We start from the raw sequence: 288,358 nt of genomic DNA, 5'->3' as shown, positions 1-288,358 counted from the left end.
TTGGTCAGATAACCATGTTTCAGTTACAATAGCAACGTCTACATCATGGTCTTGAAGTAAGCACATAATGTCGTCACACTTATTATTAAGACTTCTAGTATTCCAGATCATATATCGAAGTTGATGCAATTTCTTTGGTTTGGAGGAAACTAGTTTTTTGAATAATAAGATAGGGAGGCTTTAAGTTTCTCTTGCTGAACCCGGTAAGAAGGACACTCAGTAGAAAATGCAGCATGTTTACATAAATCATCAGGTGAGCCAGACTTTTTTGCAGATGTTTATAGTATCTCCAGAGGTTCCCAGTTGTCGGGGATATGTAATGATTGGTTCCCAGTTCGGAGCTGATTGGATTTCCCAAACTTACATGTTAATTAGCTAACAGGTCATTTAGCCAGACATGAAGAACTTCTGAGTCATCAACTTCTCTTCTGGGAACCCCTTCAAGGACATCGTCGAAAGGGAGACCACACCTCACATATATTGACATCCTTCGGAAGGACACAGGGCTTGACGACAGCAAGGAGATTAACAAACTCATGCTGGATAGACAGATTTGGAAAAAAACTATCTCTGTTTGGACGTTGAAGCCGCTCTAAGTCGAGTAAGTCAAGTAGTTAACCAGGTGAAATTGAAAGGTTCCCAGTTGTCCGTCAGCTGTTGTAATTAGCAGAGCACAATACATAGGTAACGGAAATGGTCCATTGCTACCAATCAAACTTTAAACAATCAAATATATACACACAAATTTTCCAAACATCATCTACTCCATCATCGGGGCAGGGGTGAGGTAGTACGAGACTTCTGATTGAGGGGTGTCATGTTTGATATCAATCCTCTTTCCTCTGTACCCACAAAGAGCGATTAGAGCTGTTCTTAGCATAGCAAATCTTATCCTCGTTCTTACATGCCTTACAGCTTACCTCTCCTTCCTTTTTCTGGCTGATTATAATTCAATCGAAACTGCATTTCTATTTTTTTATTGCAAACGCAATGAAATATACATCTAGTGTAACCAGCATGCTACAATGCATGTATGAAAGAACCCTCGTCCAAATACCGTATAAATACAGTCCATGCAAAGATGTTGAGTTTAATTTCTGCAGTTATTTGATTGATTGTCTCTTCACACAATTTATTGGTATACAAGATTCTTCTTCTTTATCTTTGATAAGACCACATCTTGGATACTGTATACAGTTGTGGAATCCATCTGCTGCTCATCGTAGTTGGCGGATCACCCTTGAGTTGGAAGCTGTCCAACGCCAATTCACACGGTTAATCGAGGGTATTGGCACCAGTGGCGTAACGTTGCCTGTTGGCGCCCCGCCAAAAAATTAGTTTAGAGTTACAGAAGTCTAATAGAATGTTGATATTGTCTTGCAAGGCCTTGGGACTTACGGAAAGTAGGACAAGATCGTCAACCCAGAGCAGATGTGATATTAGGACGTCAGCTAGAATAGGATAATCACCAACAGATTTTAGGAGAGATGACAAGTCGTTGATATAGATTTTTAAAAGGTCCGGTGACAGGGGGTGTCCCTGCTCTGTTCCTTTTCCAATGTCAATATTAGGGGACAAGAGTTTGGAGATTTTTATATGAGCTATTATAAATTGAGTTTCTATACATATCACTTAGGCAATTGGAGAAGTTTCCAGTTATTCCAAGGCATGTGATTTTGTGCAGAAGGAGGTCCTTACAAACAGTGTCAAAGGCCTTTCTTAGATCAACAAAGCATGCATAGAGGCAAGCTTTCTTAACCTTGGTATATTTGTCAATGACTGTCCTATGATATGTGATTCACAACAGCTGTAGTTAATAATAATCAAAATCTTTAGCTAGGATGCAGTGCGTTAGATCTGCACTTCTTTCTTCGCGTGCAAGGCATTTCCCTTTACGCTCCTTCTCTTCATCTACCATATCAGGTCAGTACATTTGATTAATAAGATATTTTAACTCTTAATATATTATAAATACTGACGGCCCCAACGTTAATGTGGCTGTTGAGTGTTGCTATGTGTTGGTTCAGCAAAATTAATTATTATATAATCAAGTTTATTTTTCTTGTGTAGTTAGTTGTCATTCGGCCACACGATAAGCAACTTATATTGCAGTACCTTTTTTCAATTAGTATATTAAAATATGTCATTGTAATTTTGCATGGCTGAAATGTAACACTTGATTTATATATTATATAGCTAGCTATACAAACAAAATTTTGGAATAGCTAGCTAGCTGTAGCTATGCGCCTGTTTCCACTCTAACATCTCCAAAAGTGCATTAATATGATCATTTCAACCTTACAATCCTAAAGGCAACTTTATCTGTGCTCAGCTATGTTTTGTTCGATAAGCTCCATTTTAATCGTTTCAATAATATCTAATTTTGTGTGAGTTTTTGACTTTGAATTGATAACACTTATTATATTATATATTTTTGAGTAAACATTGGCTGGTACTTCGGGCCGGTCCCCAACAAAAAAGTAATTAATTGAATTTTCAAACTCTTAAAAAATGTCTATTTTTTAATTTCCATCCTAAACTATTTTAGCAAAATATGATGACATATTTCAAACCTTTCAGATTCAGATTTGGTGGTCATAGGTTCCGGTCCTGGGGGTTATGTGGCTGCTATTAAAGCAGCTCAACTGGGCTTGAAGACTGTATGTGTCGAGAAGGGTGCTACGTTTGGAGGAACTTGTTTGAACGTGGGCTGCATCCCTAGCAAAGCTCTCCTTAATAATTCTCACTATTATCACGCAGCCAAGGTAAAAATAAGTACTAGCTTTTGGGTTTTCTATGTTTTTGCTACACAATGTAATAGGAATGAGCTATACAAGTGTAAAGTATTTTGTATTTTGTATTACATTATATTGTGGAAATTTCCGGCACATTTCCTGAATAATGAATTCTTAATGACAGTGAAATTTTATTACTTTCTAGTTTATCGAACATTTTCACAATGCCTAACATATAATCATGATTACAGACCGATTTTGCCAGCAGAGGGATAAAAGTTGAAAATGTAGAAGTTGACCTACCAGTTATGATGAAGGCAAAAGAAAACAGTGTCTCTGCTCTGACAGCAGGTTCATCTAATTTATATTTCAGAACATTAAAACTAACAACTAATTTGATGTGCTCTTTGAGCTTAAAATTTTATATAAAAATAATCTACATTCTACATGCCATTAAAATATATCATGTGCTCTATTAACTGTAATAAAAGCTGAATGAAATGTTTCCTTATACCACTAACATACAATTGTTTACTTTTGATTTGTGTAGCTATACTGACCTGTGAATATATCCAGGTATTGCTGGACTATTCAAGAAGAATGGGATCACATCAGTACACGGTCACGGGACAATTGTCACACCAAACCAGGTGATCGTTAAGAACAATGACGGGGGCAGGACGACAATCAACACTAAAAATATTCTCATTGCTACTGGTTCAGAAGTTACTCCCTTTCCTGGTATAGAGGTAATTTAACGTAGATCTGCATTCGGCGTCGTACCTCATGCTATTAATGTGGAGACGGAAGTAATCATTTGAATTTTATTTTTACTTGCTTGACTCAAGTTGCTTATTTTATCCAATATCCATGTATCAATATATAATGACCTGATAACAATCAACATTTCATGCATACATTCTGTACAGGTAGATGAAGAAACTATAGTGTCTTCAACCGGAGCACTGTCTCTAAAGGAAATCCCTAAGACACTTACACTAATAGGTGCTGGTGTTATCGGAGTTGAGCTGGGGTCGGTCTGGCAGCGGCTTGGTGCTAAGGTTAGCTCCAACATCAAACTTTCATTATTTACATTGATTTTCTCTTGATTCTACAATTATTCTTGTTCCAATCTCGAACAAATCTAGTGAAAACTGATTATAACTAAACTTCAAAGTTGTGTTAAAAGTGTTTTTAAAAGTATAAAATTACAATTTCAGGTCACAGCTGTAGAGTTTTTGGGTAATATTGGCGGTGTAGGGATTGATTTGGAGGTGGCTAAGAACTTCCAGAGATCCTTAGGTAAACAGGGCATGAAGTTTAAATTGAACACAAAGGTATTGTCAGCAGAAAGAACTCCTGAAGGCATTAAGGTACGTGGTCCCTGGCCCTCCATTAAGGTACGTGGTCCCTCCATTGAGGTATGACGATTGAAATCGCTCTGTCAATAATTTCCTGTAAAGTGCAGTTCTCTCAGCCGTCATATGTGTGCCTTCATTGTGCCCAGAAAATTCAATTAAATTGTTCATTATTAGTTGAAGAAGCCACTCCCTCCTATACCCTATAGCTACCCTATATTTGCGTCTTGTAATTCAACATTTATTTGAAACATTTTGGGTCACAGCACTTTCGCAAATTCTTACAATCGGAAAAATGTCGACATGTTTTTGTCATGATCTAGATGTAAAATTTTCAATCTTCGCCACTTTCGCCATTTGCTCCATTATCATCAATAAAATGATGTTATTTTCGCCGTTTTTCCTGTTTCTTCATTGTCTCTTCGAAGGCAAAACATTTAAAATATTTAAATGAATATTATGTCATAGTAGCCATCATCAGATTTGAAAATTGCCATCTTCTCCGCAAAAACGTTTATTAAACAAAGGATATTTATAAAGTTTCGACATTTAACATAATGTAATACTGTGAACCTTGCAGGTAAAAACAGAAAACAAGAAGGGCAAGATAGAGGAACTGGTATCAGACGTTGTCCTGGTATGTATAGGACGGCGGCCTTTCCTGGACGGTCTTGGACTGGATAACATTGGTGTTACAGTAGACAACAGAAGCAGAATCCCTGTCAATGAACGTTTCCAGACCAACATACCCAACATTTACGCCATTGGTAAGATTTTGAACTACTTAGCATTTATATTACTTAGCACTTACGTAAAACGCCCGCTCCCCTCTTTGCTTTATTAAAATCTAATCGTAGCTCACTACCGTCACATATCACTTAGTTCTAGCTTCCCTAGTATTAGTGGGTGACCCTCCATTATAGTAAACTGCTCGTCTGTGTGTCAATATATAATCGAGATAACACGATCCGTAAACTGCTTTACTTGACTCTTGATTATTAAATAAACTGCTAGATGCTTTTTGCTGTCCTAAGTTAAACCCTGGTGACAGATCTTGGTGTTCAGGTGACGTGATAGATGGTCCCATGTTAGCCCACAAGGCTGAAGACGAAGGTATTATCTGTGTAGAGGGTATGGTGGGTGGTGTACCTCACATTAACTACGACTGTGTTCCCAGTGTCATATACACTCATCCTGAGGTTGCTTGGGTTGGCAAGTCTGAGGAACAGGTCAAAGAATTGGGTATTCCTTACAAGGTAAGAGAAATCTAGGGGTCACTAATTGGTTCTTTCTTTTGATTGTTCGTGGCTTAAATGTTTGTTTTTAGAGATTGGACATTGTTATAGGTATCGCTGTCGCATTGCGATCAACCGTCATGACGGGTGTATTTTCATGATATTCGAACTGTTACTATATTATTATATTAACTTGACGATTTAATTAACATATGGTTTAAACTCGGCTTGGGTTACATAATTCAAAATTCATTTTAATCCAGTATCGCGAGAATCGAACCAAATTATTTGTTCGCTTACACAAATCTTCATTGGACGTGCTTTTAATAGCACACAGTATTTTCTGCAGATGCATATAATAAAACATTACTAGGTTACAACATAAATATATTCATGAACTCAAACATTTGTGATCCTCTTAATAATTTAACGTAGAATATTCCATATATATCTAAAGAAACCGGCATATAATAATATGTACATCTGTTACATAATATATGGATTCTTAGTTAAATTTTAAATATCTAAATGGATATAATAATCACATTTTGATTAGCAATCTCAGTAGACAAAGCTCGCTGGTCTTCATCCCCTTATTAGCCTTCCTTTCAGAAATCTTGGGATCCATAATTATTGCTTTTGTCATTTGAAGCCCTGAATATTGACTAATTGATGCACTGGAAGCTCTGCTCATTTGAAGCCTTTCGCGTTTTTAGATTTTCTGACGACTTTTCTGAATTTCTTTACGTTCCTTTTGTGTAAGTTTAGATTTGAGACCATATCACGTACTGATACTAGAGCACGCTTCAATTTATACAATAAATATTTTAGTATACAATTTCCCATACATTTCTTATACAATACAAGTTGAGAAATGATAGCTATTTAGTGGATTTCTTCATTCACGGTCTTTCGCCTATTTAAACTCAAATATATGTATAATATCCTAATGATTAATGTGCAATTATGCTAATAATTAACGTGTAATGGCCCGGTAATTAACGTGTAATAACCTTCTGTCAGATAGGAACATTCCCGATGGCAGCTAACAGCAGGAGTAAGACTAACATGGACACTGACGGTCTAGTTAAAGTAATCGCTCACAAGGATACTGACAGACTTCTGGGCATACACATCGTCTGCAGTGTGGTAAGTATTAGGAGTCAATTAAATTTATAATCATTTAACTTGGCCAGGCTGTCGGTTAGCTAGTTAGTCTGTAAATACGTCTGTCAGTTGTTCATTTTACAATTTACATGTCAGTTGTGTGTGTCTGGTGTTGTATCCTGTCAAACAATATCGGGGGTATGTTTGGTTTTCAGATGTTGACACTTGGTGTTCTTGACAAGATCTGTCACGTGACAAGATAAAGATCTGTCACGTGACAAGATGAAGATCTGTCACTTAAGCTCTGCCGACTGTCGAGTTAAAGCTTTAAAGGCCGCCTTGTGTGCCCTAATGCGAATGTAGGGAAGGCTGCATCTTGAATATTTTGTGAATACTATGCGAATATTGTACTCATTGTGAAATTAATGTCAATAATATCAATGCACTCATTGTATAAGTATCTCTGGAATTTCTACAAATTAACAGTACTAGAGAGTGCTTACTGTAGAATATAGTGCTAGGGACGAAGCCATTGGAAAGAAGGGAAACTTGTTGCACAAACTACACTAAAATAAACTCCAGCCCTGCGCTGGCTGCCAACTGCTCTAGATAAAAATGTTAGCACTTTAGCAGACGCAATGGCATGACTGGGGCTATGAAACACCGGTCACCTGTCTGTATCCGTATTGTTGTGGTGGTTGTCAATAACGACACTGCAGAGGACGTGGTAGTCTCTGGTATGTCTAGAATGTAAGGTTACCACACGCTACTTGTATAAAGTGTACAGATTAAGAGCATAATTAGACCTTGACTGGATAGACTATTATACTCCATACATTTTACGGTACATTATGTGAGATTTGTTCCGTTGCGTTGATTTGCGGGTTTTTTGTGCGATTTTCCCAGAATCCCACGCCTGTAATGTCATGCCGGTCAATTTAAACGATTTTCTTTCGTTTTATTTTGATTTGTATGTAACTATCAATTGCAAATTGCAATACTATCAATTGCAAATTGCAATACCTGCTAGGTGCTAAGTGATACTTTAGACAACCAAAATGCATCATTATATCATGGGAATTAGAGTTCTAACTCTGTAGTAATTAGCAATTGTAATTATGGATAGTTAACTACCATGTTAGCACAATTATCCACGAGTAATTAGTAATTAGTCATGGTAATGTGTCCGTATGATATTATACCCGTCATTATCAATATTAACAAGGGTAATTATCTACCGCATTATATTAAATATAATGAGATGTTAATATTATCATTACTTCAATCACGACTAAATCATTACTCATGATATATTTTTTCACTAATTCTCTCTTCCGGAATCCTAATATTATTCTTAATTGCACTCCTTAATACACTAAAACAACTAATGGTTGTGCGTACTACGTATGTATGTGCGTATACGAATCATTATTTCCATAATGGCCCAAATTTTGGCTGCATCTTCCGCTCTGAAGTATGAAATTGTATACAGCTGTACATATCAAGTCTAAATATAATAAAATAAGCTTTAATTTGTGGCTTCGTTCTGACGGCCAAAATAATGTATTTCCAGAACCACGCACAGTTCGCATATTGTTTAAAATAGACCATATTGTACCAAATCTTCCATTTTTACTGAACATGACGCCTAACTTGTTATGCTATATAATACTGCTGCGTTATACACTTTTATGCATAGTTTCCTTTCTCTGATAATCCAGCCGCCGTATAAAGCATGTAGTATAATTATGGAACATAGTTCTAATTCTTTTCTTCCACATTGTTGCACTCAGACATTTCACACTTTCTCTTAAAGTATGCAGTTATTTGTCCGGTGTTGGCTCTCTCTCTCTCTCTCTCTACAATTACAGTAGTTTGGTGGTGTCACGGAGTGCAACCATATAAGCATATATTACTACGACCAGGTGATAGTTGTATACACTAATATATATAATGAACTGTATCGTGATAGTTACTAAGTATATTCCACAACTGCTGACGTCATGTTGAAGTAGCTGTACAGCGCGCCACGACTGGCGTGTTAATATACCACCAAGTATTATATATATCAGCAGGATCTTTTAAAAAGGTCGCACTCGCACTGCGAATTGTTCAGTAAGATGCACGGTATCGAGCAGGGCTACACTACTGTATGGTTGTCATTGCTGCCGCTTTTTGTATAATATTCTCCACTATGCAATCCGGCCTTCGCATTTTTACATAATATATACACATAGAACATAATCAGGTTATATTATTGCGTTGTGACGTGTAATATTGCGTTGTGACGTGTGCCTCTTTTGCAATGGGTATGATGTTTGGACGGTATACCTTTGAAGGCTAACTTTTATCAAGTAAATAGTATTTTTTGATAGAACTACCAGTAAATAGTAGACTGTTGAATGGTAGACTCTTATTACTACTACTAGGTTCAAAGGTAAACCGGCCTACTTTACCATTTTAAAGCAGACTAAAATCTGCAAAGAATAAAGTCCTGGGTCCGTGCAATAAGTTTGCGTTATAATGTACTTTTAGTTTTCTGCTTTTGCTGCCTCGTGCAACCATATTTTGTAATATTGTGCGTAGTGTACTAAATTTCACAGTTGCAGTTTGTCAATTTATGTGTATACAACTACTGTCAGCACTTAATTGAAAAGAAAAAAACTGAACAATTGCAATGTACATGGGAAAATAGGTATTCTTTATTGCAGTCTATTGTATCCAATGCCAAATTGTTATTGCTGTACTTCATATTATCGAACTGTCTTATCATTATATCATGTCTTAATTTTATTACAATATTATACTGTTTGGTCACTATTATACCGCGTACTACTTATTGTTACTGTATTTAATCTGTGCCAATAGCCACTGTCCAAAAATTTAAACGACGTTTAGTTCAACATGTTTTTCAGTAGGCTCTCATTGCTTCATTGTGTACGATCAAACAGTTTACTCGTCTCATTCGTCCAAGTCTGTCAGTCTGTCTCACAAATATTAGTTTTTAGTTATTTCATATTTGAACTACGTTTGTGTGTCAGGTGTTTATAAATTGAGCCTTGTGGTTTTCGTTAAGTTAGAGATTACACTTTTTATGATTTGTCTTTTCACTTGAAAATATCCTACCCACAGGCAGGAGAACTTATAAACGAGGCAGCACTTGCGATGGAGTATGGCGCTTCGGCGGAGGACATCGCTCGCGTCTGTCACGCTCATCCCACCGTCAGCGAGGCGCTCAAAGAAGCTTGTGTAGCAGCTTACGCTGGCAAAGCTATTAATTTCTAATGACCAATTTTGGGTTCTTACTTTTTCTTCCACTTAATTTCCGAGATAGAGCACACCTTATACGGCGAGGTTTTTTTGTATAGAAATAACGTCTAATCAGCTAAAGATGTACGCTCCCAGAGTGTAGACGTTACAGTCCACCATCGAGCAGTTCTCCCTTCTTTATATTGGAAACTGATAACTTATTAGTTAGGTATATTGGCCAAGTGCGTCATGTCTAGATACTTATTAAACGATCTGCCACTCCGTTTTCAGATACCGATATATATGGACATTTTGGTGGTCTCTCTGCCCTGAAGTCAACTCCTGGCGTTTTTAGATCTGAAGTCTGATGAGCTCATGTTGAATAATTTACGATTGATTTTGAGTGTGCCATTTGTGTTTCTGCCTCTGTCATGTCGCCACGTTTATCATTCTGATTTGAGCGAGGGTACTCTGTGTCTTCTTCTGTTTAACAGATCATAACCCTGGAACTCCCCCAGAACTATCAAATCAGAGTAACTTGAACTTCATCAGAACATCATGCTAACTGATAGGCAGGTAGATCTGTAATCCTAACAGCTGATTGGCTGTCGGCTCTGTGGTTCTCACATATGATTGGTCAGTGCTTTCGCCAATTCTATAGTCCAGGGATGGGAGGAGTGGTGTAATTAGTTTGTGAGCTGGTGAGCACTTGTGATAGGATTAAACACACATGTATGATACCATTATATATAGTCTCCTTCTTTCTCTTCTGCTGGCTTTGATATTACTCTCATCACACGATGTCGTGCGCATTATCCCAAATAACCATAATTCTCTACTTACAACTAGATATTGTAGCCTCTGTGCTATAATTACAAATATTCTATCCATATTTATATCATGGATCTAATGTCGTCTGCCAGTTCCCTGTTATATTTATCAAGGATCTAATATTATCTGCCGATTCTCCTGCTCTCCTAGGTTATTGCTTCCAATTCTTATATTATATGTAACGCTGGACCTGCGATCATGCAAGTCATTGAACTGGTCCTGTAGTCAGTCTGTGTATCACGTGGTCAGTCTGTGTATCACGTGGTCAGCTTAGTGCTGAACTGATTAAGTAATTATACTCCAATTATTGTTTACTCAATCTCAACATTGAGTATTATATGCCTGGTGGTAATTGAATATAGATATCAGAGTCTCATATAATTCATAAAGTTGCTAAGACCCCGTAACGCCTGTTCTTACAAGTTCTTGATTTGCGTTGGTCGTCACGTTTTCGTTGGTTGCCATATATATAACTACCAAAGTTAAATATTTGTAAACCTTTTCTAAATAATGTGTCTAATAAATACTTTTTAATTTAATATTCGTTTTAGGATCATTATTCCATAGATGTTAGTTTAATTTAATTAATATTTTTTGGTGTCCAGAACCCCTGCCTCTCACTCTCAAATCAGACATTCGGACTGTAGCATAATTAAAATAGGGGAAATTGGGACACGTTATCATTTTGTAATTGCACAAGTCATCCGGTACTTAATTATTTAATAGATAATCAATTATAACGATTGTATCATACCATGTGTCATGTTCCTTCCACCTTAGTTCCAATGTTGTTATCCAAGCTGTTTATTTCAGATATCAATTAGAATTATAGTCTGTGGTTATCATGTCCATTGTTGGGCGTTCATTCGCATCTTGACCTCGCAAGACGTAGACATACCTCTCATTAATATCATGATTAACCAATTAAAATGACCATAATAATCAATCATCACTACATGTAATTATCCTACGATCGGGTAGATATGTGAGTATTATACCCAACATTGACCGGCGAACTGATAGCTACTTCAGAAGCAATGAAACTACAATCTTCTAGATAAAATGAGTCATAGTACTCATAGTACGGGTAGATATGTATTAGACTGCTGGTTTTATGACGGGTATCCTGATTCCTCACAGTCATTATGTGGTTTATGCGGAAGTCGTTAAATAACAGACTTGTCCGTGACCTGCATCACCAAACCTTGTAATGAGGCTTATTGAGACGCTTAGCCTGTACAAAATTTATCATATGATCTCTTTAAATTCTTTAATGTTTTGTTGCAAGGTTTAAATCCTGTGGTCTCCAACATGTTCTTGTCATATTTCATGAGTTTAGTTAACTTATTCAGTTACTGATGCCCATTACTTTCGCATACTGCTTTGAACCGCCTCTAAATTTAACAGAGTGTCTATTCTTCTCAAGAATCGTGACTCGGTTAAGTCCACCTGACCTCAACCAACCTACCAAGTAACGCTAAAAACCGTCCGCTATTATGTTTGTAGTTTAGCTCTTTATCTTTCCTCTATTCACTAAAGACTTGAACATGCGTCTTCTGTACTCGTCAAGCTGGCGAGCAGTTAAAGTTAGCCCTGTTCACGTGACCGTGACAAGTCCATTGGTTTATATTATGATATAGTATAGAATTGTGGTTTTCAATGAGCGATTGTGTTATGATGTGTCGTCAGCGGTAATTCTCATTCTCAGCTAATGTACACTTACATTCGTCACATATTTGAGCAGTTATCTCGCTCATTATTTAGCACATTATGCACTTTTAATTCGTGCCATTACGTGGGTCATACATAATGAAACAAGGAACGTCCTTCGTACTCACGGAAATTTCTTTTGTAACCCTTTTTCGTCTAGATTAGTGTCTAGACAGTCAACATCACGCACTGAAGATTTGAAACTTCAGCACATGTCGCTTGCACCAGATCCTTCTTAACTTTTGGGACTTTTTGATTTTGTACGACATCGCACGGGTTTGGCAGTGAGAGCATGGCCTCCAAATTTCAGGGGAGTTGACCAAGTGCAGAGTATGCCGTTAAAATATTTCATCGGTTGGTCTGGTCATTGTAAGGTCTGGACATTGTAAGCCGTCTCGTTATTCGTATTCAACCCTGACCTCAGCTCTTCAGCTGACCTGTTCTTTATTTAACCAGCTTTAAGTCGACCCTATTATATATGAGTAATGAATATGAATATGATGTACGACTGCATGATATTGTTTTAGAAAGATAAAGAGGGTTTGGTTAAATATATTTTTAGATCGGTTTGTAGACCTAGAAACTGCTTGTCCTTCGCTCGGTCGAAGTTTGAATTTTGTACCAAATGTTCAAGTTCTGTTATTTGGAATAATAATCAATTGTAATTTTTGATAAATTATTAAAATGCTTACCAATTTCTAGCTTTTGTTTGTGCATTGAGCAAATAAGCAATCAATATTTTGAGATATGTACGCTGTTTTTTCGTACTAATTTTGAAAACAAATCATGCACAACAATTTCAACTGGATACAAAATTCGAGAGTTGGGCGTTTCAGCTCAAGCACTGAAGTTATTTACTTGCTTACAGGTATCAAAATTCAACTCACACTTCTTTAAACTCACTCTTCTTTGCAGTTTACCAATTTCAACGATCAATTTAATTTAAATGATAGTCGAGTTGCAAAGCCCACTCTCTAAAACTGTAGCCACTCCTAATTTCTGTAGGGAACTGTTCAAATGCCAAATTTGGTTTTGTTCGTATTTTTAGAAATAAATTTTAATAGTTCGCGGTCTAACATGCCACCTGTTTAACCGATGAAACCTCAAATAGTGTCATGTGACGAAGAGATGTGCTACTCGCACTCTAACTTAGATGTGGCCCTTGTATGGAGAGCAATATAGCTGGTCTATATGACTTGGATAAAGTTTTAGGTGAGATACATATTATATATTCTGTCAAAAATGTTACATTTTTAGCAAGTATATTTTGGGAAATACTTGAATTAAAAAAAAACATCTTCACCCCTTTTATTTTGTCACACTTCTAAACTTTTTCTGATAATCTCTGTTCTATACAACTAAAACTTTTTGTCTGCAGGTAAAGGGCACTATGGAATAGTGCGACTAGCGCGCCATGTCTTCTCAGGGCAAATGGTCGCTGTCAAGGTGATAGACAAGACCAAGCTAGACCAGCGCGAGACAGACCATCTGCTGAAGGAGGTTTGTTAAAACGTGGATACTGGATAACCAAAGTCTAGACTCGTGTCCTTGCAGCTTTATGATATCATGTTACTGATCTAGCTGTGCAGTACCATAATGGTACCACTATAATATAATATCAGCTTTACTGAAAGTTCCTCGATAATTTAATGATTGTTCAACTAATCTCTCCCCTAACACAGGTACAATGTATGAAGCTAGTGCGGCATCCCAACGTGGTAAGGTTATATCACGTGATCACCACAAAGAACAAACTGTATCTGGTCCTGGAGCTGGGCAGTGGAGGTGACCTCCTGGACTACCTCAATAAAATGCCGGACGGGATCGGCGAGGAACGGACGCGGGAATACTTTGGTCAGATCATACGTGCTATCGCTTACTGCCATCATCTACACATCGTTCACAGAGATCTCAAACCCGAGAATATCATATTCAATGAGGATTACTCCGTACTCAAACTTACGGACTTTGGTTTTAGTAACGAGTTTTCGCCCGGTTAGTCTCAATTTGTGGTAAATTTTAGCTACTTTAAGTATAGTTTCGTAACTATTTCAACACTAACCATTTCATCTCGTAATATTGCATCACAAGATGACTCGCCCTTGCCAGTTTATTAAGTTATCTGCTGATATTACGTAAAAGCAGAGTTCTAGCTGCGTATATGGTATGAAATACTATAACTCCAGAACTTAGTTGCACTATCTGCCTGGGAACACTTTAAGTGTTACGTAAATTGAAGTATTATGGCAACTATGTGCGTCACTATTGGCAACAAAATTTAGCTTCTCCCAGTTTAAGTGGCTCTATTCTTGTATCATATATGGTTTTTAACGTTTTAAGGGGAGATACACCAAAACCGTTTTTGCTCTGAACATCGATTTTATTTTATATTATTTTTAAATAGACAAAAAGAATAAGATCGTACACCTTCAAAAATTTAAAAAAATATTCCCTCATCGAGAAAAAAAATATTTTTCTTTTTCGAAAATTTTTAAAATTTGGAGAAGTCTGTCACTGTAATACCGATAGTTCGGCCATTTAAAAAGTTTTTTGGCTGATTTTTTTACTGAACATTACTTACACTCCGTACTAGAAGCCATTGAAAGGATTACATAATTAAACAATAAATGACCAAGTTACAGACCGAACAAGGTGAAAAAAGAAAAATTGGGATTTTTGCCTATCACCAAAGTTGTACATTTCACCACCCGCCCAGGTCATCAGATATCGCTTCAAAAATTCTTGTGAGTGTAGTTGATGATCATGGCAAGCTTTTTGGAACCGGATTTCTCTCAATTTTGAGTTTTAAGCTATGCAATGTGGCCTCAAACGACTTAGTAAAATTCATCGTAAAAAAGGGCAAAAAAGGCAGATTTAAGGCTTAAAATGCCTATAACTCAAAAAGTATCAGTTTTTTTGAAATAATTTTTACAGGATCGTAATCAGCTTGGTAAGACGAATCTTTTAGTACGACATTTATAATATTCAAAGCCACAAAATTTGTAAAAAAATGTGTACAATTTGTACAAAATTTATACAAGGGGGGACCCTTGTGTTCGAGCTAGAAAATTATTTAAGACAATTTGTCTTCTAAAAGCACCTATTTGGTACTAAAAGATTCGTCTTACCAAGCTGATTACGATCCTGTAAAAATTATTTCAAAAAACTGACACTTTTTGAGTTATAGGCATTTTAAGCCTTAAATCTGCCTTTTTTGCCCTTTTTTACGATGAATTTTACTAAGTCGTTTGAGGCCACATTGCATAGCTTAAAACTCAAAATTGAGAGAAATCCGGTTCCAAAAAGCTTGCCATGATCATCAACTACACTCACAAGAATTTTTGAAGCGATATCTGATGACCTGGGCGGGTGGTGAAATGTACAACTTTGGTGATAGGCAAAAATCCCAATTTTTCTTTTTTCACCTTGTTCGGTCTGTAACTTGGTCATTTATTGTTTAATTATGTAATCCTTTCAATGGCTTCTAGTACGGAGTGTAAGTAATGTTCAGTAAAAAAATCAGCCAAAAAACTTTTTAAATGGCCGAACTATCGGTATTACAGTGACAGACTTCTCCAAATTTTAAAAATTTTCGAAAAAGAAAAATATTTTTTTTCTCGAGGAGGGAATATTTTTTAAAATTTTTGAAGGTGTACAATCTTATTCTTTTTGTCTATTTAAAAATAATATAAAATAAAATCGATGTTCGGAGCAAAAACGGTTTTGGTGTATCTCCCCTTAAATATATACTATATATATTGTAACCTGCAAGGTTAGATGGGCTGGGCAGGGCAGGAATGACTGCACAATTTTTTGAACACATAATTTAAGCCAAATATGGTGCACATTAAAAGAACCCAGATCCCCACATATTCTCGCTAGATCGTATAATCTAATACGTTGCAGGATGAAAATGCCTTCTAATCGGATCGTGACCCCAGTAAAAAATGTCGATCAAGATTTTAGCACGTCTAATGCAATCTATTGGTTAGAGAGTGGAGCTGTGCCCTTGTATAATGTTAATTATTGGCACCTTTAAGTTTAACAGCTGGTACTGCAGCAGGCTCAAATCTTCCAATTTTATGATAATCTTTACATTTAAATAATAGTCATTGTCAAGTTTGAACATGACCTGGTTGCTAAAATGGTTTAAAAATTAGCTGTGTGCGTTCATGCTATCACTTTGTATATTATTGTATAACCAACTCTTGAGTCTTGACTTGGTGGCAAAGAGGCTTAACCGTTGAGTGGAATGTTGTGCTGCATCAAAAATGGTCCTGTTTTAATTTTGTAACGTGCACACAATGTATGTTAGGATTGATACCACTGGTATTGAATTGTGGTGAATAACACCACTTACTTACACACTTATCTATAATTAGACGTATGTACATTTTAATACTTTTCCACCGAACATTCTAGATTATTCTCGGTTCTCTCAGGTGAGAAGCTGATGACGTACTGTGGATCTTGGAAATACTCCGCCCCGGAGATCCTGCTCCAGGAAGAGTATGATCCGCCAGCTGTAGATGTGTGGTCCCTGGGTGTCATGCTTTTCCAGATGGTGGCTGGCAGACTGCCCTTCTCAGAGGTTAACCAGAGTGAGACTCTCACCAAGGTACCACAATTTGCATTATAATTACGCGATCAACTGAATTTTTGATATCTTCGGTTTATAATGGAAGATATTCGTTCCTTATTCCCAAACTTCGGACTTTTGTTCAATGATAGGCGTTGTTTTTTGTTCTTCATAATTCATTGGATCTCTATTCTAATTTCATTGGACCTCTATTCTAATTTCACCCCGCAGATAATGGACGGGAGCTACGAAATGCCTGACGAGATTTCAGATGACCTCAAAGAGTAAGTTATGCAGCAAATTGAGCAGCAATGGCTCCCCAAATGAATGTTGATTTATCAAATACTTGCTAGATTTCCCAAGTACAGTCTCCACGACATATTATAAACCTATAATTAGGCGGTCCTTACAACTCGATATGATATAATTATATACCTGATCCCTACCTGACATTTAAAACCTATACAAGTCCCAAATATCGATCATGTGTTAAACAAAAGTGACGTCACACCCTCCAGTTTGTTATCCCGGATGATAGTGGTTGACCCAAAGGACCGGATCACGGTGGACGAGGTGCTGGCTCACCCCTGGTGCTCCAAAGTTAAAATAGGTGGACCTATCAACGGGCTCGTTCATGAGGTGATTACTAATTTTAGATCTAAATCATTTCAACACTGCACCACACCACTGAATGTCGTCAGTTTATTACCAAGAAGATATAAATATTCGTCTCCATTAGTTTACGTGGCTGACACTGTAAATGTATTTGGTAAATTCATTCCTAATTAATAGTCGAAAGAAGTAAGGTATGACTCTATCCTTGCCAAGATCTTCAAACCAAATGTATCGATATCGATGTACAGTGTCTAGTCACTTCGTTGGATGGGCGTGGGGTGTCTTACTGACCAATTATCAAATTTATAACATTTTTATTGCATTTAGAAACCGTAAATATTCACCCTGCTTTAAAGCCTCATAAGTCGTAACTCTTAATAATTCAGGTCGGTATAACTCCAGAAGAACACGAAAAAGTGGCTAAAATTCTATCTGATAACAAGATAGCAACTCGAGAGCTTCTGAAGAAATCGATAGATGCCAATAGTTACGATTATATCTCGGCTACATACCTACTTCTAGCGGAACAGGTTCGTATTGTGTACAGGGCTTCCTACACCCTGGCCCTGATTGTGTATGTGACCAATGTTTTTGTGAACGTCATGTGCTAAATACTTAAATATAATAATGAAACGGTTAAATCCGTCGCAATGTTCTAATTTTTCTGTTAAATTTCCGGCCCGAATTAACAGCTTTGTTTGGACACCCGCCCATTGAATGTTATAACAAGTCTTCCAGTCATGCTTACAAATATTCCCAGTCCTTAATTTCAAGACTAACATGAATATTCGAGAAGGCTAGAGGAGAAAGATTTTTGATCAATTTACAATTGAACCTTATCTTATATAAAATATATATCCCTGTTCTAACACCCTAACCCCAGTTGAAACAGAAGAGGATAAAAGAGGTGGTACATCAGATGGTGCCGGCTGTAGAGAGCATCAGTATAACTGACAAACGGCGTGGCAGTATGCCAGAAGCTAACGTTGATTTGCTCAACGACATCCGAACAAGGTTGGTACTTCCCGCCGTAATCAGAGATGCTCGAACTAGCAACGCAACAGTGAACAGATTATTTAGATGCCTACTTTTTTATCTTTCATTGACTTAATGGGTTAATAGTTACATGAAACCTGCTTGACTGCGAGCATGTTTACTATCTATTGCGACTAAATAATGGAAGTTTTAAAGTATTCTTTCGTAAATATGAAACTGAACCATTAAAAGGAGGAGAGACACCGTGGGGGGACCTTTGAACAGTCCCCGTAATAAAAGGGAAAACACACCCATCCCTGCAATGCAGTCACCTTCATTGCTATCGTGTAGCAATGCTTGTATCAGTTTCTTTTTAGAGTTGTGCGAAACGGGCAAAGGGTAACGTACAATAGAGTGGTTTGGTCTTTAGCTTTTCAACACTGATATGATCATTTCTCCCGCTTTAACTTTTCAACATTGATCATTTCTCCAGCTAATCAATTTGTTTTTTCTTCTTTGGCGGGTCCTCTTTTATCACTCAATACTCATCAACATTCAACATTGCCCCGCTGGGTTATCTATACTATACGGTACTCATAAACCGTAAATACTGTACTCATAAGCAAGGGTCGACCGAGTCCTCGGCCTCGGCCTCGGTTTTACCGAGGAATGGCGATTTTTCCTCGGCCTCGGCCTCGGCCTCGGTCAGGAGGACAATTCCTCGGTTCGCCTCGGCCTCGGTCAAAAATAGATTCGAAATTCCTCGGCCTCGGCGAAATTTGACGATTTTACCGAGGATTTGACCGAGGATTTTTGTAAGGTTTGTGAGGTTAATGTAAACGAATTTGTAAAATTGAAAATAAAACGACCAATTGACCAGGACACAAAACTAAAAATATCATAGTCTAAGATTCATCGTCTGATGAAATGACAATATCTGAGCACTCTGAATCAGAATAATCTTCTGTGCACAGCTCAGAAGAAGGGGGACAGTCCTCTTTATTTGGGGCTTCAAATTCATTTGGACAGGGGCCGAAGTTGTCCCCAAATGTTCCGATGTTCTTTTTGAGAAACAAGCACCCCTCAAAGTTTGTTGGCTTAAGGCTGAGGCGATTTAACTTCAGGATGTGCCCTGCTGTAGAAAACAATCTCTCTGGTGCTGCTGAGCTCGCCGGCGCAGATAGATATTTCCTTGAACGCTCAGCAAGGTTCGGATAGGGGTGGGCGACAATTGACCCCCCGACAATTGACCCCCCGAAAATTGACCCCCGACAATTTACCCCCCGACAATTGACCCACGGCTGACCTTGACCCTGACCCAGGACCCAGGACCCAGGACCCAGGACCCAGGACCCTGACCCTGACCCTGACCCTGACCCTGACCCTGACCCTGACCCTGACCCTGACCCTGACCCTGACCCTGACCCTAACCCTGACCCTGACCCTAACCCTAACCCTAACCCTGACCCAGGACCCGATCAATTGACCCCAGTGTAATTACATGGGGGTCAATTGTCGGGGGGTCAATTGTCGTACTAAACCCTAGATTTCGCGACAATTGACCCCAGTGTAATTACATAGGGGTCAATTGTCGGGGGGTCAATTGTCGGGGGGTCAATTGTCGGGGGTCAATTGTCGGGGGGTCAATTGTCGCGGTACCTCGGATAGCTCTGCTTATTAGCATGCCCACTCCTGACTCTTGGCGAACTTGCCCCTTCATAATGATTGTAACGTGTGTACACAGTATAGTACACAGTACAATCTGATTAGGTACAGTGCGCTTTTCCTAATAAACAATGCCCTTTTTCCCAACAATTTTTCTGCCAAAATTCCTCGGCCTCGGCCTCGGCCTCGGTCAAAATTTGCACTCCTCGGCCTCGGCCTCGGCCTCGGTCAAAAAAAGAAACCTCGGTTGTCCTCGGCCTCGGTCTTAACTAACTGTATTTTCCTCGGCCTCGGCCTCGGTCGAAAATCCTGCCCTCGGTCGACCCCTGCTCATAAGCATTGTAAATTGATCGCTTATTGCTTTACACTTTGTTTTCCGATACTTAGCTTCATTTGAGATATTTCCCAGAGTTTACTCTACTTGTAGCTTTGTGCCAAATCCATTATCCAGGCGTTTAATGCATCCGTTTCCATGATATAACTGCTATATTTTAAAAAATTTCTGCTGAATATGCTATGTAATGAATAATTGGAATATGTTTTGTTAATGAAGATTGATCCCCCCACAATAATCCGTTATTTGTCGCTACCTTTATCAGTTTGTCCTCGAAAAAGCACCAGTTACTGCGGCCTACCAGTTACTGCGGCAGTCCCTCAAAACAGCGCCGCAACCAAGTCCACCCGTACGGCGGTCAGGCCTACAACCTCGGCGGTCAAGCCGATAAACTGAGCGGTCAGGCTGTTTACCACGACAACAAACCAAATAGCCACGACGGTCACGCCGATGACCGCTGCAAATCTGGCAGCAGCGGCGGTGGTGGTGGGAGTTTTATTCGTAATGGTATTGCAAATGCCTGGGTAAAGTTTAGGTAATCATATGTTCTGATGGGTGGTCTGAGAAGGACTGATAGAATTTAGTGAGGCACTTTATGGTGACTAGTCACGTGTCATATTCTCACCTTCACGTCCTGTATACTCACCTTTTCCTCGTCTGGAAGTTGCTCCGGAAGTACTGAGGGAGAGTATTCTGAAATCTCGTAGAGAGGTCGTGATGTGTGCCCATTGATCCTTGACTGGTCTTACTCTGATTTCTGTCTCTTTTTTTTTGGGTGAAACTAATCTCTGGAAGTATCATGAAATGATTGTTCTTGAAGCACTTTTTGTAAAACTGTAAATTATTGCTACTCTCCGATTATCGGACATTTTCTTACAAAATACCCTCAGGCGCTGGCGAGGTAGGGATATACCCGAGAGTACCCGAGGGGAAACCACCGCCGACACAACCGCCGACACAACCACCTCGACAGCTTCTCCTAAAACAGTAACCGCAGTGGCTCCCACCCCCGAAGTGGCAGCTGCCCCCGCGACCACCTCCTCAAGTTCTAGGAGAAAACAAAACAAACACCACTACAGACTGGGGAGTCTCCGAACCAGTGGTAAGTCAGGCAGGAGCAATGGAAAGAGAGAAAAAGCTTCTTCTGTTGCCTGACTATTTCAGTTTGGGATCTGCTATTTTGATCATGAATATGATATATTGTGTTAATTTGGGTTCGGTGTTCATGATATGATGAATTTGCTGCTAAGCGATCATGGGTTTATGATACGTTGTTTTGAGCTTTCGCTTCAAGGCTGAAAATCTAACGCATGCTGCGCGACTTCGCTGAAAATGTTGATAAAAAATGTATCATATTTTATGAAAAAAAAGATTGATGATTTTACTGCAAACCCAAAGTGCGAGCTCCAAAATATAAGATAGTTGAGCTCACCCAAATGCGACCAAATACGGCGCCAGTAACCATAACGTGTCTTGTGCAGTGTTGATGAGACGTAAAAGGAATACAGGGCCCCATCTGATGCAGGGGCTGATGGAGAGGAGTTTTAAACACGTGGCTAGTATTGCTCTCCCTGTCAGGGACAAGGATTATAAGTTACTGATCAGAGGTAGCGTAGAACACTGTGTTAGCAGCTCTTTCTTAGTCGCCCAGGGTCCGGTCCCACCAAACTCGAGCTAGCACTCTCTAGCTAGCTCTCTTGCTAGCTCTCTGTACATAATTCACAATAAAGCTGTGAGCTGAAGTAGTTTATATTAACTATCAAGACCAATTAAACTATCAAGGTCTATTGTGGCACAACATCGATCTTCATTGCCCAAAATTCTTCGGAAAATCCATCAGTAATGTGCTCGCCTATCCTTGCCTATTTTGTATAATGTGTCATGGATCTAATTTCCATTAGCCAGAGCAGGTGGAACCAAGACCATGATCTACGGTTATTTCATAAGCATGTGCAGCCTAAAGCTCGTAGTACTCAGATTTGTATGTGAGCACAAGTGATTTGGGTTCTCAATGTGGGTATTGAAATTTGTGGGAGTTTCTAAAATTGTGTATACAAATTACAAATTACGGTATATAAATACAGACCTGTATTTATATACCGTAATTTGTTACCTGTAACGTAGCCAGGTTACAATACCTTGACTCTTATCACCTCTTATCACCTCTCGATAAAGATAAAAACCTTTTCCCGCCCTTGTTCAGCTACAATTTAAAGCATTTAACCTTTTAACCTTTAAATGTCAATGAGATTTAGTTGATGTTTAAATATAATCCTTATCAGCGTCTTCGAAGTCGGTTGATGGAGTTCAACCTAAAGTGAAAGATCTCGTTAAATTTTGGGATGTAATGAACAGTAAGCTAAGAATCCCCACAGTGATTACAAAAATACCGATTCATTACAAGCCAATAATAATTAGTCAAATCAACTTGACGAAGCAACTTTTCGCTGCCCATTTGTTCTTTCTGAAAGTTAACCTCTACAACAAATCATAATATTATCTTCTATTGATTCAGCCATCTCCTTACTTGGTCACTGTATCATAATATCATATTATCTGATAATATTAATATCATGTTTCATTATGAATTGGCCCTTACGTTTGCAAATTGCATGTTCAGTAATTATTTGATCAAAAGAACAACTATAGCCTAGAACGTTCGCCGTATACATTACAAAGTTACAATGCATTTGCACACTGGAGAGAATGAAAAGCCAAGTACACTAAACAGCCTATAACTCTATAATGCATTATATGATATTCATTACAGTTGTATCTTTGATATAATATGAATAATGTAAGTTATAACAAATGTATCAGCTCGGCTGCCCGTTCTAGTAATATGAGTTCTAGTGAGCGTCGTGGGGGAGTTGTCACGTGATGACACGTGATGTTCTGGTGATAGCTGTACTTCTCAGAAACGGGCGGTGTTTTATACCTTTACTAGCTGATGTACCACCTGATCTACAACCTTCAATCGTGTGCCCAGTCTAGTCAGAATAATGTTCATAACACCAGACCTGTTATAGATTGAATTGAGTTTATATCATGCTAATCACTCTTTCCTCTAGAACTTTCCGTAAAATGCTTGAATATTTAGTAGTTCAACTATCAGCTCCTACGCAGTACGCGAGGAAAATAAAGGGTTACTCTTATATTTTTACTGTTCACTTCGCCCTCACGCGTGCTCTATCGAGCACATTTCGGAAGATTTCAGTATAAAAAACGTGTTCACTATTTCAGGAGTTTGATAATTTTTGCATAGTCAGTAGAGTTGTCAGTACAGTGCAGTAGTCAGCACAGTATAAGTAGTCAGTACAGTGGTCAGTATAGTAGTCAGTCGATTAGTCACAGAGGAGTTATACATATATGTATATTATTTGTGCTTTTTAAGGGCCGTGATATCAATTGTTATAATATAGTAATCAGACTGATAAATTAGGATAGATATTGAGTTCTCCTGGTACTGTTGAGTATGTTTTTAAGACTAAACGCCTCTTCTACGTCATCAAGCATATCCATTTAAAACGCAAAAACTGCTTCTGACTACTTCAAACATCATTTGACTGGTTAGATTAATGTCATCATAATGTTTATGATAACAATATAACGTAATAATTGTCATGACGTAATCTGCAAATAAGGAGTTATCATATTAAAAGAAGGGATAACCTCTCCTAAAGATCAATCATGGTCAATGATCACGTTACTTAAGTTTTCACCTCAACATGTTGCTGGTAAAGATGTTGCGGTTAAATTGACGAGCGTCGCATGACCTACAAATTAATTAAAATATTCATGAGGTAAGTTGTTGAATAATTTCTTATTTCTCCGTGGTTGAAAACATGCAATTACACTTATTAATGTGTATTGTAGATCTGATAAATCTTCACTGTTCAGCCTACCGAAGAACCAGAAAATATTCAACTATAAAATTATAGAAATGTAACCACGCACTAATATACCGTTACATAGCGTAATCTTGAAGTTGAACGTTGGCTGTTGCAGTAAATATGTGTACTTGACGTACATTCCTTGTCACTTATCATGGTCTAAGAAACACTATCTCCATATTGAATTTTAGACATTAATTGAAGCATTCAGAATGAAAATATTCTGCGACTAAACTCAATTTTATATGGATCCATGCATCGAGACACGATGAAAGTGTACAATAGTTTCCAACATTCCACTACGCAAGCCCATTTTTATAATTATAAAATAAATAATCATAATTCATATGGAAGGAAGTTAGTTATTATCTTTTCTGACAAAAGTATAGCACATTCCGCAGATGATTAAACGATGTTTTCCTGACTCCTAACTGTTGATAATAATAATAGTATTCTGATTGCTGGTTCTATCTATATTCCTTGCGAATCGAGAAATAAAATGATCACCGATCAATTATCATCAATATTCAATATTCATTATTCATCTCATTTAAAAGTTTTTCAAGAAAATGCAAGTATTGTACGGGATATAGCAATTGAACTCCACAACTGCTCATATCATTAAAAAAAGGCAATTCTCATACATCTGTAAAGGCTTTCAAGAACCCATGCATTGACTTAATGGTAAAAACTTTACTATAACGCTCGCGCTACCACTTCTGATATAAAATAAACTGTTTATCAGTTTGTTTTATATCTAACACACGTAGTACTGATATAAGTAATGAGGATGAGATGAGCTTTATATGGTGTTCAGGGAATACTAAATACTGTTTAACAAGATATATCTTCACCGTCTTACGTGTACTACACAATATATCTTTTACTGCAATGAAGTTGTTAAACCTAGTTCAACTCTGTTTTGCGCTTCACTTCTGTAACCGTACGCGTAGAAGCTTCTGCCTTATACATGAACTTCTGTATCGTTGAAGTTAATTCTAGATTTAGAAATTATTAGTCTATTTTTAACGTTAAATCAACTGTGCCCCAGCTGTGCATCGACAGATTAACAAATTACCAAAACTAATAGATTGGGTTTTATAATAATACACTCACAATGAAATGTATCGCAGCTTCTCGAACATCAAACCTTTAACATTTGCCCTCAAATGTTAAGCCTCGAAATATACCCTCGAGGGACCTCGAACATTAAACCTTCTCGACGGTGACCTTTCAGAAGATTTAGCAGAAACCGAAGTCATGGGACGACAAAGGTCACACTCAGTTTGCGCATCTCATTTTCATGTCTTGTTTGAATATAACGTTAAGATATTCTGAAGAATCGAAGGCATGTATATTGAATTAATGTAGTATGTACTAGGTACTATGTACTATGTAGAATGCACTATGAACTATGTACTATGTAGTGTGCACCCTATATTTACCTCGCACAGCTGTAGAGTGTAGAGTATAAGCCCCTGAGCTGTAATATCCAGCACGTTACAAAGTTGCAGCTAAATTATAGTAGCTGACAACGGTCCGAGTTAGGGGTTTTATAGAGTTAATATCTCTTATTGTGTCTCGTCTAAATGGTGGAGAACTTAGTAGGTACTCTCGCTAGTTACATTGTTAACATTGCTAAATAGCCCCCTTATATATAATAGCTCAGCAAGACCTTTTTAAATTGAAACTCAATGGTGTATTTGAAGCATTAATTTTGCAAGCTTTATAAAGCGATCTTTAAAATTGAACTTTTACCTTCTCTTGATTATTATTTATCTCTTCGGCTTTAATAACCCTTTAATTTTGTACTTCAAGGGTTGAGCCATGATTTTTTATATATATAAATTATAATCAAAATCTTACCGGCTGCAGCAACAGCATAGATGAGAGATCTCGATATTCACAATAACTGTACCAATCCAAAGTTCCAAGAACCGTTCAAGTAACCGCTAATAACCACCAGGGAGCAGCTGCAGCGGCTCAGAGGAGGAACCCTCCAAATCTCCAACTCTCGGCGGCGACAAATTCCTGCGTGACGAGGACACCTTCTTTACGGGAAAGATGAAAGCGTCACCGAAGCGAACATCACGTCGAACTATTGCTTCGTTAAACATCCACGCAATAGGGTCGTCTTCAGATGACAGTGAGGACGAGGACACCAACTCTAATGGTGGCATATTCGACTCAGTGCCGCGCTCTAAGACTCTTACCAGGTAAGAACACTCTCCGGCTCTATTTTACCTGCTACATTTAGAAGTTGCCTACTTTTATATGGCTACTTTCAGTCTGTACACCATTCTCATTTTCTCAATTATCATATCCTAATTGGGTAACCCGAATAATTTCTGAGCTATATAAACATATTCCAAGCTGATGGCATGAAATACATAATTAGTGGGCCTGTACATATATTTACGAGCCCATGTACAGTGTACGCAACATAAAATCCTAACATTCCAATAAAAGTAAAAGACATGCTACATAACTATCTAGTATCGACTGTAGGTTGTTCTAAAAGACATGCTACATAACTATCTAGTATCGACTGTAGGTTGTTCTAAAAGACATGCTACATAACTATCTAGTATCGACTGTAGGTTGTTCTAAAAGACATGCTACATAACTATCTAGTATCGACTGTAGGTTGTTCTAAAAGACATGCTACATAACTATCTAATATCGACTGTAGGTTGTTCTAAAAGACATGCTACATAACTATCTAGTATCGACTGTAGGTTGTTCCGACGACCGACCCCTCCCTCTGGAGGACTTGTGAACATAGAAGAGGAGGAGGGTCCAGCAGACGAGGTTTATCTAGCTGCTAGCAAGTCTCAACCCAGTACTCTTAAGAAGAAGAGACATTCCCCCCTCACTGTATCTACTTCGCTGGAATCAGGTGAGTTAGTATTATCAGGGCCCCCTTGGTTTATACTTGTCAGGTTTGTTAGCATAGTTAATGGTGCAGGGCCCATGTTTTTCTTGCTTATTTAGTAATAAACCTCTATTGGTGTAAGAGGGTTTGTTCTAGAAGGACCATGGTGGTCCTTGAGAGGTGTGGTGGTTGGTACGTGACTACTCAGTACTCATTTTGGAGGTGATAATTTGTCAGAGATACTCAAAATATGTACATTTTGTGTACAAATGTTGTCATTGTAATTGAATGTGTGCATGATATGTGATGCTAGCACGTGCTAACGCTGCTGTGGCTTATATTAATTATTTAATCAAGTTAAAGGAACTGCCTTCACTTTAGAAATTCGTATATATATAACTCGAACAACAACCATGCCAAGATATAATGTATACATGTGGTTTGTGATGTGCCATGTGCAGATATACACTGTACAGTAAAGTGTGCTCACTGAAGCTCACAAAGCATAAATAAAAATGGGGCAAGAATTTAGAAAATTCTAGAATTTGGTCGGTTCTTATCTTTTAAATTTAGGAAATAACTCGCTGACGTTTCCAGAAGAGGCGAGTGACATGGTGTCCCCTCTGGCGACTCCTCTATGTGTTCAAAGGAAGAAGGAGACGGGCAAGGATGGTTCTAACCACTCATCTTTCTCATCCTCTGTTGAACTTAGTTCGGGTAAGAAGAAGAAGAGATAATCTTCTACATGCTAAAAACAGATTTGTGCTTCTTTTTAGAAAGTTCAATTTCATTGTAGAAGACTATGTTTTCAAGTAAAAATGCAAGTCTATTTATGAAAGCTATTTATAGATTTTGCAAACACTCTACCATAACATGCAACTTTCAGACGATTCTGAATTGGATTTAGCAAAACGGAAGAAACTTTCTGGGCTATCAAAACGAGATCGAAGCGCAGCTAAGAAAAGCCCAAGCAGCAACATGCTGGCTCTAGTCCAAGAGAAACTCCGTCACCTGGAAGCGAACTATAACCTGACGGAGAGGGAACCAGAACTCACATCTCCAACATCTCCAAGCAGCGTGCTGCCAAACATAGCCGAGTACACAAACGAACACACTGTCAAATACATCAGACATCCTGTTTACTGGAGTATTGAGGACATTGAGCGACACACAGATAACATAGAGTCCAATGGGAACGCGCGGTGTGATAACGCACCTGAGTTCCAGAGACTCACCTCGGACGATGGTCTACCTATTGAGATGTTTGGAAGTGTTAAGAGCACTATCTGCAGTGTCATGTGATGTGTGTCCTGGTCACGTGGTATGCTTATAATACCGTAGTTTCTGGATATTTATTGTACATTGCTACAGGGTTTATATTGATTCTCTGTATATCACGTAAAATGTAGATGTCTTGGGGCCCTTAACAAAGTTTTTTTATGAACTCACTGTATTCACATGGCTCTGTGGCTTGCCATTGTTTTATTTTATCATTCTCCGAATAAATAATAAAAGTTAAATAAGCATTTACAAGCTATGTTTATTCAACATTGATGTGTTATTTATCGTTGACAATTTTAGCAATGGTATAATTTTCAGGATTTCTGTCTCTGAACTTATCCGAGTTGAAAGAGTTATCGCTATATTGAATTAGTGGAGCACTAGTTAAATTGTTTAAATGGTCCGGAACGACACACCCATATCAGTGTTAATTATTTTTATTGTTTTTTTGTTTTCGTTTAGCAAATATTATTTTAGATGCAAGCTCTCCATTGCATACTATAAATTGCACTTGTACATTATTATACGATGTATACAAATTTTGCTTGCTTTATAAATGAGAACGGTGTGCCAATTTATTTGCCTGTTTCCCATCTGGGGGAGTTGTTTCGTCGACCCTAACCATGTTATTATCAAAATTTCGGGCAACAATTTTAGCTATGAATTTCCGCCATTTTGCAATTCATGGCGACAAATTTAGAGATGGTTCGGTAACTAGTCAGCTAATTTTGCCACTTATAAAAAAATTGGTGAGATTAATTTCCGACTTTTTCTGCCGCTTTATTCCAAAAATACCCAAAAGTCGATTCCGGAAATGGCGATGACACTCTCCCATCTGTCAAATATGCGGCATAGCTACACATATTACACATATTTCTGTACGCTGTACACTTAAGAGTACACCAAATGTGTTTGTATTATATATTGGGTTCCTTTTTAAGCTTTCAAATCATAAAAAGAAATGATATACAAGGTGCATTCTCTTTTATATATACATTTCGCTATAGTTAACTGCACCATTTTCCAAATTGATTAATTTTGATAAATCTATAGGCTTTGATTTGCTCAATTTTATCAATTTAGGCGAAGATAAGCGAATATAAAAGATATGAAGCTCGTGGGTGCCAATTTTTATCCTCTTTCCAATCTTAAAAGATTTCCGAATTTCAATCAATCAAAAAATGGAATTGATTTGTATCTACCTTACATTTAGACAATGAAATGATATGTATAAAGTGGTGAATAACACTTTTAATATTATTTGTTATATTAATTAATGTAGAAAATGAATGTTCCATTATCGAAACAGTTAGAGATAAGACGCTATGTTTGTTTGGATTAACTTTAATACTCGGAATGGATTAATGTGTAGTTTTCATACGATGTTCACTGCAATCTAGGAATCTTTCTTTGGCAGTATTGATCAAAGAAACATGAATGTATTCCATATTAGGAAAGTGTATGAGGATTCATAGATCTGTCATATTGTTGTTTGACCTTTTTTTCTCTCTACATCGGAGATATACAAGATAAATTGTAGGCAACGTTAGCATGCACTGGCTTCCTTTTTGCAATTACATGCAAAGTTCTGTCAATCGTTGTCAAAACTTACCACATAATAAAGCCAAGTTAAAGAAAGCGTACCATTAATTAGATTACCCGAGAAAATAGCCTTGTAAAATATATTCTATTTTTACAGTGCTTTCGTGAAGATCAGAGCGCATGTTTTTTGTGGCTATTTTTTGCGATATTGCACTCACCTGTCATGAATAGTGATTCATTTACATCAACTGGAAAATCTTCAAATTATTTGCTGGATGTGCCGAGGGCTATTATTTTACCCAGCAGCGAAAAATTTGAAGCGTTTGCAAGATATGGAGATATGGAAGATACGTAACGCGCGAACCGAGATATGTCGTTGCAACTTTTTCGCGCTAGCAATGTCTCGTTCACGTATGTCTACGTTACCTTGCTAGATGGATGGCTTTAATCTTTTGGATCGTAAGTATTGGACATATCGTCAGGCTTCTACTGAGTAAACATGTAATGTTGAGTGTATTATGTAATACAGCCAAATAAGTCACAATTTTGGACCAATGCAATTTCAACGGGAAGTGGTTGGGATGTGGGTCCCAGGAGTCAGCCAGAGAGATTCCAAAGAGATACACACAGTTACCACTTTCTTACCGCTCATGTTCCACTTTCTGCTTCTGAACATTGTAGATACCTCCAAATTGGCATAATGTAAACGAAGGGGATCACCCTTAATCTGTTACAATTGTATTTGGATGGGAAAAGCGAGCGACCGATTTCATTATCGGTATCATTTTACATTTGCGGACGGTTATTTGTTATTCAAATTAATCATTAATATCATTTCCTTTTGTTTGGCATTTGGGAAAGAGAGACACTGGCAGCGGTCCACTTGCCACTCTACCCATGATTATAAGGGGTCGTTCACATATTGCGTAATCAGCCGAGGGGGAGGGAGGTTTCCAAATGCTTACGGGGGAGGGGGGTTTTGGTCGTTGATTACGTAATATCATCATTTTATTTTTATCCTCTAGAATAATAACAATTTTACAATATTTTAATTCAAATTCCACTCAATTTCACTCTGATAGTGATAAAATTTAGAAATTGATCGAATATCCGGCTATAAGGGGTCGTTCACATATTACGTAATCAGCCGAGGGGGGGGTTTTCAAATGCTTACGGTTGATAACGGAGGGGGGTACCAATGGCATAAATGGCATAATGGAGAATTGGCCAAACAAAATTTCCATTTATGCCATGAAATTTCTATGCCATTTGATGAATTTTATGCCATTTGTCTCCATTCTATGCCATTCAAAATATTAAATTTTAAAACTTTGAACTGAGAATTTAATAACGAATAGTCTGCACCCCACTAGTACTGTCACCTTTATCTCTATTTGTTGTACTGACCCTGGTCATTAGAAACACCCCTAAAAGTTCGTTTTTTGACAAAAAATTTAAAACTTCTGTAATTTCATTTCTGTTTTAGTTACGCATTTGATTTTTGGTATGCGTATAGAAAATCGATACGGCTTTAAAATGAGATGTTCGGCGACCTCCTAGCTCACTCACTAGACTCAGTAGGAGTGATTTAACTGCGAGGGACAATTGAGGCTAACAAATTAGCCTCACCACTTTCAAAAAAGAACTTTCTCATGTTACGTCCATGATATTCAAGTTGCAAGTATAATCCATATTACCTGGGGACCTCAGGCTATTATGTTCATAAACATAGAGATTATGTTCATAAACATAGAGATTCGGCGGAATGACAGGCTGAGCGCGGCCCAGTAAAATCCATAGTGATTATACTTGATCGAGATCTAAGCTTTAAATATTCGAGGTGAAAATGAGGCTAACCACCTTTTGAGAGGGTGAAATGAGGCTAACAAGTATACTTTTGTGTATATTTTCGAGTTGGTTCGGTATTGTGACTATCTAATATGTCAACAATAAAGATTGATTCATCCTCTTCAAACTCAACATTTCAGAAATCGCCGAGTCTACTTGTAGGAGGCCAAAATGAGGCTAATAAATAATTCGACCGCATTTTAACTTTAATGTACGGAAACAGGTTAACAGCTCACACGTTACTTGATATCCATGTTGCACATGAAATTCCTTGGGATTATATTTATAATCGGTATTTAAGCTTCAAATATTCGAGGTGAAAATGAGGCTAACCACCTTTTGAGAGGGTGAAATGAGGCTAACAAGTATACTTTTGTGTATATTTTCGAGTTGGTTCGGTATTGTGACTATCTAATACGTCAACAATAAAGATTGATTCATCCTCTTCAAACTTCACATTTCAGAAATCGCCGAGTCTACTTGTAGGAGGCCAAAATGAGGCTAATAAAAAATTCGACCGCATTTTAACTTTAATGTACGGAAACAGGTTAACAACTCACAAGTTACTTGATATCTATGTTGCACATGAAATTCCGTCGGATTATAGCTTCAAATTTTCGAGGTGAAAATGAGGCTAACCACCTTGTGAGAGGGTGAAATGAGGCTAACAAGTATACTTTTGTGTATATTTTCGAGCATGTTCGGTATTGTGACTATCTAATGTGTCAACAATAAAAATTTATTCATCCTCTTCAAGCTCAACATTTCAGAAATCGCAGAGTCTTCTTGTAGGAGGCCAAAATGAGGCTAATAAATGATTCGACCGCATTTTAAGTTGTAACTTTATCGTACGGAAACATGTTATAGACCCACTATAAAACTTGTAATTGTAGCCCGAAGGTTATTGAGACTTTATCGAAACTTATGTGAGGTTGGATTGAGGCTACCTTCCCTCCTTGAGGCAAAATTGAGGCTAACAGATACACTACGCAGACAATTGTCACTGTGCCAGCTATCAAGTAGTTGCTGAGCAGCAGCAGCAGTTAGATGAAGAAAATGAAGTTGAGGAAGGAAATGTATTAGAGCTGTTGGCTAGAGTAGGCCCCTTACTTCTATGGAGCTCTCTGGCCAATTGCTCTGGCAATGCTCTCCATGGGGCCATGTAATAGCACATGATCTGATATCATGCCAAATTAGACTCTAAACTATAAAGTATAATAAAAATGGAACTGTTTGAGAAAAAACATTTTTCGTTACTTGGAAAGAGAATACTTACTCAGCTGTCAGCATAACGAATCAGACGTACCTTGATCTTATATGTTGTATGTACTTGTGAGTTGTGACGGTCTTGTTTTGTATTTAACTCTGCTGAAGAAGCAATTCCCTAATGCTGAAATCGTCACTTATTACCTTGGAAGTGATCAGAATGAGCAGCTGTTTGCATTTATTCGGGTTTCTTTTTCATCTGGTCGCTCAAGAAATATGGATGCGATAACTATGGCCCATGGAATGGAGAGAAAGAATGTGTACAGTGCTTTATCATTACATGAAGACACATCTGCAATTGCACATGCACGTGGAAGTACAGTTTTGCATCCTACAGTTCACCTCAAAAAGGTTAAATCTACAGGCCAGAAAGCAGAACGAGTGAAATGGACTGGTGGTATGATAAGCCTAGGTAAGTTGGCAAAAACGCTGGACAGGGCATCGAGGGACTGCATTCGAGAAGGGAAAAGAAACAATTTCCCTGTGTTCGCCGCAGTCGCAGATCCTGAAGAACGGAGTGGGAAGCCAATCGTCCATGGCCAAGTACTTTCTTGGGAAGCTGTAGATGATGAAGCTGGATGCCTCGGGGATGAGGACGACTTAGCTTATGAGGTAGAACCTGGAGTTGATGATTGTGATGATGGAGAAACGATATCAACAGATAAATATGGAACACTATCCTTCCGGTCTTTTGAGACACTCACGCTCAATGGAGGAAGAAGCACTTTATCAACAAAATCTCGTCTTTCAAGATTCAAGGGGGACGCGTTTGGAGTGTCTTCTGATGTTCGCATATACAATCAACCTGAATGCGGATGTTCAACAGTTTTAAAAGCTGGCAGTACAGAAACTCTTAAAGTCTTCAAATCTCAGCATGACTTTGCAACAGGAGTGGTTAGATTTATTTCTTATAAGTCATGCCCCATGAAGTACTACTGCCAGGAACATAGCCTAATCAATGGATCTCCTAATGTTTGGCTACTCGTCGAAGACAAATACATCAGATGCATTGTTCCTTGATGACATTCAAAATCGTTGAGTTGTCAATGTTTGTATTCTGTACATTTTGAACATCTCACAATTTGCTTTTCTTGAATAGTGAAATGTTTGGTATATATTTGATATAATAATACATTTCTATTTTCTTTATTTGTCATAATCATATGAATCTTTGACTTTAACGATCATTCCAAGCGTTATAAAGCATGAAACATGTCTCTTATTCAAGTACTAATAATATTTGCGAATTTAAAGTCATCCTAAAGGTCAAATATGAAGACCTAAATTCATGGCATAAATTGGCATAAATGGAGAATTGGCCAAACAAAATTTCCATTTATGCCATGAAATTTCTATGCCATTTGATGAATTTTATGCCATTTGTCTCCATTCTATGCCATTGGTACCCCCCCTAACGGAGGGGGAGGGGGTTTTGGTCGTTGATTACGTAATCAAAATTTTAATTTTTTACCGATTTTCGAAATACCAATTGGACAATTTTCGTTAATTATGAAATCAACATTTTCGTTTAGTAAGTGCTTTGCGATAATTTCATTCATTAATCCGTTGGGGGGGGGGGGGGGGTGTCTAATCTTGATTACGTAATATAGGAGAGGGGTTGGGTCTTGACTATAACGGGGGGGGGGGGGGGGTCAAACCTTGATTACGTAATATGGGGGGGGGGGGGGTTCGGTCTTGATTACGGTTGATTACGGAGGGGGGGGGGGGGGTAAACATTTTTCAAACAGTATACACATAATGTCACAATGACCCTATGTAAAAGGAAAAAACTAAACCCTTCAACAACTCAAAGTTTTCAAAATCACCCTTGGCCTTGCAGCTCCAAGTTCAAATCTAAACTGTCTATATTCTTCACTAATCACTAGTCTTTCAGCTTCACCACCCATTCCAGCAGACGTCGAGAAAACTAACGGTGTGAAGCTTCCTTTCTCCACTTCAAGAACCCTTGCGTTGTTACATCGTTTTTTCTCATTTTCATGAAACTTGTACATTGCAGGGATCGATTTGCTTGCATTGGAGGGGGCTGGGATATGGAATACCCTTACATCAAAATATGCCCTCTCTGAAGCATTCCAAATCGATCTTGCAGAAATGTCCAGCCTAGCTTGGTCTCCTAGGACTGTTCCCCTTGGCAACTCTAGACCATCAACTGGAAGAAGAACTGGCTCAGTCTGCACATCCTTGCATTTCACAGTTCTCGTAAGTTCTGCAAATGTGTCTCTCAACGAGTTGTGCCGCAGTGACACATATCCTCCAAGTTTGCAGATGAGCGCATGGTTTGCTGAGTATTTCTGGCCACACGTACATGTTTTAGGGCAATCCTTTAGGTTCAGGTTATATCTGAGCGCTATTGCGTCTGAGAACTGTTGTTTATTCATCATATATCCATAATCTTTTAAAGGTAGTGCTGTTAACCAAGCACTTGCCCCTTTCTCAGCAGCTAGCTGGAACATCAACTTTGCCAGAGGTGTTGACTCAAGCTCCTGGCGTATTTCTCCTTGTTTTTGTTGATAGAAGAGATTTCGTTTTATCGTTATTTCAGTCTTCACTTCTTTGCTGTGTTTCCAGTCCTCTGTGTAGTTGTCTACCTGCTTGAGAATGGCTTCTTTTAGATGTTTAGTAGCTTTACAGGAGAATTTATATTCTCGATCTGCCATGTCCATCATCACTGGAATACCTAATCCTCCATATCTTGGTGGTAGAGCCATTATGTTCCTTAGTTTATCAGTGCAGCTAAACAGCCTGTTGATGATAGCTGGGATAAACTCATCGCGTGTTACTTGTTCCAGAGGAGTAAGCCTATCTGCAACTCCTGGGGTAGTTCTGCATACATAGTTCCATCTCTTACTAAGCCCATACACGTATGCAATGTATGCTATTTGAGGTTCTCTTGATGCTATATCATTTAACTGTTTAAGATCACGACACCATTCTTTAACTTTTTCTTCGATGAAAGCCTCTTTTCCTTGATCCGTTCCGATGAAGCTGCCTAGATATCGTCGACCAATGCTTGTCACATTGACATCTGGGAATAAGTTTCTTGCCTTCTCTTCGTGCTCAGGCTTGACTATCACCCAAGTTTTAGAAGATTTAGGGTTGTATCCAAAGAGTGGTCCTTTAATGCAGAGGTTATCCCACCACTTCCTCATTTCTTCCAGTTTCCCCCCAGCAGCAGAGTCATTAGCATACCAGATCTGAGTCACCTTTCTCTCAACGTTTCCTGCATCAATCAATGGTATTGTACCAGTGGTACAATACCATTGATTGATGCCTGTGGTACTACCACAGGCATAAAATCCCATGGCCGGTGGGTCACCTTGTGTGGTCCCTTCTTCACTAAAAAGATGCTCATCTCCTCCTGCAATGAACAGTCTAGAAGGCATTCTGTAGGTGTTCATAATGTAAGTAGCAACTTCTGGACATACAATGTACATGTTGTTGAGAGCTGCCTCTCGGTTCAGCAAGTTGAAGGCATTCTCTGCATCCACTAAGATGATAGCTTCAGTTTAAGGGTCTTCAAAGCAGTCCCTTGCAGCGTGGACTGCTGCTTCCACTCCTCCCTGAAGACCGGCACAAACTTGAATAGGAGCAGTGGCTCCAACCAGATCTTTCTGTAGGAGGGTCATTACTGTTTTCCCTATTATCCTTCTTAAGACTTCACCTATGCCAACAGGCCTGACTCCTGGCTTTTTAAAGGGGGGGGGGGGGGGGTAAAAATTGCCAAAATTTTGATTACGTAATATGTCAATGTGAACGACCCCAAATAGTAATATTATACATTCTATACTATTATACCCCCTTATATGATTTTCAGGCATTAAGACTCACCGTAAGTAGTTCAGCAGACATATTTTAAGTTCAAGAATCACTAGTTCCCACAGTCAGACAACGAATGAGTTTAAAAATTCCAACAAAATCTTTATAACATCATTGGTAAAACATTTTCGGACATCTTCAGTACCTAATAAAGATAAGGGTTAATACTCCAATTATATCAGAAAATTTTAATTTGAACTAAAGGATGTTAGCTGTAAAAAGAAGCCAAACTCTCAAAAATGGAATGGGAAGCACTCGGGTATGGGGGGTTGTGAGGCCCCAACTAGTCGGAAAAAATATACTAGTCCCTGCATTAAGGGTGAAATAATTTAAGGACCATTATCAAAAGTTTTATTTTCAAATAAAAGTGGCATACCAAAAGGATCACATGAATTAATACCATATGGTTTCAAAGTTCTGAGTTTGTGTATAAGTAGATGTTCGTTAACTTCTAAATTACTAGGACTAGAATTCTTTAGGATAAAAACATTATAAGAAGCATCAAAATCAGGTCTATTGGAAAGGTTATGTGAGTCTATTAGGTGAGCTGCTAAACTGTAAGTGTCACTATCATCAGATAAAAAATCATCACTATGTTTTAAGGAAGGGTCTTTCAATAATTTATAATAGTTAGCTCTATGTTCGGTTACTCTTTCATGCAAAGTCCTAATGGTACGTCCAACATAGCAGAAAGGAGATGGACATAATTTACAAATGAATATTTTAAGTTCAAACAATTGAATGCCGAAGATGACAGAAATAAAAAATAGTTATGCGGAGGTTTTTAAGAAATTTGTGCAAAATTCGCGCCAGCACTGTTCTACGAAATTCGGTAAAAAAACCAAAATCGCCATTTTCAGGTGCCTTTTAACGGGTAATACTCGTAGTCGTAAGATATTAGTTTCAACCGTCGACGAGTCTAACTCGGCGCGCGTCCTGGTAGGTTATAAACCTACAAGGTGCCTTAAAAACCACGTTAAAATTGAGCTTATAATGAATTGTATAGGCATAAACTATTCTCACTGAAGCTTTCATTTAGAAAGACACTACACCGTGTCACCTATGACCTAGCAGAAGTCTATATCTAATCGGATCTAAACAGTAAGCACTGTATCGTGTATTAATCTACACTCTAAATCAAAATGCTCCTGCCAGACTGTATCTAATGCATTAACAATTAGGCGCAGTTTATGTCTCCGCCAAAAGCACACTCCCCAAATTGCACGCATTGCTGTAACTTCTTTCAAACTTCATGAATCGAGATAAATTATTTTAACGGGTGATACTCGTAAAATATCTGTTCCATATATTGGACCGTCGACGAGTCCAACTCGGCGCGCGTCCTGGTAGGTTGTAAACCTACAAAAATTATTTTGCAATGTATTCATTACCTGGGGACCCCAGGCTATTATGTTTCATGTTTACAAAGATTATAAAGATTCGGCGGAATTGGGAATGACAGGCTAGGCTGAGCGCCGCCCAGTATGCAGTAATGTATTCAGAGTTAATATATGCACTTATACAAATCACTTGAAATACTTTTGAAATAAAAAGGGAATAACAAACTCAAAAACGCTTGTAGGTTTACAACCTACCAGGACGTGCGCCGAGTTGGACTCGTCGACGGTCTAATCGGAACAAATATTTTACGAGTATCACCCGTTAAAAAACGCTATTGACGTATTTCTCCATAAAAAGCACAATTGCGTGAGAAGCTTTTGTCGAGGTGCCTCGAAAGTGATCTTAAACGATTCCCCGTTCAATTTTGGTCTTGGTACTGAGAACGCCATCTTAGTGCATAATCAAGGAATTTATAAACATATTTCATACATATCAAATTGGATGCTTTTGGCGGAGATATAACGTGCGCCTAACAATTAACAAATTAACAATTATGAATTAACAATTAACAAATTAACATAAAGGAGTCGTTCGATATATTACGTAATTAATATTTTAGCAATTTTTATCCCCCTCCCCCCTCCGTAATCAAGGCCCAATGGCCCCCCTCCTGACAACAATATTATTGTAGGTTTACAATCCACAATCGAATTCATGTTTTATTAGCCTGTCGAGTGACCAAATTGGTTTTTTGCCCATAATTCCCCAGGGAAGCGTTTTTACACTACGTCATGGGGGGTGATTCGGAATCAGCATCTGCAAAAATACATCGATTATACGGCGCGGCGAAGTCGTCCCAGTATCAACGATCCCATAAACCTCCCTCCCCCCCCCCCCCCCCCCCCGTAATCAACCTTACCTGGGGACCCCAGGCTATTATGTTCATAAACATTAAGAATAAAAGATTCCGAATAAAGATTTGGCGGAATGACAGGCTGAGCGCGGCCCAGTAAAATCAACCGTAAGCACGCTGCTTTTTTTCTCAAAATATAATATTATCCCGAGGCAAATGTTAATTGACGGTGTCTATCCTTTGCAGCTCGGCGAGGCCCAGTCTAGTGGTGCATTTTGCCGATATCAGATATAACGACAAACAATGTGGTTGCGAGAACAGAGAAGCACTATTAGATGCGCGGCGCAGCCCAGTAGTGCGTCGCACTACAAGGCAAGCTTGCTACGAAGTATCGCGCACCGGCTTAGTACATAAACAATGGACACATTGTTGGCAGTTGGCTTGATGTTGCTCTATCCAGAGCCCTTGCGCTTGCAGTAGCGCGTGCCCGCCTCACGATTTGTGAGACAAGCGCGCCCGCAGCGGCGCGAAAGCACATGGTTAGGTGTAGGCTTGATGCACGAATTGCATTTCATTCTTCGCGCGCGAAGAGCTCGCCTGTTATGCGTCGACGTACGTCGTACACGCTTCGATACTGGCGCCGCGCGACGGCGCTCATTCTGTCATTCTACCTTACGCGCAGCTTCACTCCTCCACAACAGCTCCATTCTCCAATAAATATGTTTATAAACATTAATATGGCATGTGCAGTAACACGCGCCTTGATTGACGATGTCAACTCTTCCAGATTTCACATAGCCATGTATATACGCGTACTGCGTGACGCCGCGCCTTCGGCCGCGCTACTGCAAGCGAGAGGGCTCTGGTTAGGGCAACTTCCAGATTGTTGCTCTGCGAATTAACAAAGCAATGATATTCTTTCGAAGTAAGAATGATAGCTTGCGCGGCGAAGCGGCGACGTCTTCCAACAAGTGCCCGTCTTAATTGACGATGTCAATTCATCCCAGCTCGGCGCGGCACAGTAGCGCATCTCGCCGATCTGTGAGAAGCCTCATTGAGTGCGCGGCGCGGCACAGTAACGCATCGCGCTACAAGTGCCCGTCGTGAGAGGAGTTGAAAGATAAAGATAGAGATAAATATAAAAATACATATAGAGATAGAGATTAGATAGAGAATGGAGAAAGGAGTACCATCCGTCAAAGCGCAGTAGTGGCCAGGTTGGGTTCACGTAATTTGCATTTGTGACAAAAAGGAAAATACATTTTTCCAGTTTTATCTCCGTGGGAAAAGCGAGCCAAACTGGGTAAGAATAAACAAAAACGTTTGACGTTAGTCATCGATTTTAATATTGGTAACGAAATTGTTTGAGTTAAATTAACGCTGTTAATATTTTTGAATGAAAAATTACTATTACGAAATTTATAATAGCTCATGTTAATATTGTGAGACACACATGCTTTCATTCTGTGAGGCTTTGTCAAACGATGCCCGACCCATCCATTTGTAGCTTGGCTGGCGGAAATGGTGCATGCGGATTGTGGAGCCGTAACAGTGCGAATTTTTTATCATTTTTCTTCTTAATTCACGATATCAACTCTTTTTGTAGATCCAGAGTTGTCTTTGAGTGAATTACGTTATGCTGGGTTGAGTTATATTGGAAAATAGAAAATGTCAAACAGTATATAATATACAATAAAGTAATTCAGATGTTGCAATTGGCAGAGCACAATAATATACAGAGGTAACGGAAATTGTCCACTGCTACCAATATTATATAATATGAAATATCAACAATCAGATATATACACATCTACTCCATCATAGGGGCAGGGATGAAGTTATAAGAGACTTCTGATAGTGGTGTCTCATATTTGCTGTCCATTTTTTTCCTCTGTACCCTCGTAGAGCTATGAGTGTGGTTCTTAACAAAGCGAATCTTATTCTTGTCCTTACATGTCTTACCACATCGCAATACCTCTCTCTTCTTTTCCTGGCGATGAGGTCTGCCACTCTATTTAGAAACCCGCTTGCATTCTTTGGACATGCCTCCAGTTGTGAGAAATACGGCTGGGGTGAAAGTGGCCTTCTCTACGTTCAACACTCTCTCCAAGTACTCATCCTTCTTCTCCATTTCGTTCTCTTTGTCTTCTTGAGTTATATTGTAAACTTGAGTCCCCATTTTGAGTAACAGACTGTTACTCAAAATGTAGTATTCGGTGCAGTGAAAGAACGGCAAAAACGCTCATATTTATATAAGAAATCCTAGCTCAATATAATTCTTTAGCGGGAAGCGCTAATAAACTTATTTTCTTTCATTTTGGTACAAATCTTACAGAGAACCTGAGCTACAATATGTGGACTGTCATCTTGTGTGGTCTGTCATTTTTGTGAGGCATCCACTCATAAGGCAACCCCACAATTGGCATAATAAAAGGTCCTGCTGACCGTAGTGGGCATCGTTTGAATGTGGGACAGTTTATTTCCCATTTTTTTACCAAATGGGTATGGGCATCGATGGGCACAGTGGCACAACAAAGGGCTCTAGAAACACTTTTAGTTTTTACCAGTGTATCCTCTAAAATCATCTAATTTGTTCAATTTTAGAGAGGGGCACCAAAAGGGGAGGAGGCGCCAACAGGTTCTAGGTTCTATGCAATGTATGAGTAAATCTGATTAAAAATCGTCTATGAAGTGTCATGATTGAAGTCTTTCAGTCTTGGTGTTTCTACACCACCTGAGAAATTACTTTAAAATTGATTTGAGACAAATTTCATGAAAATCCAGTAAATCACCTATTGACTACTACCTTAACTGAATTATAACTTCAAAAATTATTCTTTTTTTATAATTCAGATATCATTGTTGATTTTTACATTTTAAATATTTTACTTGATACATCAACTTCAGTAGCTCGATAGGGTTCCAAAAATGACTAACCATGGATGAAGAAGAAGCAGACGTTAACTTTGAGCTGTTGAGAAGTAATTCAACAGACTTAACAGCTATGTCAGATGATTTCTTGAGCATGCTCAACACAGATTGTAAGGCTTCAGACATCGATGAATTCAACTCTTGGTTTCAAGACAATATTACTCCAGATGCCAATATACCAACCTCTGATAGCATTCTTGACGCTTTGGGCACAGACGGTGACCTTGATCCAATGTCTCATAATACGGAGGCCTACAGTTTACAAAATGATCCCTCTTTGACCACTCATTTCTACAGTTCTTACAATGAAATGCAAGCTGTTCCAGCTTCCCAGAACTTCACTGCTCATCCAGACAGCAACTACATTGCTCCTTTTAATCTAGAAACTCCTGTCACATCTCCATATGACGAGGAATCTGGGATGACATATACAACATTGAATAACACTCCTAAAGTTGAAAAAGATCACCCTTCATATAACAAAAATATTGCAACGTCTGATTTGGGAACTGGGGAAGTTGATAATGATAATGACTTCTATATAAAGGAGACATACTATCAAGATGAGTCTGGAAACAGATTCATTGAGCAGGAATACATTAGGAAGAAAGACGTTTCTTACCCAAATGGTAAGTTACTATTTTTTATTGCTCATATTACTTCTTCATAAAAACCCATACTTCATAAAATGCTAAGGTCTTATGTACATGTTCATTGCTCATGAGTCGCTTTAGATGGCTTGAACTGAATCTTTAGATTTTGAGTTCTCTTTGGCTATAAAGCGATGTATAAATTTCTAGTTATTATTATTATTACTAATTGAGTCCATTGGTAACGATCATCTAGATAGAGTCCTCTGAAAATGACGCTTATGATTTTGTAACAAATACAAATTTTCGTGTTACATCTTTTACTCTTTAGGTCAGACCCAGCCGAGCAATCAAGGCTATATTGGTACCAAGAGACCTAGAGTTGCTCAACAGATTGTGGAGCCACAATATCGAAATGTTGCTAACAACAAGGTTTGTATTATGGAATGTTTTGAGTATTTTAATGAAAAGTCTAAAAGTAAATGCAACATTTTAATTTGTGTAATGTTAGTTTTCTAAGCATTGAAATGAATTTCAGGAGTACATGCCTCAGAAGACAGTTATCCGACCTATCCGCAATCAAACTCAAAGAATTCCACCTCATAAAGGTCAAACAAAGTCTAATCCTAACATGGGAAGATCAACGGTAAAAGTAACCCAGCTACCAATGCAGAGACAAATTCCAGTGAAACAGGAGATTAGAGTTGGACACACTTCTGTGAGACCTAGCAGTGAACATAGAAATCAGATCAACATGAACCAGAAGACCCGTATCTACCTCCCAAATGATAGAGGATATCAGAAAGTCACCACCCTCACACCACCTCACACTTCCCCACCTCAGCCTATGTACATTTCCCAACAAGGGAAAGTTACTTCTGCTGTTAGCTACCAGCCATCTGAACAGGAGATTGCGAGTAACGGGGAGCAGCAAAACATCACACCTAAGGACGAGAGATTATCTCCTAATAGCACAGATGTTATCACTGCTTGGGAACAGTCCATCAAGGATCCTTCTCCGGGGTCTATCACCTTCAGCAATGGAAGAGTGCAAATCCATAGAAATCAAGTTCAAGTAAAGTCTCCTCAAATGCAGGTCAAATCACCACAGGTTATGGTAAAGTCACCTCAAACACAAGTTAAGTCACCCCAGATGCTTGTCAATTCACCTCAGATGCACCAAGTGAAAAGTCCTCAGATGCACCAAGTGAAAAGTCCCCAGATGATGCATCAAGCTAAAAGTCCTCAGATGCACCAAGTGAAAAGTCCCCAGATGATGCATCAAGCTAAAAGTCCTCAGATGCACCAAGTGAAAAGTCCTCAGATGCACCAAGTGAAAAGTCCTCAGATGCAACAAACTAAAAGTCCCTCTATTCCACAAGTGAAGCCTACCCCAATGCCACAAGTGAAGGCTACTCCAATGCCACAAGTAAAGTCTGCTCAGATGCCAGTTAAATCACCCCCAGTGGCCGCCGTCACTAAAGTTAGCAAGTCCCCACAGAATGGTAGATTCAACGGCAATCGAGTAGAAGTTGCTAAGATACCTATGATAAAACAGGTAAATTATCATTATGTGTGACTCCATCTTTGCACATAATGTCGAAAATTTGGCCTTTAAAGAACGCATGATATCATATGAATTATTTTAAATATTCAGGTATCGTTTCTAGTAAGACCTAGCTTAGAATTTGTAAATTTGGTTAAATTATGCTCCAATCAGGTTAAAAATGAGATCAGTGCTAAGTCAAGTTGCAAAGTTTCAAACTCTGGCAACAAGAAAGTAAACCACATCTCCATTACGGGCAAACCTGGGCTCGGTGAGTTTTTACAAATTTATTGCCATCATCTGTTTATATGTATTTTGAAAAATAGAAGCTGTGATACTCAGATTAAATAATTATGATGATCCGAAAACATTTAAAATAGGGGGGAAATTAAGCGGCCAAATTTTGAATCGAGATAATATAGGTATATTAAAGTATATTAAAGTATATTAAAGTATATTAAAGTATATTAAAGTATATTAAAGTATATTAAAGTATATTAAAGTATATCCCCCCCCCCCCCCAAATATAATCGGAGGTATAAAATGTCGTGAAATCGAACATGGTCATTTAACCCTGTACATAACTGACGACTACTTTTCAGTAAATCTGAAGGCAGACGAGTCACCGTCAACTCTAAAAATAGTGAAACCAGTGAATTGTACCAAACCTATTATTAAGCAAACTAAAATCAGGTTAGTTAATTGTTTCACTTAAATGATTTTTAGTCGATCTAATCATTATCACAGTAAAATCAATGTAGATATACTTGCTGCATGCTCTGAAAACTCAAGGCATTTCACTCATAATATTTTTCACCCCTAATTTCACAGTGTAAAACAAGAGCACATGGAAGAAGAAGAAGAAGAAGAGCCAGAGGAGAAGCGTACCAATCACAACGCTGTAGAACGCAAATACCGCTACTCTATCAATGATAAAATAATGGAGCTTAAGGACATGCTCGTTCCTAGAGACACTAAGGTACATAAATGTTCACGAAGTTGAAGGAAATTTTGATTTGCAGAAAAAATATTGCTCGATTTACTAATATCTTGTTAAATTTGATCAAATTGCCGATATTGTTACCGTATAGTGACCGTAAAGTGGCCAAACCTAATCTCCTAATTCACCTAAGTCCTAAATTCATCCATCGAATTTTTTCAAGTATATTTTCAACTTGTTCTGCGAACACGTTTCTCAGCTCCAAGTTTTAACCCTCCCTATTTGCCAGATTCAGAAGTCAGGTGTATTGCGTAAAGCAATAGAACACATCAACGGCCTACAGAGCACAATCCAGAAATTGAAATACGACAACGTCCAGCTGAAGAAGAAGCAGGACATTCTGGAACAGAACAACAGTGTGCTGACCATGAAGTTAGCTGAGCAGGGTGCTACTGTGGTCTATCTCGAGAAAACTCCAGGTATGTGGCTGCTTCTTGGGGGGGGGGGGGGGGAGGGCGTTATGGGGGAGGGGCCGGGGCTCAGCTCTTCCTCTTTATGCAGATTATCAGTTCATTCCATCATGTTGGTGTGGAATTTTATTGACATTTGAAATTTATAAGATGAATCCTAAAAACGCCACATCTTAATGAGATCATATTTCATGTTGACAGTATGAACATTTTAAATTCATTTAAAAGTTTATTTTGATGTTGTTCACTCCTCAGATCTGATAGAGCCAGCAAGACCGTACAGCGACCTGGACTTTGTAAAGAAACAAAGTGATGATTCGGCTGATAGCCCTTCCAAGAGCCCTGGTTGCTATAGTAACCAACAAATGTACCAAAACTTACCAGACAGTCCTGAATCTTTGGTTAGTTTTAAATTAGATTATTGCAAAGTTTTATCTCTACTGTCTACTGATCGTGTTAAAAACACAGTTTTAGAGTCTACTAAAGTTTGAGTAGTAATTACTCTTATCACCAGCTCACAACCACAAATTTATCTAACAACTCATGTTTCTCAAAATGAGGTGACATAATCATCAAGTTGGACCATGTTTGCTCAGCAAAAGGCCTTACTGATTTGTAACAAGAATAGTTGTCTCCTGTCAGCACGAAATTGTATTATGTGGTACAGAATAAAAGGTTTAATTGATCATTTTGTGACCCAAATGTGATACTAAAGTGTCTCAGTACTCTCCCTCTCTCGCTCTCTCTCCCCTTGCATAACAGATTTGCTATATAATTAGGTAATTTGGCAGGGGACCTCAAGATTGCCTATCAAGTATATTACTATAAGATACGTGAGGGGCACTCAGAATTAAATTGCGGTGTGTTTGGACAGAGCGAGTTCACACTTTCGCACCGTTTTAACTACGAAAATGTAATGCGTGTTTTCGAATATAAGAATATAATAGGCGGGTTTATACTTTTGCATTTCAACTGCGATAGTGAAGTCCCGGCCGTAGGCACGGGTTACACTAGTATTTGTATAATATCGTCTTACAGGATACCATATTTCCACTATTGTTGTAACTGGAGGGGGTATAAATTTTATATAAAAACTTAAGAATTATTACTCTACTTGAGAGCAGTACTACTCATATAACTGAGTTAACAGTGTCGTGTATCCCAGCGTCAGAGTGACGGAGAAGGACGACATATCCGGAGTAATAGTGGTAGTAGTGGCGGGTACTCCAGCTCAGACGAGACACACGCGGCAAAGAAACCCAGATACATGACCAACGCTTCTCATCGTGAGTAATTGCAACTGCTACCTGAAATCAGACACCAAGTGTGCAGTTCTTAGTTTTATTTTAGATTTTAGAGCGTGTAGGAGACTTGTAGAGAGATAACTAATTAAATTACACAAAAACCCTAGTGTCCCCTACACAAATTATGCAAAAACCCTTGAGCCCTTGTATTGTGTCTCGTAACCAATGTTTCATTATACAGACGAACACAGCTGTTAAGATTAGTAACTTGATTATACCAGCAACAGCTTGTACACTATTTTACAATACCATAATACCTTGGCTATTGAGTGCTGCGCGCGATAATGCCCCAAACTTGTTAAGGGCTAGTGCGATGCGCGACGCACGAAGACGTGTAGAGAGATTCAAAGTATTATGATTTATAATGTACCAATATACCATACTTTATACTCATTAACTTATCATTTATATACTATAATATGTTAATTTGATTCTAATTCTAATAATGTACGAATGGTTCTAAATGATAGAATGTGTAATTTGATACACGCTGCTCATCAAGGCGACTCAAAAGGCGTTTGATAATAATAATATTATGTCGTCAATACACATCTACAATTATGAGCAGCGCTCAGTGTTCACGACTTCCTGATTTCAACTGGTTAACATATTCATACTCCCCAGGTGATCAGAGAACTATACCCATGCTTTGTATGGTCTTCATGTTTGGTCTGTTCATCCCAAGTTTCCTCCCTCAGCAATCCATTGCTTCCACTACTTTCGGGAGAAGTCTACTTTCTGTTTCCAAATCTCACGTACGTACAGAACTCAATTTCAATAATAATTTACCAGAATTATAGTTTGCAATAGCAAATTTCGTTTACCCATCGATAATACATAATATAACATTATATTTAAAGAATTGTGGAATAATACATAAAATTGTATAGGAAGCGAATCATGAAATTTAAAACAATTTTTTTCCTGCATAAGATTCGATATATATTTGTTTTCAGCAAATTCGTTTGATCAAACTTATAAAGTAACCCTACAGGACTACATTACACCTTTGCTACACATGGGAATGGTCCTGCTAGGATTTGTCATCACGACTACTTTGTCCTACCTCTTCTTCGTCATCAAGTCTAAAGTTGTCATCATCGACGAGGGGATCTTCAAGAAACATTTGGACAAAGCAAAACAAGCCATCAAAAACGTAAGTTTTCAAAACTACCCATCAAAAGTTTACATACATTTTCAGCTGAATTATTAACGAAAACAAAATATCAATTCCATCAAGTACTCTAATAAAATGAGATTCAGTGCGATTACATTAACTCATCTAAAGGAGTGGCACTAGGTCTCTCCATGTTAAACATTTGAGCCATGCTCCTAACTCTACTCCCAGCATCAGCTAACCTGTTTCTAGCTCCCTCTAACTCAGTTGACTGTCTGATTATCTGTGCTTTTAACCCTCGCAGTGTAGCCGGGTTTATCTTAGTTTTGCCCTGAAGGGCGTCCAGCAGAGCTTTGTTAAGGTCTTCTTTCAGTTTGTCTTTTTTGTCGCAGTTCTTGCCTTTAACTTGGATAACCACTCCACTTGTCTCGTCATCTGAGGAGATCCCATCGTCCCCAGACGAGATTGTATCGTCCAAATCTTCTTCCTTGATAGAAGGAAGCCTCTCAGATGGAAGCTTCTCAGAGATCGTCGTATTTTGGGATTTGTCAGATTTCTCGTCAGATGGCAGAGCTTTGTCATGATAGTCTGACAGTTCCGGTACCTCATTTCCATCATACTTCCAGGAGGCCGGGTCATCTTCTTGATTTGGCTTAGAGGTAGTTCTGGCAGGTACAGTAAGCATGGGGGTTTCAGTAACAGCAATAATGGGAGGAGAAGCCGGAGCTGGAGTGGCTTTAAGTGCAGGAGCCTTGCTCTTCTTTGTCTTCTTCAACTTCTTCATTTTAGGAAACTCCATTGTAATAATGGGAGACAGTGCCCTGTCTTCTGTCTGAACTGAGGTAGTCTCCACTCCTTTCTCCGCTGTCTTGGGCTCTGGATCAGTGCAAGTCCACGTGTCGAATGTTAGTACCTGAGAGGGTTGTGATTTTGGAACATTGTACATCTGTTCGGGTTCCGCCTTTTTGTTGAGAAGAATCTTAGGTTTCCTACTCTTTGAGGAATGTTTTGAAAGTGACTTGTCTGACTGACCTCCCATAGCTTCTATCAGGCTTCTAGAATGAGACTTTGTAACAGGACTACCTGTACTTGCAGACTTTAAACTGGATGGTTTAGTAAGATTCTCTAGTTTGGGAGGTCGGGAACCTGTCACCCACGTTACCGGTCCAGATTTTGAAGATTCTTTTGGAATTATCTTTCTGTCTTCATCCAAAGAAGGAAAACTTTTATCGTCAGACATGTTGGAAGTTCTATCCGATGTGTCCTCCGCATACTTGGTATTGATACTAGCGTCCACTTTCTGTGTGATGGGTATGATTGTGAGTCCAGAGTTAGCCAGAAGAGCGTTAAGGAGCGCAGTATTTGGTACGTAGTCCTCCATTCTGTCACCTGGCCGTACGAACAGTCTCAAGAAGTCTGGGATCTCTTCTGTTGTGTGTTTAGGATGGTCGTCGAATGGATCATTGACATTGATTGGTTTTTCAATGGCTGATGTCTGCTTTGAAAACTCTTTCGTTTTCAAGGATTTGTTCACCATGGAAGATTTTATTGAAGTCCTTGAAGAGGTTTTGGATGAGCTTTGTTTGCTTGAGGTTTCTTTGGTGGTCTTAAGTGAATCATTTAAAGGGACGTCGCTTGCCTTCACCGACTCGACATTAATAATGAGTTCTTCAACTGAGGGTTTACTTTCCAGATTTCCCGACATATCAAGCTTACGTTTACTTTTAGTTTCCTGTAAATCCTCACGAGGTCCCTCTAACAGCAGCGGCACACTCACCACAGCATCAGTGAAGCTGGGTGCACAAAGGTGGTCCTTAGTGATAACCTCCAATCCTGCATGTGCTATAGGCCAGTGTTCAGGATCACTGATGTGAAGACTGGTATCGGAGTCGGGGTAATCCCGGGTAACCATCCTCACCTCTCTGTCAGCACCTGGTGAACTGGGTGGGGAGCTCTGTGGTAAACTGAGTTGTGGACTCAGGTGTTCCTCTGTAAAACTAGACCGTGAAGTGTGGTAAGTGAGTTCAGAATCTGTCTCAGATACAGACTCACTTACCTTCTTATTGGTGTTCCTACTTCTAGGAGGAGTTTCCAGTATCGGAGTAAAGTCGTCCCACTCAGCTTCATCCTGGGGTACTTCTCCAGGGCTCACTTGGACGGTAGGATCGTTCCTAAGTCGCTCTATCCGCTTGTTTGCTCGGTTCACTGACCTCATCAGCTCTATAAACTCCAGGTCAACTTCCTCTCCTGTCTTGTCGTCTTCTTCTAATGCTTCAGAGATTATATTACTTGTTGAACTTGGCAGTTTACCTGAAACTTTCTCCTCAGAGTCACAGATATCCAGAACCTTGTGCGTCTCCACAGCTTCTTTCTTTATACCACTAAGAAGTCGTCCACTTTTTATATATCTACTCGATAACCTGGATGTATCATCTGAAGTGTCAATATCCAGTAACCTCCTTGTTTCTCCCGCCTCATGCTTGATACCACTCAGTAGCCGGTCCGCTGAGTTACTGGCTGGTGGTTGTGAATTATCAGACAGCATCCTTGATACATTGTACATGTTGTGTCTGTCCGGGTGGTGAGAGGAAGTGGAGTCAAGAGGGGGCTGGTGAGAGGAATCAGAGTAAGAGGACTCAGGTTCCACCATTCTCGTCAGGGAATTCATATCCTGGTTTATCTTGTTGTAGATATCTATCACATCCTTTTTGGAGCGTTTTAGAGGGACTGGAAGTTGTGGAAGCAGAGCTAGGTTTCTGTATACTTGTTCTTGATCTACAGTTAGATAACCATTATCGTCCAGACCGTACTCTCCGCAAAACGACAGATCGCATGATACTAAACTGTTGTCATCTGATTCCAGATGCTGAACTCTGTAATTTCGCCTTGGTTCATCTATGAAATCTCCACTGGTAGTACCGCTGTATGAGATATGAGGAACGGATATAATTTGTTCACCACTGCTAGGTGAGGGAGTTGGTGTTGGTGTTTTACACTGACTGATATTACCGACTATAGTATAGTTTACCGGAATATACCCATACTCCAAAGAAGTGGATACAGAACCCTCACTATCACTCTCACTCTCTACCTCACTGACCATGTCGTGTGTTTCCTCCGTTCCTGAGTAGTTGTACGACTCCGTGCTCTCTTCAAATATCTTGTCTGTGTCCAGGTGCTCGTGGGAATCATATGTTTGCCTCCCTCTACCCTGATCCTCCCAGCCTTCACCTGCATCCCTCATACTGTCGTCACGTGATCCCGTGTCACATTGTGATCTCTCATCACGTGACACCATCCCCTCTTCACATGACTCCGTCTCACATGACCCCACTAATCTGGAGTCCTCTACACTACTTGTCCCACACATATCCTCACTGCTGTAGTCTACAGACATGACAGCAGCCGGTTCGTTCTGCGCTCCCGAGTCACGTGATCCCGCCTCACTGCTCAGATGATGTGATCTGGTGTTACTGATACTGTTTGAGAGGTGTTCTATGAGCTTAGAGAGTTGCTCACTGTCGTCGCTCAGCGGTATATCCTGATCTGTCTCTACTGTCTCTTCCACCAGGATACTCTTCAGACTCCGCACGTTCCTGCAAATAGGAAGAGTATCGGATACTGAGTACTGCACCAAATAGCAGAGTATCGGATACTGACACAACATAAATACAAATTAGGCGACTAATCAGATAATGATTGTATACGTTAATGAAATTTACAAATTACAAAAGGTATTCTTCATTCTTCATTCTTGAAATATACATAACGACTCTGAAGAAGACACATCAAATGTATCTTACTTAAAGAGTTGATCCACCATCCGCTCTAGACTGTCGTCCTCACTAAGTGACACAGGTGATCTGCTGCTGTCTGCTCTCGATAAAACTCGGTCTGTGTGAGGACTGTGGTTACACTCGAATCATCTCGAAGAAACTTAAAACATGTCGACTGACCATGTAACTAATTCTAAAACAATTTCTCTCGGATTAAGAATCGTAGAATCAGAATTACCCTTGTTGACATTAAGTTCCAAGTTGGATAGTGCTAGAGTTATGTTCTCCATTATTGAATTTGTGTTGTCACTGTTCAGTAACTTTTGCTCTTTCTTCCCCTGCTGAACAAATCTTAATCAAGATATGATTTAAAAACGAATGCTTACGAGTACAGTGGAATGACCAACATTTTAATGTATTCTAAGCTATTGTAATAAGCAATTGAAAATAATGTAGATTGTAAAATCCCTTCCAAAAAATCTCTAAAATCTATTTATATCTATACTATATTTTAAACTGGAGGAAATCTCCCCGACAACTGCATAAAAACACAAAAAAATGACCGAAAAGCGACTTTTTGCATGAACCAATTTCAGCTCGAATGAAGTTGAAAAGTAGGTTTTCTTTTTTGTTGTGAGTAAAATATACGTTAGAATAATAGCGCAATTTTAGTTAACTTTAAACTTTTACTGCGTTGTCACTTCTCGAAATTATGCCGTTTTGCCCAGCGCGGTGGGTTTTTAGTATTACATATTATTATGTAACGGAACAGTGATGTAATCATGCGCATGCCAACTATCGAGTCTATTAATAAAGATGAATAAAGATAACGATGAAGACTATTAATAACCGATGACCTTATTACATAGTGCTACACTATTCAGTGAGATCATAATCATCGGTAGAATGTTTTTAAAATGCCCTAAAGACATTTTATTTCCACTTAGCTTCTGATAATATTCTTAATATTTGTCTATAATGTCTGAACTGATATGAAAGTGCATAATTTTGGTAATTTTATACCAATATTTGTCCATAAATTCTGAACTAATAAAGAAGTGGGAGAAGTGCATAATCTAAAATCTTGATATTTCCACACTAAGTCTCGCTTGAATGACTTAAATGTACATCTTTGTTGGGTAAATTTTAATGTCGAAGCGTGTAATAAATGTTAGAATTTATTTATTATTTGTTTATTATATACACAATTGTCACATCAGAATCACCTGATACGGACAATTTATAAAGTCTGCACAATTTTATAATGCCATATAAATTACACCTTTAATACCTGTATAGATTTCACTTCAGATATGATAGAAGCAAGGTCATCGTCTACTCTGTCCAGTTTATCTGAAGTATCCACTCCACTATCTATAGTGGTGTCCTGACACGACCTGATATTATCTGAAACACATTTTTATTGCTATTTATACCCGAAATGTGGATAATACCGTCTGCCTTTTTTCAGTTCTTAACAGATATGCATATATCAGTTGTTTGGCCTTGTGGAATGTGTGATATTAGAACTTGATAGTCTCATATTTATGTAGTATTATAGCTTTATATATATATACTGATATATTATGTAGTATTATAACTTTATATCCTGATATATTATGTACATAGTATTATAACTGTATATTATGTAGTATTATGACAGCCAGTTGTAGAACCGACCACACTAGGGAGGCGGCAGCTTGTATACAAGATGCATGTTATAACTGATAGGTTCCACCTCCCACTGAGTTTTTATCTAATAATGAGATGACCGCACTGGAATAACCCACAGTTTAGAAGTCGTACGATCAGAGTGTTCTATATATAGGTTGCTAAAGTGATTACCTTGAACTCCATGAAGTTGGGTGACCACACTTGCAAGAATACCAGCAACAGTACTGTCCATTACAACTTCACCTCTCATTTCAACCTCCATATCTCTTATCTTAACAACTGTGTACCTTATTCACCCTCTGTGCTCATGATGCTTTGCTGACCGGGTAAATTGTGTTATCTCAAAACTGACCAGCGCCATTCTCATCTCATAATTTATCACAACACTGTTCGGTCGTGCCGCACAACCGAACACTATATCATACATGTGAACTGTGAAGATGTGGTAGTGCAACTGCCGGGCCTGTTTAAAGACCGTGATATAAGCTGATAAGTTGGCTCGAAACAAAGCACAGTATGGTGAATTTCTTATAATCAAGTTTTATTTAAAATTCGATTATTAATCAAGTCATGCAAAATTAACATCAGGCCAAAAACCTCACAGCACCCTACATTTTGCAAGTTTAAAATATATATGACCAGACAAGGATACACATTGAGACACAACTAGATTACACTAGGATACACAGTGAGATACAACTAGGATACACGTATTACACGTATGTCAGTACACAGTGAGATACATATCTGAACTTCCTTAACTTCCCTGATACATCAAACAGAGAAAATACAAGAGAACGTTACAAGACAAAATGTGACAAAATGTGTGCAGGAAATCACAAGGGTTTACTTGTTAGGTTTATACTGTATTTGTAACGCACTTTATTGCTTGTACATTGTATATTGTATATATAGAGCCAGTCTAAAAGATAAGACCCTAACTCCTAGTTGGAGTGCAGTGTAGTCCCTACTAAGTATAGACTATTTGTCTTAGGTGAGAAACCAGACCAATGGTCAACTGCCAACATCATACCAATTCCAAAGAAGGGCGACCTTAGCGAACCAATGAACTATCGGGGAATAAGCTTGTCATCCCTAGTTGCCAAGTCTCTAAACAAGATGGTTCTAAACCGGTTGAAGCCAGAAATCGAGACAATTCTGCGTAGAAACCAGAATGGATTCAGACCAGGAAGGTCAACAACTCAACAGATATTGGTACTGAGACGTCTTATAGAGGGTGTCAAGAGTCGGAAACTGCCAGCTGTTCTGACATTTATAGACTTTAAGAAAGCATTCGACAGTGTACATCGTGGGAAAATGCTAAAGATTCTAGAAGCTTACGGCATTCCAGTCAAAATCGTGCAGCTTATACGGCTCATGTACGAGAAGACAATGGCCAAAGTCCTAACTCCAGACGGAGAAACTGAATTGTTCGAGATACTTGCAGGTGTGTTACAGGGTGATACCTTAGCACCTTACCTCTTTGCAATAGTCATCGACTACTGTATGAGGCAAGCCATAGGCGATGATGCGGAGCGACTTGGACTCACCCTCGAACGTAGAAAAAGCAGAAGAGTGGGGCCCAAGATCATCACCGATGTGGACTTTGCAGATGATATAGCACTTATATCTGAGGACATGGACAAGGCTAACGAGTTCCTGCTCAGAGTAGAATCGGCGGCAGCAAGCGTGGGACTACACATAAACGAAGGCAAGACCAAGGTCATGACACTGAATATGGAGGATCGATCTAGCGACCTACAAAGTCGATCCGGGGAAGCCATAGAAAATGTAGATGATTTCATCTACTTAGGCTCCTGGATTGAGAGCACAGATAGGGAGATAAGGGTTAGAAAGGGAACAGCGTGGGGTGCCCTACATAGACTGAAGGATATCTGGAAATCCAAACTCTCAAAGAGCCTAAAGATTAGATTGTTCATAGCGGCTTGTGAATCAGTACTGCTCTACGGATCAGAAACCTGGACACTGACAAAGGCTCAAGAGAAAAGTTTGGACGGGACATACACAAAGATGTTGCGTATGGTGCTGGGTATCTCATGGAAGGACAAGGTCAGCAATATAACTTTGTATGGTAGCCTCCCAAGGCTGTCAAACAAGTTACGAAGCAGGAGATTAAAAATGGCGGGACACTGCATCCGACATCCTGAGCTACTTGCCAGTGATTTAGTCTTATGGGAACCTACGCACGGTAGAGCACAGCAAGGCCGACCAAGACAAAGCTACTTGTCTATGTTACTGAAGGAAGTTGGGACAAACTCTAAAGAGGAACTGCGAACCCTGATGCGGGACAGGGATATATGGAGGGGGTTTTCTGGCGTAGATCGGACTTAGCTCCGACATAGTAGTAGTAGTAGTAGTAGTGCTTCTTAACAGTTAGCCTGGTTGTTGCGTCCATGACCCGTTCTTCACATTCGCAAAGCCAGAATATCCTGTTCATTCGAGTCAGTATACTGGTTGCTGAAACTTGGCTTGTACCTCGAACACTCAATCTCTGGGTTCCAATATTGGTACCACGGTGCCTCAAACAAAGTTAATACCTAAACTATGGGCTTCTCGTTCAGAAGACTTATTCGTTGTTGAAAAGGCTATCTGATCGGTTACACTGAATAGATAGTCAGTTTAAAAAGTAGTTCTAATTTCGAAAACAGCTTTCCGTGCGTGGTATAATTATCATGGTTATGTCCCAAGAGAACAAGCAATTATTATGAGTGTTTTATATTATGGACCTCATCAAAAAATGGTCTTGGCATCAGCCCAGTTATTAGTGACGAAGGAAAAGTGTTAAATGTAGAATATCCAGTATGTCCTGATTAAGTAGGTAGACTGAATGTTAAAGTTGAGACGACACATTTGATACCTCACTGAGATCAGTGTAATGATACAGGGTGGGCCAAAAGTCAGTGTGCAAACGTTGGGTCTTATACCTCCGCCGTGTTTTATATTTGAGAGCTGTTGCTTTGCAGATGGCATACTGTACTTACTGGTTCGAGGATTCCGTCGTCAAAATTTGAAAATTCGAATATTTTAGACCACGCCCATTCAATATTAAAACACCTATATTGTTTTCTCTGAACATGCTGAACGCCTAATTTTTTCAGAGACGGTAGATTATCAAATGTTGCATATGATCTGAAAACATGAGGCAAAACGGATTAGAAATGACGAAGTTATCAAGCATTTTGTGTATCTCGTTAACAAAATTGACTGGGTGATTATGTGACACCGTGACACGACACCTTAATTGGGCACCCTTAACAATTCCCATAATGTTTAACGGGGTAGTTAACGGGGTCACCTAATCACGTGATTAGGTAAACCAATCACCTGATCACACGTAATGAATAAACTCGTTATGCTTCGTATCTCGGTCATCTGAGAAGCTACAGTTCTAATTCTTTCAGGACAAACGTAATTCGAATGGCCAAACACAATTCAATAACATTTAGCTTGATCCGACTTAACTATCCAAACTATCAAATAAATGTGAAAATGAACCTCCATTTGAAAAAAATGAACGCGAATATTTTTCGAGTTGACAAATTCCTCGAACCAGTGGTGGTACTAAGTCATACCAGAAGGAAGTATTTCAATTGGGCACTCAGTGACTGAGCTATTAAGGCCAACGTTTGCACACTGACTTTTGGCCCACCCTGTATAATCACATAACTTAAATATACATTACTTAACCCTGAATAACTTTAATAATTAAAAATTAATCATCTTAATTACCGAGATAATATCACACAGGGCGAAGAAACGACAGCACAAACGGACCTGGAACAAGTTTTGTGTAATGTGGGTGTAAGAGTGTACCACACAAAGATGTCATACTACATGATGCTAGTAGAGTACACACTCTCTATCTTACCTCATAACAGAGTCGTACACTGGCTGTGTTGCAACAACAGCAATGTTCTGAGTGACATGCTGCTTCATCTTGCTCAAATGCAGGCTTCCAACAGAGGTTTGTTATATGTTTTCAGGGCTCTCTCTCTCTCTCTCTCTCTCTCTCTCTCTCTCTCTCTCTCTCTCTCTCTCTCTCTCTCTCTCTCTCTCTCTCTCTCTCTCTCTCTCTCTCTCTCTCTCTCTCTCTCTCTCTCTCTCTCTCTCTGTCTCTCTCTCTCTCTCTCTCTCTCTCTCTCTCTCTCTCTCTCTCTCTCTCTCTCTCTCTCTCTCTCTCTCTCTCTCTCTCTCTCTCTCTCTCTCTCTCTGTCTGTCTCTCTCTCTCTCTCTCTCTCTCTCTCTCTCTCTCTCTCTCTCTCTCTCTCTCTCTCTCTCTCTCTCTCTCTCTCTCTCTCTCTCTCTCTCTCTCTCTCTCTCTCTCTCTCTCTCTCTCTCTCTCTCTCTCTCTCTCTCTCGTGTCTCTAATCCTTGTAGAATAAGCACTATATTACCTCATTTTCCTGTAATAACTGCTAGAAAAACTGCTAATTATGCTCCATTGCATTCAGATAATTAATTATCTCCGCGTGTACACAGTACACTTCTTAAAACTTTCACAGCTGTATAATATCTGTTACAAATGGTGTATTTTTAGCCAAGCGTTACGCAGAATGGACGAAGCTTTGCTACGCTCTACAAGCATCACGATACAATATCACATCTACTAATGTGTACATCACACTTTCACTTATTGTGCGAAACTCTTTGGCCAAGGTAAGTTCAATAAGATCATTGATAATTGAATAATTGTATTCTTTTGTTGTTTTGTTTTGGTTTTCAGCTTTACTTCGTTTTCATGATAATTTATACTCATTTTGGCATGTTATCAGGCACATTTCTATCGAAGAAGTAACAGAAGAGATGACAGATGGGTTTCACGTGCCAAAGAATTCATTTTCTCAAAGATATTGGAGGAAATATCACTAGGTAAAACAAAAGCCCTCTCAAAAGTTGAGACTTTTTGTATTGCGCGAAATAAGTTTAAATTAGATTCCAGCGCAAAAAACGCGCAATGTTTGCGCGCGCAGATCAGAATGAGGCGACTTTCCGAGGCAATGTGGCATGCGTATCGCTGCACTGTTACGTCATTTAATGTCGTGTACAGCTGTGTATAGCAGTAAGCAGTCATGGAACGTATTCATGTTTCATAGTATATGCCAGGAAGTCAAAGTTAAACTAACTCTTAAAAGTGTGAAATTCGCTGATTGCGATTTATTGTTGGAGTTAGCCTTCCTAGCAGCTTACTTAAAAACCCTACAATCGCCTGATATTGCCTGATATTGTTGCAATCTTACACTCATCCTGGATGGTTGTAGATTGATTCAACATCACTGGTCACACTAAGTCGGAACTCCATATCTTCCTCTAAATTAAGAAGGCTCGTTTACTCAACTTCATTAGTCAGTGTATGCATCCAATTTTAAGATCTGGACTACGGGCATGCAGCAATTAGTCTGCAGTAATGAGCCATTTCTTATGAGGATCAGGCATCTCATAATTTAACGTTGTATAATTGTGTTGGCAAATGCATTTAAACAAAGCTTATACAGACTTGTGTTTAGTCAGAATACACAAAACGGAGCATGTGGACTCACTTCTCGACCACCAACCATTGCATTGGCAAGAAAAATAATATATTAAAGCAGATATAACTGACTGATTTTGCTAAACAATAAACCAGTGCCACTTTTATGAGAGAAAAAAATCCTACAAGTTTTTTCTCGTACAGTACCATAGTCTGTGTAATTCTATATTATTTAGGTATATCTCCAGTGCATGAACAATGTACGTTCCACTACAAGCCTATAAAATGGGACAGATATTATATTCATGTTAACATAAATCAGTCCGATAAAGCCTGCTTCTCTGACTTTTACTACTGTCACGGTGATTGGCGAACCAAACTGTTAGTTGGGGAACAAAATGCTGTCAGTCAAATCTCTATGCAATCATAGAACTCATTCACTTCATGGAAAGATCAGTATTAAGATTCATTATCTCTACTTTATATATGGTCACTGGCTAGACTAGGTGCATTTTTATTTTTGTTAGTGAATAAATCCATGAGTTATCTTACTCGTTACTGAAGACTGAAGAGAATGATACTCCGAAATAACCAATAAATATTTCAATTGATAACGAGAGTAATAATACAATACAACTTACTGTATTGTTAAAAATTCAACACAAATTCTATTCAATTTGGTTTCAAATAATTATTTAAAAAACTTTAAAATTGAGAAATGAAGGCTATGCGCAGCTTCGTAGTCACAATTGTTATCAATATTATTCTAACGTACATTTATGTAACGAAACAATTTAAAATTAAGTGATTGGAACTAGATTATATTTTGATAGTCCATATTATTTTGTACAATAGCGGAACCTGGGCCAAATAAAACTTTTGCAAAAGGTAAACATCTTTAAAAATCTACACTGAAGTCGCCATTGAGAACTCCTCAATATCATTAAACTTATCGTTGTAATTTAATTTTTGATACACAGGTTTTTCATCAGCGTCTTTGCGCAGTTCAATACAGTCGGACAATCGGAGGGAAACTGTGTTATAGTGATGACACTCGTTTCTAATGCGGTGCAGGGTCGAGTAATGTCCGTCGTAACAGTTGGGAGGCGCGGTCGCACTCCCGGTCACGCGCTGACTCATCCTGCACTGACTTGCGGGGTGACCACACGCACCACTTAGCACTTTCCTCTGCTCTCCTAACACACGGTGGAGGCGCTTGTGAAGTCGTCTGGAGACGTGGAGGAACACGATGGTCATGATGGTGGACACGAAAAAGAGGAACGCTAAAACGTAAACTAGGATGAGGATGATGTGACTGTTCCCTTTTGAAGTTAGCAGCAGTTCTGGAGCATTTGTAACGGTCTCGTTTAGAGCTTTTGGGGTGAAACCAAGAATGTCCTTTCTAGTGGTGCTGAACGAATTGTTACTACTGATGCGGCACTCACACGCGCACTCTATCTGAGTCATGCTCATTGTTTGAACAAACTTGGGGATGGAGATAAAATTTGCACCAGTAGCCATGGACACTACATCACCCTCTCCAGTTATGATAGACATGTTACAGACGAGCAAAGTAGATCTGGGTGATTCTACATAACACGCAGAGACGGTGTCGTTTTCAAATGTGAAGGCGACTCTGGGTGTTCTGATGAGCATTGTTTCCTGTCTCGCGCACTCATCAGTCGGCTCCTCTTCGTAAACGTCAAACAATAAGTTGGGGACGAACTTGAAGGAAATGGTAGTGTTGGAGTCATTCACCAACAGATTGTCTGTAGTCATCATGAAGCCCTGGCAGGGGGTCTCATCTCCGTACCACACAGAAACCCGCTCACTCTCCATAACCAACACAGAAAACCCCAAACATTCCAACTCTACTCTCTGCTCCAAGTCTATACTCTTAGCTCGGGTTGCCAGGACGCCGTTCTTGAACATGACGGGATTTTGTCCGCTCTTGCAGTTCCAGGGCTGGGTGTTGTTGATGGGCTCTGTTAGCTCGAACAGTGCACTAGTTTGGCTGAGCGATGTTATATTGTCCGCTCTAAGCACGATAAAGTGGTGTGACTGAGCAAAAGACAATGCGGGGAGCAATGCTAAAAACAGTGATGACGTCACACCACGTGACATGACGTCACACCACGTGACAGGTAGAAACACCAGAGCGAGATAGTGGTGTGACTGGGCGAGTATAACTGGAAGGAGAAGCAAGGAAAGGTATAACATCTGGTAAACAGGTGCTGCAGTAGGGTTTATATCAGACAGGCACTGGGGTAGTAACAGCCAAATTGATCTCAATAAACATTGGCAATGTATTCCTATATACTGAGTTCTGTACCGGCCACAACACAGCTGGTAGAGAGAGCGGTGGGGTTGCTGGCGATCTGGCAGGGTATAATGGGGGACTGGGCGATACTGTTGACACTAATGAGGCTTTGTGTGAGGTGCAGATTACGTAATTAGCACGGCCTGCTGGTCCTCAACAAGTGCTAGTAGCAGTGATGACGTCACACAACAAGTGCTAGTAGCAGTGATGACGTCACACAACAGGAGCGCTCTTCTTGTATTTAGTACTGACAGCTCCGCCGTACACTAGATACCCTTTCAGACTTGCTAAAACATACCTGTAACAAACACATGTTAAAATCTCTCGAGATAAAGCATTTGTGGTAACAAATACTCGTTAAAATCATTCTAGAGATATCTATTGTCACAAACATAATGGAGTAACTGTAGGGATATATATCATAAAGAAACGCGAGGGAAAGGCCGAATAACTCCAATGTCAAGCCGTGGAGTAGTGTGGAGTGTGGAGTACTGGACTAGCGGGCTGTGAGGAGGGACTGTTTACAGGGCCTCATTATCTCTCAGAGTCTTCTCTCTTACTCGCTCTCTCTCTAGCTGGTGTTCTGCCATCTGGTGAGTTGCTCTAAATGCTCTCCTCTCAGCTCTACCACGCAAGGGAGCCAGTCTCATTATGCCTTTTTAGAATGTGGTGGTTACTTAAAGTGGCTTGTTAACCCTAATTAGAAACTGCTGGAGTGCGAAATTCGGGGGTTATTAGGGTAAAAACCTGTCAGGTTATTGGGCCACGGAAAGCGGGATCAGATTCCAAGGTTTTCAGCACCTGGATATAATTTCGTTATCATCTCATGTAGGATGATATTATAGTCGAGGGTAAATTGGAAAATACATTATAGTTAAGCAGACAAATGACACAGTTGTCCCAAATTATTACGAAAGAAAACACGGCAAAAAATCTCACAGACTTGGAGGATAATATAAAGTCAGGGATTATTTCCCTTCGACCATCAAGAAACACAGGACGAATAGCAAAATAGCAAAACTTGTTGTTACTGCGACCATATTCTCAGTCTCTGTTTTTTAAATAAGAGAAATTTCAAACTCGAAAGATTCCAAATGAATTGGGGGATTATATAATATCATGAATAACGGAAGTCTATGCTAACGATAGTGATAGAAGATTAACTATAAATATAGAACTAGTACACCAACACTGTGTAGTATGTATCGAGTGTGACATAAAGAAAACAACATGGAGAGTGTTCATATCCGTGATTCCGTGTACTAACAAATACTAATCCACCCTGCTATTAACATGAAGGTGGTGTAGAAAGTTCCAATATTAATATTGGAGGATGTAGCGAACAGTCCAATAAAGCTCCAGTCCAATAAAGCTGACTTTATAATCGAACCATTTGTTATATAGCTCTCCCTACATTGCAAGAGCGAAGAGTGACTCTCAATGTACCATAATTGAAATGAAAAAGTGCAACAATCTGAATCACAACGTAAATGATAGAGCACTGTTGTCCTTATCGCCGCTAAAAGAGGCAATCTTCAAATCTATTTCAGCTAGAAGTTTTTTTCTAAAGAACACTGCCACAAAAAATGTTCGATAACATGTTATCGCTATTAAAGTGCATTTCTGAAGTTTGTAATAAGAGCGCACCGTTATTATGCTGGCCTGCGTTGCTTTACGCGTTGTAACGTCACTCTTCGCGAGGTCACGAAAGAGTGCGCATTACAATTTTTAAATCGGGAAAATGCTCCTTATATTCCAACGTAATAGAAATGCTATACGCCAAATAGGCCGACACAAAACAAGCTAAATGTGTGTTTGCAGGTGAGAGCGTAAGCAGCACTTTGGAACTGCAACACGCCCAAGACCAGGTTACCAGAGCTGCTCAAGTGCTGGTGTTATCCAGCGAGGGTACGGTGGAGAGAAAACAAGCAGCGGATACTCTTCTCAAGAGCGTGCTTCCTTCTCTAGCCTTCCTTAGACGAGAGGTGAGACAAGATCACGTGGTTTGATATGACATCACGTGACATGACGTCACTTATCGTGGTATGACGTCATATCACGTGACATCATACCACGTGACATGACATCATACGAAGTGTCATGACAACCTTAAGTTACAAAACAAGCCGGTAAGAAACTCAGTGTTACCAAGCTGGTGCGGGAGGAGGTTATTAAACCTAACACACAACGAGTACACTGACCAACATTTGACAAAGAGATAATTGGTAAACTCCCCCCTCTGCTTCATAAAGTAGCCACAGTTCGTAACTTTACTCTGTGTAATTTAGCCGATGTCATTATCCATTTGTTAACTGTTACACAATGGACTTGTGCCTGGGAATGTACTTCACAGGGGAATCTGCCCTCCAAAGTTTTCATAATGGTCTCTTCAGTTTACTGCGGGTTATTTGACATTGGTAGCATCCGTTTACAAATTTTCCGACAATTTAAATAAGTTGAAATTTAGTTTGAAACTGACGATCTTTCAGTTTCCGGCTCAAGTAAAAGAACTGCATTGGTTTATTAGTGTACTGGAAGCGTACCAAACTCCGGAAGAGGAAATCACATCCATCAAGTTCAACGATCTCAGGTATTTAGTGTTTCAGTGTAGCATCAAGTAAGGGTCATATTGACGGTAACTGTGGGAGGTATCGGAAATAAACCCAAGATAAACTAAAATTGCTCTTGAAATAACTATGGGCTCTGTTTTAGTGCACAACTTGCTTATAAATCGTGTACCTCCTACTCTTACAAGGTCGATTTAATAAATATGACCCCGTTGTTACCGTCATTCACAAAACCTTCCTATCTTACTCGCTAAAACAGGTGTATTACAACTCAAATATTACAGCGAGGTTACAAGAGCAGTGAGCACAGTTCACAGCATGACTCAGGAGAACGCTGATGACGTCACAGAGCAGGAGATTAGTGACGTCATAGACCAGCTCCAAAACATCGCCGACTCAGCTCCCTCCCAGCTCCATCAGGTAGGCGTTAAAAGGGAACCAATTACAACTCTTAATACGTATAGAAGGAGGGCTTCCAGGATTAATATCAGGGTATCGACATACATCATGATCTTTTCGGTCTTACTGCATCGCAGTAATTCCACTACATATTCATTCAACTACAAATAGTTAACCATTCGAGAATATGTAACTTAAAGATAACAAAAGAACGAAGAATAGAACACCGCACTCAAAGATGTCAATATCTTAAACAGAAGACAACTCACGATACGATGCTAAAACTTGACCATCTGCCGTGACTTTTATTATCAACACGAGAGAGCAAGAGGGGGGGGGGGGGGAGTTGACGCGTAAATTATATCTGAGAATTAACAAAATTCGATATAAAATACGTCTCCCCCAGATTTCTAAAATATTACCATTCCACGCAGGGTGTGCTGTGCAGTACAGTGGACTGGATGTTTGGTATGCAGATAGACAAGTGGAGGGCTGGAGAGATGGTGTCCCTCGCTCAGAAATCCAACTTTAAGAGGACTTTACAACTACTCGAACTGTTCGGTGGTCACCAGGCACTGTACAAGGTACTTTTAATTTCCAGTTAGCTGGACTAATTTAGCTCGGTAATGAGCAGTGAACTGTAATGAGAGGGAGGAGAAGAAGTTTCCCTGTACGATTAAACCTGCTATTAGCGCTCTCAATTCAGTTCTAGTCAATTCTTAGACTTCTGCTGAGGACGGGATTTGTAATCCCTGGAGGAAGAGACTATTAGGGTTAATGATGTGTAGTATGTATTGTGAGTAAATTACAGCAATCATTATTCCTGCTAATAAGTAGGATTATACAGCGTCTCAGGGCCTTCGTTTTATAATTATTTTAATTTTCGTGAGCTGAACGACTTCGACATGATTATCATGCGAGTCTGGTAGTCCACCGTAATTTAATTGCCCAGTTCAGATTTTCAGATTATCAAGATAATTAAAAATGCTACCAATTAAAGAGGACATCAAATCAGGAATTTTCCGGGAATAAGTTGGTTCAATTGTTCCAACTAATTACACTACCAGCTTATTGAGATTCTTATAAAAAGTCTACGATCAATTAAGCTAGTCCAGTATATGTCAATCTGGCCACAACATGGTCCTTTCCGGAAGTTTGACTGTTTAATTTCAGGTGTCACTGTACACAACAGTCCACAGAGTGATGTGTCAAGCAAACCCCTCCATAACAAAGAGACATCTTCACAACATACTGAACCCTGCTACAAACACCGTCAACAACTTCGAACAGGTAAAATTGAGGAAATTAAATTGAGAGATGGGGTTATACTAATAAGGGGGAGGGGGGGGGCTATTATAGTGTTGAAGTTGCCTTCTGATATCAAGCAGGACCACGAAAGAAATCTTATTCGAAATATGCAACCAAAAAACAAATAAACCGAGAAGAGGACCCTTGTTCCACATTTCAGTGTTCTGAGGGGCCAACTTACACACTAAACAGTTAAATCACTGAGTGTGGGGACTGAATACACGCATATCAGCCTGGAGACTCACTTAATGGCAGTCAACATTCAAAACTACCGTATTAGTGTATTACACTACAGTAGTTTCATGTCAGTCTGTAATCTGATGACACTTCACTCAGCGCTTCCCGTGCGACTAAAGATGCGGTTTTAACTGGTATTTAATCGATGGCATTTATTTGGATCTGTCAATAAAACATAAACACCTGTTAACTTCTAATCTAGTCATGCATGGTGGCATAAGTGGGATTAGATAGGCTATGTGGTTTTATCAGCGGGATAGGGGGGTCGTAGGGGTGTATGTTAAAGAACAGAAACATTCTTACGCGGATATTAAGTGATATCTTTTTAAATCCAGTATAAATATCTGAAATAAGGTTCCTGACAGTCTATTCTATTTCAGGTTCTAGCTATAGAAGTGTGCTTGAAGTACGTGCCCAGTCTCCTCCTCCCCTCTAAAGACAAACTTCTCGACCACATGAACGTTTTCCTCAGATCTCTCAACTGAATAACCAACTGTTAACCACCTTTGAACTGTGCTGAGATTGAAACAGATAGAGCGAGCTTTCTAGTCCCCCCTGCAGAACCATATCTTCATGACAGTGCCTACGTGATAAGAACCTTATCTTCACAGTGTTGCGTGATACGAACTTTCAGACCTGAACAAGACAGGACTTCAGTTCTGTTTCTCAAAACCCAACCTTGCTGAACTATTGTTCACGTGCTGAATCTAAAGCAAAACCCGAGATATGTGTGGCAACTCTGAAGATGAGTTTCCTTTTTACTTATATTTACAAAGGAATTATTAAACTGTGTGTACATTTGTGTACATTGATGATTCTCCTCTGATTCGTTACGCATGTGATTGTGTTTGAGTTTAGCTTCTTTCATTTAAGATTGCGGCCGTTCTAAAGTTTTGATTTAATAACGATAGATCATCATCATTATTAACAAGTTTTCTTCACTGAAAACAGTTAATATTACCGCAAGAGTGAAGCTTGCAGGGTGACTTGTTTTATTAGTAGTAAGGTATCCGCCAATACTAAAAGTTTGTGCCCTTATGATATCATTTGACAAGATTTATGATAGCATTTGTAAGTCTTGAGAAATCTCTGGAGAAAAGTAGTGGCCGATCTCAAAATATGCCGTCCGGATTTATTTTGTGAATTATAGTTGTACTTTTATTATTCTTATCGTTTTAATCTCTTCAATTCGTTGTTTTATTCTACTAATTATTTCTTAAAAGTCATTTAAACTGACCATGACATCTAACTGAAAAATAATCAAACTTTACTTTGTTGTAAAAATAAATAAATTCTAATATAAATCAATCTGAACCTACTTTAACATATTCAAACATAAAGGATTTGATAAACTTTTGGATGGTGTAAATTTTCACATTTTTACAGTCTTGCGGGATATATCGTATTTACAGTTTTGATACAATTTTAGAGGTTTGATCAAAAATTGGCATTAATTATCAGTCTGAAATAATGGTCTCTGAGAAATGGGATTAGTTTCAGCAGCTATGAATTTCAAGTAGGATAATAGTCAAAGGAGCAATAAAGCTAGATGTTCACCCAGTCCATGATCTCTGTTCACATTTGAAGTTTACGACACAGCAAGTGACATTGAGGCAGCCTCAAGTTCATCATCTGAAAATTAAAAGTGGTCAGTATGATTGACGTTGGAGCAGACCTAACTACATTCAAATATTCTTCGCATTTGTCAGTTGTCTTATGAAGGCCATTCTATTCTGAATGTATGTAGATGATATTATATCATCAAGAGTGTATAAGAAAAAGATCTGTTGAGAATCTAACGTTCAGCTGCGAGGAAGATATATTCAAATGTGATCAGAAAACTCGTTAGATTGGCTGAGGTGAACTTCGAGCTTCTTCGGGAAATGCGAGAGCTTTTTAGTCGGTACTCGGTATGCTATCTGAAAGCCCTGAGGAGAAATTGTTTAAAGTTTGATTCGGTCATTTTAATACCTGGTTCAAAAAATATGTTCCTTCCAAAAAGATACCATTTTATATGTTATAAGTATCAAGAAATGAGTCTCCAAGGTAGACTTAAAGGTTAAACTGAATAAAATATAATAATCGCTCACCTAAAATATCATATATCCCTAAATCCTATTTTCTATTATCTGATAAGCTGTAAGCTAGACCGTTTAAGTTTCGTTTTAACTTCTGATTTTGTGTCAGCGTCTCTCGTGTCATCTGACCTGAAATTTAAACAGTTAGTAATTTATTTACAAGCAAGGTTTCAAGACACATGAATTGTGGTGGTAATAATGATATATGTATTTTAATCGGCGGGAACATATTTCCCGCCTGTAAGCAAGCCTTGCCGCAAATATTGAGGACCAGTACCACTACCAGGTAATTGCCGCCACTTCTTTGTGATATAATAGTGCAGTACAACAGTAACACGGATGAACCATTTCCTGCAATCATGTTCTATAATTAGCAGCTCTGTAGGGTTCCCAGCTCCCGTGGTTTGAATTGAGCGGGAGAATGCTCCAGGTGAGGGGCAACTTCCGGGTCACAGAGATTGTTGTCGGTGCATAAGAGGGGGGGCAAGAGCGTGCAGGAGCGTGCATGAATAGGAGAGGGAAGGCACAATACTATTAAAAATAACAGCGGGTTTTAGCGTACTGTATGATTTTATTGATTTTGGCCTTTTTCAGAGAGAAAAATCGCCCAAAATGATCACATTGACGCTTGATCATAAATTTAATTATCTTTTGAGTTTGGACTGAATATCTAAATCTAATGAATTCTTTTAAAAATATTAACAAACCTGGGATTGAAAGGGTTTTCGCTGAGTCGTCCTAAGAAACAAAGTTTTACGGCCAGATTGTGTGGGCTAGCGGCTGCTTTAGCGGGGGAGTCAGGAGTGAAGAGTTTGTAGCCAGACGAGAAGGAGGGGAGATGTTTCTTCCAACTCCTCTTAATCTTCAGAGGGGGAGGAGTGAACATTTGGTCATCTGTAGCATCCGTCTTCATGGAGACAAGAGAGACATGTGAGTCACTGTTTACTATTTCTAGTGGAGACAGGTCTGTCGATAGAAGTGGTTCTACGTCTGAGAGTGTTTTTTCTTTCTTGCTAGTCTTTGAGTCGTTGAAAATATTAATTAAGTTGACGGCTCTGGCTTTTGACTTCTTTTTTGGAATTGCTTGGACTTTTGATCTGGTTCGTTTTGGTGAGGCGAAGCTGTCTTTTCTTTGCCTGGGTGATATGACATCACTTCGTCGGGTTTTTTCAGGAGTCTTTGAACGGAGTATTTTTGGGAGTTTCTTGTGTTTAGGGGACTTTTCAAGTGGGTTGAGCCTGTCAATAACAGAGTCACGGGTCACTTTGATTCTCATCCTGGCAAACGGGGAGAAGTGACGGCAAGCAGAGCAAAGCAAAAGGAGCACGCATTAAAATAACACCACCCTGCCCGGCCCGCCACTTCTTCAAACCAATATCCTTATTGCGGTGAACCAACCACAGTAGAGCGAGCTGATAACCCTCCAATCACAGCACGGCAGCTGTTTCCTGAACAACAGTGGGAACAACCACGTGACAGTCACGTGGTCCCTCCTGACGCGCGCACGTGTGGACCACGTGATCAACGTCCCGAGCACGTGACCACATCCGGTGCAGTTTGCTGGTCAGAACTCAGAGTAGTGGTGGGTAGTAAGGGGGAAGTGAGTGGGATGCGCCTCATGACCTCGGTCCATGCTCAGCTAGCAGCTCAGCTTCTTCTGCTTATCTTTCAGCCCTCTTTCTCATAATGAATAAAATGTTTTTTCGTCGGGTTTGATAAGAAGTATTTGGTGTAATTTGATCAATACCCTTTTTCGGAACACAAAAATGTTGTGGTAATAGAATATCAAATAATGGTCCATGCATTGAAATTGGAACCGTATAACCTATTGGTGATACATCGTTAATACTAATTAGGCTAGTATAAATAGGCTAGTATTTATATTCTTTGTTTGTATAATTTGTACCAAAGTAAAACATGAACATTTAATTAGTAACATAACAATTTATAAATAAGTCACTATAATTATAAATCAACACAATACAAAACAGTGCATAGAAAATATTTATGTTAATTGTTAAATGTTAAGGGCTGTGCGTTCAGCTTTTGGTTTGATGGGGGCAATTCGATCTACCACTCGAAATTTAAACATATAAATCAAATACTATTGCTAATGGGGTTGAGAACCTAAAGTGAAACTGAAAGCATCGAAAGTTACATAATTGCTTCATTAATCAAACAAAAATGGGTGGTGATAACGAATTGTAACTAATATAAAGCAAAAGCCGATCAATCTTTAAACTTGTTTAACAAAAGGAAGAACACCGCCACTGTCAGAGACACCCAAAATACTCCTACCACCATGATAATGATGGAATATCGCTTGATTTTGCTCGCCAGACGTTCCGCCCCTAAAAAGTTGTCTCTATCGATCATATCATCGACTTTGAAGGCCTGATAGAGGGACCAATAACCACAAGGAGGGCACATTATGCAAGTTGAGAGGGCAATACAGAAGTATTGTCTTAAAACGGACTGGTCCATCATGAACTTGTGGTGAGACCTGTCCAGAGTGTTTGGCTGGTGACTGAGCAAAGTGTTTGGCTGGTGACTGAGTAGAGTGGGGTGGTGATAGCTGGTGAGAGTAGGATGGTCGGGGAGAGTGGGGTGATTGTAGCCAGGTATTACAGGAGGTTGTATGAAGCCCTGGACCTGGAGGTCTATCTCCTCACACATGGTGGGTAGAAGAGAAGGAGGGGGTGAGCCGGGCCCTCTGTTTAGAGACAGAGTGTTCTGCTCGTAGGAACTGTACCCGGAAGTGTCCGCTTGTCCGGGACTCCGCCCCCTGGAGGGAGGTAAGGGAGGTTGAGGGGCTGTACGCTGGGGCACGTACCTCACTAGCTGTCTCCTCGGGTAATGGCCAGCGTACTGCATGTGCTCCATGTTCTCGTAGGGCTCCTGTTGTCTCTTTCCTCCCGAGTTTGAACGTGTTATCGGAGGGTATATCACTTGATTCACTCCTTGGTGGTTCGGGATTTGCTGGTTCACAATTTGCTGACTATTTGGCTGCTGGTTTATTACTTGGTGATTCATTGGCTGCTGGTTTATAATTTGGTGATTCATTGGCTGATGATTCAGTACATACTGATTTGCCACTTGTTGATCCAATCCATGCTGATTCATATCTTGCTGATTTATTAACTGTATTTGCTGATTTGAGTTAGAGTAACGCTGATGTTTCACCGCTTGTTGGTGATTAGGAACTTGTTGTTGAGAAAGCGATTTATACTGATGAGACATACCGTTGACTGATCCTAAATGCAGAGGTCTGGGAGTGTAAAACTTAGCGTTGTAGGGCGATATTATGACATTTTCATACGGCTCATTTTGCCCACTGTAAGTTATTTGTTTCTCGCCCTCTTCCGGTTGGTGCAGATCCGGAACTGATTTCTTCTTCTTCGGGATGAAAAGTGGACTTTCCACCATTTTCCGTTGTCTGAGAATGGTAAGATGATCAGTGATACTCTACAAGCAGTTTAAACAATCTAGCCTAACAAATAGACAAGTTAAAATTATTCCCCGTTTAGCAATCCACAGTATACGTTAATAAATATTTATACAGGGTGTACCGTTCGTTAGTCTGCTAGATAATCATAGATTCTAACCTTTCAACTTCATCAAATTAAACCTAATGATCTGATTAATTACCGACAACCCACCCGTTGACGGAAAGCGAGTCAACTTCACGCACAAACATTATAATAATAACTAAACTGAAATACTGTTTAAACCAAGCCTAGCTGCCGCTATTATTACCTCTTCTTAGGATGTTTCTTGTCGAAGATTCCCTGGCAGTCCCTGATCCTAGTAAGTATTGGAGATCCTCGGACTAGTCTGACAGCAGGGTTCTGATCACTGTCTGGAGCATCCTTCAACAACATATCTGAAATGTTGACCTTGTAATACTGGCAAAAATTTGTTTTGTTATAGTAAATTTAAACGTCATGAATTGTTCGGAGAGGTGAAAGATTATGTTTTACATAAATTTGCCTTATGACGTGGGATTATTGTCAGATTGGATGTAAATCTTTTGACAAATGGGAGTGACGAGCCCCTGAGGGCACGTGCAATGTCTAAAAAAGCCTCGATAACAATGCGATAAACCACTTTTATCTACATAACAACGAACACTTAACGAAAACGAGCTATCATAAAACAACTAAGCAACACCCTGGTCACACAATTTTTGCCTTGTAGTTCAGTAGTGGCCTAGACTATAAACCACTCAAGATGTTTAACTCTAGTTCGACTACTTAGTTAGTGCCACATACGCAAGTAGTCGAGCTAATAGTCGAGCTCAGCTATGAATTTGAAATATACAGCCGTATAATTGCTTTAGAATACGGTGGCAGAATACATGTGTAGAATAGATCATATTGTAAGAAGTATGATACTGTTAGCTCTGCAAAAAATCTTCATCAAACACAACACAAGCTCTCAACAACAAACTAGAAGCAAAGGTGGTGCCCACGGTGAGTACTTGAGTAGGAAACAGGCGTCTAGACATTGCTGTATTTGTACAATAACCGCAACACTACTACCATCAGCAATATCACCACTATCACCATCACCACCATTCACCAATATCACCATCACTATCAATATCACCATCACCACTAATATAATTGACATCATAAGTTTCATAAACATTAAACATCACTTTCGACTTATAAAAAATTGTGCAATCGTGTAAAAATTAACAATATTCAAAATACATGATATAATAGTTTTCTTGAAGAAAATAAAATCTATCAGAACTAAACAAACGAATCGATATGATACATGTATACAAGCCACATTCAGTCGACAGTAATGTAGAATCGTAACAAGTAAAATAAAGGTAATATAATAGCGACTCAAAGCACAGGCTGGCACAGGTCAGCCGATACCCTAGACAGACTAGCACCACGTAGGCAATGACTATAAAAAACATGCTGATCAGAGCTGTTATCAGACTCACCTTGCTGTCCTTCTGTCTCTGACGTAATACTGCATTCTTCCTAAAATGTCGTTCTGTTAGTGCTTGTAAAGTATATCGGATGATGATATGAATGATGTGACAAATAACCTCTAACAATCAGAAATTAGCCGGATACAATCAACAGGTACTACGATTCGTACAAGCAAGTAAATTTCGTTATAAATAGAGGTGCGCCAATGTTAAAGCACTTGCAACAGAGGTCAACTGGGAAAGGAGCGTAATTACCAGGGTTGATAGTATTATTGCAAGTGAGGGATAACTTCATTACTTCATTGTGTTCTGGGTAAATATCCACTTAGAGCGCCTGCCTCTATTACCCCAATATTTCAGCTCCTATAAGTATACGTCGAGTAAGGGACAACTAAAAATAGCAATTATTGCGAGGAAAACTTTCAAATTTGTCGTTATTCCTCCAATTCGACGTCGAGAAGTGGGTTAATAAGTTTAAAGCACCTTGGAATGTTTGTAAACGCGTCACACCTTGAAAATAGGACTAACTGCTGCTAACCGTCCTACTAAGGATAACTACTGCTTATTAGCCACAAGTTTTGTTAAAAACCAATTCCAGCCGCTCAAAAGTGAGCTAATAATTGAAATCATGACGAAAAGGACCGTGTCCAGCCATGCCGACTGGCAGTGACACAATCATATTAGCACACACTTTGTTTTTCTTAAATACCTTCATCCTGTCTCGTCGGCCCTCATTTTCACAAAACACCAAGGAATTTGTAAAACCTAGAGTCGGCTGAATGAGGCCTAATAGTTGACCGCCAAGATCCCACGTCCAGAAAGTTTAAAATTTCCTTGCAGATCAGGTCTTCTAAAAATTTAAATTTCTTCGCAGATTATTTGTTGATTTACTACTTCTCTGGATGCGGGGCCAAAATAAACCGTATTTTTTAGTTTTACTATTTAAGTTCAGAAGGTAGAAGGATCAGATAACGGAACAGTCTTTACACTCCAATAAAGTTAAACCAGCAATTTGGAATCAAGGCTCTGGGGCCTAAAATCCAAATTGCTTCTTCTTTTGATTGGTCGGCGTCGACAGTAAGCCTTCCTTACGGTGGCTTTCACAACGCGTCCCGATTTCTCCAACTCCTGCTGCTGGAGAGAGAGACTCCCAAGTTATATACCATAAATATATTAAACATATAATTATATACTCTCGGAGTCTGTTGTCGATATCTATAGATACAACTCCGAGAGTCTTGAAGTTCTGTTACCACCGCCCCTGGTGCAACCCCTTGGGTTAACGACGAGGAGACAGGGACTTCAAGGGACGGTCAAGTCCTAGTATTAATCTGCAAGTTGTCCTATGTGTGTTAGTGGTTAATACAATCCTCGAAAAGATCCTCCTTGAAAGTTGAATCCAAATTGCATTACATTACCCGCGAATTCCAGGCTTAAGTGTTCATAAAAACGAATGAAGATATGGCGGAGTGACAGTCTAAGCACCGTCCAATAAGCTGTAAACTCTCGAGCGGCTCTGGATAAGATCTATACATTCTACATTCTAAAGTGCACTCCACCAGTTTAACAAAATAAAAGGTTAACAAACACCCAGAAGCTCACACAGAAAGTTGACAAAACACGGAGAGTTGAGGCAGTATATTACAGCAGGATAAAGAATAATAATACTAAGAGTGTATCCAGAGAGAGAGAGAGAGAGAGAGAGAGAGAGAGAGAGAGAGAGAGAGAGAGAGAGAGAGAGAGAGAGAGAGAGAGAGAGAGAGAGAGAGAGAGAGAGAGAGAGAGAGAGAGAGAGAGAGAGAGAGAGAGAGAGAGAGAGAGAGAGAGAGAGAGAAAGAGAGAGAGAGAGAGAGAGAGAGAGAGAGGGGGTGTACCCTGAGCCAATGTACACAGATACTGTGCAGTGTACTGTCATCTAACAGACTGCTCATCTCTAGGAAAACTTTGTCAGCTATTGTCACATGACACCAGTGCTCGTGTCTGATTGGATTGAGCCCGGGAAATTGCTACATCGCTATCAATAACCCAAGATTTCTGGCGTTTTACTTTCTCGATGGGAGAGGAAAATTTGGTGGATTTACAGAGGCAATCATGCGAATAAACAAATGGAATAATCCTAATTACTGATAGCATCAAGACGAATATATTATTGAGTTTTGCCAGACACTGATTATCCGAGGAGTAGGAACTAGGAACTATTGATTAACACTGACTCGTATATAGAGGTCGTATATAGAGGTGTTTTATAGACGTCTTCCTGGCAAGTGGGTCTCATTACTCACACTATTACAGACAGAAAGACATTATGTCATGGTCACCTTGAACACCCACCGAGGTCACTGTTTTGTCTGACCAACTAGATAGCAACAGTACAGACTGAGAGTTTAGACTATAGACTAGACTCTCGGTGGCAGATGATAATGTTGCTGTTGGAGTTTGAAGCCTCAGTTCCAGATTGCTTAGCGGTAAACACTTGTTAGTATCCCTACATTGGTCATTTAGTGCAAACATAGAAACGTAATTGTAATGACCTATACTCACTGCTGATCATTGAATAATAATAATTTTATAGTGATCACCTGGTTGTAGTATCAGTAATAAATCTTGACTAGCTGGTAACTATATAGAAACGTACTAGTAAAGTAGTAACTATACAGTTATGGAAACATAGCCTGCATTCATTTATAATGATCGTCAAGTTACCAATTAATTACCACCAAATGCAGAGCCACTTTTTTCATCTTCTAGCCACTCAATCAACGTAAACCATTCCTGATTTATCTAAGCACCGTTTGCACATAGAGAGTTTAGCACCATTACTTTCTGAAGACAAGTTCTCTTTCATGCATGAGCGGGGAAGCATTGCCACAAGGATCAGAGCAGGATAGGTGGGAGTTAGGGCCAGATCATAATATTAATGATCATCTCTAACATAAACGAGGGTAACGAAAGTGAATCAAATAACGACAATTGAGCTCAAGTGACAAATTTTCTCTTCACCAAACCACAGAAAGGAGTTATAATCGAATAAAACTGTAATTTTTAAACAGAGGCCTGAGAATTATATCCAGACGGACTATTATCCTGCGGGCCGAAACCTCATGTTAAGATAACATGTCTCAGGTCTTATCTGGTCCTCTTTAAAAGTTCTGCTGTCACAGTATAGCACAGAAAGAGCCCTTGCTAGAAAGTGCCGCCCAACTGTTGACCGTCAACTCTTATCTTTTTAATTAGTCCTACTTTTCTGTCGTGTATCTGTGTGTTATCCTTCAATCTTTTTATCACGGAGGATTCGAAAAAGTTCCCTTATTCAATTTTCATTCCGGAATAGGCCTGCTGATTATAAGGTACTTCAAGCATTGTGCCACCCTTCAAATCACGACAATAAGATTAAGTGAAAGCAACGTTAACAAAGCAAATAAAAGGGAATTAGCAGAATACCCATATGCAGGGGTCGGCCGAGGAGCGTTTTTTTGGCCGAGGCCTAGGACTCGGTCAACCCCTGAACCGAGGAGTGACTATTTTGACCGAAGCCGAGTACTCGTCAAAATGGCCGAGGACTCGGACTCGGTCGACCCCTGCTAATATGTTATACATCGCTGCTCCAGTACAGTAAAGCTAGTACATTTACAAATCTCTATTAAATTACAAGGGATCTGCTGATAACGAAGGAACAAAACAGTAACTAGGGCAACTATGTAGGTGCACAGCACGGCTGCTGGTGAATTAGCACTCCATAACCAAAATACACAACATGATGTCAACTGTAAGAGAGAACGGTTAGTTCCGGGGCTGTGACTGGGGTTGGGTTTCAATGCGGCATTAATTGGCAGGTTTGTAATTAGTTAACGGTATCACCATTAATCAATCATATCCGCAATATAGAGGCAAACTATCGATTTTGTATCAGATTTCAGCTAGTGATCATGCGAGATGGTGTACCATGGGCGGGGCCAGTTAATGATAATAGCGATAAACGAAGCCTTATATACCTGGGAAAGACACGTGGGCTCAGGGAAAACCCAAAACTTCACTCATTCCAAAGGTCTATATTAATATACAGAGTCTACAGTAGAGGGTGGGAGAAACCTCATCTCTACATTACTCTGTAATAGCGCACAGTAAATATAAGCGGACAGACTCGGTATAGCTCATTTAAATGAACTTAAGTTAGGAAGGGTTTGAAGGACCCCCGGGCCAAGGCAGACACGGTCCCCTTTAGAGTTTAGTAAGCATCTTTCTATCATAACCTATTATCCTATGAATAATCATTGTCCGTAGAACGACTTCTTACCTCTAGAATTTACTAGAGATCATCATTGTACGAATATAGGTCACAATAAATTAGTGTCAGTAAACTTTACCTAAATCAAGCCATTATGATTGACAATATGTTTAATTGTTATAAAGTTTTTAAAGATACTATGGGCATGGTACTGGCATTATTAGGGAGTATTCGGTCATTGAAATTAGGAAGTACTCGGTCACTAAATTTACGGCATCTGTTCTGAAAATTCATTTAGAAAGCCCAATGGAATAATGACCCAGAAAAATCGATCGAAATCAAGCGTTAATACACAAAACAAGTGATATGGTCGGGTACTAGGTAAGTGAGGTCTGTAAATTAGAGCCAATCAAGAAGTTAGAGCTGAATAAATGTAATTACCCCGGTCCAGACGAGCGGATGTGCCCCAATAAAACAGCGGGTTGTATCATACTGCACTCCATACTGCACTCGGTCAAAGATTAAGAGAAAGGGTGGCCTGGTAGGGAGGGAGGGAGGGAGGGAGGGAGGGAGGGAGGGAGGGAGGGAGGGAGGGAGGGAGGGAGGGAGGGAGGGAGGGAGGGAGGGAGGGAGGGAGGGAGGGAGGGAGGGAGGGAGGGAGGGAGGGAGGGAGGGAGGGAGGGAGGGAGGGAGGGAGGGAGGGAGGGAGGGAGGGAGGGAGGGAGGGAGGGAGGGAGGGAGGGAGGGAGGGAGGGAGGGAGGGAGGGAGGGAGGGAGGGAGGGAGGGAGGGAGGGAGGGAGGGAGGGAGGGAGGATGGGAGGGAGGGAGGGAGGGAGGGAGGGAGGGAGGGAGGGAGGGAGGGAGGATGGGAGGGAGGGAGGGAGGGAGGGAGGGAGGGAGGGAGGGAGGGAGGGAGGGAGGGAGGGAGGGAGGGAGGGAGGGAGGGTTTAAAACCTCTAGTTCTGACATACCTTAATTTACTTTAATTGTTCGTGCGTCAGTTCCACGGCCATTATCATGGTATAGTCAAGTTTAATCATAGAAAACCATACATTTTTGAGTCATTTGAAATTAAAGATTTAAAAAGTGCTACATTAAACAAACAATGGTCTGAAAATATAATCTCTACGAAGATCACTATGTCCTAACTACAATTTTCTCCACCCAGTGCGAGCTGTGTACAGAGCACAATTTCGAGTAGATCCATTTTCACTAAAGCCATTTTTTAATTGTTCATTATATTAGCGTTACTCATTGCAGCGAAAAAATAATTTCTTAGCAGCTTCCTGAGGCTCAGGATGTTGACTTTAAAATGTTATTTAATATTACCATGTTATACTTATGTATAAATAGCGCATTTGCACTTGCAAACGTGTTTTTTAATCATAACTTTTTGCAAAAACTGTCGCTGGGTCTAATTTTTTTTCTGCAATATTCAATGGAACATTTTTCCAATCTTATGATATACAATTTAGCATTAGCGCAAGAATTAAACTAAAATTACATTCCTATGCACGGATTTTGGTTGAAGACCCACGCATTCACGTAAAACCGGTTAACAAACCGATTAAAAACATAATACAACATCAACAGCATTATGATTTATGGCAAATACTCATATACACTTCCCCAGTCCTTAATAAAATCCTAAAGACAATACAATTTACATTAAATAATACATAGAGTGAAAATTATTAACCGAATCAAAATTAAAAGAAAACAATCGTGCCATTTATTAATTACAATTTGCTCTTCGCTTTATTCAAATTAACACGGGTCTGCTTTTTCTTTTTTAGTAGAACCATTTTTCCTTTTGTGAAACGTTTGTACCTCAACTTTAGTGTGTCCAACATCGCCTGAAATATTATTATGTACTTATTAACAGTAAACTAAGATAACCCGTTTAATGTGTTTATAAGCGAAGTAGAAGTAGATAACGGGGTTGCAGCAAAAGTAAACTAAGATACCCTGTTTATAAGCGAAGTAGAAGTAAATAACGGGGTTGCAGCAAAAGTAAACTAAGATAACCTGTTTATAAGCGAAGTAGAAGTTAATAACGGGGTTGCAGCAAAAGTAAACTAAGACAACCTGTTTATAAGCGAAGTAGAAGTAAATAATGGGGTCGCAGCAACAGTAAACTAAGATAACCTGTTTATAAGCGAAGTAGAAGTAAATAACTGGGTTGCAGCAGGCACTGAGCAGGATTGTTGAGTAACTGATAGTTAGGAAATTACAGTACCAGGTAAAGTTAACGTCAATCATGGGACCCTTTCCCATTAATCTGAAATCAAAAGTTCGAGTTAGGGACAGCTGACATGAACAAAACATTTTATATCAGTATAAAAGTAGTTCCCTTTTCAACAAATAGATAATAGATAGTAGTATATAGGGATTAAGGGAAAAAACATGGGCGTGTCGAGCGAATACGTGAATAAGAGGGGATGAAAGATGGAACTCTTACCTGAACAGGATGTCAATAGAAAGCAACCACCAGGGCATGTAACAGATTACAAACAGGGTTACCATCAGTAAGGTGTAAAAAGCGCTCTGTATGATCACCTTTAGTCTCATATCTAATCTGTCTATCCTTTTCTCGAACATATTCCCGTTACGTTTCTCGTTCCCTTTCACCCTCAGATGGGACAAGATTTTCTTCTTCAGGCTAGGTTTTGATTTCGGGACATCATCCCCAATGATGGCTGGGGTGGATTGGGCCAGTCTTGATCCTTTGTTTTCGGCGGTGAAGGATTTCTCAGGCACAATTTCCTTACAAACCAACTTGTTGGGCAAGGAGTTGGTTTTACTGAGAGGGGGATGGAAATCCCGGATGGAGTCTGACTTTATAGGAGGGTGTTCTTTACTAGAGGTGTTAAAAACCTCCTCTGGTATGGGGGTGGTGCTGATTCTAAAGGAGGATTCGGGAGACTGGGTGACTCTGAATGATTTGACACTGGATTTGGACACAGGGACTTCTCTGCACACACCATTGACACACACAATTTTAGGTAAAGGAGAAAGTTGGGACGAAGTAGAAGTTACGGACTCCTCCAGGATACTGTTAGATCTGCAGCGAGCTGCTACTTCGTTGAACGATGAAAGCCTTCTCATGAGGGCAGGTTTATTACTGTTATTATTGCTGAAGGAAGAGTTTGACTTGTCGCTGTGATTTGAGTTGCTGTTGTGGTTTGAGGTTTGAGCACCCATTTCTTTTATATCTTCCAAATCTGAAGTTCATAAATTATAAGTGTGTCGAATTTGGTAACAGAAAAGACAAGTAGATAACAATTGAAATGCTGCATCTTATTTTAAAAACCCCGGTCTCCGGTGGCCGGAATATTCAAATAGTTAAAATTAGTATTGGGCATCACCCTTACCTTTGTTGAGGAATTTCTTCATGGCCTGAGCGACCACAGTGGCCATATCAACCCGGGGCGATGGACTGGCCTCCCCCATATAATTGAGCCCTTGTTCTACCATGCTCACTTTCTCCTCTTCCTCCTGAATGATATCCTCGCAGAAAGAGGGCGTGGCTGAGCCTCGTCTAAACCGCCATGAGGACGAGCCTGTGAAACAAGTAGATTAATGTAGATTAATGTAGATCAATGTAGATTAATGTAGATTAATGTAGATTAATGTAGATTAATGTAGATTAATGCAAATGTAGATTAATGTAGATTAATGTAGATTAATGTAGATTAAAATAGATTAAAGTAGATTGAAGTAGGTTGAAGTATGACAAGATGTGCCTTTATATTGGATATTGTTTAGATTTCGTCTTTGGCTTTAAGCTCGTTTAAAGTTTTCATTAAAGCAAAAACTCAAGGAACTGATGTGTATACATAAAATTTAAAACTTACTTATATCGGGATTTTCTTGGCAGTCGTAATAATTTAGACTTATGGGACACTCTTCCGCTTCGTAGTCAATGGATCGCCGGGATTCAGTGAAACTATTTGACTGTATCCGCTCAAAAGTGGCGTTTCCCGCCGTTTTAACGATGAATCTGTTTATGTAGTAAGCTACAACTCCCGCTCTATCTGATTCCTGGTTGTTAAAGGTGGTTCTGGAGAGCGAGGACACGGCGTAGCTCATCAAATCTTGATCTATAACCTCCGTCTCTTTCTGAGGAAATCAAGGTCTTGATTACTGATAAAGATCAAAATAAATCATGAAAATATGAGACATTAAGAAAATATCGCCTAAATAATGACTATATATTCCTCGGACGTCACCTACCTCGATTCGCTCCAATTCGACGATACTGAGTGGGCGGTTAAGGAAGGAGATAGAGCTGGACCAGGAGCTGATGGCCAGGGAGATCTTCTTTCTGTTGGAATTAGAAGTGGATTTAGAGACAGGAGGCAAGGGCTCCGCCTCTACCAAATCCTTATCATTCTCCTTCTCTTTCTCCTCCTTCTCCTCATCCGCTAGGTTCTCCACTGATAAACATCGGAGTATTCAGCAAGATATTACAGCAGTGAGTAGCTGATAAATGATAAAACGTGACTATCTGAATGAACTTGAACATTCCGTAACCGAAAATGATTCAAATATTCGTTAATCAGCAGCGTTGCAGCTGATTCATCAAGTGGAGTATGTAATGTCATGACAGCCACAGTCACAGTGCGAAAATCAGCGCTAAATTTGTAATTTATCAGTATAATGTTTGGCCACTTCACACGTGCATGCAAATGGCAGAAGGCAAGAAATCGTTAAACTAAGCGCCGTATATTACCGTTGACGGTGACCAGGGAATAAGGGACCGAACGTCCCTCAAAACTTGATCCTACAAGCAAAGCTATTGATCATGATTGTAATAAAGTTTGACGAATTTCAGGAAATTGAAAACTTAGTTAGAAAACGATTTATCTTTTCAGATATTTTGTTGGTTAATATTGCTATTTTCTTTACCTTTGTTTGCAATTTTCCCTGATCGTAGTTTGTAGTGCACTGTTTTTAGTTGTATTACCTGGAAAATAATGATAATTAGAAGCAGGGTATCGGTTAATTTATACAAGGGCTAGTCGCAACAAAAGCAAGGTCAGGTCATAATCATTACTGGTTTAATTTTAAGTTCTAATCTTTCTATATATAAAGCGTTACAATATATATAATAGGTGTATCTGCCATTTTACTGACACCACGACATACATTTTTACACGAATTTCTTCAAAAACCGTGAGAGATGTACTATTGAAATTTGTTGGTCGGGTCGAATGATTTTATGGCCTTTTTTCTAGTATGAAGAAATAAAAAATTGGCCAAGGAATTAATAATTTGGGTCCCGCAAATTGGACCCCCATACGAAGGATCTAAAAAGGTCACAAAAAAGAACCAACGAGAAACACGAAAGAAGTAAAAGCTTACCTTCCACACTATCTGTAGATAGAGGGTGATGATAAGGAGACCAGGGAACACTATCGGAACCACCATCAATACCAGGTGGATTGCTACTCGGGTCTGTAAACAGGAGACGAGATTTAACAGAAACCTCAATAAAAGTTGTGGTTGTCGGAGCCACATGATTTTAGATTTGTGAAGTGAAATATTGTAGATACTTTCCAAAACATGATATTGTTATTAAATTGTTAACTGATCTAATTCAGAATATAAACATATGAAAAGCTCACATGAAATGACTGATCGTTGGCAACATGCCAGATACAGATAGAGAGACGAGTGTCGTACTCATAAGAACCCTGTAGAGTAAAGGGGACGAGGGGCAGGACGAATATGACGATCCAAACGCTGACAGCCACAGTCTTGACTCGTCTCTTAGTGACGAGAAGAGGGAGCTTCAGAGGAAACATTACTGACACGTAGCGGATCAGAGTCAGCATCGTCAGGAACCACAGAGACGTCCTGAGGAGTGAATCAGTAATTGTAAAATCTAGATATATATTTTTAAAGATATATAGTTTAAAAGAACAGTTTTAAATCGTAGTTCACACGACAATTAATACATTTTCCAAAGAAATAAAGTTCCAGTTGAACTGTTGAAGACACGAATTCAAACCTAGAAAAGCTAAGCGCTTAATGGATCATCCTGACACACATTATTTTAAAGTTAACTGATTTAACATGACTCGCTGTGAGGTTGAATACAAACCTCATGGTGAGGTTGAATAATACCCCAGTGAGGTTACACAGGACTCTGGTGAAGGTGTTGTCTAGTATACCCCCCTCTCTGCCTCCAGATAGCATGGTTATTGCACTAAACAGGTGCACTCCACTGTACACTGTATCACTGAGGAGTTAGGTAAAATCAGTTTTAAGGGTATTAAAGGTGAGGTAAAATTAGGTAAAATTAGTTATGACTTATGGAAGTACTAGATGTGAGGTTAAATGAGACTTAATTGGAGGTTAAGGGGAGGTTAAAACAAGTTTCGCTCCTGCATCATTACCGATACGCTAAGAAAGGATGAAAGAAGCTAATAATAATAAAACAAGATAAGCACAGAAAAAGCCGACTATCCAGTCAAGAGAGATACCTGAGACTAAGATTGAAGATAAGGAGAGAAGAAGCGAGCCGGGCTTTACTACAATTCTTCTTTGTCACTGTTCTTACTGCCAACACAACTGTGACAAGTATGAGGGTGTTTGCGGAGTGTTGAAATTCGACGTCAAGATAACCGAACATCGTAAGTCAAATACCTCAATATAAGATCAGTTTTGAATAGTAGTAAATAAATGGACTTGATTTTGTAATTTTTGTTATAATTTTAGCTACAATCTTGAGTTACTATATTAAGACTACATTGTTATACTATTGTGACATGACTTATGCGGCTGAATATGCATACAAAAGATTAAATCACTGAGAAATACCGATAAGATTGAAGAGAGTTCCGAGCAGGGCGAGGGCAAGGAGAACGGATCCGAGAATTGAGTCGAAAGTGGGGCTGTGATGGTATAGGTGATCTGTAGAGCTGTTGGCGCTGGGAGAGGACGCAGTTAGTACACTTTATTAACTAATCAACTAGTTAAGAAATTAATTTGTAACTTATTTGAGTCAACTACTATAAAGATAGTAACGGACTTCCTGGAAAAGTTTATAAATCCAAAGTCTGATAAATAAAACAATCTCTGTCAAAAACGTTGTCTTGAAATCAAACTACAAATTCCACAACTATTTTAGAATTATATTCCGCTACTTTAAATATTATGTATATCAGTAGCATAGGTTTCTTTTTATTGATACCGATAGTGTTACTGTAATTGGAACGATGGAACAAAATAAATGAGAACTTAACCAAAATAAAAGTGTGAATAAGCGGAGAGATGCCAATAGAAGGCAACTATACAGATTATAAACACAACTTACCTGCAGTTGAAATGATACGGATCCATACTAGGTCATACCTAGCTATCTAGGGTTCAGTGGCCTCCAACAATGGAACTACTTTAAAAGTCCGAGCATAGAGAGAGGGAGAGAGAGAGTTGTTACATTGCCCACAATAAGCACTGTAGACGGTATTTTAGTGAACAAACGTAAACGACGTCGCTAGAATCGGAATGACCTTAAACACGACAAATGTTATGGGAAGACGTGTATTAGTAGTTTTCAGAGATGAAAATATTGGCCGTTTTAAAATGGAAGCGACTAGTCTAATTAAATAGGACATGTAATGAAAGAACGAATTTGCATTTGATGCGCTCAAATGTACTAGACTATAAATCGTCATTAAATATTTGACGGACCTTACATCATCGTGCAATTGTTTTTGCTTATAAATCTTGTCTCGGCTCAAACGTTTATGCTCATCAATTAGTTGTCTTAGTTCATGGTACTGGTAGAAAGACAACTGAGTCCTTACCTAAAGTCAGCACAAACACCTATTACTTCACATGGGAAATATTGTGACTTTCAGTGTGTAAATCCAAGCCCTTATCGCCAGGCAACCTAGAATGATTTTGATCGATTGAATAAAACCTTTCGACTCATTATGAACAGAAAAACCAGTTGCTGTCACTTGATTAAAATACGTTTATCCCGCTTTGGGTGAGATATTTAAACAGGTTCTGACAAGGAACTATCATTTGACCGTTTTGTTGGCAGTCATAAAAGATAAAATTCCACAGCAGTTTTTATACTTATTATCATGCACTCTGTACTTCGTACGGGGCCAGAATAAAAGTCTGAGACACTTGTGTCACACGATGGATGGAACTGCGATTACTTATCATTCATCTAGCCTGCCACAAATTCAGTCTGTGACTCCGCGGCCACTCATTAGTAGCCTAAACATACGTTGCGCCATGATTGTACTTTAATGTTGCTGTCGTTCATTATTTGATGAAAGTTTCTAATCAAATCATGTAATCTTACAAAAAGACAAAACAAATTTCCAACGAACGGTTCAAATGTATTTGAAGTTGCTAAACGACTATAACGTATAATAAAGCGACAATGAATGATCACCGAAATCAATAGTTGGGCAACTATTACTATGGGGATCTAGTGCTCGAAGACAAAGAAGGGGAAATTGGGTGTTCATCAAAATTGGTACATTCCATTGTTAAAGATTCGCAGCTGTGTCATGCCTCCAATAAAGAATCAGAGATCATATTGTGTTGAAATAATTTTGGGCAAATGCCCACCCTTTAAACTGAAAGGTCGGATAGATAGTCTTGTCGAGTGTTGAGCAGTGTCTTGAGGGGAAATACACCAAACCGTTTATGATTTGACCCGGAAAATAACTTCATATTTGTAAAATATAGATAAAAACAATATGTTTTGGCACTTTTTAAATTAAAACCGTAATTTGGTTTTCCTCAAGTTCTGCGACAACGCGATTAGGCAAAGGAATCTATAGTTTTATAGTTTGCGCCAATCTCGTAGCCTCAGAACTTGTAGAAAACATAAAATTCCGGTTTCTCAAATGCAAAATGATACCGAGAATGAAATCAGTCGCTCGCTTTCCCCATTCATTTACGCTTATAATCGAGGAAACTACATGGAGGCAGCTGTACTCGGCAAAAACGGTTCGATAAACATCAGTTAATTGGACACTAACTACTGCCCTTATCCCGAAGTACTAGGCATCGGCCCGAAAGCAACCCAAAGAGATTTTTACAGAGTGTGATTGTCGATTGATGTAACAAACCGAAACTTATTACAATTCGTACGCCATGAATGAATGGGAAAAGCGAGCGACCGATTTCATTCTCGGTATCATTTTGCATTTGAGAACGGTTGTTCAAATTGATATCATTTCCTTTTGTTTTGGAAAGGGAGACACTGGCAACGGTCCACTCTCCCCAAATATGTGTTTTGGTAAAATATTTCATTGTAAATATTGCATGAGATATAATATTGATAAAACAAAGAATCAAGGTTGACTTATTTAGTATTAAACTAATAACAATACTACAAATTTATTACATTTATTGAGTATTATGTAACGTGATGGAAACGTTTCAAACAGGTAAAGCCAATCCAAACCCTGGCTCCATAACATGAAGGCCTCGTTTTAAATTGTGCTGAAAAGCTCAAATCCGCTAAATGTGCACCAGCCACTACTACAATGGGTATAACTACAGTGTGCCACAAATTCATCTCTAGCTTTGCTGAGTCGTTTCCTGAATTAACATGCTAATGAATAAATGAGAATTAATGAATAGATTTGAGGATCAGTTAAGTAAAGTTGGTTGGCTCAGTTAATTTTCCTTAACTGATAGCATCGCTACTGCAAAACGTACAATTACATGAAACAGCTCTATATTGCGAAGGCCTTTGAACTTTTGAATAAGCAAACCACAGTGTAATTTTGACAAAATCAAATTTAAAGAACAGCTCAACATTGGAGGCACAACGCGACGCACAGGAAAACGTTACGTTACCTTCAAGACGGAAAGTAATGTACTTGTCACTACTCAGAGTGTATACTTAACAATTTGGGACAATTTGTTGTCCAATAATAGTATATAGGTCATTGACTGCTCTAGTCTGTAGTCGTGACCCCGTACATATTACTTATAGCTGGCAAAAATCACATAAACCACAATAATAAAATAAACCATAAAGGTAAAGCAACCATTTAACTTTGGCAGAAATATATCTACAGGGGATCATGATTCATGACGACATCGTCCTCCAAATGGATAACGATAAACTAAAAATCACTTTTAAAAATAAATTCATAACGTCATGATAAAACTGAGGCTGTTATACTAAAAGTATACACTGTGTTGCCCATGACAACAGCACCATCCCATTGTCGGGCCCTTATTATCAGGACAAACTCTACATGGTGACCCAGTACTGTTAACCGGGTGCTGAACACAAAACAAAGAGAAATAAAACCCTAAATGAGACAAATACAAAAATTGACAGAGCTTCGAAGTTGAATGGTTAAACTGTAAGGAATTATAACTGTTAGTCAGTGCGAACCCTCTAAGAAGAAGCAAATTACACTGGTGACAAAGGGCACGGGTTCTAACCACAGGTGGTGGCACGGCACTTGTTATCTCTGTAACAATGTGTTACCTTTACATATTCATTATTCAACTATTAGGCCTATTTACAATTACTACTACTACAGAGGCTTGACACCTGCAATAGTTCGACAAAGAGACATATTAGAATTTCATGAGCTTTCGGAAAAGGGGCTGCCATCTGTTTCGAATGTACCCTGCAGTTGTCATATATCTGGGCAGTGGGTGAGGGTAACTCAAGACCTAGAATCTGGCGGTATTCCTGAGAATCAGTTGGATACGTAATGACTTTCACCGTTAAATCAAGGACTCTCAACGACCTTGTTACTAATGACATCTCCGAGTGAGGAATGGGAACTGGCTGATTAGCCGGCCTGGTCTGGTGACAGTGATTACAGTGCTTGATTAGCTGGCCCTGTGAGCTCTTGTATAAACGGTAAACGGTAAACGCTTCAAGTGTAAAGTGTCAAACAAACTTGCACCACATCCCCGCTATTATACCCGCGGCCGTGTACATGTAACGAAGGGCCTCTCAAATCACCTACCATTCTAAATTTTAGGGGGAGCGGCGACATAAAGGCGCTATGGACCATAAAGGCGCTATGGACACAGGAGGGGGGGGGGTACCAACATCATACGTTATGCCACTATTAATGTAATGAAATTACATAAACATTAGGGTGCATGTTTACCCCAGATTATCGAGATTTTTGATTTTATATTCTTAATTAAAACCTTGGTCGAAAACTAAAGTGCGAAATTACAAAATCGTACTGTAGTGAATAGTGCATATTTAGTTTTGTTTCAGTAACCTTTACCAGCACGGAGACAAAACCAAAAGTAATATGTTTTGAATTATAGGTTTATTATATAACGGTGGCCTGGGATAACTGATGGTTTAGTAGAGGACGATCCATCTGTCACGAGGAACTTAATATCCCATGTCATGTGTTAAACCTAAAAATTGGTACTACCCTGGTCCCTGTCTTGAATGGTTATGCAGTAGGAACATGATATTGTAAAGTTTAGAGCAACGATACTTATAGTCCTGTACGTTTGATTGATACTAGAAACAGACCGGTCTAGGGTTTTGGCTGCCGGACCGGAAACGACCGGATATCAATATATTTTCCGGTTTGCCGGATTTTTCCTGGTATGGCCGGAACCGGGTAATAAAAAGAGGAAATTTGAGGCTGTCGGAAATTGCCGGAAAATTGAAATTAATCCTTGATTGTGGGTTTTTATCAATTATAATATTAAAACTAAAAGCCAGGACACAATAAACAAATTAAAGTCCGACCATAAACTGTGTTCATGCCCTATCGGCTATCTCAAATTTCGACCAATGGTTGATATGTTGTGCGACCAGTGCAGAGGTCACTGATTGATATATTGTATGAGCAGAGCTAGAAGGAGAAACGAGTTGGAATAAAATCAAAACGCACATTTAAAGAATTCACAACATCTTGCGTAGCACAAATGTAGAAGTAAATCCCAAAATTCAGCTCTCACAAGTTCGTGGCGTCGATATATAACCGAGGATAATGTCCATAGTTTTTTAATAGCATAATGGCCTTTGGTTTCAATCCTTGGTATAAGGGGATAGGAGTTAGTAACGGGTTTGCTTGCCACAATAGAGAAGGAACCCTTTGCTTGCAATGCTCATGAATAAAGCATTATTTTGTCATTGGTCTTGGACTTTGTAGGGGAACCGGACACGAGTGACGAGGGCGGAGGACACAAAAGCGGTATTTTTCTAAAAGGGTGGACACGAGGGCGAGTCACATGAATCACTTTAACATGAACAAAGGGGTTTTTTGATGTCCTCAACAGTCAGGTGGAGGTAAAGCTTAGCTCGAAGATTTGGATCTACTCACGTGTAAATTTGAAACAAAAATAGTGACGTGACAAATAATCACCCATACTTAAGTCTCCTCTCAAATTGAAAGATTTTCCTTAAATATCTCAGCAGCAGATTTTGTGGTTTGGTAACGTGCTTATACCAATCAAACTCTGCCTAGATGTTCATGTGACAAACTTGGTTTTTAGAATATTGCTATCGCTGACGCTACAGTTACCCGGGTGTCCTTTACCCTAGATAGATAAATGATGAGTGGTTTTCATTATTAATGCTGCAATTTTTGTATAGTTATTCAAGAATTTGATTAAATTCTCCAGCGCATTATTTTGCACAGTTGAACCCGAATAAACCAACAACAACTGCAAAAACTTGATATTTTCAAACCACAAATTTTGACACCATGAATGTAATCCAGCTGCAGCAGGAATATAATTAGCAGAAGAAAAAAAAGCTTTATAAAGCATCAGCAGTATGTACGGGGTCAAGACTAGGGCAGTCAATGACCTATGATTGAAGCTTCTACACAAAAGATTGGGATATCAAATTGTCCATCGCAATTAATACGTTCGGTGCTTTATGACTTATCGATGGTGTATCTAATCAAATGTTGGAAAATCTAAAAGCTCATATTGAACCGAATAATCAAGCAGTGGATGAATAGATGCTATCATGGAATTGGATATGCTGAGTTTGTTAACTAATATGCAAAAATAAAATAATCCAAAGCTTACTGGTACCTTGGTTACTTTGCTGGAAAACCCTGGCTCAATCTTTAATTGTTAGAAAATTGAATGAGGTGACCGTACTTTAATAGTGGACATATTACAAAAGCAGGTTATACCTTAGTTCCCAAAAATTTGTGTGCCATTATATTGAGCACAATTTATTTGAGCCCGAAAAATTTGGGCAGAAAATTTGAACTCATTTGGGCGACCGAAAATTTGGGCACAAATTCTTCGAAAAATGAACGATTTTCCACTAAAATTTCAGTTAGATATTTGCCTTAGTTCATTATTATTCCTTATTCCAGTCATTTTGCTTTCAATTTTAAGTATGTAGATTGTAGGTGGTAGTCTAAGTTGTTTCACATTATGAAATTTACGATCTGCGCTGCCCAGTAACTACTAAAAATACAGTGATGATGGCACAGGAGGAGTTTCATCAGACAATGTGAAAATTGATACCCGCTTGACAGTAATCCGTGAAGTACACGCTCGTTGGATCAACGAACTTTTTGTATATTTAAAAGGGAGGCCAGATGACATAAGGAAAGGCTTTGAGAAGTCGGGTATAACTGATGCTTGTAGATCAGACTTTACCATTTACGGCGCGGTGGATGATAATCCATTTGCAGATCTTGTTTAAATCTCTAGCTATCCGTACCTCTAGCCATTTGTTTTATTAGTAGCTGTTAGCTATTCCAGTTATTTCTATTCATTTAAAATATAAGCCTAAGTTTTACTTGGTCAAGCCATGAATGACAGATTAGAAAACTAAAATTTCAAATCTTATTTCACTTGGATATGAAGAAAAAGCCATCTTTCTGTAGATTTCAGGACCACAGGCCAAATGCCAAAAGTTTGGTTAGCAAAAAATTTAGCAGACGGAAAAGATTTATGCAATTAATTTGGTCTGCAAAAAATTTGGGCGAGAGGCCCGCTCAAATTTTTTGTCGCCCAAATTTTTGGGAATTAAGGTATGTTCAAACAAATTACATTCCTAAAATACTTTTCATAAATCTTTTTTATCGGTATGTGAGTACTCAACGGCATTTCAACAGGTATAACGAGAAAGTAAGAAATGTTAAACACGAAGTAGTTCATGATTACACGTTCTCAGTTAGTGTGTACAAGAATGGCGGACTTTTCTCTTTTGTTTTAAATAAAAGGTTCAGAGCTGTCATCATTTTTAAATGATGACAGCTAAAATCTAAAATTCGGTCTTAAAAATAAGCCACAATTGGGTGCAATAAGCCGCAATAAGCCACAATTGGGTGCAATAAGCCACAATAAGCCACAATTGGGTGCAGTGATCTCGGACACTAGGTACATCACGGAGAAGAAAGAGCGGTTACGATATATCTCATATACCACAGTCAGTGCGTCACTACATCTAGGGGTCAAATGAAAATTTAGAATCCGAGAAATCCTGTAATTATATAGGAAATATGCACATATGCACAAATGCACAAATGCACTCGTCAATATGAGTGCTAATTGCTTGACTACATGAATAAATTTATTAGCCTCCTAGACGACCTGCATTTGTCTGACTAGACTCTTAAAGTACTAAAGCATGAATTAATGGAGATCTCATACAGACCTTAAAGAAAGGACCATCTGAAAAGTAGTAAGGACCCCATTTAAAATAAACTTGCATTGCCATTAAGCGAATATCAATATTCAATACACGAGAGCGGTTTATCTGCTGTAATAAGGTGTAATCAAGGTAACAGCTGGACCAATTATCACTCGAAACTACCTTGTCAGGCTGTTGTCATGGTAACGAGTTGGAAATCACCAAATCACGGCAGTGTGGGTTGATATGGCTGGCTAATATAACACTAGGAAACATGTTGCGATACACTTGCCAATAACAATGGCAACAACAACACTGTAGATTAATATATCAGCACGATTACACAGAAACTGACGCTAGCAATTGGGCGGCTGTCCCGCTGTCTGTAACACTGTGTGTGAGAGGTATCAATCTGACTGGTTATTGTTATTGTTATGAACGTATCAACAATATGTCGTCAAGACAAGACCATATCTCTGCTGATTACATAATAAATATGGGTGATAATTAATAATACGAACTAATTGTTATATTTATATCAGCTATTCCTCAACCGTCACAATAGGTCTTGCTCAATGCTCATCTGAAGACTAAGTGATTATGTTGTTGACGCGTTTATCTAATAATCTCAAGAATCAAGATATGTGTTCGTTCGTTCGTTCGTGTGTAATTTCCGAACGGCTTAATCAAGAAAACGGTAAGAGTTACGGGGCTGGTTTTTTCGGTATATAGTGCTGACGAAACTCTGACCAAGCCAAACGATTCAGATTAAGCTTTTAGAATCGGCCGGTGGTAAGTGGTTTAATTGATAATTTTGTGACCCAAATGTGATACTAAAGAGTCTCACGTACTCTCCCACTCTCGTTCTCACTCCCCCATAACAGATTTGCGATATATTTATATAATTTTTTTTGCTAAAAATATTTATTTTAAAAATAGTGATGCTTTAAAAAATCAAACGCAAGTATATGAACGGATCAAAATTATAAATTGTTTCTTAGAATAGTGATCGACTTGAATCGTCTATCCAATTGAACCCGAGAACCATATATTGTTTAATATCTCCAGATGCCATTTGAGGTGCTAAGCTTGTCACCTTAAAACACAATCCTAACATTAACCATAACCATGGCGACCATGGTAACCATGATAATGTATGGCGACACATACAAGCTCGAGAAATGAAACCCTGGCCAGGATATTGGCTGCCAGTGAGTAGAGTGAGCACACAATACTGCAACTGAGCTATTGGTTCTAGAACTAGAAGAAAGGAAGACAGATTATAGGAAGTAAGGAAGTAATGAGTCTTATTCATCACAGTAATAAACTCTTTCATTAGAGTAAATAATTAAGACTCAGTTATATGATAAGTAAATAAGTCGGATTATTAAGCTCGTGTACTCTGTTGTGGCGAGTGGATTATTCAAAAGAAAGACGTTTTTGTTTTAAGAAACTTACAGCTGCTTAGTTGTCACTTGTCAGTATAACAAACGACTATTTGACTCAACTCGAGTGAACACATTGCAGCAAGAAATAGTTTGGTCCGACACAGGAGCAACTTTGTGGCAGAGTGAACACATTGCAGCAAGAAATAGTTTGGTCCGACACAGGAGCAACTTTGTGGCAGAGTGAACACATTGCAGCAAGAAATAGTTTGGTCCGACACAGGAGTAACTTTGTGGGAGAGTGAACACATTGCAGCAAGAAATAGTTTGGTCCGACACAGGAGTAACTTTGTGGCAGAGTGAACACATTGCAGCAAGAAATAGTTTGGTCCGACACAGGAGCAACTTTGTGGGAGAGAGACCTTTGTTTGCTCACATTATTAGTCTAGACGGTAGCTCTTAATGAACTGTTACGGCCCCTGGAATGGATCCCCTAGAGATCCTCCTCTTTTGTTCTTAACTGAACTAAATCATTTCAAACTTTACAGGTTTTGTTGTGCTCTACTAAAATTAGAAAGAGCAGCCTTTGTGCAAATTTCCGCGGAATTACAAACAGGAATTACAAAATTTTGCCAAATTTTAATTTCCTTAATGAAATATGATGAAGACAAATATAATGAAACTATAGGTTGCAGGATCCTCCTTTATTGTTAACTGAACTGAACTTATTAAATTTTGTTTTGCCCTTTGAGCCATAAGTAGAAAGGACAGCTACAGCCTTCGTGCAAACTGTCAAGGAATTAGGAACGAGAATTAGAAATTTTGTGTATAATAAAAACATAAAGTATGCTCAGTGGACGTAATACAATGTTCACCCTTTTAAAATGTTTCCAAGGTACGTCGGAAGGCGCCTAACACAGTAGGAATAAATGGAATAGATTGGCTATATTGTCTTTTTAATGGCCACTTAGGCACTGAGCCATATCAAACGGGAATGTTTTGGGACACGACCTGTCCCAAACATCTGTTCGATATTTATTTATGACGTCATTAAACGTTACTAGGAACGATATCTCAGTGTTTCAGTTCTTTCACGTTTTATTAATTATCTTCAAGACTGGCGCGGAAAAAAAATAGTGTTCCTCCAATAATTAGTCTCACAAAATTTCGGCTTAATTATATTATTATATTAGCTGAAATCTTACTAAGATTAAGTCTGAACAATTGAGGAACAAGTCACAAGTCACATATAGCGACTGGTTAAAATAATGACGACATCTCAACGAGCGGAGAGAAAATTGCTAGCTCTTATAAGGCATATATATGTAAATAAATGATGCAAAGACTTACGAAGATCTAATCACAACCGCTTTCTTTTATTGTGTAGAAGTCCAGCCAATGAAATATATATATATATATATATTTGAGACATTCAGTGAAACAGTAAAACACGAAATTCACATTAAGCTATCGATTGTGTAATCTTTACATGTCTCATTCTGAAAGCAAGTTTATTAAAATAACTGTTCTATGAAGTAAATTAAAAACATGACAAAAATAGATCAATACTGAGATGGGAAATTTGTGAGTAAGTCTCATTCAATCATAAGATATAAACAAAAGATGCAGAGGTGAAAGTAAACATCAAAATGCAAGTGTCTGTGGAAAGATTAATATTAAAACATATCATATAAAGGTCAATTTTTTATTTCATTAAGAGCACTACGTTTATTAAGTCCTCCAAAATCACTGAGGGTCATAAGCTGGTTTTGCCAAAATGATTCTCTTTCTTTAGCAACCCTACTTCTATCTTCTAAGGTTAAACATTTTATAAAATCTAGCTTTTCAAAAATAATAACCTCTATCTGATCGGATAACTCATTGTCAAACGTTTTTAAGGGCTCTTTGGTAAGATTATGGAACTGGTTATCGTTAAAATGACAAGAAATTTCACAACTCCTAACCGCTTTCCTAATATGTGATTTGTGGTTCTGCCATCTGGTCTTAAAATTGTTAACTGTGCTTCCTACTGAAGCACGTCTGCAGACTTTATCCCTTACTAGATAGCACACCCCTACTGTGTTGCAGTCTAGTTGTCCAATGATGTTAACAGTGTACCCCGAGTGGTAGCTCTGAGCTGTTTTTGATTCACAAATATACATTCTACAGGCTTTACATCTGGAGTTACAATGATAACATCCCCCCTCTTCTATACTAGTAGGCAGAGCCACATTTTCAGTGTTAGAGTTTAAAGCTATAACATTACTATCTTCATGATACTTACGATCTTCTGAAAGTTTACTCGGAACTAAAGTTTCTTTGATAGTTTTATTACCACGATATGAAACAAATACTTTACTAGGCTGGATCACAGACTTTAAAAGGGGGTCTAGGCCAAGGATAAATTTATTCTTGTTAACTATTTTACCAATTGGAGGTAAGTTAGGGTCAAAATCACAAACTAAAGGAAAACATCTTTCACTCTTCTTACTATTAGAGCTTGTAAGGTTTTTTGAAATCAGATCATCCCGTTTAAGTAACTCAACTTTCTCAAAGGATTTATGGATAAGATCTTTATTGTAATTCCTATCTTCTAGATATTCACTAAATTCAATTTTACATTTCAAATACTCTTCTTCCTCTGAACAGTTTTTGAACACTCGATGTGCTACTCCATATGGAATATTCTCTGCTATGTGTGTAGGGTGGCAGGATTGTGGGAGTTATATATATATATATATCAGAATATAGATGTGCGAGCGATTGCATTAATAAACTGAGCAGTTCCATTTTAATGCGGCTCTGGGCTGTGGAGGTATGAAAACGAGAGACAGAGAGACAGAGAGAGTTCGGAATAACGCTTCAAATATAAGATTTGAGTGAGATGTGAGATGTGAAAATTTGTCGAATATAAATGATAATCTCTAAATGAGTTTTAGCTAAGTGCTTCTTCGTTCGGTTAATATATTTCTGCGTACAATCATAAACCTCTTATTTCTATTCGAGCCTAAGAACTGTTTCAGTTCTTTTCATGAGCTCTTAATAATTAGCGTGCTGCTAAGAGTCAGAATTGTATAAAATAAGCTCCCAAAATCATAAATGTTTAGCCTAAAGAGTGATTATCTCCATGATAACGTGCAGATAAAATATGAAGCTTTCTTAAATTCAGAGCTTCGCATGAATCGTACTAATTCTGATAGAAAAACTATGAACATCCGCTACAAAATCAGCTGAACAATAGCCTGGGTCCTAGAGGAAAAGTTTTGTCTATTTCTGATTTCTGTGGCAAATGTCTGGACAAACAAGCAACCACGACGTTGCTGCTCATGGGTGTTGATTTTTGAAACTCTCAAAATATCATAGCTAGCATTACTGTCCCAGTCCCGGGCTTTAATAAACCTATTCAAATTAGTTAAATCTAGCCAAATAAATTGTAAACTTTAGTTTAACAGTAATTAACCATAGTAATTTTAAACAGGTGAATATCAAGCAACAGTATTTACAATTTACTTGAAGATACTGATGTGTAGCTTCAGCTGTGTAAAATAGCCGAACAGTGGACTGACTGACAGTCTCAAGTAACATAATTGTGTAACTTTTAGGTGATTATCATCTGCCCATCACTAGCTGGATGATTTAATTGATAATGTGAACATGATGAAAAATCTAAAACTTGAACTTAATTTTAACAGCGCACGTCGAACAGAATATGAAGTTTCTGCAAAAAAAACTTATTACTTTGAAACATTGTATCCAGAGAGATCCATCAGATCACACCATCACACCCGTCTCCTTGATACTTTTCTCTAGTGGTTTACTTCTCAACAGCTTTTATCAGCTATTATCTTAGTCAAGGAAGGTATAGATGGCGGCACGACAAGGTTCTGAAGCAGATCTCTGAACAGGTTGTCTTCCATTGTGATCGCCGAGTGAACACTTATAAGAACAAGGCCGGCGATGGAAGGCAGTTCATTGATTTTGTTCCTGCTGGGAAAAGAAAAGCAGGTACAGACGACCGGAAGGAGAGTCGTGGTTTTGGGATCCTGAGTGGGTATCGGGATTGGATAGTGCTGTCAGACCTTGAGGGGCAGCTTAAGTTTCCCAGTGAGATTGTGGAAACACGGCTGAGGCCGGACCTTGTGATATTCTCAAGGTCGGCAAAGACAGTTATTTGGTGGGAGCTAACAGTACCATCTGAAGAGCGGATCGCTGAATCGCACGAGTACAAGCTCGACCGATACAGCGGTCTGCAGGCTGAGATTCAGGCGAAAGGTTGGTGCTGGGGCGCCTGACAGGAAACCGTATTGCGATTAAAGCCCCGAAACGGTGTCAGGTTGGTAACTGATGATTCTGATCCATGCTCCTGTGAGTTTGCTGTTGTATCTCAACTCGCTAAACTGAGGCATCTCCGCATCTTGGGTGAATATGCGTACATCTTCATACTAAACCCAGGTGTGGCATGTGTCAGTGAATACGGGCGAGCGGATGCAATAGCGAAGGTGGTGTGGCAAGGCCTAAAAGACACAGTCAGATAGTTGTCAGCTCGCTGACTGTAAGGGAGAAGGTATATCCGTATTTCGCTGCTACTGATGCAGTCCTTGATCTGGCAATCAAGGCTTCTCTGTTTTTCGTCTAACTATGTACCGTTGGGCTTGTGGAACCCTTAGGGGGGACATACATAGGTTAGAATGGTTTTGTGCACCAAGAGGAGTGAGGGAATGAGGGTTGAAGAGAGAGAGCTAGAGAGTTGTTAGGGTGGTTAGGATCAGTAGGTGGGGTGTTTGGTTGGAGCGTTCTGTTTTTGCTGTATAGCATTTTAGTCACTCCGCAGTTTATTAACTGTGTCTCAACTCTGCTTTGTTGAATACTGCTGGGATAGGCCAGCTACCATGGGGTAAGACCCATATGATAAGACAGATAGTATGCCTGGTTTTGGTCTTTAGGTTGGGTAGTGGTCGGAGCCTGCAGCGGATCTGCAATAGAGAAGTCAGACGGGGTCATAAAAGTGGCTACCTCAGCCTACATCGGTACCACGCCTCCTGCTTCTCTAAGGCCCCGGGAGTCTTTATTTAGAGACGAGTTGCCCGGGTTAACAATAAAGGCTTTGTAGGCATCCCTCCACTTACCTGTACTCCGGAAAAGGACAAATTTAGGTAGTCGAGAGTCCTCGACGGTTGAAGCAGGAGAGGGACAGAGTTGTATCTGTGTATGTGGACGTCGGTTTGACACAGTCAAAGGCAGGAATATCCATCGGGGTCGAATGAAGTGCATTTGGGAAGGGGAGTCGTCGGCTGGCAGTATGCCTGTAACTTCGACGGAGGTATCTAGCCAGGAAAACAACCACAGTGCTAGAGATATCCGGGCTCTCCTTGACAAGAGAATTTCAGTCGAACCACCTGCTAGCAAAAGAGACAAGGTGAAGTGGCCGGCGTCCAATGATGGTCGATGGAGTAAGTTTGATGAGTGTGTGGTAGAGAAGTTTGCAGTGGTTCTCAAGCGGAAACCATTTCAAGAGAAGATGGTGAGTCATTGTGATGTAGTGTACGACGAGGGTGTCAAGTTGTTTGGTATTGTTGAAGTAGGTGCTGGTAGTGGAAAGAAGGCCATGAGCTTTAAGAACAGGCGAAAGGAGGAGATTGACAGCCTGATTGAAAAGAGGAAGCAGTTGAGGAGGAAGAAAAGGAAGGCAAGGAGTGAGATAGAGAAGGATGGTTATGAGGCATTATTGAGAGTGTTGGCTGGTCGTTTGATGAAGTTGAGGAGGGCTGAGAAAAGGAGACAGAAGCAGAGAGAGATAAGGAGAGTTAGAGGGGATTTTGGACGCGACCCTTTCAAGACGGTCAAGGGAGTGCTAAATCCAAGTCCAGTGGGGGAGCTTAAGTGTTCAAAGGAGGAGCTAGATGATCACTTGGCCAGAACGTACGGAGATCCAGCCCGGCAGCAGCCCCTTGGTATACTTGAGGGTCTGCCTGAGTGTGCTCCTGAACCCTCTGTTGCCTTTGACCTCACAACGGTATCCAAGAAGGAGTTTGAGGAGGTTGTAAAGAAGGCAAGGAGCAAGAGTGCCCCGGGTAACAACGGGATCCCGTACACAGTGTACAAGAGATGTCCTGGTATTGCCAAGAATCTCTGGGACCTGTTGAGAACTGGATATAAGTTAGAAGAATATCCTGACAATTGTAGGTATTTCGAGGGTGTCTACATCCCAAAGGCGGATGGCGACTTTTCACCAAGTTCAGGACGGCCTATTTCCCTGGGTAACATTCAAGGGAAGATTTATTTGGCGATCCTGGCGAAGAGGTTGACCAGCTTTGTTGTCTCGAATGGATATGTAGACCTCTCTATACAGAAGGGTGGTGTGCCAGGCGTCCGTGGGTGCACGGAGCATTTTGGTGCCATGTGGGAGGTACTGAAGGAAGCAAAGGTCAAGAAGAAGGATCTGAGTGTGGTATGGCTTGACCTGGCTAACGCTTACGGAGCGGTACCCCATGTTCTGATTGCCAGGGCCCTCCGTTTCTACAACGTCCCCGAGAAGGTTATCAATATTATCCTACGGTACTTCTCCGGGGTATTCGGAAGGTTCTCCTCAAGAACGGTGACATCAGACTGGCAGCAGTTTGAGATAGGAATCTTCATGGGGTGTGTGATATCAGTCATCTTGTTTGTCTTGTGCATGAACCTTGGGCATGAACACCTAAAGTCTAAGGTTCCGAGAAGCATTGAGTACATCAAGGATGACACACCGATACCAACTCTGAAGCTGTTTATGGACGATAGCTGTCTGACGACCGCACGTGCAGAGGATATGCAAACGTTACTCAATGTGTTTCAGAAGTACGTGGACTGGTCCAGATTTAAGTTAAAGTCCTCCAAGTCCAGAGCACTGGTGTTGAAGAAGGGAGTGGCTGTGAGGTGGGTTGAGGAGGTAGTGGTAGGAGAGGAGGAGGTGGAGAGAGAAGAGTTGAGTTTGCAGTTGGGTGGTGAGGTGATTCCGAATGTGTCAGAGAAGCCGATAAAATTCCTTGGGAGATGGATAAGAGTGGAAGGAAATGACAAATCAGTCATCGACTCAACCAAGGTCGACCTTAACACTTTTCTTCGGAGACTCGATGAAAGTTCCCTTACTGGACTCCAGAAGTGCTGGGGATATCAGTACATGGTCCTTCCAAAACTGAAGTGGCCTCTTGCCATCTATGATATTCCGATCACAACAGTTACCAGATGGGAACAGAATACCAATAGTTTCCTCAGGAAGTGGTTAGGGGTGGGGCACACTCTGAGTGGTCTTTGTCTGTTCAGTCAATCATCCAGTGTGGCCTTACCGGTGAGCAGTTTGACAGATACATGGAAGATAGAGAAGTGTCGACTGTTGCAATCCTATCAGACATCTAAGGATGACCTGATTAAAGCAGTCCAGCCCCAAGTTCGTTCTGGTAGAGTTTGGAGGCCTGAGACAGAACTAGAAGAGGCCAGAAGAGATTTGGTCTGTGAATCGGTGCGAGGGATGGTGCAACCTCAAAAAAGAGTTGGCATCGGTTTTGGTGACTGGAAAAAACCTTGGGAGAGGATGGATGAGCGGGAAAGAGAGAGGGAGGTTATGCTGAGAGTGAAGGAGAACATTGAAAGAGAGAGGGAGGTGCAAGTAGGTTCTCTGGAGATGCAGAGCAGGTGGGGTGAGTGGAGAGAGCTCGTAATGAAGACGGATTTGAGCTGGCATACACTTTTTAAGTATGGTGACTCACTTATTGGGTTCATGCTAAGTGCTGTGTACGGCACCCTCTTAACCCCCTCTATGGTTTCCAAGTGGAGTGAAGATGAGGATGGGAAGTGCAAGTTATGTGAGGAGAGGATGGGCACCATTCAGCACATTTTGGCTGGGTGTAAGGTGGCCCTTAGTCAAGGAAGGTATAGATGGCGGCACGACAAGGTTCTGAAGCAGATCTCTGAACAGGTTGTCTTCCATTGTGATCGCCGAGTGAACACTTATAAGAACAAGGCCGGCGATGGAAGGCAGTTCATTGATTTTGTTCCTGCTGGGAAAAGAAAAGCAGGTACAGACGACCGGAAGGAGAGTCGTGGTTTTGGGATCCTGAGTGGGTATCGGGATTGGATAGTGCTGTCAGACCTTGAGGGGCAGCTTAAGTTTCCCAGTGAGATTGTGGAAACACGGCTGAGGCCGGACCTTGTGATATTCTCAAGGTCGGCAAAGACAGTTATTTGGTGGGAGCTAACAGTACCATCTGAAGAGCGGATCGCTGAATCGCACGAGTACAAGCTCGACCGATACAGCGGTCTGCAGGCTGAGATTCAGGCGAAAGGTTGGTGCTGTTATAATGCCGCAGTCGAAGTTGGAGCTAGGGGAGTGGTTGCGCAGAGTTTGGAGAGAGCTGCGAGGAGGATTGGTTTTAGGGGAAGAGAGCTGAAGAAGCTGGTACGGGACAGCGGGAAAGAGGCAGCCCACTGTTCCAGATGGATTTACTTGTTATCGAGAAAGAGGGAGTGGGAGTTCAGGAAGGTTGGAGCTTGAGAGTTCACTATAACATCTAGAGGTACCATAAACGTTATCTCGTCGCCAATTGCGAGCTCTAACGGGTCTCCTCAAGTGACTCTCGGATCAGATGGTGGTTCAAGGGTGGACTGCTGGGGCGCCTGACAGGAAACCGTATTGCGATTAAAGCCCCGAAACGGTGTCAGGTTGGTAACTGATGATTCTGATCCATGCTCCTGTGAGTTTGCTGTTGTATCTCAACTCGCTAAACTGAGGCATCTCCGCATCTTGGGTGAATATGCGTACATCTTCATACTAAACCCAGGTGTGGCATGTGTCAGTGAATACGGGCGAGCGGATGCAATAGCGAAGGTGGTGTGGCAAGGCCTAAAAGACACAGTCAGATAGTTGTCAGCTCGCTGACTGTAAGGGAGAAGGTATATCCGTATTTCGCTGCTACTGATGCAGTCCTTGATCTGGCAATCAAGGCTTCTCTGTTTTTCGTCTAACTATGTACCGTTGGGCTTGTGGAACCCTTAGGGGGGACATACATAGGTTAGAATGGTTTTGTGCACCAAGAGGAGTGAGGGAATGAGGGTTGAAGAGAGAGAGCTAGAGAGTTGTTAGGGTGGTTAGGATCAGTAGGTGGAGTGTTTGGTTGGAGCGTTCTGTTTTTGCTGTATAGCATTTTAGTCACTCCGCAGTTTATTAACTGTGTCTCAACTCTGATGTGTGTTACCACCGTTTAAGGTTGAGACCACTGGTTAGAAATCATTAAACCTGTTCAGAAAGACAGTTATAATAACTCAAGAGGTGAAACGAAATTAAACATTAGCTCAATGTCATTCTGTGCAGCTGAAACACCGAACAAATAATTCTGTGCAAAATGTCCAATTTAAAAGGAGCTAGCCTGATCTAGAGTTTGAACTTTCTCGGTTTCATAATAATTAATATTAATAGTAATACCCTGCCAATGCAACAACCAAAATATGCGACTTATACATTAGATCTTAAAAATACAGGTCACAATTTGGTATGGCTTAAAATATGTAGTTTTAAATAACTAACGTAACTATGCTAATTCAAACGACAGCATATTACATAGGCATGTTAACTTCTTTATCGATGTTACTTCTTTGTTAGTTGACGCCGATTATTGCATGTTATTATTTGTCAGACACTGCTCGACCCATCATCGTAACCGGGCCAGTGGAGAAGGTGCATGCTGAGCCGTACAACGTACAAGTTATTATAAAACAGGATTAAACAGGATTAAACATAAATTTGTCAATGAGAGCCCTAACACTCACGTCTTGACTATACGTATTAGTATTACATATATCATATTATATATTACGCCTTTCGATTCTTTGTCTAAAAGAGCAGACGAGCCAAGAAAATTTGTAGATTCTTCATTAGCTTATATATATAGTAAAAGAGATAAAGAAGTTACATCGACGTTTTGAAATGGAATGTTAAGACCATACACTTAACTATAATAAATGACAATTTAACCAAAGTTTTTTGAGCCGGTGACCTGGTTACAGATGGGTGAACCGACCACTATGAAGCTGACACGTACAGTGACAATCAATGTCGTCCGGCCAATGTTGAGGCTAATTGAAGCATAGTATTAGTACGTGTCAATATTTCTCATCATTTGTGGTGTTTAGCCAGCAATCCAGTAAGCCCTTGCAGAATTCTTCATCACTGCCCAAAACTTGGAACTTTCGTCCTCGACGTGACTAATGTGCAAATTGTATTATCTTTAAATAAGGGGCTTATTAATAGGTTTATGGACAATATTGGACAATAGCGTGCCAAATACTTCAAATTTCCATGTTTATCACAAAGAAGCGAGTTCACGGGTAGAAAATCCAGGGAATTCGTTTAAAATATAATTGTCATGTCTTTTCCTAGTGAGTGATCTGTAATGTCGATAACACTGTTATCTTGATTCTTGATTCATGACTTACATTTACAACGCACGTAATATTAATTTTAGTCTGAAAAGTAAAAAACCTAACCAAGACTGTGCCCCAGCTGATTTTAATGGTTGATGCCCTGACTGCTACTGGATCCCCAATATTATTAGTCAGTGGCGAAACGTACCGATGTGCTAACCCCGCTACATTTTTTGCCCCCCCCCCCCCCCCCCCCCCCCCCTAAAGAAGGCGCCCATAAAGCTTTTGCATTTTGGCGAGCAGCAAAGTACCCGGCGCGGTTTGCACTGTATAACTATGCATATTATATGTATAATGTATATAGCCGTAACGGACTTTAAATACGATAAATAAGATATAAATTGCATGGCCATGAGTACAACTACAATAGTTCTAAAGGATTCGTACTAATTGAATCGAATTACGGAATTAAACCTGTACTAGATAGAGAACAGCCTAACATTAATTATTTATTTATGCAATAGGTCTATAATTGTATAATAATAAGTAGTAAATAGTATGAAGTAATATATTCATCAAAATCGTAACCGCGTATTTAAAATTCTTTAGCTATTTAAACAGTGGTTTATGATTTCAGGTCCTGGAGTCCCTAAGACTGATACTTGACGTTATGTTCAAAGTCATTTTCAAGCGGAGAAGCTGAGCGGGCAGATAAACTGATAAACAAAGGAGGGAGTAGACGAATTACACACCCCCGTGTCTGCTAAATGTAACCTAGCAACTCTTTCGTAGCGCAGAGTTATGGGAACATCAACAATGAATAATGATTACTCTCAGATGGTTGCCCTAGCGACCTAGTTTCCTAGCCTCTATAGTGGCTCCTACTAGTGATCTTTTTACTCAACCAGCTTGACCTTATGTCGGAGTGTCAACTTCTAGTAATATTGGCCCTGTTGTAAAGAGTATATATTACTACAAACTACTTATTACAGATCTCTATTTGCCTCCTTCTGATTTAACTGGTGTAGAGATCTGTGCGGGATTTAACATAATTATTGCCAAGATGCAAAATCAATCTGATTTATGCACTAACAAACATTAAACCTACGTCAAGTTGTTGATTTATATCAATATTTAATTCAATACCTCTTAATGGTAGTACAGCTGGCGAGAGGGCTCTAAAAAAGCAGTGCAATTAGTTTTGTAATGTGCGAATTTGAAAATAATAAATGGCTGTCATATAGGTCAAAAGTGGAATTATAGAAAGAAAATAAAAGCATTCAACATTAAAACTATCGCTTATAAAATATTATAATAAGCAGGAGTAAGCCTTAATCTTACCTCTCAAATGAATACAGGTTAGGCAGAAACAATTTGAAATTGAAGGGCTAGTCCGAAGAAGCAGTAGAACAAGAAATGAACAAAACCTTGATAGTTAGCCTTATTTTACCCTCCATCAATTAAAGACAGAAAGGGTAGGTGGAGTCTACCATCGACCTAAAGTATCCATATAATGTATACCAGGGCAAAGGATAGTTTAAAGGACGTTATTGTTCAAACATAATTCAAAAATCAGAAAAGATCTGTTAGCCTCATTTTACCCTCCATTAGAAGGAAATGGCTGGGCCAGCCTTCGACCTAGAGTATCCATCTCATGTATACCAGGGCAAAGGATAGTTTAAAGGACTTTATTGTTCAAACATAATTCAAAAATTAGAAAAGATCTGTTAGCCTCATTTCCCCCTCAATTAGAAGAAAAAAGGGGACGGCTGGGCCAGCTTTCAACCTAGGGCTAGAGCATCCATATCATGTATTTTAGGTCAGAGGATACTTGGATATACATTATTATTCAAATATAATTCACAACTTAGTAATGACTTGTTAGCCTCATTTCCCCCTCCATTAGAAGGAGAAAAGGGGTCGGCTGGGCCAGCCTTCAACCTAACGCATCCGTATCATGTATTTTAGGTCAGAGGATACGTTATTATTCAAATATAATTCACAACTTAGTAATGACTTGTTAGCCTCATTTCCCCCTCCATTAGAAAGAAAAAAGGGGTCTGCTTGGCCAGCCTTCGACCTAGAGCATCCATCTCACGAATTTTAAGTCAGAGGATACATTGATAGACGTTATAATTCAAATATAATTCATAACTTAGTGATGACTTTTTAGCCTCATTTTCCCCTCGATTAGCGAAAAAATTCCCTCTTCTCTTCGGATTCTGAAAGAGTTCGATCTGATGAATCGATTGAACACGTTCCCATATCCACATAATTAAAAATTTCCTCCCAAACCCATTTTCAGACCCTTTTACTGGGCCGCGCTCAGCCTGTCATTCCGCCAAATCTATATTTATGTTAATGAACATAAATGAACATGGGGTCCTCAGGTAAAGACCCTTCTGTAGCCAGCTCGCTTCGCTTGCAGCGGCTAAGTTACTTTCCCAGCAGGGGCGTGCGAGGAGTCGGCGCGAAGCGCCGGCTCCGAGGCTACTGCGGCAGGGGCTCGGGGGCGCAGCCCGCGGAAAATTTTAACTGGATTATATGCTATTGCTAAACCGATAGGATATCAATACAGAAGGATCAAAACAGTTGATTAGACACAAGTGGTTATAAGTAATATTTTAAGGGGGCAGGGGGCGCAAACCCTGAAAATTTTTAACTGCATTATATGCTTAACCAATAGGATATCAAAACAGAAGGTTCAAAACAGTTGATTAGACACTTGGTTATTAGTTATATTTTAAGGAGGCAGGGGCGCAGCATCCGGAAAATTTTTAACTGGATTATATGATAGACCAATAGGATATCAATAGAGAAGGTTCAAAGTAGTTGATTAGACACTCGGTAATATTTTGGATTCAAAACATTGGACAAATTAAAATTAAAGATGTCACGAATTTTAAGTCATTTAGAGAGGACAAATTTCCTCTCGATACCCAATGATTGAACTGCTCTTTGCGGACTGCAATTGTCAGTCGCTAACCAAGAAATTTCCTCTCACATGCCAAAAATTTCCTCATTCTTCACAAATTTCCTCCCAGATATCTGTTGGGTTTGCCAACTTTGTGGATATGGGAACACGTTTAAACTATTATAACATAATTAATAAATTGGAAGCTGTCATTAGAATACAAAATTTAAAATGACTCGTTAGCCTCAATTTGCCCTCGACTAAATGCTTCAAAAATTGTATTAATCGAACCTCAATTAGTTGAACTATAGACATGTGAAATATCATATGCCTATCTTAGAAGTTCTTGCTGTGATAATCTTCTAAAGTTAAATTGGGAAAAACGTGGTCCATCTCCTGCGAACTTTCCTAATGACCAGGGTCTAGTATACGTTTCTGAGATAATATCTAATAGTTAGACTGGCACAGTTCTTTTAAACTCTTTGTAAAATCAATGATACGAGGTATTACAATACTAATAAAAATGATATTATTTTATATTGGGTCTTTAATACTATTGCGATTGATGGTTGGGGACGTTTTGTGGGGATGTTTTTTATTGGAAATTTAATTTTGAACAATTTAAAATAAAAGTTCTAGTTGCAGAAGAGCTCCTGAAGTCAAGTACAATAAATTACAATAAAAACATAGCGAACCTCAGCAAACGTGCGTAAAACGAACAACACCGCGCAAGATATTCATATAAAAAGTGCTCAGTCGCGCGAGCGCGCGGTTATTGTTAAGTGTTCGGTAAGTCACAGTTCTGGCGGTACAACAGCACGTAGGCAGAGCGAGCATCTGAATCGTTTCCAGGGATACCGTCGTCAGAGGTGAGGGGCTCTCTTGTGGTTACCATGGTATCGTTATAGTAACGCCAAGTATCGTCGGTTAGAGACTGGCATGTGTAGTGACCACCACCTATACCTAAACATTGAATTGAGATGAGTTAAGAGTAAGAAAGCATATTTGGTCGATTTCACGATTCTTTTGTTCTCTCAATTAGTCAGCTGTCAGAGAAATGTTTAACTTCGTGTTGACTTAGAAATTTTTAGGAGAAACACCAATGAAAATGAAAATGTAAAACTGGGAACGAGCCAGCATCTAAGTTCTGATCAATACATGTAATAACCGTATTGGCTAACCTCCAGCATAATAACCGTATTGGCTAACCTCCGGTATAATGACCGTATTGACTCACCTCCAGTATGATGGACGATGCCACACAAAGAATAAGAGCTGACGGGTTTACTGCCAGTAGTTACACAGGAGAGATCCAGGTTGTGTTGGGGTATGTGGACTGGACACGAGATCTTCTCCGTCCTCCCGAGTCCCTGATAGTTATTGTTATACTTATTGTTATCAACGGGTGATATTCGTAAAATATTTGTTCCAAGTATTGTCATTGACCGTCGACGAGTATGGCGGCCGAGATGGCTCACCAAAATTTTCACTGAAAATTTTGAATTAAAAAATTAATTATACAATTAATCGCAAAATAAAAACGATTTTGAATTTGATTTGTAAAATGATTTTAAAATTTAAATAAAAAACGATTTTCATATTGAAATTGAAAACGATTCTCATTTTTAAAACGATTTTGAATTTGATTTTTAAAACGATTCTCATTTTTAAAACGATTTTGAGTTTGATTTTGAAAACGATTCTCATTTTTAAAACGATTTTGAGTTTGATTTTGAAAACGATATTGGTTTTGATTTTAAAAACGATATTGATTTTGATTTTGAAAACGATATTCATTTTGATTTTGAAAACGATATTGATTTTGGTTTCGAAAACGATATTGATTTTGATTTCGAAAACGATATTGATTTTGATTTTGAAAACCATTTTGATTTTGAAAATGTTTTTTTTTTTTATTTTTTTTTCGGTGGCGGCCGAGATGGCTCAGCTAGCTAATTAGCCGTATGGGATTTATGTTCCGGGGTATTTGGAACAGGTTTAGGGGATTAAAATAGTTAGTACCTGTCCCAAACCATCAGAAAAATCAAGTTTCGACCTCCCAACCCACTCAGGCCACTCCCAGGGGCCACGCCCATCCCAAAATAGCTGAAATCAAGATAGTTAGATGGGAGTGGCCCCTGTGAGTGGCCTGAGTGGGTTGGGAGGTCGAAACTTGATTTTTCTGATGGTTTGGGACAGGTACTAACTATTTAAACCCCTAAACCTGTTCCAAATACCCCGGAACATAAATCCCATGCGGCTAATTAGCTAGCTGAGCCTTCTCGGCCGCCACCGGAAAAAAAAAAAAAAACATTTTCAAAATCAAAATCAAAATGGTTTTCAAAATCAAAATCAATATCGTTTTCGAAATCAAAATGAATATCGTTTTCAAAATAAAAATCAATATCGTTTTTAAAATCAAAATCAATATCGTTTTTTAAATCAAAACCAATATCGTTTTCAAAATCAAAATCAAAATCAAAATCAAAATCAAAATCAAAATCAAAATCGTTTTCAAAATCAAACTCAAAATCGTTTCAAAAATGAGAATCGTTTTCAATTTCAATATGAAAATCGTTTTTTATTTAAATTTTAAAATCATTTTACAAATCAAATTCAAAATCGTTTTTATTTTGCGATTAATTGTATAATTAATTTTTTAATTCAAAATTTTCAGTGAAAATTTTGGTGAGCCATCTCGGCCGCCATAGTCGAGTGCAACTCGGTGCGCGTCTTGGTTGACGGATGTTACTCGTCTAAATTTCTTCGAAGTAGCGCGCGCCGGGCCAGACCATTAACAATGGTCAAGCGTCTTGGTAGGTCGTTAATACTAGTTAGCGATATTGACCCCAAATATTTTATCCTCTCATTCCGGATTTTAATTTTAGTCTGTTTTAGATCGATTTACCGCTGAGCAAGCCAATCATTTCACTTAACTAGCCCATAGCCGCTAAGCACTAAGGATCGGCTTAGCGGTGTACGCCTCTTCCACTTGTAAAAAATACACTTCCATTTGTATGCCAACGGTGAGCTGGACTTCAAAAAGAGGGTAAGAATAAAATATTGGCTCAGCCTTAAAGTCAATCGCGAACATTTTTAATATAGACGTTCTTTATCTTAATGAGAAATTTATCCAATATGGAAATGCCAATTAAAATTATATCTAGAACAGACTATAAATCAACTGATAAGATGACCAGTTACTCCTTAGAAAAATGGAATATATTTAATATACATAACATATATATGACTTAAATAATAATTCGATAAAAGTAAAAATTCGTTCAGTCTGGTGCACATAATTAATCTCGGAAAAAAGCCGATAAAATCATTTTATCAGTTCAATTCAAATTGGGCGCGTCGCAGCCGGAAATTAACTCGTCTTGCCATCTTAATTAGATTCGATTTGAAATGGAATCGAACTGCTACTGGAGTTGCTGTTGTTTAGGTTTAAATACGACTGTAGACGATGAATTCTTCGTCATTACGATTGGAGAAGTTTTCGGAACGCTTCCCCAGAGCCAGCCTTGCTGCTAGTCGTCGCTATAATATTAATATTTCACTTTTAGAAATTTAGACAAATCTTACAGGGCGTGATTTATATATAAGTAGTATAAATATGAACTGTGCGAGTTTTTTTTGTTGATTTCCAAGTCACCTAGATCCTGTGATAACATTTAAACCTTGTTTTCTTTTCGTATTTTAACAGGAAAAACTTTTCTTCGAACTTTTAAATATTCCGGGACGAATAAACCATGTACTCCTTACATTTTCCGTTTCCTCAACATTTTTCTTGTTGTTGAACTTGATAGTTAATATCACGCATATCTTCTCTTTACACTAGGATACAATGAAGCTAGTTCTGTTTGCGTGCCTTTTGGGGGCTGCACTCGGTTGTGAATGGTTGACGGTTGCTGAGTGAGTTTATAATTATGGTGATATTGATACTTGATAAGAGCTTTAACGATTGTAACTGCACGTCAAGTGTCATGCTTACGCCATCTTGATATATATGGTGCTTTATTCATAAGATTTATAACATTTGAGTGTAGCTAAATTATTTCAGATGTGCGGCGATAGTTGCAGAATGCGCTGCTGAATGCTGTTTCGGGGAGTGCGTAGAAGATCCACTTTGTCCTCGTTGTTTTGGCGACATGGCTTTAAAATGCATACCCTGCATAGAAAGGATCGACGATGCTGGTAAGTAGATCTGTTTTTAAATGTTTTAAACTTAAGCTAGAGAATTGCCTACGGAACAAATTATATCTTGAGTATACGCACAACGTGATTCTCTACTAGAAACCCGCTAGTCAAAAGCTTTGTTCGAGGAAATTTTTAAAATCAGTTATGTTTTAATTTTATTGTTCCTTTTTTACACTGAAACAAGCGTCATGGACTCAATTTGTAGGTATTCCAACCATAACAAGGTGGTTTTATTCGAAAAAATCATATGCTTTGTTTGTAATAGACGGGATGATGATTAATCACTCTACACTCGACTTTCACGTGAATTTTTTAACACGTTCTCTAGGTGGCCCTGAATGACTTAATTCAGCTATTTGAAACCTTATCCCTCTACTCTGCACCAACCCAAACCCAAACCCAATCCCTAAGTGAAGCATATTCTAAAACCCTAACCTTAACAAGAAATTCGACAAACTTCCGTATATGGTCATATCACGTATTATTTTTTTTCGCCAGGGGAGCATTTTAACCTTATTTCATGTTATTGTTATGTTATGTCGGGTGATGGATTTTGAATACTATTTTACTTTGAAACTGCAATCGAATAAAAATATGCAGTCTGGAAGAAAATTGTATAGAATTTTGCAATATGAATATGGCAGGTAGAATTCTGTGGATTTTCAAAACTTTTGTGAAAATAATGTTGCAGGTAAAACAGTTACCTTAGGGCCAATAAATTTGGTTCACAATAAATCTGGTTACTATAATTTTGGTTACCATAATTTTAGTCACAAATTTCGCAAATTTTTAGTCTGCAAAAATTTTTGTCACATTTTTCGACTTTTCGAGACCATTTTCCATTCCATTTACCTTAAGAATGACAAATTTAGTCTACCCCGTCTGAGCATTACAGATTAAGCTGCAATGCATTACTCAGGAATTTCAATAACATCGGATCCAGAGTTTGTGACTCTGTATCACTAAGTTCTTCAGTACACTGTTCAGTTTCTTTTTCACCCTTTTTCGACTTGACCATTTCTGTCGGTACGATGTAGTTTATGTCGATATGATTCAATTAATTTGAATGGAAATCACCTACCTTAGGGCCAATAAATTTGGTTCACAATAAATTTGGTTACCATAATTTTGGTTACTATAATTTTGACCTGACCCAACAGAACCACATTCCACAACACCCGTTGAACCAGATTATACACGATCAGGTGAATCAGATAGTGACTCCTGCTTCATGAGCAACACAAGGAGCAGTGGCTCAGTGATACAACAAGTAACATATACTGGGAGGGAGGATTGTGTGGAGCTGTGTTTATCTGAGAGCAGGTTTGTTTTTTATTTGTATTTTACTAATGATATAATCCAATCTGGACTGTAAAGTGAAATTTTATCCAGACAATTCAGATAGCAGCTTGTCTGCTCGTCGCCAACAAATACTTGAATAAATGGAATTATCACTATGCAAATTTTACAGATGCGAGGGTATTGTGATCAGTCCACTCGTTTGGAGGGTGACAACGTGTTACATTATTGGAGAACACACAACTTCTGCATACTGGGGGTGGCAATATGCCGACAGATCTTGCTTCGAAAGTGAACCTGGTTAGTTCAGTGTATTTTAAAACCAATTACCTGTTTTGGAAAATGGTCTCGAAAAGGTCCATTTACCTTAAGAACGACAAATTTAGTCTACCCCATCTGAGCATTACAGATTAAGCTGCAATGCATTACTCAGGAATTTCAATAACATCGGATCCAGAGTTTGGACTGTATCACTAAGTTCTTCAGTACAATGTTCAGTGTTCAGTTTCTTTTTCACCCCTTTTCAACTTGACCATTTCTGTCGGTACGACGTAGTTTATGTCGATATGATTCAATTAATTTGAATGGAAATGTAATGTCCAAGAGGAGCTCTAACCCAATAGGAATTTGGTACAGTTTTGTACAGTAGGAACGGTGATGTCATTATATTAAATATAAAGCCCTATAAACAATGTAGGAAATGTTAGCTTAATAATATTCAATAGTCATGTCATATATGCTCTACTGAAATTTCGGTCTCCTTTAAAATTAGTCGTCAAAAAATTTAGTCTCATGAAATTTGGTTTACAACAATTTTAGTCAAAAGTTTGACTAAATTTATGGTAGACTAAATTTGTCGTTCTTAAGGTATTATTATTACGTATCCGTATTGATTGTCTTAACAATTGATCAATGTTCTCATGGTTCCAAATCTCATGATTCAATGTCACTTAATAAATTAACTCCTCACTAACCTTATGCCTAACTAACCTTATGCCAAACACATTACACATTATTTTATTTCCTCATCTTTGTAGGCGGGAGCTCTGTCATCAGAAGTACGTATCGAGAATTAATCGGACCGAAAATTTTCTGAGTCGAAATTTAAAAAAAGGTTTTCTGGAAATAAAGCTACGTTTGTTCATGCGCGAGTTTTTTTTTTGTTGATTTCCAAATCACCTAGATCCTGTGATAACATTTAATCCTTGTTTTCTTTTCGTATTTTAACAGGAAAAACTTTTCTTCGAACTTTTAAACTCCTTAAATTTTCCGTTTCCTCGACATTTTTCTTGTCGTTGAACTTGATAGTTAATATTTTCTCTTTACATTAGGATACAATGAAGCTAGTTCTGTTTGTGTGCCTTTTGGGGGCTGCACTCGCAGGTAAACTAAATTATTGGCATTCTCTTGAAGAGGAATGCAGTCCAATATCAATCCTTCATTCAATTATAAAATCTATAGATTACGAATTGCGTTAGAATCGCATTGAGTACGAAATTTGTATCTGAATAAGGCCACTGAAAAATCTCGAAAATCGAGTTTAGAGTGATTTAGCATGCTCGGACACTGACAGGGTTAGCCCTTCAAGATTGATTTTAATGCAATAAAAAGTTTATCTGCTCATAATTTACCTTGCTATTGGCTTAATTAAATAATTTAATGGCCTACACAAACGCTGTTTTAATGTTTGATACGTACTAACTACTAACGTTCCTAATATATGTCATGTGGGGTGATGGATTTTTAATATTATTTTACTTTGAAACTGCAAAAAAATACAAAATACGCAGTCTGGAAGAAAATTGGATAGAGTTTTGCAATATGAATATGGCAGGTAGAATTCTGTGGATTTTCAAAATTTTTGTGAAAATAATGTTGCAGGTAAAAAAGTGGCGGGTTAAATTTGGCGGATTTTCAGAAAATGTTTGATTTTATGGTTCAGCTGTAATAAATATCAATCCTTCATTCACTTATGAAATTATTAGATTACGAGTTAACGAAAAGATTTGTATGGTGAATCGCGTAAGAATCGCGTTGAGTACGAACTTTTTATCTGATTAAAGTCTGTTGAATGATAGAAGTGCAGTTACTCTGTAGATTATTATATCAAATTAAAGCTCTCATTAAAACTTGTAACTATAATCAAATCCTGAAGGTGAATGCAGTCCTAAGAGTCTGGGCTGCTGGACTGACCTTCCTACCAGAGCAATAGCTGGAGGCATCAGATTCAACTCAGATACACCGATTGAAGACTGCTTCAACCTCGCCATGGAACAAGGCTTCTCTGTCTTCGCAGTCCAAGCCAACAGAGAATGTTTCACTTCAGCCGATGCCGCGGAAACGTTTAACCAATATGGGTTGTCGGCTGCATGTCAATATGACGGCAGGGGAGGTACTTGGGCTCAAAATGTCTACCAAGTTACGTGTGAAGGTAAAATGTTTGATTTTATGGTTAAGCTACAACGAATATCAATCTTTCATTCACTTACGAAATTAATTATAGATAACAAGTCAACGAACAAAAATTTTTCCCCAAAACTGAAATAGTCTATTAAAATAAGGCCAGTTAGAATCACGCTGGGCACGAACTTTTTCTCTGATTAAAGTCTGTTGAAAGATAGAAGTGCAGTTACTCTGTAGATTATTATATCAAATTAAAGCTCTCATTGAAACTTGTAACTATAATCAAATCCTGAAGGTGAATGCAGTCCTAAGAGTCTGGGCTGCTGGACTGACCTTCCTACCAGAGCAATAGCTGGAGGCATCAGATTCAACTCAGATACACCGATTGAAGACTGCTACAACTTCGCCAAGGAACAAGGCTTCTCTGTCTTCGCAGTCCAAGCCAACAGAGAATGTTTCACTTCAGCCGATGCCGCGGAAACGTTTAACCAATATGGGTTGTCGGCTGCATGTCAATATGACGGCAGGGGAGGTACTTGGGCTCAAAATGTCTACCAAGTTACGTGTGAAGGTAAAATGTTTGATTTTATGGTTCAGCTAAATTGAATAACGAATATTAACCATATATTTACTTTTGAAAAGATATGTTTCTGATGCACGATATTTTGAGAGTTTTACTGGTTCTTTATTAATTGATCGTAATCTCAAAATAATTTCTCTGCCATTTTCAGAGTAAACACATCATGGAACGCTGAACGAAGAACAATTGCTAGACAAAGAAAGAAAAAAAAAGAAAAAGAAGCACAAAGAGATGATCTTTTTGGTGAAAATATTATTTATTAGTGGATAATTTCTGTCTTTTCTAAAAAATTTTGAAAACTTAAAGTGTATTTAATTCCTTACATTTATTTTCTTCGTTCCATGCTGAGTATAAGATTTTTAAATTTTCAAGAAAGGTATTTTAATTGATGTAGTTTATATCATGATTCATGTTTTTGACTGAGGTTGAAAGAGTACAGTATAAACTTCTTGTAAATTTTCGAACAAAGTACAATTTTCAACTCTACTGTTTCTAAGTGACTAGAAAAAGTAAGTTACTAAAAAATATTAAGAAACTCACGGTTGAGAGGACGTTGAAACGGTTGAGCTGAAGAATAAGGTAAGGAGGGAGATGTGAGATGGAGGTTGAGGTTATAGCTGATTGCTCACTGTCACATAAAGTACAATACCAGGTACTGCCCGCACATAACTCGTCACTGGAGGGAAAGAACCATTAGGTGAACTGGTTACTAGGTGGTTACTGTCAGTAACCTGGTTACTTAGCAACCAGGGTACTTAGCACACATTAGGGCACAATACCACGCAACATTATATTATACAACTGTGTCACTGCTTCAAGTATAGTATAAAGAATTACCTTTTAACAAACGCATTAAGACAGTCTTGTAGTTCTAGAGGTTTCAGACTCAATTCCAGTTTCTTCAGCGACTCTGTGTCCGTGACATGGGTTAACTGTTCCTGTAATAATAATAATAATAGGTCAAGGTCAGAACAGAAACAGTTACCATCATTTTAGAATCAGCAAATCCTAAGACCAAGTTACAAAGCCAATCACTGATTTGAATTTCAATCGAACAAATATAATAATTAAATAAAGTGTTCTTATGTTTGAGCTAACCTCCAAAGCTGAGGGACACTGGGCGAGTATAACAACAAAGTGATGTGATCCAAGGATCATGTACTCCTCGTCTTCTGTAACTTCTCTCTTTACATCTGAGGGATTATTGAGAGGTAATGAAACCGATTGCAATAATCAGCTTTTAATAATATTGTCATCTTGGTAATCGGTGGTTTGCGTTTAGGGTACAAAACTTATTGGAAGGTCAGCTATCTAGTTTAATAACCAAACAACTAACACAACAACTAAATAAGAAACAAATTACCGGTGCCATCAGCTAGGAAGAGGGCGGCAGTAGAGGGAGAGAGAGGAAAAGGGAAGAGGTCAGATACAAAGGAGCGTAAAGCAGTCCCCTCAATTTTACTGGGCAGTTCTATCAGGTAGGGGTGACCTATCAGCTGACGGTAGTGGGTTAATTTCACTGTGTTACATAAATTGTGATGAATGTGTAGTCGATTATGATAAAATTGATATTTTCACTCCAAACCCTGAACCAACTAATACTAGTGGCGAATTCCAATTTATCAAGCTCCATCAGTGCAAAGGATACAACAGAACGAAAATAATTGGCAATGTTTACCGTTCTCCCGCTAGGAGACCTGAAGCGTTTCTAGAAATTTTCAAAAATACGCTGCACAACCTAGGGAGACACACCCGTAAACATATGACGCTTCATGGAGATTTCAACCTTGATTTACTGAAGCACAGCAGCGACCAAGCATGTCAGAACATTATAGATATTGCGTCCTCTTACGGTTTTATTCAAATTGTATCACGCCCAACTCGCCTAACGGACCATAGTGCCACGCTTATTGACCACATCTACACAAACAATCTTGAGGATACAATAAGCTGTAACGTCTTAACGACAGATATGTCTGATCACTTAGCAATAGTCACTACAATAAATCTTGATAACACGCCAACCAGCAGCTACCGCTCTGCGTCTAACTCACAAAATGTATCTCAAACTGAAACACGTAGATTTAACGACACCAACAATCAAAAATTCAGAGACTTAATTACAGATGAAAGCTGGTCAGAAATTTTTAACAATACCAATGATGCCAACGAACAGTTCAATAATTTAAATACGGCTTATAATAAGATTTACGAGTCTGCCTATCCCACAAAAAGACAATCACGAAGACAAAATGAACGTGTTAATCCGAAACCATGGATGCTGCCCTGGCTCGAAGAAGCTATAGAACGTAAAAATGAGTCATATTATGATTTTGTTAAGGAACCATCTGATAGTAACCGTAGTAAATATGACCGTCTGAAGAAGTTTTGTAATAAACACATCGATAAAGCTAAAAACAAGCACTTCAAAAAATTTTTTGAGCAAAACAAAGAAAATTCTAAGAAGCAGTGGCAAATGATAAACAGTCTTCTTAATAGGAAAAAATCTAAACCTACTTCAATTAAACTGACTGACGAAGACGGCTCAATCAGCACTCCGGCAGCTGTAGCAGAAAAATTTAACGATTACTTCTCAAACATCGCTCCTAAAATTAAGTCTGAAATTAGTAGTAGGACCACTTTTGATCCTGGTGGAACCCATAGCACACTTCGCAACGCCACTCCAAGTAGTATTTACTTAAAGCCAGTCACTGCCACAGAAATTCAGGACGTCATAAACCTGCTTAAGAATAAAGCCACACTAGACACTAAAATTGAACCTCTAAAAATCGCTAACAGCTGTCCCAGTTTTACTAGTGTACTAGCCCACGTTGTCAACAGTTCTTTTGAACAGGGGATCTTTCCACAGGCTTTGAAAGAAGCGAAGGTGGTCCCAATTCACAAAGGTGGATCTAAATCTGACATAAAAAATTACAGACCAATATCTCTTCTTGCTTCTTTCTCTAAAGTATTTGAAAAGCTAATGCATAACCGAGTTATAAGTTTTTTAGATAAATACAGCATACTATGTGAAAACCAATACGGTTTTCGCCCGGGTAGGTCTTGTGAACATGCTCTTCTCAACGCAAAAGACACCATTCTTAATTCAATGTCTAAAAAGCAGGTAACTTTACTTCTTTTAATCGACTTCAGCAAAGCTTTCGACCTTGTGGATCATTCCATACTCTTGCGCAAGCTGGACCATTACGGTATAAGGGGTCAAGCCTTAAACTGGTTTAAGTCATATCTCACTAACAGGAAACAGTTTGTATCAATTGGCACGTCAAAATCTTCAACCAACCAAATTTTATACGGCGTGCCTCAAGGGTCAATATTAGGACCTTTACTTTTTATAATCTACATAAACGACCTGCCTCAAATATCAGGTATAGCCAATTTCATTATGTACGCAGATGATGCCAACATCTTCCTGATAGGAGAAAATCTTAATGAAGTTTACGATAAACTAAATACTCTTAGCGATGCTTTAGTTAAGTGGGTAGATAATAATGGTTTAGCTCTCAACCTTAAGAAAACAAATTATATGATCTTCTCTCGACAAAGAAATCTTAATTATCGTGATGTGGCAATTTCTGGTGTCACAATTGAGAGAAAAACAGAAGCCCGTTTTTTAGGAGTTATAATAGATGATAAACTAAACTGGTCCCATCATATTTCTGCCATGAAAATGAAAATGTCCAGATACATAGGAGTCATGTACAAACTTAAAAAATATCTGCCTCTCGAAGCACGTCTTCAAATTTATCAAAGTTTTGTGCAGTCACACCTTAATTATTGCAGCCTTGTATGGGGTTTTGCTGCCAAGTCTCATATTGAATCGCTTTTTGTAAAACAGAAAATGGGCCTTCGAGCAGTATTACCTGGTTTCGTCAATTACTGGTACAAGGACGGTATCCCCCCAGCAAGTACCAAGTCTGGCTTTTATTCACATAAAATATTGACAGTACACAGTATCATTGTAAAGAACGCACTCATTTTAATGCATAAATTGAAAAACTTTCCTAATCTAGTACCATTGTCTCTCAAGAAAACAATTCCCAAAAGCGCACCATTATTTAATACTAACCTGGATTCTATTCTCACTACACAATGGTCAGAAAAGTATGGTCAACACCCTTACAACAACTCAGTATTTTTTAAAGGTCCATTATTAGCAATAAACCGATATAATGTTGCAGCAACTTCCCCGCCTAGTCTATTTAACCTGAACATTTACAAAACTTGTATAAAAACTATGCTCATCGATCAGCAAAATGAAAACATCGAAGACGATTGGCCTAATTTCATGTTATATTGTATAACAGGACTAAGAAAATCAAAGCGTAACATAAACCAAAATGCCGATAATAACCTTGTCTCTACATCTTAGATTATATGCACACACTTATGCATCACTCAATAAACGTCGCATATCTCATCAATTACACTGCCAACATAGGACATTCTTTTTTATCGCCGCGATTTCAAATCAAGTTACAAATTCTACAAATTTTGAAGTGCTCAGTCTTGTTTTACTTTTCTTATCTTTACCTATTAACCATTGGAAAATAAAACTTTAAATTATAAACCTTCATTGCATACTTTACCGGTAGAGTCTAAATTGAATAGTTTGAGATTTCCTTTACATTTTATATTTATGCATGTGCCCCACGGGGATGAATTTCTTATTACCATTGATATTATATATATTTTTTTGAGTAAACATTGGCTGGTACCACGGGCCAGTCCCCAACCGAACCGTATAATAACCAAACACACCTTGGCAAATGTATTTGGTAAAATCAACAACATTTGAACTGAAAGATTCCACGTTTTCAGTGACAGAAGTTTAAAATGCTCACGTTATCATTATAAGAAATAAGGAGGGGAGTCTGAGTCCACCGCACTGCACTGGTATGTTCAGATCCTGCAGGATGGAGCTCCTTCATATGCTCCTTACACACTGGGCACTGTGAGCTCGTGTCGGACTCCCTGTACGAGTCGTAACACTCCTTGCAAATTGTCTAAGGAGCGAGTTATCAGGGATTGTTATAAAATGTAACGCTGTACAGCTAGGTGGTAGGTACGTAATATTTAGTGATTATATAACTAGCAAATGAGTCGGGAACTGACCATGTTGCAGTTTTCATGGGAGAGGAGGAGATGAGGGGGGAAGTCCTCCAGACATATTACACAGCAACTCCAATCAACCAACATCCCAACTTCTTTGGGTTTATTCTCTATCTAGAGGAAATTGTTATTTCTAATTCGCGGAATCTTGATTGTGATACGAGTCTTAATTGGCTTATAGCATGGGAATTATCTTTATCAAAGGTTTAGTAATTAGTTTATAGTAAATAAATGGATACGAACCTTCGCTTCTGGGTTGAACAATTCCAGCTTGTTTTTGAACTGCTTTGTGTTTTCCGAAACATCGATGTTGACCTCGATATTAGCGTCGATAACCTCTCTGTTCAACTTGTTATCTGTTTTAGAATCAGTATCCAGATTGTTCTCGAAATAGTTCGCATCCTCACACTGTCCCTTCCTAGTGTCAGACTCATACATATAGCGCTCAAACGCGTACACGGAGTTGCGGGAGTCGTTGACGTGTTTAACTAGTGTCTCGTTACCGTGAACCATGTGGACACGACTCCTGTAAATCTCGGCTATAACAATGTCCTCTGTAGTAATGGGAAGGTCGACAAGTGAGAGCACAGCACTCTTCAGATCTGATACTCTGCCATACTGACTGACTACAACGAGGTACCTGAAATTGTATATCTGCTAAAGATATGTGATCATGTTTAATAGAGCCTTTGTAACGCCTTTATATTCTAATTTTATTAACTTAACTTTTTTTAATTAAAAATTTATAAACTTAATATGGTGTCAGAAGAGATCATGTATTGTTTTTGTATATTAGAGCTTTAGCCACAGGTAGGTTGGTCTGCACGGAGTCACACAGTTTCAATTCCTTGTTTAACTAGCCGTACAGCAAGGATATCCACCAGGTTAGCCACATAACCAACACTACCCTGCCAAAGTCAGCTATATACCATGGTTTTCTCGAAAGTATTTCCTTTTATTTGACTTTCGTCAAGAAAGTACTGTCATATTATACTTATCAGTATAATTGAACACAGAATTATATCTAAACCTGTATGCTTTATGATCAGAGTTAGGTATCCAAGTCACTACAATGTGTCTGTCAGTTGCGTGAGGTAGAGGAAGAGAAATGTGGTTGTAAGGCGCGTAATGCGCAACCGTGTGACCACAGTGGCAGCAAGTGGTGTGTGTTACAAACTGGCCGAAGAAAGTGTCAGTGATTATGGAGGAGTTGTTTTGTTCCCACTCAGCCCAAACCAGGTCATGGTGGGCGAGGTCGGAGGAGCCTTGTATCGCTGTGTTACTGTCAACACTCCTACTGCAGTCCTCGTCCCCTTCCAACTGAGAAACAGGGTGAGTGTTTTAATATTATAGATGAGAGCTTAGGGGTAGTTTAGCTGAGGCCAAATAAAATGACACACAAATAGAATAGACTGAGGAAGCAGAATTTTTACAGATAAGTCGGGAATGATAGAGAAGTATAAACAGAACAAACGTTAAATGCCGTAACTGTGGTTGGCGACAGGACAGGCAGATTGCAAAGAGGTATATCTGTATTCTTGCTGCCTTCAGGTATCAAGGAGAACTCCTTTTCGTGCAGGGTCGGTTTACTGGTAGCGATGTTGTGACATATGTTCTCATGTAAAGTAGTATCCATGTGCCGATCCTCCATCAGGTTTATTGGCAGATTCTCGTGTACCCTACCTTTCTGTGGCGTTATGGACAGACTGAAATGAAGAATAAATATCAGAAGTTAGATTAGTGTGTCAGATGGTATGATTTGCCGGTGGCTTTACAATCTAAAACCCGGAAACCTTTTTGTTCAAATTAAAACCAGAAAGCAGTCGGCCGCCGGACAGGAACAAATTATATAAATTTGAGCTAAGTGCGCGCGCGCGCATGAATTGCGTTTATTTGCGCGGAAAAGCGATTATTTAGATCTTCGCAGCGTCCAAGTTTTTCTTAAGTAGACCCTCCAGGCCGTCCAAAAGCTGAATAATGCCAATATTATGTCGTCTCGGATACATCCTTTATGAATTATTCATATGCTAATATTTTGTAAGTGAGACAGCCATATTTAATGGCATGGTTTACTTTTATTCGGTTTTGTTTTGTCAAAAAACAAAAAAAGAAGGCCTGACCTTTTTCATTTCATTTTTCAAGGACATTAGATGGAGATTCGAATAGGCCGGCCATACTTTCTGCTCAAATGTGTGCGCCATTATTTGATTCCATCATAATACCCTACATTTTGTGGCAGTTATACTGCAAAGCCTCGACTCTCACGGGATATCGTTGCAACAAAGTTTTTTCGTTTCGTATAAGCATATAATCGGAACCTTGTGTCCCACAACTGTGTCCCACAACTGTGTCTCACAACTGTGTCCCACAACTGTGTCCCACAACTGATTCAAGACTTCAGATCAATAAAACAATCAACTGTCATTCTGAATTTTGACGAAGCTTCTGTCACAAGGAACATACCTTATTCCATAAATAACTAAATAACACACTATTAATAACTTGTTGGACACATTCCCCCCCCCCCCCCCTCCCCCATTCAGTGCTCTTTTGTCCGTTTTATCGAGCCCCAATATAAATCTTCAGACGGTACGAGGTAACTAGATTAATCAATCTAGTTGCGGCCGCTCAAAGACAAGCAATAAAATAAAAATATCGTTAAAAGGCTTCGACAGATTGAAAATATTTACATCATCAGGAAGAAAATGTGATAACCCCCTCCCCCCATATCAGATAGTAACTCGATACCTGTTCAAGTTCTCGTCTGCTATGTTGGGAATGTTTGGAGGTGTTATGTTCATTGTTGAGAAGGTGTTAGTGTTGAAACCATTCTCCTCCTTCCGGGCTACAAACGTCCCACTCATACTAGTATCCATCACGAAATCCCTGGTGTTGGGTAAAAAACTTCACTAATTGATAAATAAATGGATCCAGGCTGTTAAATGCGCGAAAAATTCGGTAAAAATGCGGCTGTGGGAGCGCGCAGCATTCTCGAGTCTCTGATCTAGTTGGATATGTGAATTGTGACGTTATACTTCAATTTCAAATCTCAAACATACAAATCTCGATTCTCGACAAACGTAGACTAGACTGTGGAGGTAATTAAGTGTTTTCAAGTTTATTAAGAGAAGTTAATTTACTCCATAACGTCTTCGGGTATGAGCTAAATTTAACCCCTTGCGATTTTGGTCAGTACCCACGCTAGTCACTAACCAGTTACCACGAATGTGTTTCGGGAAACACATGTTTTGGCAATATTCCACCATACAAAGCCAACTATAGTGAACATTTTGATGTGGGCAAGTGATTTCCTGTTGGTATATTTTTTTAAATGCGGAAATTTTCAGAGAAAAATTCGTATGCGAATTTAATTCGAATAATATGTTTAGTGCGAATTTAGAATTTAACAGCATTGAAATGGATTACTGTACAACTCACCTATCAGCCGGTATTACTGTACAACTCACCTATCAGCCGGTATTACTGTACAACTCACCTATCAGCCGGTATTACTGTACAACTCACCTATCAGCCGGTATTACTGTACAACTCACCTATCAGCCGGTATTACTGTACAACTCACCTATCAGCCGGTATTACTGTACAACTCACCTATCAGCCGGTATTACTGTACAACTCACCTATCAGCCGGTATTACTGTACAACTCACCTATCAGCCGGTATTACTGTACAACTCACCTATCAGCCGGTATTACTGTACAACTCACCTATCAGCCGGTATTACTGCACAACTCACCTATCAGCCGGTACTACTGTACAACTCACCTATCAGCCGGTATTACTGTACAACTCACCTATCAGCCGGTATTACTGCACAACTCACCTATCAGCCGGTATTACTGTACAACTCACCTATCAGCCGGTACTACTGTACAACTCACCTATCAGCCGGATTTACTGTACAACTCACCTATCAGTCGGTATTACTGTACAACTCACCTATCAGCAGGTACTCCCTCTTCACAGGGTTTCTCCTCACATTTGAGACACTCGTGAAGGTGATCTAACAACTCTGAAATAATGTGTTATCAATCTGGTGCGACGAAGTTGGATCCACATGCACAAGTAGAGTGAAAACATTTACTGACACTAAAAGCTATTCCTCATACTCATAAATTTCTTGAACATTAACAATAGGCGAGGTGAGTTTGTTTCTTGATTTTGAATCTATTTTCTCGGAGAAATGGTGAAAGATAATAACCACTTTTCGGTGGCCAAATGTTACCTATAAGCAGTTCGTGTGCATCGTGTTGTCTGTATCCCATGTATCTAGAATAAGTAAGTCCAATCTCGTGTTTAAGCTGACCAGTGTTCAGCTGTATAAAGTTTCCAGAGGCTGCTTTCTTTATCAATGATATCAGTTCACGTCCTATGCCAGTACTCTGCAACTTCTCCTCCGCTGTCGAAAAACAGGTTTAACATTTTGTCAGGACAAAAACTCAGGTGAATACTTGAGGCTAAACTTATAGACTCCGGCATACTTTGGGTGAAAAAATGTAATTTAACATTTCAATTTTTATAACTGTTTAATTGTTACCGGAGGACCTAAAATAGTTGAACTAAAAGGTAATATCAAACCAGCAAGAGTTGTGTTAATACTAGGAACAGAGAAGAGGAGTTGTAGAACTGCATTCATATAACAGGTGTTGCCCAGATTAGTCAACCCTACCACCATTCTCGACCCTTCCCCTCCTGACGAGATATACCTGTTAAACACGTGACACAGTTTTGTTAAACACGTGACACAGTTTTGTTAAACACGTGGCACAGTTTTGTTAAACACGTGGCACAGTTTTGTTAAAAACGTGACACAGTTTTGTTAAACACGTGACACAGTTTTGTTAAAAACGTGACACAGACCTGTTAAACACGTGACACAGTTTTGTTAAACACGTGACACAGTTTTGTTAAACACGTGATAGTAGTAAACCGAAATTAACTTTTTCCCGCATCGAGATAGTAGAACCCCGCTATCGTGTCGGGCTTCTTGGATTCACGATTTGTTAATTGGAATTCTATGATCTAAATTAGCTTATGCGGGATGTAAAGAACACCATCATGATCAGAGACAACATACCCGTAACATCAGAATGCACATTGTGTTCGTTCGACTCCTTATCTACAAGATTACTCTTCTCATTGCATGTCTCCTTCTTAGCAGACAAGTTACTCCTCTCATCCCCCAATAATGTCATCAAAGTACTGGCTAATAACAGAGTTGCAATTAGGTAAAGAGCTACAAAAGATTGAAAACAAAGCGATATTGTTCGAATATTGTTGAATTGTTTAGTAGAATTTGATTGTAATAACTTTGAAGAAGTAACTTCAGTTACTTCAAATATTTGAGTCTTGATTAAATGTTTTGATTTACCAAAAAATGAAACATCATACAACGTATTAAATCAAAATATTATAGCAACGTCAATTTTTTAAAGCTGAACCAAACACAACAAAACATGTTTTTCGCTGTACACATAATCAATAATCATCTGCAAAAACGTAAACAAAAACCCTGGCTCATGGAGGTTACATTGAAAACTTATTTTAAAGGTTAAAGTTTAACAATTACCTGCATTTAGTTCTTTACTAGTTACTACTATACAAGTTTATATTCAATTATTGGTTTATTCGATTGATACATTTTGGAAATTGAAGCTTTTTGTTTAATAGCTATAATTAATAGCACAAATCTAAGACATAATTAATTTGACAATTGAATTGATTTGCTCTTCAATCAGTCATTAAAATAACTTGCATTATCAAGCATATTCAGATTTGCTCGTATTTCATAAATCAAATATTCTCCTTCACAAGATTCAAGCAATAGATTGAATTTGAATAATTACCACATTGAACATAATACCCAAGTCCGTTTTACTCTGTCAGACACATTCAGATATTATAGCAAACACCACTTTTTCTGTTTGCTTCATCACAATTTTGAGGGTACTGAACTCAATGCAGGTGACAGGAACTGTCCCTGCATCCTCGAGGGAAGCGCTGTGCTTTGCTAGGAGAGAAATATTGTACGCTAGTGAGTCTGTGACACTGCCTTCTTTGCAGAGCACAAGCCCTTGCTGAGGAGTTTATTTAGTTACATTTTAAGAGAAACTGAACAATTAGTATCAGGTATTTTCATGTTACAGCATTACCTTACTCGGGAATATTATAGCGGGTTAATTTATGACTGGGAAAATTAATTTATAATATTTATACTATATTGTATTTTGTATTTATGTATTTTAGTAAATGGTCATTAGAACCACCGGCACCGTCCGGGCCCAAACAAACGAATGACCGGGAAAAATATGGCGGAATTTTCCAAAACCCACCAAGCATCAAAATGGGTCCGGGACTCTAGGGCGTAAGACTCTAGGGCGTGAGACTTTAGGGCGGCGCCCTAACCCTAACCATCACCCTAACCCTAACCCTAACCCTTATCCTAACCCTAACCCTAACCCTAACCCAAACCCAAACCCTAACCCTAACCCTAACCCTAAGACCCTAGAGTCTTACGCCCTAGAGTCTTACGCCCTAGAGTCCGGACCCCCATCAAAATGTATTACTATTAGTTTACCTTACTCGGGAACATTATAGCGGGTTAATTAATGACTGGGAAAATTAATGACCGGGAAAAATATGGCGGAATTTTCCAAAACCCACCACTTTATCCCAGTCATAATATTCCCGAGTAAGGTAATACAAATCTTAAAATCAAAAGTAACCTTTGAGCAGTTATCATTAATATTACTAAATATTATTTACAATTCATTCCAAAGCTATCATTAAAACTTAAAACCAAAGTTTGAAAATAAAATTTACCTTGTTAAAGCAAACAGCTCCTAGAACACCAGGTTCATTTGCAACAAGGGCTTTTATCTGATCTTGAAGTTCCTGTTCCATATTAGCCTCTAGTATGAGAGTATTAGATAATGAAATAAATTTGTAACCATTCAAAATATTGTGAAAGCGCAACCGATAATGGTTTTAGGGTGTTAAGTTGCTTTATATCACTAATTATGTATTTCCCAGGGCTTTGCTGTATAAGCGTATGACTTGATACTGTATGACTTGATACGATTCTTAACTACCTTTTCATATAACAACGGTGTAGTTACTGGTACCAATACCTAAGGTTAACAGTGGTTGCAGGAAGTGTGAAAATGTCAAAGCAAAGCCCTCCTAGGATTGGTGAGGATTATGGAGCATGGAAAAAGGAGATTAAAATCTGGGAGTTAGGAACAGATGTCGCGGTGAAGAAACAAGCTCCTACGGTTATTGGGGTCTTGGGTGGAGACTACAAAACTGTTGCAATTGAAATGTCCCTAGAAGATATGGTCAAAGATAATGGTTTGGAGCTTTTAATCACACATCTAGATGCTGTGTTTGAGAAAGACAAAAATGATATGGCCTATGAAAGGTATGTTATTTTTGAAGATATAAGAAGAAATCAAGATGAAGAAGTCGCAGACTTTATGATTCGTTTTGACCGTGCTATGAAACAAGCTAAAGCTATTGACATTACTTATCCTGATAATGTGCTTGCTTTCAAATTGATGAGGTCCATGGATTTGAGTGCTGATGAACAGAAAATGATCATGACTGCTTGCACTGATATTAAATATGCCTCAATGCAGTCAGTCATCAAACGTATCTTGGGCGGAAAAACCAGCACATCTGGGTTAAATGATATCAAAATTAAGCAGGAGACACAAGAGTCGTTCTATGCCAGACAAGGACAAAAGAACAACCAGAACTACAGATCAGGGAACAAATTCAGCTCAAATAATAATCAACAGTCCCAGCTCAAGATTTATGCGAGATTGCGAGCCAGACTCATCGCACAAAATTTGTAAATAAATGAGGAAACAGAAAAAGTTTAACTTAAAAGTTGAGGGAATTAGGAACTTAACATGTATTTTATACTCTTAACGTGTATTTTATCACTTGTTTATAGCGTGAAAACTTCGACGTAACGCGTGCGAGATTTTTGCGAGATTTTTGCGAGTTTCGTTTAAATCTCATAGCTAGGCTCACGATATCGTGAGATTTTCCGCGAGATTTCGGCACCCTCTTTCAGCACTACATATTCGGTCGCGCGCTTGCATTTTCATCGCTTTTCAGCGTGTTTATTCACAGTACTGTCTAAGTCTTAAAGGATACTAGTTGTTATAAGATCAAGATTCACAGTGGTTACTATAGTTACCATGGTTACCATTAAAGGAGGTACTATTCCTGGCTACAGTCTACTCCATCTTTCTCAGAATATACTTGATACTGCCATAGGCATAGTGAATATTTAAATTTCTTCATTAAAAGTTTGAGAAAGGGTCTCTTCAACTTTTTTTTTTTTTTTTTTTTTTTCATAAACAAAAAAACCGTTAACAGATAACTACGTTTACAATAATCGGACATGTTCCAGTGTGAACGAGGCCTTCCCCGGACAAATCCTTAAATGCTAGTCTTCTCTAGATGAAGTACGAACAGTATAATCTATCGGATAACGTATTTTACAAGGTGCTCTGATGATAATTTTAGTAAAATAATTAATAATTGCCAAAAGAATGACCGCTAACGAGACTCGAACCGAAATCTACTGCTTGGCGACTGCGCCCTAAACCATCGTGCTACGACAGGCATACCATAATAACAATATGTAACATAATATAATTCATAAAAATACGCATGTAAATTTTTCGTTATTTATGGATCCAATAACATGAACAGTGACATACTTTTCGCTTACAAAGGGACTCGCGAAATCTTTTTAAATAGAAAATAATTTGTGGGGCAAGAAATCTTGCAGGCTAGGGGAGGGGGGGGTGGGGAGTACATTTCGCCACTGCACCGTGTGACACGTGAAAATCGCACTTTTAGTGTCAAAATCCAATCTCATCGCACTTTTTTTAGAATCTTGATAGGGGTCAACAGTATTACCCGAACGGTAATCAGCAGCAACATCAGGGCAAGAACAAGTACATAAATCGAAAGGACAAGTATGGGAATATAATGTTGTGTTTGATATGTGATTCAAGGTATCATTTGGTGCGAGAATGCCCTCGCAAAAGTGCACCATCCTTCTTTACACGCTCAGTCCAGGGAGAGCTGGAAAGTGAACCAAATCTGGAGAAAGTTACAGAGAAGGTGAAACTCCAATATTTCACCAAAGAGTATTCCTCACCCCAAGCTATTTACCTTGCTGAATCATTTGGTAATGCTATTTTGGATACTGGTTGTTCCAAAACAGTGTGTGGTGAATTATGGTTGAAGGATTTTGTGAAAAAGTCCAAAGTTGTTCTCAAAACCTCTCCTTCTTCGTCTGTGTATAGGTTTGGTGATGGTGACCCTATCAGAGCAACAAAACAGGTTCTTCTGCCAATGGATCTTGATGGTGAGTTGTTTGATCTAAAATGTGATGTGGTAAGTGATGATATACCTCTTTTAATTAGTCAAGAGACTATGAAGAATACTGAGACTGTCATTGATATGGTCAACAACCGTGTTAGTATGTTTGGGAAGGACATTCCCACTTCTTTCACCTCCACTGGTCTAATAATGATTGATATGTTGCCTCACATTGAGATTGATGATACATTTTAAGACCACTTTGAAGAAGCAGCTACCGTTAATGTCTGCCAGTTTGTCGAAAAGAAATTGGACAAAGGTTCGGTGAAAAAGCTTCATTGTCAGCTGGGACATGGTTCATATGACAAGCTCAGGCGATTACTTAGTGATGCTGGTTTGGGAGATGTAGATTTGTTTAGAGTCCTTCAAGAGGTCATTGAAACTTGTGAGATCTGTCAAGTTTACAAGAAGGCTCCTGCTAAACCATGCACATCATTTCCAAGAGCTCGAGGAATAAATGAATCAGTTGCCATTGATTTGCACAAGCTGGATAATAATTTGTACTACCTGCACATCATTGATGAATTCTCACGGTTTAGTCAGGCTGGGATTGTCAGGTCCAAGAAGACTAGTGAAATTATTGATGTTCTCAGTCAGAAATGGATATCCGTTTTTGGGTGCCCTTCATTGATATTCTCTGACAATGGTGGAGAGTTTTGTTCCAAAGAGTTTGAAGATTGGACACAGAATTTCAACATTGAGCATAAGACTTCTGCTGCCTATAGTCCTTTCTCAAATGGAATAGTTGAGCGGCATAATGCTGTAATTTCCTTGATGATGCTGAAACTGGTTAAAGAATTTCCAAATACTAAGGTTGATACCATACTCAGCTGGGCGTGTAGTGCAAAAAACTCACTCAGTACTGTTGCTGGTTTCTCACCCAATCAGCTCATGTTTGGGACACAGACATACCTGCCCAATATCCTCAACTCAAGTCCACCTGCTCTTGAGAATGAAACGTCAAGTAAAGTAGTCGCTAGTCATATTAATGCTATGAATGCTTCTAGAAGGATGTTTCTAAGCTGTGAAAGCTCCAATAGGATAATGAAGGCTTTGAAGAAGCCACTGAGAACTTACACAGCACCTGTAACCTTTGGAAGTAAAGTTTACTACAAAGCTGTGGGATCAGACAAGTGGAAGGGTCCTGCAACAGTAATAGGACAAGATAGTACAGTGGTATTTCTTCGTCAAGGAAGCTTTGTAACAAGAGTACATCAGAGCAGGATCTCTCTTTTGAAGGACCAGGTTCCCTATGAATCTAAATCTGATAGTACAAATGGTCCAATTCAGGATATTGAGTCTATCAAAGAAGCAAGTGTGCTTAGAATACCAGATCTTGACTGTTCTAGTGATCATGGTTCAGTCCAAGAAGTTGAAGTAGAGCCTTCTACAAACCCTGTAGCTGAAGTTAATTGTCCTGCTGAAATCGAAGCTGCGTCACCTACGAGTTTGACTGAAATAGCTGAGAAAAATGTACAAGTCTCGCAGTTAGTTAACAACACAGTCAGTACTAAGGAGGATCAAAGGATTGACAAGCCAACTGCCATTAAGAGAGGCTCAACAATAATCTTTGTTGATGATGGGACACAGTATGAGGCTGTTGTATTGTCAAGAGCAGGGAGGGCTAATGGTAAACATAAGAATTGGTACAATGTTCATGTTAAAGAGACAAATGAAACCATATCTATAGATGTATCTACCATCGATGACTTCACTGTACTGAACAAAGATGATGGTGATGAGTTTGATTTCGACCCAATTGAAGATGTCTATGCTGTTCAATTGGATGACTATGCAACTGAAAAGCAGTTAGAACTGAGTTCGTGGGTAACTAACAAGGTGTATGAAGAAGTTCGGATAGAAGAGCTAGATGCTAGGAAAGTTATCACAAGTACTTGGGTATGTAAACAGAATGGCGATACAACAAAAGGCTAGACTAGTTGCTCGGGGATTTCTTGAGGATACATCGTCCATCATAAGTGATTCCCCTACTTGTTGCAAAGAGAGTCTTCGTTTACTTCTTGCCATCATTGCGGGAAAGAACTGGATTGTACAAGCATTAGACATTAAGTCTGCTTTCTTGCAAGGGAACGACATGATGAGAACTGTGTACATGAAACCTCCTAAAGAAGCAAAAGTTACCCCAGAAGTAATATGGAAGTTTAAAAAATGTGTCTATGGGCTAGTAGACGCCAGTCTCAAGTGGTATCAGCGAGTTGCTGATTGTTTAATTGATTTTGATGGTGTGAAATCGAAAGACCCTGCTGTGTTTTACTGGAGAAAGGATGGAGACCTTGCAGGGGTCCTTGCCTTGCATGTCGACGATTTCATGTATGCTGGATCTGCGAAGTTTCTTGAAGAAGTAATGACAAAAGTAAAATCTGAATTCCTCATAAAGATTGAAGAAAAATCTGCTTTCACCTACCTTGGTCTAGAAATTCGACAAAAGGCTCACTATATTGAGATGGATCAGAAGAAGTATATTGAAAAGCTTTGTCCCATCGATATACCAGGCGGCGCCCTTAAAACCAGGGACCTCTCCAGTGATGAGAAGAATACTCTTAAGTCTAAGCTGGGCCAGATCCTTTGGGTATCCAATCACTCTAGGCCTGATGTGTCATTTCAGGTTTGTGTCACCAGCACAGGGATCAAAGATGCCACTGTGAAGGACTTTCATGACTGTAATCAGGTCATAGAAAGACTAAAGAGAAAGCATGTCTGTATCAAACATCACTCACTTGGGAATCTGAAAAATCTGAAGTTTATCCTCTTTAGTGATGCCTCACACAAAAACCTCTACAATGGAGCTTCACAGGGTGGATATGTAGTATTCATTAAGTCGGATGATAGCCAGTTTGCCACTCCTTTGATATGGTGCTCAAAGAAGTTAAAGCGAATTGTAAGAAGCACCTTGTTTGCAGAAACCTATGCACTCCTTGAAGCAATTGACTCCTGCATCTTCCTTCGCAGAATGACATCACAGCTACTCAACATTGAGGATATTAAAATTGAATGTTATGTTGATAGTCAAACTTTGTGTGATTCTATTGTTAGTAATAAACTATATGAGGATAAGAGACTTAGGCATGAAATAGAATGTTTAAAAGAAACTGTAAAATTAGATAATATTGATGTTCATTGGATATCTAATAAACTGCAAGTTGCAAACGTATTCACCAAAGCTGGGGCACCAACTAATTTAATACTTGAAGTTTTGGATACTGGAGTTTTAAGATTTGGATAATTTATTTATTGTGTATTTGTTATTGGTTTATTAAGATGTGTTAGGTGTTTTAAGGATTTAGATTTTAATCATATTTGATGAATGATGACTGATATATAAGTGTTTGAAAGTTTGTGTATTTGATAGATTTTACCCCTGGTGTTTTTTATGGGTCTATTGTTAGATTTCATTGGAGATGTTTTATATGAACTCCAAGAGTTTCATCTCACCTTTACTTTATAAATGAAGTTTTATATTGACTATTTAAATTATTACAATCACCTCGAATTTTATCCTAAGCTTTTGTTTGTAGTTTGAAAGGGGTAGGATTGTTAAGTTGCTTTATATCACTAATTATGTATTTCCCAGGGCTTTGCTGTATAAGCGTATGACTTGATACTGTATGACTTGATACGATTCTTTACTACCTTTTCATATAACAACGGTGTAGTTACTGGTACCAATACCTAAGGTTAACATAGGGATTGACTACCTAGGCCAAATTATGTTGCAACCTCTGCCTCATCTGAAAAACAGTGGCCTACCATTCCTATCACCTATGTGCCACCATTCGCTTAAATCTTTAAATGTTTTTAAGAAGCCTGGCAAAACATACCCAACCAGAACATTTATCTAAAACAGGTTTGGTATGCACTATGCTGACAACTCTGCAGTAGGGGATAAACTCAAACATTGCTGCTCAGGTTGGCACGTTTAACATAAGAACAGCCAGAGAACAACACAAACGCATTGAACTTGCAGAGCTATTTTATCGAAGCAAGCTGCACATCCTTGCCCTGCAAGAACATCAAGAAAAAACAATTTCACAAGGATAGAAAATATGAACGAAGGGATCCATCTAGTGTCCTCATCTGCATGGAGAAACGTAGCTGGTGCTTATAATTTTTTTTTAATTTAAAAATTCAATTAATTATTATATATATATAATATATACTACAAATCTATTACATTTATTGAGATAACGATGTTTAATAAATGATGCAAAGAATTTCGAAGATCTAATCAACACCGACTTTTAATGTGTAGGAGTACAGCAACGAAATATATATAATATATATAATATATATAAATCAAGCGTTACATTTCAGCCATGCAAAATTACAGTGACATACATTTTGATAATATACTAATTGATAAATGGTACTGCAATATAAGTTGCTGAATGTGTGGCGGAATGACAACTAACTAAACAAGAAAAATAAACTTGATTATAGAAAAGACAATTTTTTGAGAAAAGACAATTTTATTATTTATCACCAATTCAATACATAATCAATAAATATATATCCGAATAAATTTGATTAAAAATTAAATGATACAAGTATGCTAGCAGCTAGCGCGCTTATATTTGAGAAATATTCACGCTGTTAAAATGGGTTTTACCACACCGCCACTCACATTAGCACAGTTGGTGAACGGACCCAGGCGCTGTTAAGCTTTTATGAGCCCTGGTTGACTGCTGAGAGTGGCGAAGGGGCTGATATTAATTTTATCTTAGTTTAACCTAGATTCCAATGAAATTTTTGTTTTGTGTTATAATTATATGATTTTTATGCGATATTTAAGTTACAGCTGCTCGCAATACATTATTGCTTAAAAATTGTTAAATATGCTCGCTATACGCTTAATTTTAGATACCGTATGTATATATACATATCAGCTCATAATACCAAATAACAATATAAATAATAAATAAATTAAAAGCATTGAAGAGGTCCAAAACCAATTCAAGCATGACACAAAGTTGAATACATTTTCATCGGAAGCTGCAAGCTTATTAACGTTTGATTCCGTACGTTCATGATCCGTTATTATGCATTCACCTTCAGGCGGTGTCGACGGATCATGCGAAAAGGGTTTTTGACAGGCTGTGCCCTTACCATAATTAAACTGAACCATTGCCTGATACGATGTAAACAAGAGTGTTGGATAGGTGAGCCGCGCAAGCGCTCGCGCATTTGTGTCGCTCTGACAAATAGCACTTGAATAATTTAGCTACCAAGACGTAAATCGCGCGTTACGTAAAGTATTATTTTTCCCTTCGGATAAAGTGAACGTTACACCCGCGTGTAACCTGCTTTAATGTTTTGTGTGCATGTGTGGTGGAGTGAGTGTATAATGTAATGATTGAATGAATCTTTTTTCTTTTGTGGTGCATATATGTTGTGAGTGACAGGTGTAAAATCTAAAATATATAAATATAAATGGGGGTCTTTTCATAGGAAAGTGTTGAAGTTTAAGTCCTGCCAGTTAATATTGTCAGGTTGGTGTTGAGCCTTCATGATAGAAAGCTTCAATCGGGATTTAATTGAACCTAGTGAACCTATTTTACCACGTGCATTTGACTGCTCAAGAAACCTATTCCATAAATTTGCCCCTTTATATGCGAAATTGTGAGATGAGTGTGGTGTCACAAATCTGTCATCTCTGAGCTCAGACTTCTTAAAGAGAGAATACATGGATATGGGCTGATGACTCTTCACTATCTTCATTGTTTCAGTAATGCATCTGTATCTATATATGTTATGTACTGTCATTAGTTCCTTAGATTGGAAAATAGGTTTTGTTGATTCTCTAGAGTGGAATTCTGCCCCAAGTATTTGGCAGCGATGTGGCCTTGCTTGTTTATCACCAGTCTTCCTCAAGCTGATACATATAGAACACGGTTTAATGTGAGGTATAGTTGATTCATTGGATATTTGACCTTTCTTGTTTATACTGCACTGGATTGGCCTGCTACGAGAACAAGTTTTAAACTTGTCGCTAAATGCTTCCGAGTCCCCAAATAAGATTTGGACACATTTCTTCTGTGCAAGGAATAGTGGTGAAAGCTTATTAATTGATACACCACCCCATACAGTTATACCGTATCCTAGATGAGATTCAAAAAGAGTGTGGTATATCTGTTTGTACAGCTGGCTGGGGAGGGAGTTTTTTATTCGATAAATACGGCCACATATGCTGTTTAATTTCTTAGTTAGTTTCTCGATATGAGGTGTCCAACTCAGTTTGTCATCAATAATTACACCTAGAAATTTCGTTTCAGTAACTTGTTTGATCGGGATCCCATCAATTTCTAGATTCAAGTCATTTTCAGTATTATCAATGGTCTTACGTTTAGTAGGCGAGAAGTACATGTAACAAGATTTTTTAACATTAATGTGCAGTAGGTTATGGCGCATATATTGGCACACAGAGTCGAGAATTTCATTCGCTATTTTGTATGCTTGTTCCTTAGTTTCAGCAGCTACAAAGATGTTTGTGTCATCTGCAAATAGTACAAATTTTCCTAATGTACTACATCTATAGATGTCATTTATATAAATAAGAAAAAGCAAGGGGCCCAAAACGGATCCTTGAGGTACGCCTAGTTTAACTGGGAGAGGCTCTGATTCTTCACCAAGTACACTAACATACTGGTATCTATTATTTAGATAGCTGGAGAGCAGCTTTAGTGCGTTTCCTCTAACTCCGTAATTACTAAGTTTCTTAAGTAGCATATCAAATGGTAAGGTATCAAATGCTTTAGAGAGATCGATAAATATTCCTAATACGTGGTTTTTATTATTCCGTTTTTCTTCGACGTGATTTACGGAGTAGTTAAGAGCATGACTTGTCGAGTGGTTTTTTCTAAAGCCAAACTGATTTTCGAATATTATTCCTCGAGATAAGAAAAAGTTGTATAATCTACTGTAAATAATTTTTTCAAATATTTTACCAAATACTGGTAATGTTGATACTGGCCTGTAATTCTCTAGTAATTCCTCATCTTCTTTTTTATATATCGGGGTTATCTTACCCGTTTTCAGTTGATCAGGGAAGACACCTTCATTCATGCAGTTGTTATAAATTCTGGCAAGATGTTCTGATATAGTTTGACTACACTGCTTCATTACATGTGCCGGTATGTCGCTAGCTTTACCGTTATTAAATTCACTTATAATTTGTATTATTTCAGAGCTTGTACATTCAGCAAGATAAATACTTGACGGACAGGACTGTGGCAAGTAGTCAGTGAATGATTTAGCAATTATAGGATCTTCATCAATCCTCCTCTCATAGACCTCGTTCAGATTGGAGGCGATTGACACAAAGTACTTGTTAAATTCATGAGCAATAACTCGTCGACAAATAACACGCTCATTGTTTATCATGAATGACGGTTTCATTTGCTTATAATAATTAATTCGGCTGAACCAACACATAGCAAAAGCCACATTATGTTATTGGAGTAAAATGACTTGATGATGATAAACAATCTGAAAGGAAAATATATCAAACATATAAATCATATAAATGAATCCATAACAATTAGCAGGGTGAAATCAACGGAAGAAAAGGTGTGAGTCAACAAATAAATATCTAAACTCAAATACTTACCACTGGGTAGATCTCATATACATTATACATTGCTAAAACATGAACAAATTAGAGAATTGAAATAATAAGGACTATTTCAATATTATAACACATTAAAGTTGGGGCCGTCAAGATGGGGAAGTAGGAATCATCATGACGAAGACAGCATATGAGGCTATAAGTCTTATAAAATCTTACAGTGCAAGGATCCTCACCATGTCATTCAACGGAAACCCCAGGCTCACTGTCATCACATGCTACAGTCCTACAGAAGCTTTATATGTTGAGGAGGCAGAAAATTTCCATGAAACCCTTAGACAAGCGATATTGGACGTTCCAACAGACTAATTTTAAATACCCACACAACTAATTATATCCGCCAAAACGTTATAAAACCTCAATAATTTAGTATAAAATTAAAGATCTTAACAAATACTACACTTCAAAATACTACTACACCAACCAAATGAGGATATGGGTTGGTATTTCCACGAGCGTACCAACCGGAATGGTGACATGCTCCGTGAGACTGCACAAGCGTGTGGTTTGGTGCTCACCAACTACTGCTTTCAGAAAGGTAGAGGGAAACTATGGACGCATCTCTCTGAAGGAACCCTGACTAAAGGGCAGATTGACTACTTTTCTTTTTTTTTTACTACATACTAGTCAGGAAAAAGTGGAGAAACACAGTCAAGAACACTGAGCCCTACAACTTCTTCAACTTGTTAGGGTCTGATCATCGTGACATAGTTAGTAGAGTTAGGATGAGCCTGAGGAAGAACAGGACCAGCAAGCAAAGCATCCTGTATGACTTTAGCAGCCTGAAGAAAGACTCAGAGCTCCAGGAGAAGTATGCACTTGTAACTTGAAGAACCGTTTCTCGTGTCTCATGGACAGTGACCACATGGAGGATGCTACGGAACCCCAGTGGAATAAATTTTAAATATGACTAGGAATCCAGTTTGGGAAGAAAAAAAGGCTATATATTTTTCGGCCGCTTTGCGGCCGACTTGTCACTGGTCAGCTCTTCTCCCAGGTCAAGATTAGTTTGAAATGCTTAGCGTATCCATTAGAATAATTACCGGATGAATATGCAATTGCAAATTTTGAAATTAAATAAAAAATTTCTGAGAATTCTTTAATTTATTTGAAACGCAAGGAAATATTTTTTAAAAGAACTATACAGCCTAGCCCACAGACATTACCGTACGATTCTACATATTAACTCGGTAAATCGAGTCCAAAGATTTATCTCTCATCAGCGTGATGAACGATTCGCTACTCTGAAAGTGGCTTCGACCTTGTGTCTATATTTATGGCCTGACTTTGGATCTGAAGCTTGCTTCTGCCAGGTTAGATACAATATTGGACAATAAACAATCACAAACTTCGGACTTAAAGCGGGATAGGGATGTATAATGAAGGGGGTTGTCTGCACTGTACTCTAGATGATCTAGGATGTGAAGCTTGCTTAAGCCTAGAACACACGAGTTCCCCTGATATAGTAGCAATGGCTAGATTCACTTCCTTCCCACTTGCACTGTTGTTGACTTGTAGCTACAATATTAAATTGATTCGTGGAAATCGGTCTCGGATGTGAAGCTTCCTTAAGCGCCAAACCCTGAGAATACTGTATTACTCGAACTTCGAGAATTTTCTAAATGAATCTAGACTAAAGGAGCCAACTTGAATCCATAAAATTTTGAATGCTACATTTTAAAATACCGCTCTATATTTACACCGTTCACCAGTTAATATGGCTGGGAGGATTGGGAGGAGATTGGGAGAATTCATATTAGATTGTCGATTGTTTAAGATTAACTTGATATTTTTGCGTATCAGAGCTGAAATTTTGCATGACTATTTCAAATGACTATTTTACATGACTATTTTTTCATATTCCGGGATGTTGAGGAAGGAGGAATGGATAGCGTGCGTTTTCTGCGCGTTTTTTGGTGTCTGAATGCGCAAAAAATAGTCAAGCAATCTTATAGGTAAGAAATAGTCATGGAATCTAGGAATGCGCTCGATTCGAACTTCGAGTCGATAAAATGATGTAACATCGCGTTAGCCCTGAGAGCGACCAATTTTGATTTAATTTTAAATTAATGTGAATATTTTTTCCACAAGAATCTTTTTTTACCGGTTATCAACAAATTTTGACTAGGTGTTAAATTCCTGGACGCCTGACTATTTGCCACTGGGTACGGAACTTTATGCCAAGTTTTTGGAAATCACTGAGGCCGCAAATGAGGAACTGCTTCCAAGGAAGACTGGGAGGAAGCCTGATGACCCGGCAAATGATGAGCGAGTCCAGGCAGCTAGAATTAATATTTTTCAGGCCAAGGATGTTTTCCATCAGGTCCCCACCGAGGAAAACAGGGAGAAGGTTGCTGAAGCGAAGAACTGTTTGAGTTACAAGACAGTCGAGGAAGAAGCTCTTGTTAGGTGGGCTGATTGTTGCAAGAATAAGGAAAGCTGGAATCTTGTCAACGATGTAACAGGCAGAACTAAAACTACTGCCGAACTCATTGAAGGGGGCAGTGCTGAGGAGAGGCTAAAGAACTGGAAGGACCACTTCTCGAAGCTGCTTGGCCAACCACCCTCAGTTGCAGACGAGAATATCCCAGTCAGAACAATCCAACTGAGCTGGATATTCGGACAGATTTGATTGAAATAAATTTTCGTGCACATACAGAATGAATGGTTAATAATTTAATATATATGTAGACCAAGCTCTGTGCACGGGATGCTTCCTGGAAGAATCCAGTTCTTTTAGCGGGGCACCCTACCTAAAGCCAAATTGAGATATAATAATCATATTCCTAGGGAAATAATCAGAAATCGAATACCAATCAAATAATATGATATATAGGAGTAGTAACCATATTTACTATGCAAAATGCCCCAACCACATAGTGTAAATTTATATAAAATTCAAATTCCATATCATCATTGAACCTCAATAGTCAATATAATAGCCCAAGCAAAATTAAATAACTTCTTATATACCTTACTGTCATACTATAAATTAAGATCCATTTGACCTTGAGGAGTATCTAGAGGCTAAGAAGCACATAGTTGAAGGGAAAGCTTGTGGAGATGATGGGATCACACCAGAGGTTCTCAAGAGAGTTGATATCGATGACATTGTGCTCCAATTCTGTAACAAAGCCCTGTGTGAAGGTCAAGTTCCAAATCAGTGGAAAACGTGCAACATCATACCAGTTCCCAAAAAAGGGTGACCTCACCAAGGCGGACAACTACTATACAGGGGTATTGCTCTCACCTCTATCGTCAGTAAAACCCTAAACAGGATCATACTGAACAGGATAAGACCTCTCATTGAAGAACTACTGAGAGATAACCAAAACGGCTTCAGGCAGGGGAGATCTACTACTACTCAAATCCTTTCCCTCCGCAGAATTCTAAAAGGTGCTAAAGCAAAGAACCTGACTTGTGTCATGATATTCATTGACTTCAAGAAGGCATTTGACAGCATCCACCGTGGAATTCTCAATCGTATACAGAAAATGTAAACTGGTACTTTGGCGAAAGTGATAACATCAGACAGACTTACTGATGTCTCCAGAATCCTTGCTGGAGTACTTCAGGGGGACACGTTAGCGCAATATGTTTTTATCGTTGTGGTCGACTACGTCATGTGGACAGCGTTACTGGGGGAGAGCGCTGACCAAGCAGGTTTCACCATCCAGCCTGCACGCAGCAGACACATACAGGCTAAAAAGCTAGCTGACACTGAATTTGCAGAAGATATTGCTCTCACAACAAACACCATCCCGGAGGCTCAAAACCTACTGTGTAGAGGAAACCCATCAAATGGCTGGCCTGAGTATAAACGTGTCTAAGACCAAGTATCTCACAGTAAATTTAGTAGGAGAGAAGCCACACACAATAACTTCCAAGGACGGACATGCCTTAGAGGAAGTGGAGGATTTTGTCTACCTAGGAGCCTGGATAAAAACAACCGAGCACGACTTTAGGGTACACAAGGCCAAGGCACGGGCTGCCTGCCACAAAATGAAGGCTATATGAAAGTCCAATCTGCGCAGAGATTTAAAGATCTGTCTGTTTCAAGCTACGGTTGAATCAATCCTCTTGTATGGAACGGAAACGTAGACAATAAAAGAATCTCTGAAGAAAATGATAGACGTATGTTACAGTAGAATGCTTCAGATGGCCCTTAAGTGGACTGGAGAGAACATCATTGGCTGGGCACATCCAGCGACATGATGACCTGGCAGCACACCAACTTCTCCTTTGGGAACCTAGCCACGGGACCAGAGGGCGGGCATACCTCAGCTCACTTTCGTCGACAACCTAAGAAGTGACACCGGACTCAAGAACACTGAGGAGATTAAGAAGCTTATGGCGGACAGAAAGCTTTGGAGAAACATCATCAAGACTCGGACTCTGAAGCCGCCATAAGTCAAGTAAGTCATAAAGGTAGAGAAATAGTGATTTTACAAAAATGACACACATCCACCACCTAATAATATACCTGATATTATAAGTAAAAAACTATTCCTAAAACGTGAACAGTTAAGCGGCCAGACAGTTGGTTAGAACGCCTGTCTTACAATCGTTAGGTTGCGAGTTCGAAACCCACTGACTGCCTGGTCGTGGGGTGAGCGTCGTCGACGTTCAGCTAAGGATCATGAGTGGTCTATGCAGCCCCCCGGTCTACTCAGCCGAATACTCGAGAAATCGGGTGTGAGGGTTAAATGAGGAGCTGCACATTGCAGCAAAGTCTCGGACGAAGAAAGTATGGTACACACTACCTTAACCGTCACTGGCCAAAAAGATCCTTCGGCTTCCTGTAATTGGCTGGTTGCACTTGTGTAACATTGTGGCTGTTGGAATACACCGAAGTAAAATAAGTGTCTAGATAAAAAAATTTAAAAAAAGTAAACTATCTAACTCACTAGTCTATTGCTCGTTTTTCTCACGTAATGGGTAAGAAGCTTGAAAATAGTCGGGATTGACGTGCAAGGTAATTAAGTCGACATAACTAGTACATAATAACATTACACAAGCCTGTCACGTACTTCATTTAGCCGAACTGCAGTGCCTGAATAGATTAAACGTGTCATGTAGTATAGTAGCAGTTGTTAGTATAAATAATAGCTTCACGTGCTATTTTAACAGATGATACTTAATACTCATACAATATTAATATAATAAGGAGTACACATTTTTTAAGGAATACAAATTTGAATTTTGATAAAGTAAAGTAAAGTAAAGTAAAAATTATGACATAACATCATCACTAATGTCTACAAAGTATCATCGCACTACATGGAAAAATATACAGTATCTATTTCTCCATCAAATTTATAAATTATAATTTATCAAATATTAATCAAGAATAAAAACAACATTAAAAAAATGTAATTTATTCATACTTCCCAGTTGAATAAAGATTTATAAAACGTTTCTTTGTTCCATAAGGATGAAACCACAGATAATCATTGTGTTTTTCCTTATTACTGATATAACTGGTACCTTCAATTCTTGTTAAAACTTCTTTCGAAACATTCCGAAAATGAAAATCATTTACATTATGATTTAAAAATCATATTCTTTTTAAAACTTTCCAATCCAATTTTAAAACTCAAAACTGTCAAACAGTTCTTCACCTCCGAAGGGAGTTTGTTCCAATAAGGAACAACCCGCTCTGGAAGAAAAGAACGCTGAAGATTCTTGACCTTTGTCACACTCCTACTACATCTATTGGATGAAACCAGATTAAGACCTGATTTACCTGGGGACCTCAGGCTATTATGTTCATAATAGAGCTATTATGTTCATGATAGAGATTCGGCGGAATGACAGATTGAGCGCGGCCCAGTAACATAATTGGATGCCTGTCGCGGCCCGATAGTGCGCTGCATTGCGCTACAAATATTATAGATAACCATAAAAGCCGCGCGTCAGCTGATTGCCTCAACTAGACTTAGATTAATAATAATTAATGTAAATTTATTCCAAGACCGTCGAAGCGAGACCAACTCGGCTCACAGCTTGGTGCATTGCTCTATTCAAAGCCCTTGCGCTTGCAGTAGCGCGAAAGCACATGGTTAGGTGAACTTAGTGCAGTATCTTATTAACCTAAAATAAAGTGCTATCAGCGGCTCAGTGGCTCAGTGGGAGTGGCTCAGTGGTTCACATAGCCATTTAATTGACGATGTCAATTCATGGCAGCTCGGCGCGGCACAGTAGCGCATCTCGCCGATCTAGCCAGGTCGCTGCGAGAAGCCTTATTGAGTGCGCGGCGCGGCACAGTAACGCATCGCGCTACAAATAGCCATATGTATACGCGTACTGCGTGACGCCTTCGGCGGTCGCGCGCTACTGCAAGCGAGAGGGCTCTGGTTAGAGCAAGCTCAGTGGCTCTTGTAGCGCTATGCGTTACTGTGCCGCGCCGCGCACTCAATGAGGCTTCTCTCTAGATCGGCGAGATGCGCTATTGTGCCACGCCGAGCTGAGATGAATTGACATCGTCAATTAAAGTGGCTCAGTCGGTTAATCCGCTTGTCTACTGGCCTGGAAGTTGCGAGTTCGAATCCCAGTTGGGCCAAAATCTCAAAAACTAAAGTGTAGCCGTAACTCACCAAACGCACCTAAAGATTTCTCAACAATGTTTGGCTGTGTGCGCGGCGGGCTGTGTATTCAAAATTTTGATTTATCTATGAATATACCATAATATGTATTGATTGTTTTGTGATAATATAATTATGAGTGTTGTTTTTTCAGCTCGGGGGCGCAGAATTTTTGCTTTACTTTCTGCCTGCACTTTTTGTTTTGATTCAGGGCTGAATCTGGAGGATAAAATTTAAACCGACCAATCCACTTCACGTGGCGTTAATCTTTAATAAATTTGTAATTCTATCCAAACTTCTAAAATATGATTGACACTGAACAATAATCGTTACAACTTCAGAATTTCATAATTTAGGCTGCGATTTTCCTTTAGAGTCGATTTTGATTAAAGTTTAAAGGCTATTTTTAGTGGACGTCAGTCTATATGAATAAGTCAAACTCGTAAATGTTACAAAATATCAATAAGTAAGACATTATTATGATTAGAAAGAGTTGATAAAGATGAAATATAGGATGTTGAACAGTATGTAAAAAGTACTATAGTATTCCAAGTATTAAGGGCCAATTTGGTGAATAATTACCTCAAAAATACTTTCGTTAAAATATCGACCTGGATATTTTAATATCCATCAATTTTGGCCCTTCAAAGTCGGCTTGAACTTATCACATTTTGTGTTGAACAAGAAAAATGTCTAAACTAACTAAAATTAGTAATGATTTCATAATTAAGCAAATCTAGGGCAAAAGATGATGGATAAAAAAGCAAATTTGGCCGTTTTTAGACTCATTTCTTGGGCTCTTATCCTCAAAATTGCCCAAAATGGAGAATGATTGGAACGTTTATTTGAAATTATAGCCCTTCTTTACGATCTCAAAGCAATGATTTCCAGCTCATTCAACCTTAAGATGGAATAATTGTGGGTTGAAAGTGGATCACAAACGTTGTCAGTCAACAAAACGTTATTTCAATCACTGAGGTAGGTTATTCACACTAGCAGGAACCCGTATAACCCTAAAATGGTGTCAAGACTCAAGAGACTAAAATAATTATTATCTATTTAATTCGCGTTTTTGACACCTGCACCACTTGGGGGTCCAAATTTGGGGTTCTAAAACTTCTATTTCTTGGCCAATTTTTCATTTTTTCATGCTGATTTGGAGGCCATTAAAGCATTTGGCCCAGTCAAAAAAGTTTCAGTTGTATATCTTTTACGGTTTTTGCGGAAAGTAGCGTTAAAATTGATGCCGTGGTGTCAGTAAAATGGCACGGATAAACATATATCGTCTCGCTTTATATATAGTAAGATTTAATATATATAATACAAGCTTCTATACGAGATAAGTGGGGTCTAACGCGACGATGGATCACCTGCATTATTGATACCGAAATTTACCTACAAATGAAATCAATCTTGAAGCACCAATATATTCACCAAAAATGGCCTAGAAAGTAAATCTTTTATTCTAACATGAACTTGAAACGATTTCCTTTCTGATATCATTTTTCAGTCGATAATTTTCGGTATTGTATTTTATTTTATAATTTTATTATCCACCATATATGGGCTTAATCTTATATATTTCCTTGTTTTTGCGTTTTATCAAACAGGCAAATCGATTCGCTACAATTCTACTTTAACAGGAAAACAACAATTTCAGGAAAACAACAATTTTATTTAGTATCAGTTACAGCAAACAAAAAATATATTTTATATAATATAATATAACTAGGACGAACTTTAGTTTAGAAATCTTGGGGGACTTGGAGTAGCAAGAGATTGACTAGAAGGTATATACCTTTTACCAAAAACGTCAAAAAGAATCCTGGGTGATACAGGATCGGAGAGTACAGACCATAAAGTTTACGCACCCACCTTTGCCTCCAGAATTCTTGGTTGGTTGAAAATGTATGCTAACTTGGTCGTTTATACTCCAAGTCCCTTTGTTAAAAGAAGTAATATTATGTACGTCTGGAGTTAACTTCATTCAATAATAACAATATCAATATAGTCAATATCAATATCAGACTAAACTATCAAATAAATTGTCAAATATTATTTGTTAATTCGATCTGAATAAAAATTTAGTTAAGTTAAGATATTAAATAATTAAAAACATTACAACAAGTGGTTAAAAACGCCCAAAATTGATCTGAGAGCTTTTCAGTCTATAATACAATCATGATAGTAATATTAAGTGTGTTAAGTGTGTGCTGCTGCGATAAGAATAGATTACTGCAATTTAAAATTGTTTGGATTCCAAGTATCTTTTAAATCAGCAGCCTGTACTTGTAATAATAGTGCCTTGGTTCTCAATTTTATCAAGTTAATGGAAGTTTCTAGGCAATTGCTTGAGGTTAGAATTTTTTTATGAACAGTGTTCCAAAGCTTGGCTGCAGTGAACAAAAAAGTATTTGATTTATTAAGAAGAATAACCGTTAAACTCGTTGTACGGTTTGAAATGTTGATGGCCTCATAAAGGGAGTATGGGCAGTGGTACTTGATAATCTTAGAGAATTCTGAAATGCAATGGTACTTGAACAAGTTTTGAACTGTAAGAATTTTAAGTCTATTAAAAATGGGTTTTGTATGCTCCTTTTCAAAATGTTTATGGCCTAATCTTTGCATACCATATGGTCTAGTTCTTGCACATGTTGATTGTTTATCTAGATATGAGTCGAGATCACCAAAAAGGATCCTTATACAGTGCTTCTGAGTGATAAAAAGACTGTCATTGGACCGTTCCTTGATGACAACACCCCAAACACTTATACCATAACTGAGATGTGATTCAAAAAGAGCATTAATTATATATTTTCAAGTATAGTTCAGCAGGTATAGAGTGCCGGATTCTACAGATTGCACCAGTCATGGTCCGCAGCTTTTTACGGATGTAGTGCATGTGGGCAGACCAGTTTAGCTTACTATCTATAACAACACCTAAGAATTTGGTATCCTTGACTTTAGTGATAACCTTACCATCGATGAATATTGATCTAGATTCATCTAGCAGGTTAGCAAATGGTCTAGTCCGCGCACAGGTGTCATCATATTCAGAGGCAGGTTTAAAATGTATGTAGCAGCATTTGGACATGTTGATATGAAGTAGATTACATTTCATGTAAATCGAGACATGTTTAAGTACTAAGTTGGCTTTTTTATATGTTGCTTCTCTAGATGGTCCTGATATGAAGATATTAGTGTCATCAGCATAAAGTACAAATTTCACCTCACTGTCTGAAAAACAGTTTACTATATCGTTCATATACAGTAGGAAGAGTAGTGGCCCAAGAATTGACCCTTGTGGTACTCCAAATTTCACGTCCATTGTTACTGATGGTACATCGTTATACATAACATACTGCTTTCTGTTAGTCAAATAGCTTTTAAGTAAGGTAAGTGCTGAACCCCTAATACCGTAGGAATTTAACTTGCTTAGAAGAATATTGTGATCAAGGGTGTCAAAGGCTTTGCTCAAGTCAATGAATATGCCCAATACATGTTTATTGCTAGCCAGAGACTTTGTAACGGAGTCTATAGATTTGTGTAGAGCATGAGTGGTAGAATGGCCTTTTCTAAATCCAAACTGTGAGTCTGTTAGTACACCTTTAGATGTGAAGAAATTATAAAGGCGTTTGTAAATGATCTTCTCAAAGATTTTTCCAAATAAAGGTAATATTGATACAGGCCGATAATTTTCAATGCATTCCTTATTGTCTTTCTTGTAAATAGGAATAACTTTACCAGTTTTAAATATACTTGGGAATGTACCACTTTGTATACATGTGTTGTAAAGCCTGGCCAAGGTACCAGCAATGAGCTTTGCCGATTTTTTTACAACGATTATAGGTATGTCACTCGCCTTGCCATTTTGAAAATCTCTGATGACCTCAGAGATCAAATCACCATAAATTAACCACACACAAAGTTACAGACCAATCAATGACTTATCCACCCAACCCTTCTGAAAAGTGTATCCACCATTATTGGCCCTGAGTTAAATGCATTTATCTCTGCTCATAGACATAGCAGTGGCGTAACGAAAGGCCCTGCTGACCCCGCTGTGCAGGGGGGCGCCGTCTTAGGGGGGCGCCAAATCGTCGTTTGAATGTGGGACAATTTCGAAAACTTAACTAAAGTACTAGCAAAACTGCGCGTTTTGCTCTAGATACACACTTTTTTAGAGATTTTACCGGCGTATTCTTTAAAATCACCTAATTTGTTCAATTTTAGGGAGGGGCACCAAAAGGGGAGGGGGCGCCAACAGGGGGGCGCTTTTTTCGGCAGGGGGGCGCCAACAGGCAACGTTACGCCACTGAGACATAGTAGACATTTTATTCTTTTTGTAAAAGTTGTACAATCGCAAACTAGTTGTTTTCCAACAGTTTGATCTAAATATTGAGTATATCCACCAATGAGAGCTTCTGGAAGATGAGTTTATTTTGGTATTGAGGTTTATAGTTTATCAGAGAGCACACCAGCTAGATTAGATTAGATTAGATTAGATTAGATGAAAAAGTGTCAAACAATATATATACAATAAAGTAATTCAAGTGTTGCAATTGGCAGAGCACAATACAGAGGTAACGGAAATTGTCCACTGCTACCAATATTATATAATATTAAATATCAACAATCAGATATATACACATCTACTCCATCATAGGGGCAGGGATGAGGTTATAAGAGACTTTTGATAGTGGTGTCTCATTAGATTAGATTAGATTAGAATTAACTTGGCGGTGCTCAGCCTGTCCACTGTCACTCCGCCATTTCTGCAGTTATGAACAGTAAAGCCTGGGGTCCCCAGGCTGTATGGAATGTAATAAAATACACCATCACTGATCGGGAAATTGAGTGGCCATCCACGAAAGAAAAGCGGCCGCATTTCTTGTTAACATAAATGTCAGCTAGGTCAGTGATATTTCAGTACATTAAAGAGAAAAAGTCCCACACATATGTTGGGATCACTTTATTTGATTGTGTATATAAAAGTATTTTTATTCTTATCTTTGGGTACAAGCTTTTACTTTTTTGGAGATTTTATTTTTTCAGATCTATTATACTATAATTTGTTACCAATATGCTCATTGTTTTCATCATCATGGGGCTTATTTCTCAGTCACTGATTGCCCAATTGCTGGTATTTGATGCTATTATGACTCATCGTCCATAAGGCAGGAATGAAAGATGATCCTAATAATTACAGGCCAATATCCATCCTTCCACTTATAGGAAAACTTATAGAATACTTTGTCGGCAAGCAACTCACTGATTACATGGAAGAGAACAAACTTTTCATCCGGCATCAATATGGCTTTCGGAAAAATCACTCCACAACTTATTTGATGTACGATCTGATGGACGAAATATATATGAGTAAATCTAAGTCTTATAAACCAGGAATCATCTTTCTTGATCTTAAGAAGGCCTTTGACACAGTGAATCATGAAATATTGCTTCAAAAATTGGCATATTATGGAATTGGTGGCATTGCTTTAACCTGGTTTAAGAACTTCTTATCTTGTAGATATCAATGCACAAAGATCAATGGCAAAATAAGCTCATTTTTAGAAGTTCTGAGTGGTGTACCACAAGGAAGCATCATTGGGCCTATATTATTTAGTATCTTCATAAATGACATCATTTATGCCTGTAACCTATCTAAGCCCTTTCTATTTGCAGATGATGGTGCACTATTCTTTGATCAAACCTGCAGAAGCACATTTATAAACATGAAAATAGAACTTATGACAATCTTTAAATGGCTCAGTGTTAATAAATTGTCACTCAATGAAAAGAAGACTGAATTCCTATTGTTTGATTCTGTTGATCAACATGATGAATTAACCATTGAATGTAATGAGGTAACTTTCACAATCAAGGAGTGCAAAGAGACAAAATATCTTGGCCTCATTCTAGATAGTAAATTAAACTTCAAAAGCCATGTAGATTATATTATTAGGAAGGTCATGAAGAGAATTGGTGCCATGTATAGAAGCAAAGCACTGCTACCCATTAAATATAGGAAAATGTTTGCCAATGCACTCATGTTGCCACAATTCGATTATTTAGACACGATCTATTGTAGAGCTGGCAAGACAAAACTTGCTGAACTTGACACTCTGTACAAAAAGGTAGCCAAAATAGCTCTCAACGTTCCACAAACAGAGAGCAGCCTTAATGTTTATAGAGACATGAAATGGTTACCACTCCATCTTAGACGACAACTCCATCTGTCAAATTATATGTTTAGAATCATCCATGACAATTGTCCTACAAACTTTATGAACAAATTTAGTTACATATCAGGAGGTAGTAGGAGCGGCGAAAGCTGCAACCTATATGTTAATAGATCAACATCACATAAAAACTTTCAATACTTGGGGGCAAAATGTTGGAATAATGTTCCAACAGATCTACGAAATCTGCCCGATGTTAAAAGCTTAAGTGATTCGTATAAGAAACAGCTACTCTCATCTATAACAACAGACCCTAATTACACCGTCGACAATTCATATGACAAATTTTACACTGCAATCATAGTCGACGATAACTAAGTATCTTATTCTTTTAAATCTGAGGCATATATAATTTATGTCGAAAGGATATTCCCTTTTTGACCACCTTACCATTCTGATTGATTTTGCACATGACTGACATGTCTTAACTGGAGAAGGGATTCGCACAGTGGTAGTTTTATAAACCACTTTTAATTTATTGACCTATTATACCTAGTGGTAGTTTTATAGACCACATTTAATTTATTAACTTATCATACTTAGTATTTATTTTTGGTGACTGTATCACCCAGTTCTAACATTTGATAATTGTACAGTTTATTGACGACACATTGACTGAATGTTATTTTAAATATTCTAATTTATATTCTAGATATTTTATTTATTTTTCAACAGACGACAACTTCCTGTTTTTTCTTCTATTTTAGTTACTCATATCTCTTGTACAGACTGTTTACAAGGACATTGACAGATGATACTCACATTAGGCATTCATTATTGCATCTAAATTATTTCACTTGCATTAGGTTTAGAAATTTATTCTCTGGTTAACAGATTTCAAATGTTTAATCAATTTGTAGTATGACAGTAAGGTATATAAGAAGTTATTTAATTTTGCTTGGGCTATTATATTGACTATTGAGGTTCAATGATGATATGGAATTTGAATTTTATATAAATTTACACTATGTGGTTGGGGCATTTTGCATAGTAAATATGGTTACTACTCCTATATATCATATTATTTGATTGGTATTCGATTTCTGATTATTTCCCTAGGAATATGATTATTATATCTCAATTTGGCTTTAGGTAGGGTGCCCCGCTAAAAGAACTGGATTCTTCCAGGAAGCATCCGTGCACAGAGCTTGGTCTACATATATATTAAATTATTAACCATTCATTCTGTATGTGCACGAAAATTTATTTCAATCAAAAACTCATTCAAGGAATATGTAAAATCAAATAATAGATGTTTCGTTTTTTACAAATGAACGTTCAATTTTGCGGCTTTATTGGCACTCACAGCTATAATTTTAATCATTGAATCAGTATTTTTATCTGTGCTCTGCGAATGCATCACATGAATCAGTTTTTTAATCTATTAACTTATTACACATTTGTGCTCTGCTTTAGCATCACTTGACTATTTAAAAAAATTGTTTGTTCAGGCCATGACCTTATAGTCAGCCAATTGGCCATTGCTATATTATGTGTATATTGTTTGAATATTCTTTTCCATTTTGCGGCTTTTAGATATTTTGACTGGTTGGAACAAGTCAAATTGTGATGAATTGTGTTTGGCCATTTGCATTTTAAATACACTTGTCCGGAAAAAATTGGAGCTCTAGCTGCTCAGATGACAGAGATATCAAGCATAAAGAGTCTAATAGAAAAAAATTATATAGGTGATTAGGTTGACACTAGATCCGCACTATGGGATTCGTGCAGGAAGTCCAATTACGATGTCGTAATGTATGCTATGTCACAATTACCCAATCAATTAGGTTAACATTATGATTAAGTTGCTTAAAAACTTTGTCATTTTGAATTTGTTTCACGATATCTTTTCACATCATAAATTCCTCATATTACAACATGTTAAAATGGAGTTTCTAGCTTGTTGCCTTGTTCGCAAACACAAGTATAATCGATTCAATGTTGATTGGGTGTCACCTTTAAAAATCTAAGTTTAGATTCAGCATGATCTTCAAATGAGTAGTTACAATATAATGTGACTGAACCACTTTCATTGCCAGCTTGTGCTTTGACAGTCACACAACATCGGTTCATTGATCACAATTTTTTAAATTACTGAATTGTATTTAACACTTGAATAAAAGATAGTAATGACATAAGTGTTATTACTTTTTTGCGTTTATTTGAAATTGAATCTCTAACCCAAAATCTTGTTAGGAGATCCATGGCTGCATTCCAGGATGACAATTACGCTGCTGATGAATTAGCGGATGACATTGACTCCAGAAAGATCATAGTTAGACTTCTTGATGAAAATACCACTCGAGATACTATCCAAGGATACTTTTCTGCATTCGGAGCTATTAGTGATGTTGATCTCAAAATTGATGAGGGAGGCAAATCGCGTGGGTTTTGCTTCATCACCTTCAATGATGGCGCTGTTATAGACAAGCTTGTCGAGCAGACCCACATTATTGACACCAAAGAGGTTGTTGTTGCCCGTGCTATTCCTTACAAAGATCGCACCAAAACCAACAAGCTCTTTGTTGGAGGGCTTCCTGAATCTTTGTCTGAAGAAGAGATTTCTGAGTTCTTCGATCAGTTTGGCACTATTGAGAAGATTGAAACGGTGATTGACCAGGACACTCAGCGCCGTAAGCATTTCTGCTTCATTGTATTTACAAGCACTGAAGCTGTAGAGAAAGCAGTCAATGGAAAGAATCCTCCTCGCAGTGTGGTACACAAAATAGGAAAGTTCAGACTGGAATGTAGAAAGAAATTCCCTGAGGGCCACCCCATCCAGAAAAAGTTCAAAGAGATGAGGAAACAGCAGATGGAAATCTACCCTGGACCAAGCCTTGACACCTTTGGTTACAGCTATTATGGCTACAGCAGCTATGGGTACCCCACAACCTTCCAACCTTCCTACCCCCACACCTTTGGTTACGGAGGTCCTCTTCGTCCCAACAGTCAAAGAGGTGCCTTCGGATACCGTCCTTATTGATCGAATGAATGACAAGGTGGCCAGTGATGATCGCTTTGGTAGCTGCAGGATAGCACAAATTGTCGTCAAGTTTATTTTTTGCAATTGAACTTGAAGGGGATGCTGCGCACAGCAGTCAGTTTGTCAGTGTTTGCCCCATGGACTCTCACCCCATGGGCTTAGATTGTTTGTTGAAAAGAATGATTTGATGGAGGATTTGGAGAAAATATTCAGGCAAAAAGTCGATACTGCAACTGGTCTACATTTGCCCGAATTCCAGCACGGTTTTCGAGGTGAATCAAGAAAGTTCCTGTATTGGTAATGTTGCTCTGGCTTGTAGCGGTTAGTAACGTTGTGGTTTGACAGATTTAGATATTTAGCTACAATTTCACAAGGTACATATTTACAAAGTTGAGCTATGAGCTACATGTTGTACATGCAACATTTATTTATCTTGCAAAGTAGTTCCAAAATTCTTCATCAAGTGACTATTCCGAACAGAGGTTTTTGAAAGTTTGTTGTAGAATTTCATGGAAGCATGTTGGGGATAGCTCTAAGTTGTTAGTTTGAGAAAATTTCATCGCTTATAAAGTTAATTCATATGATCAAAGTTTACATCTTGTCTTGTGTTGCAAGAATTGATAATTCAAGCATATCATTTGCTAATACTGCTCTGCTAAATACTGCTCTGCTAAATACTGCTCTGCATTCCATGTTCAGCCTGAAAATTTCAATTAGTTAAAGCTCTTCCTCAAGTGCAAACTCTATTGCAATTCTGACAGTTATGATTTTGTTGAATGTTATAAATACGGAGTACGCCTGTAGTTAACGCATTTCTAGACCTATTTTCCTGAGTTTGTTACTTTTTAGTTCTTTATATTATAGACTGTATTTTTAGTTTTTTGTCTATTATATTATTATAAGGAGATGGAGGTTAACCGTTCGTAAATACATACGCCAAGACACAGAGCAGAACTACTATACTAGTCTACATTTTGTTCTTGATTTCCACCGGGACTTTTAAAATTTAGTTATTATTTAGTTAGAATTATTCCTTCTGAATCTTATAACAAAGTCGTGGACAGCTATTTTAATTATTTATACTTACAGTGTTGTTATGTGGTGTCAAATTGATAACAGTACATTGTTGTTGCGCTTGTGAGTCGTCTGCGGCTCTCAACCTCACAGCACAATATGTAGTGAGCTTGTATAATTCCATAACTCTTCTCACTACTAGTTTGTTTTTATATAATAAGTTAGGTTCTAAATTATTAATGCGTCAGATCTTATTCCAGCTGTCATATTGATAGGAGGGAAAATTACTTAATCTGCCCTAATTGGTTTGTGTGCACAAAGTGCATATTATCTGGGAACTTTTATATAATTAGTTAATTTATTAATTAATTATATCGGAAAAAGGTCGCAAATTACCCCAGGATATAGTCAACCTCTAGGACGAGACATCGTTAGTTTGACTAGGGTGGCTAGCCACGTATAGTTAGGGCAGATATGTATGCTCTGCGTTAAAAGTTATTGCAGTTGCTATGTTGTGCATGTCACACGGTGATGTTTACATTCGGAGACTTGCTTTATTGTTTGATGGAATGGAACTGTGAAAGTTGCCCTTATGCCTTATTTTTGAGGACGAAATTTGTATGATTTCAAATTATTTTGATGATATGTTGATTTAATGTATTTGGTACCCAAATTTGGGCCACTATCCGCATCATCACATCGATTCCTTATCATGTCCATGGTTGGTTATGTAGTAAATATCTTAAACTCTACGAGGCAATAGGGCAAAGTTTAGAAATCGGTTGATTGATAAGCTATGGATACTTATTGTTATATTAATTTGAATAAGCTACACATGTCACTTTCAATGGGTGCTTCAATTTCAAAATGTGATATTTAAACTTGAGCAAATCTCTGGCAGGTATCTTTGACTCATTTTGAGCCATCATGCCGCCTCATATGTTGGATAACTCCTGCCTAATTTGTTTTTAAATTGCAGGAACGGAGTTGTAAACTTTATAATTTTATATGTTTGGATTACAAACACAGTGGATTTTCGAATGGGAAGGAGAATGTACAGTTCCGAGAGTAAAGCTAATTTATTGGATTTATAAAGTATAATTTACTCTATTATAACTTATTTGTAGACTACATGGAGTTGATAAGATCTATCATTTCGATCGATATATTAAGGATTTCGATAATAGTCCACTTCTACTTTACTCATTGAAGGCTCCAGCAAGCTCGTTTACAAGTGCTTGCTGTTTTTAAAGCATATAATTTTGGTTGATTTGAGATTGGTGAAATTCATGTCCAACATGTTAATCGCTTTGACATTGCATTGCATTACGTTTTGCTTGAGATATGGTCACATTGACCAGGACAGTTGACATGAAGTGTCATGGTCCCCACGTCTTCAGGTTTAATTCAGCAATCAGCTTAGATATTAACGATCAACAACTATTCTAAAAGACAATTTGATTTAATTGTTATGTTATAACGTAGCGGATGTTAGTTTAAATGTATGCTTTTGAAGGTTATTAAATTATTAAGTGGGAATAATCTATCAAAATAATTAAGCTGTCATCCGATAAGTGCTGCTATGTACACTTAACAATAATAACTTTTTTCATGTAGCGTGGAAGGGCTAACATTTTGTATATTTACTGAATGGATTATTTTGCTGATGGATTTTGTGTGGATCTGTAAAGAATTATGGCCTGAAGGCACTTCTTTTATCCGTTTTGTTTTATTTGCCTTGACAAAGTTGACAAAAGTTTGAATTTCAAAAGTACAAATATTACACAATTTAAGTTTAAATCTCAATAAACAATATAACTAAATTCCCATTATTGATAACGAAATGGCTCACTTACGGAATTTATTTATGACTAAAGCTCCAACATTGAAAATGCTTAACATCACAAATATTCTCTAGATTCCTCATGGCAGAAGAAACCTTGTCACCATCGCCTCCACCCCAGAATACTCCATCAGAAGAAGAGCAGGTAGAAGAGGAAGAACCTTTAGTTAAACAATCTTCTATCCCTAATAACCCTGACAGACAGTCTCCTGTTCCCGATAACGATGAGAGAGAATCTTCTATCCCAGATAATTCTGAAAGACAATCTTCTATTCCAGATCATTCTGACAGGCAATCATCTGTACCAGATCACTCTGACGAGAACGAGGCTACAAAAATAATTGTTCTCCAGCTTTCCTTTGGCTCCACCGAAGAGACGGTGCATGAATATTTCTCCAAATTTGGAGAAATTGAAAAGTTGGACTTGAAGCGATATCCTGATGGTACTTCCAGAGGTTTTGCGTTTATCATCTTCAAAACCGAAGACGCCCTAGCTCACGTTTTAAATGAGCAGGACCACTCTATTGACAACCGTAGAGTGACAGTAGAAAAAGCTAGAACTAGATCAGAGAAAATGCAAACTAACAAAATATTCATTGGGAAACTTCCATCCGAACTTACGGAAGAACATCTGAGAGACTATTTCTCTGAGTTTGGTGAAATCGAAGAGATTCAATTTGTATTCAACAAGCAAACCCGTGAACGGAAGAGTTTCTGTTTCATTCAGTTCAAGTTCAGTGACGCTGTAGAGAAAATAACAGAATCTAAGGTTCCTCCTGAGAGCACTCGTCACACTATTCAATCATTCGAAATAGAGTGCAAGAAAAAGTTCGACGACAGTCATCCTATACAGCGCAAGATTAAAGCAATAGAACGCCAGAAGAAAGGATGGGACTATTACGGTAACCATGGCAACAACTACGGGAACAATGCGTATGATTACAACAGCAACTACGGAGGTCCATACTACGGATACGGTCACTACGGCGGTCACTACGGCGGTCACTACGGCGGTCCACCTCACAGGGACATGTATTACAACGGTTACGAAGAGTACAACAATGCGTACAATGGTTACTATAACAACGGAAACATGGGTAAAACAGCTAATGGTGGTAGCAGAGGTAACAGCCGTGGTAACAAAAATAGCACTAATAATAGTAACTATAACTGAACATAAGAGAGACAGAGAGGGAGCGAGAGATGGAGCTCATGGTGTTACCACCTTGTCCAGCTGTGATGAAGGGTGATCAAGTGTTTTATTGAGACTGGTGGTAACGCATGGGTGATACCTTTTGTTAGCTCTCTTTTCCCCACTATAAACCCTGTCGTCACACATGTTGTTAGGCTTGTTTCTTCTATTGATTGTTTGTCAGAGTAGCGTGGCCCTATGTACCATGTAAAGGTATATAATATAGTGCATAATTGGAATGGTATACATTTATCTGTATGTTTAATATTGTGTTGTTATTCGAGAAGTATAATAATTGTTTGAGTAATTGCGTTGTAATATTTTCAATGTCATTGGATTGTTAAAATAAGTGTATTTGATAATTTGTTGTTGCAAATATTATGTACTTGATAGTTGTTGGTTGCATGATAGTATATATACGTATATTTTGACAGATCTGGATCGTTCATAACATTGTACGGTATTGTGGTGCTCCCGAGATAAGAAGTTGCATTTAAAACTCGTTATATTGATAAGGATGACTCTCATTCAACGTATCTGGACATATCCTACTTACTGGTTAATTGTTCTTCATGGCATACTTTTGAATTCGAATCAGAGATTTTGTATCTATATATTTGAAGACTGCACGATATATATTATATAAGAAATAAGCTACATATAGGTATTTGTTCCCTGAAGATGATGCCCACAATTCACTAATGCCCGCGGTTATATTGAATTAAAGTTTATTATAGTTGCAGTTTTTCTATGATTAGCGATAATGCCGTTAATCAAGCGTATATATTAAGTGTGTTGGGTAGCAGTATAATTTAGATTATAGAGACTAGAGATCTTTAGATTTCTTAGGATTTTATAATTTTAGTTTTTGATCGTATTTTATAATTATTTTGAGTAATTACTGTATGGACTATATAATATGAACATTTCGAATTATTGTGACTGGTTCACATGATATGATAAGATGTGTGTAGTGTCACACGTGTGTTATGCTTTATATTCAAAGGTTTTAAATTTAAAGTATTAAATTTATGTAATTCATGGCATTTTAAAAGGTTATGTCATACGTTTATGACTTTTATGGTTGGAAGTAATTACTCCCACTTAAAAATTTGTTTCTCAATCTCAAAAGATGTGATCTTGTTTGCGCAAATTGACATTATTCTGGGCCATAAAAACTTTTCAACTAAAAATATGTGATTATGAATTTGATTGTGCACGATTTCTTACCCCAACTTGAAACCGTACCCTTTGTATTGTCAAGTGTTTACCGCAATAGAGCTGAACTCGGATATCAATAATAAGCTTAAATGTCGTCGAGAGGTAAAATTTCCAGAGGTAACATGTCTGTTTTCCTCTTTCAGTATACTGAAGTTTAGCCACGTAGCAAAAACGTGCTTCTTATGTATAATTATGCTTACTTATGCATAATTGTGCTAATTTCTAGTTGGGCTAATATCAGTTATTATCTTGTTATTATATTTTATAAAGTTCAATAATACTATGTACTCTATATTTATACATTTCCCGCGTATGACTGCTTCTCCTTTATTAATCTCTCAGTTGACATCACTCACTCAGAGTATCACCCATTTAAATTATCTAGCACTGCACTGCACTGCACGTATCTTACAATAACAGCAACCAACCTGCTTATATATTATTTGTGTGTTCTTTATCTTAAGGAGTATCTTGTTTTACTAAATTTGAATGTGCATCATCTCTTTCTCTTAATTTACACATTATATGTGCAACCTTACACATATGTGCAACCTTACATGTTTCCTGAGATTGTTTGCAAATCACCAAACAGCACTCTTTGTAAGATTCATATTAAATGTCGAGATGCAACAACTTTTCATAACCTGATTTTGGCAAAACAAATTAAATTAAATTATGGCCATGTAGCTGTTATGTTTGACGTTGTTTTTGCATCTTGTTTCATTTCACATGACCTGTTAAAAGAATTCTATGACATATTTGTCCATATGAATTGTGGCCAGATGTTTTGCATTATATGGTGTCTTATAAACAGCAATCAAATTATCTACATTTAATACTGTGTGTGATTGAAAAGATTGTGGTTGCATAAGTCCTGTCATTAAACCACCCATTTAAACGCTCATGAACATCATTGCAAGACAGATATTACGGGTCCCTCTTCTGTACAATGTTGGGCGTTGGCCGACAATTTTACTCCTCACATTTCATTCCTGACCAAGTTTTTACCTAGATTCATCCGACGTCGCTGTCTTAATGTGCCCCACAATAATATATTCACCTTGCTAACGTAAACGCGTGTTGAATTTTATTGTTAAAGATGGCATGTTTAGTGCTGCTCAAGTTGAGACTTCTAACCACTTCAAATTGTGTCCTATTCCTCATTCACCATGTAATAGTTACTCTTATTAACCTCAGTTAACATGTTGGTTTACAAATAAAATCCTTTGATGCTTGCCATCCTATTCGCAGAGCCATGCATGCATGATACTAAACATGTAAATACAAGCTATCGTTATCATGTTAACGAACGATTATTATTTCAGACATCATAAACATTATTAAATTTTTTGCATGCCGCATTTTACATTTCATCCCATGATTTGACATTCGGCTACACTTCCATTCGGATGAATTTTGCATCGAAGTTCTTCTAGTCAGAACAGTCCTGGAATTTGAAAGAGCGGTAGCAGTCATAGTATGAGTATATGACCTATCTTACAGGTTGACCTGATCCAGCCAATCTCCATGACCTTGCAACACTACGTCATGGTATAAAGCGTTAAGGAATGCTTTTCTGATCTTTTCCACACTTTGTGGCACTTTAAACCAATTTTCCCAGTTTCCTTTTATTTCCCGAATCATTTCGTTTCCAACTTTTCGACCTTTTTTGCTCTATCAATGTAACGATCAGTACAACCAATTAATTAGACCCATTTTAAGGTGAATCCGGGGCCTCTAAACCGCACAAAAGGTAGATCAACGTAAGTAATATGTCTGTATCGGCATATCTACCTTTTCGACTCTGCCCAAGCCTTTTTTTCTAAACTTTCAATTAGAATAATAAGTGGCAGAGTTATTTCTTTGAATAATCTATGGTATTTCAACTTTCAACACGTTTCCAAAGAATGAGCTTGACATGATTGCTTTTCAATTTCGATAAACTAACAATCTCCCCTCAGCAATAATAACTGATCAAGTCAGAAATCTCAAATTTTGCCCAAAAAAGTACACGCCCGCCAACCAATATCACGTGCATAAAGTGCAACGATTAAAACTTTGAACAATAGTTCTATATTGGAGCATCGTTTTGATAGCAGAAGTTTTTCAAGTGATTCTAAAAATCAAACAGTTTCATAGTAGCGCCCAGTATGCAACTTAGATGCTTTTTTTGCATTATCTTCCTACGAAAAAAGGCCCCCGAGCTAAGGCCAGGGCCTATTTTGACAAAATTCCATCTCTGATTACAGTGCTGGTATATTATAATGAAAATATAAACCCTTATTGGTGGGAAGCTCTCAGAGAAGTGTAAGGTTCGTGCGTTGGGTAACATAAGTTTCATTTTCAGCAGCTTTCAGTTTAATAGCGAACTTTCAGATCATCTTTTCAAACTTTTCAAGTTTCCACATCTTTAATTCCATTTCACACTTTTTAATTGATTTTTAGACTTTTGGTTTTCGGAAAATTCTTGTTTTATATAATGATCGATAAAATAAATATTTTGTAAAATTTGGTGGGACACTATGATCTGTAAAAACCGCATAGATTTTTATCGTTTTGAGGCCAAGGCACTCAAAATCTGATAATTGGATAAGTAACAAAATGCATATTCATAGTGCCCTTCCAAGCTTCTTATATTTCATTGTAACGACTATTATCTCAGATTGTTATGTCTGACACAGAAGCTCCTCAAGAAGTAGTCCCGGAGACCATGGAGACACCAGCAGAGGAAGCAGCACCAGCAGAGGAAACTCCAGCAGAGCCTGAACCTCAAGCTGAAGAGGAGGTAATGGAAGAAGAACCAGAAGTAGCCGAACCAGAAGAGGCTGAACCAGAAGAGGCCTCAGTTGTAGTGACAGATGATGTAGCACCTCCTGGCACCGAGCCAGAGCAAGAGATGGAATCCGAACAGCCAGCAACTGAAGCACCTGTGCAGTGCGAGGAAACTACCTATGTATCTGGACCAGAGAAACCTGTCGCTGGACCTGAGGAACCAGGCAAGGAAGAACCAGCACCAATGGCTGTGGAATCTGTCCCTGAAGTAGATCCCGAGACCAGAGCTATGATAGAAGACCTTGACAGCGAACTTCCTGATGAGATAGACAGCCCTAAAGTTCTTGTACAAAACTTAGCTGAGACCACATCTGAGGATACACTGAAGGAGTATTTCAGCAAGTTTGGTGAGGTCAGGATTGCGAAGCTGAAAAAAGACGGGGAAGGCAAGTCCACAGGATTCGCCTTCATCATCTTCTCTGATACCGCCAACATTGCAAAAGCCTTGGAGCAATCAGAACACGAGATTGACGGTTCTGTAGCCAAGCTAACGAAAGCAATGCCTTCTTCCGAGAAAATGAAAACAAACAAACTCTTCGTTGGAGGTCTTCCAGCCGCACTTTCAGAGGAACAACTCCGTGTTTACTTCGAGAAATACGGTAAGATCCAAAACTTCCAGTTCATTGTCAACAAAATGACGAACACAAGGAAAGCTTTCTGTTTCATCTTGTTTGAAAGCTCAGATTCAGTTGAGAAGATCACGGAAGGCAAGATTCCTCCCAACAGTGTAGTCCACACGATAGAAGGGCACACTGTAGACTGCAAGAAGAAGTTCGATGAGGATCACCCTGTTCAGAAGAAGATCAAAGCAAGGTCAGCACAGTACAACTCGAACAGACAACATAACTACCACAACAGCAACAATTATGGAGGTCAGGGACAATATGATGCTTCAGCAGCTGGTGCATATGCCGGCTACGGAGCATACGGATACAGTGGTTATGAACAGTACTATGGTGCATACGGTGCATACGGCGCCTACCCCGGATACGGCTATCCAGCATATCCAGGTTACGCTTATCCAGGTTACGCATATCCCCAAGCTCAAGCATACGGCAGCCAATACGGCCCAGTGAAGCAAAACAGAAGTAACAGTACGTACAAACCATATTAAGCCCCAGTCATCTGGCATTGACTCTTATTTGTGATACTGTATGTCCATATTGTAAACCGATTTTTATCGTATCTGATAGTTTTATGGCAGAGCCGGTTTTTACAATTTCAATTCATAACGATAATGTGATCAGAGTTTCATTAATTTTTCGTCTTAACGCGTGAGTTCTGAGACTTATAATAAGGTTTCCTCTTTAAAGTATGATATATCTTTAAGAACCTTTTATTCGAGTTGTCTTGAACTTAATGAGCATTTAATTTTAACCAACCTGATTATCGGAGCTGATTCCAGCCTGAAATGTTTTGCTAATAGGTGAAATATTTAAACTTAAAATATCTTTAACAATCAGTTATCAAATGATGCACAGTCTCTATTTATTTGAAACAAACGTCTAAGGGAAATGAAATATGCCTTGGCAAGTTTTAGACGTTTCCGACTTCAATATTGTTCAGGAATATTCTGTTGTTTGATTTCCACTTATAATATCGTGTAAAAAACATGATTTTATTTTAATATGAACCTTATTCCTGACGTTCAACCTTGTCTTATCAAGTTATCATACAATTAAACGTCCCGGAGGAATGTGATGATTTAACCCGAAAGTGACGAAAGTAAGAGAAGTGGTGTGACTTGTGGTGTGAGACTTGTGTGTTCACTGTCCAGCTGACTTTGTGACGTAAGTGTGTGTGTGTACTGTGTGTGTGTGCTTATCATAAGAATGTTGCGTAAAATAATGCCTCGTCACGTTATTATATCGACAATAACCACATCAAATCTGGTGAAAATATAAAAATAAACATTGCGCTAAACATTGAAGTAAGGTGAAAGGTTTGATTAGGGAGCATAACGTACATATAGCGCCCCACTGAGAGGGTTAGGGAGGGCCACGAGTTGACGCTAGTAATGTAATCTCTATAATATTATAGCTATATAATGTGTACAAGTGCTAACGGGGTATTATAATGGCTAAAAAGTGAAGTGTCTTTTACTAAGATAATGGTAACTAACTGGTAAGGGTATATCCGGTGCAGTGTGGTGAATGGGGGCAAGGTCCCTGATAGCACAGAGAGAGAGAGAGAGAGAGAGAGAGAGAGAGAGAGAGAGAGAGAGAGAGAGAGAGAGAGAGAGAGAGAGAGAGAGAGAGAGAGAGAGAGAGAGAGAGAGAGAGAGAGAGAGAGAGAGAGAGAGAGAGAGAGAGAGAGAGAGAGAGAGAGAGAGAGAGAGAGAGAGAGAGAGAGAGAGAGAGAGAGAGAGAGAGAGAGAGAGAGAGAGAGAGAGAGAGAGAGAGAGAGAGAGAGAGAGAGAGAGAGAGAGAGAGAGAGAGAGAGAGAGAGAGAGAACGTGTTTAGTTATAGTGTGCAGCGTGTGTGTTTGTGTAATTACCATTACACGTGGCAAATATGTAACTCGGCCTGTTGAATATGTTGAATAATTGCTGGTATGCCGCAGTGCTGGTTGCAAGTTTGAGCTGCAGGAACATGCCTTCCACAAGTATCCGGACTGAAACTAGAGCTCAATAGAATTTATTTAAACCTACTTTCGAAGAACGAAGAAACAAGTTGAATATCCACAGTATTCTAGATCGTGTAAACGATGTGCACTACATGTACAGATGTTGAGCTGCTTTCTAACGTGGAGACTAAATTACACTCCGCCTTTGTAAAGTTCTAGAACTTTCCAACTGACCTGTCTCACTTATAATCTCAGAGTGTGTGTTAGCTAGTTTGTCATGAAAGTTAAGGAACACGGCTCCGAGTAATTGTAGCATCAGCTTACACAAGTCTTACACACAATATTATAATATGATAATAATCAACTGTAACAGAGATGTCGTCTTCCTCCTGGAACATCATTGATTTAGTGAGGTGGTCATTGAACCGTCGCGTTATGTGATGCGGTGAAAATGTGGTGCCCTTAACACCTCTCTTGTGTCTCCTTAGAGATCCTTATGTAGTCTCTTAAATATATTAACTTTATTCAAGTAGACAAGTTGACCCAGAACATTCGCACGAAGTCGGTGCAATGCTTTGAAAATTAGTGGCAATTTGAACAGTAAATTACCTATATAGTCAGCACCCCATGTGGCTAATAAAATACTGAAAATGAAGTGTCCTGAGCTACTGATACTCTATTTATAACTAACATCGGTTAACGTGTAACACAAGGAGCGCTTTGTGTTATCGCGGGTTATCATAATGTAGCATAATATGCAGTCATTATGTTGAATATCACTAATATTGTGTGTCTCTGAAAAAGATCCCCGGCTGTGTTTCACATGGACACACGTGGGACGATCTCTAGTTTTATACCTTCTTAAGGAGATTGGCCACATTTTGCAGCAGATCTAGACACTAGAAGGTACCACTCAAATTAGAAGAAACACCACGAACAATCACATGGTAACTAGTCTGAGTGTAAATTAAGAGCCGACCTGGACCAGACGCAGACCGGGGTCGGGTGCAGTTTCTGAATCAGGAGACATCTTTTATTGTATTGTCGTGTAACTTTACTGTATCAGTTTTCTGCTAACTGAGGTTACAGGTAATTTGCAGTGTGAGTCACTCTACCTGCCCGACCTTGCTGTTATTTCTCTCTCACCCGGATCGTAGGATGTGTAGTAAACGGACTAACATCGCTTTTCTTTCCAAATTTACACTGCCTGAATGTATTTGGGGGTCGATTATATGAAGAGACACATAGTTGAGAATTACTGAGCTGTAAACTTCTAATGTGATGTTTATCTGGCGGATTGTTTGAGGTGGAGACAGATCTCGTGGTCAGCTGTCACGTGTGGAGTGGTCATGTGGTCATGACAGATGGCATTTTATATTATTAATGTCCATGATAATATGCAGCGAACAAAGGATTATTTTGTTGTACAATGAAAGATTTTGCTGGCAATAGTTGTCAGGTGACTTTGCATTTGTGTGTATATATAATAGATCTGGATACTGGCTCAGTGAGGAGCCGACAGATTTAGGTAAGAAGCCGGGAGGTGGACCATTTCTTTTCTGCTCCTGATTAAGCTGTCAGCTTTCAGGATCAAACTCAGAATCACTGTCACGTGTCAAAACAAATTCGGTTCACCTTAGCTGCCCACAAATTTCCAAATTTGGTAAAAATTATCACTTGTATAGAGAGTGCGTATAGATTAAGTGTAAAGAAAATTTTAAGATTATTTGTCTCTTATTGCTGCAATTATAGAAAATTCCCAGAATCAGCTAGCTATCTCCAGTAACAAGTGAACATTAAGCAGCTATTATGCAACACTGAGTTGAGGGCCGGTTGTGTAGAAGGTAATTAGTGTAGATTCTGCAAACTTATGAAAGATCAGGAGGCTTAGATTATGAAGGAGCAAGATGTGCACATAATGAAGTAGCAATAGGTTTAGACTATGAAGCAATAACAGGTGTAGATATTATCAAGGAGCAACAGATTTATATTAAGAAGGGACAAGTGAGGTAGATTATGAAGGAGTGAGATTAGTCTATTTGAAAGAAAGGCAGCAAGTGTAGATAATTTGAAGGAGAGGCCACTTTGACGGTGCGGTGGATATTATAAAGGAGCAAGTAGTGTAGATAATTTGAAGGCCTGTTTGACGTCTAATTACAAGCTTCCTGTCACATGATGACAGTATTATAATATTTGGAGTGAAGGTAGTACTCACATAACAAAAGAGCGGCTCAAGTGCAAATCAAACCCGCCAACTTGTCCCTAAGTAACTGCACTTACACTAACAGTGTACACTGTCAAGATAAATAGTTCAGTACTGTGAAACACTCCTGATCAACTAAATTCCAGGATCTGTTGCGCGGCGACAATATAACTATTATTATCTATCGGCACGGGATAAAGGATTAATTCATTTCCGTTCATTCGTCAAAATTTTGATGATTTTGGCAGAGAGACTGAATTGAGAATATACATCTTATTAAAAAGACTTGCGGGTGTAATATTACACAGTCGTTTGTCTCGTCAGGTAGGTCTAAGTGTAAGTTGTAGTGTGAATTGTTGGGATGTGCACAAGGGGTCGTTTACATATTACGTAATCAATAGTTAAGCAATTTTTACCCCCTCCTCCGTAATCAAGAGCCAACCCCCCCCCCCCCCCCCCCCCCCCCCTCCTGACAGCAATATTACGTAATCATGGCCTGACCCGACCCCCTTTTGACTTTTTTCCCTGGAAACAATTTTCTTTACGTTTGATGCTACCCTGGCCCTGATCATAATGAGCCGAAATCAATATTATTATATTCGGCCAAGCACCTTTCAAACTACACTCCCCCGTAATCAACCGTTAGCATTCGGAAACCCCCTCCCCCCTCGGCTGATTACATAATATGTGAACGACCCCTAATATGTCCTCGGACTTGACATGACGTGTGACTTGTGAAGAATCGTAGTGGTGAGCATGACACTGCTTACATCTGAAGTAAATACCTAAAACACCATACTAGTCAACCTTATTTATTGAGTTGGGGCCAGAAGGAATCATTCCATTTCATTTGTGCGCACTTTCAGGTAGTGGAACTATGCGCTCTGCAGTCTTTATTTCAAATGTGAAAGGTATTATAGTTGCACATATTAACAATAAAGCAGCTCACAGCAGGTCTCTATAATGCAATGTGAAAGGTATAGTTAAGAATAAAGCAGCTCTACTCTCTGAATAATATGTTGTAGGTTAAGGTTCTGTACTGGATTATTGTAATCTGAATAGACTGTCCATGTTCCATGATGGTGTGAAATGTATGGTACTGTGTGTTGCCATTGTTTACAGTAATTTATGAGTAAGTAGACTTACCAGTTACCACATCACTTGATGTTGTAAGCTGAAAAGTCAATCTGCGAACAATCAAACAAAGTCTTTTAGCAGTGAAAATTAAATTAGCTTTTGGATACTGTTACGCAATCTTTACTATGTGCTTATTTGTTCGTGACATATTCAAATGGTTAAGCCTTAAAAAATCATTACACTGTCCTGAAATTATGAAAGATCAAGCTAGAATAGTTGGTTGAATATCCAAAATCTACTCAAGCCTCGAATCTAACTGAGAGTAGATTTGGGCTGTAACCTTAGTGTTGCCACTTAAAATTACTATTTTTGATTGTTGTATGTCACGGTCTTTGCTTCAAACGATTAAAGTGGTAACGAAACGGTTATTTTCTTTTTTCAGGTTTTTACTAACGCTTTTTACAGGATTCCGGTACGCTGTTTTTGGTGCTGTCCTACCCGAATGAAACTAAAAATTTAACAATTTTTCAATTTTCAGGTTTTTGAGATGCACATTTACGTCTTGTTCTTTATTTTTGACTGTTTTGTTTTTGACGAAAATCTTTTTGTAGGACAGCAATGTTATCAAATGGCAGAAATAATGACGACCGTAAAATCATTGTGCGTCAATTAGATTTTAACACCACCCAAACAACCATCGAAAGCTATTTTTCTCATTACGGTCATGTCCGCGAGATAATCATGAAATTTAACGAGACCGGTCGCTCGAAAGGTTTTTGTTTCGTAGTTTTTAACGACAAACAGTCGCTGGAGGGCGTGTTGAATAAAGAGCACGAGATAGACGGAAAGAAAGTTCAGGTGCGGCGAGCGGGAGAAACAGCGGGCAACAACATGACTAACAAACTATTCTGTGGAGGACTTCCACATGCACTTAGCGAGGACGATCTCAGTGAATACTTCAGTCAGTTCGGACAAATCAGTAACTTCGAGTTTATCTTCGAGAAAGGGACTCAAGTTAGGAGACATTTCTGTTTCATCCTGTTTGAAGATCCCAACTCAGTTGAGAAGATAGTAGAGGGTAAACTACCACCTGGCAGTGTGGTCCACCATATCGGAAAATACAGAGTCGAGTGCAAGAAGAAGTTCGAGGACAATCACCCCATTCAGAAGAAAGTAAAACGAGAATCTAACATGAAGAAAACAGCGGGAGAAGAGGAAGGTTGGGAAGGAGGTCCACCACACGCCCACACGGGTTACCCTCCATCCCGTCCACCTACAGGAGGTTACTCTGCACCGCCCACCAGACGACCTCTGATGAGGGGCCGCGCTGCTCACCATGCTCCCTCCAGCTACACAGCTTACCCTGGTTATGACGCCTCTTACACCGACCCTTATGCTTCTTATCCTGATCCTTATGCAGCTGCCGACCCCTACGCTTCAACTGCAGACCCATACGCTGCTCATGATCCATACGCAGAGTACGGTAGCTCAGGATATAGTGCCTCGCCAGGGTATAGTGCTAGCGAGAGAGTAGGGTACCCAACACCCTGCGCTGTGTCTGGCTATTCAAGTTACCCTGGGTACGAGTCAGAGTATGGTGCTACACTTCCCTCCGGGGGTGGTCCTATGAAGGCTAGAGGTGGTGCACGCGGCGGCGGTCGTGGTGCTTATCGTCCTTATTAACTAATTTATACATGTTTATTATCCTCTATCTACTGTCAGCATTTTTCAAGGATTGTATTTGATGTATTGAACACAGGCCATGTTTTTATCATTTTGACTGCAGATGAATGAAAATCAAAGTTGGCTATTAGTCGTTGCAAATTGTTTTTATGTTCGAGCCACTGGAAGTGTTCAGAAAGTTTTTGTCATTATATTTCCATTTCCACCAAATGGAGCTGTAGCAATTTTTTATTTATCACCATAGAATTATATATTTTTTGCTTTCTTCCATTGACGAAATGATTAAAACCTACACTCAAGTCTAGACATGAAGAAAAAATTTTGATCTTTTTGAACAACAGAATGTAATAATGAAAATTGTGGTGGTATGGTATCGAAACACCCTTGCCTACTTCTTTTACAATCGAGGAGAATGTTTATTTCTTCCAGTCACGTGGCTTAACACGTGGCTAAACAAATGTGTTTCGACTCCTAATCACTCGTGTCACATGTAAAACCTAACACATCTAACAAATGTGTGTACAGGGAGAGAGTCGAAGACGCTGCTGCGCTCTACTGGGAGACTCAATATTCCGGTACCAAATACCAACAAAACTATTCGTCCTGTCATGAAACAAGCTCCCGCCAGAGGTGTAGCTCTCTGCAAAGTCTTACCTAATGACACATCAAACACAACGGTCATGGTACGCACGGATACTTGGTGAAAATAATAAGAGGAAGGGAGGCGTGAAAATTGACGTGGAATCCGTGTGCTGTGACGAAATACATACATTCCTAACGTTCGGACATTCCACACACACTATTACACACGAGCACTGGATCAAATGGACGGTAGAATATAGGTTGTTTCACGAATGAGGGTTGTGGAGGTAATCTATGTACGATTCCGCAGCCACCTTCGAGATTTTGTTTAGCATAATTTTGCGAATTGTGTAACCAGGACAACGATTCAGTTTAATGTATTGGGGATAAAGGCTGTGCCCTGCGGCTACTTGTTCAACTACCTTTCCTAATTTCTTTTTGATTTGAACATCTTATTTGCTGGGAGATTTTGTATGTAACCTTCCTATGTTGTTCTTCGACTGTGTCATTTAATTTTGCATTAACGAAGACTATCATTATCCTTCTATTTACAATCCGGTACGGATAAATTAAAAATCTGAAATACCTCTAAATGTTAACTGAAAATAGAGGAAAGAAAAAAACAGTTCGTTGGTTGCACTGAAAAGAAGAGGAGAAGGCAGTTTCACGCAATGGGGCGGTCACAAAATTCCAGAAAGGGTCTACCGAGAGCGCTAAATAGTTATGAAAACTTCGGTTGTGTCAGTCAAGAAATGCTGTGCGCGCAGTGACGATCTGAGAATGGCGGTGGTATCTCGCCGCTCAGCAGCGAGGGTTTACTGTCAAGATATGGTCCCACCAAACGGTTTCAATAATATGACTGCTAGGATACCCCCGATTGCTTTAATATACTCGGATACACTTACGGAATCAACTGGTTATTCATTGCATGTGCTGTAGAAACATTTAATGTTTTTTAACGGTCCTGTCCACGTATTTTACGTAACTCCGTATCACGGGTTAACCATGTAATAAACATCGAGTAGTCAGCTAGTGTTCTAGATAAACGGACATTGTATTGGGTTTTCAGCCGTACATATGAGACGTCAGTTTAATTTAAAACTGAAATCTTAACTGCAGATTAGTATCTTTTGCAGAAGAGATGGTGATTGGTGAAGGACAGTATTTACCGATTCGGAAGGACTGGTAAAATATAATTGATAAGCTGCGATATTGGTTGAACATAAAGCTTATGAGTTGGATTCTGCCTTCACTGTTCACGGTTTTAAACGCCCGAGCTTGTGTGTATAAAATTCAGTAACCTAGACACTTCAAATTATCGCTATTCTAAATGTGTATAGTATTGTTATGTGTAGAAATCACTATTATAATTGTGTAGACCGGCATTGCGTAAAAATCACTGGCTAAGCTTTCGTCATTAACTAAACATACTTAGAATTAGAGCTGTTTTGCGTGACTGAATTGGATACTCAAAGTCTTGCGGCCTACCCTGCAGCAAATTCAGAAGCGGTTGAGTAAACCACTCTGCAGTTTGCCCCCATGTAATACGGAAAGGACCTGCTATTATTGTCTATACGTTCATTTGGTTCATTTAATTGAATGGCGTGTGCATCTGGTATCGGGGTCCATGGCCACTGCAACTGGCAGTGCAGTTTCCAGTTTCTGTGCGCCGCGTATCTCATCAGTGATCAGTCATGCCCCGTTCGCGCTATTTTAAGGCCAACGACGGACTTCGTTCATTATCATATCCAGTAGTATTGATTACAATACTACCTTACGAGACATATATTATATATGTTCGACGCGACATAATTCCGGTGACCTATTAGTATTAATGATTTGGGAACGAAAATATGGGGATTTTTTCTGGTTTATAACCTACAAGTACAAAGACGCGCGACGAGTTGATACATGTTGCGTATCATACGCGCGAAAAGTGGCATGCAACGTACGTCAAGCGACGAGTTGGGGTCGTCGTCGGTTTTAATATTTGGAAAAAATATTTTACGAGTATCATCCGCCAAATTTCGTACCCCAAATTTAATCATGGTATTTGGGGATTTCTTCACCCTTATTTTACAAAAATGAAACCCAATATTTGAGGGAATTAAATAGAAAGATCTTCTCTGATCAGCTGTTTCATCTTGTGAACAATTTCTCCGGAGCCTTTGAAAGTTAGCCTAAACTTAACTTCTCATCCTCCAGACGGTATAAGAGACCGACAGTGTTTGTTATCTTCCACTAATAATACAGAAATTTCACCGCCGTGGCCAATAAAGTAGTGACAGAGTTTGCTTATTTATAATGGAACGTGTCCAAAATCATTTTATTGATATGGAATACTAGCGTTGATTTGTTTGATGAATCATATTTATAACTTACTATTAGTAATATATAGTTAAGTCATAATTCAGGAAAAATACTTGAAAAATAATTTGGTCCGAAAATATGGTATTTTTTTCGAAACACCACAGACTTTCGTACCATGTCTCGTACTATGTCTCGTAAGGTTTACTTATAGTACTTGATGCTAAGCAGAGCAGTGATCTTCGATGCGGCGACGTCCTCCAACAAGTAGTAGAGCATACGTCATGACAAGCTAACAAGCTTGCTCATAAGAAAATTTAGCTAAATTTTTGCCCTTAACCACATTGAGTACGTACACTTTAAGTTATTAACAACTTATAGTGGGTGACTATTTGGTTTTTGAGCTACAATCTAGATAATGGGTCGTTCACATATAATTATACAACGTAATCACCTTTTGGCCATTTTCAACCCCCCCCCCCCCCCCCCATCAGTAATCAGTTTTACACTAGCTATCATGTTTAGATTACACAAGCGTTATTATTAAGAATCCCCTCAGTGATTACGAATGACTCTTAATAATAAGAAAAATGGATACAGCTGATCGTAACTAGACATTACCCACATTAGCGAAAACTCGATTTAGAAAAATAAATAATCGTAATATTACCGCTAGACTTTGGTGCATTAATTATATAAGATGAAGTAATACCCAATTTATATCTGTCTATAACTTAAATATCCATTCATATAATCAACATTTCATAATGTACAAATTCCAAAACGAAAAACGACTTAAAAACGTCCTTTGCTTATTAATCCTGTTTAAGGTACTACGTATAAATATTATTTCCCACAAAGGTCAAATCAGATGGTGCAACAGAAGATAGTTTAATCAGTCAAGGATTAGATCTAAATCCTAGTTAGTTTCATACGCCGGGACATATCGAAGAGCCTCGCGTTTTTCTTAGATCATCATCTGAGGAGAAAGTGGTCTTTCAACATGGAGCAGAAGTGAACTAATTTCGATTCTTCACAAATACTTGATTACTCAACGAATATTGAGGATCCCCATTTCTTTTCTTAAAAAGGGTCTAATAAAAAGCGCCCCTCTGACCAAATAATTCCTTTCAATACTCGTTCAGGTAAGATTCGGTAGTATTCTAACGAAATTAATTGACGAAAAGGTTTCACAGACAAATTACGATTATAAAACTAATTTTAATTGTAAATCAATAACGTTGTCAGGTTTTCAAGTAAGAAACCTGTCATTCTGTCACTGACTACGATGACACAGCGCTTAGTGAGCTACAAAATTACCTGAACTAATGAAGTTCCTATCATAGCAGGGTTCCTTGTAACATTGACATTAGCTGCCTCTAGTGCTGCTATCTTCTCCTCAGCCCCTCCTTTTCCTCCGGAGATAATAGCTCCTGCGTGTCCCATCCTACGTCCTGGGGGAGCAGACACTCCTGCGATGAAGGACACCACTGGCTTGGCATTAGGACCAGAGTTGTGTTCTTTAAGGTAGTCTGCTGCTTGTTCCTCAGCACTTCCACCAATCTCTCCTATCATCACAATTCCTGGAAATGATCACAATTATAGTGCTTTTCAGCGTTATGGGAAACTGTATGTACTGGATTCTGTACAATAAACTCCCACATATTTTTAACACACCGCATTTGGCAACGACACAATTACGTGCAAGGATACCGTGTTTATTCTGTAAAGAAACTGAAAAGTGGAAGTTCTAGTGGCCATATCTGAATCGTTTCACTGCAGATAAAGTAATCTGTCGATAAAATGAAGTAAATACCTGGTTTCATATTCACATACCTTTGGTTTCAGGATCGTTCAGGAACACTTCCAAGCAGTCGATGAAGTTTGTTCCGTTAAAAGGATCTCCTCCGATACCTGAGTAAATGTAATGTCACATGCGTTGCACAGATGTAGACACGTTAGAAATGACTGCATGAGAACATGCGTGCAGCAAATGTGAGCGATGATTACTTTGTAAACGATTTTAATGAAAATCACACCGAGGGCAAAGTAGTCAGCAGTACTGACGCGCGTCTCGAAAGGCGCGCGAAGAGGATAAGAACCGCCAATAATATGATGTTTTCACCATAACATTGTACTCACCAACACATAGAGTCTGTCCGAGTCCAGCTTTAGTAGTCTGATCCACAGCTTCATATGTCAGGGTTCCTGATCTTGATACGATTCCTGGAAAGCAATTAATTATTGTAAGTCCAGAAATTCAACCACCCTTGCATTCCTTTCATTAAGGCGGCGTTCCCAGATCCTAACTTTATTTGTCTGAGCACAGTTGGAATGCGGAGCGGGAAATTAGGAAATAGTTCAAGCGTGTCCACGCCTAATTAGCAATTTCTGTCCTAAACGGAGGAAAGCCGGTATAATCGCAACAGATTAACAAACCTACCAATTTTGCCAGGTAAGTGAATGTGTCCAGGCATGATTCCCATTTTACATTCTCCTGGTTTAATGATACCAGGACAGTTTGGTCCTATCAATCTTGTCTTGCTTTGGCTCAATAAATGTTTCTTCACTTTAACCATATCCTGAAAAAAAAACATTTCCTCTTTATCTCACACTTATTTTACTTCGGAGTATTCCAACAGCCACATTGTAGGGTGAGAATCCCTGCCACGTTTTTGGTCAGCTTCGCCGGGGCTCATGTCTTTCCTCGAGGGAGCATTAGTGTCTACAGAAAAACTGACAAATCCTAGCGAAGTCCAATCCGAACCACATCTTCCATCAGAGGTGGTGCGGGGTCAGCTGGTTACTGAACGGATTGGCCTGGAGAAAAGCATAGTCCTGTTATTCTAAAGTTAACCATAGGGGGGGTCAGGCGCTGTTCGCTCACGGCTGGTTCTTGGAGCCAACACCCTCGGCCCCACAGAAGTGGGAGCACTGTCGGTGGTGGCACACCCAGATAACGGACAGTGTCTCTCCTTCTTTCTTCTTGGACTTGCATTGTTGCTGGTGAGTCAGCTGGCAACAGTGTACCATACTTTCATATTCATGTTTTCTTCCCCACTTCTCCTACACCTCACTTTTACTCACTCATTCACTCACATGCCGCCTTAGGGCCGCTACCAGTTAGAGGGGATCTAACAATCAGACAAACTGCCAGCCTTAGGGCCGCTACCAGTTAGAGGGGATCTAACAATCAGACAAACTGCCAGCTATTGGAGATATAGCACTTAGATTATTATCAGCAAACGTAAAATTAGCAATAACTACGTGAACAAAGAAATTGCCAAATTGCGACAAAAAAGGGTCTACTCAAAATTCAAATATCGCATGTAAATTCGTGAATCAGCACTTTTATTTAGTATAGCGCGGAAATTGAGCCGCGCAAAGACAAAGATATAACACAAAAACAACAAAGATATGGGAGAATTACATCATAGGCTCAGGCATGCCTGGTAGGTTCCTGTCAGCCCACTAGAATGACAGGGGGCAGCCTGTTCTATCGAGTACCCGGGAGAACATCCAGGCATGGGTGGTGTTCTCCCGTGAACGAGCATTATGACAGTTTCCCTTACGGGAAACGTCGCTCACCAGGCTTTATCCTCTGGAGGGGCGGGATCACTAGCCCATGCCAAGTGACCCAAACCTACTGACACCTACAACCAGAGGAACCCCAATAGACGTTAGTCACTAATTGACGGACGTAGCCTCCCAATAGGGAGGTAAAGTGGGTGCCCCAACATAAAAAAAAAAAAAAAAAAAAACAGCCACATTGTTACACAAGTGTAACCAGCCAATTACAGGAAGCGGAATGATTCATTTGGCCAGTTTGGTCGTTATTAAAGGACTGAGTTTCAGAAGTACCCAGAAGTAGTAACATCTAAAGTAAACTAAACATAACAAGGAGAAATAATTAAAAACAGCGGATTACATACCAGTTGAGGAATGCCCTCAGTAATACAGACTACAAGACCAATCTCAGCGTCTATTGCTTCCATTATTGCTTTAGCAGCGAAGGGTGGAGGAACGTATATCACTGAGGCGTCACAGTCCGTCACTTCTTTAGCCTGGATAAACGGCAGGTTACTGTTTTGAAGTTTAACACATCTTCTCACAGCATGTAAAACAACAAGACAGTTTGGTTTAGACTTTTATTTTGATAGCTTGAGCACCATTTAAATAACTTGCAATTGTATTTTAACGTTTTTACCAAGGAACCGTGATCAACTTGACATTTTTATTATTATATTAGATCAATATATTTTTAGTGAACTAGATATTTACATACAAATTAATGCAGAGAAATAGTTTAGTAGTTATCAGTGAAATAAATCACGATGTTTATACAGCATCTTAACTTCAGTTGTCATTATGTTTAAACAATAAACAGTAAACATACACATTTTCTCTGTATAACTGTATATTGATTGATGTTGATTATTTTGTTTTTAACTTAAAACGTGACTTAAATTTAACAATCAGTTTTGCAAACGTTCCGTTTGTAAAACCAGTTAGTCGCCTATCAGCTACTGCTAGTGCACGCCAATTATTTATCCTCCAAGCTACATCTCTTAGAAATTTGATCAACAAAAAGTTCATCAAGTTAATTTTCTAGAATAAACAGCTCACACCTACAGTCGTGCACAGTGTATTGGAATATTAAATATACACGCAATATTTAGTCTTCTAACTTTCTAGAAGAAATAAATGGTTTGCTTGACAGTGAAGAAAGCGCTGAATAAGAACAATATATTATGTTCACTATCCAAGGATTAAAATTAGGCTCAGAATATAGATATTATTAGAAAATGAAGAATAATTGCCACCTCAAATTTCACATTTAACATGTAAGACTAATAACAGTCTGTTTAGTATTCTCACCTCAGCTACAGAGTTGAAGACTGGCACTCCAAGATGAGTTTGTCCTCCTTTACCGGGAGATATTCCACCTACCATGTTAGTTCCATACTGGATAGAATGTGTTGTGTGCAGTGTTCCCTGGGGAAGGAGGAGAGTCAGTCTATAAAACAAACCAAACAAAAAAACAAAAAAAAAACAAAAAACAAACAAACAAACAAACAAACAAACAAAAAAACAAACAAACAAACAAACAAACAAACAAACAAACAAACAAACAAACAAACAAACAAACAAACAAACAAACAAACAAACAAACAAACAAACAAACAAACAAACAAACAAACAAACAAACCTGTTTACCAGTCATTCCCTGGCAGATAACTTTAGTGTCCTTGTTAACACTGAGATGAGACCGTGTATTATCATATGACATGAGTCTCGCGCCGACTGGTCGAGCCAGGGCAGCCATGCGCGCAGCAACTCTACACGCCATCTACAGAGGAGGAGGAGGGTTATTGTTTGAGAGGAACCAGTTATAAGGAGGTTTTATGACTTTAACTAAGCTAAACTTTATTTAACATTGTACAAGACAATATTAGTAATACAGCCAACATAATATCACAGCTAATATACATTATACACTATAACCACAAATACAGACCCACTCGCATATATTGTAGCTGAGCATAAAACAACACATGCTGCTCTGTTGATATATAATATGTATTCTCCACTACGACGACAGATAATCTACATTTATTGGAGAGAAGCCAGCACATTAGTGCAGCTCACTGCAGAGCCTTTGTTTCTTCATTAATTAGTGCAGTGCAGTGTGTTGATAGATATCGACCGATTTGTGGTGGAAAATAAATTGCATTATGGATACACTGACTGTTTGTATTTCAAGCAAGTGGACGGCGAATGAACTTAATTTCGGGCCATTTTCTGACATGATTTCAATTAGAGTTGTAAGAATATCGCTTTGCTTATGGAATGTGGATGGATGCATAAACTATAGATTTTTCTACATTTAAATTTAACAGAATGTTGACTACCATAGACTGCTTAATACCATAAACGATAATGAATTATGGAATAGATATTAAATGTATAACAAGCTGGGACGTAAACTCAATGTAAACAAAAAATAATATTTTCTTCAATTCTAAAGAAAATTATAATAACACTCCTAATTCTAAAACTAATAACTAAGTATATTCAAAAGCAAAACTATGTAACATCGTACCATGCAACATGAAAGAAAATAGAAACTCGTAAAAATAAATTAAATATTTGATTTTCTATTAGCTAATGTAAAGCAACAACCCCGACTTAATTTAAGTAGATAACAACAATCCGATTAAAAGTTTCGTTCCAAACCCCTCTGAAGGAGTAATTAACTAAATAATATTGATAATTATCAATCGCTGAACAATGCAGAAGTACATGATATTAATTATTATTTCAAAGCACACTTCCTTTACGCTTCAATTCACGTCCTACATGATCATCAATCTAAAGATCAAACTCTCAAATAAATTTAAACAGCAGAGATTATAAACTTGATACAAAACTAAATTGCCTTACTAATTTTAGCTAACTCTCCCCTCAATATCTTATCTGTCCTTTCCAACAAGACCAAATCACAGAGCACAACCACACTGGAACAGGCCGCAAAGCACATCTCAATAATCATGCGCGGCGTGAAAATGTTCCAAATCATAAGATGTCTGCGATGGATGAAGCAGGCAGCGCATGCCAGTGTGCACTTGAAGAGAGTAAGTGCTGTAGAGGAGTGGAGGAGAGAAAGGAGTGTGGTACTGAGAAGTTCTCTGTTGATGTAAAACTGAAGTTGAGCTGTATTCTGAGGATCACCCAAGTCTACCTCCTGAGCAGGCCCTGTTGGGGCGGGAGATTGCAGCACTATAGTGGGCAGGAACAAGCTCACCAAGACAAAACTCATGAGAGTTCGCAGCGCTATCATAGATATTGGTAGCGCGTGGTATGGGTGAGAGGTGAACCCAACAAACGCTGCGTTCCAATCAAACTGCTGAACAGCTGCTTGGTGTCCAGTAGCGTAGAAATACTGCACAGCTATCACGTGACATATCATGACTTTGAATACGACACTACTCCCTTCAGCTAGCCGGGAGGTGCACATTAACTGCGCAGTAAGAAGCGCTAGTGCTGGCGCAGCACTGTACTGCAGCAGCAGTGCGCACACAGGTAGCAGTGTGGTGTAAACTGCAAGAGAAGGAGCAGAATAGCAGGACGTTGCACCGTACATCCGGGGTGTGCTGCCCGTGTCCAGTACACGCACAGTGCACGGTGCGTACACCACAACACCCACTGCCAGGACGGCTAACAAGTAGACGGCGCGCGGTAACCAGCACATCTGCACCTCTGTCAGCACCTTGGTGGTGGAGGCAGAGAGAGCCCAGTAGACTACTACCAGTACACACTGTACTGGGTGGATTGTACAGTGTACAAACTTCAGCCCTCCTCTCATCAGAGACCCCTGCTCCTTCTGGTATCTATACAGTCCGTACATGGTACCCAGGAACACTGCCACACTCCCCACATACTTATAACTCCGTACGTGAGAGGGCACCTCGGTACTCAGCCACCAGGTTTTACCGCACCAGAACTGCTCCTCACGGCATCCAAAGAATGTGGTTGATAGCCGGGAAGCTGTTCCCGCTAATACTGATATTAGTATTAGTTTTGATGAGGGTTTAGTTCCTTTCTTTAACAGGTAGTTAATTATGAGAAGTGTTCCAAAGAAGTGTACAGTCACATAGTCCTCAACTAGGATGTAACTGTTTGTCATGAAGCCAACGCTCATGAAAAATATGATAACAATTCCAGCAACATCTAGGAAATAAATCTGAAGACTGTTTTTTAATAAATAAGATACCCCGCGTTCCTTGAATGATTTAATCAAATCACCCGCTTTACACATAAACGAAGATAATTTTAACCTAACAGGAGCATAGAAAGTTGCAACGATAGTGACAAATGTCAGAGAAACAGTGACAAAATGAGTAGCCCCAGTCCATAGGGACAAACTGTCGTAACTGATAATAAGCAGGGGTACACCCGGAAGTGAGAGCCACCAGGTAACTGATAAGGAGGAAGTAGCTATGAGACTTACAGATAGCAGTATCATGAGGGATATAGAAAGTGCCATGACCGGCAGGTTGAACTGGGCCCATTGTTTGGAGCACAAGTCACGGATTCGGCGAATAACTTGCTTCAATTCTTTAACAACAGTAAATGAGTACTGGCCAGATGTTTCTGTGATTTGTTTGTTCAGATCTTCGATTTTAGTTTTTATTTGGGATATTTCAGATGGACTGAACTCGCTGGATATCATTGAGTAAGCCTCGATGTACCTGAAGACCTGGTTCATATTGGTCTGTAGAGCCAGCTGAAGATCAGTTCTACTCTGTTCAGAGTTGTCGTCCAAGAATAGGAAGGGAATAACTGACCCTAACGAGGAGTAAGGTATAGGAACACCTAACAATAAAGTCAGAGTGGGGACCAGATCAGTCTGAAATACTCGCTCAGGATCAAACAGAGCAGATTCCTCCTGGCTCACAGCACCCAGTTTGGAGCCTGAGTACACGAACAAGGTGGAGGTGACCTCATCAGCCGTCTCCCCACCATGATCACCACTAGTTGTCATACCGTGATCACCAAACACAAACAACACCGTGTCCTCCTCCACCTCCCTCACTATCTCGCCCACCCACTGGTTTACCTGCTCTAACTTGCTGGACAGTTCAGGGTGGTTGACGTGGTAGCGGTGCCCGGCGTGGTCCACCCCCAGAAAGTGAGCCACGATCACGTCCCAGTCTTCTGTTCTCATCTGGGGTAGGAGGTGTGACCACACTCCGTTATCTACTGTATGTAGATCCCACACGTCGAATGAGGGGTACGGGAATGAACGGTAGAAGTATTTGCTGTAGATGCTCATCCAGGTGTCATCTCCGAGGAGGACCAGCTTCTTTTTGTGCAGTGAGAGCTGTTTGACCCAGCTGTCCTCCGTGATCTCGTTCGCTCCGAAGTTACTACCCATATCTACAAACGTGGGTAATCCCCCAGTGGTGAGTCCTTTGAGACGTAGAAATGTTGCTGAGGGTGGGTCGGCGATAAACTCCAAATGTCTGGTGCGTTCAGGGAATTGCTTGCGCAGCTCTGAAAAAACCGGCATCTTGTTCTGCCAAGGTTCCGGGTTCTCAACAGATGAGTTGTAGAGCGTGAAGTCATGGCGCAGCGCGTCTATCAGCACCAGAACGGCTCGCTTGTACCGCGGTTTACTCCAGCAGTCCTCCCGCGCATAATCATGACACGTGCTGAACTTTTCTATTTCTATCTTAGTGAGGAGAAATCCTCGGAGGTAGAGAAGGAGGGAGAAGACCACCAACCAGAGCAACCATAGGCCGGTTTTTAGCGTCACCATCAAACAGACAGTGTCATGTGCTCCCTTCAACCTAGGTGGAATCGGTCCATCAACTTTAAGTCCGAATTATAATCCAATTTTATAAGTTCTAGAATAATCAGCTTATATTTAGTACAAATCACACGCTCTCATACATATGTTCTGGAATATTCTGTATAAATCTCACACTTACCACATAAATAATTCTACAGAAATATTGCCTCCTATCTAGGATTATGTACAGGGTGGGATTTAATCGAGGGTGACGTCAGAGCTAGAGGGCTGAATGGGAGAGTGAGACGATAATTACTGAAACTGCCACCTGTTAAGGCAGATTCTAGAACATTTACTTCTACCCGTACAATGGGATCAAATTGCACAAGTAATATTCTATTGGCACAGCACAAAAATGTAGCTGTCATCATTGTAGGTGAGGGTCCGGGGGAGGGGGGTCTTACGCCAAAAAATATGTGGCATGAGACCCCCCCTCTCCCAAAGTATTGTACTGTAAGGCGCTACTTAACACCTATCTCTTACAATGGTAATGTTGTGTAATATATGGTACTACAACTTACTGTATGTGGTCAATGCCCGTGTTGAGTACACGTATTGTAAAGGTGATGTTTATTGCACATCGTTAGGTCGGGTAGGAAGTACATTTTTATTGGACTTGTTCATGAAGCAAAGCGTAGAAAATCCAAGAATAAGTCCTGAGTTGACACGTTTGTTCTTTGAGATTCTGAAAAACATACAATCTCGACATTTGATTGTGAATAAACCGCAATGTTCTAAGTTGGTGGTTTTGAATTTACATTAATGGATTCGCAGTGATACACATACATAAGCTTGAAACAATATTTAAACTGTATAATTATTCAAACATGTACAAAAGGTAATCTCATTTTACGACAAGAAATTTTACAACGAAAAAATTCGCTGGCTGAGATTAGTAAGAATTAGAAACACTAGATCAAAACATTAAAATAACTAAAAGCAAGAGGCTGAAAAGCAAAATAAAAATCCTGAATGACAAGATTAAAAGCTAGAAGTGAAAACACAGGACAGGTTGAAATATTTTGCGAAATTCCAGAAATGTCTAAAAGTTTCAGGGGGTCAAGCGACAAATGTCATTCCTAATTATCTTATAAAAGATTATTAGGAATGAATGTAACAAAAAGTAATACAAATTTATAAATACTGTTTCAATTATAAACCATTCCAATCGACATACTCTACATTCAATATACATCAAAAATGTACAAATTACAAATCAAATATATTCAAGTCATTGCCTAGAATTATAACTTCATAAGTATATTAATATATTATATAGATCATATTATAGGTTATTATATAGATTATGTTTGCCGTTTAAAAGACGAAAATTCCCTCACTCAAAAACCCGTCCAAATATTCTCAAACTTATATTATGATTATACATTAATAAACTGAACAAATATTATAAAACTAGAGATCGCTTTAATATTCCAATCAAATACACTTCAATTTTGCTTGCGGTAAATTTCACCTGCTGCATTTTAATTATTGAACACGAATCCAGATAAAACACTCCTTCTGCAACAAACCTAACTTTCGCCCAAGGACGGAAATGATCTCAATTATAGGTCGAATCCGTGTAAGGAATAATCTAGAACATGTACCGCAAGCAAAACCACATATTAAATTATTATTGAAGTATTATGGTCTAAGTATCACAATGCTGGCAAGCATAACCGTTGCCCTTATATTCACAACACTATGTACCCCCTATACTATTATATCCCCTTTATTGTTTTCCAGGCATTAAGACTCATCGAAAGTAGTTCAGCAGGTATATTTAAGTTCAAAACATTCTAATTCAATGTTAATGATGACAGGAATAAGAAATAGTTATGTGGAGGTTTTTAAGAAATTTGCGCAAAATACGCGCCAGCATGTTATACGAAATTAGGTAAAAAACCCAAAATCGCCATATTCAGGTGCCTTAAAAACCATGTTAAAATTGAGTTAGAGATCTGAAACTTTGCAGAGCGTCTAGACCTTGTCCAAATCGACTGTAAAAAAAATTTCATGTTGCAGGAGTATCGGGAAGTGGGTTTTCTGGAACCCCTGTTTTACAACAGATTGTCGTGAAGCTATATATGTATATATATATGTATATATGTATAGACGCTTTTGCAGTAAATTGTAGCCTACATTTAAGTGTCCGTAGATTCAAAAGTATATAAGATACAGTCATTTCGAACCACAGGTTTTAAAGATAATTGTTTATACTTTAGTTTACATTATATCGAAAAATAATTTATCGTCATCATCATCACTTGATGACGTCATCAATTAAAGTGTTTTTAAAACTTGATTTTTGACAAAATAACAACTTTTCAAATCGATTTTAAAGCATTAAGGAGTAATTTTATTCAAAATCTGAGGACATTTTCATCTTAGATAATTGTTCAAGCATTCTGAAAATCTACCGGAAAGTTTTCCTACCTTGCTCCTTCATAAAGATATTCGCTATTGAAGTTTGTGCTTTTTTGAAGAATAATTTTATAAAAACACAAAAGTTGTGAATTAGTATTCTCTGGTGTTGGGCCATCCCTTGGGTTGTGGAGCTCAATTTTGCTTCCTAAAGGTCTAAATTGTGTTATAGGCTAGTTTTAAAGTTGAAAATCGAAAAGTTGCACACGTGGGGACACGCCCAAATTCATTTAAAATAGCTAAAATCACTAAAAATTGTTATTTTCACGATTTTTACCAACTTTGGAGTCCCGTTGTGATCCAAGTTCTTTTTGAAATCTTCTGAAACTTTTCATGCTTATCAAACTATATATTAAATAACACTATGCAAAAATTTATGGTGATTCAATATTTTATGCGCACGCAACGTCCGCTCAAAGTTTGCACGTGCGAAAGGTGAGAATTTTGCTCATTCGTGATTTCGAATATATTCTGCTTTCCCACGATATTAAAATGGCATTATATATGAATTTAATGCCAACTTGAATGAGTAAAAAGTGCTATATTCAGTCTGTTATTGACAGATATGCCTACCTAAACACAAGGAAACGTTTTCAAAGGTAAAATTTCGAAATCGTTGAAATTACCTCCTTATTAAGTTTCGACTGTGTAAATTATCCTGACATTATAATCAAAAAGAGATGATATTTGACCAAAACCCATAATCATGGGTAGAGTGAACCGCTGCCAGTGTCTCTCTTTTCCAAACAAAAGAAAATGATATTAATTTGAGGAACCGTCCGCAAATGCAAATTGATACCGAGAATGAAATCGGTCGCTCGCTTTTCCCATTCATTCACGGCTTACGTATTGTAATAAAGCTTATTGAATGGGAAAAGCGAGCGACCGATTTCATTCTCGGTATCAATTTGCATTTGCGGACGGTTCCTCAAATTAATATCATTTTCTTTTGTTTGGAAAAGAGAGACACTGGCAGCGGTTCACTCTACCCATGATTATGGGTTTTGGTCAAATGTAACCATATAATATAATATTTTGCCTATATAAAAGTGAGCTAAAATGCCTATGAGTGTTGTTACTGGTATTCCAGCACTTGTCCAGAGTAGGACGATATAACCTAAATGCACCCTTACTTAAGAGGAACACTCTGTCCACTCAGAACAGTGCAGATATGTGTCCTCCTCAACCACGTGCACTCCCGCAACACCAGTCTCCAGGTCCTTCAGCACTTCATACCCCGCAATTTTCAGACTTTTGATCAGATCCCCCAAGTTGTGAGTGTGCTGGTTGATGATGCCAATAACAACCCCGCCCCCTCCAGCTCCTGTAATCTTAGCAGACACCCCATAGTCCCGACAGATCTGTACTATTCTGTCAGTGTGCTGGTTAGAGACTGCAGGCAGACTGTTCAGCAGGTTATGGTTCTCTGTAATCAGGGCGCTGATATCCCTGCCTGCCCGCAGGCGCTCCTCCCCCTCCAGTGCTATCTCACCGATGCGCTGGAAAGTGTTAGTGAGCTTGTGGTGCTGTAGTCGAACTTGGCCGACTATAGCGGCTGTGTTGTGGACTTGTTTAGAGTTTATAACCAAGAGACGAGGGGTGGTTTTGGCGGGAACTGGACAGAAGTCCTTCTGCCGGGTTTTGTTGTACATCATACATCCTCCAAAGGTGCAGGCGGTGTTGTCTACTCCGGAGGGGGTGCCGTGAAATACCTAAAAAAAATAACACTGTTAATTTTACCTAGCTATAAAATAAGCTGGTTATTAATAGAGACAAATGTTACTGGCTATGTTAGAGGCTTAGAGGGACATTAGTCTGGTATTCAGCACACGTGACAGTGCAGTGGGACCCTAACACTGACTTCTGTTACACTACTAGAGATGATAGACACTAAGACACTGTTATATGTCGCTATTGTTATCTGAATGTAAGTTTTAAGTGGCCATTAGCTGCAAACTTTAGAAGATACCTTTTCTACATTTCACAAGTTGTTAGACTGTTACAGTGTTATTGTGTTAGCTGTCTCAAAACTTCAAAAGACAGTCTCAAAATAATGTATGTATAAGAGTTTTTTATTGAATGTTTTGAGATCAGAATGTACACTATACAGTATACAGGTACGGTCAGTGACAAAATTATTCTTTAAATTGTGGCCTAATCAAAAAAATAAATAATCGGAAATTTGTAAATAAGTGCAGAATAACAGATAAGAACTATAAACTAGCTCATCACTATAATATCGTGATGCCATGTCTCAATATATAACATAAACTAGAGAGGGTTTAATAGTAAAATTAAGAAACGGAGTGCTGCATATGAAATTAAAGAGTTGTTTATAATCGTATATTTCATTAATATATTATGTTTCAGATTCTATACTAGTAGACTCACTAATATTAAATATAATAATAATAAATAATATAATAAATAAATAAATTCTAACATTTATTACACGCTTTGACATTAAAATATACCCAACAAAGATGTACATTTAAGTCATTCAAGCGAGACTTAGTGTTGAAATGCCAAGATTATAGACTTTTTTAAACATTTAAATATTCTGAAATAAGGCCACGAATAAAATCCTTACCATCGGCTAAATTAGACCATATTATCATCTAGTTAAAGTAACCAGATGCTGACTTAACTTTGGAGTTTGGCCGGGCTCATTATTTGACATTGAAATCAGTTTAAGAGCATAAATCTCATGAGAGCTATTTTGCCGAGTGTGACAGAGCATGACTGACAGAGCATGATTTACTGGATAGTCATATATTTAACCGGTTACGCAATGTGCACTGACCCTTGAAAATAATCCACTACAATCTTGTAGTGGAACCGACCACGCCCATGACATCAAACTTACGCTACTCCCTAATACCATTTATTGTTCATTTATCAATCTAAGTAAACTATAGGTAAAAATATAATATTAATCATAAGCTAAAATGTACTAATCTTTGTATTCTAAATGGGGAAAAAGAAGAAACATTGTCAGTCAGTCGAGAAAATTGTCAGTCAGGCTATATGGCAGCTTTGTAGATGTTGTGACTATGCTAGTAGTGGTCCCAGGCTTGCGACTGGAATTGCGGTGTTAAATCGATTTAATGGTACCAACGATCCACCTCCCACTTGTTGTTTGGTACTTAGCATTAATAGTGTTAGCTGTAGCCATTTATAGCAAGAATCTTAAAACTAAAGGGGATGACAAGGAAAAGAGGAAGGAAAAAGAATAACGGGACAAACAATTAATTAAAGAATTTATAGGAGCATTAGATATTGTAAAATTATACTTGATCCAGTTTACCAGCGCTATCTTAAAGGCGTTGTTAAATATTTTTAAAACGCTCTATATTAAAATGACGGCAGGGCGGGTCTTGCTACCATTAAACCATGTTTGGCTAAATGTCCATCTCCTGAACAAGGTGAGAGGAACCTTGTCTTACTCGCACAGTGTAGTATAACACAATATCTGCTCAAGAGTTGTGGTACTACTGGACAACAGTATACTTTACATCTTTTAATAGAGCTACAAAATTATTTAAGTGTAATTCAAGTAGATTAAAATAGTATTAATTTGAGTTAAAATAACTTTTAAAGTCATGTTTAACTCAATTTTGTGGTGCGATGTGTGATTTTAGTTACCTTTTCGCCCTGGTAAGAGATTCTGTTAATGTTCGCAGAAGAAATGTCTCCATTACAAAGTGTTAACAATCCTAGGGCGAGACTGCAGCAGTAGGAGGCTGAGGAACCCATACCTGAAAAAATGCTGTTCATGAGCTGTTCCGGAGTTATGGCCGGAGTTATGGCCGGAGTTATGGCCGGAGTTAGGGCCGGAGTAATGGCCGGAGTTATGGCCGGAGTTATGGCCGGAGTTATGGCCGGAGTTATGGCCGGAGTTAAGGCCGGAGTTAGGACCGGGTGGGGTCGAGGCAGATATTAGTGATTGTGATTGTTACCGAAAGTATGTTTGGGTCGAAAAATGACTTGTCACGGGTGTGTTTTGGGTGTGCCAATGATTTCGGGTCGGAGTGCTGGTCACTGGGCAAGGCTTAAGTAGAATGAGAAAGCTTTAGATCACATCTGAAATATCTATCTGTCATAATAAATAGTTGTAGCTCATTATGCCTGGACTCGGGCCATCTAGCGACTGACAAGCACAAGTTGTTAGCAGAGGATCAGTTGCAGGTTACTAGTAACCAAATTACCAGGTGATCACTAACTAGTGACCAGTTACTACGTATCCGGGATCTCACAGATGTGTGGTTAGTTCCTAGTTAGTCATCAGGGGAGGAAGAAGGCATGAGAATAGTTATGGTAGTCGTCCGCTCATCTCCAGTATTATTTAAGTCTTTTTCAACCGCTTAGATAATCAATAATCGTTTGTTTGACTACAGGGAACTCATGAACATGACAAGTCCCAAATGTGAATGTAAGTAGATACACGTCAAGTTACAGACGTATCTAAATATTTCTGGCAGTAATGAGCCTAACATAAAGTTACAATAGAATTGCTACCCCACCGCGACAGATTACAAAGTTCCAAATTAAATGCAGATTTCAGAGCCGGTTTATTAAACTGACCGCATGTATTTTTAGACACCAAATAGATAAGAGCACTGGAGATAACAATATATAATGTAATTAAGTTAACCTGCGCCGGGCCAGAGGTCGGTTGTAGCGGTTACTTTAATTCCGAATCGGGATCGGTCAGTGTGAGGTACAATCTTGTGGTAGAAATAAAGGAGGAGAAACCAACTTTCTTCTGTGACGCTCTGTAAAAACTGGGATGACGAAGGAGATATCAACAGGAATATTAGATCATGCGATTAGTTGGTATTACAGTTTATTATCTTATAAACTTAGTTGGAACTTTCTTGTATAAGTTAATCACGTGATAATGTTGTCATAAGTGCAGTGTCAAAGTAAAACTTTCGGTTTTCGAAATTTCACAATGAAATATTTGAGCAAATAAACGGAGAAATATTTTGTACGTCTTCACAGTACACACCATGAAAACTTCGATCAAATTACATTATTGATTCGATATATTTCAAATTGCCAGGTCTTGCAAAATTTTAGGATAACAATGTTATCGATAAGATAAAATTTGGTCTAACTTAATAAACTTATTGTAATTTCAAATTAACGAAACACTAGAATATGGGAAAAATTATAACTATGGGAAGGAGGTAGGACTTCTTAACATTTTTACAGATCAGTTTTGTCATTTTTATTGCAACCCCCTCACCTCCGACCCTTGGCCCCTTGTACCCTTCAAGTCTTATCTGTTTCTATGATGGTATGTTTCTGATCCCCCACACCGCCCCTGGTCTCCGTACCTGTTTTTGTGAGAGAATGTGTCTGATCTGCTGACAGGCCTGTTTCTCAGACACTTCATCTCTGATAGGGGTCACATCATCAAACAGTGTCACCTTACACTCCAACTTGAAATCGAATGCTGGGGCTTCATATCTGATTACAGGTTCTATCAGCTGTTCTATTTCTACCTGCAGAAATAACGTTACAAGACAAGGGAACCGGAATTATGACAGATTAAAGCCCCATTTCAGGACAGGTAATCCTTGAGCTGTTTAATGGTAAGTGGTAACTGTATTGTAGCCAAGGAGGATAAATAACTGTGCTTTAGGCGCTCGACAGATTTATAGTAGAGTGTGTACTGTGTACAGTGACGTGACGGCATTAAAAACGTGAATTTGCAGCGAAACTGCACCATCAGATAAAAGCTGATAACAAACAAGTTACTTTAAAAACTAACCTGGGTATAAGCTGAGACAGTGGTGACCAGAGAGGGGTAACCGTACACACTGGCGTGCTCGCCAAACAATATCACTTTACCCGGGCATCGCACTTTCACCTTCATCAGCCTACAAGAAACGTCAGCCATTTTACAAGACAAAGAAATGATAAGAGGGTGGAGTGAGTTATAGTGAGTTAAATGTCACGTGTTGGTGTGAAGTCACGTGACGACCGCGTGACGTAACTAGGGCTCAGAAATTACCGGGCTCAACTAATCTCATTTCGTTACAAATATACTGCGCAGATTGCTATAGGTAATCTACTACTTACTTAATAGAGGTGTGAACCAGGATAAAACGATTAATTCTAACACAGCCCACTTTGGAAATTATATATAAAAACTTCGCGGTAAGTGCAACTAGTGAATAAAAAACACAATCCATTAAATTTACATTATTTATTAGCTCATGATCTCAGAAAGTACTAAAACACAAACAAGGACAATGAACTGCAATCTAATTCCACCACAACCTCGCTCAAGACAAAAATGTTTGTAAACAAGGAGGCCTCTTTGAGTCAGAGGCTCTATACTGCCTCATCAAATAGCCACAATTTGATTAACGGTCATTCTATCGGTTTTATATATTCCTACTTAGATCCGCCAGGCTCCGATTAAATAGTTCTTAATCGCACCCTTTGTAAACACAGCGCCTTGCAAGTCGGAACAAGTCTTTACTCTATTTATAACGACTAGTTTTTTTTTTTCTTTTGAGGATCCGTTCAATTGATTCTGTAAATATCGATAATTATTCTGCATATGTACTGTACCTGCCTTTTCACTGATTAATTACTCCTTCATCAACCTTTTGGTTCCTAGGGCGCGGACGGTAACCAGTCATTTGCTGAATACTATTACTAATGGTTTCCTGCCAGGTTAAATTCAACCTCGTGATCAATTACTAGAAATTACTAAAGATTCGTACTGGAATGACGTGCATTAGTGTTACTCAAACCCAGGTTAATTTGATGTTCAACTATTTCGTTAACGACGTTAACATAGTCCGAAGAAGACGAGAAATTAATGGAAAACTGAGCAAATTTAAATTGTAATAATTTGACAAATGATACAAAACTCGCACAGAGACAATCTCGTAAATTATCAATGTTGAATGTATAAAACATGTCCCTTGTGGGGGCTTTCCCCGTTTTGAATGAGTAAATTTTAATATTAAACTTAAAGCCCTTGTAAAAGATTTTCAAAAAATGAATTTGTGTCGTACAGACAAATAAGCCGTTAAATTGTAGTTTTAAAGGACTTTAGACATGTCTAAATAACATAAAATTATTATCATATGAGGGTATACTGGTGACAATAATTAGTAATAGAATTATCAAAACAAGACTTACACATGTGAAGACACTTAAACATCTCTCTGATTCGTCTGCTGGTAATTATGCAATTATGCTATTAATAATTATGTAATTATTTAACCTTTATATACGTATGAAGTTAGCACATGGTTTCGAGTGATCGTCTTTCGATTTTACATAAAATAAGTGTCCCAATTTCTGTAAAAACCTGATTATTCATTCTTTGTTGAAAGTATATAATATGTTTTCTAAAAAGAAAACGAGCGCAAGACTTGATTGTGAACAAAATTTAACTGGAGGACTACCATTTTAAAAATATATTTACAGATCTGACTTAAGAAAGTTATATCAAGAACTACCATAGCATAGCCTAAGGTAAGTGTAAGTGATAATTTTCAATACCTGCAAATATCCATTGGTACTTATAACGGGTCACAAAATATTTCAATGATTGGCACTAAAATGGCCGTGACCTGATTACTTAGATCATTATATAATTAAAGTACGAGTCTAATTCTATATAAGAATAATTAAAATTACAACTACGAGTCGACAAAATCAATTCGTTATCATCTAATCAAATCGTTATTATCTAATGTAAGCGAACAAATATTTATACCGCTGAAAGTATAGTCTCAAGCAACCGGCCGAAATAACACATCAATCAATCATCTTAACTTGATTAATTAATTAATCAATTTATAACTAATTAATTAATCAACCAAATAATTAATCGTCTTAAATTGATCGGACAAACTAAAAACTACAATGTAACACCCACACGATATCTCACAGCGTTATATCAAGGTACCACAGCAGATAATATCTCCGCTGCGCACCACGTGTGCGCGTCACTCCCTCACGACGCAATCTCCTGGCTGGCAGGGGGCCACTGCTCTGTCACCATCTTCTCAGCGGCATTCTCCCCCGCCACATTCTCATCACATACCATTCCGTTAGATTTTATCTCCTCAACCATGTAACACTCCCCCTCTGCCGCGTACTTGCTGGCGCTGTGTTTCTCGTCCGGGGTAGGTGGGTTGGAGTGGAGGACTTGTCCATCGGGCGGCGTACTGTCCCACTTCTCCGGCACCTGCCCACTAGACTCAAAGTTGTTGAAGTTCGCCCAGCTTACGTCAGTGTCCATTTTAGAGAACTCCTGGGGATGTAGTCGTTTAGTGTATGTTCTAGCTCAACACTACTTTATGCATTATTGATAATGTCTGAACATGACACAGAATCAAGTTAAAAGACCCAAACCAGAAGCGCAAAATGTTTTCTTCATAATCTTAATAAAACTGTGTTGACTACAAGAAGAGCTACAATATTCAGTAAATGCTCACTTCAGTGAAGGCAACATTTATTTTTCTACCGAAATCTATATATATACGTACATGAACTATGAAATATATGTGAAGAACGATAGATATTTATTTTTCTTGGCAAGCGATGTTGAGGATTGTTAAGAATGATACCCATGATAACAAAGTCGATTACATTCCACACCAAAATTAAAAGAGGCTACATACCCTTAGAAGAAGATTTAATCGTGTGTAATGATGATGGACACAAACAAGTCAAGTCGAGTAAAGCAGCAGCGCAAGCAACACAAAAAATCAGTTAGTTCGGCCTATTATACTACTTTATGTGCTTGTTATTATCCAAAACTTTGGCTCTTTTAAAACTAGTCTGTTGCAGTGTTGCTATATATTATTGTTATGCTGGCTAGGTTCAGACAAAGAAAAGACCGATTGCTTGGTATCTTGAAGATAGAAGTATTTTAAAGAGCAATATTTTTTAAGTGTGATGCGACTGCAATCCACTGGTCCATGACATTCCGGTAAGATAAAATAGCAAATCACAAGAATGCCATGCAAACGCACCCTGGAGGCAGGTGTTTCATCTCTGCTAGAATCGCATGGTCACCTGAAACCGACCTTTTCAGAGATAAAACATTCTCTCTCGGATCTTATAAAGCTAAAATTTAGCGAGAAAAACATGTGAGCCTCAATATCAAGAACATAGACATACACGTAAGATGTAAACTAAATCATTTCAACATTAGAAAGAAAATCATTCTCCAGCAGCTGCGAAAATTCTAGATCGAGAACATAACGTACCTGTTTAACAGGTATGGTGGCACCCTGAGGGGTGGTTGATGCCCAGGGATCGTGCACGTCCTTTATATCCTCGTCTTCTGAGCTGGAGGAGCTACCTTCTTGTGTCTGGTGGAATGTGGTGGTATTATATCTTGTAGTATGGTGCCAAAAGAGGAGAAGGGGGGCCATCTAGTGCTCATGACTACAATATTATAAATAAAGCGGTCAATGTAAGATATAACATGGGCATTGAACAGGTGATTAGTACTCATAGTAGGTATATACATTGAAATGTTTTAGAACACATTTTTGTTAACATGTTTACAAACTTCCCACGCACCTGCATACTTGTAGCCCCATCTGTATCTGATATCCCAATGTTTTTATCCCAGAACTCTATATTCCTCTCTTTCCATTCTGGCACCACTACTGGTTTGAAGTCCATTACTTGTGAGAAATCGTTTCCTGTGGGTTCAAACGAGAAGTCTGCATCGTCATCGTCATCTGTCTTCCACTGAAAGTTACAAGGTCCTTGAGATTGTGAGAACATTCGGTCAATATCATATAACTAATCATTCATACTTACAAAGCATCTAAAAATCAGATGGCTTAGTGTAACCACAGACTTGATTTCCGACTCCTCAGTCAGTAACTTAATAAATCAATAACTCAAAACCTAAATAACTGAATGACTCACCGTGAATAGAGGATTATTTACAAGATTCTTCAGACCAATCCCAATCTTATCATCAGAATCATCGTCACTATCAATGTTGTGCAGGTACCTCCGTGGATCTGGTCCAAGATCTGATTCGTTCTTTTTCCTCTGCTCCTAAATTATTATTTGTTACACTCTCGAATTTCTTAAGTACAGACTCAGTGAAGAAATTCTAGAAATATTTTGCAGATTGCGGATAATCTCACGATCAGTTGAAAAGAAGTTACCTTGAGGGTTTCATCGAAGAAAGTTTGCCAAAACTGAGGATCTTCATGACAGTCCAACCACTCCTGGAAATACTTCTTGTTCTCCTTGCCTGTAATGATCTCCTGAACATCATAAGCTATTCTGTACACGTGACCGAGATACCCAGCTCTCCTCACTCGCTTTTTACACGGGTTGCTGTGGTCTTCCCGTATTGTTTGTTCCGACCAAGCATCTTCTATCTTAGAGAGGATCTTCATGTCACTGATCATAAAGTTTAGGAGAATAGCGTCGTCATTATTCGCTATCTTAGTGTTCAGAATGTGGTGTATCATCGACACTACCTGTGGGGAGGGCATCAGGTTAATTAATTCCTGTATACTTTGAACTCGCGTGTATTCTAAAATATGAATGGAATGTGTCAATTGTTGCAATTTTTGTAACAAAGCCAAACGATGGGAAAATTTTAATAAATACTGAAAATGATCTAATAGTTGATAATTTGTTCGAACCAGGGCCCTTTTTCAACACAAGGTTCTTGACCGCACAAGTAAATTGTCTACGACTCAGTTGTCTGCTCGATACGTCTGACCTTTGACAGTGTTTACTGTTTTAAATGAAGTTAAGCAGCCTACAATAAAGAGAGTCTATATACCGACGTACATTGTACATTGTACAGTCATAGCATTTAGCATAGCCATTCCCTTCATTTACCGGGAAAACTTTACATTTGCCATCCCCAGATTAACAGTAAATTCCTATATAATAGGGGCTGGGGACTGGGCACTTGCACACATTCTAAAAAATAAGTGCTGCTGCAAAATGTATATCACAAGAACTAACAAGAAAATGTATGTCAGTAGTAGCTAATATAAGGAGATTAAAAGTAGAGAAGAAGTGTACTAGGTACCTGAGTGTGGAGGAAGTTGTTGAAAGGGTGCTGTAGGAACAACTTCCACAGGTGTTCCAGTGTCCTCAGTCTGACTAGCTCGCTGTTTATATCTACAGAATAGCACTGCACCAGCAGGACTATCAACTTTACGATTTGGAGCCGATCCGATCTAAAAGCCGTTCCTTTAGGCTGGACCAGTAACCCCTGTATAATGTTGAAGTTATTTAAAACTAGGTAACTAACTAGATTACTAACTAAGTTACTTACAAAATTCATAACACAATCCACATTTGATTGAATATAATGGGGAGGCTAAGCACGAACATCACGTTTAAAATGGAGAACAGGCAGGGAATCAAGGAAATAATATATACCTGTAAAGCTTCTAGATTTGCAGATATAGATTTATTAAAAGACTCTAAAGAGACAATAGAAGGTTTATCTATTTCAACAGTCATGTTAGGCACCATTGATGTTGGGGTTGGCTGAAATAAAGGATAATTATATACTTTAAATGGTAAGTTACATAATAAATCAGAATAACAGTGAGGTCGAATAAAATACACAATTTTGATGTCCATGGATTGAAAAACATGCCATCCAAAAAAGTGTCGATGTAAATCACCTTAGTTAGATAGGTCTGTAAAACACCAACTCCATGATTAATAAGAAACTTGTTTTTGCTGGAAGTGATGGTAGTGATAATATTTTGTATCGTAGTTTCCTCCTCGAGCTCGATAAGGAGAGCATCTTTGGCTCCTTTGAAACTCTCCTGAGGATCCCTGCACACCTTGATGACGTCACTCAACAAATGACAAGTATTACACAGGGTGTCACTGGACGCCTCCTCTGATAAGGACGATACCAACTTTTCAACTAATCTCATGTCCCTCAACCAATGGCACACTTTAAACCGAGTGATGGAATTTTCAAAACATATGACAATTCTATAGATCAAGTCCATGATTGCGGATGTATCGATGTGGAAAATTAAGTCATCTATCAGAGATGGGTGGTCTTTCAAGAATTCCAGGATTAAATTTGGCCTTCGATTCAATAGGATTTGAACAACTCTGCTGAAAAATGAAGCAAGAAGAGGATTTATTTCTTCATGAGTTCTCACAAAGCTCCAGAGTTGTGATATTAAAGTAGAATCGTTAGCGAGAGTATCAGTGATAAGGGTTGTGTCGCTTGATAACAGTTCACAGCTGATATAAGATTTATAAAATTTAGTTTTCTCATCACTTTCATCCTGTGGTTCTGAAATTATGTAATCGATGAGCTGGTGCATGTTTTCCATCCTGCACAAGAACTCTAATAATTTTTCATTCTTTGTTTTGCATTCCTGGATGATGTCACTCTCTTCCAGTACCCTGTCAAGAGTAGTGTCTTCCTTCGTCACAAGCTCATTGAGCAACGAGTCCTCAAGATTCAGTTGTTGCCAAAACATGGCACTGGCAGCTGGTTTCCGGTAGACCTTATGATTGCAAAACTAAATTGGTTAGGGGTCAGTGATGTAGTTGAAGTTTAAATTTAAAGTTAAACGATTTCATGTAGAAATGATTGATCATGTTCCAGAACAAATAATAATTACACTGAATTTTTTATCATAATTAGTTCACGAGTTTAGCACACGAATAAAAAGCAATATCAAAAACTGTTCAGAAAGCAGAGATTTATAAATTAAAAGAAAGTTAGTAAGATCATAATAAAACTGGTCAGTAGGAATCTTAACATTAAAAACTGGTACTAGAGTAAATAAATTAATAATCCCGGTATCCCAACTAAATCAAGCACTCTTCTTCTTCCTGCGAAAAGCGATTCCTTTGACATTAGTTGACTTGCTATGCTCCATTTTAGTTTTTGATGTGCTAGGTTCAGGTTCTGCAAATTTCACTTTCTTCTTGGGGTTATCTTTACTGAAGTTTTCAGATCGTTTTGTCCTTTTAGTCCTGAGTAAAAGTTCAGCATCTGGCATTTCACCAATCTCATCTTTGTAGTACTGCACGTCATCATCATCAGAGTATTCATCTTTTTCTGGACGTACAGCACGCTCACGCTTCCGCTTTTTAGAAGTTTCTTGTTCCCTCTCTTTTTTCTTCCTCTCAACATTCTTTGCCTGCTCTTTCTTACGTTTTTCTTTTAGAACCTTCTGTTTCTCTATTTTTACACGAAGTTTCTTCTTTTCTTCAGCGGTTTTCTTAACGTGAGAATGGTACAAAACCTCACCTTCTCCCACACCCTCTTGGATCTTAACTAGCTTTAAAGTTAGTCTTGGACCTAGTTCAGTGAGCCGCACTGCACTTCTATTGGACTTCATATTACCTTTACCAGAAAGATTTTGAGGAAGTTCAACCTGATTTTCTGGCCCGTCTTCTCCATCACTTTCGCTAAAATAACCATTTGTGAGAAACTCTGAAATGTCTGAATATCTGCTTAGGTCAGGAACTTTCTTCAGTAACTTTTTGACAGCTTTGTTGACACCAACAGGAGTAGCAGCAATATTGTAATGGCGCAATTCAATAGTGTCAGTGTCAGCGGTATAATTGAGAAGCAAGCATCTTTTGATAGAGTTCAACTTTACAGTTTTGACATTGACAGCTGGAAGCATGTTTTGAAAGGTAGTAGTTATTAACTTGTGGTGAGGAAGGGACTCATCAAACCCATTCATGATTAACAAAGGAGCAGATTCATGACTTTGCTGGTGAGTTTTCACACGCTTTAGTGAAGAAACTAAATCTTTCAACAGCAGGAAAGAAGATATTCTAAATGAAAGAGTTGGACCTCTTGGTACCTGAAAAGTAAGTTTCATTAAATCAAAATACTTTCAATGATAAAACCACAATAACAAGCTTTCAGAATAAACAGACACATAAACAGATAAGAAACTTCTTAACTCTTGTTACCTTTCCTAAAAAACCATCGTATGATTATGCTACAAAATTAGTAACCTGTAAATAGGATTACAAAAGATTCTTTCTTTTCACAAACCTTGCAAACACGTAGATTCATGTAGCCAAGCATTGACTTGGACATTAGAAGAAGATGTGAAACACCAAACTGTGAGGAAACATGAATGTAATCTTTAATTTTGTTGTATTTTCGTGCTTTCAAGTTTCTGGCTGTAAGAGGCTCCAGACATTTTCTGACATCAAGCATTAAACTTAGACCAGATTTACCAATCTTGCCTTTATTTACAACAAATGTGTGTGGTCCTTCTTCATCTTCTACAACATGAGTACGCTTCTTCTTTCTCCTTTGTTTCATATCTTCCTGTTAAGATGGAATGTTTAGGAGACATTTTCTTGACTAAGATTGTAATTAAACTGTCATACAGTTCAAATTAATATAATTAGAACGCACAGAATAAGTTCCCCTCTTCTTTCATCCAGCTATAGTTGATGATTGAAATGCAAAATATGCTACAATGTTAGGTCATAGGAAGGATAATTTAGGCTAAATTTGCAGCAATTTATGGTTTTGATTTACACTAAAGAAATATATACACTAGATATCATTATTATTTATCAAAGGATTTGAAAAAGGTACATTTTATATCTCCACAAAAAGCACACTCATGCATGCATTACAATAAATTCTTTAAAACTTCATGAATCAGGATCAAATCTTTTGTAATAATTTATATGTCAGTATATGCACTACAAATCGTAGTGAACAACAAACTCAGAAACGTTGGCTTATTTCTGTATAGAAAGCATGATGGTGACAAAAGCATAATAATATGAATAGCTTTTGTCAAGGTGCCCAAAATAATCTCAAACGAATTCCGTTAAATGCTGGTCAATGCAAGTCGACACTTTTCAAGTAAATTGCCAAATCTAGCTTATACATTTTTGAAGATTTAGGTTATATCGGGACATGATAATTCAGCGTGTACATGAAGCGAGATGTAACAAAATATGTTTGTTTTAATGACAAAAGCTGTGAAATGTTCACACTTCACAGCACTGATAATCCTAATCTAGGAGTTTGGATGGCTGTATTTGGAATTGGTGATGATATTTATATCTATATTCTTCATTTTATTTCATTAGGGGTCGTTCACATATTTTGTAATTTAATCACTAAGGGGGCTTTCCAAATGATGAACCTAGTGTAAAAGTTAAGAAACAAATACTATTTTTAAAATTTATTACGGAGGGGGAGGGGTAAAAATTGCAAAAAAATGATCATGTAATTATTGTGAACGACCCCTTAAAAACGTCAATTGTGAGCATTTATGATTAGATTAGATTAGGAATAATGACATGGGATACTGAAGGGAAAGGAAGCAGTTCTAACGAGCGCTTCTCAAACACAAGGATATATCTTGTGAACTTGGCTAGTATATATATGAAACATTTGACACAGAGTTGTAGAGTGAGCTATGTGCCTCGCCGGGCTAAAGTAGTGGATGTCCTTGCTGTACGGCAAGTTAAACAAGGAACTGAAACTACTAGGTTCCGTACAGACTCAACTTTGCACCCATGTCAATATGTTCATTATATGCAAGCCTCTTGATTTATAATCACCGGGTCTAGTAATTGTTTAAGAGAGCTCTCTGGCAGTTACGAAACTCGAGAGACTGTGGGATACTGAAGGGAAAGGAAGCAGTCCTAACGAGCGCTTCTCAAACACAAGGATATATCTGAGAATCTCTCAGCAATGTGTGGCTGTCTGCGCGGCGGGCTGTGTACTGTGTATATAGCTGAATTTAAATTTAGATTTATTTGTAAATGTATAATAATATTAAATATGTATTGATTGTTTTGTGGTAAATAAAAATTTTGTTTTACTAAAAAATTTTGTTTTACTGAACTTGGCTAGTATATATGAAACATTTGACACAGAGTTGTAGAGTGAGCTATGTGCCTCGCCGGGCTAAAGTAGTGGATGTCCTTGCTGTACGGCAAGTTAAACAAGGAACTGAAACTACTAGGTTCCGTACAGACTCAACTCTGCACCCATGTCAATATGTTCATTATATGCAAGCCTCTTGATTTATAAACATCATCACTAGTTTTAAACATTCTTTCTGATTTCCTCATTATCAGAACTGTGAACATTTCACAGCCTTCGTCATTAAAAAACAAACAAATTCTATAACTAACATAATTGTCATATTTATTCCCTTTTTCTTGGCAACACACGGATTTTTATATGAATATTGGACTTAAACTTGTTGCTTCTTCTTTTCGATATAATTTACACCCTCTATTTTTGCTAAAACTATATTTGACACTTCCCAAAAGTTGCCTGTGTCTACTGAATTATTAGTCTTTTTAAATTCTTCTAGATTAATTTTAAAATCAATAACAGACACTGAATTTCTAACAAAAGATGGTAATTTATTCCAAAAGCTGATAACACGCTCTGATAAAAAATGATTAGACAAGGTTTTAATATTTCTATCAATATTGTTAGATTTAGTGCTAACAATTTTATCTCCCGATCTACTTAAATTGAAAATATCTTTTCCATACTCAACCAATCCATTTACAATTTTGTAGGCTTCAATCAAATCTCCTCTAACCCGTCTCTCTGCGAGTGTTGTAATCTGTAAGGCATCCAACCTTTCACTGTAAGGAAGTGTTCCAATATCATCAATAAGGCGTGTGAACCTTCTCTGGACATTTTCCAGTTCAATGATAGTAGCCCAATTCCCATGGCAGGCAGGTGGAGACCACAACTGAGCACAATACTCCAAGTGGGGTCTTATTATAGTTTTATAAACATTTCTCATAACGTTAATTTGTCTTATAATGAGATTCCTTGTAACCCATGCAATCATACTGTTTGCTTTACTAAAACAACTTTTAATATGTTTCGACCATTTCAAATCTGAAGAAGTTAAAACTCCAAGATCTTTCTCTGCTTCAATACATTCAAGTGTAACACCACTAAATACATATTCTTGAAGGGGATTTTCATTAAATGGAACATGCATTATTTTGCATTTGCTAGGATTAAACTTAAACATGATGATCTTTATTTTAATTACTTTATTAACATGTATAATTCGACCATGATCATGCAACTACTGCATAGCTTCGCAATTTTGAACCTAAAATCACGAAACTACTTTTATAAAAATTACCGACATGGAAAAGTGAGGATAGATTAAGAAGGAAACAATAGTGGATATGGTCACGTCTATTATAATGTAGAGTTAGAAATTTGGATAAAATGTGAGTAAATTAACCATACTGTACAAATTTGTATTGATAGGACAGATTGTTATCAGTTTAAATATTGCAGTTTTTTTAACGAAAAAGACATTTGTGATGCATCTTTCATAAAAGAAATGGAAAGATTTTCAAACAATATAATATATGCATTCAATTAAATCGAGTGATGCACTTGGCAGAGCACAATACACAGGTAAAAGAAATTGTCCACTGCTGCCAATATTATATATGAAATATCAACAATCATATATATACACATCTACTCCATTGCATCATAGGGGCCGGGCAGGGATGAGGTTGTAAGACTGCAATGAAGTAACGTTGCCTGTTGTGTGTTGGCGCCCCCGCCGAAGATTCGCCCCCCTGTTGGCGCCCCCTCCCCTTTTGACATCTCTCCCTAAAATTGAACAAATTAGGTGATTTTAGAGGATATGCCCCGCCGGTAAAATCTCTAAAAAAGTATGTTTCTAGAGCAAAACGTGCAGTTTTGCTAGTACCTCAGTTAAATTTTTCAAAATTGTCCCACATTCAAACGACGATTTTGCACCCCCTCTATATCATTTGTGTTTATGAGCACTAACACCTAAGCCTGGCCCCAGGTAAAAAAGAATAATACAGGGTGGGCCAAAAGTCAGTACCCATTCATTGAGTCTTATACCTCCGCCGTCTTTTATATTTGAGAGTTGTTGCTTTGCAGATGGCATACTGTTGTATCACGTTGTGACCCCCACGGTCGTTTCACACTGTAGAGTTTCACACTGTAGAGTTTCTACGATACAGGGGAGCCGCTCAATCGTGTGCAGCGGGTCATACAACGTATGACAAGCATACTGTACCGACTTGCTCGAGGATTCCGTCGCCAAAATTTTAAAATTCGAATATTTCGACCACGCCCATACACAGTGGGCTACCATGCTAGCATAGGCCTAAAATCGACTTTCTTAAATTTCTTTGAAAATAAGCTTTCCTTATTGTAAAACTCTAGCCCGATTTCATGCAAAAAACCGTAATTAAAAACTTTGCAAGATGCCAAAATGGCGTCGCGTGAAAAAATAGCATTTTTCACTGTCAAGAAATTTTGCCTTTTTTAGCCAAAAATTGCCTAATATTTATTATTTTGGGCTAAAATGCCTGATCAAGGCAGTTTTTAATAATTGAAATACAGTATAGTACTTAAGAATACTCAGCCATCTAAAAAAAACTGTGTGACTTTAACATTTTCACCTGATTTTTGACCGCGCCTTTTTTATGGCGTGTATTTTAGGCAATTTTTGGGGTATTTAACGACAGAAATCGTTGTTGGTTTGCAATAGTTCGGTATAATGCATGGTATCATCAGAAAGCTTAGACAATTCCCTATCAGATGCAATAAGAATCACTTTGGGAACTTTTGGGGGAACTCTGTTTACAAAATTAAGAAACTCAAAAATTGGGTAAAATTTGCTGCATTTTTAGATAATTTATGAGCTCAATTTTGCTATTAAATTGACATATTTTAGTTATTCTCCATGTTTGTGGCATTTTTTGCATCCTAGACCAGATGCATATGGATGAAAAATCAAAATATCACAATTATTATAGTTAAAATTGATAAAAATCCAAAAAATCGTGATTTTAAACGAAATTTTTGAAAATAACAGGAACAATTTTGGTGTTTCAGAAAATTTTGGTCATATAAATGGGCACAACTTTTGTTCTGATCAATATTTTTTCATAATTCAAAAAGATTTGAGTTCCTAAGATAGCTTCCTTCGTTTACAGTTCATAAAAGAGCTTTAAAATTGATTAAACCTCTAAAAAAACAACTTTTCCTGGGATCAGCCTCCTATTTTTGGACTACAAGATTGCTTAAAATCGGCCCAAAAATTTTTTCTGAGACATTTTCGGCCCTGTAAATGATTGGAATCGTATTTTTGTACCCAAATTACCCTAGAAACAAAGTTAGGGGCATGTGTGATGGTCTAAAATACCCTATGCTAGCATGACCCCCACTCACAGCCCACTGTGCCATATAATATTAAAACACCTATATTGTAAAAAAAAAAAAAGGGGGGACCCCCAACCCATGTAGCTGAGACACCTCACAGCAAGTTGACCAAAGTGGCTCTTGCTTGTGATCGGTGCATCAACTACCCGCCGAAGCGGTGGGTTGGGAGTCCCCCCTGGGATCATTTCGTCCGTAAAATTGTATACAATATAAAATAGTACAGTAAAATATCTACAAAATTTACATAAATAAATCTAGGAGACCTCAAAGCTCGTCTTCTGGGGAATGAGGTTGAAGGATACGTCTTGCAGTTCAAGATGCTGGGCTGTTGACCTTCCTCTGATTCCCCTCAGTGCAATGAGTGTACTTCTTAACAGATCAAATCTGAATCGTGTTCTGATATGATTTTTGACTTGGCTCTTGGCTTCTTTTTTGTGGTCAGCTATCATCTCAGAGACACGATCTACAAACACTGTGCAGAGCGGTCCCATACCTCCGGAGGTTGTGAAGACTAGAGGGACAAAGGATCCCTTCTCCGACTGAAGTACTCTCTAGTCTCTTCATAAAAATCTTTCTTTTCTTTCTCATGATCTCTATAGATCTTATCTAGTGGCTTAAATGTATTTGTGTCACAGTTGGGATGTGTGACCCTGATGTCATAGAATGTTCTTTCGAAAGGTGCATACAATCCGACAGCTGCTACATCAAGACGGGCTTCATCCTGGGTGTTGGTCTTCCTTGAGAATGAGCTTGGTTGGACTGTCAGGAGTGCTGGTTCTATCCTTACGTCTTTACACTTTGCTTCTCGGAGGAAGAAAGCAGCAGTGTCTCTTATGGCATTGTGGCGCATGGCAACGTATCCACCTAGTTTACAGTCAAGGGCGTGGTAGATACTGTTTACATTTCCACAGGCACATTTAGAGGGCACTCCTTGGATCTTCCAACCATAACGTAGGCGTATGCTGTCTTGAAACTCCTGCCTGTTCAGAACATAGTTGAGGTCCTTCAGTGGTAGTGTTGAGAGCCATGTTGAGGCTCCCTTCTCTCTTGCTTGGTCTAGGTGGTTCTTAAGTTGATGATCTGACTCATTATAGAGCACCTTGAACCTTTGGGAGAGAAACTCCTCTTTCTGTTTGCTCAGTTCTTCTTTCTTTTCTTTTGTCTTGCCCAGATCCAGCTTGGTGATATCCTGGTCTTGTTGGTTGATCAAACTCACAAGGTCTTTAGTTACTGCTACTGAGTAAACATATTCACGGGTTGTTATCCGGACAGGATTGATGATGCCTAGCCCTCCACATCGAACAGGAAGTTCGAGGATATCTCTCTCGTGCTGGCTGACTGGGCGACCAAGGAAGGCTGGAATGAGTACATGCATGATCTTGCTCTCCAGTGGGGCAAAGTACTCAGCAATATCAGGTATTGTCCTCATGAAGAACCTCCATCGGTGGCATACTCCTTTGGTGAAAGCTGAATAAGCCAGCTGTGGTTCTTCAGATGCAATATCAGCAAGTTGCTCAATATCTGTTATCCATTTCTCAACTTTTTCTTTGATGTAATCTTCCCTGTATTTCTTTGAGCCTAACACAGCACCAAGGTGACGTTCTCCAGATGTCGTGATCTTAACACCAAGATGCCCAAATAGAGTCTCTGCTTCAGTTTGGTCTTCGGGATTCTTGACAATTAGAATGGTCTTTTTAGCGTTGGGGTAGTACCCATATCCCGGGCCGATGTCACAGAGTCTATTCCACCACTGAAGAAGTTGGATGAAGCTTCCACATGCGGAGCTGTCATCAGCGTACCACACCATGGTTGCTTCTGCATAAGCTCTGAGATCATCTATTATAGGTCTAGTGGCTATGGAGTAAAATTGCATTGCTGCAACATCTCCTTGAGTGTTTCCTTCTTCACCCCAGATGAACTCCCCTGACTTTGACCCTGAAATAAAGAGCTTTGTCCTTGCTTGATAGGTGTTTTTGAGAAATTGGTGAAACACAGGGCAGGTTGTTGCAACAGTATCTAGGGCCTGCTCTCGGTGTAAACTGTTGAACGCATTTGAAGCATCAACTAGGAGAAGGCCTTGGCTGTTTTCGTTGGCAAAGTTCTCGGCCATTGAGTGAACTGCAGCCTCTATGCCTGACTCAATGCCACTACAAGTTTGAAGAGACCCACTTGCTTCCTTAATGTGTTCTTTGATGGTTCTTGTTACAGTTTTTGTCATGATACGTCGCAAAACTTCACCAATGCCGATAGGTCTGACTCCTGGTCGCTTATCTAAAGGGATCAATCTACTTGCAAGAAGGTCACTGAGCATGGAAGGATCAATAGTTTCTGTGCATAGTCTTTTGGTGACATCGGCTATGGCTTGAGCTAGGATATCGTTGGATTTTCCATAGCTCTTTGAGCATAAGATATGTTTCCAACCATCAGCATCAATGAGGGTGGGGCCTCCTGAACCATGGGTATTCTTGGCCGCAGCTTTTATAGCTTCACCATCGATTTCTTCAAACAATACAGGTTGGATATCGATTGTTGGAAGTTTCTCTGGCCCCTCACGTTTTGTTGCAGGGGGATGCTTCTCCCGTAGCTGTCTGATTGTGTCGTCATCGATAGGAAGAATGCCTGTTCTCTTCTCGTTGTCTATTAGTCGTGTGGCTTCCTTTACTTTACCCTGAAGCATTCTCCGGCAGAAAGCCTTCTTTTCATTGGACTCTTTAGTGACGTTTGTTTTCTGAAGGCGGCTCTGTATCACTTTACACTCAATTAAGAGTCCCTCTATGTCTCCGATATCCCATTTCTGAAGCCTGGAGATCAGATATTTGTTGTTCTCACGAGCTTTAGATCTTGCTGATGGTTTCTGAAGGATCAAGGGAATAAATATCTGAACAAGGGAAAGTGAAACCTTCTCCCATACAGAATCAGGGGTGAACATAGAGAACAGCCTGGTTAGCTCAAGGATGAAGTCTTTGCCAGCCTTACCACGTGGAAGTCGCATTAAATTCTTATCCCATGTTATTATCTCTGCATACACTCTGTTGACCATTTCAGTAATGGCTTCCTCACTGTTCATTTCTCCCCACGTCAACTTAATTTTATCCATCTTGCCAGTTTTCTTGCATTTCTGGCATGTCCACTCGGTAGACTCTTTACTTATCATGTCATATTGTTTTATTGAAACATTGACACATGAAATGTGGAACCATACCTGGCATTTTCCGCACTCAACCCATCTGGATGTTCTTTTCCCATCTCCTTTATTGCAGATTCCACATAGATCCGATTTTGGAGTGACAGGGTTCTCTTCTACCTTGTCTGATTTCAGTCTTTCCGATTTTATATACTCTGCTATAGGATCTTTTCGAGTTCTAGGAGTTCTAGGAGGGGGTATAGGAGCAGAAGGCATAGGAGACATAATGCCCCTATAATGGAGCCCCTATAATGGAGTAGATCATGTGTTTTGTTAAAATGTTTTTGAAAAAATTATTGGTAGCAATATACACCTATATTGTTCTCTGTGAACATGTTGGACGCCTAATTTTTCTGAGACGGTAGATTATTACATGTTGCATCTGATCTGAAAAAATGATGTGAAACAGATTAGAAATGACAAAATTATCAAATGATTTGTGTATCTCGTCATGTATTTGGAACACTAATTTCGAATCACCCCACATCACACATGACATTGCCATACAATGTATGACCCGCCGCGCACGAGTGCGCGGCTCCCCATGTATCGTAGCTTAGAAACGCCACTTTAGTGAAACGACATTGGGGGTCACGTTGTGATATAATACAAACATGTCATAGAGTTAAAAAGTTAAAATGCTTCCCTGGCGAAAAAAACTGACTCGATCACGTCATATATAATATGGCCATACATAGGAGCGTTCACATATGACATATGACGTCATCAGCCAAGTAAAGGGGAGTATGGAAACGCTGGCGGTTAGGTTGCTGACGGGGGTCTCCCCATGTCACATGTATCGTTGAAACTCTACACTATAGTGAAGCGACAGTGGGTGTCACGATGTGATCACTGTTACAAGGTTTGAGCAGCTAATGCTTCAGTTAGCAGTTAGGGTTTTAAATTTTATTAAAGAGATCAGGCTGGGCCTGGTTGGCCCACGAAAGGAAAGCGTATGGATGCTTTCACTCCTACTAAATCGCTCGCCCAAATTTTAAGAAAATTCTTGTGAAAAGGCCTTTTAGGCATGAACAATGAAAGTGATCTAGATCGGTGTATTTTTGGACGCTGATCCCGAATCACCCCCCATGACGTAGGGTTAAAATGCTTCCCTGGATAGTTATGGGCAAAAAAACGTTTTGGTCACGTGACAGGCTAGTAAAACGTGAATTCGATTATTTAGGGCTCGGGTTAGGGTTAAGGTTGTGGTTAAGATTATGGATAGCTTCGGGGTTATGGTTAGGGTTAGGGTTGGGATTAGGGTTTATGTAAAACCGTTTTGTACGGCTGCAAAACCAAAAAAACCAAAGTCACGTGAAATTTTTGGGCGAGCGATTTAGTAAAAGCCAGATGCTTTGCCTACCTCTGGGGTATGGCAGTCTTGTGGGAGGATACCGGCGGAATCAAAATGTGTAGTCAAGGATGACATGGTAAGTGTTGTGTCATAGATGAACGCTTAATAAGTGGCCGGTGGTATTGAGTGTGGTTACCTGGGGACCCCAGGCTATTATGTTCATTAACATAGCCTGGCGTATTTGAACCCTCTAAAACGCGCAAATAGGCGCGTTTATGCGATTTTACAATCAAATAATCAGATTGTTTAATCTAACTCAGCGCGCGGCTCTTGTAGCGCATACGTCACTTCTTTCTTATTGGTAGTTGGCGTGCACGTGATCTTTTGCGCGGCTGTAATTGGTTCTGAACGATCACGTGAATGCTAGTCACGTGCGCTCTAACATCCAATGAATATTCGCACTTTTTTCAGGGCGATGGAAGTCGTAATTTACTCAGCCCGAATAAAGATTCGACGGAATGACCTAGGCTGAGCGCCGCCCAGTAATGAGTGTGGAAGCTAGAGAGGCGAACTAAGACGACGTTTGCAGTTTGAGTTAACGGGTGATACTCGTAAAATATCTGTTCCATATATTGTACGGGCGAAAAAGTTGGTCGCGCGCAGTACGCCGCGCTTTTGGTGTTGACCATTGGTGGCAGGTACTTTTTGTCCTATTACGTCACGGCGCAGTACTGCACGCACACTACACACTGATAAAGCTTCTCTCAGATCACAGTTTAAGTTAGAGATAAAACCTAGTTAGATCATCGATCAGTTAGTGATTAACAAAGAAAACAAAATATTGAAACAACGGATTATAATATATAATGTTTATCTTTCTAAATCCCGTGCACAGTGTAACATTATGAACTGGAATTGTCATCTTAAATTCTTTGATCGGAGCAACATCTTGAAGATTAACTCAATCTTCAAGTTCAAGCGTTCGGCATCATTGTAGAGGATTTGTAGAAGAAAGTTTTGGCAGTAACTGAAAGTAATTCATTTTAATTGATCAAAGAGGTTGAAACTCGGTTTATCAGATGGTTTGGGAGTTAAGACATGATGCATTACTGATTAAGCTACAAAAACTTGACCCACAATTATGACTGTTCACAATATTGAGCCTACAGTGTGACTGAATTGTATTTGTAAGCCATATAATTATATTCCAAAAATTCTAGTATGTCCTCACCTACTGTATGTTTTACAGTTTCAGGAGAAATAGAGTATAGATTATTCCCAGCAGTACATTATCTTCCAGAAATAATAAGGGCACGACATTCCGGGCTCCGGCACAGCAAAATGAGAGTCAGAGATTAGAGAAGAAAGAACATTCTGAGTAACTTTGTCAGACGTCAGTATAGCCGTTTTCATGTCAGAGAGATCCTTCGGCGACTATCAGTATCACACAATGGCAGGTCAGTCCATCAGTAACTGAAAATAAAACCCATTACGTCAGTGTTGCTATTAGGAGCAAATGTTTAGATACAAACTGGTGTTATCGGGAAGGTTGGTAAGATATAATCAGAACTCGGCTAATTAGATATTTGATTTCAAACAAGTCATTTTTAGGTTATACTATTCGGGAACATTATATATATCGTATTTCTGTCGATAAATGGTTACATTTTTATGTACCATTTATCGACAAAAATGGGCAATTTGTGCGTGTGCATGGTAATTTTTAATTTTAAGTGGAATATGATACGCCAATGTGCAATGTGGAACCTACAGCGTGTAAAGAAATGTGTGTAAAGTATGATTATTTATAGATTACCGCAGCCTGCCGTAATAAAGTAATGACAAAGTAAGCGAACATGTACATCTCGTGATAACATTTCGGTCATGAAGTTGGAATATTACATAACAACATATTATTTTAATTGCCAACTTCACTTGGAGAGAATTCAGGTACGTGTGCTAATAATTGTGTACATAATTCTGATAGGAAATTTAACGAAAATATAATACAAAATTGGTCGCAAAATTGAATATGGGATACTTAGGAGGATTATTGGGACAAAATTGGAACATTGGTTACATCGGTTCTAGACATGCAGTGATTCCCAAACTTGGTTTGAGTACTCCTAGGACTAATATTAACTCTTTCCGACCAATTTTGAACAATTTTGAGCACTTTGAGGATAATGTTCATGTTTGTTCATTTCCGTTCATTCCATGAACCTGGGTAATGTTATGCGACCTGTGATGGCTCCTAGGCCTAGTTTTTAACTATATCCATCTTAGAAAACCGAATTGAGGCTTCCCAGCACTCAAATACAGCCAATACTTCGAAGTCCCCATGTTCCAAAAATCTGCAGATACTCGGGACGATTATTGGGACGAAATTGGCACATTGGTTACATCGGTGCTAGACATGCAGTGATTCCCAAACTTGGTTTGAGTACTCCTAGGACCAATATTAACTCTTTCCGACCAATTTTGAACAATTTTGAGCACTTTGAGGATAATGTTCATGTTTGTTCATTTCCGTTCATTCCATGAACCTGGGTAATGTTATGTGACTTTTGATGGCTCCTAGGCCTAGTTTTTAACTATATCCATCTTAGAAAACCGAATTGAGGCTTCCCAGCACTCAAATACAGCCAATACTTCGATGTCCCCATGTTCCAAAAATCTGCAGATACTCGGGACGATTATTGGGACGAAATTGGCACATTGGTTACATCGGTGCTAGACATGCAGTGATTCCCAAACTTGGTTTGAGTACTCCTAGGACCAATATAAACTCTTTCCGACCAATTTTGAACGATTTTGAGCACTTTGAGGATAATGTTCATGTTTGTTCATTTCCGTTCATTCCATGAACATGGGTAATGTTATGCGACCTTTGATGGCTCCTAGGCCTAGTTTTTAACTATATCCATCTTAGAAAACCGAATTGAGGCTTCCCAGCACTCAAATACAGCCAATACTTCGAAGTCCCCATGTTCCAAAAATCTGCAGATACTCGGGACGATTATTGGGACGAAATTGGCACATTGGTTACATCGGTGCTAGACATGCAGTGATTCCCAAACTTGGTTTGAGTACTCCTAGGACCTATATTAAACTCTTTCCGACCAATTTTGAACAATTTTGAGTACTTTGAGGATAATGTTCATGTTTGTTCATTTCCGTTCATTCCATGAACCTGGGTAATGACTTTTGATGGCTCCTAGGCTACGGACACTTCAACTTATGTCGCCCCATTATTATTTTACCATTAGAATAGTATGACGTACGCCTATTGAGTATAATTGCAGTTATAAAAATTAATTACGTAGTCATCTTAGCAAAACGGTTATGGAAAAGTTTGCAACTATTTCAGTACAAACCATTAAACGTCTTTAGATCAATACAAGATGGCCATGGTTTAGTGTTTACTCTACGATCTAATATTTTTGGTTGAGCTTGATAGCAAGGTTGTAATTATTACACACCAAACACATACTATAAGTAACCACTCTAAACCAGCAAGGGGCAAGCTCGCAATGGGCGCAAGAAATGGGGGCAAGAAATGGGGGCCGGCACAAATTTTGAAAAGAAATCGCCTCAGCCCTCAAACTTCCAACTGCTAAATTCAATTCTTAGTTAATGCAGAGTGAGCATTTATTATAGGGAGCGTTAACATATAAAATCAGCACTATTTTGGCAAATTTTACCCCCCCCCCCCGCCTGTCAGCAACTTTCAGCATTGAGCGACCCAACCCCCCCCCCCCCTCAAACCCCCTCCTCCCGTCAGCATTTCACAACCCCCTCCGGCCTCCCCCTCGGCTGCTGACGTCATATGTGAACGCTCCCTTATAACGCTCCCATGAAATGCAAAGTGTAGAGTTTCAGTTAGTATCGAGTCAGTTTAAGCGGGAAAATTTCGCCCACGTGCAGTGTAGGCTCCTCGCTACATCTTCAGTGTGCAGAAACAAATATCTCGCCAGACATTGATACTTTAATCAATTATGTTATATTACAGTTGATAAAGGGTTATGTCTGTGTGTAGAAGTAACCCTATATTATCATATTGTGTGTTAGTTTGGTGTGAAGTATTATGTTCTTTTTAAAAACTAACAGTGTTAAACTAAATTGATATCAGTAAAAGAAGATATATTTTAACAGGTAAAATTCATATAATTGACGATTAAGAGATATGGGAGTGTGTTCAGGGCTCTGAAAGTGCCATACTCTTATAGCAATGGTATGAAATGGTTAACTTTAGTCAAGGTCTCATGTCTCTACGACCTTCGCTTTTGGCGCAGTGAATCTTGCGCTTCAAGCGCAATGCCCAAATTCCTGCAGGAACTTCCCGACATTGTAGAGACCTGAGACCTGAGACCTCGACTTAAGTTAACCATTTCCTACTGTTTATATTAGAGGAGCACACATTTAGAACTCTTTCCATACTCCTTCGTGACTAAATTGACGATTTAGAGAATTTTACCTTTTAAAAATTGGTGAAAAATATGGGCGTGGCCCAAGTCAGTATTATACGAAACCGTAGGGACACAAAAAAAATTGTGGTTGTTCTTGACCCTATAGAGCAACTAATTAAAGGTGATATCTAACTATTTGAACGAAAAGTGTTTTTTGTGAACCGCCCTTTATTCTACAGCGAATCATGAACATTGAACATGTACATAAGAACTTAGAATTGTATGAAGTATGAGTTTATACGAGTAATTTATTATGAAATGACCTTTCACTATGCAATTTCGACTAAATTCATGTAGATATCCAATCCATTTCCATGCACAACTGTTGTTTACATTTGGTCTAGTTAGACACAATTTGTTTCAGAGTGACTCGATAATCGCAATATCAAATTAAGATATTATTTAAATGGTCCATGTCATGCAATGCGGAAATATCCCCATAAATTGGCAACTGCCAAAGTGACACTAAAGTTATTGCTAATTCCTTTACAAAACTTAGCAAGTGCTATTAACAATATCCTAATGGATCATGGAAATTGAAATGTTCAATTTTCTTTTCATAAATAATAATTATAATGCGAAGTTTTATTTACCCCAAGTTTGGAGAGTAAGTAGGTTAAACTGGGAATGCCCCTTCCCAGGGACCACATCATCCCTAATAAACCATTAAATATCATGGGAGACCATGCACAGCCGATCGATTATTTACGTACGCTTTATCACAGACACAGTATTAGTCATATTAGTAGGAATATATTGGCGGAGAAACATGCATTGTTTTGTTTAAACCAATTGAAAACCAAATTTATAGCTCCTATTTGCTGTCAATACCTCGCAGTGCCACTGCCCAGGGCGATTTAAACGACCAAAAGGTACATGTTTTTGTTGATACAGCGTGATATTCTCTAAAGGCCAGAAAGTGTAAATTTGTGTCTCAAAATTTAATCTGGTGGTTTATATGTGGTTACTAAAAATACTCTAGCACAATTGTAACTGCAGTTTTACAGAACTCTAAATGCTTAATGAACACTCTTGCAGGTACCACCCGTATTCACACTCAGACCTGAGTTTAGTCATTTTCCGATACGAGATTGGGGACGGGTTCTATAAACAAACAAACAAACATATGTGGTTGCGGCGGTATAGTTCAAAATCTGCAACAATATGGTTAAGATTGCTTGACTGATTTTGTAATCTAAAAGATTGTCATTTGCATCGATAATTTTATCAAATCATTATAAATTTACCGGATCTGACGAGAATTCTGTTTAGTTTGAACAGGATATTTGACCACTGCTTCCCTTGCAAACCACATCGTTGATTTGGGTACCGCTCTTGGTTCTGTTGAAAATCTTATCCTGCAAGTAGTTGACTTAAAAGTCTACAAATTTGCACAGAAATAAAATAACCTATTTCACAACCAAGTTGCATTCAAGTTAACAATAAATGACATTAGAAAATGATTTCACGATTTAATTTCATTAGAAACTGAGTCTATTAAAACAATTCGAAAATGTCATCGAAACATATAATAGTAAACGACTAAATTAGCACTGTCTTACTTAGAGGGGTATGCGGAAATTATGATAAATTTACTTTGTGAGAATCTGAGATAACAAGATCAGAGTAGGTCACCTTCGGGTTTTATCTTTCGTGATCGTGATCCAGTTCCAGGGGAAGTGTTGTCTGTAAACGAGCTTCAGCGAAAAAGCAAAGGGGAGAATAACAGTATAACTCCTCTATCATATTCTAGTAAAATGTAGCAGTGCTAATTTGTTCGTCGTCTTCTGCAGGATGGTACTCTAGCGCTTTTCTAAAATCTGTCCGACTCTGCCCAAACACCTGGATAAATATATTGAATTAGTGAGATGTATCAATTTAATTACGTTTAAATAATTTAACTTTAAGTTTACAATGACACAAATGTATAACCTACCAACAGAGAAGAAGACAGTTTTGAAGAACCTTGATTGATGAGATAGTTAAAGTTAAGAAAGAGTGGTATTATAGCACGGGCTTTTAATTCGCCTGTTGGATTTTTCCCTCCTCTATCATATTCTAGTCAAATGTAGCAGTGCTTATTATTAATAAATATGTTCACCATCTTCTGCAGGATGGTACCCTAGCGATTTTCTAAAATCTGTCCGACTCTGCCCAAACACCTGGATAAATATATTGAATTAGTGAGATGTATCAATTTAATTACGTTTAAATAATTTAACTTTTAGTTTACAATGACACAAATGTTTAACCTACCAACGTCCAACAGAGAAGAAGACAGTTTTTACCTGTTGTAATATAAATTAAAAACTTATCAGTAGAAAATGATATTTAAAAATCACTTGCTTACATTCTCCATTCTCCATAACGAAAACTTAACTCTGCTTGTTCTCGTTAAAAGTTAACAGTACTTCATCTTGCACTAGATCAGTCCTGGCTAACGAAATTTTGAAGAGTATTAGTTCATGATAATCTCACAGAGTTAAATATTTACCGTATTTATACCGTTAAAAGCACACATTTTAAGGTTACTAAGCAACGACAAAAACCAGTAAAGAGGACTTATTTACACGGATACTAAATACTCAAGTACTAATTAACAGCAAATTTGTTAAAAATATATATTTTATTTTAAAAGGAGGTTATTATACATTTAAAGAGTGTACACCGTCAGATCATTTTCCGATTGTATGTAGGAGTTTTACTCCTGTACTGCAGTGTACAAAGGCGATGAAATCAAGGGTTCTGTAATCTATTGTCTATAAGTCTGATTTAAACTAATTAACTAAGATATTTAAAGATGAAACTGTCCGGGGACCTGGAGACGATCAATTTAGTTCCAAAATGGCGTGTTCAGTCAGCTAGCCAAAAACATTATTACCACTAGACTACAACTATGTCACGTCATTGATAGCCAATGATAATTGCACTTTCTACGGATTCGATTATACAATTATAGCGATACTGGGTTAGAAAGACGCGTGATATCTCTTGGATTATCACCATGGTAACTGGGAGGTGTTCAGAAGATTTACTTTACAAACTGAGGTCTATGTTTTAATATCCATGTTCAACGGATAATTGAAGCTTAAATAGTAGGTATGATATAATGTAATATTTACACAAATGGGTTCTTGTTATTGTAAGCAAATCATTCAGTACACACTGAGTGTAAACGGATGTATGGGAATTGGGAGTTGGGACACACCTTAGAAACACTTAATAGCTAATCGTTGTAGCCTTACGTTTAATAACCGATATATAACTGGTGTCCCTCACGTTATTATATCAGGTCTGTTACTATGCAAACGTCCGAGGGGCTAGTTAAAGAATTCAACTTGGAAGTTTAGTCACAGTTCAATAAAAATTACTGCCACTAAAAGTAAAAGCCAATGATTAGTGTACTCTACGCATTCAATTATAACAATTTACTTGGTTAGCAAATCGAGTGATATCTCTGGAATTATCACCATGGTAACTAGGAGGTGTTCAAACTCAAAAGATTTACTTTACAAACTCAAAAGATTTACTTTACAAACTGAGGTCTATGTTTTAATACACAAATGGGTTCTTGTTATTATAAGCAAATCGTTCAGTACACACTGAGTGTAAACGGATGTATGGGAATTGGGACACACCTTAGAAACACTTAATAGCTAATCGTAGTAGCCTTACATTTAATAACCGATATATAACTGGTGTCCCTCACGTTATTATATCAGGTCTGTTACTATGGAAACGTCCGAGGGGCTAGTTAAAGAATTCAACTTGGAAGTTTAGTCACAGTTCAATAAAAATTACTGCCACTAAAAGTAAAAGCCAATGATTAGTGTACTCTACGCATTCAATTATAACAATTTACTTGGTTACCAAATCGCGTGATATCTCTGGAATTATCACCATGGTAACTAGGAGGTGTTCAAACTCAAAAGATTTACTTTACAAACTCAAAAGATTTACTTTACAAACTGAGGTCTATGTTTTAATACACAAATGGGTTCTTGTTATTATAAGCAAATCGTTCAGTACACACTGAGTGTAAACGGATGTATGGGAATTGGGACACACCTTAGAAACAATTAATAACTTAACACATCAGCCTTATATTTAATAACCGATATATAACTGGTGTCCCTCACGTTGTATCAGGTCTGTTACTGTGGAATAACGTCCGAGGGGCAAGTTAAAGAATTCAACTTGGAAGTTTAGTCACAGTTCATTATTTGGTAAAATGAACAGGGACTCCATGTAATGCCGTTAATAAACATTACTGCCACTGGATTACAAGTGTGTCACGTCATTTCTAGCCAATGATTTAGATTATTATTATCATACGATATTTGGAGTACCTGTAGCATAAGGAGAACTCGAAATTCTAGTCTTGAACATATAGTTCAAGGGATATAGTTATAGCAAAAACGATCGGGTTAGGTCGCATCAACAATGCCAATAGTAAAAATATGTTTGATCTTCAAAATTAATTGTACAGTTTCCTATGGAGTCTTAATCATTCGAGAGATAATCCTTCATACTACAGTTCAGTCTAAAAACAAAGTCCGAAAGAAGTTAAATTTCGTCGATAATTACGACGAAAGAGAAAAATTTGGATAATTGGACTTGAAGCCTTCGGCTGCTTCTCCTGAATTCCGGGATGAATCCGCCTGACTACATTTTCTTGCGTCAGTTAGAGGAGAAAGAGAGCTTTTATAAAATCTATAGTTTTCTATATGTTTCGCTGTCGCCTGAAGAGTTGTGCACTTTAGTCTAAAGAATAATTTCAGAAAAAATTCACCAAAAAAAATTACACATAAATCCCTTACTCCTTCGTAAATCTAACCAAGTATGGAATCGACCCTTTAAATAACGGCCTAAATTATGGGTTTTGAGGTACATCAACACAAAATTCTGAATTTAAGAAAAAGTTCAGACGATTGTCTACAGACCAGTTTTTGAATTTTGTAATTTCGATATTCAGAAGTAAAGTTATGACCCGTCGAAAAATATTGATTTCATCATAAAATACACATAAAATTTCAAACACGCCAATAATTCTGACACCCTGCTGTACACTAAGGTAAGCGACAAAAACCTTCATTTACATTGGCATGCACCACAATATTCGTTTGTTCATCTGCATATGCACAGGTAGCAGCTTAATTATGGCCCACTGAATGACTGAACCGTAATATTGATTGATGATACACCGGTCAGATTGAATCTGGAAACAATCAAACAAATGACATGCAACTCAGCAAGCGATCAAATTAAAGCTGGAAGTGAATAGAATCTGTTATCAAATGTTAAGCTTAATTTCAATACGGTCATAGACAACGAACAAAACAACAGTGAATCGATTATAAACTGCGTGAGGAAGTGAAGTTACAGAGCCAGACAAAATTGATGAGCGCTCGATTTTATCACAGAATTTCGAACTGCAGAGTGATTTTACGCCGCGCATAGCTCACGTGACTCAATATAAGCTCTCCTATTGGCGCAAACGTCTCAGCCAATCAGCATCTACGGCACTTTTCTGCCGTAATTGAGTCGTATTTCTACCTACCAGGACCGTCGACGAGTCCAACTCGGCGCGCGTCCTGGTAGGTTGTAAACCTACAAAGTTTGAGTAATCGCTATGTTATACCGGGCTGATCCAACTCCTTTGGCACATGGTATTGGTGGAGTTGTGTTGGTTGTCGAATATGTCATTGACAGAGAGGTAGTAGTCCCGGAAATATTGACCTCTTATTTGGGCAATAGCCGGGCACTGTACGAGAAAGTGTGAGACAGTCTCCTCTTCGTCGCCGCATTTAGGACAAGCAAGCTTGTGTCTGATTTGCGAATGGTATGTAGGTGTTTGTTTGACGGATGTTACTCGTCTAAATTTCTTCGAAGTAGCGCGCGCCGCTTTCTTCTCTTGCCCGATGGCAAGTGCTACGAAGTAGCGCGCGCCGGGCTAGATCATTAACAATGGTCAAGTGTTTGTCTGACCATTGTTAATGATCTGGCCCGGCGCGCGCTACTTCGTAGCACTTGCCATCGGGCAAGAAAGCGGCGCGCGCTACTTCGAAGAAATTTAGACGAGTAACATCCGTCAAGGTGTTTGTTAAGGCCACAATGTCCCGTGATGAGGTGCACTGCAGTTCTGTAATTTTGTCTGTTGTTACTGAGTGTAATGTTGAGTTTTTTTGATGATGTTGATGTTTTTGTGTCCGAATGTCAGTTTAGTGTGTCTGGGCGCTCTCACTAAATCGCTCGCCCAAATTTTAAGAAAGTTCTTGTAGAAAGGCCCTGAAGGTTTAAAAGTAATCTAGTTCGATGTATTTTTGGACGCTGATTCTGTTAAAAATGCTTCCCTGGAAAGTTATGGGCGAAAAACTGTTTTGGTCACGCGACAGGCTAGTAAAACACGAATTTGATTGTTTAGGGCTCGTGTAAGGGTTATGGATAGCTTTGGGGTTATGGTTAGGGTTGGGATTAGGGTTTATGTTGCTCTATCCAGAGCCCTTGCGCTTGCAGTAGCGCGCGCCCGCCTCACGGCGGTAAAAAGGAACCTTCCCATCGGGGTTCGTGGATAGGTGCTTTTCTTGACTTGTGAAACAAGCGCGCCCGCAGTGGCGCGAAAGCACATGGTTAGGTGAAGGGTTTATGTGAAACCGTTTTGTTCGGCTACAAAACCATAAAAACCAAAGTCACGTGATAATTTTTGGGCGAGCAAATTAGTAAGAGCCGTGTCTGGGACCATCAGTAATCCATGATTCTTGATTAAGTTTGGTGACTTGGTCGTCGATCAGGTGTTTGATGTAAGATTGTGGAATTGGACAATTCAGTTAGGGTTTCGAATAGTCATTTAGTGTTCAGGCCTTCAGGGCCACCTTGAGAACATGTTTAAAAATGTCACGTGTAGACTTAGAGTGATTACCCGACAGTTGGAAACTTGTAGGTTTATAACCTACCAAGACACGCAAGTATCATCCGTTACGGTTAATGGAAACTAACCTTGATCGTTATTATTTTAGGACGCTGATTCCAAATCACCCCACGAATTTTTGATATATTTACAGAAGTGAAAAGGGCCTTTAGCAATGATCATATTATTACTTATGAGTCGTAAAAGTAGCATTATTCGATGCTGATTATCAATCAAAATAGAAAATTGATGGTTCAGTCAGGAGTCAAGTAAAGTGATATAGACCATGACCTATGATACGCGTCCCAGATGCAAGATACTGTGGCACTGCACCGGTAGAACATCACAATTAAATTCACGAGTGTTCCGATTTATAAAAGCTCACAATAACAAAATAAAAAAGTTCAATTCCAAAGAGCTGAATGTTTAAATTCGTAATTTCACATAAATTATTGTCAGCGCGTTATCAATATCATTCTCATTCACAAGCCAATACTTTAGATGTGCCAAGGTACTTCTGGCTAAAATAAGAGTCAAATATATAATACTCGACCTCGGTCTCAGATAAAATGTGAGACTGGGTGCTACTCTCTGATAAAACTGATACACGATTATCAATATTATTGATGGCATTAACAATACTATTACTCCTCCCGATAATATTGTAAAGGTATCCCCATAGATATAGCTATGTGTTAAACTGTTGTGCAGGTTCGGTTCACTTGCACGGTTCCAAGTTTGCAATAAAAATACGCATGCGAACTGAGCCGCGCAAGTATACCGAACCTAGACGTAGAAGCGAACAGAACCTGCACGAAAGTTTAGCAGCGTAGCAATGGTGAATGTTCCCTCTCTCGTCTCTGACATAACTATGTTTTTACTAGGAAAAGCATTTCGATATAAAATTGGATCGACCGCCCTATTCTGCCAAATTTCAACACGCGCACCGCGAACGACAATTTATATTTACACATATTAACCTGACCCCAGCCACAACCGGCCTTAAGAAAACAAACTGTCATAAAATCTGGCAGAATAGCGTATAAAATTAACAACCTCAGATACACTTATATTATGCCTCGTGCGAACCCCTGTTATATTTGATATTGTCCCAGGAATATTATGCCATATTAAGTTACAAAGTAATACAGGACATATAGCCTCAAAATTAAATAGATTAAATAACTGTTTTTTGAACTTTATGAACTGATAAAACTTAAATAACATAAATGTTAGAGTAAACTGCCATTAACATTGTCAACCATCACAATGGGAACCGAAACTTATTGAGGACTTTAAAGTGGTTTATAACGAACATGTCACATGACTCAAATTTGCTGCTGTCACGTGGTCCTTATCTGCGTCTTCTATCATCGACCCTCCTTCTGGCGGGGGACCTGGTTCTCTCTGGAGTTTTCCACCTGGGAATGGCGCGTGGTCTTACGTACTCAGCATCTAGCTCCGGCTCCGGGACAAAGTAGCGCGGCTTTCCTTTCGCACGCTCTTCTGCTCGTGCTTTAGCCTGCGAATTGTATATCTCAAAAGAAACACTTTTAGCCCTAATTGAACAAGAAATAGCTAAATTATTTCACTGGTATCATACTACAAATTTTTAGGCGATTTAAGAAAAAATTGTGTCGCAAAATCAAATCTTAAAGTTTGACCGAACCTCTTTTTCATTGAGAGGAAGCCAATAAATACTCGGAACCGCTACAGTTTTCTTGAAGAAATCATCCAATAAAGTTTTCTTAGCTTCCTTTTTGTCTCCTGAACAATACCAGTGTTAAATACAATTGCGAATCGAGCAATTCGATTTTAATAAAATATCTTAAAATTGAAAAAGGAAGACTTTCATTCTATCGTCAATCGTATAATCATATTTAATATATTGAAAACATTAGTTAGGGGGGCAGGGGGTCTTCATGGAAATTTCCATGAAGACCCCCTCTGCCCTCTTAACTAACCTTGCACACACAATTGATATGATTATTGATTATATATAGTAACTGTGCTTGTAGTGCAACAAATATGATTCCTTTATAACGCTTATTACAGTCAACTGTCAAAGTCGTTCATCATTATTGTTCATTGAATAATGTTCTAAATTGAAAAAATGAACGCCGATTCAAAAATACCTTTTTCTTTTCTAGGCTTCTTTCTCTTCTGTTCCTCAAAGACTTGAATGTCAATACTGTCTCCGATCAGTTCACCGTCTGTTTCGCTGTACATCTAAAAAACATAACAGCCTTTTTTTATTTTTTAGGCCGTTTTCCGATGATAGAAAATATTTTCTCGCTCCACACAAGGCCGTAACAGTAACAGGACATTTTTAGTTACACAACAGGACTTAGGTTCAACTTCGTGTACAATGTACATAATATCATGGCACAGTTAATAGCCCAAACTTTGATCAATGATCAGTCATGTGATAAACATAATGACAGCAATCTTAGACAACTACGCCTATTAGGAGGATGTGATGAGGCCTAGATCATTGATTAATCACAGTGAAACTGAATCACACGTACGATGTTAGACAATAAACAGGGGACAGTCAACATGGGCTGGTGTGAACTATATTGAGGCGACTAGACTTTACCATATATCTACCGAGTAGCCAGCACTATCAGTCTGCTCTAATTTCACAGTTCCATCAGACCACCATTAGGATATAGGATCTTGGGAACGAAGTAAAGCCCTTCCCAGTTCCCATGGTTACATCGTACAGTCTGTTAGGGGTGGATTATCTTTAAGATCTCTCTCCTTTGGGAAGGTTTACCCGACGCTAAGGAGTAATCTCAACTTCAAGCGATTCTAATCACCGAGTTTCTTCTTTCACCATCATATCATGTCCATGGTAGATGAACATAAACAATCGTACAGTCCACTTTATATATATATGAAATGAGCTCTTCTTATAAAAACAAAGTCTTTGATTTTAGATAATGTCTGTGATGAAGGAATTACTGAACTGATAATGATGGTCTTCAGAAGACGAATTAGAGATTGAAGATGGAGCAGATAGTATCCAGGTCGAAAGAAGGATTGGGAGGAGTTAGCAGGTATCCGTGTAGTTATATGGTTGCCATGGTAACTGCAGGTGTACTTTCTCCCCAGCCATATCAAAGTTCAAGAGTTCTACAAGTGAAGGGTAAATGGGATAAAACCAACGGTAACAAGCTAAAAACACACATTAAAACGTCAAATGAAAGGGTAGATTGCAACAGCTATAATAAAGTTGCAATATAGCTATATTACAGCAGCTATAAAGGTAATGTTAGTATAAAGAACTCACCCTCTCGTCTTCCGCGTAATCCACATTAAGAGTTTTGGGGCTGGTTAGCGGCCACACCGCACCATGGAGCGACTGTCGCGCTCGTGTCGCTTCACCTACTGTCGCAAACTGAAATATGGAATTAACATTAGTTTGATAAGCCAAATATATTTTACTATTAATATTAATTTCTAAGAACGGCTCACTATAGTGTACAGCAATTTCACACTGACATGTAGCTATCTTGAAATTCCGTACAGACCTCTTTGAATCTTTTTGTACCAAGAATATTTTTTTGCGTCGACTGATCGTTAAGTTGGCCAGGACACGGGTCTAAATGTTAACCTTTCGACTTGAAGTTTTGGCATAAGTTTATAAAAAATTATTTGATAACCACAGGTATCCAGAAAATGTCATCATACATACTATCAATATATATCACATAAATAATTTTCGTAAAATCATCGTTTTGAATCATGTAAAGGTAGTGGAAAATCTGGATGTGTAAAGTTACTATAGTCCATAAGAGCAAAGTCTATTCTAAAAATATTATACAATTTCTCAATTGTGTTCTCGTCAATCTTTGAAAACCACTCCTTAGCATAAAAGGCTGATTTTTGAAGGCGAGGGTCCGATGATTCATCATATGATCCTAGCAATGAGGTGCTTGCATTGATTCTACCCCAGACATCCTGACTTAAGGGTCCAGCATACTCAAGAGGGATAATATAATCGTATCTAGCTGCAGGTATACACAAAGTTCTGAATTGTTGGTAAAAATGTCGGTTCTCCGATCCATTGTGGTTGACGAGCCATGAAGCAAACTCTGTAAACGTTGGGTATAACATATCAAGCTCTTGCTTGTTAGTGATGCCTCTCATCTCTTTCACAATCTTTTTCCCTATAGACCGAAACGAATCTCCCTGAGTTTTCTCGTCTGATAATTTATCTCTGTAACCAGAAACCATTCTGGTCCAGGGGTTCCTGACCACGGTAAAACTGAAATCTTGTTGGAATTCTGAGGCGTTAAAGCGGTTCAATATGTTCGGTATTCTGTGCTTGTTGCTAATTCCACCGTGTACCTTTTTCACCTCAGTTGGATTTAGTTGGTTCTTCAGATCTCCGTTAGCTCGGAGCAGAGCCTCAATCCAGTTGGAACATCCTGTCTTTGGAATTCCCGTGAAAATTGTTTTTATGTTCTCGAAATAATATGTTTGCATTCCACAGTTTTCCCACATACTTGCTTGACTGTATTTTTGGTTCATTAAGACCAGTGATTTTTCAAACTGGTCTTGAGCCCATTTTTGAGAGGGTGGTTCCAAAACCGAAAATTGTTTGTCTTCTAAAGAAATGTGATTGATATTTTCTGAAGAAGATGCAGTCGTTTCTATGTCCGGAGATGGCGTTGAGGTAACACTAACAGTTTTTATACGAAGATTGGAGATGGCTGTAGCTTGGTCAGGAAGCAGGAGGACGAATACTGCTGAAAGAGCAAAAATCCCAAGGAATACGTATCGTTTTTTAACTCTAACAGATTTACCATCCTCTACCATTACTGCAATTCAAGACTAAAATAACCACACAAATGATTAAATTGAGAAGGTTTTGTGCACAAAATGTTGAATTCTTTGTCAATCTACACCCCACAGTCTGCACTTCTTTTCATGCGACTTCTTTTCATGCGGCTTCACTGCATGTTACCAAATTGTTGTAACCACGAATCCATAGGATTTCGTGTCCAGAGAGTAATATCTAATCTTACTCATTACTCGTTACTTGTCGTTATATCAAGGTTCCATCCAGTAGTCTAATTTAAATCCGAATTCTAAGCTATAGGAATCTATGACTAGAGATACATAATCTCATTACTCCAATACCATGTGATCAGAGATCAACCAGATCTCATAGTCACATGGTACTACTTTCACATTCAAGCCTCATACATGTAACAAGAGTCTACAGTTTAAACCTGTGGACAGGAGTGAATGCGGATAGTTAAAGATAGATGTTTTGGCGAGGACTACGGAAAGTTAAAGATTGATGTTTTGGCGAGGACTACGGAAAGTTAAAGATTGATGTTTTGGCGAGGACTGCAGAAAGTTAACGATTGATGTTTTGGCGAGGACTGCAGAAAGTTAACGATGGATGGTTTGATGAGGACGTATGTTTTGACGATCAAGAATGGAGGGGATAAACATACGGAGAAGATGACAAGTGACAACCTTTATAAGAAGAGGATCAATGATGTTTAGATCACTTTTATTGTGAGACGCTATTTCTAATCACCACATTTTAGATAGTTGTCTTACTTGTACAAAACCAAAAGTCTAAATCAAGTAAACTACTTACATTAAAGTGTTCGCACTTAAAACAAAATATCAGCACAAATTATCGGACTAATGACACACTTCAGTTGAGATAGCAAGTCATCAAAGTACACTTCACAACATAAAGCCACATTTGACGTGTACCTTTGGGCTTTCCGTTTGTCGCAGTATTAAGTTTAACGCAAGCTCAGTATACAAAAAGTAACAATTACACGTGTAATGTACTTGTAATGTACTTGTTCCCAATCTCGTATCAGGAAATAATCTAACTCAGTTGCATCCTAAATCATTTATTCATCACGGCTTACTCGGACTCCTTTACGCATCTTGAAATTTCCTAATAACCAATTTCAAGACATGGAGCAAGTTTGAAAATTTGATCGTCTCGATTGAAATTATCTACTCTTGTATCAAAACACAATTATTGAACACTGGTAACTTCCTGGTCACCGGGAACTACATTGAGATTAATTGGTAATTTTCCATTTTCGCATATAATTATTGTAAAATTTAAAAGTCAATTTAATTTTAATTATATTTCATTGTTTTAAATCATGCAAAGGTAACGGGAAATCTGGATGTGTAAAGTTACTATAGTCCATAAGAGCAAAGTCTATTCTAAAAATATTATACAATTTCTCAATTGTGTTCTCGTCAATCTTTGAAAACCAGTCCTTAGCATAAAAGGCTGATTTTTGAAGGCGAGGGTCCGATGATTCATCATATGATCCTAGCAATGAGGTGCTTGCATTGATTCTACCCCAGACATCCTGACTTAAGGGTCCAGCATACTCAAGAGGGATAATATAATCGTATCTAGCTGCAGGTATACACAAAGTTTTGAATTGTTGGTGAAAATGTGGGTTACCCGATCCATAGTGTTTGGCGAGCCATGAAGCAAACTCTGTAAAAGTTGGATATAACTTATCAAGCTCTTGCTTGTTAGTAATGCCTCTCATCTCTTTCACAATCTTTTTCCCTATAGACCGAAACGAACCTCCCTGAGTTTTCTCGTCTGATAATTTATCTCTGTAACCAGAAACCATTCTGGTCCAGGGGTTCCTGACCACGGTAAAACTGAAATCTTGTTGGAATTCTGAGGCGTTAAAGCGGTTTAATATGTTCGGTATTCTGTGCTTGTTGCTAATTCCACCGTGTACCTTTTTCACCTTAGTTGGATTTAGTTGGTTCTTAAGATCTCCGTTAGCTCGGAGCAGAGCCTCAATCCAGTTGGAACATCCTGTCTTTGGAATTCCCGTGAAAATTGTTTTTATGTTCTCGAAATAATATGTTTGCTTTCCACAGTTTTCCCACATACTTGGTTGACTGTATTTTTGGTCCATTAAGACCAGTGCTTTTTTAAACTGGTCTTGAGCCCATTTTTGAGAGGGTGGTTCCAAAACCGAAAATTGTTTGTCTTCTAAAGAAATGTGATTGATATTTTCTGAAGAAGATGCAGTCGTTTCTATGTCCGGAGAAGGCGTTGAGGTAACACTAACAGTTTTTATACGAAGATTGGAGATGGCTGTAGCTTGGTCAGGAAGCAGGAGGACGAATACTGCTGAAAGAGCAAAAATCCCAAGGAATACGTATCGTTTTTTAACTCTAACAGATTTACCATCCTCTACCATTACTGCAATTCAAGACTAAAATAACCACACAAATGATTTAATTGAGAAGGTTTTGTGCACACAAAACTGCTTGAATTCTTTGTCAATCTACACCCTACAGTCTGCACTTCTTTTCATGCGACTTCTTTTCATGCGGCTTCACTGCATGTTACCAAATTGTTGTAACCACGAATCCATAGGATTTCGTGTCCAGAGAGTAATATCTAATCTTACTCATTACTCGTTACTTGTCGTTATATCAAGGTTCCATCCAGTAGTCTAATTTAAATCCGAATTCTAAGCTATAGGAATCTATGACTAGAGATACATAATCTCATTACTCCAATACCATGTGATCAGAGATCAACCAGATCTCATAGTCACATGGTACTACTTTCACATTCAAGCCTCATACATGTAACAAGAGTCTACAGTTTAAACCTGTGGACAGGAGTGAATGCGGATAGTTAAAGATAGATGTTTTGGCGAGGACTACGGAAAGTTAAAGATTGATGTTTTGGCGAGGACTACGGAAAGTTAAAGATTGATGTTTTGGCGAGGACTACGGAAAGTTAAAGATTGATGTTTTGGCGAGGACTGCAGAAAGTTAACGATTGATGTTTTGGCGAGGACTGCAGAAAGTTAACGATGGATGGTTTGATGAGGACGTATGTTTTGACGATCAAGAATGGAGGGGATAAACATACGGAGAAGATGACAAGTGACAACCTTTATAAGAAGAGGATCAATGATGTTTAGATCACTTTTATTGTGAGACGCTATTTCTAATCACCACATTTTAGATAGTTGTCTTACTTGTACAAAACCAAAAGTCTAAATCAAGTAAACTACTTACATTAAAGTGTTCGCACTTAAAACAAAATATCAGCACAAATTATCGGACTAATGACACACTTCAGTTGAGATAGCAAGTCATCAAAGTACACTTCACAACATAAAGCCACATTTGACGTGTACCTTTGGGCTTTCCGTTTGTCGCAGTATTAAGTTTAACGCAAGCTCAGTATACAAAAAGTAACAATTACACGTGTAATGTACTTGTAATGTACTTGTTCCCAATCTCGTATCAGGAAATAATCTAACTCAGTTGCATCCTAAATCATTTATTCATCACGGCTTACTCGGACTCCTTTACGCATCTTGAAATTTCCTAATAACCAATTTCAAGACATGGAGCAAGTTTGAAAATTTGATCGTCTCGATTGAAATTATCTACTCTTGTATCAAAACACAATTATTGAACACTGGTAACTTCCTGGTCACCGGGAACTACATTGAGATTAATTGGTAATTTTCCATTTTCGCATATAATTATTGTAAAATTTAAAAGTCAATTTAATTTTAATTATATTTCATTGTTTTAAATCATGCAAAGGTAACGGGAAATCTGGATGTGTAAAGTTACTATAGTCCATAAGAGCAAAGTCTATTCTAAAAATATTATACAATTTCTCAATTGTGTTCTCGTCAATCTTTGAAAACCAGTCCTTAGCATAAAAGGCTGATTTTTGAAGGCGAGGGTCCGATGATTCATCATATGATCCTAGCAATGAGGTGCTTGCATTGATTCTACCCCAGACATCCTGACTTAAGGGTCCAGCATACTCAAGAGGGATAATATAATCGTATCTAGCTGCAGGTATACACAAAGTTTTGAATTGTTGGTGAAAATGTGGGTTACCCGATCCATAGTGTTTGGCGAGCCATGAAGCAAACTCTGTAAAAGTTGGATATAACTTATCAAGCTCTTGCTTGTTAGTAATGCCTCTCATCTCTTTCACAATCTTTTTCCCTATAGACCGAAACGAACCTCCCTGAGTTTTCTCGTCTGATAATTTATCTCTGTAACCAGAAACCATTCTGGTCCAGGGGTTCCTGACCACGGTAAAACTGAAATCTTGTTGGAATTCTGAGGCGTTAAAGCGGTTTAATATGTTCGGTATTCTGTGCTTGTTGCTAATTCCACCGTGTACCTTTTTCACCTTAGTTGGATTTAGTTGGTTCTTAAGATCTCCGTTAGCTCGGAGCAGAGCCTCAATCCAGTTGGAACATCCTGTCTTTGGAATTCCCGTGAAAATTGTTTTTATGTTCTCGAAATAATATGTTTGCTTTCCACAGTTTTCCCACATACTTGGTTGACTGTATTTTTGGTCCATTAAGACCAGTGCTTTTTTAAACTGTTCTTGAGCCCATTTTTGAGAGGGTGGTTCCAAAACCGAAAATTGTTTGTCTTCTAAAGAAATGTGATTGATATTTTCTGAAGAAGATGCAGTCGTTTCTATGTCCGGAGAAGGCGTTGAGGTAACACTAACAATTTGTATACGAAGATTGGAGATGGCTGTAGCTTGGTCAGGAAACAGGAGGACGAATACTGCTGAAAGAGCAAAAATCCCAAGGAATACGTATCGTTTTTTAACTCTAACAGATTTACCATCCTCTACCATTACTGCAATTCAAGACTAAAATAACCCCACAAATGATTTAATTGAGAAGGTTTTGTGCACACAAAACCTTCTTGAATTCTTTGTCAATCTACACTCTACAGTCTGCACTTCTTTTCATGCGACTTCTTTTCATGCGGCTTCACTGTATGTTATCAAATATCAGCACAAATTATCGGACTAATGACACACTTCACTACATAAAGCCACATTTGACGTGTACATTTGGGCTTTCCGTTTGTCGCAGTATTAAGTTTAACGCAAGCTCAGTATACAAAAAGTAATAAGTACACGTGTAATGTACTTGTAATGTACTTGTCCCCAATCTCGTATCAGGAAATAATCTAACTCAGTTGCATCTTAAATTATTTATTTATCACGGCTTACTCGGACTTCTTTACGCATATTGAAATTTCCTAATAACCAATTTCAAGACATGGAGCAAGTTTGAAAATTTGATCGTCTCGATTGAAATTATCTACTCTTGTATCAAAACACAATTATTGAACACTGGTAACTTCCTGGTCACCGGGAACTATGGGATTAATTGGTAATTTTCCATTTTCGCATATAATTATTGTAAAATTTAAAAGTCAATTTAATTTTAATTTAATTTCATTGTTTTATATATCATGCAAAGGTAACGGGAAATCTGGATGTGTAAAGTTACTATAGTCCATAAGAGCAAAGTCTATTCTAAAAATATTATACAATTTCTCAATTGTGTTCTCGTCGATCTTTGAAAACCACTCCTTAGCATAAAAGGCTGATTTTTGAAGGCGAGGGTCCGATGATTCATCATATGATCCTAGCAATGAGGTGCTTGCATTGATTCTACCCCAGACATCCTGACTTAAGGGTCCAGCATACTCAAGAGGGATAATATAATCGTATCTAGCTGCAGGTATACACAAAGTTTTGAATTGTTGGTGAAAATGTGGGTTACCCGATCCATTGTGCTTGACGAGCCATAATGCAAACTCTGTAAAAGTTGGATATAACTTATCAAGCTCTTGCTTGTTAGTAATGCCTCTCATCTCTTTCACAATATTTTTCCCTAAAGACCGAAACGAACCTCCCTGAGTTTTCTCGTCTGATAATTTATCCCTGTAACCAGAAACCATTCTGGTCCAGGGGTTCCTGATCACGGTAAAACTGAAATCTTGTTGGAATTCTGAGGCGTTAAAGCGGTTCAATATGTTCGGTATTCTGTGCTTGTTGCTAATTCCACCGTGTACCTTTTTCACCTCAGTTGGATTTAGTTGGTTCTTTAGATCTCCGTTAGCTCGGAGCAGAGCCTCAATCCAGTTGGAACATCCTGTCTTTGGAATTCCCGTGAAAATTGTTTTTATGTTCTCGAAATAATATGTTTGCTTTCCACAGTTTTCCCACATACTTGGTTGACTGTATTTTTGGTCCATTAAGACCAATGCTTTTTTAAACTGTTCTTGAGCCCATTTTTGAGAGGGTGGTTTCAAAACCGAAAATGTTTCGTCTTCTAAAGATATGTGATTGATATTTTCTGAAGAAGATGCAGTCGTTTCTATGCCCGGAGAAGGCGTTGAGGTAACACTAACAGTTTTTATACGAAGATTGGAGATGGCTGTAGCTTGGTCAGGAAACAGGAGGACGAATACTGCTGAAAGAGCAAAAATCCCAAGGAATACGTATCGTTTTTTAACTCTAACAGATTTACCATCCTCTACCATTACTGCAATTCAAGACTAAAATAACCACACAAATGATTTAATTGAGAAGATTTTGTGCACATAACACCTTCTTCAATTCTTTGTCAATCCACACTCTACAGTCTGCACTTCTTTTCATGCGACTTCTTTTCATGCGACTTCTTTTCATGCTGCTTCACTGCATGTTATCAAATATCAACACAAATTATCGGACTGATGACACACTTCAGTTGAGATAGCGAGTCATTAAAGTACACTTCACTACATAAAGCCACATTTGACGTGTACCTTTGGGCTTTCCGTTTGTCGCAGTATTAGGTTTAACGCAAGCTCAGTATACAAAAAGTAATAAGTACACGTGTAATGTACTTGTAATGTACTTGTCCCCAATCTCGTATCAGGAAATAATCTAATAATAATTGCATCTTAAATCATTTATTCATCACGGCTTACTCGGACTCCTTTACGCATCTAGAAATTTCCTAATAACCAATTTCAAGACATGGAGCAAGTTTGAAAATTTGATCGTCTCGATTGAAGTTATCTACTCTTGTATCAAAGCACAATTATTGAACACTGGTAACTTCCTGGTCACCGGGAACTACATTGGGATTAATTGGTAATTTTTCATTTTCGCATATAATTATTGTAAAATTTAAAAGTCAATTTAATTTTAACTTTATTTCATTGTTTTAAATCATGCAAAGGTAACGGGAAATCTGGATGTGTAAAGTTACTATAGTCCATAAGAGCAAAGTCTATTCTAAAAATATTATACAATTTCTCAATTGTGTTCTCGTCAATCTTTGAAAACCACTCCTTAGCATAAAGGGTTGATTTTTGAAGGCGAGGGTCCGATGATTCATCATATGATCCTAGCAATGAGGTGCTTGCATTGATTCTACCCCAGACATCCTGACTTAAGGGTCCAGCATACTCAAGAGGGATAATATAATCGTATCTAGCTGCAGGTATACACAAAGTTCTGAATTGTTGGTAAAAATGTCGGTTCTCCGATCCATTGTGGTTGACGAGCCATGAAGCAAACTCTGTAAACGTTGGGTATAACTTATCACGTGCTTCCTCGTTAGTAATGCCTCTCATCTCTTTCACAATATTTTTCCCTATAGACCGAAACGAACCTCCCTGAGTTTTCTCGTCTGATAATTTATCTCTGTAACCAGAAACCATTCTGGTCCAGGGGTTCCTGACCACGGTAAAACTGAAATCTTGTTGGAATACTGAGGCGTTAAAGCGGTTCAATATGTTCGGTATTCTGTGCTTGTTGCTAATTCCACCGTGTACCTTTTTCACCTCAGTTGGATTTAGTTGGTTCTTTAGATCTCCGTTAGCTCGGAGCAGAGCCTCAATCCAGTTGGAACATCCTGTCTTTGGAATTCCCGTGAAAATTGTTTTTATGTTCTCGAAATAATATGTTTGCATACCACAGTTTTCCCACATACTTGGTTGACTGTATTTTTGGTGCATTAAGACCAGTGATTTTTCAAACTGGTCTTGAGCCCATTTTTGAGAGGGTGGTTCCAAAACCGAAAATGTTTCGTCTTCTAAAGAAGTGTGATTGATATTTTCTGAAGAAGATGCAGTCGTTTCTACGAGCGAAGAATCAGAGGAAATCTTTGAAATAACAGTTTTTACATGAAGATTGGAGACGGTTTTAGCTCGGTCAGGAAGCAGGAGAACGAATACCGCTGCAAGAGCAAAAATCGCAAGGAATATGTACCGTTTTTTAACTATAACAGATTGACCATCCTCTACCATTACTGCAATTAAAAATTAAAATAATCACACAAACAATGAAGTAGAATATGCACACAATGTTTCAAACTAACACTTGAAAGTAAATAAGTGCTGATAGGTCAACCACGAAGGAGTGTAATTTGCACTTCTTCTCATGCGACGAAAGCCACAGAGTTTCTAATTTCACATTAAATCAGCCTAATCTATGATCTATCTGACATACAGAACAGTCGCATAGGAAATTATCCAATGAGTTACATCTTAAATCGTTAATTACGCGACTTGTAGATAAAAAGAATAAAGCTATAAAAATGAACGAAGCGGTGAGTTTTCTTAGAGGGTGAGATGTTCTTTAATAAGTCCTAATATAATGATTAAATGATAAGGTACTTAGAGGTACTAAATTAACCGGACTGCTAGCGAGGAGTCGAGAATGGGAATAAAATAAAAGCGGAATAACTCCTAAGATAACGAAATACTGGTACAGAGAGTTAAGTCCGATCACAAAGTCTAGGAAAAACCTGTGAACCAAATAAGCAGAACTATGAATACGCGACTGGAGGAGATTGCACTGTGTAGGCTCCGGTGTAATGTGATATGTATGTACTACGGCTTTACAAATTTTGGAAGCATGTAGGGATATATATCTGATTTTTGTTGGGGACCGGCCCGAAGTACCAGCCAATGTTTACTCAAAAAATAATATATATAATAAGTGTTTTCAATTCAAACTCAAAACTCATACAAGATTAGATCTCATTAAAACGATTAAAATGTATATAATAGAGCTTGTCGAAACAAAACATAGCTGAGCACATATAAAGTTGCCTTTAGTTGAAATTATCATATTAATATGCTTTTAGAGTTGTTAGAGTGGAAACAGGCGCATAGCTACTGCTAGCTAGCAATTCCAAAATTTTTAAAATTTAACGACTGTTATCAGTCGCATAGCGTCATGCCGTTTTTGCTGGCGAATTGATGGCAGTGTAACTGAGATGGTATGCAGTGAAATTGATTCTGTGATGGCGTGCTTATGGGACAGAGTTATTATTAGCATTACGGTTGATGTTGCGCTCTGATTTCCTTAGTCCCGTTATATTGTATAACATAAAGTTAGGCCATTCGTCTGCAATGCCCTCGTTTTGTTGATCAATGAGCATGTTTTTTATGCACCTTTTGTAGATGTTAAGGTTGAATAGACTTGGCAAGGAAGTTGCTGCGACACTATATCTGTTTATTGCTAATAGTGGACCTTTGTAGAATACTGAATTATTGTAAGGGTGTTTACCGTATTCATCTGACCATAAAGTTGTAAGACTCGAATCCGGATCGGCGACGTTAAATATTGGTGCACTGTTAGGTATTGTTTTCTTTATAGAGGGAGGCACTAGACTTGGGAAGTTTTTTAGCTTATGTATAAAAACTAATGCGTTCTTCACGATGATACTTTGAACTGTCAATATTTTGTGTACATAGAAACCAGACTTGGTACTTGCTGGTGGTGTACCATCTTTGTACCAGTAATTAACAAAACCTGGTAGTATTGCTCTAAGACCCATTTTCTGTTTAACAAATAGTGTTTCTATATGGGATTTGGCAGCAAAACCCCAGACGAGGGAGCAGTAATTAAGGTGAGACTGCACAAAGCTGTGATATATTTGTAAACGTGCTTCCAGAGGCAAATATTTTTTAAGTTTGTACATGACTCCAATGTATCTGGCCATTTTCATTTTCATGGCAGAAATATGTTGCGACCAGTTCAGTTTGTTATCTATTATAACACCTAAGAAACGGGCTTCTGTTTTTCTTTCGATTGTGACACCAGAAATTACTACATCGCGATAAATGAGGTTTCTTTGTCGAGAAAAGATCATATAATTCGTTTTTTTAAGATTTAGAGCTAATCCGTTGTTATCTACCCATTTAACTAAGACATCGCTAAGAATTTTGAGCTTATCATAAACCTCGTTTATATTTTCTCCTGTTAGGAAAATGTTTGCATCATCTGCGTACATGATGAAATTAGCTATTTCTGATATTTGAGGAAGATCGTTTATGTAGATTATAAAAAGGAGAGGTCCCAAAATTGAACCTTGGGGTACACCGTAAATAATTGGATTGGCTGAGGATTCAGAGGATCCAATTGATACAAACTGGTTTCTGTTCATAAGATATGATTTAAACCAGTTTAAAGCTAGACCTCTTATGCCATAGTGCTCGAGCTTATTCAGGAGTATGGAGTGATCCACAAGGTCAAAGGCTTTGCTAAAGTCAATCAAGAGGAGCAAAGTAACTTGCTTTTTAGACATTGAATTGAGGATTCTGTCTTTAGCATTAAGAAGTGCATGTTCACAAGACCTACCTGGGCGGAAGCCGTATTGATTTTCACAAAGTATATTGTAGGTATCCAAGAAATTTATGACTCGATTGTGCATAAGCTTTTCGTAGACTTTTGAGAAAGTGGCAAGTAGAGATATCGGTCTGTAATTTTTGATGTCAGTTTTAGATCCACATTTATGTACAGGAACTACTTTTGCCGTTTTCAAGGCTTGGGGAAAGACCCCTTGTTCGAACGAGCTGTTAACAACGTGGGCCAATACAGTGGTAAAATTATGACAGCTGTTGGCAATTTTGAGTGGTTGGATTTTGGTGTCAAGAGTAGCTTTATTCTTAAATAGGTTAATAACGTCTTGAACTTCGGTAGTTGTGACTGGTTTTATGTAGATACTATTTGGAGAAGGGTTACGTAGTGTCCCCTGGGCCCCACCAGGATCGAAAGTGGTCCTACTACTAATTTCAGATTTAATTTTTGGAGCGATGTTTGAGAAGTGATCATTAAATTTTTCTGCTACTGCTGCCGGAGTGCTGACTTGTCCGTTTTCGTCCGACAGTTTTATCGATGTAGGTTTGGCTGGTTTCCTATTCAGAAGTCCGTTAATCATCTGCCACTGCTTCTTAGAATTATCTTTGTGTTGTTCAAAGAATTTTTTGTAGTGTATGTTTTTGGCTTTGTCAACGTGTTTGGTGCAAAACTTTTTCAAACGGTCATATTTTAGCTGGTTCCTATCAACTGGTTCCTTAACAAAATCATGATATGCCTGATTTTTACGTTCTATAGCTTCTTCAAGCCAGGGCAGTATCCATGGTTTGGGATTAACACGTTCATTTTGTCTGCGCTCGGACTGTCTTTTTGTCGGGTAGGCAGCGTTATAAATCCTGTTGTAAGCCGAATTTAAACAATCAAACTGCTGGTTAGCATCAGGGGTATTTGTTAGTATTACAGACCAATTTTCTTCCATTATTAAATCTCTAAATTTATGGTTGTTGGCCTCATTAAAACTACGTACGTTGGTTTGTGTTGGATTTTGATTATAAGATGCGGAGCGGTAACTGCTGGTGGATGTATTATCAAGATTAATTGTTGTAACTATCGCTAAGTGATCCGACAGATCTGTCGTTAATACGTTGCAGCTTATTGTATCTTCAAGATTGTTCGTGTAGATATGATCAATAAGCGTGGCACTGTGGTCTGTTATGCGAGTTGGACGTGATACAATTTGGATGAAACCGTAAGAGGATGCAATATCTATAATGCTTTGACATGCCTGGTTGCTACTGTGCTTCAGTAAATTTAGATTAAAATCTCCATGTAACGTCATATGTTTGCGAGAGTGTCTTCCCAGGTTGTGAAGCGTACTTTTAAAAATTTCAAGAAATGCTTCAGGTTTTCTAGCGGGAGAGCGATAAACATTTCCAATTATCTTTGTTCTATTATATCCTTTACACTGGTGGATCTTGATAAATTGAAATTCGCCGCTAGTATTTGAGGGTTCAGGGTTGGGATTGAAAATATCAATTTTATCAGAGTCAGCTACACGTTTGTGTATGTATATGGCAAGCCCCCCACCTTTACCCGATGTGCGGATGGGATCTTGGATATACGGTTCATGGAATCCATTTAATGTGATGTCGTTTATTCCGTTAGGCAATTTTTCTAGTGTGCAGTTAGTTTCGTTAAAACACAATACATCATACTTATCATATATTTCTATATCTTCTCGTAGTTGATCAATATTTTTGAAAAGGGATCTGATATTCATGGAAAATGTTTTAAGTTGAGAGGATGTCGACCTTTTTACGTTACGTTGCTGTTTATACTGACAGTGAGTTAGGAAAGCCGAAATGTCACTCCATGTTGAATCCTGGTGCTCTTCATTGGTCATGGCGTCTCCAATAAGATTACATCGACTATTTTGAGCGTATGGATTATAAATAGCGCAATTAAGCTTATTGTAGTCATCGTAAATTTCATAGTAAGTCGCGTAAAATCCAGGAATAAGACTTTCACAACAGCTTGTACAACCTAAATTTTCCTTAAAACATTTGACGTGGACGTTGTTTTGGCACCATGAACAGCTGCGGATGTTTTTGGAAGAATAACACCAGCCGCTACAGCTACCACATTTTATTTTGATTTTATGACCAGAAGTATCAGTAACATTTCCATTCGCTGCCATTTTAAGTTAACTCTTATGCTTGTGGAGGAATTAGAGAATAAAAAATGTATAAATTTATAAATAACGTAAAATATATCTATACTAGTGCAAATCAGATTCTTTCACGAGAACCGGAGGTCCTGTATGCTACAGAATCGTGATCTGAGTCTTATCTACTTATTTGTTAAAAATATTCGCTAAATCAAATGTTACAATATAGTGCCCTTATCTCGATTTTCGGGCTTATCAGTATGATAATATGACTTTACCTAAAGTGTATATTAAGTCGTTGTGATTTGTATGTGTGAAATTGTTTCGTTGTGTAGTTTTGTGTGGTGATTTTTGCTATTTAGTTGTTTGTGAAGTTTTCGAAAATACTGTTGCACTGAACTTTGACTGAGGAAACGTGCTTGATGCTGATTTACCAGAGAAGCTTCTATAATTATTAAATAAAATGTGCACAGTTTTGTTTGGTAATGTGAAAATGTTTTAGGAAATGTATGGTGGGATGATAAGAGACAAAAATGCTTGATAGTGAAAGAATGTTCATCAGTTCATCTGATAAGCTTAAGAAGATAAGCATTTTCGACCAATCAGATCATTTCTTCAAAAATCGATCGTGGTAGCAATCAAATGATGAATTTGGATGAGGAGTGAGGATGTACTGAAAAAGATATGAAAATACTTGATGATATGCTTAATTTAAGGGCTTGACAGAAAAGGTTGATTTTTATATAATTAATTCATTTATGGATTAGTGCTCAACCACGGTGATATCTGAAAGGACTGTTAGGCTCATGGTGGTAGAGCCACGCACAGTTCCTGTGGCGTGGCAGTTCTGATCCACATAACTTGCCAACGCAGTTGACAAGTTCATATGCAACAGCCCTTCTGACATCGTGATGTAAATGGATGCCATGCTTATCATTGCGGTCCCATACGTAGTATGAATGAACCCGCTTGATAACGGCATGGGCATCGTAAAATGTCAGATTGGGTATCACCCTGGCGAGATTCACCATACATAGATTAAAATCATCAATTTCTCTGTTCAACCAACCAATTCTCGTTAAAGACAAAGCACAAAAAACAAACTGTGTGCTTTTGTTGCTCTTACAGCTTTCGACAAGGCGGGGACAAAAGTTATCAGCCAGACTCTTGGCAGATTTTCCATACCGTGAAAGATCGTTTATGCCACATGAGATGATCACAGTTTTGGCATGTTTGAGGTCATGATCCAAAGAGTCTATGAGCTGGTAGTTCAAACGCTTCTGACAGCGGTGGCCGGGTATCTGATCGAACAACCATTCAGGTGTTTCACGATGAATAGAGTCATGTATGAATAGGACCCTGGAGTGACGAGACTGAGAGGAGGAGTTCTGAGCTGGAGGGGCAACAGGTGGTATCCGATGGAGAGCTGGAGGTGCAGGCACAGTGCATGACTCTTGTTGTTTCAGTTTGCGGAAAGTCAGTGAAATGCGTGGAAACCTTACCGAGATATCGCGGTCAATGCCGTGGCGCCAGTTGTCCTGATCTGCTCGTGACATGACGTAAAGTGAACCGTGCTCAAGTGGAATGTTATGCTCGACAAAGGGGCCTACTGTACTTGATATCCTAAGGTTTCTAGGTGCTCCAATCGACACTGTATAAATTTGACTATCCTCCATTATGCTAGGTTCGCTGTCATTATGCATCGGTATGCCGACCGATCCGTCCTTGTATAAAGTGCAAAGGCAAGTGTAGTTCTCTGGGGTTATGTCAGCGTCCAGTTTTTGCAGTTGCTCGTACGCATGTTCCAGAGTGGGTGGAAGTGGCCCAACAGAGACAGGATGTGAGGTTCTGCCGTACGTGTAGGGGACGGAGCCATAATAAGTTGTGATACGGCCTCCAGGGTGGTGCATGTCAAAGTTTAGCTCACTTGAAACTTTATCAAAAGTTAACTCGGAAAGATCGCACTCTAAAAGTCTTACCGGCGAATGAGGCATACTTGTAACTTCTCTGGAAGTGTCGAGGTTCTGCGAGGGGGCTTCAGAGATGAGAGTTGCAGTCTGCTGTGTGATGAGGGTGGTCTGTTTCTTCGTTTCATCAGAGACTTCTTCGATCGCCGTCAGAGCACGTTCTGTTAGATGTTTCACCGCCTTCTCGCACTCCCCATTAACAGTACATGAAAGTAAGTTAGCTGCCGCAGTTAGACTATTCATGGATTGATCTATATCAACGACTATTTGACGTGTTAGATATTGTTTGATGGCGGCTTGTTTGGTGTCAGGCTTAGTGGCTTTGCCAGTAAATGCGGAGTCAATTAAACGGAGCCTGTTGTATTCAAAATCTATATCTTCTTTGGAGAGGGTAGGTAAAACGTTTAAACACGTCTTAGCGCAAAACGTGTAAATTGATGGCACACCAAAGCCCAACATACCGAGGGAGGGTGCCTCCGTGTCGGAGGGTGACCCGGAGGCAGCAGGTTTAGTGATACTGTTCTTCCTAGCAGGAGTCTTCTTAGCAGCAGGAGTCTTGTTAGCAGCAGAGGTCGACTTGTTAAGATGGCCGGACATGATAAAATCAAGCAGTTTCTTATCAGCAAGTCAGTGCACTTGTGAAAAGATTAGAGAGCAAAAATGTTGATGCGTAATGTAAAGTAAAAATGATTGAATGAAAGTAAAAATGATTGAATGAAAAGTAAAAATGATTGAATGAAAGTAAAAATGATTGATACCAATCGTATATACTAAAAATACTCTAGCACAATTGTAACTGCAGTTTTAGAGAATTCCAAATGCTTAATGAACACTCTTGCAGGTACCACCCGTATTCACACTCAGACCTGAGTTTAGTCATTTTCCGATACGAGATTGGGGACGGGTTCTTTAAACAAACAAACAAATCGTTAATTCAACTCCCTTAAATAATTTGATAAATCTTGACATTTCATATCACCGAATTTTCGAAATTGAAGGAATTAAAGGCTATTATCAAGTATAGGCCCAGGGGTGTAGGAATAAATTTCTTCGTCGGGGGGCCAAAATTATAGAGTTTTTAAAATGTAGCGCGCTGTGCACCTGAATGTCAAAACAGCGAAACATTCAGTGTCAACCATGCACATGCCTGTAAAAAGTTTAAAGTTTAAAGTTTATGACAGGACCGCCGAGAGCAGCATCCTGTCCAAATTCTAGATGAGTATTAATGGAGAACATTTCACCGTGCAAAAGGCCTAGCTGAGCAATTTGGCATTAGAGATCATTTTCAAACACAGTTCTAAGAACGATCAAAATATTATAATTTTAAATGTATATTATAGCCTGCCAGCAGCTCTTGCTAAATAAATGTGGTTTGAAAAAGGTGCATAAGGAGTAGGGACTACCGGTGGGTGATGAATAATTGAGAATCCAACAGGATCTTGTTCTCTTCATTGTGCTGATTCCGGGAAGCATTCGTTTTACGCTCTAATCCTATTAAAAATCGAGATATCGGTCATTGAAAAATGAGTAATTATAGGCCTGTCAATGATTGCAGCCCAATTAAGAGCTGATCAGTTGCAGCTACTTGTGCCATATAAGGGATAACTGAAGTCACGTGACCACCAATCCTATCACGTGACCTTGATTCGTAAATCCTTGGTCACGTGATCACATTCGTAACGTGTCGAATGCTGACTAGGATATCTCGTGACGTCACCAGAGCTCAAGCTTCCTGACCAGGCCTTATATGGAATAATATAGTGTATCACGTGTAATTGGATCCAATTAAGATGAGCTGCGCAATTATCGCAGCATCTCGATCACCTTTTGAAACCCAGCAGGCAGCTGGGCCAGAGATTTTAAAATAGAAGGATTTTTTGTTGATGAAAATCGAAGCGAAAATCATGTAACCCTATGTTTCCGAGGACGCCGAACACGATAAAACTGGTTATAATTATCATACTCAAGGGCAAATTGCTTTAAAATGCACTTGAATGTCATCTAGATGTTATTATAAGCTAAGCGCCTGAGCGGCTTATCGGGTGGCACCAGTCTCTCTGCCGAATCTCAGTAATTGTAAACAACGACGCTACTAGTTCTCAACTAATAATCGGGCTTATGAAGGAAAGATCTCAAGTTCAGAAGACGAAAGAAATTTATTCAAATATTTGCTTAAGATTAACGAATACGGATTTCAACCAATATCGAAAAGGACTACCAAGGATTGTACCAGGACTTCTATAAGCGGTATTTCAAGTCTTTATAACGGTTTAAGGATGAACTAACGGTATTTAAGGATTGTGCTAGGGCTACTTACGGATAAGTTGACGCTCCTGTTATGAGAATGGTCCCCTTCCGTTGTACACTACTTATTGCCTTTTGCCTCAAATTTAAAGTTAACCTTACCTTTTACTTAGCATATTAATATTACCTTGTATCTTACAATTAGAGTTAACCTTACCTTTTACTTAGCATATGTAGTTAATATTACCTTGTATCTTACAATTTGAGTTACCATTTACTTGTGCCTTAAATTTAGAGTTAATGTTACATTATACCTTATATATATGGAGTTAACGTTCCATTATACATTACATCTAGAGTTAACATTACATTATACCGTACATCTAGAGTTAACGTTACATTATACCGTTAACGTTACATTTTACCTTACATCGTGATTCGTGAGTTAACATTACCTTCCACGCCACATGTAAAGTTAAGATTATCGTATACCTTACTTCAGAGTTAACTGTAACATTACATTATACCTTATGTTGTATCCAGAGTTCTTCTTCTTTTTATTGATTGGTTTAATGAAGTCAGTAGGTTCTGATATGGGTAGACTTAGTTTTCGGATCCTCAGAAGAAGGCCATATAAGGGATTTGGTTACCAGATGAGTATATTTGTTGAACGAGGATATCAACGAGGTCTTCATTAATTTCTTCACAACTCTTCGCTGACAGAATCAGCATTAAAGAGGTAGAATAATAACTTCATAGTTCGTAACTGACAGGATCAGTATTAATGAGGTCGAATGATTACTTCATAGCTCGTCACTAACTGGATCCTTATCGACTAACGAGGTCCAGTGATTTCTTGGTAATACGTCAAAAGAAAGGTAAGAAAATAACATGAATGTATAATGTAACGTTAACTCTAGATGTAAGGAATAATGTAACGTTATAACTCTACATGTAAGGTATAATGTAACGTTAACTCTAGATGAAAGGTATAATGTAACGTTAACTCTAGATGTACAGTATAATGTGACGTTAACTCTAGATGTACGGTATAATGTAACGTTAACTCTAGATGTAAGGTATAATGTAACGTTAACTCTAGATGAAAGGTATAATGTAACGTTAACTCTAGATGTAAGGTATAATGTAACGTTATAACTCTAGATGTGAGGTATAATGTAACGTTAACTCTAGATGAAAGGTATAATGTAACGTTATAACTCTAGATGTAAGGTATAATGTAACGTTAACTCTAGATGTAAGGTATAATGTAACGTTATAACTCTAGATGTAAGGTATAATGTAACGTTAACTCTAGATGTAAGGTATAATGTAACGTTAACTCTAGATGTAAGGTATAATGTAACGTTAACTCTAGATGTACGGTATAATGTAACGTTAACTCTAGATGTAAGGTATAATGTAACGTTAACTCTAGATGTAAGGTATAATGTAACGTTAACTCTAGATGTACGGTATAATGTAACGTTAACTCTAGATGTACGGTATAATGTAACGTTAACTCTAGATGTAAGGTATAATGTAACGTTAACTCTAAATGTAAGGTATAATGTAACGTTAACTCTAGATGTAAGGTATAATGTAACGTTAACTCTAGATGAAAGGTATAATGTAACGTTAACTCTAGATGTACGGTATAATGTAACGTTAACTCTAGATGTAAGGTATGATGTAACGTTAACTCTAGATGTAAGGTATAATGTAACGTTAACTCTAAATGTAAGGTATAATGTAACGTTAACTCTAGATGTAAGGTATAATGTAACGTTAACTCCAGATATAAGGTACTAGAAACCCGCTAGTCGAAAGCTTTGTTCGAGGAAATTTTAAAAATCAGTTATGTTTTAATTTCTCTTCATCATACAGCTCTGTTATACAGTAGACATAATGGAATTTATTTAACAATGGCGACAGCGTTGTTAGTATTCGGATTCCCAAAACGATACTTTTTACCGCATCAAAAAATACCAATCACAACCAAAGTTATGAATATAAGTCATAGCGTGAGCGTAAATGTGAGCTAGTTTTGAAGTTATGACGTAGCATGCATACAGCATAACAACGCGCGTAGTTAAGATGTTCTTGCTCGCGCACGTGCATTTTTATCGTTGCTACGCAACAGCGCAGTAAACCTTTGCTAAAATAACGCCATTATTCTAACGATTATTTAACCTCACTTCCGACGTTTATTATAAAAAATCTAAAGCCTAAATCAAAATTCTAAGAATGCTATAGCCTATTCCTATCCTTTTTCTACAACCCTGCTAAAAATGGCGAGGTTTCAACTCCATTTGCGAGCTGGGTTTGGCATCACCAGAGGGTCATTTTGAGGTCGATTTTCGGTGTTTTTTCTTCTATGTCCCCGTTGCCGGGGAAATTTCGTCAAGTTTAAAATATAATATAGATAATGTAACATTAACTCTAAATGTAAGGCACAAGTTAATGTTAATTGTTAACTCTAGATGTAAGGCACAAGCTAATGTTAACTCTAGAATATGTAATGTATAATGTAACGTTAACTAACTAACTTAACTGATTTTAGCCAATTTTACTCCCCCTCCCTGTCAGCAACTATCAGTATTGAGTGACCCCCCTCCCCTAATGACGTCAGCATTCGCCAGACCCCCTCGCCTTCTTAACCCCCTTACTTAATACTTCCCCCTCCCGTCAGCCAGCGAGGGGGTATAGAAATGGTTAATAAAATTGATTTGAACCAACAATTTTTCCCAAAATTCACGTTACATTTCTGCAGGGCTCAGACCCCCCCGGCCCCCCGTTCAGCATTTCCAAAGTCCAAACCAGCCCTTCCCCTCGGCTGTTGACGTCATAATATGTGAACGCTCCCATACCCACAACTCAATTGTTCAATATTCCAGCTCGAACTTTTGAAGCTATCAGTATAACTGTAAGAGTAGACTGTCCCTCATCACGTCGAGACCAATGGAATGGATATAATTAGTTGGTGCACAATGATATGATATTAATGGTGGTATGGGCCCGTGGTATGTCAACAAACATGATGGACATGATGTGATGAGGGAAAGTATCGGCTGACTCCGAAAAACAAAGACGTACAAGTTATTAAGAGTTTACGGGTATAAAACCAACATAGATAAAACTTTGAACGAGAGCCAAGTTTGAGCTACAATATGAAACAATTGCACTGTCACATTTGAAATTTGTATATTATGAGGACGGTAGTAAACTGACCACAGCTATCTTACTATATATAAAGCGAGACGATATATATATATTTATCTGTGCCATTTTACTGACACCACGGCATCATCTTTAACGCGAATTTCTGCAAAAACCGTAAAAGATATACAACTGAAACTTTTTTGACTGGGTCGAATGCTTTAATGGCCTCCAAATCAGCATGAAAAAATAAAAAATTGGCCAAGAAATAGGAGTTTTAGAGCCCCAAATTTGGTACCCCAAGTGGTGTCAAAAATGCGAATTAAATAGGTAATAATTGTTTTAGTCTCTTGAGTCTTGACACCATTTTAGGGTTAGACGGGTTCCTGCTAGTACTTAATAAACCATATTATTTCCAATTTACCTTAGTTCCCAAAAATTTGTGTGCCATTATATTGAGCACAATTTATTTGAGCCCGAAAAATTTGGGCAGAAAATTTGAACTCATTTGGGCGACCGAAAATTTGGGCACAAATTCTTCGAAAAATGAACGATTTTCCACTAAAATTTCAGTTAGATATTTGCCTCAGTTCATTATTATTCCTTATTATTCCTGTCATTTTGCTTTCAATTTTAAGCATGTAGGTGTGTCAGCTCAATGGAGGAGTTTCATCAGACAATGTGAAAATTGATACCCGCTTGACAGTGATCCGTGAAGTACACGCTCGTTGTATCAACGAACTTTTTGTATATTTAAAAGGGAGGCCAGATGACATAAGGAAAGGCTTTGAGAACTTCTCAATGAGAAGTCGAGTATAACTGATGCTTGTAGATCAGACTTTACGGTGGATGATAATCCATTTGCAGATCTTGTTTAAATCTCTAGCTATCCATACCTCTAGCCATTTGTTTTATTAGTAGCTGTTAGCTATTCCAGTTATTTCTATTCATTTAAAATATAAGCCTTTTTACTTGGTCAAGCCATGAATGACGGATTAGAAAACTAAAATTTCAAATATTATTTCACTTAGATATGAAGAAAAAGCCATCTTTCTATAGATTTCAGGGCCACAGGCCAAATGCCAAAAGTTTGGTTAGCAACAAATTTAGCAGACGGAAAAGATTTATGCAATTAATTTGGTCTGCAAAAAATTTGGGCGAAAGGCCCGCTCAAATTTTTTGTCGCCCAAATTTTTGGGAATTAAGGTATTACTAAACTTTGAGCTTATTTTCGATTTTTCACGTTTATTTTGAGCACACCTCCAGTTGATCAGTACGATTAGTAAATTATTCTTATAGAAATGCTGACGGGTATAGGCAGGAAAAATTAGTACCTATGCGACTGATTTGAACAGTTGGTCGACAGAGTTCAGTTCACCGAGGTACTAATATTAAGGAAATAAGAAAAGTTTTATAATTGTCAATAAAATTGCAAAGAGGGAGAATCTGCAATTTTTTTGGACAATTTGCTTAAAGGAAGTAATTCTAGCAATGAGGAATGTAAATCTGAACTACACTTTGTCTTTAGCAGTAAGACAATTTGGATAATGCAATGACGGATTGGCCAAATGAGCCTAAAAATATTGGCCCCTTTCCGCCCCCCCCCCTCTTCCTACACCCCTGAGTATAGCTGTGGTCACTGGTCAGTTTACTACTGTCCTGATCAGATAAAAATGTCACTTGTGGCAGTGAAATTGTTAGCTCAAACGTTAAGCCTCTGTAGGGTGGGCTAATTATGGACAGGGGTTATTTTGGACATGGTAGGTAATTTTGAACAATCGGATTTTATCCCCAGGTAGTAGCAGATTAACTGATCGGGGTCATTGTGCACAGTTGACTTGTTGTTATGCATTCATCTTCCAAAAAACCAGAAGTTCACATAGCATATTATTCTTGAATAATCTCGATAAATATGAAATAAGATTTAAGATAGTTGATGATTCTTCGATTGATTATATGACTGAGGTTCGATTCTGTCTTCAGAACTGAATTCAATACTGAGAAACGATCCCTATTAAGGGGGCAGGGGGGGTCTTCATGGAAATTTTCTCAAAATCGACTTTTTAGTTGTTTCTGATAGAGGGGAGTAATATCTATCAGATGCTTTTGATCTCGTGGAAAAATATCGTTCCTAGCCGAAATTATTGCTGGTCAAAGGTCAGCGCGTGTGAGTAATTGTATTGCGCGAGCGATTTTTGATCGCGTGCCCTGAAAATCGAGTCTAAAAATCTATCTTCTCCTACATTTTTTGAGCAATCACCCTGAAACTTTCAGGATATGTTCTAAGGATCATTTAGAAGAGATGAGCCGGGCAGAATTTTGAGATAGGCCTTTAAAAAATTTTTATTCGATTTTGAAAATCGTGGACCTCGAAAAATCATCAAAAAACGAGGTCCACGATTTTCAAAATCGAATAAAAAAATGTAAAAGGCCCATCTCAAAATTCTGCCCGGCTCATCTCTTCTAAATGATCCCTAGAACATATCCTGAAAGTTTCAGGGTGATTGCTCAAAAAATGTAGGAGAAGATAGATTTTTAGACTCGATTTTCAGGGCACGCGATCAAAAATCGCTCGCGCAATACAATTACACACACGCGCTGACCTTTGACCAGCAATAATTTCGGCTAGGAACGATATTTTTCCACGAGATTAACAGCATCTGATAGATATTACTCCCCTCTATCAGAAACAACTAAAAAGTCGATTTTGAGAAAATTTCCATGAAGACCCCCCCCTGCCCCCTTAAGCTCCCACGCTTTGAATCACTACTCGGCCCAAAGATAGTTAGTGCGTTGATGTGCAATCATTCAGCAGATGATTCATCGCGAGTATTATTTTGCAACATGTAGTTACGAACCGTGACGCTGTGCTGAGAACTAACATCTTTGAGGAAATTTACTGACACACAAAGTTGACAGTTTTACAAGCCTGACATTTCGCAGAGTGGAGCAGCAGTGGTCACATCAGAACTGGATAGAGTCCTCAACTGACGTGATTGGTAATGATCACCACGTTGCTGATATTGTTTCCGAGCGAGGAGGTAACAGGTAGGAGATGCTTCCTCCCTTAATTATATTCACCAAAAAAAGAAAACTTGATGGAGTGAACAGTAATTCTCAATTTATTATAACACAGCATCAATATCATCTTACTATATATAAAGCGAGACGATATATATGGATGTGTTTATCCGTACCATTTTACTGACACCACGGCATCAATTTTAACGCGACTTTCCGCAAAAACCGTAAAAGATATACAACTGATACTTTTTTGACTGGGTCAAATGCTTTAATGGCCTCCAAATCAGCATGAAAAAATAAAAAATTGGCCAAGGAATAGGAGTTTTAGAGCCCAAAATTTGAACCCCCAAGTGGTGTCAAAAACGCGAATTAAATTGGTAATAATTATTTAGTCTCTTGAGTCTTGACACTATTTTAGGGTTATACGGGTTCCTGCTAGTAAATATAAAGTATAAGCGAAGGTAAAAGGATGTGGTATCTTATCTGGCAGTAAAATCATGGAGATTGGACACATTGTTGTTTTGAGTTGATACTACAATTAACCAGTCAATTTTCAGCCATCACATTAGCTCTAATTAAAGAACCTCTCACCCTCTCAGAAAACTCCGTTTGGAGATATTCCTTATTACCCTCTAAGTTATTAATTTTCCTTGTGTTTGAATCCTGTCACTTTTTAACTATTTTTAGTCTTTGTTATTTTCGGCCGATTTCTGCACTTTTACACTGGGTCATCATTCATAATTTCTGGGATTGAGACGACTTATATTAGCATATAAGGAAGAGTTTGCTTGTCTGACTTACTTCATTAGACACTTCTGGTCAAGAACTGAACAAGAACCACATTAAAAAACTGGAACATCTGAATGACTCCGCAACCCAGGAATCAACTACTCAGTTATTATCGCTCAATAATCGGTTTGGTATCGACGTTACATACTTTATCATTATTTTTTTTAAAAAGCTGATTTTAGAAACCAGGGAATTAAAGTTACCCTCCTAAGGCTAACATTAAATCGCTGATTTTATTTATATATATCATTTTTTTTGTTCTTTCTTTTCCTTCAAAACATTCCAGTACATTGTGCAGAAAGTTGGAGATGAAGCCGTAGTACGTACATGTAGCATTGCACTGGATCGAACTTGCAGAGTGTGGTTTCCTCCAGTCTGCGCCGCGCGCTTATAATTATATAAACATACGCGGCGCAGATCAACTGGGGGAGATTGCACTGTGTAGGCTCCGGTGTAATGTGATATGTATGTACTACGGCTTTACAAATTTTGGAAGCATGTAGGGATATATATCTGATACCAATCGTATATACTAAAAATACTCTAGCACAATTGTAACTGCAGTTTTACAGAACTCTAAATGCTTAATGAACACTCTTGCAGGTACCACCCGTATTCACACTCAGACCTGAGTTTAGTCATTTTCCGATACGAGATTGGGGACGGGTTCTATAAACAAACAAACAACAAACACAAGTGAAACACAAACGGAAAGTTTAATTGGGGTTTGTACCAAGCTTAAATGTTAATTAAAATATGACTTTATTTATTATACAGGGTGGCCCATAATTCATAAAACACTACCCATCCTTATCTCTTAAAATTGTTACAGGTCGCTGAGATCTTGCTAACTATTTAAAAAACAAAAAGTGGCATAACTTATGTTCTGATAAATATTTTTGCTTCTAAATTTCACAGAATGTTAATAACAAGTAGCTAAACCTTTGTGGCAAGTTTTGTGTGAGTGCGAGCTTCACTGAGCTTATTTGACCAATTTAGCCCAGCTGAGCGAGCTAGCTTGAATTTCTCACCCAGAACTGTTTACATTGGTTAATAGGAACCACCAAAAAAATCCTGGGTAAAAAAATTTAAAAACCACCGATTTTTTTATGTTTTACCAATTTTATTCACCATGATCCATCGCACATTCCATTATGCCTATGGTACAGTGTACATCCTATATTTTAACTGATAAGGACTATCACAGATGATCCTCCCTGCTTGTTTATATCGTCCAGAGAATGTGCGATGGATCATGGTGAATAGAATTGGTAAAACATAAATAAATCGGTGGTTTTTTGATTTTTTTACCCAGGATTTTTGTTGAGGTTCCTATTAACCAATGTACACAGTTCTGGGTGAGAAATTAAAGCTAGCACGCTCAGGAGCTAACTTTGTCAGACAAGCTCAGACTCACACAAAACTTGGCACGAAGTTGTGTCTAATTATGATTGACATTCTCTAAAAATTTGAAGCAAAAATATTAATCAGAACGTAAGTTATGGCGCTTTTCCATTCTGAAATAAAATAGTTAGCAAGATCTCAGCGACCTGTAACAAATTTAAGAGATAAGGATGGGTAGTGTTTTATGGGCCACCCTGTATTTAAAGTGTTGTAATTAGTTTTAAACTAATTACAACACTACAAATCTATTACATTTATTGAGTATTATGTAACGCGATGGAAATATTTTAAGCGGGTAATATCCAGTTCAAACCCAGGATACATAACACGAAGACTTTGTTGTAACTTTGTATGAAAAGCATTAATATAAGCACTCAATAAATGTTATAGATTTGCTGTGTTGAATGTCTATATAGAAATAAAATGAGAAGATATTTGAATATTGCCATTTGTAGCGTGTCCCAACCAGAGGTATGAATGAAAGCATTCCGATTCAAGATAGAGGTTCAAGATAGGGGAGCGGTTCTCAAGCTAGGTCCAAAAGGTCTCAATCTCATAAAGCACACTCGCTCTGTAGGAGTAAGGTCAGAAGATTTCCCTTGGGTGTTATCCTCGTTTAAATCTGTCGTCCCCATACAAGGTCCATAAGTTCTTTGAGTAGGTTTATCAGTCGAGATTAGAGTTCTTCCCTGCCCAGACCGCAAGTAACAGTATCATACCCACCAGAGTGTTGAGATGATAAACAGCACAGTTGTTCAGCCCCAAATTTCATCCCAGAACCAGAACATTGCTACCCAAACTTCTGACACGACATATTTGCAGGAGCAGATATATTACCTTACTAGCAGGCGGAAAAGAAGCATCCAAAAAGTTATTAAACACGTGAATAAAAGAGCTATTCCCATCAATCAAAACGAACCATGCACCAGCATTAGATCAGTTGTTAGAATGTCAACATCACTAACAGTCATTGGTACGGCTATATATTTAATCCGGCCATTTCAGTGAGCGAAATCAGATTTCATGAAACATGCGATGTTTTCATGTTATCTCAAATATCATCATTTCTTCATGGAGTCACGTTCAAACTGTGATTTGAAGAGGGCGTAAACAATATTAGCAGACAATGTTGTAATAACGCAATGTTATTTGTGTCATTGTTATTCTATGCCCGAATTAGGGATTAATTAAGCAAGTTTGATCAACGTATAACCTAAATATTATGTAAGGGGAGAGGAAAATCGGGGTGCGTAAAATTACTATAATTTAGCAAAGCAAAGTCTGCTTTGAAAATAGTGTACACTTGCTCGATGAGGTCTTGATCCAACTCAGAGAGCCAATTCTTGGCGAACAAAGTTGATTTTTGGTGACGAGGATCTTGAGATTTATCATAAGAGCCCAGTAGAGACGTATCAGATGCGTTAATTTTCTTTAAAACCTCCTGACCAAGGCTACCAGAATGTTCTAAAGGAACTATAAAATCATAAATAGCATGTCTCAAACATAAGTGATCCGTTTGAGGGATGAAATGAGCATTTACTTCCCGCACACCATACCACTTGACTAAATACCTAGCAAACTCTTCAAAGGTGGGGTAAAGTTCTCTCAGCACCTCACGGTCCTTTACCCCCCTTATATCTCGAACAACCCACATACCAATAACTCTGAGTGAGGGTCCCTGATTATTCTCATCGGACAATTTGTCCCGGAACCCTGAAACTAAACGAGTCCAGGGGTTGCGAAACTGAATGCTTTTTGAAAGTCTGAACTGGTGTACTGATCAGGGACTCTGTTCATCCGGTTCTCGTAGGACACCTTCCCGTGAACCCAGTTTACGTTGGATGGATTTGGTTCTTTCGTCAACTTTCCTTCGGCCCGAAGTAAGGCGATGATCCAGTTGGTGCAGCCAGTTTTTGGTATGCCGGTGAAAATAGCGTTAATGTTAGGAAAGTAGTACGTTCTAGGCCCACATTCTCTCCATTCTTTAGTCGTAGGGTATTCCATATCTAACAAAGCCATTGTCTTCTTCATTTGAGAAGCGGCCCAATCCTGGCGAGGAGGTTTTATATTTAGACTGTTCGAGTCATGAACATCCAGGTCAGTAATATTTTGATGAGAGATTGAGTCCCACTTTTTCTCAACTCTACTTTCCTCTGAAAACCCAGATTCTTGCACTTGAGCTCCAGTGTCTACAATAAGTACCACAGATGATTTGTCACCAAAGTTCCCCTCTTTCAAAAAGTAGACGAGGGTAATGGCGTATAGAAGAAGTAGGAAAAAGATGGCCGTCTTTTGAACTGGCATAATATCAGCGGCACTGAAATTATAGTAAAACTCACAGACGCAATCAATAATATTTAGAATATAATTTGATAACTGAAAGTCACAAGGCAACACTATGATAAAGAAGACGTGTAGTGGTAGATGTTAGTAAATTACAATACAATACTAACAGTGTGTCATGAGGGAGTAGATCGTACAATGAAGATACACACACTTCGCCGTTAACAAACCGGTGGTACATATAAAATAAAGAGACTTACAAGAAATACAGTCATGTATATCGTATTCTATATGGAAATACTTCTGTTCACTGTTCGGACAATTTAAACTTGCAGCTGTACTGACATTATATGAGCAGAAAAAGTTATCCACGGTTTTAAAATAAGGACTGAAGGTTTTGGCTGCTAAGCATTTTTTTCAATTTCTCACAAATTACGTCATTTCGCACAACTCTTTAAAGTGCCCGTGAACAATGGGGATATTCCTCATCTCGCAGTTTGAAGGGCAAACTGGTAAACACTCAACGGGAGCCGCCTCTAGATCAGGTGACAGCGAGAATTTGGGCGAGAGTGCAGTAGATTGGGTACAACATGGGTTCATCAGTGTAGGTGACTTAAGGACACGTTTTTTTTTAAGTGTGGTGAAAATGACTTTGAGTGCCATGACACTTTTGACAGTGAAAGTGAAATGACTAGTAACTAGAAAGTGTTGCACAGATATGCCTTCAATCTTAACTGCCCCTGTAAGGAAAATCCATTACTTAGTTAATATGTCATAATATAGTACCAAGGCAGTGCCAGTTTTCAGCATTTTGGACTATAATGTTGAAAACGCCCATAAAAACTGAATTTTGCGACTTTATTCTATTCAAAATTCAGATTATGTCTCAGAATTATTCAAAGAATATTAATTGGATTTTGGTAGGAATACTTGAATTGTGCTCAAAATAAGCAAAAAGTCATTTGTTTGGAAAAATTTCTAGTTTGGTTGAAGGGTTGTACAAGGCCCATACTTTTGATCAGCTTGTGAATGAACTGTAACAACTTTCAATAAACGTTGGTCTGTAATAATGTAACCTAGGAAAAACCTATTGTGTGCCTGTATTCAGTAAAAATTCACTCACAAAATTACAATTGATTTTTTTACATTGCAGTAGCTAGACAGCAACAAATTATAACGTTTTTCAATCATACTGCCGAGATTAAGTCTGCTCAAGAGCATTCTGTTCGAAAATCAAATTAAGAGTGTGTCAGTTTTCAGTAAAAAGTCATTTTTAGGTCAAATTCATCACGATTAAAAATTCAAAAGAAATGACTCTTTGCTGAATATTGGCACTATACAATTGTTGTCTGACAGCATAGGCAGGTTCATCAAGATGATTCTTTACAAAATCTAACGATATTGTGTGTTCTAATTCAGCAAAAAGTCATTTTATAAATAATATTTTTAGCTTAAAATCTTCATAGAAATGACTTTTTGCTGATTATTGGCACGATAAAGTAGATTTCTGACAACAATATTATGTTCATCATGGAAATTTGGTACATACTATTGATGTTTGAAGTTCATTGTGCCAGTTTTAAGTTAGTTATAGCAGGTTATCACAACACTGCTTACAAAGCAACAATTTTATGTGATTTACCATTGGTATATGCCTAGAAAAAGAAGTCATTTTAAGCTGAATAATGGCACACAGTGCAACAAAATTGTGCCACATTAAACGAAAAAGGCACACCGCTCCCTCAAACAATATTCTGAACTAAAAAGAGTGCCATTTAGCAGTAAGAATGACTATTTCTGTCAAATAAGTCACTTTTTACTGATTTACAGGACACATATGCTGTTCAAATTTTCAGGATGTAACTAAACTAAGATTCGTATCTGCAACATAAACAATTCAGTGATTTGAGATGATTAATAATGCTGATATTGACTTATAATAATTGGTAATTCCCACGTTGGCTGCAGTAGTCACTACAGCTGATTAGTGGCACTCTAATATTATTATCTGTTTTTGACCACTTTATGAACACATTAATTTTCGAAATAGATGCTTAAACTAACACTAGTACACCCATGGATCAAGAAATAGACAATTTTTGTCTTTTTACATCATTTATCTATAAGACTGATATGCTGAATTTGGGCACTCGGGACATAATTGAGTGTAAACAGTACAGAGTTCAAGCCTTCTTTTAACTGATTAATGGCACCTTCAATCTAAAAGTCAATATGGTGACTGAACAAGAGAACTGAAATTTCGATACTTATTTCATCAATTAGAAAAAATTAAATTTCAAGCTGATACATGTGTGACTTTTTGCTGATGGCTGGCACATAAACATGTAGGAATTAGTTTAAAGACACAACCGATCATTGTCTTATCCAGAAAAAAACACAGTTATGCCTTGATCTTTTTAATATTTTGACAAGAACCATCAATAGAGCAGTCGTATTCAGATATAAAAATGACTTTTTACTGAATTCTGTAACTTACTGGAATTGCTAATAATGACTAAAATGCTGAAAACAGTTACTCACTTCAATCTACTAGTGTAATGTGAACAATATTTGAGCAAAATATGGCGAAATCAATGGAATTAGTCAATTAGAGGTTAAAATGGTTTGCTGATTTTTGGCACTAAGTTTAATTGCTCATAAGTCATATTCTGCTTGAGCCTGGCACTTCGTTTTTTCAAATCACAACTGCTGAATATTTTCACTTCATCTTATGTACAATTTTATGGTTGCACTTTAAAAAGTACTGCGACTTTTTCCTCATTTTGTGCACTCTACTTTGAAAAAGGTAAAATCAGCAACTCACCACACTTTAAAAAAAACGTGTCCTTAAACAGAAAAACGGGAGGCGGCCAAGGTGTGTGCGGAAATTTCCAAACACATTATTATGTAATAACGGACGAGAAATAAGTTTTGCATGAAGGTTGATCATTATTTTATATGTTAGTATTATCAATCATGGCTTATGAAGCTTGTATTTAATAATTTGATTCATACCACGTGCTAAAATACTTTAACTTATTAGCGACTGAGCTCTGGTTAAATATCGAAGAAAAAAGGAAACTTAGTCCAGTGATAACCATGGTAACAAAAGTGTACACAGTAAGTTTCGTTACACGGGTCTGTAGTCTGAACAAAGATAGTAGTACAGAGATCAACTGTATTAAAAGTGAGCCCGTGATTGCCCATTAAAAGGAAATGAAATTTGAGCTCATTCAGTCGATGTGAACACGGCGCGGTCCTCATGAGAAAGTGTGCAATATCTCCTTTACAAATAACACAGCGTACCATATGTCTGCTATTTTGTGCTACTACTTACGAAGTAGATAAACAAAGTTATAGTAGCAATTTTAGGAATCCGAGAACGTTCTTGCATGCCCTGCGGACTCCGATAACTGTTAGTTAGTTATCCAACCAAATAAATTGTCATGTAGAAACTTTTCTGGCCTCAATGATAATATAAGTTCCCTGTGGCACCCGTCCAGTGCTGTACAGACAGCGGTATCCGCTCGAATTAACAACGAGTTTGCACGGGAGAGAATGCTGCAGCTGGATATTTAAATCTGTGATTTCCACTATAAAATCAGTGCATTTCCAGTCGAGATCATCTTAATGGCATACAGGTTTGTCGTATGAGCTGTTTAGTCACAATTCGACTGTTTCAGTGTTTCCGTGACAATCCTGTGAGATGGCGAACAGTATACTCTATTTTCCCTGCTACCATAGCACTAATAAGATGATAAGAGGTTACACGACTTGTAGCCGAAATTTAGAGCTACTTTATCACGAGCGCAAGAATTATATCGACTTGGTACAAACATTTTTTGTAAATTTCCATTAAATTAGTGCTTATTAACGTCATGGAGACAGTAAAAGGAAAACTAAGACTAAACCAAAAATTAAGTTTCGAATAACTGTCAATTAAATATTGACAAATTCACTTTCTAAGAATGGTGCTTACACCCGTGGTTGCAATCTTCATCACATATGTGGTCCTCGTTGTGATGGCAATCCTCGTCGCAATCCTCGTCGCAATGACCATGGCAATTTCCGTTGCATTCATGGTCCTCGTTGTGATGGCAATTCTTGGTGCATTTGTGGCCTTTTTTGTGATGGCATTTTTTGTTGCATTTATGGTGTTCGTTGTGATGGCAATCTGTGTCGCATATATGGTCATGGTCATGGTCATCATGGTCGCAATGGTCATTGCAACCCTCGCCGCAATCGTGGTCCTCGTTGTCATGGCAATCCTCGTCGCAATCGTGGTCCTCGTTGTCATGGCAATCCTCGTCGCAATCGTGGTCCTCGTTGTCATGGCAATCCTTGTCGCAATCGTGGTCCTCGTTGTCATGGCAATCCTTGTCGCAATCGTGGTCCTCGTTGTCATGGCAATCCTTGTCGCAATCGTGGTCCTCGTTGTGATGGCAATTTTTTTTGCATTTATGGCCTTTGTTGTGATGGCAATTCTTGTTGCATTTATGGTCACCATGGTCACATCGCGTCACAAGACCTAGATCAAAATCCTGTGAGAATTTGGATCTTTTTACATATGCTTCACCAAATGCTAGATCTTCTTCATTTTCTTCTTCGCTAGGTTCTGCACTAGAACCTATGGAATCCGCTAGTGCTTCATCTCGAGCAACCTTCTTTAAGACCTCATTCATCATGTCGTACCTTTCCTCATCAGATAGGTCTTCAGAGAAATCAGCATAACAACTCACGACTATTGTGAGTACCAGGATTAAAAAAGTAGTTGAATTCATGACTTTGGCAAATTAGTAATTTCTCGGTCCAAACTGTTATCAAAATGAAGATTTTTTCTTCTTATTAACTAACTGCTAACAAAGAAGTTCAACACCTTTGTTTGAACTGGTGTCAAATAGTCGCACCGAGAGATTCGATCACAATAACACAGTCACAAAGAAATCAAACTAACTATTCGACAACAAAGAAAATTCACTACGGAAAGGAACTATAGAATAATATTACCTTGACTGGCTGTTTTTATTCACTTTTTACATTGTGTCCCTTTGACAAATATTGAAGATGGCCTGCCAAATATCAAATAAAATATAAAATTTAAACCCGATAAGGAACGTGGCACCTATCAGCTGTCGATATTTAATTTACGTGGAGTTACAATACAGCTTTATCAGAGACTCCATTATTGCGAGGCCGCGAAGTAAAACTTCCGTACCTGCGGCTCAGATCAACTAACACTGCCCATATTAGAAACTCTTGGACCAACTTATTCCGGCCTATTGATTTTCGGATTATTTATATACCGGACCTTATAACTTGAGGAGAATTTGCGGTTTCAACGGACCTAAGCGTGTCCAATGAGCGTGGATATGAGTTTTATTGTATATATCAGATTCAGATTGTGTAAAAGATGTAGGAAAATACAGGAAAAGCCGCTATAAAAAGTTCAAAATTGGGCCACCTGATTGTTTAATCCTATTGCATAACCCCCTTATTTGTGATGTCGATGCAGAGGATATCACCTGTTATCATGCTTGGAGACTTGAGATCCGTAGAATTAAAATCCTATAGCTTTATCTATTCAACAATCAGATAATATCCCGGGGGTTGCCTTTGCCCATTTGACCAAAAGTTGAGGAATAAATGGGCATAATTTTCATAATTTTTCGGTCTTAATCAAAAAATAAATATTTCTGATACCATACTCTACGGAGCTGTAATGTAGCTGTACTTGCTAATTAGAGGACAGCGAAGGCAATCTTTATCTTTATCACAACTCGAGTTTTAACTGTTTTAAGGTTTTTTTACAGTATGAAGTAGTTTTCGATAGATTACACCCAGACTTCAACAGAGGATGCAGTTTTGATCAAATTAGTGGCTTACATAGACTGTTAGTTTTATCACATCTTACCTCTCTTTCATTTTTTCAACAAACTACAGGGTGGGCCAAAAGTCAGTGGGCATACGTTGGCCTTAATAGCTCAGTCACCGAGTGCCCAATTGTAATAATTCTTTCTGGTATGACTTACTAGGGGGGGTCCAAGGGGAACTTTGGGGAGTTTTGGGGAACTTTTTTTTGGGGAACTTCAGGAAACCTGGGGGACTTTCCCAAAGTTCCCCAAAAAATTATCAATGAAACAAATAATTTTGGGGAATTTTGGGGAACTTTTTTTTGGGGAACTTCAGAAAGTTCCCCAAAATTCCCCAAAGTTCCCCAAAGTTCCCCAAAAAAATTATCATGCCAAACAAATTATCATGCTGCAAGTATCAACAAGTAAGTTAAGATTATACCTTATAATAACATACATGTTAACATTAATGGGTATTAATGTATATTAGAGAAATTTTGAATAATTTTGAATAATTTTGAATAATTTTAAATAATTTTGAATAATTTTGGGGAATTTTGGGGAACTTTGGGGAGTTTTGGGGAACTTTTTTTTGGGGAACTTCAGAAATCTTGGGGGACTTTCCCAAAGTTCCCCAAAGTTCCCCTTGGACCCCCCCCCCTTACTACTACCACTGGTTCGAGGAATTTGTCAAATCGATAAATATCCGAGTTAATTTTTTTCGGATGAAGGTTCATTTTTGCATTTATTTGATAGTTTGGATAGTCGAATCGAGCTAAATTTTATTGAATTGTGTTTGGCCATGCGAATTACGTTTGTCCTGAAAAAAATTAGAACTGTAGCTTCTCAGATGACAGAGATATGAAGCATTTAAACGAGTTTATTCATTACGTGTGGTGTCGTGTCACATAATCACCCAGTCAATGTTGTTAACGAGATACAGAAAATGCTTTATAACTTCGTCATTTCTAATCCGTTTTGCCTCATCTTTTCAGATCAAATGCAACATTTAATAATCTACCGTCTCCGAAAAAAATAGGCGTTCAGCATGTTCAGAGAAAACAATATAGGTGTTTTAATATCGAATGGGCGTGGTCTAAAATATTCGAATTTTCAAAATTTGACGACGGAATCCTCGAACCAGTAAGTACAGTATGCCATCTGCAAAGCAACAGCTCTCAAACGTAAAACACAGCGGAGCTATTAAGGCCAACGTATGCCCACTGACTTTTGGCCCACCCTGTATATTTAACCGGGTTACCTATTCTAGTTATGACGATCATGTGACTATTGATAGAGTCTGAGAAATCAGGTTGGAGCGGGATGTTCTTGTGTAACGTCGGTTTAGACATTCTTCCGCCTAATCCGTAACTGGCGATCTACACTCTTTGTAGTAAATGGTCTCCGAAAAAAGGCGAAAATGTTGTTATTAACTCGCCTCACATTTAACTTTCAAAGTCATGGGCTCCACAATTTCAGGGCAAAACTTCACCAGGAACCTGTCCATTTGGCCCATTAGGTACTACCAACCGGTCAGTAACTTCATTCATATTTTATACGTTCTTTACGCATCACATCTTAACTACTTCAATACATATCGTATCGGTGGAATTGTTTCAGGTTCCGCAACTAGATATGTAGTATGGATTATTGTTAAAATATTAATAACACAAGCGGACAATTCATTATTTAGGTAATCAGGGGAAGGATATCAAAGTTTCTCTGATAATATTCGTTTCCATTTTATACGCATTCCAAAAGCGCCTTCCTTTTGGCCATTGAAATGAACCTATTACTTTTTACGCTTATAATTGAAGAATTGCAGATTGCAAATCCATAAATGTGTTGCAGGCTTGATTTAATTTCTTTATCTCAATTCAAGTTACATCTTCAAACACGAAGATGTCTCACTATCCTTTTTCTTTAATTTGATAATTAAAAGATTATTTTATACTCCCTACAGTTTTACCCGTACCAAAATACGACTTCAGTATTTAATAAGCTCGTTTTGTGCAAGAAATGTGATTTACAGCTCATAATATCGCATTTTGTGTTGATTTGAGTACGTATCATAATAATAAGGTGCATATGAGACGCTTGACAGGTTATTTGTTTTTATTTATTTATTTTAACAGGTTATTTGCGAGGCTACTGAAGTCTGAAATACAAGGAAATAGGATCATGTGAACCTCTATACTGAGGTTTTCTATACCATGCACTTTTCGTTTCGCCTGAGAGGGCCGGTATATGGAGGTTTCACTGTATTACTTGTTTGCAAAAATAATTGATCATGATTGACTATGATGGATTGAAAATTAAACACACATATTCAATAAAAAATTAGCAATTCTCAAAATATATCCCATAGCTACTAAATTTAAAGTTCAATATCATCTAATGTTAATTATTTAGTCCGTCCACAAATACCAGATCACATATCAAAAACGAGAGATTTGGCACAGCCTCCATCACACCCATCGTCACAGCCACCGTCACAGCCACCGTTACAGCCACCGCCGTTGCAGCCTCCGTCACACCCATTGCAACCGCAAGCGCAGCCGGACAACGACAAATCTCCATGAAAATGATCTTCGGAGTGATAAGAGTCTTCAGAGTGGTGGTGCACGAAGTGAAGTATTTTCCCACAGTTTGGACAGCAGCCATCATTGTCATCATCAGTTGGAGCTTCATCATCATCTGGACATCTTCTTTCCAGTTCTGCAACATCAGGTACTTTTCCAGATTCGCTGAGAGAGACAAAGAAGAGGACGACGAGGATCAGTAGAGGAAGTTCCACGTTTGACATTCTGTAATCTTACTGGCGAGAGAACGTTTGAAGAGATGATAGGATTGAAGAGATGATAGGTTTGTAGAGATGATACGTTTGACGAGTTCCAAAGAATGACTAAAAGTTATTTAATAAAACGCTTGACACGTATACGTATAGCAGAGATAGAGAGCGAGGGGACTATTTAATAATTACAACAAAAGAAACGGGTAGGAGACGATATAATAGCTTCAGGGTGTGTATCACCAATATTGTTTAATGTTTATCACTGTTAACTTTTCGCAATATGCCACAATATTCAACAATGAAACTGGCTTTAGTTTTAAAAATTGTTATTTAAACTGTTGTTGAGGGACAAGCTTTGAAAGACAACAATATTATCGGTATACTAAGATAATAAACCTCAAAAACTAGAATAGATTTAGGCCTGAATCGATGCGATTGAATTATGAAATTTTGCAACATGAGTTGGGGAATATATAATATAAATTAGGGCAGATTTGGGGGAGGGGACAGGGGTTATAAATTTATTTGACAATCAAAATGTAAAATAACTCACCACTACGTAGCAGCGAGATTTGATAGTGTTGATCCAAATACTCTTTACTTTACCACAGTGCGATAACATGGTCTGAAATTTAGCACACTGTTGTAGTCTAAGAAAAATAAAAAATGTCCCTGTTTTAATTTCTAAAAAGTCATTAGTTTGCCCCAGCGAGGGTTATCAAACTCTCCACCCCAGATGCCAGATGGTCGCCTACCTTGAGCTGAAGGACAGTGAAAGGTCTGATGAGGTTTGTGACGAGTAGGGCTCTGTTCTCGTCCTTTCTGGACCGGCCCACTGCTTCAGCTGGAGGTGCGGGGAATGCTGTGGGGTCTCGAGTAGCATCTGTAGGAAGTGTAGAATATTTATCCAGGATTTCAAATCATGTAACAATTATTACATTGACAAACTTAACCCCCGGCCCCCTCCTCTCCCCAACTTTTTACCTTTCTCCTCCTCGGAATCGGAGTCGTGTTCAGACTCGGGCTCAAAGTCCAAGTCCTCATCCTCCTTCCTAACAACTTTCTTTTTAGGTTCACTTCCAGAGGTGGTACGGATAGGCCTGTTTCTTCTACCGCGAGCGAGATTAGCTTCATTGTTCTCTTCTTCTTTGTTCAGCTTCACCTCTATCAGATCCTAAAATAACAAATGACGGTTTCTTAACTGTGATATTGGTTAGCTATTGGTACCACACGGGTATTCATCAAATCAGGATTAGCTATGCATTATTGGACCAATGACCATGTAGTAATGAAAGTAACAAATTAATCAATTGATTAAACTGCGACCGAGGCCAGGTTCGGCTGCGCGCGCCGGTCGCGCGCGCGCTCCGGTCGGTCGGTAAGAATAATTCGCGCGAAAATCAACTTTAAATAGTCAATTGGACAATGTCAGCTAGTACTAAAAGATGCCGTTCTGCGAAGAAATCCTCAATAAGGTTGCGTCTAATATTTGATATCATTGTCAGAGGAAGTGCTCAATAAAGCATGCGCTCGTGTCACATGATATATCATCAAAAGGCATTACCTTTAGAAGAGTTGTAGAGATGATGTTTTTGACTAGTTTGCATTCCCACTGTATACGAGGTCGCTCAGGTTGCTCTTCGCTCTCTTCAAACGTTCTCTTGTGAATTTTAGGGGGCTGAAAGAAATCACGGACCGTGTTATGTATTTTGATAGAATCTCAAAAGTAATGATAATATCCTTATATAATCTGCTGATTTGATTAACCTACAGAATTAATTTATCTGTTCGAACTAAAATTTAGAGGTTAGTATTGTTTTACAACTCACTGGTGCTGACTTCTTTGGGGCAGGTTTAACTTTCTGCACAACTTTCTCCACTACAGGCACTTCTTTCACCTTTTCTACTGAAACAAATTGTAATCATGGCATAGGGCTGCTTTAATTGATGATATTTAGTCATCCACTAATGAGTAATGAGTGTCATACGAAATTTTACTTTAAAGTCCCCTCAAAGTTTACAAATTGTCACTTAAATTGAGCAAACCTTCAGAAGCGTCCTCAGTAACAGGAATTGCAGCGCCCAACAGATCATTCTCAAACTCGTTTGATGTTAACTCAATAGTATCAAATTCAGGTTCAGCAACAGTTTCACCCTCTTCAGGTTCCGCCCCTGTCTCACCCGGTTCAGCAACTGTAGCATCCATCTTATTTTCTCCTTCTTCTTCGTTTCCCTGCTTTTCAGAGGATTCTTCTGGTTTGTCCGGACTGATTTCTTCTTCTGAGTCTGATTTTTCGCCGTCTGTACTCTTCTATAATATGTGAAATACTAATGTGACTTGTTCAATTAATATACTCAGTGGAACCAGGTCAAAATAATCTTATCTGAAAAGCTTTAATGACTGAACCGGAGTTTCTTCAAAATGTTAACTGCCTAGCTGATAGCTGACTCACCAAACCTTGAACGTATTAGCTGATGTTGTTGACTGTGTATACAAAAGAACTCGGAGGTCACACTTCAAATAGTGCTCAAATTTAGTAACTACACTATTTAATTAGGTGTAACTAGTTATTAAATAGTGCAAAGAATTCGTAAATCTTATTGCCGGATTGAACAAATAAATATAGACTAAAATGTTACGTTTTCTTTTTCTTCAGAACTTCCGTCCGCATTATTCTCCTCCTGTCTTTGTGATTCTTCTGAAGAAATGCTTCCCTCGTCTGATTTATCATTTTCTTCACCTGGGTAATTATAATTGATTAGTTTCTTCATTAATCAATTTCAAATGTTTATCGAGGATCACTAAAATAATTAACCCTAATTCAGCCTAGCTGTATGGCAAGTTCAATAACTTTAGGATTTTTTATTATGATCACATATTATGACAAACAAATTAAAACTGAAATAAATGTTCAAGTAAAAGTATATGAGCACACCTTCATTATTTTGAGAAGCATCATCAACCTGCGGTTTGGTGTATTTAGTTCATGGTCTCGGCACTATTTTCAGCCCTGTAGTTTGCTTTGAATATCATTCAGTATGTGCAAGGAAAACGTAATTACTTATTTATTGATTCTTAAGAAAACTCTGCAATATTTTGATATATGTTATCGTTCTATTAATATTTTAAAGTTTCATTCAGATGTTACAGGTAGAAATAAATACTAAATAAGGTAAAACCATAAACAAATGAAGATATCATATTTAAAACATGAAGATATAGCCATGGCAAACTTATTGTATCATTCAAATTTCGCTGCATATATAGTGCACAACCATCTTAACCATAAGAGGATTAATCTTTTTCAAAGAAACAACAATTTGTGGCAGAAATTTACCTTCTCCTGATCACTTTCTGACTCTGAAAATAGTAAATTATCAGAGCTGAGAAATACAAATGGCTTATTCCAGGAATACGATCAAACATAAAGGTGCAAATAGTTTATTATTAAATAGAATAATAAATGAATCCCTAGAAATTCATCAATTCAATGCAGTGATAAAATAAATAGTGAAGAAGACGTATTACATTTATTACCCAAATCTATGAAAACACCACTTATAAGTTTAAAGCCAAATTTAGTGGTTAACATTTTTATGATGCAGCTGCTTTGTAAATTTTATGGAACTACTGACCTTGGCTGATGTCCATTTTGCTGGCGTCTGTCTCTGAAATGGAGTTTATTTACATTTACAAAAATAACCTTGAAAAAAAGTACCTTGAACTTTGGTTGAAGTCTTTTGAGAAGTTCAAGTAAAGAACTGCACCTAAAAATACTGTTATGTCAATATTCATTATACCCGGCCTTACCTGCTTTCCCCTCAAAAGATATTGCTCACATTGAAAGACATATATGACCAGACTTACAAAGCTTGGTGATGTTGAAGCATTATTATCATCTATATACTAAATTTTAAACTCAACGAAATCATAGTTGCGTAGCAACATCATAAGATTGCACATGCGTGAGCAAGCACAGACAATGCATGTTTTTACGCTTTATGATGCAGTAAAAAGTATGGATCAGGGAATGCTTAGAAATTTGTTATCCATGTAAATAAAAATCCATGTTTTGTGTAGTATGAAGCTATATGAAGAAGAAAAATTAGAACATACCTGATTTAAAAAAATCCTTGATACAGCTTTCGAATAGCGGGTTTCTAGTTTCATTAAGATAATATATAATATCAACATTAGGAATCTAAGATTACTTGTATGATCAAATCCAAGATATAAATCTGATAGTTATCATTCAATGACAGATGAAATTACTTACTGTTCAGACTATCATCAAAGTCTAATGTGATGTCCATTTCGTGACACTAGAAGAGAAGTAACCAATAAATGAAATTATTATTAAATCATAAATAGCTAATTCAGTAGTTTTTACAGTATAATTTATGGGGAAAGGGAAATAGTACAGTAAATCAGTTTATACAATAAATAGTGGTTCTGACTTTTGAATCCACGACATACAATATCCCTTCACAAACTACAGGTTATTGGGTTGTTCCAGTTTGGTTTGGTTCACTTGTGCAGCTCCAAGTATAGAATTAAAATACACATGAACAGAGTGGAGTTGGGTTAGAAACATATAAGAGATACGATGATTTAACTTGTAGAAGCTTTCAATAAACATGTGTTAATCGTCGTCAGCTGAATGTGATGGGGTGGACAATGCTTATATGTGATTGAGTGGTGTCAGGGATGGAGGGTGGGGGAGGTGTGGGTGGGAAAGTGAAAATTACAGTACAATGTCAATAAAAAAATTTAGTCTTCTGTTGAGGTTGAGAAGGAAATGCCAGATGGTCTGGACTTTAAGGATTTGGCAATTTTAGGAAGAATGGGGTCCCAGAGGGAACTACATTTGGGTGCGCGGTCTGTTCTGTTCATGGCTGGTTGTCGTATTTGTATAGCTGCGTGTTCTGTGAGGTCAAGTTGGGAGCGTGAGGTGAGGGATTTGAGGACTTCGATGTTGTTCCAGGAGATGGTATGGCCGGTGGTCAGGGCATGATGTGCAGGGGCTGATTTGATTCTGTCTGTGGATTCGTCGATGGCGTTGTTGAGTCTGTAACATCGTTCGTGTTCTTTCATGCGGTGAATCAAAGGTCTGTAGGTCTGTCCGGTGTATTTGGAGGGGCACTGTGAGCAGGAAATTTCGTAGATGGTGTTGGGAGTGAGGTGAGTAGGGGGTGTGGTCTTCGTTTTGGTGAGGAGGTTGCGGAGGGAGGTGGCAGAGGAGTGGGTGACTTTGATGTCGTGTTGTCCGAGTATCTTGGAGATGGGTTTGGATAGGGAGGGATGGAAGGGAAGAGAAACACTAAGGGCATGTTCACGGGTCTGTCGGTTGAATGAGGCTAGGGATTGGTGGCGAGAGGGGTTGGTGAATTTCCGTTGTACTTTGTCCATGATGGTGGTGATGCGGTGAGGGGGGAAGCCGTTCTGGAGGCAAACGTGTCGTACTGTCTGGAGTTCGTCGTCAAGGTGTTGGGGTGAGCAGATGTTGTGGGCTCTTCTGGTCAGTGATCGGATGACTGCGTTCTTAGATGAGTTGGTGGTGCAGGAGGAGTACTTGGTGTAGAGGTTGGTGTGGGTGGGTTTTCTGTAGACTGATGTGGATTTGTCAGGGTGGATGAGAACGTCAAGGAAGGGTATAGTTCCGTCTGTAGAGGGATGTTCTTGGGTAAAGTTGAGGTCTTCAGTAAGGGAATTAAGGAATGTAAGGAAGGATTCTGCGTGGTTTCTGTCTCTGAAAGATCCAAGGCCGTCGTCGACGAAGTGGGAGTAAGTGTTCGGAGGGTCAGGACATGAGGATAAAGCTAAGGTCTCGATTTCAGCTAGGCGGATTTCAGCAAGTTCAACAATGAGGGGGGATCCCATTGTGCCACCTTCGTCTTGGGAACAGTGGCGGGAACAGTGGCGTAACATTGCCCAGTGGCGTAACATTGCCTGTTGGCGCCGCCCCCGCCGAAAATGCACCCCCCTGTTGGCACCCTTTCCCCTTTTGGCGTCTTCTAGAGAAAAACGCGCAGTTTTGCTAGTACCTCAGTTAAGTTTTTCAAAATTGTCCCACATTCAAACGACTATTTAGCGCCCCCTAAGATGCCCCCACCCCCCCCCCCCCCCCGCACAGCGAGGTCAGCGGGGCCGTTCGTCACGCCACTGCACATGAATATTAAACCAGACAAGCTAACCGAAGCTAGAAGTGAACTGAACTTGTTCCAAAGTTTAGCAGCGTTATGTAGGTTCGTAACTGGGGGTTATGGTTCACAAGCAATTAAGTCAGGGTTAGTTAGGGTAAGTTAAGAGCCTGACAAGCTTGCTTAACATCAGTGACCTATTTGTGAGGCTTAACACTTATTCCCAAGGGTCGCAATCAGGTACAACATCAAACTAAAAATGTGGAAACTTTTCCAAAATTTGAGGGGTAAATCGAGATCAAGTTTCACCCTTTATCAGAAGTCTCATGCCTCATCCCTGTACTGCCCCGATGATGGAGTAGATGATGTGTTAAAAAACATTTTAGTGTATATATATGTATTGTGCCCTGCCAATTGCAACACTTTATTACACATAATATAGCAATGACCCTATATAAAAATTCTGTAAAAATGGTACAAATTTAAAAACTGAGGTAAAAATAAAACCCTTTGTAATAATATATATAAAATCCACTAAATCACATCACAACAAAAAGCAGTTTAGACCCCCATCCAACAAGTACTCCATGACCTTTTAAGGTTTAAGAGTGTTGATCAGGTTAAGGTCCAAATCACTTATTGCCGTAGGTGGAAGGATTCTGGTCAGTGGCGTAACTTAGGGCCCCGCAGACCCCGCTGTGCGGGGGGGGGGGGGGGGGCGCCGTATAAGGGGGGCGCAATTTTCCTGAATTTTAGGCCCTTTTACTGAAAAAACGCCTTGTTTGTGTATTTCCCTGTCCAATTTAGCGTTCGGTCGACGCGAAAAATATTTAGGGTACCTTTTCTGCTTCAGGGGGCGCAAAAATCTGTAGGGGGCGAGAAAAAAAGTACCCGACCTTTTTTTTTTTTTTTTTTTTTAGGGACACAAAAAATTTAAGGGGGGCGCTTTTCGTCACTGAGCGGGGGGGCGCCAAAAGGCAAAGTTACGCCACTGGTTCTGGTACCTCTGTATCCCCTGATAGAGATTATACAACACTTTATTTGACTGTGGTTTGCCATTTGCATCACTTGAAAATAATTAACTTTTCATGATCATCGTAAAGTTTCACCTAACCTGCCCGTAATACCAAAATAGTCAAATTTCGAGTATGTTTAAATAACATATATATATATAACTATAAAACTCTGGCCACAAGAGCAACTGCCTAAACACTAAACGAGCAGAAGTGAAAACAATTAAATACATACAAAATACTAGCAGTCCTTAAAATTCGCGATAAATAAATTTGTTCAATGTCATAAAATTCTCAAAACCACATATGAAAAGTATGCAAAATCCATCCAGCTGATAATCAAGCATCCAACAGCTCAGCCATTGAATAAAAGATGCAATTTATATTAGAGTGATCCGACGTCAAATAAAAGTTCAATCGTTGATCTTTGTTAACGGGTGATACTCGTGAAATATCTGTCCCATTTATTAGGACCGTCGACGAGTCCAACTCGGCGTGCGTGCTGGTAGGTTGTAAACCTACATATAACAATGATCTTTGGCGAGATCGATTTTGAACTTTTTATGAACTTTCAAGGCACATGGCAGGCTTTGGTTTGTATCAGTTATCACGTGGTGACCCCCACTGTAGAGTTTCGACGATACAGGGGGAGCCGCGCACTCGTGCGCGGCGGGTCATACAATGTATGACAAGCTTTGGTATAGTGGTCCATTCACAATTGATACTGACATTTGGAAGCGTTTATTTATTAGTACACATTAATTGACGAAGTCAATTATTTGCAGCTCGGCGAGGCCAAGTAGCACATTTCGCCGATCTAACGAAGGTTGCGAGAAGCATTATTGGATGCGCAGCGCGGCCAAATAACGCATCGGCCATCGCGCTACACTTTGTAGGTTTACAACCTACCAGGACGCACGCCGAGTTGGACTCGTCGACGGTCCTAATAATAATATATGGAACAAATATTTTACGAGTATCACCCGTTAAGCTACACTCAACAATCAACAATTGCTAATATAATGTTCTCAGCAAACCCTACCGGCCGGGGAATATCTCCAAAAGTAAAATAGATAGAACCTTCCGGTTTTCAACAAAATGTCCGTCTCGTAAATTTAAAGGAGGCTCCCCAGGATAGGAGCACAATCTGGGACAACTTAGATTCTGAATTAAACCGAAAAGTTTGATTTTTGGCTAAATAAAAGGTCACCGCTTTTAAACTTTGCAAAGTCATGTCGTTGTCATGACTACTAAACTAAATGCAGCGTGCGAACGGTAAACTCGATGTGACGCGCGACGCCAAACGTGCTGTTGAAAACCTAACACCTCTAGCGAGCCCAGCAGGCGGTAAGGTTTTCTGGGTTACCGGCACGACACTCTTTTTTGTTTTTGTGCTTCTCGCATACTATACGTACGTGAAAGGGCTCTGGTTGGAGCAACAATAGACTAGCAAGTGCAAGCTACAAAACTAAGTAATGGCCAACATGATGGCAGATGGAATGAAAAGCTGTGCTTCATTTAAATTAGTTAGACGAGTTGGAATGAAGTAGTATTGAATATTGTTATAATATGATTAACGGAAAAGTCTTCATCTAACCATGTGCTTTCTTGTCATACGTTGTATGACCCGCTGCGCACGAGTGCGCGGCTCCCCTGTATCGTCGAAACTCTACAGTGAAGCGACCGTGGGGTCACCACGTGATACAAGTGCTTTCGCGCCGCTGCGGGCGCGCTTGTTCATTGTTTCACATGTTGTTCTAACCAGAGCCCTCTCGCTTGCAGAAATGCAGAACTTGTGAAACAAGCGCGTAACGCAGTACGCGTATACACATGGCTATGTGAATTTCACATGCACAAGCGCCGGGAGGCGGGCGCGCGCGCCACTGCAAGCGCAAGGGCTCTGGAAAGAGCAAGGCATCTCTTAGGGTTGGGTGTCGTGATTACGATTTGCTACACGTTGTATATTTTTAGCGCTATGCACTCCTGGGCCGCGCATCAAATAATTCATCGATAGATCGGCGAGATGCACCACTTGGCCTCGCCGAGCTGCGAAGAACTGACATCGACAATTAAACGATGTCAATGGTCAATCCTTCGCGTCGCATCTCGCCGATCTGTGGTTGCGAGAAGATGCGCGGCCCATAACTATAGCGCTAAAATTAAGTGTGTAGCGGCCCAGGCCATGGTACGTATGGTGATTTGAGTGCATGAGCTCTTATACTTACTAATTCGCTAGCCCAAAAATTTCACGTGACTTTGGTTTTTATGGTTTTGCAGCCGTACAAAACGGTTTTACATAAACCTTAATCCCAACCCTAACCCTAACCATAACCCCGAAGCTAACCATTACCCTTGATCTAACCAGAGCCCTCTAAAACTAAGCGTATAGCGAGCATATTTAACAATTTTTAAGCAATAATGTATTGCGAGCAGCTGTAACTTAAATATCGCATAAAAATCATATAATTATAACACAAAACTAAAATTTTATTGGAATCTAGGTTAAACTAAGATAAAATTAATATCAGCCCCTTCGCCACTCTCAGCAGTCAACCAGGGCTCATAAAAGCTTAACAGCGCCTGGGTCCGTTCACCAACTGTGCTAATGTGAGTGGCGGTGTGGTAAAACCCATTTTAACAGCGTGAATATTTCTCAAATATAAGCGCGCTAGCTGCTAGCATACTTGTATCATTTAATTTCTAATCAAATTTATTCGGATATATATTTATTGATTATGTATTGAATTGGTGATAAATAATAAAATTGTCTTTTCTCAAAAAAAAAAAATTGTCTTTTCTCTCGCTTGCAGTACACAGTAGCGCGCGATCACCGCCGAAGGCAGCAATTCGCTTGTGAAACAATTCTACTTGTGAAACAAGCGCGTCACGCAGTACGCGTAGCTACACATGGCTATGTGAACCATTACCCTTACCACAACCCTAACCCTAACCCGGGCCCTAAACAATCGAATTCGTATTTTACTAGCCTGTCACGTGACCAAAACAATTTTTTAACCATAACTCTCCAGGGAAGCATATTAACCCTACGTCATGGGGGTGATTCGGAATCAGCGACCAAAAATACACTGATCTAGATCACTTTCATGCCCAAAGGGCCTTTTTACAAGATTTTTCTTAAAATTTGGGCGAGCGATTTAGTAAGAGCGGAGTGCATGTGCATCGCGCGCGCTACAATTATTAAGGTCCCCTATAAGTATAATTGAAACTAACTCCGATGTATTTGTAGGTTTATAACCTACCAAGACCAAAGATGCGCGCATAGTTGGACTCGTCGACGGTCCTAATATATAATATTTGAAACAAATATTTTAAGAGTAGCACCCGTATTAACGATGTATTTGAACGCTGATTCCGAATCAGCCCACATGGTATAGGGTTAAATTGGAGGACTTCGCCGCTTCGACGCGCCGCGCAAACTAGCATTCTTGCTTCGCATCGAAGTCGTCGATCGTTGCTCTGCTTCGCAGAGCAACGATCTCGACGGATTGACATCGTCAATCAAAGGGTTAAAATGCTCCCCTGATATGACGAGTAATATCAGTGAAAAACTGTTTTGATCACGTGACGTAATTTATTGTACTATTTTAGAAAAATCTCGCAAGACCGAGTGTGGTGTCGATGATTTAGCACGCTTGTGATTTCTTTCGAGATACAGTTAAACAGCCTATTTATGATTTATTTGCAATGCAAACAGCGAAGTTTTAAAAAGCTTAATTTTTCGCCTTGCATATTTTTTCACATTTTTTGTGTTTCTTCATAATATTAATCAAATTGAAGGACTGTCGTATAAAAATGAAATATTAAAAATGTGATATCCAATTCACATGAGATGAATAATTCCTCCGGAGACCATTAGTTAGTTGTATGAACATTTAAGAGCTGATGATAGAAAAACATTTTCATGACCATGATAAGATTCTATAAAGCATTATTGAATAATTATCACGTTTATTCTTAGTTACTTCAATAAAATCAAAAACTATACATAATGCATAAAGCGCAAAGACTATTTTTGACTACCTAGCTGCCTAATCCCATTTCAAATTAGATTCTGACTTTCGTAAGATTAATATCTCGGTTAGTCAAAATTAGTCGTTGCATGTTGCATCTTCAGACTGACCTAAGGTAAAATCTAGGCGTATGATCGGAGGAAAATAAAAAAATCGTTCGGCTAAAAACATACCAGATAGCACAAAACAGCTAATCCGCATTTGGACACATAGGTCGAATGATGGGTAGAATAGTCGCCCTCTATATTTCGACTGATGTACACTAAAGCGGGTTAAGCTGTACGCTAGTAGGAACACAAGATATGAGGTACACATTTGCGGGTAGTTTACATATTATTACGAAATCACTTTTTAACCCCCTCAGTTAGACAGAGATTGTTAAAATCACACTATATCAGTAAGAAACCCCCTCCCCCTTAGTGATTACGCAATTTTAACAACCCCTAAGGATTCAAGGGGTTTCCCAAATAAAGGTTTTAACTTAATAAGGGGGTCCTGAAATTGCGGTTAAAATTGATATAATACCCTATAATAGGTTACTTAGAAATAACATCCACATTACATTAGCAGGGAAAATTCCGGTTTTGCTACCACAGTGGATGATAATCAATAAGGACCTTCGGACATAGGAATTTTAAACATTTCAACGATCGAACAATTCCAGTATCAAACGAATAAATGAAAATGCTAACTATGCTGATAGTACATATTCTAAGTTCTGTTAACATAATGATCAAAGATGCGACAGTTCAAGGCGGTGTGCTAAAAATACCGTGGGTCGCAGTCCAGTTGCGACCAAATGATAATTTTGTGAGCCCATCAATAGAAAGAAACTTTAATATTAAGTAGGATTCTTCTCCATCATACCAGAATATAGAGGTTTTATGTGTCATCAAGATACTGAAGGTGTATCATGATGACATCTGCACAAATCTAAGTTTAGTTCGCGGTTCTCCTAAATCTTACACTAAAACAGACTTTTGATCAGTTGTATTCTATCGATGAGCTCAAATCCGACTGATAAATAACCTATTTAAAGGTTGAACTAAGAATCGTACCATAATTTTAAACAATGTCCAGTTTTCAGCCGGTGATTAAAAGCCTATAAATTAATATTAATTATCATATGAGCACGGCTGCAGTTGTCCACTTGACTGGATATATACATTAAGTTAATCAGTACCAATATCAATCCTGTACTAAAATAGATAATAAATTAATTGCCTTAAAATATAAAAATATTTTTCTGTCCAAAAATAAGGAAGCAGTACATGCACTGTGCAAATTGATCGACAACCAATAAATTGTCCTCAACCACAACACGCGATATCTTTAATCTTATCAGTGTTCTTGAGCGGAAGAACCTTAATTAATTTCCACTTTAATTAATAGCCAATTATAGCTTAATAAAGCCAATATTGTCGAGTAGCCGTTATTCTCTACTTGCTGAAGAAGGATGTGGGATCTATCTTTGCATCGTCATCATCCTCTTCAGAATCCTCGTCCCACTGTATGTTCTGTGTGTAAGCACTCAACTTAGGTTTCTTTACTACATTCTCCGTGCTAGTCATTCCTCCTGGCAATGAATATGAAATGAAGAATAAGGCAAAAGTAGACCGAACATAATATGACAGCTGGTGAAATACATTTAAACTTCAAATGTACGGTTAGGTCACTATTAATCAGGGAGTCAGTAACAAGATCTCAACCTTTTCTTCAAAAGTTACAAAATATCGTTAAAATATCCGCCAAATATGAGTGTAAATATAAGTGTTGCTTCTACGATATTAACTGAAGTTTCCTTGCATGCATGCACAACTGTACATGAGCGAACATGTGAAACTGTGACTCATTCTTGATATATATCATGTATAGATGTATTGTATATAATACTCTTTCAGAAAATTAACCGTGAAAAAAAACAAAACTAACTAATTTTGAGTATTTGTCTCGCTTGGAATAACTCAAGTCTCAATGTAGGAAATAGTGTACATTATACAATATACATATCGCAATATTCACTGAGGCACATGCTACCCCATCGCGGGTTTACTACTTCTGGTCTCATACAACTTACTTTTCAGTTCTTTTCATTTTATGAGCCTAGTATAATGTATCTCGCGACACCTATCTCAAGACTATTGTGTCTCGCGACACTGTCCTACGTTTTCTTACTGATTTGCTCTGATTCTGAAGACCAGTGGAGGAGATATAACAGCCTGATTAATGATGTACGGCACAGAGAGGTCAGCTGAATTAAATCAGGGTTTTGTATACCATTATACAATGATTTAGGACGTGGTAAATATACGGTCCGACAATTTGTTCGTCTATTTTAGCGGAGGCAGAGGTGTAAATGGGATTCCAGAGGGTCGTCAATCTCTACAGGTACTGCTGTTTCATACTAGGGTGAAATCCCAAACTTTTAAACATTTCAAAGTAAAACTCGACAGGTTTTACCATATCATGTGATTGTGATGGACCCGGGGTCCTCCTCTGAACTGCACTGCGAAAGTAACGATCTTATACCTGAACTCTCCCCAGCTCATGTCATATCTGCCAAGAACGAACCACAGGTTTTTGTTAATAACTAAATTGATTTATAGTAACTGAATGATGATAAAACTATATAATTAGATCCTTAGGCCCTGTTATTACAACTTCTCAGGAGAAGATGAACTTACTTTCAAAACATGTTCAATGTTCAACAATAATATGTCCCCGAACCTCCAGTTTCTATACTACCTATTGTATCGAATACAAACTACCTCACTAACGTTCCAGGAGCAGCAGCTTGCTGGACAACACGTGACACTAAAAGAGGACACACCCTGCACTCTGCAGCACACCGTGGGGCGGCGATACCACGGGTCATTCTACACGTGCAGTTACCAGGTAAACTACTCAGTACTGGACATGTGGTGGATTTGCCACTTCAGACGCCCCAGTCTGACTAGTATCCGCGTGGTGACCACGCCGCGCCGGGACCCCTATCACTTCGACTACCCTCCCCGCACGAACCACATGGAGTGGTGGTGTCTGCGCGACAGAAACATCTCCTATGCAGAGGCAGGACATCTACTGTGGCTACACTGGGGGAATGAGCACACAGGGGGCGGCAACACACTGCTGCGCGTAGAGCGACTGCGCACGTGGGAGTTGGAACCAGGAGACCTGTTCGAGTGCAATGGTACAGTGTGGGCGTGGGGGAGCGAGTTCTCCTGTCTACAACTCCTACCCTCAGGCTGGCCAGCTCTAGTTCACTGTCATGGTCCTGACAATGTTCTTATAGTACTGGGGATCATCCTATCATTCCTCTTCTTATACGCAAATATGGTTGCAGCTTACAATGCCTGTCTTTACATGAGGCGATCTTCAAAGGAGTACATTAAGAGAAAAAGTAGCAGAACGACGGTACCATTGGTTAAAAAAGATAAACTAAAACCGTACAGTAACATGCCAGATAAGAAAATGTTAGAGGTACAGAGTCTGCTTGTCAAGGACGAGTCTAGTGACTTTCCTACATCTTATTTCGAGAGATTTTGATTTAATTTATATTTCTGTTTTGTTGATAACAAATTGAAGTGTAGAAAAAGCAAACTATCGAGGCTTATTATCTAATCAAAATAAGCATACACACTACACATTCTAGTTAAAATCTAATAATAGCAAACAAATGGAAAATTAAATTAACACTTTATTTTTTCAAATTTAAATAACACAAAAAGTACGTACCTCTATCAGCAACATAAGTGGAGTAGGGTTGTTTTCCAGGGCTCCGACTGTAGGTATCAAACTGTCCAGGATACTGAGCCCTGACAGGGGATGTGTTCTGTTGCATCCCTGCTACTCCCTGCTGAATGAAGTGTCAGATAATCCACCAATATGTTAGCTTATTGTTAGTACCACTCATTTTAAGTGCATGGAAGCAGTGTGGACTGTTTAGTTGTACTGCAATTCCTTAGAGGTCAGGGTATTAGCTTTAGTATCGATATGGTTGTACCCCCGGCACCCAATTCTTGGAATCCATTTTATGGAGGCTAAAAGGCCGAGAATTCCTTCTTTGAATGTACAGGTATATTTGACATGCACAAAGGAATCACGTGACTATATCGGCAACACAACCGAGTTTACTCTTACCTTGATGCAATTGTATTAACCCTTCTATAAGCAACAAGGAATGAGCAAGATGGAACAAGTCGACCATTACTATTCATTTTAAAAGGAAACGTAAGTTTGATAACAATTTAGGGTCTAGACATTGCGATAAGCGATCATCTTATTTCTTAACCCCATTGAACTACATGGACACCAGCCTGGATACGTTCAAATAACAGTACATACCAGCAAAAATCAAACACTGATGTCCAAATTGTTCCATCTTGCTAAAAATGTACACAAGAAATCACTAATAGTATAACAGAGAGTGCTAGTTGCTAGGTAACCGAGCTTTTTAAAGGCTTTCTTTAAAGGATCAGTTGGAGGGTGACAATCATTTTTTTAATCCCATCATTCTATAAAGGCAAAAATACTACTCGAGAGTAACAAATCAAAATAGAGAAACCAGAAAAAGTATGGGTGACTTGTAAAGAAAGGGGTGATTAGTAAAAGTGAGGTTTATTACTGAGGTACACGTACAGGTAACTTATAAAAGTGCGGGTAATTGGGTAAGTAGAGATAGTGTAAGTTATAAAAGTGTGGGTAAGTAGAGATAGTATAGGTTATAAAGATGTGGGTAAGTAGGGATAGTGTAAGTTATAAAAGTGTGGGTAAGTAGAGATAGTATAAGTTATAAAGATGTGGGTAAGTAGGGATAGTGTAAGTTATAAAAGTGTGGGTAAGTAGAGATAGTGTAAGTTATAAAAGTGTGGGTAAGTAGAGATAGTGTAAGTTATAAAAGTGTGGGTAAGTAGAGATAGTGTAAGTTATAAAAGTGTGGGTAAGTAGAGATAGTGTAAGTTATAAAGATGTGGGTAAGTAGGGATAGTGTAAGTTATAAAAGTGTGGGTAAGTAGAGATAGTATAAGTTATAAAGATGTGGGTAAGTAGGGATAGTGTAAGTTATAAAAGTGTGGGTAAGTAGAGATAGTGTAAGTTATAAAAGTGTGGGTAAGTAGAGATAGTGTAAGTTATAAAAGTGTGGGTAAGTAGAGATAGTGTAAGTTATAAAAGTGTGGGTAAGTAGAGATAGTGTAAGTTATAAAAGTGTGGGTAAGTAGAGATAGTGTAAGTTATAAAAGTGTGGGTAAGTAGAGATAGTGTAACACAGGCACACGAATACATGACTCTAACGTAATGTGTGCACTACCTGGGCGTACACCGTGCTCGCTTGGTTCGACACGTAGCTACTCATCTGAGACACAACTCTCTTAGCACTCTAAAAACATTCGCCACACGATATTTTCTTGTGTTTGGGTTCAAGTTCAATATAATTATAACAAGGTAAAAGTAAACTAGCTGTATAATTAATTAATCGTGTAATTACCTGCGCCTGCTGATAAGAGCCAGAGTGTGCTGGGCTGGTGTGGGGAGACATATGCGGTGAGACGTGAGGGGAGATGTGTGGAGACACGTACGGAGACACGTGAGGGGAAACATGAGGGGAAACATGAGGGGAAACATGTGGAGACACATGAGGTGAAACGTGAGGTGACATGTGAGGCGAGCGTTGCTGGAGCGGAGGAGGTGTCTGAACTGGACTTCTGAAATGGTAAACATTGTTACACTAACAGGGTAACGGGTCTGAGAGATCAGATACACCTAGGTGACACATATTGAGAGATCAGATACACCTAGGTGACACATATTGAGAGATCAGATACACCTAGGTGACACATATTGAGAGATCAGAGACACCTAGGAGACACATATTGTGATATTGAGAGATCAGATACACCTAGGTGACACATATTGAGAGATCAGAGGAGGACGCTTAAATACTTGTTGTAATTCTAGATACTAATCGGTGGTTGTTTTTTACTTTCCGGTCATCCTAAGACGTTTTTAATTACACTTTTTGCACTCAACTCACCTACAAGGACTGGTTTGTCTCTGGTTTGTAGCAGGAGATGAAGGATGCTGTATGTAGCTCGGGGAGGCCATGCTCATTGTGGCAGGTACTGTATCGTCTTGGTACTGAGGAGTAAATCTAATTACTCAACACACATCTTAGAAGACAGGCTGTGCTGCTTTTTACATACTAGGCATGAAGTTATAGTCGATTATGAGGAAAGAAACCTGAAGTACCTGTTCAACCTGAACGTTAAAGTTTGGAGAAGCATCAGCAGCCTGTCTTAATCCAGATGGTCCAGGGGAGGCGGGGGCGGAGCCTCCGTAACTGCTACCTGGAGCAGGGGACATGGCTGGAGAGACATACTCAGAGGAGTACTCGAACAACTGAGGGGACGAGAAATTCAGAAAACATGCTGAGGCAGGAGGCCCTGGAAACACAGAAAACAAGGTGAGAAGGGGATCCAGTTAGAAAAAAAAACTGCCGTATTAAGCATAACACTGTACTTACATCGTTCACTACATCATTATCGTAGGGGAAGTTCTGAGACAGCAGGTTTTGGAGGGACTGCAGGTCATTACCCATCTTGCTAACACGATCGTTTATCCTGCATAATGAATCAGGGTAAATCAAAAAAGGGACAGTGGCGTAACGAAGGACTCTAAATACTATATTTTGCCGACTTTTTGAGTTACGTTCAACCGTGGTGTCTCAAACAATAGTCGGCTCCGATTTCTAAATGCAGTCGACACGGAAACTCACCTGGAGGGACTACGAGGAGCAGGGGATACAGGCTGGGAACGTTGCTCTTCCGTCCAGTTAGTGCTAGCCATCATGTCATTTAACTGTGACCCACTAGCTGCCTCACCATTTTCTATCATCTTACGTGTCTGGTTCTGTAAGCTGGGAGAGTGGGAGTTGTTTAGTTGCAAATATTATTCAAGTCAAATTAAAGCTATTTTAAAGTGTGTTGTCGAGTTCATACTAAAATAGAGATAATGGGAGATTTTGTACCTGTTTTGCTGGTGAACGAGGCTCCAGATAAACTTGATTATTTTCTGTATGATGATTGACTGGTTGTTGTTTTTGTCGTTGAGATTCTCAACTTCAGTAAACAACTTATTGTTCTCCCTGTGAAAATGCAATAATTGAGTCAAAGTGAAAGAAACAGCTCAAAGAAAACTGTTTTAAATGTGAAATTCAGTCCAATGAATGATTAGATAAGCCATAGTATCTTACTCTTTCAGTTTTTCAAAGGAGTGTCTAATGCGATCGTTGTCTTTTCTAAGGTGATGAACTTCCGTCAGTACTTTCTTTAAAGTTGAAGCAATGTTCTCATCTGTTTCTTTGCTGCTGTGATGCAAACCAGGGTGTCCAGTAGAAGAGGGCTACGGATAATATTAAATAAGAAAAGACTTCGAATATAAGAATATTTCCGGTAATTTACATAAATTTGCTCATATCAGGAAGTCTTGCACTTTACAACGATACATTGTATTCTGAGATCGTTTTTATGTTACAGCGTTTTATACTTACAGGGAGCAATGTAACAGAGTTAATTTATTTAATGTTACCATGGGGTGGCAAGTCACCATTTGGTCGCAGCCCGCTAGTTTCACTGCCTCCTTACACATATAAATTACCTTCCGTTTAACGAGTTCCAGCAGTTCTGGCTTGTCCCTACAGAAGTTCTTGTTGACGAACTGATAATCGTCCTTAATACACCGCAATCCTCCGTGTTCCGTGTTTACTACTTTCCGGAACCCGTCTAAAATGGAAGAGTGTAATCGTACGCTTTGTCTAATTCATTAATCCTCATCTATGGTTACTGTACAACACTTTATTATCTTTGTCTTTTAACAAGAAGATGTTTTACTCACTTGTTTCAGTTGAGACATTAATTAGAGAAAGTAATTACCATAATTACAGATGGCAAAAATAAGTATACCAAAGATAGGTATGCGATATATTCGATCGAACAGTGTATTTTCTTCAGACCCGAAATGAGCAAATGACATGATAACTTGATAAGGGTGAGTACGTTCGTACGTACGTACGTGATCGATCGACCGTTGTGCGCGCAAAACATGGTAACAATGGTTTGGTTCAACACATTTCTGTAAAAACTTTGCTAGTAAAAAGTACATATTTTAAAAATGTCCCTTTACCACGCGAATTGTACGGCTATCACGTGTTATATCATGAATTGACATGAATATCGGAATGGATGGCAATAAACAAGAATACTCGATCTTAAAATTTATTCCGCTTTTATTTTTATTCCAATCTACAGTTATTCTCGATTCCTTGCTAGCAGTCCGGTTAATTTAGTACCTTTAGTGGGTCTCATTTAATCATTAGCTCTAATTAAAGAACCTCTCACCCTCGTTGACTTTTTCCGCAAAGTGCCCCTTGAAAACATCATATACTAGTGGAGTTTTCTGTGCCTCCGGCAGACCAAGGAGAACCTTTCCGTCGTTAACTTACGGCACAATAAAGTTCTCATAGTTGTCATATTCTAGACAAAAAGTTCGAATTTTTGAAAAAAATTCAACGGACTGTAACTTGGACGGACCTTAAATGAACGGACTTTATTTGAACGGACATTAAGATGAACGTCTCAGTCTCACCCTCTCAGATTTTCACCGCTCCGTTCATTTTTATAGCTTTATTATTTTTATATTTTTACTACACTTACTAACACGTGTGCATTACAAAGGAGCAATTGTTTGCGGAGGCATTCTAGAACGGTATATATTTTAGCTTTCAGTTTCTGTTTCATTATCTTAAAATTTATTCCGCTTTTATTTTTATTCCAATCTACAGTTATTCTCGATTCCTTGCTAGCAGTCCGGTTAATTTAGTACCTTTAGTGGGTCTCATTTAATCATTAGCTCTAATTAAAGAACCTCTCACCCTCTCAGAAAACTCCGTTTGGAGATATTCCTTATTACGCTCTAAGTTATTAATTTTCCTTGTGTTTGAATCCTGTCACTTTTTAACTGTTTTTAGTCTTTGTTATTTTCGGCCGATTTTTGCACTTTTACACTGGGTCATCTTCATAATTTCTGGGATTGAGACGACTTATATCAGCATTTAAGGAAGAGTTTGCTTGTCTGACTTACTTCATTAGACACTTCTGGTCAAGAACTGAACAAGAACCACATTCGAAAACTGGAACATCTGAATGACTCCGTAACCCAGGAATCAACTACTCAGTTATTATCGCTCAATAATCGGTTTGGTATCGACGTTACATACTTTATTATTTTTTTTTAAAAGCTGATTTTAGAAACCAGGGAATTAAAGTTACCCTCCTAAGGCTAACATTAAATCGCTGATTTTATTTATATATATCACTTTTTTTTGTTCTTTCTTTTCCTTCAAAACATTCCAGTACATTGTGCATAAAGTTGGAGATGAAGCCGTAGTACGTACATGTAGCATTGCACTGGATCGAACTTGCAGAGTGTGGTTTCCTCCAGTCTGCGCCGCGCGCTTATAATTATATAAACATATGCGGCGCAGATCGACTGGAGGAGATTGCACTGTGTAGGCTCCGGTGTAATGTGATATGTATGTACTACGGCTTTACAAATTTTGGAAGCATGTAGGGATATATATCTGATACCAATCGTATATACTAAAAATACTCTAGCACAATTGTAACTGCAGTTTTAGAGAACTCTAAATGCTTAATGAACACTCTTGCAGGTACCACCCGTATTCACACTCAGACCTGAGTTTAGTCATTTTCCGATACGAGATTGGGGACGGGTTCTATAAACAAACAAACAAACAAACAACAAGAATACTCACACATATTTAGTTGACGGACGAAGCTGGAAAAGTTGTGATGTTTGAAGTAACGGGGTAGGAGTTCCATCGAAAAGGAAGCTTGGTCTCTTACAATGAAACTAAGGCCGTCCTGCGGAATATTGAGTACAGAAAATGTAAACATAAGTGTAAATTGAGTGTAAACTAAAGTGTATAACCGTATAGTACTGTTCACCGCAAAGCAGAAACTAGAGCTTATATATTTTTGAGGAAAGTCTCAGCTTTGCGGCAAGCTGCATGGTAGCTATGTATTTTAAAATATAAATAAGCATTTATTAATACAGATTTGTATAGGATTAACATGCTGTTACTTGTATGGTCAATAATTAATAAATGACTTAATTGATACGGTTTACTTTGTATAGTTGATATATTACTTCAGATGCAACTATGTTAGTTTAAAGTTAGAGTGCCGGCCAATACAACAGTAAAATTCTGTTGTTGTGCAGCTTGTATGCATGTGAACGTAAAGCTCAAAATGACGAATACTTTAAGCATATCCCTTTGCAGAAAAATAGGCTCACATATTCGACAGATTTCTGTGGTGAGCACGTACAGCTTCTATTTAGGATATTTACATACATTGCATAATGCCAAGCTCTCTCAGACTCACTAGTCTGGGCATGTGTGATTTCGTCAGCTGTTGGAACGGAGGGTCTTATTTAGGACAGAAAATTGAAAGTTGAAATTTGAGATGGGCTAAGAAGTGGAGAACGTTACAAACTAAATTAGAACACAATATGTGTACAAAATGTACATATTATCGTTCATTATATGGTCGAACAGTTGCAGTATATATTATGGAGATTAGTTGAAGTCACCGAATATACAGCTAAATTGCCGCTATCTTCTGGTTTATTATTTACAGTTCACATAAACTTGGGAGATTACTTGACAAGCATATTGTAACTAAATGTTCAAGATTACTATAAATTACGAACGAAAATTAAAATTAAGTGTTTTATGAACAACAAGGTAACCATGAGAATACTATTTGACCCTGCTTCAAGATTCATTATATTGATGTAAAATTAATATGAATTTTGAAATAAAACCCGACAAACCTCACTCCAGCAGATTTTATCATCCGTCTCCTCGTCATTAACAAGCCTCCACAGCTTAGCCAGGAACTGTGATATAGTACTGCTTAAACCAGACTTGGTCTTGTACGGGTCCTCCATCTTGATGGTAGTCATGCCTGTACCGTTACTATTGGCTCTCTTTGCCCGTGCTGCTGTAGCTAGCGCCTGGACATGTGTGATATATTACAACCAGTCAACTGAACGTCTTCAGCTGAGCTGTTAAAATAAAATCAAGTTCTAGATATTCACATATTTTTGCATAAATTAATATTAACATAATTATTGCCTTGAACACCATCTGTGAAGCGTGTCTTGAGAGGAATAGAATAATCTTGGAATATAACGTACTTTTGGAACGTAGCAATTGCAGTAATGTAGAAGATTAAATTTCAATTCCAAAAATGTACACATTTTGTTATTTTTCTGACAAACATTCCGCAAACCCGCGTTGCAGCAGTGCGACTGTACTATATTGCAGCTGAATTACAGTTATGTCAATAAATACCGCAAATAACATACAGTCCAAGTGAGCCTATAGTGCTTTCAGGAATCTTGGACAGGGCTTTGTGATGTTAAGAAGCAACAAGTGTCGAAATGGCAAATTAGTTGTTAAATGTCAAAACAAATTGAAATAATACTGCTGCACTGTACGTTGTACTCTGTCGCCTCCCCACTCTAGACTCGCCGAGGAGGTCCACTTCCTCCTTTTGGGACTAGCCCTATTTTAAAATTAGAAGCCAACAAAGCTCCCCTACTTGCTGTTCACATATATTACCAAGTTGGGGGCAGTAGTAAGACTGTATATTATGGATTTTACAGTGATCAGGGACCACTATAATATGGCAGTCACAGTAACGATGTTAAAAAGTAGCGTTCTCAAATTATGACGTGTAGTCAATAGTCATCACAAACTCGGATCACATTTTATCTAGAACATGTTTTATTTTGCTAGCTGAATAACATTGTGTCGATAACCAAAGAGCGGAGTATCCAACTATTGAAATTCACAATGATGGTCGTTTCGAGGTTAAGTTTTGAATTAACTTCATAGAAGAAGCAGCATTAGATGGAAACTTACACACATTATAATATCATATACCATCAGTTATTTTACTGGTTCGTTGAAATAACGTAGCAGCAAACCGGTAGCTTCATGGTAATGAAGAACATATAGAGGTTATGAAGTGTCGTAAGTTGGATAGCTATAGGGTGATATGAGCAATATCATCATAATTATCGTCTGCTGAGGAATACAGATTGTGACTATAGTAAGATGTTCAACCCAGGATTGAAATAACGTAAGTGTAAAATGTTGAATATTTCACAGTAAACGATGCGGTGGTACGGTAAAATAAGGGGGAATGTTCGAAATGTACAGTTATGTCATATACTTTTTTAACGTAGGTCCTACATTAAATTTATCTTCATATCTGAGATATCATTAAGTACATTATTGACCGTCTATCTGGAAAGAATGCTAGGATGTTGGTCAGCACCAACCCCTTAAAGTGATCATAATTGATTTTGTTCTGCAAAATATGATCTTTTTAGTGGTGTTGATAGCACCGGTATTTGAATTGTGGCGGCACCGAATAAACAGTCTGACATGGTGATGAGACCGGGCGGTGATGCCACCTGGCAACTGGGCGGTGATGCCACCTGGCAACTGGGCGGTGATGCCACCTGGCAACTGGGCGGTGATGCCACCTGGCAACTGGGCGGTGATGCCACCTGGCAACTGAGCGGTGATGCCACCTGGCAACTGGGCGGTGATGCCACCTGGCAACTGGGCGGTGATGCCACCTGGCAACTGAATCTAGTCTATTGTTGGGTAGTGTTTTGATTTCAGTAGCTAGTGGTGCAGCGGGGTTCTAATAACTGGTGCAACATCTTTTTTAGTGCTTGGTGGTAATTTCATGGACTATAGTCTATATATTATAGAAGCTAACTGTCCAGGCCATGTCGTCAATACTCAATTGCAATATGTAAAATGTTAATACTCCAAAACACTTTTACAAACAATTTTACAAACACTTCTACTCGCAGGAAGATATAAAAGATAGGAACCGAACAGGAAATTGCCGGAACAGCTATGTTGTTTGTTGTTCCGCCTGTCTAGTTATAGTGTACCTTACTACAAAGCTTCACTTGCCAACAAAGCACAACATAGCAAAGAGGTCAAGTGGTTAGAGCGTGTGCCTTCTGAACAGGAGGTCCAGAGTTCATCACACGATCCTTTGAAATACGTCCTATAAAGTATAAATGGGTCAATGATGTCAAGCAAGTTTGTCAGACGCGCTACTACTACTAATAAGTACCCCTTACTTGAGTGGTTGGAACCATAACCCTGATTGGGAACCAGTACTGTGCCGAGAGAAACCATGATCCAACTGGGACTCAAAATTCAAAACCTCGGTTTACCGATTTTCCGTACTATTTATTAAATTTGGTTTACATTAACAAAGGTGGTATTGTCTCTCAGTTATTTATATTGTATATCATATTGAAAAGAGAGACCTCCCTTCTTCATGGCGACTTGGATAAGACTAAAAGTCTCACTGTTAATTATCCAAGGCATACCTCCAGGCATAATCACCACCTTTAACAATACCCATTCTATTGTTTATAAATTATGTCAACCTGTACGTGCATTTCCTAATCTAATCTATGGCAAGGTGTTTTCCGTTCTGTTATTTTAAATACCTGCTCACTAAATATCAAACAGTATTCTGTTCATTTAACCGCGTATTTTGTTACATCTCCTTTCTATCTGACACATAGCAGAAATAGAGACTAGAGCTAAGTTTAGTTTATTTCGGCTACAAAAAGTCACATGAATACACAAAATGAGATTTTATATACTCTGGTCTTAAATCTTGATATGGTTGTCCATTTCGTCGTCTCGGGTCTCTATTTGAACTATGAGCAGTTTAATTGTATTATGTAGATTACGTCCGGTAACTTAATGAACATTTTAAAATGGGGCTTGGACATTGGAGTATGTTTTAACTTGTAAAAGAGGTCTACAGTAAAGAGGCGTACAGCTCTGCGTCAAACTGACAACTTTACTCCCTTATTATTGAATTACAAAAAGAAGTCGAACTAGCTGGATTTCAGAATAATTTGAAATATTTGTTTCACAAAGCTTAGAATGCGACCACAGACACCCACTATAGTGCCAATAGTGCTATATTTTCACCCCGTTCTAATTCGTCGCACACACGTGTCCTCGCTCCCTTGCTTATTTTGGATCAGCAAGTCTAAAGACTTGCACCTGTAAGTCTTTAGATAGTCCTCTGGAGTCCTAACCAATAACTACATAGTACATACTCTACTTAATGTTACAATACAGTACTGTTATATCTTACTTTATTTCTTACAATTATATACCAGCTGTTTGTATGCACAATAATCACATGACTGCCTCACAAGGGTAAATGACTAACGCAAGACAATGTACCTTGCAGGAGCAACTAAATAGGACTAAGACAGTACGACAGTCTACAGCAGCTTTATTGAGAACTGAATTTAAGAAAAGTAATAAATTCTTAGATGTTCCATTATCTAATAATTTAATTACTTTTCTTAAATTTTGATTCATGTTCAGTTCTTAATTATATAGCTGTTGTAGACGCGTTTTATATGTATGTACGGCGGACAGGTGCAAAATCTTACTTAGAATATTTTTAATCATCGACGAATAAAGGCCTAGTGGTGTAGCAGCTCGAGTAACAGTGTAGTTCGAGGAGTCCTAATCCTCTTATCTTGTCTATAATACTCTCTTATTTTGATTTTAAAGTTCTTCGAATAAAGCTTCGTTTTGACCACCGTGTTTCTAGTCTTATAAAAAATACATGTGTTGTCCACTAATGTCTGTATATAATAAACAACGTTTTTATAGAAAGAATGAGTGAAAGTGACTACTGACGAAGCATATAGAGACTAGAGAGTAACAATGGACACACCACCAGTGAAGGTCCTCTCAGCCATCACTGGTTTGGTGGCATTAACAGGAACAATCAGCAACTCGCTCTCTCTTTCCTTCTACATCAAACAATCTGGGATCAACTTGTACGCTGAGCGACAAAACGTTGCCATGCGCTTAACAAGACACTTGTTCATGGCACTCAACTCATTCGACCTGGCTCTCTGTGTTTTTGTCTTCTTGTGCAGTGCGAGAGGGGCCGTCGATCAAGATGTCATGAAAGTTTGCTTTGTCATCTGCATGCTAGCTGAGCAATCCTCAGGGTTTATCACATGCCTTCTTGCTGTTACGAGAGCTATAAGCTTGTGGAAACCTTTCTACGTCCTACATTCCAGGACAGTTTATATAGCGGTCACGTGCTTCAGTGTGGCTATGTTTATCTTAGCTTTACTCTCTTTTGTTGCTGACGAAGAAGATAAAACTTCGGTCAAGAAAGTATTCCTGTTTACCCTAGCTAGTGTCTTCATTGTCGTTGTGTTCTCCAATGTATTGAGTATTACAAACTTATTATTGAATGGTCGAAATAAGGATTGTGAAATAAGGCACGCAACCATCACTGTGGCAATCTTATCAGTAGCTTATTGTTTGTTTAATATTGGGTTCCTTGTTTCCTTGGGGCAATCTGCTTATCCTCACAAAAGACTACACATCTCCGATTTAGTCCAACAGATTAATGCCTTCATCTTGCTTCCTCTGAATTCAGCATGTAATCCCATTGTCTATTTCATCAGAATGGCAGAGAAGAGAAAATATGTTTTAGGATTGTGGAAGAGATTGACAGGTATTTGTGTCAGATGCCAGAAGACTAATAATCCGTTAAACATGATGAATCAGAGAAAAGAGAACAGTGTCAGAATAGTGTCAGAACAGTGTCAGAACATGATATTACCAATTGATGAATTGGAATGAAGGTGAAAGTTATAATATTCGACTGTTCATATGATATACAAGCAGCCAAAGAGGAGAGGGGATTGGAGATAATAATAATAAATTGAAATTTAAGATAAATAGTAAACTAATATAATTTGTATGCAACAGCTCCGAGTCAAAGTAATTACAGTGCAGAGGATCATGTAATGAGCAAAATTTGGCTCACGTACCATGTAAACGATCCCAAAGGACGTATAGTAATATGGACACAAAATTTCTGTCACATAATTTCCAAATGAACGTTTTGCATACTTTGTATCATTGAGCAAACAGAGCCGGCATTATTTTGAGAATATCAAACTATCAGTTGGTAATATGCAACCGTGAGCGTACAGCAAAAACTACAGTGTGATAAGTCCTGTATAAATTAGTAAAAAATCACAGTTTTTATAACTTTTCAAGAATTAAAGTAATACTTGTTTAAATAATATTTTTGACACAATTATCTTGTAGGAATTATCAGTCATATGCTACATGAGCACTGAACAGCTGTTAAATTATAATCACAGCAAAACTTTGAGTATTTTAAGAAGACTACAATATTGTAAAGTACCTGAGTGATAGTTTCGGTAGGATTAGTGACATGGTATGTGTAGAAGCCCGGTAATTTGCTGTCCTGATCGTGAGACATCTGTCACACATAAACTCTATGTCATAACCAGACCTAGTGAGAAGATGGTGTTATTTAAATTGATCAAATTTTAGTTTTTAACATGAAGTTGATGCATGGTCAGGTTTTAAATCATCTCAATTTTAACCTGAACTAATTAGTGGACTTGGTTACACTAAACTGGCTGGACATAATGCCGCATTGAGTCAATCTTTAAAAGAGTAATAAAACTATCATTAGTATACAGCATGTAATTTAATTCTACTTACAAACAATCTGCTGGCAACACAAGATATAATCAACTAGGTAACAAAAAGGACAATCACAAAACCAGAGCAATAAAATCAATTAATTCAAGTCAAATATCAGAATTTCTCATTGTAAACGTAATTTGTTAAATATTCTTACTTTTAAATCAAAACTCAAAAATTTTAAAACTCCCAAATCTGGTATTACTGTTGAGGTCATTTCAACAAAACTGATAGTATATAGCCCAATATAATGCTTCATGTTATTCTATAAATCATACAAAGCCTTTTATGACTATGTACTCAATAAAACTTCAAATTCAATCAATTCAAGAAGAAAATAAAAGAATTAACAAAACATTCTAGTTTAGTGGTTCAACATATTAAATATTAACAGTCATGAATATATCATTAATTTGTGACTTTGGTTCTCAATTGTTTACAAGAAAAAAGGTAAATAAGGCAGACAATGACCCAACACAGGCCCCAACTAAAACATCAGAGGGATGATGTTGGTTATCAATTATCCGAGTACAACCAATCCAACTTGGAATGCAAATAAGCACAACATACAATAAATTACTCCATTTTATTTTTTTATGATAAACATAGCCTGCAAGACTCATAAAACTGTAAAAAGCTAACATAGCATGTCCAGAAAAGAAAGATTGACAATAATAATGATACTTGGTATTTGTACATGCAGAGATATCTAGCAAACTTGATTCGTCTGTGCCATTGATGTTAGATAATTTACAACCCTCGATAAAGCATGGCCTTAATCTTCCAACTCTCAGCTTTACAACCCACAGAAATATACCTGACCAGTACATACCACATAAAACGTATGCACAGTAGTGTAGAACATTTCGGATGGCTGAACCACAAGTGTCATAAAAGCTCAATCCATTTTGGGCTGTTTCTGCTGCTAGAAGAAAGATGAGGATGAAGCCAAAGGAAATCTTGAATAGCATTTTAGTCGTGACAGATTCTAACTCAACATCAGGGTGCTGAATGTATTCTTCATTGATTTTAAACTCATTGCATACATTGTATGACAGTGACATCTTCGAAAATTCGCTGTAACCTGCTGCAGTAACAAGGAAAAGAGCCAATGTTACTTTGGGGTACTTGGACACAAAACCTTCAT

The 288,358-nt window shown here is 38.5% G+C and overlaps 19 protein-coding genes and 2 long non-coding RNA genes across 50 annotated transcripts; 8 read left to right on the top strand and 13 right to left on the bottom strand.

Annotated features, from left to right (window-relative positions):
• The first annotated feature begins 1,825 nt into the window (after positions 1-1,825).
• LOC134818995 (dihydrolipoyl dehydrogenase, mitochondrial-like) lies at positions 1,826-12,920 on the top strand. Its single transcript, XM_063828747.1, has 10 exons — positions 1,826-1,923; positions 2,581-2,765; positions 2,987-3,086; positions 3,312-3,484; positions 3,665-3,796; positions 3,956-4,108; positions 4,674-4,860; positions 5,159-5,349; positions 6,352-6,477; positions 9,568-12,920. The coding sequence occupies exons 1-10, from the start codon at positions 1,842-1,844 to the stop codon at positions 9,718-9,720; spliced, it is 1,482 nt and encodes a 493-aa protein (XP_063684817.1). The 5' UTR covers positions 1,826-1,841; the 3' UTR covers positions 9,721-12,920.
• A 395-nt stretch (positions 12,921-13,315) lies between these two features.
• On the top strand, positions 13,316-29,807 carry LOC134811342 (SNF-related serine/threonine-protein kinase-like). Of its 17 annotated transcripts, none has more exons than XM_063818169.1 (15): positions 13,316-13,437; positions 13,604-13,725; positions 13,908-14,220; positions 16,668-16,843; positions 17,036-17,088; positions 17,323-17,443; positions 17,806-17,949; positions 18,303-18,433; positions 18,647-18,793; positions 21,284-21,495; positions 22,676-22,747; positions 26,253-26,502; positions 27,025-27,185; positions 27,735-27,878; positions 28,048-29,807. In XM_063818169.1, exons 1-15 carry the CDS (start codon positions 13,392-13,394, stop codon positions 28,461-28,463), a joined length of 2,508 nt encoding a protein of 835 aa, XP_063674239.1. In that variant the 5' UTR covers positions 13,316-13,391; the 3' UTR covers positions 28,464-29,807. The 17 variants fall into 17 exon arrangements, with proteins under 17 accessions (XP_063674239.1, XP_063674232.1, XP_063674225.1 ...); XM_063818162.1 differs by having other exon boundaries at positions 27,013-27,185; XM_063818155.1 differs by lacking the exon at positions 22,676-22,747 and adding an exon at positions 21,875-22,000 and having other exon boundaries at positions 27,759-27,878.
• A 12,221-nt stretch (positions 29,808-42,028) lies between these two features.
• On the top strand, positions 42,029-66,984 carry LOC134819628 (uncharacterized). Its single transcript, XM_063829662.1, has 20 exons — positions 42,029-42,689; positions 42,982-43,082; positions 43,189-44,208; positions 44,371-44,467; positions 44,799-44,889; positions 45,028-45,175; positions 45,426-45,615; positions 45,862-46,007; positions 46,772-46,892; positions 47,535-47,665; positions 47,905-48,066; positions 57,246-57,462; positions 58,036-58,154; positions 58,271-58,367; positions 63,107-63,270; positions 63,775-63,875; positions 64,137-64,272; positions 64,686-64,835; positions 65,425-65,541; positions 66,177-66,984. The coding sequence occupies exons 1-20, from the start codon at positions 42,068-42,070 to the stop codon at positions 66,279-66,281; spliced, it is 4,035 nt and encodes a 1,344-aa protein (XP_063685732.1). The 5' UTR covers positions 42,029-42,067; the 3' UTR covers positions 66,282-66,984.
• On the bottom strand, positions 48,061-53,797 carry LOC134819634 (serine-rich adhesin for platelets-like). Its single transcript, XM_063829676.1, has 5 exons — positions 53,649-53,797; positions 53,095-53,210; positions 52,042-52,144; positions 51,831-51,921; positions 48,061-51,623 (listed from the first exon to the last, which is right to left on the bottom strand). The coding sequence occupies exons 1-5, from the start codon at positions 53,737-53,739 to the stop codon at positions 48,179-48,181; spliced, it is 3,846 nt and encodes a 1,281-aa protein (XP_063685746.1). The 5' UTR covers positions 53,740-53,797; the 3' UTR covers positions 48,061-48,178.
• Positions 66,985-69,801: 2,817 nt separating the features above from the next.
• LOC134815881 (uncharacterized) lies at positions 69,802-74,467 on the bottom strand. Its single transcript, XM_063824473.1, has 4 exons — positions 73,081-74,467; positions 72,835-72,874; positions 71,631-71,757; positions 69,802-71,310 (listed from the first exon to the last, which is right to left on the bottom strand). Exons 3-4 carry the CDS (start codon positions 71,753-71,755, stop codon positions 70,104-70,106), a joined length of 1,332 nt encoding a protein of 443 aa, XP_063680543.1. The 5' UTR covers positions 71,756-71,757; positions 72,835-72,874; positions 73,081-74,467; the 3' UTR covers positions 69,802-70,103.
• Positions 74,468-78,108: 3,641 nt separating this feature from the next.
• Positions 78,109-85,432, bottom strand: LOC134814086 (uncharacterized). The gene is made up of 13 exons (XM_063822099.1): positions 84,376-85,432; positions 83,880-83,989; positions 83,543-83,630; positions 83,161-83,298; positions 82,682-82,913; positions 82,419-82,511; positions 81,963-82,020; positions 81,288-81,490; positions 80,909-81,173; positions 80,426-80,614; positions 79,513-80,275; positions 79,200-79,332; positions 78,109-78,907 (listed from the first exon to the last, which is right to left on the bottom strand). The coding sequence occupies exons 1-13, from the start codon at positions 84,399-84,401 to the stop codon at positions 78,791-78,793; spliced, it is 2,415 nt and encodes an 804-aa protein (XP_063678169.1). The 5' UTR covers positions 84,402-85,432; the 3' UTR covers positions 78,109-78,790.
• Positions 85,433-98,331: 12,899 nt separating this feature from the next.
• On the top strand, positions 98,332-101,559 carry LOC134813232 (uncharacterized). Its single transcript, XM_063820949.1, has one exon. The coding sequence runs from the start codon at positions 98,332-98,334 to the stop codon at positions 101,557-101,559; it is 3,228 nt and encodes a 1,075-aa protein (XP_063677019.1).
• Positions 101,560-106,794: 5,235 nt separating this feature from the next.
• LOC134812139 (uncharacterized) lies at positions 106,795-125,201 on the bottom strand. Of its 2 annotated transcripts, none has more exons than XM_063819362.1 (16): positions 125,052-125,201; positions 124,553-124,666; positions 124,200-124,373; positions 123,914-123,986; positions 122,702-122,839; positions 121,428-121,659; positions 120,984-121,273; positions 120,197-120,593; positions 119,957-120,067; positions 119,686-119,847; positions 116,187-116,319; positions 115,922-116,016; positions 115,661-115,761; positions 115,364-115,499; positions 107,576-107,708; positions 106,795-107,301 (listed from the first exon to the last, which is right to left on the bottom strand). In XM_063819362.1, the coding sequence occupies exons 1-16, from the start codon at positions 125,167-125,169 to the stop codon at positions 107,117-107,119; spliced, it is 2,592 nt and encodes an 863-aa protein (XP_063675432.1). In that variant the 5' UTR covers positions 125,170-125,201; the 3' UTR covers positions 106,795-107,116. The 2 variants fall into 2 exon arrangements, with proteins under 2 accessions (XP_063675432.1, XP_063675441.1); XM_063819371.1 differs by having other exon boundaries at positions 106,814-107,301; positions 121,443-121,659.
• Positions 109,843-115,232, top strand: LOC134818870 (uncharacterized). Of its 2 annotated transcripts, none has more exons than XM_063828579.1 (7): positions 109,843-110,095; positions 110,262-110,538; positions 111,747-111,864; positions 112,013-112,140; positions 113,996-114,271; positions 114,539-114,814; positions 114,975-115,232. In XM_063828579.1, the coding sequence occupies exons 2-7, from the start codon at positions 110,493-110,495 to the stop codon at positions 114,977-114,979; spliced, it is 849 nt and encodes a 282-aa protein (XP_063684649.1). In that variant the 5' UTR covers positions 109,843-110,095; positions 110,262-110,492; the 3' UTR covers positions 114,980-115,232. The 2 variants fall into 2 exon arrangements, with proteins under 2 accessions (XP_063684649.1, XP_063684640.1); XM_063828570.1 differs by lacking the exon at positions 109,843-110,095 and adding an exon at positions 110,187-110,256 and having other exon boundaries at positions 110,405-110,538.
• A 172-nt stretch (positions 125,202-125,373) lies between the features above and the next one.
• On the bottom strand, positions 125,374-126,887 carry LOC134812148 (uncharacterized). The gene is made up of 2 exons (XR_010159894.1): positions 126,797-126,887; positions 125,374-126,051 (listed from the first exon to the last, which is right to left on the bottom strand). It is a non-coding gene; the product is annotated as an uncharacterized LOC134812148 (long non-coding RNA).
• A 24,532-nt stretch (positions 126,888-151,419) lies between these two features.
• On the top strand, positions 151,420-155,562 carry LOC134818749 (heterogeneous nuclear ribonucleoprotein A/B-like). Its single transcript, XM_063828397.1, has one exon. It carries the CDS (start codon positions 152,051-152,053, stop codon positions 152,828-152,830), a length of 780 nt encoding a protein of 259 aa, XP_063684467.1. The 5' UTR covers positions 151,420-152,050; the 3' UTR covers positions 152,831-155,562.
• Positions 155,563-155,766: 204 nt separating this feature from the next.
• On the top strand, positions 155,767-162,584 carry LOC134813136 (uncharacterized). The gene is made up of 2 exons (XM_063820854.1): positions 155,767-156,853; positions 160,755-162,584. The coding sequence occupies exons 1-2, from the start codon at positions 155,770-155,772 to the stop codon at positions 162,044-162,046; spliced, it is 2,376 nt and encodes a 791-aa protein (XP_063676924.1). The 5' UTR covers positions 155,767-155,769; the 3' UTR covers positions 162,047-162,584.
• Positions 162,585-166,705: 4,121 nt separating this feature from the next.
• LOC134812128 (DAZ-associated protein 1-like) lies at positions 166,706-168,710 on the top strand. The gene has a single exon (XM_063819341.1). It carries the CDS (start codon positions 167,397-167,399, stop codon positions 168,459-168,461), a length of 1,065 nt encoding a protein of 354 aa, XP_063675411.1. The 5' UTR covers positions 166,706-167,396; the 3' UTR covers positions 168,462-168,710.
• Positions 168,711-172,066: 3,356 nt separating this feature from the next.
• On the bottom strand, positions 172,067-176,696 carry LOC134812126 (succinate--CoA ligase [ADP/GDP-forming] subunit alpha, mitochondrial-like). The gene is made up of 8 exons (XM_063819326.1): positions 176,560-176,696; positions 176,229-176,345; positions 175,283-175,414; positions 173,794-173,932; positions 173,493-173,576; positions 173,187-173,264; positions 172,671-172,933; positions 172,067-172,329 (listed from the first exon to the last, which is right to left on the bottom strand). Exons 1-8 carry the CDS (start codon positions 176,674-176,676, stop codon positions 172,318-172,320), a joined length of 942 nt encoding a protein of 313 aa, XP_063675396.1. The 5' UTR covers positions 176,677-176,696; the 3' UTR covers positions 172,067-172,317.
• A 378-nt stretch (positions 176,697-177,074) lies between these two features.
• Positions 177,075-181,269, bottom strand: LOC134812091 (GPI ethanolamine phosphate transferase 3-like). Its single transcript, XM_063819255.1, has 2 exons — positions 181,227-181,269; positions 177,075-180,703 (listed from the first exon to the last, which is right to left on the bottom strand). The coding sequence occupies exon 2, from the start codon at positions 180,670-180,672 to the stop codon at positions 177,781-177,783; it is 2,892 nt and encodes a 963-aa protein (XP_063675325.1). The 5' UTR covers positions 180,673-180,703; positions 181,227-181,269; the 3' UTR covers positions 177,075-177,780.
• Positions 181,270-184,147: 2,878 nt separating this feature from the next.
• Positions 184,148-189,048, bottom strand: LOC134812117 (mevalonate kinase-like). The gene is made up of 5 exons (XM_063819313.1): positions 188,909-189,048; positions 188,472-188,639; positions 187,784-187,904; positions 186,775-186,887; positions 184,148-184,841 (listed from the first exon to the last, which is right to left on the bottom strand). The coding sequence occupies exons 1-5, from the start codon at positions 189,035-189,037 to the stop codon at positions 184,263-184,265; spliced, it is 1,110 nt and encodes a 369-aa protein (XP_063675383.1). The 5' UTR covers positions 189,038-189,048; the 3' UTR covers positions 184,148-184,262.
• A 919-nt stretch (positions 189,049-189,967) lies between these two features.
• On the bottom strand, positions 189,968-195,672 carry LOC134812092 (serine/threonine-protein phosphatase 6 regulatory subunit 3-like). 2 transcript variants are annotated; one of them, XM_063819280.1, is made up of 9 exons: positions 194,799-195,672; positions 194,548-194,658; positions 194,192-194,377; positions 193,305-193,625; positions 193,057-193,191; positions 192,700-192,873; positions 192,381-192,485; positions 192,144-192,186; positions 189,968-191,419 (listed from the first exon to the last, which is right to left on the bottom strand). In XM_063819280.1, the coding sequence occupies exons 1-8, from the start codon at positions 195,621-195,623 to the stop codon at positions 192,169-192,171; spliced, it is 1,875 nt and encodes a 624-aa protein (XP_063675350.1). In that variant the 5' UTR covers positions 195,624-195,672; the 3' UTR covers positions 189,968-191,419; positions 192,144-192,168. The 2 variants fall into 2 exon arrangements, with proteins under 2 accessions (XP_063675350.1, XP_063675340.1); XM_063819270.1 differs by lacking the exon at positions 192,144-192,186.
• A 151-nt stretch (positions 195,673-195,823) lies between these two features.
• LOC134820280 (suppressor of SWI4 1 homolog) lies at positions 195,824-197,455 on the bottom strand. The gene is made up of 2 exons (XM_063830520.1): positions 197,165-197,455; positions 195,824-196,967 (listed from the first exon to the last, which is right to left on the bottom strand). Exons 1-2 carry the CDS (start codon positions 197,438-197,440, stop codon positions 195,963-195,965), a joined length of 1,281 nt encoding a protein of 426 aa, XP_063686590.1. The 5' UTR covers positions 197,441-197,455; the 3' UTR covers positions 195,824-195,962.
• A 10,074-nt stretch (positions 197,456-207,529) lies between these two features.
• On the bottom strand, positions 207,530-213,836 carry LOC134812134 (uncharacterized). Its single transcript, XR_010159893.1, has 5 exons — positions 213,646-213,836; positions 212,931-213,457; positions 212,543-212,653; positions 208,058-208,299; positions 207,530-207,853 (listed from the first exon to the last, which is right to left on the bottom strand). It is a non-coding gene; the product is annotated as an uncharacterized LOC134812134 (long non-coding RNA).
• A 4,774-nt stretch (positions 213,837-218,610) lies between these two features.
• On the bottom strand, positions 218,611-263,661 carry LOC134812101 (apoptotic chromatin condensation inducer in the nucleus-like). Of its 2 annotated transcripts, none has more exons than XM_063819292.1 (15): positions 263,599-263,661; positions 262,958-262,990; positions 262,660-262,682; positions 262,258-262,285; positions 261,962-262,062; positions 261,368-261,632; positions 261,151-261,227; positions 260,886-260,999; positions 260,306-260,495; positions 260,077-260,204; positions 259,875-259,946; positions 221,498-221,605; positions 220,338-220,431; positions 219,872-219,969; positions 218,611-219,724 (listed from the first exon to the last, which is right to left on the bottom strand). In XM_063819292.1, exons 1-15 carry the CDS (start codon positions 263,633-263,635, stop codon positions 219,557-219,559), a joined length of 1,536 nt encoding a protein of 511 aa, XP_063675362.1. In that variant the 5' UTR covers positions 263,636-263,661; the 3' UTR covers positions 218,611-219,556. The 2 variants fall into 2 exon arrangements, with proteins under 2 accessions (XP_063675362.1, XP_063675371.1); XM_063819301.1 differs by having other exon boundaries at positions 261,151-261,224.
• A 6,620-nt stretch (positions 263,662-270,281) lies between these two features.
• LOC134819046 (heat shock factor protein-like) lies at positions 270,282-287,016 on the bottom strand. Of its 10 annotated transcripts, none has more exons than XM_063828833.1 (14): positions 286,904-287,010; positions 281,418-281,600; positions 280,336-280,444; positions 278,160-278,284; positions 277,756-277,904; positions 277,531-277,647; positions 277,279-277,419; positions 277,027-277,123; positions 276,762-276,902; positions 276,538-276,641; positions 275,992-276,208; positions 275,815-275,859; positions 274,242-274,362; positions 270,282-272,082 (listed from the first exon to the last, which is right to left on the bottom strand). In XM_063828833.1, the coding sequence occupies exons 1-14, from the start codon at positions 286,979-286,981 to the stop codon at positions 271,946-271,948; spliced, it is 1,764 nt and encodes a 587-aa protein (XP_063684903.1). In that variant the 5' UTR covers positions 286,982-287,010; the 3' UTR covers positions 270,282-271,945. The 10 variants fall into 10 exon arrangements, with proteins under 10 accessions (XP_063684903.1, XP_063684906.1, XP_063684907.1 ...); XM_063828812.1 differs by having other exon boundaries at positions 271,857-272,082; positions 276,753-276,902; XM_063828822.1 differs by having other exon boundaries at positions 271,857-272,082; positions 274,242-274,359; positions 276,753-276,902.
• Between the last annotated feature and the right edge of the window lie 1,342 nt (positions 287,017-288,358).

This window comes from Bolinopsis microptera, chromosome 1 (assembly GCF_026151205.1).
Source record: "Bolinopsis microptera isolate Bmic1 chromosome 1, MBARI_Bmic_1.0, whole genome shotgun sequence".
In the NCBI taxonomy this organism is placed as follows: Eukaryota; Metazoa; Ctenophora; class Tentaculata; order Lobata; family Bolinopsidae; genus Bolinopsis; species Bolinopsis microptera.
Note: the sequence above shows the minus strand (reverse complement) of the source record. Positions and strands in the feature narration are given on the sequence as shown.

Excerpts from the sequence above, each read along its gene's own strand:
- LOC134818995 (XM_063828747.1), top strand. The coding sequence starts at position 1,842 with ATGCAGTGCGTTAGATCTGCACTTCTTTCTTCGCGTGCAAGGCATTTC. Across the intron at positions 4,861-5,158 it reads ACCCAACATTTACGCCATTG|GTGACGTGATAGATGGTCCC; the intron begins GTAAGATTTTGA and ends CTTGGTGTTCAG. Across the intron at positions 5,350-6,351 it reads AATTGGGTATTCCTTACAAG|ATAGGAACATTCCCGATGGC; the intron begins GTAAGAGAAATC and ends ACCTTCTGTCAG.
- LOC134811342 (XM_063818132.1), top strand. The coding sequence starts at position 13,392 with ATGGAGAGCAATATAGCTGGTCTATATGACTTGGATAAAGTTTTAG. Across the intron at positions 13,438-13,603 it reads TGACTTGGATAAAGTTTTAG|GTAAAGGGCACTATGGAATA; the intron begins GTGAGATACATA and ends TTTTGTCTGCAG. Across the intron at positions 14,221-16,667 it reads TAGTAACGAGTTTTCGCCCG|GTGAGAAGCTGATGACGTAC; the intron begins GTTAGTCTCAAT and ends CGGTTCTCTCAG.
- LOC134819628 (XM_063829662.1), top strand. The coding sequence starts at position 42,068 with ATGGATGAAGAAGAAGCAGACGTTAACTTTGAGCTGTTGAGAAGTAAT. Across the intron at positions 46,008-46,771 it reads CAGACAGTCCTGAATCTTTG|CGTCAGAGTGACGGAGAAGG; the intron begins GTTAGTTTTAAA and ends CGTGTATCCCAG. Across the intron at positions 48,067-57,245 it reads CAAAACAAGCCATCAAAAAC|GGCGAAGAAACGACAGCACA; the intron begins GTAAGTTTTCAA and ends AATATCACACAG.
- LOC134819634 (XM_063829676.1), bottom strand. The coding sequence starts at position 53,739 with ATGGAGGTTGAAATGAGAGGTGAAGTTGTAATGGACAGTACTGTTGCT. Across the intron at positions 53,211-53,648 it reads CCAACTTCATGGAGTTCAAG|ATAATATCAGGTCGTGTCAG; the intron begins GTAATCACTTTA and ends AATGTGTTTCAG. Across the intron at positions 52,145-53,094 it reads CTGAAGTGAAATCTATACAG|CAGGGGAAGAAAGAGCAAAA; the intron begins GTATTAAAGGTG and ends AGATTTGTTCAG.
- LOC134815881 (XM_063824473.1), bottom strand. The coding sequence starts at position 71,755 with ATGTTGTTGAAGGATGCTCCAGACAGTGATCAGAACCCTGCTGTCAGA. Across the intron at positions 71,311-71,630 it reads AAGAAACATCCTAAGAAGAG|ACAACGGAAAATGGTGGAAA; the intron begins GTAATAATAGCG and ends TACCATTCTCAG.
- LOC134814086 (XM_063822099.1), bottom strand. The coding sequence starts at position 84,401 with ATGGATCCGTATCATTTCAACTGCAG. Across the intron at positions 83,299-83,542 it reads ATCTTCAATCTTAGTCTCAG|TGATACAGTGTACAGTGGAG; the intron begins GTATCTCTCTTG and ends CTAACTCCTCAG. Across the intron at positions 78,908-79,199 it reads TCTACTTCGCTTATAAACAG|GCGATGTTGGACACACTAAA; the intron begins GTTATCTTAGTT and ends ATAATATTTCAG.
- LOC134813232 (XM_063820949.1), top strand. The coding sequence starts at position 98,332 with ATGCCTGTAACTTCGACGGAGGTATCTAGCCAGGAAAACAACCACAGT.
- LOC134818870 (XM_063828570.1), top strand. The coding sequence starts at position 110,189 with ATGAAGCTAGTTCTGTTTGCGTGCCTTTTGGGGGCTGCACTCGGTTGT. Across the intron at positions 112,141-113,995 it reads TTGCTTCGAAAGTGAACCTG|GTGAATGCAGTCCTAAGAGT; the intron begins GTTAGTTCAGTG and ends CAAATCCTGAAG. Across the intron at positions 114,272-114,538 it reads CTACCAAGTTACGTGTGAAG|GTGAATGCAGTCCTAAGAGT; the intron begins GTAAAATGTTTG and ends CAAATCCTGAAG.
- LOC134812139 (XM_063819362.1), bottom strand. The coding sequence starts at position 125,169 with ATGACATTATTGGGGGATGAGAGGAGTAACTTGTCTGCTAAGAAGGAG. Across the intron at positions 115,762-115,921 it reads AGTGTCCCTCAGCTTTGGAG|GAACAGTTAACCCATGTCAC; the intron begins GTTAGCTCAAAC and ends TTATTATTACAG. Across the intron at positions 107,709-115,363 it reads GTTTCAACGTCCTCTCAACC|GGACTCGGGAGGACGGAGAA; the intron begins GTGAGTTTCTTA and ends AATAACTATCAG.
- LOC134818749 (XM_063828397.1), top strand. The coding sequence starts at position 152,051 with ATGGCTGCATTCCAGGATGACAATTACGCTGCTGATGAATTAGCGGAT.
- LOC134813136 (XM_063820854.1), top strand. The coding sequence starts at position 155,770 with ATGGCAGAAGAAACCTTGTCACCATCGCCTCCACCCCAGAATACTCCA. Across the intron at positions 156,854-160,754 it reads TAGCACTAATAATAGTAACT|TATCTCAGATTGTTATGTCT; the intron begins ATAACTGAACAT and ends TGTAACGACTAT.
- LOC134812128 (XM_063819341.1), top strand. The coding sequence starts at position 167,397 with ATGTTATCAAATGGCAGAAATAATGACGACCGTAAAATCATTGTGCGT.
- LOC134812126 (XM_063819326.1), bottom strand. The coding sequence starts at position 176,676 with ATGGCTGCCCTGGCTCGACCAGTCGGCGCGAGACTCATGTCATATGAT. Across the intron at positions 176,346-176,559 it reads AGGGAATGACTGGTAAACAG|GGAACACTGCACACAACACA; the intron begins GTTTGTTTGTTT and ends CTCCTTCCCCAG. Across the intron at positions 175,415-176,228 it reads TCTTCAACTCTGTAGCTGAG|GCTAAAGAAGTGACGGACTG; the intron begins GTGAGAATACTA and ends CCGTTTATCCAG.
- LOC134812091 (XM_063819255.1), bottom strand. The coding sequence starts at position 180,672 with ATGGTGACGCTAAAAACCGGCCTATGGTTGCTCTGGTTGGTGGTCTTC.
- LOC134812117 (XM_063819313.1), bottom strand. The coding sequence starts at position 189,037 with ATGGCTGACGTTTCTTGTAGGCTGATGAAGGTGAAAGTGCGATGCCCG. Across the intron at positions 186,888-187,783 it reads CGACCTCTGGCCCGGCGCAG|GTATGGGTTCCTCAGCCTCC; the intron begins GTTAACTTAATT and ends GCATTTTTTCAG. Across the intron at positions 184,842-186,774 it reads TCTCTTACCAGGGCGAAAAG|GTATTTCACGGCACCCCCTC; the intron begins GTAACTAAAATC and ends TATTTTTTTTAG.
- LOC134812092 (XM_063819270.1), bottom strand. The coding sequence starts at position 195,623 with ATGTTTTGGCAACAACTGAATCTTGAGGACTCGTTGCTCAATGAGCTT. Across the intron at positions 193,192-193,304 it reads TCTTCGATGAAACCCTCAAG|GAGCAGAGGAAAAAGAACGA; the intron begins GTAACTTCTTTT and ends ATAATAATTTAG. Across the intron at positions 192,486-192,699 it reads ATGGGGCTACAAGTATGCAG|ACACAAGAAGGTAGCTCCTC; the intron begins GTGCGTGGGAAG and ends ACATTCCACCAG.
- LOC134820280 (XM_063830520.1), bottom strand. The coding sequence starts at position 197,440 with ATGAAACAAAGGAGAAAGAAGAAGCGTACTCATGTTGTAGAAGATGAA. Across the intron at positions 196,968-197,164 it reads TGAATCTACGTGTTTGCAAG|GTACCAAGAGGTCCAACTCT; the intron begins GTTTGTGAAAAG and ends CTTACTTTTCAG.
- LOC134812101 (XM_063819292.1), bottom strand. The coding sequence starts at position 263,635 with ATGGACATCACATTAGACTTTGATGATAGTCTGAACA. Across the intron at positions 260,205-260,305 it reads CGATTCCGAGGAGGAGAAAG|ATGCTACTCGAGACCCCACA; the intron begins GTAAAAAGTTGG and ends CACTTCCTACAG. Across the intron at positions 259,947-260,076 it reads TCACTGTCCTTCAGCTCAAG|ACCATGTTATCGCACTGTGG; the intron begins GTAGGCGACCAT and ends GCTAAATTTCAG.
- LOC134819046 (XM_063828812.1), bottom strand. The coding sequence starts at position 286,981 with ATGTCTCACGATCAGGACAGCAAATTACCGGGCTTCTACACATACCAT. Across the intron at positions 277,420-277,530 it reads CTCGTTCACCAGCAAAACAG|CTTACAGAACCAGACACGTA; the intron begins GTACAAAATCTC and ends CCACTCTCCCAG. Across the intron at positions 272,083-274,241 it reads CACTTATGTTGCTGATAGAG|GAGGAATGACTAGCACGGAG; the intron begins GTACGTACTTTT and ends ATTCATTGCCAG.